Below are 288,358 nucleotides of genomic sequence, written 5' to 3'. Positions count from 1 at the left end.
TTTATGTTGGATTCTTTGGTGGACTGCTTGCCTTGTTGGAACGTGCTAGAGGAGTTACAGATTTGGTTGTTTATACATAGTAACATAGTAGATGATGGCAGACAAAGACCCGAATGGTCCATCCAGTCTGCCCAACCTGATTCAATTTAAATTTTTTTAAATTTTTTCTTCTTAGCTATTTCTGGGCAAGAATCCAAAGCTCTACCCAGTACTGTGCTTGGGTTCCAACTGCCGAAATCTCTGTTAAGACTTACTCCAGCCCATCTACACCCTCCCAGCCATTGAAGCCCTCCCCAGACCATCCTCCACCAAACGGCTATACACAGACACAGACCGTGCAAGTCTGCCCAGTACAGGCCTTAGTTCAATATTTAATATTATTTTCTGATTCTAGATCCTCTGTTGTTCATTCCATGCTTCTTTGAACATATGGGTTACAGTTGGTTGATGTAGAGTGAGGCAGTTAGGCGATGTAAGCTTGGTTATTAATATAGACTTATATTTCAGATAGTTTTACTGCTTTAGAAATATTTGAACACTTTTATATATGCATGGAAAGGGTTCAGAGTTAAAGTCCTGGGTAAGTAGGTGGGAAGGGAAGGAAGGGGGATTTGTTCAGAGATGTTTGGGGGTTGTATAGAAGGAAAACTGTGCACTGGTATGCTAATCTTTGTTTGTTTTGAATTAAAAAAAAAAAAAAAATACAAGTGGAAATAAAGAAGTAAATAAGAAAACAGATAAATGGGGCGGGACAGGGCCGGGGCTGGGCTGGGGGGGGAGTGGAGGCAGCGTACTTGGGTGCCTAGGGGCCCTCGAAGAATTAATCCTGCCCTGATGGTAACTGCAAACAGGGACTGTCTCTTGCGTGTTTAATGTACAACGTTGTGTGTGTGTGTGAGGTTGTGAGTTTGATTCCCGCTCCAGCTCCTTGTGACTCTGGACCAGTCACTTAATGTTTCCTTGACCTAGGTACAAATTTGATTGTAACCAGAGAGAAAAAAGACAACCCCCCCTCCCCCCATCCTCTTTAAGGGCTGAATATGATAACATAAGTGCCAACTTCAACCCTGGATCACCCACAATATAGCCAGCTTTGAGTTTGCTACTACTATTAATCATTTCTGTACATCAAAACACAGAAGAGACCGTCCATGCTCCAAAGAGTTTACAATCTAGTCAAGACAGACAAACTGGACAAGAAGGTGCATCAGTACACAGCACTCAGGTGGGGGAATTACAGAGGGAATGAGAAGACAGATATTGATGCTTAGGTTGGAGTTTGGAATTGAAGCAGCTTCAAAGAAGTTGGCTTTGGGTCTGGATTTGAAGACTGCCAGAGACGGAGCCTGACGTATCGAATCAGGATTCCAGAATGTTATTGTTCTTTGAGATTCTGGAATGTTGCTATTATTTAGAATCTCCAGAGTAGCAATATTCAATGCTACGACTACTAATCATTTCTATAGCGCTACTAGATATACTCGAGACAGACTCGAACCTTACCAACCTCTCTGAAAATATAATAGCTTGCATATCGAAACTCCAATCCTGGTCCCTCTCAGTTCAAATGAAACTGAACGAGTCTAAAACGAAACTACTCTGGCTCGGCCCAAAATTTGAACAGTTGCCTACCCTCTTCGCACTGCCCTCTGGTGGCCACACTGCAGCTGCAGCTTGAGTTCTCAAGCAAAGTTCTAGGCAACATTATCGACTCTTCTCTTTCCTTCAACGACCACCTCAACTCCTTGGTAAAATCATGCTTTTTTAGCCTCCACATAAGAACATAAGAACATAAGCAGTGCCTCTGCCGGGTCAGACCACAGGTCCATCCTGCCCAGCAGTCCGCTCCCGCGGCGGCCCAAACAGGTCACGACCTGTCTGTATCACCAGAAGGGGCTCCCTTGCCACCTTGGTTTCTCATTTAAGTCCTGTCTTCCTATCGAAGTCCTAACCCTCCGGTCTTGCACATGCACGACCTGGTTTGGTTTCTATACTCATTACCTGATTAGCTTTCTATACTTGTGTTACATCCCAGCTCCTCCCTCAGTATCCCATGATCCCTTTATCCTTCAGGAATCCGTACAATCCCTGTTTGAATCCCTGTACCGTACTCTGCCTGATCACTTCCTCTGGTAGCGCATTCCAAGTGTCCACGACCCTTTGGGTGAAAAAAAACTTCCTTGCGTTTGTTTTGAACCTATCTCCCTTCAGTTTCTCCGAATGCCCCCTCGTACTTGTTGTCCCCTTCAGTCTGAAGAATCTGTCCCTATCCACCCTCTCCATGCCCCTCATGATCTTGAAGGTCTCTATCATATCTCCCCTGAGCCTCCTCTTTTCCAGAGAGAAGAGCCCCAGCCTATCCAACCTTTCGGCATACGGGCAGTGTTCTAGCCCTTTTACCATTTTCGTTGCTCTCCTTTGGACTCTCTCAAGTACCGCCATGTCCTTCTTGAGGTGCGGCGACCAATACTGAACGCAGTATTCCAGATGTGGACGCACCATCGCTCGATACAATGGCATGATGACTTCCCGTGTTCTGGTTGTTATGCCCTTCTTTATGATGCCAAGCATCCTGTTGGCTTTTTTCGAGGCTGCTGCGCACTGTGCAGATGGCTTCAGTGATGCATCCATCAGCACACCCAAGTCTCTCTCAAGTCTGCTGTCTCCCAACAGTACCCCCCCCAATTTGTAGTTGAACAACGGGTTCTTTTTCCCTATATGCATGACCTTGCATTTGTCCATGTTAAAGCGCATTTGCCATTTGTTTGCCCAGTCTTCTAGCTTGTCCAGGTCTCTTTGTAGGTCCTCACACTCCTCCCTGGTCCTAACTCTGCCGCACAGTTTGGTATCATCTGCAAATTTTATAACCTCGCACTTTGCCTCCTTTTCCAGGTCATTGATAAATATGTTAAAGAGTAATGGCCCCAGCACCGACCCCTGTGGTACACCGCTTGTGACTCCCCGCCAGTCAGAATATTGACCCTTTACTCCGACCCTCTGCAGTCTGCCCGACAACCAGTGCTTGATCCATCTGTGCACATCCCCTCCCACCCCATGGTTCCACAGCTTCTTAAGCAGCCTTTCATGTGGCACCTTGTTGAAAGCCTTTTGAAAATCGAGGTAAATGATGTCTATGGGTTCCCCATTGTCCACCCGACTGCTTATTCCCTCAAAGAAGTACAGAAGGTTCGTTAGGCACGACCTTCCCTTACAGAATCCATGCTGGCTTGTTCTCAGTAGGCCATTCCTTTCGATGTGCTCGCAAATGCCGTCCTTGATCATAGCTTCCACCATCTTCCCTATAATTGAAGTCAGGCTCACCGGCCTGTAGTTCCCGGGGTCACCCCTCGATCCCTTCTTGAAGATAGGTGTGACATTCGCCAATTTCCAGTCCTCTGGTACCTCACCAGTTTTCAAGGATAGGTTGGAAACATGCTGGATTGTGCCCGCTATTTCTTGTCTTAGTTCCTTCAGAACCCTTGGGTGGATCCCGTCCGGGCCCGGTGATTTGCCGCATTTTAGCCTGTCTATCTGTTTGAGGACATCCTCTTTACTTACCTCTATGTGATCCAATTTTTCAGCCTGTTTCCCACTCATGAGCTCCTCTGAGTCCGGTATATTGGATGTGTCTTCTCTTGTGAAAACCGACGAGAAGAACGTGTTCAACCTCTCAGCTACCTCTTTATCCTCCTTAATCACTCCCTTCCTATCCCCATCGTCCAACGGCCCCACCTCCTCTCTCGCTGGTCGCTTTCCCTTAACGTAACTGAAGAATGCCTTGAAGTTTTTCGCCTCTCTGGCCAGCCCCTCTTCGTATTTCCCCTTTGCTTTTCTAACCTCCCGGTGGCATTCCTTTTGGCATTTCCTGTGCGTCTGGTGATTTTCCTCCGTTGGGTCCTTTTTCCATCTCCGGAAGGATACCTTTTTGTCCTTTATCGCCCTCTTTACTTCTGTTGACATCCAAACCGGGTCCTTTGATCGCTTATTCTTGCAGCCTTTCCTGAAACTGAGGACATACATTCTCTGCGCTTCCTGCAGGGTGTCCCTGAATAGGGTCCAGACGCTTCCCACAGTCTCCATCCTAAAGATGTTTCTGAGCTTCCTCCCCACCATTTCCCTCATAGCAACATAGTTCCCTTTCTTGAAATTTAGCGCAGTTGTTGCGGTCCTCCTTACTATGGGTGTCTCTCTTTCTAATGTGAATCTGATCGTGTTGTGATCACTATTGCCTAGTGGTCCTCCCACTTCTATCCCTCTAGCAGGCCCCCCTAATCCGTTTAGGATGAGGTCAAGAGTAGTGCCCCCTCGCGTCGGTTCTTTGACTAGTTGCTCCATGAAGCAGTCCTTCACAGTTTCTACAAATCCTGTCTCCCTAGTGCAGTTGGAGTGACCCGTACTCCAGTCTATTCCCGGGTAGTTGAAGTCCCCCATCACTGTTACACTTCCAGTCCTGCATTCCTGTCTCAATTCTGCTTCCAAGTCTTGTCCGACTCCTTCTGGCGCACCAGGTGGTCGATAGTACAGCCCCAGTTTTATGCCCGCACCCTTGTTACCGGGTAATTTGATCCATAGTGATTCCAGCCCCTCTGCCTTTGTTGCCATATCCATCCCGACCGAGTGGATAGAGTCCTTTATATATAGTGCTATGCCTCCTCCCTTCTTGTGGGTCCTGTCCCTCCTGTAAAGCTTGTACCCCGGCAACACCACATCCCATTGATTTTCCTCTGTCCACCAGGTTTCTACAATTCCAATTATATCCAGGTCCTCCCCCTTGGCCACGACTTCTAGTTCACCCATCTTGGCCATGAGGCTTCTTGCATTTGCGTATAAGCACCTCAGGTTCCGTCGTTTTTCTTCCACCTTTGCATTTATCTGGGCCACTTGCTCTTGGGTTTCGGGTATTTTTTCCGTTCCCTGTGCTTCTGCTTTGCCCTCAGCCTTTACCCTCTTAGCTTTCAGCTTCTCCACATCCCCGCCACCCCACTTCCCCGCTTTTCCTCTGGGTTTTCTAGCCCTACCGGCCCCCTCCTGGGCTATCATCCCTTGAGCCTCTGTTTGATCCCCCTCGCCTTGTGGCACCTCTATATTGCCCTCAGCTTTTGCCCTCGTGCCACCCAGTCCCCTTGTGTCTCCATGCCCCTTAGTCTCCTCCCAGCAAGCTCCCCTTACCTGGTGTTTCCCTCGCTGTCTGATCGTAAGATCCACCGGTCTCTCTACTTCCTCCTTGCAGTCAGCCCATTCAGCATCTGTTCTGGATACTGTTGTCCGAAGCGTCAACATCAGATCGGCTGTCGGCTTTCCCCCTCTCCTCAGTTTAAAGCCCTCTCGATCTCCTTCCTCACATTGGCTGCCAGTAGTCTAGTTCCCGCTGTGCTCAGGTGCAGGCCGTCCCGCCGGTAGAGCTTACTCTTTCCCCAGAAGGACGTCCAGTTCCTCACAAAGTGGAAGCCTTCCTCCTGGCACCATCTCCTCAACCATGCATTCACAGCCTGGAGGTCTGCCTGCCTCTTTGCATCTGCTCTCGGTACAGGCAGGATCTCTGAGAATGCTATCCTCCGGGTACTCCGCTTCAGCTTTCGTCCCAAGACCCTGAACTGGTCAGTCAGTGCGGCCATGCTGAAGTTCCTCCGGCTCACATCATTCGTTCCGACATGGATTATCACCGCAGTCTCCTCTGTCTCTGCTCCGTCCAGGATCCTCTCGATCCTATCAGTGATGTCTCGTGTCTTGGCCCCCGGGAGACAAGTCACTAGCCGGTCCTCCCTTCCTCCAGCTACGTGACTATCCACCTCTCTCAAGATCGAGTCTCCCACCACAATAGCAGACTTCCCTCTCCTCAGCAACCTCTTCTGTCTCAGGTCCGTGTCCTCGGTGTAGTGCGGTGTCTCTTCCTTGGGGTCCCGGTGAGTCACGGTATCCTCCTCTTGCGTGGTTCCTCCACTAGGTCCTTCCCCGGTGTCACCTTGTGGGTCCTGGGTCTCATCTGCCGACATCCGTCCGTGCAGCTGCTGTTCCTGTTCCTCCACCTTCCTTCTATAGGCCTCCTCAATGAATCTCTCGAGGTCCCTCACCTGATCCACAATGGGGCCTGCTCCGTCTGCGTCCTCGGCTGACCAGCTCGTCTCCTCTGTGTTGCGCAGTCCCTCCAGTCCCTCCAGTTCCTGGACCCTGACCCTCAATCTGCCGACCTCCATCCTCAGGCTTTCCAGTTCCTGACACCGACTGCATATGTACTCCCGCCTTCCCAAGGGGAGGTAGTCGTACATATTACACTCTGTGCAGTATACTGGAAAGTACCTCTGGGATCCTGGGTCCTCCATCGCTCTCTTGAAGTGCTGGTTCGCTCTTGCTGTGGGTAAGAGAGAGAGAAGAGAGTAAAGAAAGTGAATTACTGAGGAATGTGAGATCCTGCTTCCGCCAACAACATTTTTCCGTCCTTGTTCAATCCATCATCCTCTCCAGACTAGACTATTGTAATTCCATCTATCTAAGTCTAGCTAAAAAAAAGTCTTCAAAGACTTCAATTAATTCAGAACACTGCGGCCAAGTTGATCTTTGCAAAACGCAAATTTGATCATGTTTCCCCACTTCTGTCCAAACTCCACTGGCTCCCAGTAATTTCCAAGGTTCATTTTAAATGTGCCTGCCTAGCTTTTAAGATCCTACATGGCATCCTCCCTCCCCTAATCCCACTATCTTGGAATTCTTCGAGTTCTGACACCATCAGGCCTATCCCAAACTTAAACTATCCTTCCCCTTGATAAAAGGTATCCTCTCTGCAGGAAAATTGGGAAAATCCCTCTTCTTCAGAATCATAGGGCTTTGGAATAATCTTACTGCCCCGCTATGGAATCAGGGCTCCTTCCAACTATTTTGTAAGCACCTGAAAACTAGGCTTTTCACAAAAATGTAATGCTCTCCTCTCCCCTGTTCTCAACCCCCAAACCCATTATCCTTCCTATATTAAGCTCTTGTAAAACGTGCCGAGCTCTATAATTATGGAGAGGATGTGCGGTATATAAACTTAAGGTTTAGTTTAGTTTAGACATATGCAGCACTGTACACCAAAACACAGAAGAGACAGTCCCTGCTCAGAGGAGCTTACAATCTAATCAAGACAAACTGGACAGGAAGGTGCATCAATACACAGTGCTCGGGTGGGGGAATTATAGAGGGAACGATAAGACAGATATTGATGCTTAGCAGGTGGGTTGGAGTTTGGAAGTGAAGCAGCTCCAAAGAAGTGAGCTTTGAGCATGGATTTGAAGACTGTCAGAGACGGAGCTTCATGTATTGAGTCAAGCAGTTTGTTCCAGTTTTATATTGCAGCAAAGTAGAAGAGTCGGAGTCTGGAGCTGGCCATAGAGGAGGAGATAAGAAAGATTTATTCGATGAGTGGAGTATCCGGGGGGGGGGGGAGGGGGGGGAAGAGGAGAGATACTGAGGATCGAATACACTTGTGGGTCGTTAAGAGGAGTTTGAATTGTATACGGAAATAGAAAGGGAGCCAATGAAGTGACTTGAGGAGAGGGGTAATGTGCACCTAGCGACACTGGCAGAATATGAGTCATGCAGCAGAGAAATGGTTTAGTGGAAGGAAGTGAGAGGCAGGTTGCAGTAGTCTAGGCAAGAAGTGATGAGGGTCTTAGCAGTGTGTTCAGAAAGGAAGGGTCTGATTTTAGTGATACTGTAGACAAAGAAGCAACAGGTTTTGGGCAGTCTGTTGGATATGTGAAGAGAAGGAGCGAGATGAATCAAAAGACAAGAGAGGGCGGGTGAAGAGACAGAGAATGGGGGAAGAGGAGAGGCAGGTTTAGGAGGAAAGATAAGACATGCTAAACTGGTGAGATTGGACTCATTTGGAGCACTGGTCTTGACCTTGGGGCCACCGCATGAGCAGACTGCTGGGCAGGATGGACCATTGGTCTGACCCAGCAGCGGCAACTCTTATATTCTTATGTTCAGTCTTGGTCGTGTTTCATTTTAGATGGTTTAGTGGTCAGTGGCGATATTCAGTGCCGCTGGATATCAGTGGATAGCCTCACACTGGCAATTGTACTAGGCAGGAGTCATTTCTGACTGGTCAAATCACTTTGAATATCGACCCTTTGATGTTCATTTGGACTATTTTATGGAGATTGGGCTGGGCAATTTTCAAAGCCATTTCCATATTGATCTTCTAGGTCAACTGCTTGAATATTGGGTGGATTGAGACAAAGAGAAAGCAGCAAGCTCACCTCCTTCCCTGTCTTATCCCCCCAGAGAAACTCTAAAGAATGTCCAAACAGCAAGTTATCTATTGTTCAAGGCTACGAAGACTCAAATGGCTGGTTCCAGAGAAGTTTCCAAATGTACATATTTGAAATAGAAGAGATTACACTTGAGAAAAATTAAAATTTGGCTAGAAAAAGATGTATTAAAATGTTCTATTTTTTTAGTATGACAATAAATCTTTTGTGGGACCGTCTGCTTCATTGTACATTTTATTGATCTCTGTCTATTCTCTTAATTTGGCATCATTTGAAAATTAAAACATACAAAATTCTACTGACTTATTTTAGCTCTGATGAGTTTGTAAAATACAGGCTTCAAGATTTGTTCTTTATTGTGAATAAAGCAAAAACATTTTAGAAAACAGCATCTGAACAGGGACGTTTGAACAATTATTTTGGGTTGGGCTATAAGAAACATTGCCAAAAGGATTCATTTATTTAGCATGTAAACCCCTAAAAGTGATGAAGATATTAGTCTTCTTACATGCATAGCATGACAGGAATGAACCTCACTTCTATGCCAGGGTGTACTGGGGGTGGGGGTATCTGTAGCTCTCACATTTGTTGCTAAAGATGGTCTCAATGCTTGCATTGCTCATAGAATTTAATAGGCCCAGACAATATAGCCAGAGGGGTCAGGTGCTTTCATATCAGAGTGGAGAGGAGGTGATAACAGGGCAGGATTAATTGGTCGAGGGCCCCCTGCCTCGCCCCACCCTACCATGCGCCCAGGCGGAAACAGGAAGCTGCGTCAGAGGGACGCTTTGGGCATTTTCGGCTTGCACAATTACAGTTCCTGTTGCCTTTCTTACCCACGTTGCTTGTTTGCCTTACTTTCCATCGATGGGTGGAGGAGCACGTGTTGCCGATCGAGGGAGAGGGGGCCTGCATTGCCAATCGATCCTGGAGGGGCCCATCACCGTTTGGAAAAAACAATGTTGATGCCCTCCTTCATCGGGCCTCCTTGACCATTTTGGGCCCTAGGCACGTGCCTACTTGGCCTATTGGTTAATCCTGCCCTGGGTGATAATGTCCTTTATTCTTTTTTAGTCTTACAAAAGGCAAGGAAGACGTCTTTTCAACCAATGATAGTCTTTATTCAAAACTAGGGTCTCAACAAGGATCCTAGTTTTGGCATGTTGAAGTCGCCTTCCTCAGGGGACACTTGTTTGGAACATTCAGATTGTACTGAAGAAAAAGTATGAGCATGTTTAGGGATGCCCTCGTGCCTTATCAATTGCAGTCCTATGTTGCGTTAAGCAATGCGTGTACTTTAGAGCATTCTATAAACCACCTGGAGACACGCTTTGCAGTTAGTGGCAGTGCCTAAACATAGAAACATAGAAACATAGAAATAGACGGCAGATAAGGGCCCACGGCCCATCTAGTCTGCCCACCTTAATGTCCCTCCCCTACCTTTGCCCTGTGAATAGATCCCATGTGCCGATCCCATTTGGCCTTAAAATCAGGCACGCTGCTGGCCTCAATCACCTGTAGTGGAAGACTATTCCAGCGATCAACCACCCTTTCAGTGAAAAAGAATTTCCTGGTGTCACCTCGCAGTTTCCCGCCCCTGATTTTCAACGGATGCCCTCTTGTTGTCGTGGGACCCTTGAAAAAGAAGATATCTTCCTCCGCCTCGATGCGGCCCGTAAGATACTTGAACGTCTCGATCATGTCCCCCCTCTCTCTGCGCTCCTCGAGCGAGTATAGCTGTAATTTGTCAAGCTGTTTTTCGTATGGTAGATCCTTGAGTACCGAGACCATCCGGGTGGCCATTCTTTGCACCGACTCCAGTCTCAGCACATCCTTGCGATAATGCGGCCTCCAGAATTGCACACAGTATTCCAGGTGGGGCCTCACCATGGATCTATACAATGGCATAATGACTTCCGCCTTACGACTGACGAAACCCTTTCATATGCAGCCCATGATTTGTCTTGCCTTGGACGAAGCCTGCTCCACTTGATTGGCAGACTTCATGTCCTCACTGACAATTACCCCCAAGTCTCGTTCTGTTACCGTTTTTGCTAGGATCTCGACATTAAGGGTATAAGACTTGCATGGATTCTGGCTGCCCAGGTGCATAACTTTGCATTTTTTGGCATTGAAGTTGAGTTGCCATGTCCTAGACCATCGCTCCAGTAGGAGTAGGTCGTGCATCATGTTGTCGGGCACTGAATCTTCGTCTGTTGTGCATTTGCCCACTACATTACTCAGTTTGGCGTCATCGGCGAATAATGTTATTTTACCTCGAAGCCCTTCTGCCAAGTCTCTTATAAAGATGTTGAATAGGATTGGGCCCAAGACTGAGCCCTGTGGTACTCCACTAATCACCTCCGTCATTTCAGAGGGGGTGCCGTTCACCACCACCCTTTGGAGCCTACCTCCAAGCCAGCTCCCAACCCATTTCGTCAATGTGTTACCTAATCCTATAGAACTCATCTTGCTCAGTAACCTGCGGTGTGGTACGCTATCGAATGCTTTGCTAAAGTCCAGGTACACGATGTCCAGGGACTCCCCTATATCCAGCTTCCCCGTTACCCAGTCAAAGAAGCTGATCAGGTTGGATTGGCAGGATCTCCCCTTAGTAAATCCATGTTGTCGGGGATTCCGTAGATTCTCCTCATCCAGGATCTTATCTAATTGGTGTTTGATTAGAGTTTCCATTAGTTTGCTCACTATCGATGTTAGACTCACTGGTCTGTAGTTTGCTGTCTCCATCTTTGAGCCTTTCTTGTGGAGTGGAATGACATTAGCCGTCCTAGGGCTCTTGGATGCCTTACTGTAAATTAGGGGCATCTTTGATGCACCCTAAGTGGCGCCAACCTCTATGCAGCATTTTATAGAATTAATCCATTTACCATTCATAATCCTTGGATTTTTATAAAACTGCTGCGAGTGCTGACCCATGCAGTTTCACTGAGTAATTCAATTTATATGCAGAAAACTGTAGTCTAAATAGAATTTTTCCATTAGGTTTACAATGCTATCAGATGTTTTTCTTAGTTTTGTTGGAGGTTGTAATGTATAATTATCCTTTTTGTGCTGCATTAACTGAAATTGTGAACTGGAAGCTTCGCCAGAAAGGATTGCTTTTCTATTCTAAAACATGATGCAAAAACAATTTTTCCTGTGGAAAGATTAATGTTAGATTAATGGATTTTCTCTCTCTTTCTCCCTCTGTGCATATGCAGTATATGGTCATGTTTGACTGAATAAAAAGTTCAGCTTGACAAATTCAACCTTCTTGAAAATATTGACATTGGGATCCGAGATTGCAGGCTTCTCCCTCCAAAACGGTGGCTCCGTGTAACTCTGAAACGCTGTGCTCTCCCCTGTTTGATATCCTTGCTGACATTGTGTATGCTGAAAGTTTGAAAGAATTAAAACTGAAAAATATTGGCATTGGAGCATTTATCTGTGATGATAATCCACAGGAAGGTAGGAAGTTCTGGAACACTTTCACCAATTAAAGCACACACACACAAAATCAAGAGGGCAATGGGAGGAAATTCTGAGATCAGGATCTGCCAATTAGGAAGTCACCTTTTCAGCATAACCAGAAATACTGATGACTCCTAGAAATTCATTTTCAGTGTGTTTACTCAAATGCCCACAGCTGTCTGGTCTGGAAGAATATTCCAGAATGTAAACAGTTTCTAGTAGACAGCGCCCTGCAAGATCTTAAATTTAGCAGAAATGTTTTACGCAGTATATGAGTTTTCTGAGCACTCCTGACATGTCTCTTCCACATTTTTCTACAAGGTGAACAGGCATCGAGTCTATCGTTTCCCTTCCAAAAAAGCACATCCAAAGCCGAGGCAGATGAGACACTAAATCAAAAGTTGTCAGTTAAAAATGTGATAGCCATAGTGGGGCAGATATCAACTAAAATAGTGTTCTACAGGACACACTAACTTGATAAATATGAACATATTACTCCTTTCTATAGGAAGCTGCAATAGTTTAATGTGAGCTTCTTTACTGCTGCTAATGACTGGGGAGTCAATCCAAAGTGGTTTGCATGAGCTTCTGTGGAGGTGTTACAATACCACCAGACCTACCCAAAAATTGAAGCTATTCTTCCCCTCATTAAAAGGCATTTCCCATCCAGGAAAGCTAGGGACTTCCCTCCCGTTCAGATTCACCGAGCTCTGGAACAACCTTACCTCCCCTCTTCGGAACCTGAGTTCTCTCCAACTTTTCCGTAAACATCTGAAAACCTGGCTTTTCTCAAAAATGTAACACTCCCTCCTCCTTTGAAATCCTAGTCCTCTAAACATTCTTCTTTCCTCCGATCTTCATCCTTTCCTTGGAGTTCCTTTCTCATCCCAATTCCTGTAAACCGTGCCGAGTTCTACGATTGTGGAGATGGTGCAGTATACAAACCTAAGGTTTAGTTTAGTTTAGTTTAGAGTTATTAATACCAGGATAATTATGCCATAATCAATCAATCAATCATCCTACTTATGTTACCGGCACATCGATCGTCCTACTTATATGTATATGTTCATACCAAATCAATCGTCCTACTTATCTTCACATCTAATATTAGGTTTACTATTGCAGCTAAACACACAATATTTACACATCTCCTAAGGAGTTTGGCCTATTCAACTCAATATAGTCTATATACATGTATCTGTATCGTGTTTTATGTCTATATTTGAAGTATTATCTTCCTCAGAGTCTAGTGTTCTGGGCTTCAGCCTTTGGTTGACTGTCGCAGATAGGATTCAATTTACTGATGACCGTGCATAAATGTTCCAAGGTGGTCTCTCTAATCTGAAACTGCATGGCAGTTCATGATTCCAATGATTCAGGATGTACATCTTGAACATACTTGTAGGTGAAGCTATTCAGTGGCAGGCCCTGTGGAATGGAATATGTTACCAACAGGATTTCGATGCCAACCAAACTTAGAGTCAATTTAAACAACTGTTGAAACGACATTTGTTTATTTGAGACTAAGGTTGCAAGGGCCTTATGATCTGAAGTCTTCATTGTTGATTGTTTGTTTTAACATTATGCATGTACTTGTGTAAACCGCTTTTGTGTAAGGCGGTCTATACATTTTTTATAAATAAGAACATAAGAATTGCCGCTGCTGGGTCAGACCAGTGGTCCATCGCACCCAGCAGTCCGCTCATGCAGCGTTCCCCAGGTCGAAGACCTGTGCCCTAACCGAGACCAGCCCTACCTGCGTTCATTCTAGTTCAGCAAGAACTTGTCCAACCTTGTCTTGAATCCCTGGAGCATGTTTTCCCTTATAACAGACTCCGGGAGAGCATTCCGGTTCTCCACCACTCTCTGGGTGAAGAAGAACTGCCTTACGTTCGTACGGAATCTATCCCCTTTTAACTTCAGAGAGTGCCTTCTCATTCTCTCTACCTTGGAGAGGGTGAACAACCTGTCTTTATCCACTACGTCTATTCCCTTCATTATCTTGAATGTTTTGATCATGTCTCCTCTCAGTCTCCTCTTTTCAAGGGAGAACAGGCCAAGCTTCTCTAATCTCTCACTGTACAGCAACTCCCCCAACCCCTTAACCATTTTAGTCGCTCTTTTCTGGACCCCTTCGAGTAGTACCATGTCCTTCTTCATGTATGGCGACCAGTGCTGGATGCAGTATTCCAGGTGAGGGTGTACCATAGCCCGGTACAGCGGCATGATAACTCTCTCTGATCTGTTCGTGATCTCCTTCTTAATCATTCCTAGCATTCTGTTCGCCCTTTTTGCTGCCGCTGCGATTAAGAAAATAGGTTATAAGGTTATTTTCTCCACATTTGGACTTTACATATATCAGTGGAACACCTGTTCTCTTTAACAGGAGTCCCAACTCTCTATGATAGATTGGCATCTTCTCGTGTTGCCATTCTGTAGGAATCAGACCGTAGCCGGAGGTCACATATCCAGAAAACTGCCTGAGCTACAGAGGTAATAATTTTCTAAAACTCAAATAACTAGAGGGTAGAGAATCCCACTATCCCGGCTCTTGGTTCCATATTATGCTGAGGGCAGAAAGAAGGTGAATTTTATTAACATAAATAGCCCGAGAAGAACCTGAACTTGTAAGTAGGATGATAAATAAGAAGGACTAAACCCATGCAGAATTTAAAAAACAGAAGAAGACAGTCTGGCTCCAAATTACTATAAGAAAAGTTGCTCTAACATTTCAACGATGGGGTAGGTCTTGCATATTTCATTGTATGTAGAATTAACTTAGCCACAGTATTTTGAAGTAATTGAAACTTTGCCAAAGTCTTTTTCAGAAGATCTAAGCAAAGGATAATACAATAGCATAGGCAAGATTAAATAATTGCCGGGACCAATTTGTGAAGGTCATTCAATGAAAAGTAGCCTCGATTTGGCCCTAGTTGGAAAGAAGGAGTGGCCTAGCGATTAGAGCTCCTGCCTCAGCATCCTGAGGGTGTGAGTTCAATCCCAGCCTGCTCCCTGTGGCTCTGGGCAAGTCACTTAACCCTTCATTGCCTAGGCACCATTGTGAGCCTGCCAGGACAGATAGGGAAAATGCTATTCAATGTATTGTGAAACAAATTTTGGTGAATCTCTTCATGGAAAGGCAGTTAATAAATAATAATAATAATAATAACAGCTTATATACCGCAATACCGTGAAGTTCTATGCGGTTTACAAAGATTAAGCAAATAAACCCCAGTAAGTGAATATGAAAGATGCAAGCTTAGAGTACAAAAATCACTGTTCCCTCAAAGACAACCCACTCTTCAGGACATACCTAGCCAATCAGGTTTTCAGGTTCCCTACAATTAATATGCATAAGATAGATTTGCATTCAATGTGTGGTGGTGCAACAGTCAAAACAAAGAGAGAACAAGTGGCCGAGGGATAGAACATGTCAAACAAACTTTTATTTCTATAAATTCAAACTGAATACAAGAGCACATGAATAAAAGACATGTATAAAAGTCCTATGGACGTAATGTCCTTATGTTGAAAGGATTCAGCCAATGACCCGACATGGTCAGTGTTTTGGCCCCCAGGTGGAGGCCTGCCTTGGGTGGGGGTGGGGGGGGTGTCTGTGGATCCACTAGGTGTCACTCCCATGTTTAAAAAATTCTATAAGAATTCAAAGAGCAATTGAAAAGCTCCTAGAAAATCTGAAAGACGAAATCAACAGGTACACAATGGACTCCCATCAAAAGGGCCCCCAAGTAGCCACTTAGGGCTCTGGGCTACCCCAATTGTGGCTCAGGCTACCTCCACAACTAGAGCATCCTTTGACTGGGCACCTGGCAAGATCCCAAAACAGGAAAACAGATTTTATGCTGCTTACTGTAGAACTAGGCAGCGGATTTTCCCAAGTCTATCATAATGGCTTATGGACTTTTAGGAAATTATCCAAACCTTTTTAAAACCCTGCTGAGCTAACTGCTTTCATCAGATTTTCAGGCAACAAATTCCAGAGTTTAATTGCACTTTGAATGAAGAAACATTTTCTTTGGTTTGCTTTAAATCTATTACTTTGTAGCTTCATTGCATGCCCCATAGTCCTAATATTTTTTAGAAAGAGTAAACAAATGATTCATGTCTACCCATTCAATGGTACACACTTTTCTACCCGGCAGTATTCTATCAGTACTTAAATATGCACTCTTCATCTTTCTTAAGAACATAAGGACATAAGAATAGCCTTACTGGGTCAGACCAATGGTCTATCAAGCCCTGTAGCCCGTTCTCAAGGTGGCCAATCCAGGTCACTAGTATCTGGCCAAAACCTAAGGAGTAGCAATATTCCATGGTACCGATCCAGGGCATGCAGTGACTTCCCCTATGTCTTTCTCATAACAAACTATGGACTTTTCCTCCAGGAAATTGTCCAAACCTTTCTTAAAACCAGCTACGCTCTCCGCTCTTACCACATCCTCTGGCAACGCGTTCCAGAACTTAACTATTCTCTGGGTGAAAAATAATTTCCATCTATTGGTTTTAAAAGTATTTCCCTGTAACTTCATCGAGTGTCCCCTAGTCTTTGTAATTTTTGACAGAGTGAAAAATCGATCCACTTGTACCCATTCTACTCCACTCAGGATTTTGTGGACTTCAATCCTATCTCCCGTCAGCCGTCTCTTTTCCAAGCTGAAGAGCCCTAACTGTTTTAGTCTTTCCACATACGATTTTGATTGTATTTATTGAAACTATGAGGGCAATACTGTTTTAGAAAGAACTGTGGTCCATAAATGGGCCTGGTCTGACAGAGATAGAATTGCAAAATCACTCTCTCTGAGGTTTTTAATTTAGCCAGGTTGTAATGCCTTTTGCTTGTATGACTGTTTGAAAGACTCCAGCTTTCATAGAAAACAGATAAAGGCCAAATGGCCCATCCAATCTGCCCATCTGCAGTAACCATTATCTCTCCCTTTCTCTAAGAGATCTCACATGCCTATCTCACGCCTTTTTGAATTCAGACATAGTCAGTCATTGAACTTGATACTCTAGGTAGGGCCTAATGAGCACTGAGTACCATATACTGTGACAGATTTAAAATTAACATGCACTCTCAGAAGTTTGGTCCATTTTAATGCATAGAAATCTGCATTTGGTTTAACAATCTGAAATCTATTAGAATGCCACATTTGCATTGCTTAAAAGAGATATTTGATAATCCTGCCTTGTGTATGTGATCGCTTTCATGTTAAAGATTCCTGATAAAGACACAGATGTTAGCAGACGCAGAGTTAAGGAAGTTATACATTGGAAGATGCATTTAGAAAAAAGCACAGCACAGATGATGTCAATACAATGAGGACTTTCAGAGGCTGTGAGGGCCAACCCTTTCACCTTTATGAAGAGATTCACTAAAGGCATTGCTGTAATGCAACATAAAACTTGCAATTTTGATAACAGCATAACAGTAGTAAAAATAGAATGAATGAGGTAAAGTCAAAATCAGTAAATTGAAACTTTTTAATGGGACTACCGTGAAACAGTTTCAAAAATATGCTTATTAACAGCACTGACATTCAATTGAGAGAGATATAATACATACTAAAAGGGAGACATAATACTTATGAATCATCGAATATGCACACATCAGAGCACGCAAATAACACAGATATGACGCTAATGCTTTTGTATAACATAATTTATAGCCCAGGCGTCAAATGGAGATATAAGACGGGGACAAGATGGGTGGTAATAATAATAAGCTTTATTCTTGTATACAGCCCAATCATGAGTTCTGGGCGGTTATCAATCAAGAAGGACTGTGCAATCAGTGAAGCATACATGTAAACAAGTCAAGAGAATAATCATAATAGAAATGTATCAAACAAATAGGCTTTCAGTAACTTTCTAAAGGCCTGATATGATTGCGTTGGAGAAATCAGGGGACTTAATTTTTCCTAACTGGAAAGCAAAAGCCTTATCTACGAATCTTCTATAGCGACAAGCTTTTGTAGATGAGAACATAAACAGACCGACATTGCGAGTAGTTTTATTCGACTTATATACTTTAAATTGGGAGGATAGGTATCCTGGAGCCAGACCAAAAAGAGCTTTAAGGAAAGTGCAGCTAAATTTAAAGAGAATTCGCGCTTCGAATGGCAACCAATGCAGTTGCCGATAAAAGGGGCTCACATGATCGTATTTTTTTAATCCAAAGATCAAGCGCACTGACGTATTCTGTATTATTCGAATGCAATTTAAGATTTTCTTATAGGATGCTAAGTAGATAATGCTGCAATAATCAAGAGCAGATAGAAACAAAATCAAAATATTTTTTAACAGTACGCAGTTTCCAGAGGATCACAAAGCATTTCTTTATCATAAGATCGGTATGATCTTCTAACGTTAAGTAGCGATCTAATGTCACCCCTAAGATCTTAATTGAGCTGATAATATCCAAATTCTGGTTGTTGATTTGAAGCTTTTTGTCTGCAATGCTATCATTTGGACTTGTGAGAAAAAATTTAGTTCTTTCTGGATTGAGCTTGAGTTTCAATCTGAACATCTAAAAGAACAGCAATCTGAGCTTTTTTACCATCTGAAAAGGCCAACGTTGGCAAAAGTATGGTGATGTCATCCACATAAATAAAAAAATGTGACTTTCAAGTCTTGCAATAAATTTGCCAGGGAGATCAAATAGATATTACAATGGGTGGATGATAATAGAGATCCCTGCGGCACTCTTGATGGATTACTCCAAGCAGATGAATATTTCCCAATTGAGTAAACTTGGTATGACCTATTTTGCAGGAAGCCTTGGAACCACTTCCAGACATTCCCAGTAATTCCAATAGTTTCTAAGCAGGACAGTAAGAGCTCATGATCTACAAGATCAAAAACCCTGCTTAGATCTAATTGAAGTATTAAAACGCTTGAACCTAAACTGAACTGTCAAGAGAGATAATCCATTATTGATGCAGAACGAAATCCTGAAGGATATCAAAGAGCGTTGGGATAAACAGATGGGAGGTTAAACTCAAGGTTAGTTGTTTCCTACAGTTAAACAAGGTATTCAGAGGAGAGCGACTAAAATGGTAAAAGGGATGGAGAACCTTTCTTACGCAGACAGGTTAGAAAGGCTGGGGCTCTTCTCCCTGGAAAAGCGGAGACTCAGAGGAGACATGATAGAGACTTTCAAGATCATGAAAGGTATAGAGAAGGTAGAAAGGGACAGATTCTTCAGCCTATTGGGAACCACAAGAACAAGGAGGCACTCGGAGAAATTGAAAGGGGACAGGTTTAGAACCCATGCCAGGAAATTCTTTTTCACTCAAAGGGTGGTGGACACCTGGAATGCGCTTCCGGAGGTTGTAATAGGACAAAGTACCCTACCGGGCTTCAAGGAAGGATTGGATAAATTCCTGAAGGACACAGGGGTTGAGGGATACAGATAGAGGTAGAGATAAGTTATGAAAGGGCTTACAGAGAAGGATAAGGGGATTAAAAGGGCTTAGATGCCGGTCACCTTATAGGTCATGGACCTGATGGGCTGCCGCGGGAGCGGACTGCTGGGCGCGATGGACCTCTGGTCTGACCCAGCGGAGGCAACTTCTTATGTTCTTATAAGGAACAGATTTGGTTGGTATGTGTGGCGAGCTAGTCCTGGTGCAGAAGAGTGTATAGTTAATGGCCCTATGCATTGAAGGCTTGGGTGAAGAGCCAGACTTTCACCTGCTTCCTGAAGTAGAAGTAGTCTGGAGTTAGATGTAGCCCCTCAGGGTGTGAATCCCAGAGTGTGGGGGCTACTCCTGAGAAGGCTCACTGACAGCTATCACTTTGTACAGATATCTATGCTCCTTGAGAGGACCTTGGACGGTCATGGTGTATAAAGGGCTAGCTTGCTCTTTAAGTATTGCAGCCAATTTTGTCTGAGGACCTTGAAAACCAAACAGAGAGATTTAAGGCACTAGTAGCCAGTGCAGTTTGTGTAGGAAGATTGTGATGTGCTCATGCCTCTTGCAGTCTTCTGTCAGTCACGCTGCAGCATTCTGAATTAGTTACAGCTACTAGTATTTATCATTTCTGTAGCGCTGAAAGGCATACGCAGCGCTGTACACTTAACATTCGACAAAAGATCCCGTCTCAGAAGATTTTACAATCTAAGCAGATGATGCAAACTCTTTTTGTTTAGACCAGTGTACAGGCCATTGCAGTAGTCTAGTCATGACGTTATCGTGGCATGGTCTTTTCAATATATGGGGAGAGATTTCACAGCTGCCAAAGATGATAGAGACAATTGTTAAAGTTATTTGAATTTGCGGGATCAGAGTAAGTGATGAGTTTCGCAGTATCCTGAGATTCCTGACCTGTGATTTTAGGGGGGGGGAGTGTTCATACTTCCATAAAGATATTTTGAAGTCAGGTATGTGTCCCCTTATATTAGTAACCCAAAGAATCTATTTTGCTTGGGTTCAGGCAGAGTTTGTTGTCGTTTGTCCATTCATGAATTGCGGTTAGCATAGGCGTCGAAACGGGGAGGACCACAGGGGCCGTGGCCTCCCCCAAAATTGCCACTTGCTCACTTATTTTGTCCCTTGACATCCATACTCAATATACAGTGATGATTAGCCATCTTTTGTAGCTTTTAATGCAAGGAATATGTAAATCTGTACATCTTACTTATCACGATTTAATTACAACGTTTGACAACTTATAAGACATTTTACAATGACTTGACTTTGTTAAGTTTTATGGTTATATTTTGATTGTTCACAATGTCCTTTAGTTACATATAGGGCTCCTTTTACGAAGCTGCGCTAGGGCCTTAATGCGTGGAATAGCGCGCGCTAAATTGCAACACGTGCTAGCCGCTACCGCCTTCTTTTGAATAGGCGGTAGACTTTCAGCTTGCACAGTGCTTGCGCTAAAAACGCTAGCGCACCTTCGTGAAAGGAGCCCAAAATGTTTTTTTATCTTTCGAATGTACCTTTACCACAATTTAATGGACTTTAACGTTTATATCGCGTCATTCAAAATTTAATAAGCATTTATCATCGCTGTTTAAGGAGGGGTTTTTTTTATAAGCCAGTGAGGTACTTACCCTTTCCAGTCTTTCAGCAAAATTTCATCTGTCTGAAGACGGGGTTCTAAGGCTTTTTTCCTCCTTATATTAAATTCAGTAGTTGCAGTTTTTCATTAAATGATTTTCAAAAAATCTTTTTAGAGTTGAGTTGGTTTATATATATATATATTTTTTTTTATTGAAGAAAACCCACTCTCCTGCATTTGGAAGTTCTTCTTCACCCAGAGAGTGGTGGAAAACTGGAACGCTCTTCCAGAGTCTGTTATAGGGGAAAACACCCTCCAAGGATTCAAGACAAAGTAGATAAAGAAAGGTTGTTCAACCTCTCCAAGGTAGGAAGAATGAGAGGGCACTCTGAAGCTGAAAGGCGATAGATTCCGTTCAAACGTGAGGAAGTTCTTCTTCCCCCAGAAAGTGGTAGAAAGCTGGAACGCTCTTCCGGAATCTGTTATAGGGGAAAACACCCTCCAGGGACTCAAGACAAAGTAGATAAAGAAAGGTTGTTCAACCTCTTCAAGGGAGGGAGAATGAGAGGGCACTCTGAAGCTGAAAGGGGATAGATTCCGTACAAACGTAAGGAAGTTCTTCTTCCCCCAGAAAGTGGTAGAAAGCTGGAACGCTCTTCCGGAATCTGTTATAGGGGAAAACACCCTCCAGGGACTCAAGACAAGGTAGATAAAGAAAGGTTGTTCAACCTCTCCAAGGTAGGAAGAATGAGAGGGCACTCTGAAGCTGAAAGGCGATAGATTCCGTTCAAACGTGAGGAAGTTCTTCTTCCCCCAGAAAGTGGTAGAAAGCTGGAACGCTCTTCCGGAATCTGTTATAGGGGAAAACACCCTCCAGGGACTCAAGATAAAGTAGATAAAGAAAGGTTGTTCAACCTCTCCAAGGTAGGGAGAATGAGAGGGCACTCTGAAGCTGAAAGGGGATAGATTCCGTACAAACGTAAGGAAGTTCTTCTTCCCCCAGAAAGTGGTAGAAAGCTGGAACGCTCTTCCGGAATCTGTTATAGGGGAAAACACCCTCCAGGGACTCAAGACAAAGTAGATAAAGAAAGGTTGTTCAACCTCTCCAAGGTAGGGAGAATGAGAGGGCACTCTGAAGCTGAAAGGCGATAGATTCCGTTCAAACGTGAGGAAGTTCTTCTTCCCCCAGAAAGTGGTAGAAAGCTGGAACGCTCTTCCGGAATCTGTTATAGGGGAAAACACCCTCCAGGGACTCAAGACAAAGTAGATAAAGAAAGGTTGTTCAACCTATCCAAGGTAGGGAGAATGAGAGGGCACTCTGAAGCTGAAAGGGGATAGATTCCGTACAAACGTAAGGAAGTTCTTCTTCCCCCAGAAAGTGGTAGAAAGCTGGAACGCTCTTCCGGAATCTGTTATAGGGGAAAACACCCTCCAGGGACTCAAGACAAAGTTAGACAAGTTCCTGCTGAACAAGGACGTATGCTGATAGGGCTGGTCTCAGTTAGGGTGCTGGTCTTTGACCAGAGGGCCACCGCATGAGCGGACTGCAGGGCATGATGGACCACTGGTCTGACCCAGCAGTGGCAATTCTTATGTTCTTATTGGACTGAGTGACTTGCCCAGGGTCACAAGGACCAGCAGGGTACTGAGGCCACAGCTTTTAACCACTGCGCCACACATCGAATGACATACAAGATACTCTTACTTGCCTTCAAAATTAAACTCACCCACTCCCCAGCCTTCTTTGATAAATATCTTATCCCCTATGCCAGTCCATGGGCCTTAAGATCTACTAACCAGAATTTGCTGACTGTTCCCCCAATTAAGGAGCTTTTTTATACTCACAATACAATATTTTCTGCTACAGCCCCTGCACTCCGGAACGCTCTCCCATATGACATTCGAGCAGAAGAATAACCTCGATAAATTTAAGAGTAAACTTAAAACATTCTTATTCCAGGATGCGTATCAAATATGGGATAAGATCATATCTCCTACCAACTCGCCTTAAGATCAATAATAAAAGAGAACTGCTTTTAAGAAGTGACTCCCCCTCTTACCATCCTCTTAAATTTTATTTTTACTTCGATGTATTTTTCATAGCCCTAACCCCAAGTCTGTCTATGTCTCGTCAGTCATTTATGCTATATTTATTAAATGACCCCTTTTCTTTTAAAATTGTACCTTAATTTTAGTATTGTAAACTGACCAGAAACTTGTTGATAGTCGGTATATTAAATATATAATAAACTTGGAAACTTGGTAAACCAGCTACTTTCTAGAAAAGGACCCAAAATGATTGAGAACCGAAAATAAAAATAAGACAAACTGGCACAAGAAAATGTCCTCCTTTGAGATTTGGAAAGGTTTGATTTTTATCCAGGGAAAGATTTTTAAAATTGCTTCATATGGAGGGAGAGGGAGGGAGAGGGCCCCTGCCCCTCTCTTACCATTAATTCTGCTGAGCCTCCAGGCATGCTTCTTTAACAAGACACAAGTGTACTCCTCAACCTTATAAATCACAGACAATGCCCAATAGTAATCAGAGAATCAAAGAAGATAGTGCTTCCATGATCTCCAGATTCCTGTGTGTGGATGTGGCTAACCAACCATAAAGACAAGAGAGGCCCCACGATGTGTGGGCTGCCACCATAACATCTCTGTACAGACTGTAATCACTGTTCTGCTCTGTCTGCAAGAAATAAGTGATGTATTCTAACACACGACTTGTCTTCTTTTGCATTATACTCAACCACATTATTCAGAATAATTAGACTATATGTAGATTATTTATAAATTGTTTTAAAAATAAAAAAAGACACAGGGCATGTAAGCTGGATGTACAATGCAGGTGAAATAATTAAAATAAAACTGGAAAAGATAAATAAGGAACAACGGAAAGATTAAAAACACATCAAAGTCAAGTCAACTGTTGATACAACTCAACACAGACTTGGAGGAAATTTGCATATTCATCAGAAAAAATCAAATACATGAAGCTTCCCTTCTTTGTGTGATTTCAAGAGAGACAAGTTGTTTTGCAAAGAGCCAAGGATGTCAATTTATGTGCTGAGCTCATCACAAGGGAAATCAATGTCTAATATCATCACCTGATGCTTTCTTATTTCGCAGGAACCAGTTCAGTATAACGTGAGCAGAATTTCCCCTCATAATGTCATTTCAGATGAGCACCTGACAGTTTCCTGTCTTCTCGGAGGCCTGATTTATTCTGTTTGAAAATATCTCTTAGGAACTCCGACAACGTCAGATTCCATTCAGGCATCACAACAAAAAATACGAGAGATCTTCAAAACGTTTCCATACTTTATTTTAAAACACTGTTTATGAAATATCTCATAAGCAAATTACATAAAAACATAGAAACATGATTGTAGATAAAGGCCAAATGGACCATCCAGTCTGCCCATCCGCAGTGACTATTATCGCTTCCTCTCTCTAAGAGATCCCACATGACTATCCCAGACTTTCTTGAATTCAGACCCAGTTTCTGTCTCCACCACCTCATCTGGGAGACTGTTCCATGCACCTACCACCCTTTCTGTAATAAAGTATTTCCTTAGATTACTCCGGAGCCTATCACCTCTTAACTTCATCCTAAGCCCTCTCATTCCAGAGCTTCCTTTCAAATGAAAGAGACTCGACTCATGCACATTTATATCATGTAGGTATTCAAACATAGAAACATGATGGCAGATAAAGGCCAAATGGCCCATCCAGTCTGCTCATTCACAATAACCATTATCTCTTCCTTTCTCTAAGAGAATGGACCTAGTGTAGTGGACATAGGATATAGCATGTGAATTTGTAGCATGCTAGAAATGGTATGGGAGATATTGTAAGAAAGATGTGAAGGGGCATAATTGAAAGGAACGTCTAAGTCCGTTTTCGTCTAAGTCGCAAGTCGGCCAAAGTTAAAAAAACAGCTTAGGACACATTTTTGAAAAATAAGTCCAAATTTTTTTCGTTTTGAAAATCGTTTAAGTATACGTCCTGTCGATATGATCATCCAAGTCACTAAATCATCCATCTTTATACCATATTTTCGTCCAACTTTTCGTCCAAGTCAAAAATGCCTAGAACAAGCCCTGTTGGACGTGGGAGGGGTCTGGAAAGTGATGGACTGAATACCCAGTTATGACACCTAAAGAGTGGGGTACCTTACAGGGCACTCCTGTGAACTTCACAAAAAGGGTGCCATGTCTTCATCTCACTACAGCTCCCTTATATGTCATGGTGAGCCCCCCAAACCACCTCCAGAATCCCCTAGACCCACTTATCTACCACCCCAATTGCCCTTATGGCTGCAGGAGCCACTTAAATACTAGTAAAAAAGGGTTTTGGGGGTATATAGGGGAGTGCACATGTTTCAATATCAATGCAGTGATTACAGGGGCTTATGGGCATTGGTCCTCTTCTCTATGGGTCCCTAACCCACCCCCAAGATGGCTTACAACGCCTCTGTGCAGCACAACTAGGCTTTACTATGCCAGGCTGCCAGGTGATGATGTTCAGGCGGCACAATTTTCAAGATGTGATTAATATTTTTATGGGGGTGGGAGGTCGGTGATCACTGAGGTAGTGTGTGGGGTCTGTATTATGTGTTTGCAGTACTTACCTGGTCACTTTAGGTGGGATTTTGTGACTTAGACCATGTTTTGGTTATACATGCAGTACCACTAAGTCTAAGCCTGCCCATGTCCCACCCAAATCCCACCCTCTACACTACTCCTAACATGCCCCGTTTAGCTATGGTCATTTAGCGGCACTATGAAGGCCTAGGTCGTTTATAAATATGTCCAAAACCTGGTTTTATTATCGGCACTTGGACGTTTTTGACTGATGATCGTCCAAGTGCCAACCTAGGCCAGTTTTTGGACGTTTATCTCTTTCGATTATGAGCCCCATAATGTATAGTAGAATAGGAGAAAAAGGTGACAAAATATAGCAAAGCATTGTATGACAAAAATATGGTGGCTTGGTAGGGTAGAGCATTGGTAGGGTGTGACAGTGGGCGAAGCGTTGCAGCGTTTGAGATTCGGGACAGCAGAGGGCTGGTGCTCATCTGAATATATATGTTTTAATCTAATATCAATGTGTAGCAAATTCCATAACGTGGGTCCTGTAATACTTAAATCTTTGAGCGAGTTGAATGAAGAGAGGGAATATGCAAATAGTCCAAGTGGGAAGAACATAGACCTCTAGTTGGTATATACAAGGTCAAGTAGCAAGAATGACAAAGTGAACCAGAGTGGATAGTTTTATAAACAACAGAAACTAGTTTAAAAGTGATTCTTTGTGCAATTGGTAACCAAGTTCTCAGTCCAACCAACAAAGTTGGGGCAGTCTCCATCAAGAGCTGTACGCTTAGTTCAACGATTTTTCACTTTTTTTGTTCCACATTTTTCTGACTGAACAAAAAAAAAAAAAGAAAATTGCTGGACTAAGTGTAGAGCCCTCAATGGAGACTGCCCCAACTTTGTTGGTTGGGCTGAGAACCTTAGAGCGGCCCCTCGTAAAGAGAGGTGTAACATGATCAATGTGTAACATGATGTTACTATGTAAATATTGACTGATACATACAGAATAGTGCTTAGACAGAAATAGTCATTAATGCAGAAGAATTCACGCCAGGGTGTCAGTGACTGGAATACTGTATTTACGTGTGTTTTTGCCAGCTAAATTTAGACGTCTCTTTGTGACCTTGGGAAAATGACTGTCTCCCACTGCCTCAAGTTCTTAACTTGGCTTATAAGTCCTCAAACCTATAGGTAATTTGTTTTAAAGTGCCAAGATGCATTCCAAAATATATTTTATTTCCTATATTATCAGTACAGAGAGAGAAAGAACACCAGGCCAACAGCAGAATTAATGGAGTCATGAAACAGACAAGATAATATTCTCAGTAATTAAGAGAGCACAGCTGCCTACGGTTCTGGGGTTGTCAACAGACAGCTAAAGGGAGGAACTGTTACTGGCTTTTGTTAGTTTTGTTAATCTGCAGGAACAGAAGAGAGAATTTAATCCTTTATCTCATCAGCGTAGCCTTGTACAGTACACTGTTATTTTCACAAGAAAAAGGGGTTGAGATGGAGCCGAGAGTCTTTTCGCTCACTTTAGCCCAGGGGTGTCCAATGTCGGTCCTCGAGGGCCGCAGTCCAGTCGGGTTTTCAGGATTTCCTCAATGAATATGTATGAGATCTATGTGCATGCACTGCTTTCAATGCATATTCATTGGGGAAATCCTGAAAACCCGACTGGACTGCGGCCCTCGAGGACCGACATTGGACACCCCTGCGTAGCCTGAAATGGCAGGGCAGAGAAAATGGGAAGCTAATGGTTGACCCTTTGAGGGGGCTTCGATACCTTTCTCCTGCAAGATTCGGACAACAGTTGCCAAGATGCCCCGTTCCAGGCTGGAGATTTTGGGACAGTCCTGGATTTCGGACAACCCCCCCACCCCACCTCAACTGGCAGGATCAAGCACTACACTGCTCTGGGACTGACCTGAAACTGGGTAACGGCATCTTTGAAATTGCACCTCTATGTATAAAGAGAATTTGCAGTACCTTTTCTTGCCATGGAACGGTCCTTCCTGGCAACAAAGATGAACAAATATACAGCTTATAAACCTTCTAAGCAGCAATTTTGAAATAGTTCATGAGGTGCGCAAAGATGGGTGCCCTCAATGCATAGACTTCAGGAAAGAGTTTTACAGAAAAACTTTGGCAGTGTTTCCCTTTGAACAGTAATCTAATGGTTCATGCAGTTAGTTGAGACATGAGAGAACTTTAATTCCCACTTTGGTTTCTTGCGGCCCTGGGTAAGTCACTAAACCCTTCATTGGCCTAGATACAAAGACTGTGCACCCAGGGGGAGAGTGTGGCACAGTGGTTAAAGATACAGCCTCAGCACCCTGGGGTTGTGGGTTCAAACCTTGCGACCTTAATCCCCCCATTGCCCCAGATACATTAGATAGATTGTGAGCCCACCGGGACAGACAGGGGAAAATGCTTGAGTACCTGAATAAATCCATGTAAACCATCCAGAACTCCCCTAGGCAAATGGTATAGAAAATTGAATTGTGTGAAAAGCTTCAGCCTCTGATAACCAGAGCTGGTATTGTGATGTCATAATGCCTCATTCCACCAATAAGAGCCAATCTCATCAGTGATGTCACAATGGATTGATTGACCTAGACTTGGCTCACTTTTGCTACATTTTGATTTCTAGAGTGGTGCAGTGGTTAAAGCTACAGCCTCAGCACCCTGAGGTTGTGGGTTCAAATCCACACTGGTCCTTGGGACCCTGGGCAAGTCACTTAATTGCCCCAGGCACATTAAATAGATTGTAAGATTCTGAGCTCCCTTGGGAGAATGGTAGAGAAAATTGAATACATAACAGAGAAAAACTACAGGGTTCCTTTTACAAAGATGCGCTAGCGTTTTTAGCGTGCGTACCGGATTAGCGCGCGCTAGCTGAAAAATTACCGCCTGCTTAAAAGGAGGCAGAAGTGACTAGCGAACGTTTGTAAAAGGAGCCCACAGTGTTGGTGAACTGCTTGCATTGTACCACAGTAGGGCAACATATCATGAACCCGAAAACACTTCAGCTGTCCACATACATTTCATCTGATCCCAGTTCAGCCTTATTCCGACAAATTACAGTGGAACCTTGGTTTACGAGCAGAATTAGTTCCAGAAGCATGCTCGTAAACCAATTTCAAAGCGAGTTTACCCATAGGAAGTAAGAGAAACGCGCTTGATACGTTCCCCCCCCCCCCCCCCCCAAGGCCACTGGTGCTGCTCCATCTTAATCTCACCCAGAGGCCACCGGCACTGCTCCACCCCCCCCCACACACACACAATCTGGCATCCCCCCTGATCTGGCATCCCCCTCCCGCTCACATTGCCCCCCCCCTGCCACCGCGATCTAGCATTCCCCACTCACCCACCCACCCAAGCACAATCTCTTATCCTGATGTGGCACTGGCACCAGCACCAACTCCAATGCACAGGACATGCCAGTGCAGGTGCCTGAAAATCCTCCCTCTTCCTTAAGCTGGGCCGTGAGCATCTGCGTATGCTCAAGGCCTTCTAGTTCTTGCTCTCTCCGAGATTCTTGGAGATCTCCAAGAATCTCGGAGAGAGCAAGCACTAGAAGGCCTTGAGCATGCGCAGATGCTCACGGTCCAGCTTAAGGAAGAGGGAGGATTTTCGGGCACCAGCATGTCCCTTGCGTTGGTGCTGGTGCCAGTGCCACATTGGGGTAAGAGATTGTGCTTGGGTGGGTGGGTGGGTGAGTGGGGGATGCCGGATCGTGGTGGTGGTGGTGGGTGATGTGAGCGGGGGTGCCGGATTGCGGGGGAGCACTCGCAAATTGAGCCAACGCTCGGTTTGCGAGGCGCAGATTTTGCAAATGTTTTGCTCATCTTGCAAAACACTCGCAAACTGTGGCACTTGTAAACCGAGGTTTGACTGTATTTCAAAATGTCTCTAGCATTCAGCAATTCATTTGCAAAGGAGGGAAACTCACTGTTAGCTTGGTAAAGAAAAAAGACTCTGAGTGTAAGGGAGCTCATTTGTTTCTGCTACAGATAAAGGGGCGTGAACAGAATAAAGCCACATGACACTGTTCTAGTTTTTAATCTTTATTGATTTTTAATCTAAAACAGTGTCATACAAATGAACAAACAGTAGGTATTACATACATTACACTAATATCTGTACAGACACTGTTCTAGCTTAACAAGTGAGAAAAGCATGCACAGCATGACTCATGCAATTCTTTCCAACCTGTCCTTGTACAAGGGACTAGTTTTGCTCATAAGAAAGCAGGAGATTACTTTAGTCAGAATAGTTTTATAGGCGTAGTAATTACAGTGGACTGAAATGGTTAGATGGGTATAGTTTGGGGGGCAGAGTGCAGTTGGAGATAGTTGTGAGGGTGGTTTTATCTGGGTTTGCTAAAGGGATGTGTTTGGCTTTGGGTGAGGTGGTTTTGGAGGGCAAGGGGTAGTTGTGAGGGAGCGCCTTTGAGGATGGAACAGTTTGGGAGTGGTGAGGTGATTGCAGGGGTAGTTTGATGGGGGTGTGGCAATGTGGGGGCGGGTAAAGTTTTGGAAAGTAGTTTAGGGATGAGGGTAATTTGGGGTAGGGTACAGGGATACTTCATGGGCAGTTGTGAGGGGTGGGTTTGGGGATGGGTGGGACAGTACAGGATGTGGCAGTTTGTAATGTGGTGATGTCGTTCCAGGGTTTAGTTTTTGGTGTGGGGCAGTTAGTTGGAGTGACATGACAGTTGTGGGAGGGTATTTATGAAAGCAGGGTGTAATTATGGTGGGGGGGGGGGGGAGAAGCAGTTAGAAAGGATGAATTCCCTGACTGCTCTGCTTTCCTGTATAGAAATTTCTATGCTCTTGAAAATGGAACGGTATCTCTCAAATAAATACATTGGACCATTTTTTGAGGGGGGGGGGGGGGGTTGCTTCTTTTTTTGGAATCCCTGGTCTGATTTAGCCTATTTTCAAACTCAGGGTGCTATTTCGCCAGATTTTTCTCCATGTGAAGTTTCATCCAATGCTGTTAAATTTCTGGAGAGTTATTTTGTCCCCAGACAGATGGACAGACAAAGCCTCTAACCCGTTTATATCATTTTTTCTAGCTTCCATTGTTTTGGAAACAATCAATAAAGGTGCAGTCTAGATCCTTGTCCAATCCTTTAGGTGTCAATGGCTGAAGTTTTGAACTATTGTTCTAGTTGAAGATGATAAGAAGTGAAGTTGCCATCCAAGAACTTTTGAGGAATCCGCTAAGTCGGGGGTGTCAAAGTCCCTCCTCAAGGGCCGCAATGCAGTCAGGTTTTCAGGATTTTCCCCAATGAATATGCATGAGATCTATTTGCATGTATTGCTTTCATTGGATGAAACTTCACATGGAGAAAAATCTGGCGAAATAGCACCCTGAGTTTGAAAATAGGCCAAATCAGAATGTGCTGGTTTTATCTTTTGTAAATCACATAAGACAGCGAGGTATCTGCGGTTCATAAAGTTTTATGTTATGTTATTAACGACTCATAAATAGCAGAAAAGGGAGAACACATGTACCACTGAATGATATGTAATCATGAAAAGTGAATAATCTTAGTGGTGCTCCAGAGTGATTTGCATGTCATCATAAGAACTGGAAGAACAAAATGTTTACTGCTGAGTCACCCAAATTCTGGAAATCATCCATCAAGTTTGGTAAATAAACAGTGAAATCTAGAGCTTCAAACTGAGATTTGGAAGCTGTGGGTATTATGCAGAGTCTGATAAATCCTCTCGACATACCTTTTTAATCTAGGAAGTTCTTTTTTACCCAACGTGTGGTGGACACCTGGAATGCGCTTCTAGAGGGCGTAATAGGGCAGAGTACGGTACTGGGGTTTAAGAAGGGATTGGACAATTTCCTACTGAAAAAAGGGATAGAGGGGTATAGATAGAGGATTACTGCACAGGTCCTGGACCTGTTGGGCCACCGCGTGAGCAGACTGCTGGGCACGATGGACCTCGGGTGTGACCCAGCAGAGGCATTTCTTATGTTCTTATGTAGTCCCACCCAGAAACACATAACTCCTTCCAGGTTCCCCTGTGGTATGCTGGAGTCTCGTTATTTTCCCCTAAATGTGTAGTCACTTTCCTAATGTCTGGGAGGGGACAAGTGACGTGAACATGTTTCCACCATGAGATCAACACCTCGGTTGCTATAAGCCATGAAATATCTATCCATGCCATTTCTCTAACAATGACAAGAAACCTTTAGGTTTGCCTAACGTCTCTGTTACTTTCAAGCACAGTTTCATCATGGCTGAAATTCAAGTCTTGTTTCATGTTCACTGCAGAATCTGCATTGCCTTCAGTCCCTTTGCAACCAGCACTGCACATCGCGGACTCAATTCCCCTTCATGTACAACAGATCTTTAGTTTCACAACTCTGCATCCTACTGTGGAATATCAGGTTAGGACATCGCCACGAGGGGGTGCCGAAAAGTTCTCAGCCCTACCGACCAACCTCCTAAATTCTGCCACTGTAGCTGAAAAGAGTATGATCTTATTTCATTAAGAGCCAATTTACAGAACCAAAATTTTTTCTCTTCTTGGTTGGGCTGAGAACTTTTCATTTTATCTAAGTGAAGGTAAGGGAATAGGGGACGAGTGGCCACCTGAAGACAACTTCTCATCCATCACCTGAAAGACTTTCACTTTGCTCTGCCCCTTCTTAATTCAAAGAGGAAATGAAAATCTTCACAGGAAAATTCAGTCCATTTCCTCCATATGGGGCCTTTGTCTATAGCAAAACTTCCTTGATGGAAACCTCATGTCTTAAAAATGATGAGGATGCTTTATGTCTCTTAGGACTGCAGGTGGAGGAGGAACCTAATGGTTAGTAGGCTGAAAATCTGGTGAACTGGGTTCGTTTTCCACTGTGGCTCTTGGCAAGTCACTGAGCCCCCCCCCCCCCCCAATTCCCTCAGGTACAAAGCTTTGAAAATGAGAGCTATGTGATAGAAGGACATATGAGGGCGAAGGGAGGGGGCATTTTATATCGTAGTAAGTTAGCTGTTCCAGGATAGAGTTTAGGCCAGTCCTGAGACCTGCTTTCAGGGAGTCAAATCAGGGACTACAAATATCATACGGCTTTAGTATGTGAGTTTAAAATCAGCACGGACCAAAAAGTGTCCCTCCTGGAACTGGATAACTTAATCCCACTGCTTTAACCCTGCCCATAGGTCAACATCGGAAATCCAATCTCTGGAGGCTGGAGATTTTGCACAGCACTGGAGGTCTACAGTCCCACTCATGCCTATACTCTCTGTGCTTCCCCTTTCGGCATTTTCCTCTATTTTCCCTTAACCTCCTTTTCCGTTCTCTCCTTTTTTCTCCCTCTTTCCTTCCCTCCTTTTTACCTAACGTGACCATACGTCCCATTTTGAACGGGACCGTCCCGTTTTTAGTTCCCCTGTCCTGTTGTCCCCACACACAGCTTCAGGATGCCGAAATGTCCCGTTTTCAGGGACAGCGTCCCGAAGCTGTGCATGGGGACAACAGGACAGGCGATCGCTTCCTGTCCCTCCCTGCTGCGCCCTGCAGCAATTGGCTGGCCCAGAATGTCCTCTCTGATGTCAGAATTGACGTCAGGAAGAAGGCTTCTGGGCGGCAATTAGCAGCAGCAGGGAGGTAAGGAGAGCAGCGGCGGCGGCGGACCGGGGGGGGGGGTTGACTCGGGCACTGGAGGGAGGCCTTTTTTTTTGTGCGGCAGGGACTAACTTTATGGTTATAGAAACATGATGGCAGATAAAGGCCAAATGGCTCATCAAGAGCATCCACTATCTCCTCCTCTCCCTATTGGCTAAGGCTCTTAATATTTGCATCTCCTCTTCCTATTGGCTAAGGCTCTTTACACCTGCATTATGAGGTCATAGAGCTTTTTGGTTATAGAAACATGATGGCAGGTAAAGGCCAAATGGCCCATCCACAGTATCCACTATCTCCTCCTCTCCCTATTGGCTAAGGCTCTTAACATTTGCATCTCCTCTTCATATTGGCTAAGGCTCTTTACACATGCATTGTAAAGTCATAGAGCTTTAGGGTTATAGAAACATGATGGCAGATAAAGGCCAAATGGCCCATCCGCAGCATCCACTATCTCCTCCTCTCCCTATTGGCTAAGCTTCTTAACATTTGCATCTCCTCTTCCTATTGGCTAAGGCTCTTTACACCTGCATTGTGAGGTCATAGAGCTTTAGGGTTAGAGAAACATGATGGCAGATAAAGGCCAAATGGCCCATCTGCAGCATCTACTATCTCCTCCTCTCTCTATTGGCTAAGGCTCTTAACATTTGCATCTCCTCTTCCTATTGGCTAAGGCTCTTTACACCTGCATTGTGAGGTTATAGAGCTTTAGGGTTAGAGAAACATGATGGCAGATAAAGCCAAGTGGCCCATCCGCAGCATCCACTATCTCCTCCTCTCCCTATTGGCTAAGGCTCTTAACATTTGCATCTCCTCTTCCTATTGGCTAAGGCTCTTTACACATGCATTGTAAAGTCATAGAGCTTTAGGGTTATAGAAACATGATGGCAGATAAAGCCAAGTGGCCCATCCGCAGCATCCACTATCTCCTCCTCTCCCTATTGGCTAAGGCTCTTAACATTTGCATCTCCTCTTCCTATTGGCTAAGGCTCTTTACACATGCATTGTAAAGTCATAGAGCTTTAGGGTTATAGAAACATGATGGCAGATAAAGGCCAAATGGCCCATCCGCAGCATCCACTATCTCCTCCTCTCTCTATTGGCTAAGGCTCTTAACATTTGCATCTCCTCTTCCTATTGGCTAAGACTCTTTACACCTGCATTTTGAGGTCATCGAGCTTTATGGTTATAGAAACATGATGGCAGATAAAGGCCAAATGGCCCATCCACAACATCCACTGCCTCTTCCTCCTCTCCCTATTGGCTAAGGCTCTTAACATTTGCATCTACTCTTCTTATAGGCTAAGGCTCTTTACACCTGCATTGTGAGGTCATAGAGCTTTATGGTGATAGAAATATAGAAGCATGATGGCAGATAAAAGCCACATGGCCCACTAATCTGTCCATCTACAGTATCCACTATCTCCTGCTCTCCCTAGGAGATCCCATGTGCCTAGAAGTGCGTAAGCATTTTTAAGCCCCAATAGCCTTTAAAACTTTAGGCGCACTGCCATTTAGACCTGGGTTTTCTTGGCCTAAATGAGTGTTCCTAAGTTAGGTGCCTACTGGTGCTATATCCAAACTATACCCTGAGTCTGACCCCTAACCACACCTACTTGCCAGTAGGCACCTTGGTGTAGACGCCTACCTCAAAGTTGTAAGCGCCTATTGGCTAATTAATTTTTTTTATTGGTGTTTAATGGCATTTTCAATTATCATCAATGATTTAAGCCAATAAAAAGAAAAGTTAGGCGCTTAGATCAGCTAGGCGTGCCAATCTAGGTGCCAAACTATAGGCTTCTTTTATAGAATTGGAGTCATAATGCCCAGTGCTCTTTGGTTGTTTGTAGAATCTTCTCCCTCGAACAGAGGAGATTGAGAGAGGACATGATCGAAACGTTCAAGGTACTGAAGGGAATAGACTTGGTGGAAAAGGACAGGTTGTTCACCCTCTCCAAGGTAGGGAGAACGAGAGGACACTCTCTAAAGTTGAAAGGGGATAGATTCTGTACAAACGTAAGGAAGTTCTTCTTCACCCAGAGAGTGGGAGAAAACTGGAACGCTCTTCCGGAGTCTGTCATAGGGGAAAACACCCTCCAGGGATTCAAGACAAGGTTAGATAAGTTCCTGCTGAACCGGAACGTATGGAGGTAGGGCTGGTCTCAGTTAGGGCGCTGGGCTTTGACCTAAGGGCCGCCGCGAGAGCGGACTGCTGGGCACGATGGACCACTGGTCTGACCCAGCAGCGGCAATTCTTATGTTCGTATTTCATCACTAGGCTACAGCACTGTTTTCAATACAAACGTTTCTAAAATGATTTACTAACGATATTATAACACTGGCATAGATTTTGTGCTTACCACATGAATGATTATTGCATTAGCATTTGTTGTATTTTTCAGGTCTACTCTTTCCTTATTATTCTTCCCTTCTTCCACTTGTTACTTTTGTTTGTTTGGTGTATGTACGTTTGTTTTTACTGACATATCCCCCATAATGATATGTTCTATTTTTAATCAATTGTTTCCATTGTATTCATTGTATGCTGACAATGAATTTTATTGTACACCGCTTTGAATTTCACATTAAGCGATATAACAAATTTTTTATAAACCTTGAAACCTTGATAATCCTTTTGCCGATCTATCAAAGTTCGTACCGGGGACATAGGAATCAGCAAAAAATTCGAATTTGCACTGCAGATCTGGTCTGTTTTTGAAAGGGCTGTATATGCGAAAGGATGATCGGACAAAAAACCATGGTGAAGCCACACACTGAAACTGCAGATTGAACCTGGCGATTTAGAGATGACATTCACAAGATCCATTGGGGCAGGAATCAAGAGTAGGAAGCATTTATCGTCAACAGTGGACCAGAAGAAAAACATATCTCTAAACTGGCCAGTAACTTCTGTGAATAGTCAGAGATCGTAACAATCACATGAATTTGGAATATCTCTGTGATGACATAAATAACTTCCTAATGGGTTGTTTTAATTCAATATAAAAGCGTGTTGTTTTATTAAACTCATTTTAAACGAGGGGCCAATTCATCTGGGGTCAAATTGGCGGGGCTAGGGTCAAGCCAGTGGGGTCAAATCAGTGGAGTCTTAACAGCGAGGTCAAAATGTCTTGCTTCCTGGTAACTTGGCACCTCTGTGTAATCCCAATTCGAATTCTAGTTCAAATGAGCTTGTTCTTGTTCAAGTTTATTTTCCCATTTCTAGGACTTTGGTCATTTACTTTGGATCAAAAGTGAGATGTTTATCATTGTCTCACTTTGGCAGGGGTTCAAGTTTTCTTGCCCACCCTTCCAGGTAGGGAGATACAGGAAAATATCTCAGGATGAAAACAACCTGAGGGGATTGACAGGAAGCTAATAGAAGTTAGAGGTAGCCATGGTAGGAGGATTACTTTCAGATGCTCAATGAGCCGCACCAAAAGCTCTGAGTGTGTTCAAGTCTCGGCTGGATCTGGAATAATTGAACCATATCACATAGGTTAGGCTTATTTCAAATTCAATTAAACCAAAATTTATTGCAGCTCAAAAAAAAAAAAAAGAATCCTAATACATTCCCAGTTCAGTATGGGCATGAATTTAATCCAAATCAGTTTTCACATACTAGTTTACAAATTTATATGGTAAATCCTGATTTTCAGATTTACAGTCATAGGAACTCATAGATTATAGGAAAAAAAAAGTTATTGCTCTGTTAGTCTTGAATAGCTGAGTATTTAAACCTCTGGTATAGAAAATGCCGGAGCTGCTTAACCTCATCTGGGAAAGGAACATACACACACTCCAGATTTTAAAATCCTGTGATATCCTCCCATAGCACTGTGAAGTGAGATGATGGGCTGCGCTGCATAATTGTGAAAGTTAATTACAAGGCTCCTGAGGCAGGCCGGTGAGGCTGAAACATGGGCGTGTCAAGCCATCACACTCTTAAGCAAAGTTTAGAAATAAAGTTGGGCACAAGGAACTTTTAACATGTCAAAAGCTGTGGGTATGTCTTTCACCATCTTGTTTACCAGGATATATTTGGTACAATCTCATAGGGAAATCTTCAAACTATTGACCTGTATAAAATTGGCCTATACATCCTTCTTCTCAAATGTGTCTAAAACTGGATAACTGTGGGAAAACCATCCTATGTTATTCTTTATTATCTATCTCAACCTTAGTCCTTCTACACCAGCATTCTTCAACGCAAGGCTTGAGGGTCAGTGGCTGGAAACCATCCCGTGTCCTTCTTTAGTGTCTATCTCAACCTTAGTCCTTCTACACCAGCGTTCTTCAATGCAAGGCTTGAGGGTCAGTGGCTGGAAACCATCCCGTGTCCTTCTTTAGTGTCTATCTCAACCTTAGTCCTTCTACACCAGCGTTCTTCAATGCAAGGCTTGAGGGTCAGTGGCTGGAAACCATCCCGTGTCCTTCTTTAGTGTCCATCTCAACCTCAGTCCTTCTACACCAGCGTTCTTCAATGCAAGGCTTGAGGGTCAGTGGCTGGAAACCATCCTTTGTCATTCTTTAGTGTCCATCTCTACCTCAGTCCTTCTACACCAGCGTTCTTCAATGCAAGGCTTGAGGGTCAGTGGCTGGAAACCATCCTTTGTCATTCTTTAGTGTCCATCTCTACCTCAGTCCTTCTACACCAGCGTTCTTCAATGCAAGGCTTGAGGGTCAGTGGCTGGAAACCATCCTTTGTCATTCTTTAGTGTCCATCTCAACCTCAGTCCTTCTACACCAGCGTTCTTCAATGCAAGGCTTGAGGGTCAGTGGCTGGAAACCATCCTTTGTCATTCTTTAGTGTCCATCTCTACCTCAGTCCTTCTACACCAGCATTCTTCAATGCAAAACTTGAGGGTCAGTGGCTGGAAACCATCCTATGCCATTCTGTAGTATCCATTTCAACCTCAGTCTTTCTATACCAGCGTTCTTGAATGCAAGGCTTGAGGGTCAGTGGCTGGAAACCATCCCGTGTCCTTCTTTAGTGTCTATCTCAACCATAGTCCTTCTACACCAGCGTTCTTCAATGCAAGGCTTGAGGATCAGTGGCTGGGCCCATTTATACTCTAATTCTTATGTGAGCTAAGTATAGGATAATGAAGCCATTGTGACATCACTGATGAGTTTGGCTCTTAGGCATTGGTGGAATGAGGCATTATGAAATCACAATATCTGCTCTGGAATGTTGCTACTCTTCGGGTTTTTGTCTGGTACTTGGGATCTGGGTTGGCCACTGCTGGCAATGCTTATGGTCTTATGTTCTAACCATCCCGTACCATTCTTTAGTGTCCATCTCTACCTCAGTCTTTCTACACCAGCGTTTTTCAATGCAAGACTTGAGGATCAGTGGCTGGAAACCATCCCTTGTCATTCTTTAGTGTCTATTTCAACCTCAGCCCTTCTACGCCAGTGTTCTTCAATGCAAGGGTTGAGGATCAGTGACTGGGCCCATTCATACTCTGATTCTTCCCTCTCTCCTTAAAGTATGACATGGGGATGGTTTCTCACAGTTATCCGCAGGGACGGCGATGGTGATCATTTCTGTCACCATGCCATTCTCTAAAAAGTACCTTCAAGTAACATAACACAAATACTTTGGCTCTCATTACAAGGAGATGTCACTCCGAGAGTGTTTAGGTCAGAGTAAGGAAACCATGCATGGTTTTCAAATACATGGCTGCAATTTTATCCCTGTTACTGTCGCTAATTTTCTAGGAGAAATAACAGAAAGTAAAAAGAGTGGCTTAAAACTGCCCATGCAGTTGGTAATGATGTGGGTGGATTTATGATGTCCTGCCACTCATTACTTCTACATTCAGAATATTTTCTTATATCAGTAACCAGTACTGCTAAGTTGAAATGTTTCTACTTGGAACCTTTCCTACCTCATGTCTTCACCACCCAAAATAATTAGAAATACCACATGATAAAACATTTCCTGAAGTACCTTATTACAGTTATAGAATAACTGCCATTATTGTAACCGAGTGAATTTGTTTTATCGTGATCATTATTCTCACAGATTAAGAGCTCCTTTTAGAAAGGTGTGTTAGGGCCTTAATGCGCAAAATCCCGCGTGCACTAGTCGCTACTGCCTCCTCTTGAGCAGGTGGTAGTTTTTCGGCTAGCATGCACTAATCTGGTACGTGTGCTAAAAACGCTAGTGTACCTTAGTAAAAGGAGCCCTAAATTTCTTTTAACATACTCAGGGACAAAAACAGTAGCAGTTTGGAAGAGGGTTTTTATTGAACATGCATGGTTTTTTTTTTAAATCTTGTTACAACTTGAGACAGGCTGTAAGTAAAATCTCCTTAGTAAAGAGGACAGGGAGGGTAACAGCAAAACCAAAAAAGCAGGTGATGCACATTCCACCACTCTCCAAAATAGAAGATTGCCACCTGGTGATTTAAAAATAGATTGCACTCATTAAGATCACAGGCTTTAACTTATGGCTCTTGAATATTTCAATGACTATAACACTTGTAGAGCTGAACTAAACATTCATATAAGCATGATGCATTCAAGCAGCAAGTCATATTGAAATAGTGTTCTGAGTGTAGAATCCAGCACATCTTTATTATCTTCATATCAGAATGAAAGGATAAGAAAGTATCTGCCCAAACCACAATATCGGGGTTGCTAGCCAAAGTATTTTGAAGGCAGTAAGTGAGACCGTGCAGACTGGTCATTGCAAATTATAGTAGCCACAGATAATAGTCCATGAATGTCTGTCTGTGGACAAATACACGTGTTTTCAATCACGCTAGATTTAATAATTCAAGCAATTTTTAACCTAACCCCAGAGACTGTCAGGCAGCCAAATGTGCCACATCTGAAGACGCTGCTCATGGAAACTCAATTAAGTTTAGTGAGCAAAGTGGCTGCTTTGTCCAAATCAATATGAAAAGAATTCTAATCAATGCTGTTGAAATCTTTGGTAAAAAATGTGTTCAGAATTGCAAAATAATATCTTTCTGAAATGTGATAGTGTTGTTTTTTTTTAATATGACTCTTTCCTTAATTTTTTTAAAATTTTATAAGCACATTGACGAAGGATTTGAAATATAGGAACTGTATAAGAAAACCCATGAAGAACATTAGTGATTACCTCAAAGAGGGACTAATTTTAGAAATATTAACTGTAAATCCCTAAAGATACCAGAAACATCCAAAACATCGCCCCCCCCCCCCCCCTTTTGACAAAACTATGCAAGAGGTTTTTAGTGCAGGCCGGAGCGCTGAATGCTTTGTGCTGCTTCGATGCTCATGAACGTCGGAACAGCGCAGCGCATTCAGCACACCGTCCGGCGCTGAAAACCTCTTGCACAGTTTTGTAGAAGGGGGGGAGGAAATTGTCTTTCCACCTCCTCTGTCTAGACTTCTAATGTAAGCTATAATTTGATTTCTGCCTCTTTCGAATAATTCAGAGAATTTCTAGACTTTCAAAACATAATAGTTTTCCCTAGATGAGAAACCTCTGAAGACCTCTGCAGATAGCAAGATCTTGGAACCTGTTTGAAAAAAGCTAATTCATGCCTTAAATTAGATTTTGCATCTCATTTAGATGTACGAGGGGGTGCTGAAAAGTTCTCAGCCCAACCAAGAAGAGAATGATGTGGATATGGTTCAATCAATGTCAAGGTCAAAACAAGGTCAAAACAAAGAATTTCTCTTTTTAGCTACAGTGGCCAAATAACGCTCAGAATTTAGGAAGTTGGTTGCTTGGGCTGAGAACTTTTCAGCACCCCATTGTACTATGTGGGTTTCTACCAGGTACTTGTAACCTGGATTGGTCACAGTTGGAGACAGGATACTGGGCTGGAAGGACCATTGGTCTGACCTAGTTTGCCTGTTCTTATTTGAGCCAAGTATCAGACAATGAAGCCATTGTGACATCACTGCTGAGGTTGGCTCTCAGGCATTGGTGGAATGAGGCATTATGACATCACAATCTCAACTCTGGAATGTTGCTGAAAAGTTCTCAGCCCAACCAAGAAGAGAATGACGTGGATATGGGTCAATCAATGATCTGAAACAAGGTCAAAACAAAGAATTTCTCTTTTTAGCTGCAGTGGCCAAATAACGCTCAGAATTTAGGAAGTTGGTTGCTTGGGATGAGAACTTTTCAGCACCCCCCGATATATACAGTGTCATAACACCCAGCATGCTACAAGGCTACTTAGTGCAATATTTATGTACCTTCCCTTTGGAAGACCTTGCGCTCCAATATAAATGTATAGTATGACATTATTATTATTATTATTAATAATATAAATACACAGATTCCTTTACTTATCAAAGGAAACTCAACTAGTTTTTGGCTCTAATACAGAAAACCTCCATAAGTATGCATAAATAAGAGCCAGTGGTGCCGAATTTCAGTCACACCCTGTCCTTATAACAGAGGAAACCAAAAAGAGAGCTTCCCAAAGGATCTCATATACATAGCTTAATATCCTGCAATAATTCCTAGCAAAACAAGCTTTGTGTACTCAAAACACATTGAAAAAACAATCATAGCAAAATCACCGATTTTAGCTAGAATGAAGAAAACAGAATTGAGGCATCTAGGTTGGGACAACTCAACTTCTGCTAGCATTTTAGAAAACAGATGTGCAGATGAAGGATCTTTTGTAAAACCCATGCAGGAGTGTAGAAACGGAGCTATGAAAACACTTAGGCCCTGGTTCTTTGAACATCGCTAGGTGGCTGGATCAGCAGCGCCTAGCCGAGCTCCACACGGAACTCACATTTTTTTAATTGGCTTAATTGGTGTGGTAATTAATGATTAATTTAAATTCTGCATGGAATTCGGGAAGGGGCCTACCTGAAAAGTGGGTGTGGTTAGGGGAGGAGAATGGGTGTGGAATGACTTAGGCACCACTAACCTCCTCTTCTACGAAACTGCGCTGAATGGCCCCCGCATAGGAACTCTATGAGCATCGGGAGCAGCGCGAGCCATTCAGCGCAGTTTCATAGAAGAGGGGGTAAGTGTCTGTGTTAGGCACCAGTAAATTGGACCAGATGCCGCTAGGCCCAATTCTGGTGCAGTAGGTATTTCTCTGACCCCCCCCCCCCAGGGGGCTTCCAACCTAAGCTTGTATTTGAAGCAATGAAGAATTAGTTATCGAAAATTCAAAGAGAATTCCCAGCAAGGGTTACCAGATTTTCCCGAAGGAAAACCCAGACCCCTGGCCCTGCCCCCAGGCCCGCCCAGTTCTACCCACATCCCATCATCTGTCCCGCCTCCCAGCCCCACCCCCTTAACCTGCACAGCTGCAACGCAATGACGTCGTGCACATGCTCGCATGTGCACGTGTTTGCGGATGCCGTCCTGACGTCAGAAGCTTTTCAGAACCTGGACAAAGGGCCAGGTTTTGAAGAAGCTTTCCGGACCCCCGAAATCCGGTAAGCCTATCCCCACCCCAATGCTAGCTTTCTGAACAACATACAATAGAACAGGTAACCCCTTCCCTGACTTCTCTTGACACCCCCAACACAACACCCTTGTCCGATACCACCCAACCACCCTGAAACATCCTCTTCTCTGACATCCTCCAACCCCCTGAAACAATACTGCCCCTCCCCATCGCATGTCTCCCTGACACATCACCCCTCCCAGACATTATCTGATCTCCCACAACATCCCTCTCCCCATCATCTAACCCATGATAAATTGCCCCTCCCTGACATCACTCAACCCCCCTGATAATGACACTTCACCCCTCCCAGACATCATCTGACTCCCCAATACATCTCTCTCCCCAGCATCACCTGACCGAATCAGAGTAAAGTCACTCCTCCCCAAAGACCTCCATGTGTGGGCAGAAGCTTGATGCATGGTAACCTTTCTCATATCCCCCCCCCCCCCCAGCGCCCAAGTAAAGGATGATGTTGAGAGGTCAGTTGATGTTGTGACCTAACCCCCACTCACTTGCATAGTACCCATGCCTGAGAAGCTCCCTAACCCCCTACTTGTCATGGTTGTTTGATTAGCTTGTAAGCTCTACTGAGCAGGGACTGTATCTTGAAAGTTTTAATGTATAGCGCTATAGAAATGATAAGTAGTAGTAAAAAAAAGTGGTGTTGTGTTGGGGGGGGGGGGAATTGAATGATATCAGGAAGAGGATTGACAGTCAGGTGTGCTGTTGGGGAAACCTGCATCAGAATATGAGCCACATGTATAGATTAGGCCAGGGGTGGGCAACTCCGGTCCTCGAGGGCCGGAATCCAGCCGGGCTTTCAGGATTTCCCCAATGAATATGCATTGAAAGCAGTGCATGCAAATAGATCTCATGCGTATTCATTAGGGAAATCCTGAAAACCCGACTGGATTCCGGCCGTCGAGGACCGGAGTTGCCCACCCCTGGATTAGGCTCTCTTGGCTGCTAATTCAAGTCATCCAATAATAGGTTAATTCTACATGACAATGCAAGTAACAAGTGGTTGTTGAGCAGATGTGAAACTTTGCCAAAGTGTTTGAGGCAGGAGAGAGAAAGGGATAATGGTTACTGCGGATGGGCAGACTGGATGGGCCATTTGGCCTTTATCTGCCGTCATGTTTCTATGTTTCTACCTGAAGTTGCAGAAGAGACTTATAGTGTGTTTATAGTGCATTCTAATGCATTACATTATGGAGTCAGATGTTGAACTTATACCAACCCAATCGCCCTCTGAGATCAGAGGGAACACTGCGATTAATGAGTGATGAATTAACTGCCGTACATTATGCTAGAACAAGATCTTCCGTAATTTCGGTGGCGGGGGTGTCGTGGTGGAACAATCTGACAGGATCACTTAGAGCAATTTCTGATATTCAGAAATTTAAAAAAGTGCGGCTTTTTAGGAAAGATGATTTGTGCTAATTATGAAGGATGAATTTTTATGTTGATTGATTGTTGTATTGTCTTACAATTATGGATGTATCATGTGGACCGCTTAGGTATAAGAGGGGGTACAAGTTTTTAAATAAATAAATAACCCTAAACTAAACTAAACTAAATCTTAGGTTTGTATACCACACCATCTCCATGGTCGTAGAGCTCGGCACGGTTTACAGGGAATTGTGAAGAGAGAGGAACTACAAGGAAAGGGGTTAGATGAAGATGGAGGAAAGAGGAATGTTAAAGAGCTAGGATGTCTGATGAGGGGGGGTGATTAAGTTTTTGAGAAAAGCCAGGTTTTAAGATGTTTGCAGAAGGGTTGGAGAGCACTCAGGTTCCGAAGAGGGGAGGTAAGGTTATTCCAGAGCTCGGTGAATCTGAAGAGGAGGGAAGTCCCCAGTTTTCCTGGGTGGGAAATGCCTTTTAATGAGGGGAAGGATAGTTTTGATTTTTGAGTAGGTCTGGTGGTATTAAGATTCGAGGAATTCCAGGACAGTGGGATTAATGGAGGAAGGATGCCGTGGAGGATCTTGAAAGTTAGGGAGATGCATTTGAAGTGGACTCTGGAAATTATCGGAAGCCAGTGAAGCTTGGAGAGGAGTGGTGAGACATGTTCGAATTTACTTTTTGCAAAGATAAGCTTGGCCGCGGCATTTTGAATCCGCTGGAGTCTGTGGAGGTTTTTCTTCGTTAGGCAGATGAAGATGGAATTGCAATGGTCCAGTCTGGAGAGGATGATGGATTGGACGAGAAAGGCGAAATGTTTTTGATGGAAACAGGATCTTACTGTCCTCAGCATATGAAGGCTGAAGTAGCATTTTTTTACCAGGGAGTTGAGGTGGTCGTTGAAGGACAGTGTAGAGTCAATGATGACGCCCAGGACCTTGCTGGAGAATTCGAGCTGCAGGGTGGAGCCTGAGGACAGTGGGATTGAGGTGGGTAGCTGAGCTAATTTGGGGCCAAGCCAAAGAAGTTTTGTCTTGGATTCATTCAATTTCATTTGGACGGTGTGGGCCCAAGATTGCAGGTTCGAGATACAGGAGGATATGTTCTCTGAGAGATCATTGAGGTTTGAGTCTGTCTCCAGAAGGACAAGGATGTCGTCAGCATAGGTGTAAATTGTTTCAAGGGAGGATAGCTGGAGGAGTTTTAGGGAGGACATATAAATGTTAAAGAGGATAGGAGATAGAGATGAACCTTGCGGGACTCCACAAGAATCCAGGGGGAAGATGAGGTGCCATTCTTGTTGACAGTGTAGGAACGGGAACGAAGGAATTTTGAGAACCAATCAAGGACTGTAGAGGTGATGCCAATCTCGGAGAGTTGGTAAAGTAGAATGTCGTGGTGAACAACGTCGAAAGCGGCAGAAAGGTCAAATTGTAGGAGGACGGCAAACTTGTTGCGGGAGTGAAGTTGTTGGACCTTGGAGATTAGGGAGGTCAGAAGGGATTCGGTGCTGAAATTGGGGCGAAAGCCATATTGGTAGGGTAGGAGAATGGAGAATTTCTCTAGGTAGGATGAGAGTTGGGTCGATATGATGGACTCGAGCATCTTGGTTAGGAGGGGGATATTTGCTATTGGGCGATAGCTGGATGGAGCGGAAGGGTCGAGGTCGGGTTTTTTCAGTAGCGGGGTTAAGGCGATATGGCCCATTTCTGGGGAGAAAAGGCCCGAATGTAGAGCAGAGTTTAGGAGTTTGGTGATGGAAGAAATGGCTTGAGTGGGTATTTTCTCATAGAGGTAGGAGGGGAAAGGGTCTAAAGAACAGTTGCAGGATCTCATTTTGAGACAGAGTTTGAGGGTGAGGGAATCGGATACTTGGTCAAAGGCAGCCCAGAGTCTGTCGGCTGGGAAAGCGCTAGAGGCTAGCAGAGTAGGGTTGGGGTCAGTGAGCACCAGGGAGTTGTAGGAGACTGCAGGTGGGAAGGAGGATCGTAAGGTAGTGACCTTTTCATTGAAGAATTTTGCTAGAACATCAGCTGAGGGGGAGGAGGGGAGAGAGGTGGAGTCTTTTTTGGAGGTTAGGGAGCGCCAGATTTTAAAGAGAGTACTACTCTGGTTGTTGGATCTGGAGATTTTCTGACCGTAGAAGTTCTTTCTAGCGCTGAATTGTAGTGCTTAATATTGGCTCTCCAGGATTGTTTATCGGAAGGGGAGTTAGATTTTTTCCATTTACGCTCCAGAGCTCGACATTTCTGCTTTAGTTCTCTGTGATGAGGGAGGTACCAGGGGGCTTTACGAGGGTAGGAGATGGATTTGGTGGAGAGGGGGGCGAGGGAGTGGTAGGTGGATTCAGAGAGGGTGGTCCAGTTGTGCCAGTTGGATTCAGGGTCTGCAGGCTTAGGAGCGAAGGAGAAATGTTTGAGAAATTTTGTCCAGAATAAGTCGCTTGAGATTTTTTTACGAAAGGTGATGGAATTAGAGGAGAGGGGAGGAGCCCCGAGATGCGACATGAAAATGGGGAGGGAGAAGGTCCCAAGGAAGTGGTCAGACCAGGGGACCTGTTCCCAGCGGGTGTCGCTGGCTAAGGTTTTGTAGGCGGTAAGATCAAGGAAGGTGATGAGGTCTAGAGTGTGTCCCTTTTCGTGGGATGGGGATGAAGAGGGGGGTGAAAAACCGAGAGAGGTGAGGAAGCTCTTCAGTTCGATCGTATCCTTGTTGGTATTGTCGTCAAGGTGGAGATTGATGTCCCCAATGATCAAGAGTCTTTGAAATTTGAGGAAGGCGTTTGAAATAGTTTCGAGAACGAGATCAGAGGATTTGTTCCAGGGGTAGGTGGGCGGTAAAGAAGAACCCCCCCCCTTTTACAAAACCGCAGAAGCGTTTTTAGCGCCAGCTGGCGTGCTAAATGCTTTGCGCTGCTCATAGGAACAAGCATTCAGCAGTCTCTTCATTTGTGAATGTGGGATTGTTATTCACTTTCTACTGGGTTGTCAGCTGAGAGGAATATCAATGTCATATTCAATTAATTTCAAATGGGCTTTTGTCCACCGAGCCCATAATAACATGATAGATGATGGCAGATTAGGTTGGCCGTGTAACCTTCATCTCTGTTTCTCTGACCATACACTAAAAGCAAGATTTTCAATCCTCAACCTCTCAGGCTTCTTCCAATCACTGCACTTGTTATATCTATCCAAAAGCATGTTTAAATTCCACTTCAACGCTGATGTTTTTCCTCCAAAATAGAGATATTTAAGAACCCAGGAGGTCAGCAAAAATGTTTATACTGCAGATGATGTTAAACAATTTTTTTTAAACAGTGAAAGAATTGCTTTTATTCAGTGGTTTCCAGATACAGAAGTCAGCCAGAGTCAACGCTGAACTTCAGACTTTATGCTGCAGGAAAAACGTCTCAGGAAGATGGATCTTGTTCTCCTGAGGATATAGTTTTCCCCAGATGTTAAAAAAGGTGGTGGGTGCTGAAACGCAAATATCCGTGCTCTTTTAAAATGTTATGGCGTCAGTTCTGTAAACATTGTGCCAAAAGAGTTGCACCTGCTTAGGCCAAGATAATGTAGCCCTAGGAGGGCGTGCCTAGATCCTCCAATCAGTGCAAGGATGTGATGGTCATCTACAATCTTAGAAGGTAGCATTTCAATGACTGTTTTTACTTGGCGATCGTGCCAATGGACTATTCACTACGCCTTTTCTCCAAGTTGACCGCTGATCACGTACAATTAAGTTCAAAAACGGCCTCAGAAACACCACTCCAGCGCTCAAAAGAACTTTCATTGTGGCAAGCTTTACGTGTTGAATCTTCACTGGCCTGTCCTACTTTTGAATAAATTATTAAACTTCTTATTTATGCACTCCCACAAATTGCGTTCAATAGTTCCATTTAGTACCCCCTTTTCTACTTATCTTAATGATTATGACTTGGAACATATTTTGCCAAAGCTTTATCAAGGTTCCCCCCTCCCCGAGTCACCGTTGTCATCCAACTCTCTTCAACTTTTCAGTATTGAGCTGAAAGGAACCCCCCACCCTTCTTTCACATTCGGCTGCCTCCCAGGCCTCATAATGACATGTGGGTGAGTCACAGGTTGATGTTCTGGGTGCCCCATGACATACACATATTCTCCTTCATCTTGTTTCAAAATTCCTCATCATCATAATTAAGCCATTTCCACCCGCCAAACCTTTGGTATGTTTCGAGAACCGAATCCGCATATGCCAATAACAAACTGTAATCATGTGGGTGGACACGCCCCCAAACACTCACAAGCCGCATGAAAGACTGCATCCAGTTCACAATGTTCCTCGCTACCGGCAAGGTCTTCGCCACCCCCCCTTCCTTTCTGCTCTTCTTGCCCTTCCTAAGCGCCCTGCCCTCCATCAGACAAAAAATGTCAAGACGAGTCCGCTTCCGAATCTTATGCTGCAACCCTCAGGGGACCTTCTCCCACAACTCCGTCAATGCTGCTAATGTTGGCGCCCATCTGGCCTGCTCGCCCTGCAACGCCATCCTGCCTGTCGCAGATGAAGTCCCTGACCCCACCAAGTGTACATGTGAGGAAGCAATGGATGAAGTGGAAGATGATGACAAAGACAAGGTATGCCCCTTCATCTTAGCCTTTCTGGACCCCGCAGCAGCCCCCGGCATCATGTTAGCCATTGTAGATGCTCCAAGAACTCCAGCAGCTCGACCAGTGACGCCTCCTTCGCCAATGGCCACCTCTTCTAACAAAGCTCCTCTTTGCTCCTCCGCTGCGCCATCGCGCCCGCTGCACCCCCAGAATTTCCGCCTGCCTCTGCACCTTCCTGATCCTGTAGACACTCGGTCACCACTCCTGAGTCATGTGAAGACAAACCCAAAACAGGAGCAGCAACCAGGAATCTACTACCCCTGGTACCCCCCAGTTCTGCCTCCAACCCAACCCCGTCCACGTCCTTCCACGGCTGTCAACTCACTCCTATGAAACTGCCCCACACAAGAACCATGCCACCACACCCATAGGAAGGAAACCCGCTAGCCAAGGGAGCACTCCCTACATGGGACCCCACTGGTCAGGGCACCAAGGACCGGTGGGCCCACCCAGTGGACCCTGACTGGCCCCTACTCCTTCACTCCCAACTTCACTTCTGGCTGCCCCCTGAATGCCTCCCAGGGGGCTCAACAGCCCTCCCAGAGGAAAGCCTTCCTACCTCTCCAACAGCCTCTGCCATCTGTCCACCACTGCAACTGGCCATAACCTGATATGCAGGCCCAGCACGCTCCTCTCCCATCCTAGAGCCGCAGCCTGAAGGCACGCGGGAACTCACTCCACCTGCCCTGCCTCTTCTCCGCCGCACCGGAATTGGCGCTGATGGCCCCATACCTCCCACTGCTTGACTTCAATCTCTCGACGCTCCCAGTCCTGCCCCTACAATCGCAATGGCGGACAAAGCCGCCATTTTGGCTCGGCACGCCGGCCACCTCCCCCCTCACGCAGACCCGCTTCCACCTGAGCTGCGGTGTGTCTGCAATGACCCTGCCGCTGTTTCCCTTGCTGCCATCCTAAATTCGCTTCTCCCACATAAAAAGCCACCTCGGAAGACCCAGGAAGATGCCGGGTTTTCCAAGGTCCCGGCTTTATCACCTCTCCCCACCCCGTTGCCCCGCACCTCCCTACCAATCCTTTTAAATTCCCACGGCGGAAAACCCCCTTAGCCAATTGTCCTGTTCTGACGACCCCTCCCCCCACGTTCACTCGATATGCGACAATGCAGGCCTACCAGCCGCACATTATCTTTGCCCATCGAGACAAGCTCTCGGGCTCACCTAAATTGCTTAGGCTATACAGTCAACAGCCAAATAAACATCCATCTACCACAGTCCTGGGGACCCCCCAGCCAGTCGGGTTTTCAAGATATCCCTAATGAATATGCACGAGAGAGATTTGTTTATAATGGAAGTGACAGGTATGCAAATCTCTCTCATGCATATTCATTAGGGATATCTTGAAAACCCACTGATCTACCACCTTCCATTATATAACTGGGGTTTTGTTCTTAGAGTTGAGGAGCTTTTGAAAGCTGAGGTGTCTGGCCGGTGCTTCTTGAAGGCTGGCTCTGGAGATCCGTCCCACCTAGCTGAGGGGCTGCACTGGGTGTGGGTCAGAGCCTGACACGCTGCAATTCGAGTCGGGGATTCCTCAGGCTGCCTGCTCTGTGTTGACACCAGCAGCCCGTTCAGTGGGGAGGCAACGCGCGTACACAGCCTCCTGCACGCTTAAATTCCATTTGAGCACCTAGTGAAGTCAGGACGTCCCACTTAACAGCCTGAGCTTGATTTCGGAGGATTCCCCGGGAGTCTAAAGCTGCTCAGTTCACACCCAAAGCAAGGACTTGAATTGCTCTGGAACAACAACAAGGTAAGGAGAAATCCACGCGCACTTTTGAATTTCTTTCATTCGTGCAGTTTGAGCTGATGGTTAAATCCCTCATTTTCCTGTGTTGCGTAGAGGTGGCATTTCACGGACATTTCACTGCAGAAAACGTGCGTGTTTGTTGACTGGGGGCACTTTTAGGGCAACAGCCACAGCTTTTCAGAAGCCAGATGAGAGGATGGAAAAGTTTCGTAATCTAACGGGGCACTTTAGTGAAGTTCTGGGTAATCCACTGGGAATTTTCATATCAGAGCTAAGTTGAAAGGAGGAAGGGGATTCTGCTGTATCTATGCAGTGTAAATTTTTCCTAGGCTGGATAAAACTAGTTTTTACTTTTAAATCGCTGCCTTTCAAATAGAGTGATGCTTTCAAAAAAAATCTCACTATAGAGGCGTGGGAGTGTGTTGTGCAGTGGTTAGAGCTACAGCCTCGGCACCCTGAGGTTGTGGGTTCAATACCCACACTGCTCCTTGTGACCTTGGGCAAGTCACTTAATCCCCCCATTGCCCCAGGTACATTAAATAGAGTGGGAGCCCAGCGGGACAGTTAGGGAATAATTTGTAATCCACATAGAATATGAATTGGTGTTTTTTTCTGGATTGCTGGATGTCCCTTTACTCTGTTATGTTATGTGTGTACTGGTTTGCTCAATAAAGAAATATTATATATAAAAAAAATAAAAAACAAAACAACACCTAGGTATTTAAAGCTTGATGTGCTCCCGTCCAAAGCATTTCACGTGAGCTTGTGTGGCACACATGTGAGGGATAGGTAAGATGAAAACCTTTGCTGATAACACGTCCCATCTCTGAGGGGTGTATCATGAAATTTAGCAGGAAAGGGATTTCAGGATGAATGCACCGGGGAAAAGAAACAAGTGACGTTTACCCTGCCTTCACTTCAGACAAAGTTTGCGGTTTTCCTATGCAATTCTTCCTAAACAATGGCAAGACTTGAGACCAAAAGTAAGCTGAGCATCAGTGAGAATCTTTCATGGACTTTTGGCACAGTTACAATTTTATTTTCCCCAGAAAAGGAGGCATTATTGTGCCATTACATCAAGGATATGGCAAAATGCAACACAATTATTCAGAAGCAAAATGCATTTCCTGGTTCTAGAAATTCCTTTTACTACAGGGCATTTTTTTTTGAAATTTATTTAGCAGGATTTATTTACTGCAAAAATAAGATGAACATAAGCAAGAGACGATGACAGCAGAGAAATGATTCCAAGGACAGTTCAGAGTACAGCATCGCGTGCCACTTCACTTATCTGCCTTGCCCTGCGCTTACGCACTTTTCACAGTCTTTCGTCTGCCTTGCGTCCTCCACGCTCCCTGTCATTGCAGCATCTGTGTACGTCTTCAGTGAATGAGGACTAGACTTAATGGTTAGTGCGGTGAGCTGAAAACTTGGGAAACTGGGTTCAATTATTCAAGTGTCAAATCCTCCGCTAAAATGTGGTAATAGCGGATAGCGTAGCTGGTTGTAAGAAAGGTTTGGACAAATTCCTGGAGGAAAAGTCCATAGCCTATTATTAAGACAAGGGGGAAGCCAGTGCTTGCCCTGGACTGGTGGCATGGAATGTTACTGGTCTTTGAGATTCTAGAATCTTGTTACTCCTTGGGGTTCCGGAATCTTGCTATTCCTTGGGTTTTGCCAAGGAACTAGGGACCTGGATTGGCCACCGTGAGGATGGGCTACTGGGCCGGATGGACCTTTGGTCTGACCCATTTAGATTCTGGTCTCTGTCCTTGCAATATACTTGGTGCTCAGCAGTGAAGGATGGAGTCCAGCATCTAAATCACATACGCCTCCCCCCTCCTTTATGAAGCTGCGTTAATATTTTTTATGGCCGTCCGTAGCAGTAAAATTTCCGACACTCATAGGACTTCTATGAGTGTCAGAGCTTTTATCACCGCAGCCTGTGATAAAAAACGCTAATGCAACTTCATAAAAGGAAGGGGGTGGGGGGTGGGGGGAGAATAGTGTCTTGATGCCCTGAAGCAGCTTACTGGCCACTGTTAATAATAGGACTGGCAGGGAACTTCTAAAGATAAATTTCCCCTTTATGTATTTATTTTTGTGAAGTTTTTCAGGATTTCATTTTTTATTATGAGGGTTTTTGGTTTTTTTTGCCAATGAAGTAGATACATAAGTTGATTCAATGTTCTTGATGAGCACTTCAAAGACTTCAGAATTAGATGCTTGGATATTGTAATATGCTCCTTTCCTCCGTATTTGTGGGTGAACTGGGTTCAATTCCCACTGCGGATTCTGTGACCCTGGACACTTCACCTAACGCTCCACTGCGCCAGGGACAGAGAAAGTGCTTGCGTATCAGAAATGGTTATGGTACAGAAAGGCGGAATATCAAATCTGTGACCTCCCATAGGGTGTTCCATATATCTGCTGTACAATAAGTCTGTAGGTAGCCCATTGTAGTATGCTGGGCAGACAATGAGCATGCCCGGCTATAGACCAGGGTTATCCAATGTCGGTCCTCGAAGGCCACAATCCAGTAGGGCTTTCAGGATTTCCCCAATGAATTTGCAAGAGATCTATTCACATGCATTGCTTTCATTGTATGCAAACAGATCTCATGCATATTCTTTTGGGAAGTCCTGAAATTCCAACCCGGCAAGGGCCGAGGTTGGACACCCTTGCTTCAGACATTGGTGGGCACAGGGTAAGCAAGACACGCTATGGGCTACATTCAGTAAATGGTGCTCAGAATTTGGCAATGGAAAAAAAAATCAGTGCTGAACGGTATTCTATAATGGGTATTTCAGTTGTGGTATCTTTTTAAAGAATAACACCCAGATTTGGGCATGAGGATTTATACCAATTGAAACCTGGTGTGTACGTTAGGTACGGATCCACAGGAATCAGTAACTCTGCATACATCTTTAGTGAATGCCCCTGGCCCCTCCCATGGCCACACCCCCTTTTGCTCTACGATTTGCATAAAGATGCAAGATGTGCACCTGAATATTCAATGCCGTTTGCCAGCAATAGCTTGACATTGAATATTTGGGGGTCAGTGCCAGTAGCAGGCAATCACTGCACTGCCCACCGGACGGAACGTAGACTTCTAAATGCCATAAAGGTAACCAAACGTAGCAGATATCCACTGGAGGAATCAAGTAATGGTCACTAACCCCCTCCTACCCCATGAAGATTGATTGAAATAGTAGACCCCCGTCTCTAGAACAGCAACACTTGGTATGGAAAAGCCTAGAAGATCACGGAACTCACTTAGGTGTTAAGCAGGTGAGACACTTTAAAAAGAAATAAAATTGTTGCCAATAATTGATTAGCATCCAATCATTAGTGCCAATTGGCTCGTTAGCCAATATATTTTTATTCCGCTCTATCAATATTTCTAGGTGGATTTCAAAAACATACATAATTTATAACAAACAAATTAATTAAAACAGCAACTACTTAATAAGCTTCAAAACACGTGGAGGGGCATAATAAAAGAAAGTCTAAGTCCCCTTTTGGCCTAAGGCCCTAAACGTTGAAAGTAGAAGCAGGGAAAATGTCCATTATCAAAAAAAATATCAAAAAAGAGTTTTTTTTGATAATGGCCTGCCTCTTCGTTCAGCTGTTTAAACGCCCAGACCACCACTATGTCTAAACTTACACCATATCATCAACCTAAACGCCCAAAACAAGGGCTTTTAGGCGAAGGAGGAGCTAGTCCTTCGCCTAAAAGCTGGATTCTGTTACTGGTGTCTGTCAAAAACAACAATGGTTACAGAATCCAAACTCCCCCTCTACAACAATCGGGCCAGGAGAGAGCCCAAGCCCTCCTGGCCCCGCTGACAATGATCGGGCAAGAGGGAGCCCAAGCCCTCTTGCCCCAGCGGCACCTCCGACTCGATCAGGGCAAGAGGGAGCCCAAGCCTTCTTGCCCCCGCAGCACCCCCGACTCAATCGGGCCAGGAGAGAGTCCAAACCATCCTGGCCATGCGACCCCACCCCTTACAAGATCAGGCAGGAGGGATCCCAGGCCCTCCAACCCTCGACGCACCCCCCTCCCATGCTTGCCCCCCCGAACCCCCGATCGGCCCCCCGCCAACCCGTGAGACCCCCCCTGCCGACCCCTCGATCCCTCCCCACCTCCAATACCCCCCTGTACTTTGAAATCGTTGGCCAGATGGACAGGTGCCAAGCCCACCCATCCAGCAAGCCAGCCATCCCAGGAATGGGGCCGGATTGGCCCAGGTGGCTCAAACCCCACCCACAGGTGGGGCCTGAGGCGCCTGGGCCAGCCGGAATAGACCCAGAAGCTTTTAGGCCCCTCCTGTGTGCCTAAGGCATGCCATCACTGTACAATGGCTTTAGCATGTTCTAATGTCTGTAGTACGCTATCCACCATCACTATGCAATATCTGAGCTTGTCATAATATATCGCCTATCAAAGTTATCTAAATGGTTTATAATCCGGTATTCAAGCGTTTTTCCCCATCTGTCCTGGTGGGCTCACAATCTATCTAACGTCCCTGGGGTGATAGAGGATTGAGTGACTTGCCCAAGGTCACAAGGAGCAGTGCAGGATTTGAACCCACAACCTCAGCTCTAACCACTAGGCCACTCTTTCCTAAAGATATGTGCTGAATGTAAGCCCAGGATGGGACTGATTTTCATATGCAGGGAGGCATGGTCAGCGCGGACTGCATATAGTTAATGCCAGGCCATGTCCAGTGAACAGCAATGAATATCCTGGGTTTTTATGGACACTAAAGTCGATATTGAGTGCTGGCTGGTTAAGTTTACAGTGGCCAAAGATAGGTCTGCTATTTACGCTCCGCTTTGAAAATTGCCAGTTATCGTGCGATATAGCTGGTTAACGTTCTGCTAACCATAAACATTTAGCTGGCTAAGCACTTTTTAACCAGTTAAATAGCGTTGAATGTCGGGGGGGGGGGGGGGGGGAATTGTGCAGTTATGGTGGTAAAAGTAAGTGGGTTATACTGTGGACATCTTTTTAAAAGACAAAATATTTCTAATTTCCAGAGAGGTTGTCACCTGTGCTCCAGAGGTCAGCAGAGAGTAAAGTACCTGTATAATTAAAAAAAAATCCAAAGCAAAGTTGGGTTATACAATCATCATGGGGAATGTGGGGGGCAGTAGTTAGAGCTATAGCCTCAGCACCCTGAAGTTGTGGGTTCAACTCCTACACTGCTCCTTATGACCCTGGGTAAGTCACTTAACCCCCCATTGTCCCAGCTCCATTAGATAGAGTGTGAGATAGAGACAAACGCTTGAATACCTGAATGTAAACACTTAGGTCAGTGGTCTCCAACTCAAACCCTTTGCAGGGCCGCATTTTGGATTTGTAGGTACTTGGAGGACTTCAGAAAAAAAATAGGTCATGTCTTATTAAAGAAATGAGGTCAAACTCTTTCTAGTTTATAAATCTTTCCTTTTGGCTAAGTCGTAATAATAATATTGTCATTTATAGCTAAAGAGACATATTTTACTTTTGTGATTATGATAAACATACCGAGGGCCTCAAATTAGTACCTGGTGGGCCGCATGTGGCCCCCGGGCCGTGAGTTTGAGACCACTGACTTAGGTTTTAAGTGGTATATAAATAAATAAATAAAACAAATTACTTCAATTACTAAGAATGATCTGCCAAAGAAAAACAGGAGGGTCAATTCCACAAGACAACAACAAGAAGCCGTCCAAGAAAGTCAAGGTGCTTTTTCCTTTCAAATCTCTGCTTTTATTTTTGTATTGGCTCGACACGTGTTTCGGCCTGTTCGGCCTACCTCAGGAGCCTTGAGATTAACAGAATATATTGTGTAGCAATCAGGGCAGGATTTACCAATAGGCTAAGTAGACACGGGCCTAGGGCCCGAAATGGTCAGGGGGGCCCTATGAAGGAGGGCATCAACATTGTTTTTTCCAAATGTCGATGGGCCCCTCCAGCCTCGATCGGCAACGTGGGCCCCACCCTGATTGGCAACGCAGCCCCCTCCCCATCGACTGAAAGTAAGACAAGCAAGTAACACGGGTAAGAAAGGCAACGGGAACTGTAATTGTGCAAGCTTCCTGGGCACATGGTGGGGTGGGGCGGGGCAGGGGGCCCAGTGTACTTGGGTGCCTAGGAGCCCTCGACCAATTAATCCTGCCCTGGTAGCAATTAACAAATCTATGAGGCGCTATGGGCGTTGTCCTGCACATCTGCACATTCCAGCGCTTTGCTTAATGACGCCTAGGAAATGAAAAGTGCGGAATTTAGTGCTGACGTCAGACACACATTCAAGGCACTGTTGAAGTGCTCTCTAGAGCCGGTTGACGGCTCTTTGCTCTTTAGCAGATGTACAAGACAACGCACATGGGGTCCTTTCATTAAGACACACGAAATGCTAAGATGCCCCTAGGAATATAATGGATGCCTTAGCGGTTAGCACACCTTAATAAAAGGACCCCATAGTGTCTCATAGATGTTTTAATTGCTCTGCAACAAATACATTCTGTTAATCTCAAGGCTCCTGTGGTAGGCCGGACAGGCCGAAACACCTGTCGAGCCAATACAGTGTTCCCCTGCAAATTCGTGATTCATGATTTGCGGACTCAGTTATTCAAGGTATTTTCTGACTGCCTCTTCCGCTCAGAAAATACAGGGAATGAGTCTGCGAATCACACAGCCGATTCCTCCTCCTCTCCCCCCCCCCCAGTCAGCCAATCAGCCTTCTGCACAGCCGATTCCTCCTCCTCTCCCCCCCCCTGGCCAGCCAATCAGCCTTCTGAACAGCCGATTCCTCCTCCTCTCCCCCCTCCCCAGTCAGCCAATCAGCCCTCTGCACAGCTGATTCCTTCTCCTCTCCCCCCCTCCCCCGGCCAGCCAATCAGCCTTCTACACTGCCGATTCCTCCTCCTCTCCCCCCCCCCCGGCCAGCCAATCAGCCCTCTGCACAGCTGATTCCTCCTCCTCCTCTCCCCCCCCCCCCCCCCGGCCAGCCAATCAGCCTTCTGCACTGCCGATTCCTCCTCCTCTCGCGCCCGGTCAGCCAATCAGCCTTCTGCACAGTCGATTCTTCCTCCCAGCTGCCCTCTCCTGCTTTTTTACAGACTCAAAACCACATTCGCGGTTTTTCAAAATTTGCGGGTGTTCCTGGAATGGAATCCCTGCGAATTTCGGGGAAGTACTGTACATGAATAAAAGCAGGGATTTGAAATAAAAAAGCCCCTTGACTTTCTTGGACTGTTTGTCTTCTTGGAAATAAGAATGAGAAATGATTGTTCTGATCTAAAGGGTGACTAATTCTAAATTGTACACCATACTGAGCTCATGGTGCTTAGATACGCCTCTAATAAGATGACGGGTCTCGTCATGGTCTTCTGTGAGTATTTACTAAAATCCATTGCTGAACCAAGATTCATTTGATACATGTTAAAGTTCCTCTAGGGAGGTTTCTACAGGATGGTCTCCAGAATTATTTGTACATTTCACTGTAATGTTCCAGCTAATTGATTCGTCACTGAGGGTGGTTTTGTTGCTTTTGGACTAAAGGGCGGACATTACGAATAATTCTGAAAGAATGTAGATAGCACTGAAGTCTAGGGAAAATGAGCGTGGATGATCCCGACAACTATGACATGAGGGTGTAGCCTTCAGTTGAGGGTGAGTTGGAAAGGGAGATACTTCTTTTGGCTATTTGAAAATAAACAACTGGTCAGCCTTCCCACCCAACTAATTACACATCTGAAAAGCAGCTTCTTTTTTTTTTTCCAAATAAAACCCATGTTGACGGTGAGAATAGCGGTAACCTGCGATCTGCTGAAGATTTGATACTTTTAGGTTCACCGGGCAGGTGAACTAATGACTCTATGACATGTTGGGGATAAGGAAGTGGTTCCTTTACCCCTCTTCCACAGTCTGAGTGCCTTTTGCCCTTGCTCTAGGTCTACAGTATGAGAAAGGACTTATCTATTCCTCTTTCTATCCCGTCTTCCCCAAAGAGCTCAGAATAGGTTACAGTTTACATTCACAGTGTCACAATATAGGGTTTACATATAGTGAATTGCAAACTATCTTCATATAGGATTACTTAGTGATGCTGGTGAAGGGTTGAGGAAGTGACTAGGCGAAGAGGTAGGTTTTTACAGCTTAGTATTAGTTCTATGAGATTCCAAAATGCACTGGATGGCAGCCAAACACATCTTCCATTTTGACAATGAGTTTGTACACATTGTATGCTTAAAGTCTGAATTCAGCAGAATTCTGAGGATGTTACGTGCCGTTAGAGGACTTTCATACATGATTATGACATGTTTAGTGGCCAAATGAGACACAACTCAAGTGTAACAAACAACATTAAGGGGGAACTTTATCAATGTGGACTACTGTTCAGTTAGTTTATTATATCACAGAGTTCCATTGTATGTAATGAGACGGTTTGTTTTAAAATAACCCAACTTGAGGTAAAATAACATGACTTATTCCATCTTGCTGTAACATAATACACAGACATATCTGGCAATCAATTTTCTCAGTACATGGCCCCCAGCTATAATGCCAAGATCACAGACATCCCTAAAAACATTCCTCTTTCGAGATGCCTACTCATAGTTTTCTCTATAATACCCCAACGTCATCCTTGAGTTCTTCCCTTCCCTCTGTTCTTTTGCAAATTGTAGTTCTATCCCCTAGCCTCACTCCCATGTTGGCGTTGCATTCACAAAACCCTTTCCCATTTCCTAATTTTTAGATTGTAAGACGCTCAGAAGGTCTATACCATTTTGTGAGTGACTAAGGGGCTCATTTTGAAAGCACTTAGACATACAATGTATCATAGGTTTCAAAGGTACTTTGTGTGTCTGAGTGTTTTGATAATGAGCCTCTAAGTCTTTAATAAACTTGAAACTTGAAATAACTTGACATAACAGTAGTCCACATTAATAACTTAACTCCTAAAAGACTAATTTTCTAAGGCTTTTCACTCATTATATATGTATGAGAAAAATGGAGGTGTGCATATGTTGGTACATGGATTAAAATAGCAGTAGTGACCCCTAGAGGTATTATATAAGTACCATGAGATTACCACGAGGGGTCATTTTGAACCCAGAGCCAATAAGGGGCAGGATCAAGTGTAGACTAGACACCAAGGGTGTTCCCAGGACAGAGAGGTCATTGGGGGTCTTCAGGAAGGAGCTCGGATGAGGGAGGGCATCTGGAGGCCTTGGATTGGGGAAGGTCTTTAGGAGGAGGAATTTGTTTCTGATTGGGTAGAACTTCTTTGCCATTTGGCGGACTTGCTTAAAAAGAGGCCAGGATCATTGGACCACAGCTTGTGGCTCAATGCTCCTGGCCAAGAAAAATAATGCCAATTTTTTACTGGTGGTGTTTTTCCAGGAATATATCAGCTTCCGATATTCATACATGCTGTATTTAATTACATGGGGGGGTGGGGGGGGGGGTAGAGTGTGTGGCACAGTGGTCAGAGCTACAGCCTCAGCACCCTGAGGCTGTGAGTTCAAATCCCATGCTGCTCCCTGAAACCCTGAGCAAACCACTCAATTCCCCATTGCCCCAGGTACATTAGAGCATGAGCCCACCAGGACAGATAGGGAAAAGTGCCTGTATGTAAACCACATGAGGCTATAAGTGGTATATAAATAAATAAAATAAATAGGTGTTTTGCAAGAATTTACATGCTGTGAATCTCATTACTGTTTATTTCACAGTACCTTAATTGAACATGTGTTATGGAAATATAATGCATGCTAACTTGCATCAAAAGGCAGCTAATGCATGTTATGGCTATGGCTTATTTGAATAATCAGAGATGCCTTTACAAGGGACGGACAATGCAGCAGTTGCCCTGAGGGTCAAAGATTAGAGCTTTTTTTTTTTTTTTTTTTTTTTGGGAGGGGGAGGCTGTGTTATGAATCTGCTCTTTTGAGTCCCATTGAGTATGAGGAAGGTGGAACTGAAAGCAACCTTTGCCCTGAGCATTGTTCTGACCATCGACTACCCTGGATACCTTTCACTGAGTGAACAAACGGAGGTCGTGTTGTAATGTCGTGGACCCCTTTAGGGCAATAGTGCGGGCAAATAATGGATTTTGGAATTCAGTTTGAAAAATTAGCACCACTTAAAATTGCAAAATTGTTTGTTGGAATTCTTTAAAAGGGGAGAGAAAGAATTTAAATGGAGATGCTTTTGGAGACAAGGTAGAGCCTGTCATTGAAGATAGATTAGCCGTAGCCCTTCGTAATAACAATCAGATGCTGAATTGGAAAGTAGAAGAGTGGGAATGGAGAAGGGTTTCTCGTGATCCACTCGTTCGCTAATCCCTCTCCCTCTCTTCTGTTTATTCTCAGCACATACTGGGGTTTACTCACTTGAAGATTAGTGTGTGGTGGGTTGGGACTGGGATTTACTCAGGAACTGCCATGGAGGTGATAGAAATGAGTATTAGCTGGCACGTGGTAACGGTAACACTAGGACTTGTCTCGTCTGAATTTCTCTTTCTCTTCACCACTTCTCCAATTCCCTCTTCTCTGTCAGCAGGTACTTTTACCTCTGTCAGTCAGGATTTCATTATGTCCCCCCCATCCCCCCTCCTTCACCCTCTCCCTTCTGTCCAAGTTCTTTCCTGCAATGCCCCCTTTCTCTTTCCTGTGCTGGTCTTTGCTCTGAAGGGCAGTGCTGGTGACAATGATTTCTGGATCCTATAAAGTACTATGAGATTCTGGGGACTGTGTGGTGCACTGGTTAGAACTACAGCCTCTGCATCCTGAGGTTGTGGGCTCAAATCCCATGCTGTTCCCTGCGACTCCAAGCAAATCACTTAATCCCCCACTGCATCCAGGTACATTAGGTAGAGTATGAGTCCACCAGGATGGACAGGGAAAAATGCTTAAGTAGGCTATAAGTGGTATTTAAATACTAAAATATATTAGGGTTCATTTATGTTTTCTTGATTTCAGTGGACCAACAACATGTGGTGAAGTATTTTCACTGAATATACTGTATCTTTGTATGATTGTGAGCTAATTTCAGTTCGTGATGGAAGAGTATTAAATTCCCCCCCCCCCCCCACTTTCATGAAAAGTGAAAAGAAAACATAGATCATAATACAAACAATACAAAATAATTACTTTTCTTCTTAGACCACAAAATGTGAGGGAAGGTCAGCCCCAAAAAACACCTAAATAAAAAATTAAAACAGAAAAAAGTTAAATAAAGATACAAATCAATAGACTAGGCTTAGCGGAACAACACCCATTATCCAGTAGAGATCTCCTTCAAATCTAGAAATGCTTTCAACCGGTCTGGGGCATAAAAAGTATATTTTACCCCAGCCAAACGAACAAAACATTTGCAAAGTAGCCCCTAAATTCTTTGTCTCTTGTCTCCTAGCGAGAAAGGCCTTTCTCTTTTCAACCCCAGGACTGCAAGCTGGGGATCAAAATCGAAAAACATGACATATAAGATCTCATCTAGCCTGAGGCTCTTCCACCTCTGGGTCCGATGCAGGCAGGGCTAGTGGGCCATCTGCTCTCTGAGCCTATGTGGGCCTTTGCTTTGTCGATCTTCTTTCTAGTTCCCATAGACCACACTCACCGATTCCTCCTACCTCTCCACCTGCGAGGGGCGAAGGGCAAATGGCACCCCTTCTAATCCTGGAATGACCTGGCACCAGGCAAGTTCATTTTGTTAGCGTTTGGAGCAGTGTTCCAGTTCATCCCATTATCTGATAGCTTTAGTGTCATCCTCTTAAATCTTTTTGAATATCTACTACTGTACTATTATTTATCACTTCTGTTGCGTTGAAAGGCATATGCAGAGCTGCATATTTGACATTTAATAGACAGTTCCTTCTCAGAAGAGCTTACAATCTAACTTGGACAGACAGCCATGACATATAGGGCTGGGGATACACATAGAACCCAACATGAAAGGAGTTAGGAGTTGAAAGTAGTCTTGAAGAGGTAGGCTTTTAACTTAGACTTGAAGACTATCAGAGACAGAGCCTGCCGTAGGGATTCAGGAAGTTTGTTCCAGACATTCGATGTAGCAAGATAGAAGGGATAGAGTTGGCAGAGGAAGAGAATGGCACAGATAGGAGGGCTTACTAGATGAGCAGAGCTCGTGTGTGTGTGTGGGGGGGGGGGGGGGGGGGGGGACCTAAGGGGAGATAAGTGAGGAGAGATGGGGCGGCCGAGTGAATACATTGTAGGCCAATAAGAGGAGTTTCAATTGTATTCAGAAATGGATGGGAAGCCAGTGAAGTGTCTTTAGGAGAGGAGGGTGCAAAGATGACTGAGCGGAAGACCTGAGAGCGGGTTGCAGTAATCTAAGCGTGATGTGATTAGGGCATGGATAAAGGTTTTGGTAGGGTTCTCGGAGAGGAAAGGTCAGAGTTTGGTGATATTATAGAGGAAGAAGCAGCAGCTTTTAGCACTATGTTGTATGTGGATGGAGAGAAAGGAGTCAAAGATGACCCCGAGATTGCGAGCAGACAAGACAGGGAGGTTGAGAGTGTCCATAGAGACAGAGAACGGGGGGAAGCGGTATGTGGTTTTAGGCGGGAAGATGAGCATCTCCATTGTGGCCATATTCAGTTTTCGATGGCGGTGAAACATCCGGGTGGCGTCAGTCAAGGCGGCTGAGACTCGTGTCTGGGTTGCAGTAGAGATATCTGATGCGGAGATCTGGGAGTCGTCAGCATTCCAAGTGAGCAGGTGTAGATAGAGAAAAGGCGCGGTCCCAGGACAGAGCCTTGAGGTACACCAATCGATAGGGGGAAGGCTGTGGAGGGGGAACCACCATTCCGTGCACTGGGAGAGAGAGGAAGAAAAGCAGGAGAGAGCAGCGCCCTGGAATCCCAACGAGGACATCGTATCTTTACCTCTTTCAACATCACGACCTGCATAAATTATTTACGTTAAAAGCTCAGTAACCTTTAACTTGCCATTTTGATATCTGTCAGAACATTCTGCAGTCAGGAGGATAGCAGACGGGGAAATATTCTGGATTGCAGAGCCAATAGTTTTTCAAATAGTGCTGCCTTTCATTGCTACCTGCATAACTTTATTAGAATGCAATCACGTATTCAGCATTTTTACTTAGATAAAGGGACTGAAGTTCGGGTGAAACCCACCCACTGAGCAATGGTCTGAAAAGGTTTATTTTAGGACACTGAATTTCATGTGGTAATGAAATAACACCAAAACCCAGTGGAAGAACATTTTAAAATTCCTGACTTAGTCATGCGGGTCACGGTGCATTGCTACAGTACAAACCGCATAGACAGAGCTGAGACGACCGATTTGGAAAATCGATCTGATCGGTTAATGCGTAGCGAGGCTGAAAGTGCTTTTATGTCGACTCATCTTTCATGGGCAGCTGTTAACAGGCAGAGAACTGTGGAAAATGCATTCTAAGGTGGTTCCTGGCACAAAAGGGAAAGGAGAGACTCGACTGCTATCTGATTGGCATTGAGCTGATCTAACGCCACACCATTTTAATCCGCTGTACAGCTTACAGCAACATTTTAGGGTATCAGAGCTCACTCCAGCTGTCGATGACTTGACTTGTCTTGCTCCGAGCTGTCAGAACACAGTTGCACGCTCCACCTTTACTAGGCTTGATCTTTGTCAAGAAAATTACTTGTTTACTCATTTCTGGCACCGTGGTATCTTTCTTACCCTGTAGCCCAGTGGAAAGACCAGACCTTGTTAGCTAGGTGGACTGATGGAAAGGGAAAGAAGTTTGAATTTACATTACTTGGAAATGGTATTTACCAAAATACCTGTCATAAAAGTATTTATTTATGTAACAGAGTGCAAGATTCCACATATAATACTCCCCTGATATTCACGGGGGTTACGTTCCAGGAACCCCCACGAATTCCAAAAAACCGCAAATACGGTTTTTCACCTGTCAAAAGGCAGGAGAGGGCAGCTGGAGCTCCGGCGAGTGAAGAAAATCACTCGCGGTATTCTCCGACCGCCTCTTCCTGTTACTAAAGTAAGGCTTTGACACGCAGCTCCTGATTGGTGTAGCCCGACTCTAGTACAGAAAGAGGCAGTTGGAGAATAGCGCGAATTAGTGAGTCTGCGAATGGTGATTTCACGGAGGAACACTGTAAAACAGTGATGTAGTAAGGAGGGGGGACAGTCCGCCCCAAGCGCCATCTTGGTGAGGGCATCGGCACCCCTGCCTTCCACCCCACCCCCACTCCTTCCCACTTCTCCCCTCGCCACACGTGCGCCTTCACTCCCCCCTCCCCCACTGTACCTCTATCTTTGCCGGCGTGAGCAGCAACTACAACCTGCTGCTTGCACCAGCGTTGGCTCTCCCTCTGACATCACTTCCGTTCCTAGGAAGTGGCATCAGAGGGAGAGCCGACGCCAATGCGGGCAGTGACTTGGTGATGCCGCTTGCGCAGGGATATTAAAAGAATACTATAACACACAAATCAGCTGTTATTTCTTACTAAAACACTTTTTCACTTTTAATTAGTTTAATAACTTCAACACCATCAAACACCCTATCGTTAATCAATTATAAATATTACCTCATTTTTCACAATTTATACATATTTTGCAGTTGGTGAACCATCCTTCCATCTACCGACTCGTACGCCGTTCACACACATACAATCACTCAAACGCCTCGCAAGTGGCGAAAGACAGTCTTTTAAAGTGATGGAAAGTTGAGAAGAAAGAGGGCAGCAGCGGGTGGTGATCGATGAACGCTTACTTTTTGCCATACAGTTGTCAGACTGTCTGATACCCCTCGAGACGTTTACGGAACTAAAATCCTTTATTGGATAACTGCGACTACACAGAATGCTGCTATTGGCTTTTGAGTGATTGTATGTGTGTGAACGGCGTACGAGTCGGTAGATGGAAGGAAGCTTCACCAACTGCAAAATATGTATAAATTATGAAAAATTAGGTAATATTTATAATTGATTAGTGATATAGGGTGTTTGATGGTGTTGAAGTTATTAAACTAATTAAATTGTATATCCCAAAAGTTTTGGGTTTTGGGGTGTTAAAAGAAGTACAGGGTAGGGAAGTGGAACATTCATGGAAACTCTGCGGTCCCACTCATCCAGCTCTTCTCAATAGCGTGGTCTACTTCCCGCAGAACTCTCAACCGGATGCTTCTAAATCTCCCATCCACTCCAAACGAGTTTTCCACTCCATGCTCACCTTCCTAGGAGTCAAAACTTGGAATGGCCTTACAGAAAGGACCAGAACTGAACCTTGCCACATCATCTTCCGAAGAAAACTGAAAACCCATCTGTTGGACACCTAATCTCCTTTACCATTTCCTCTCTCCCTCCCTCCCCATCCTCTCCCTTCTGGCCTCTCTTTACAGTTATCTTGAGCCTGTATAGGTATGAGCGACGCACAAATAGAAGATTAGATTAGATTAGACACGTGTGCATCAGGGGTTGCAGGAAAGGGGGGGAGGGGAAGGCACCACCTCCCCGAGTGCCTTTCACTCTTGCTACATCACTGCTGTGAAACCTATTTTGGTCTAGTTTCAAGAACTGGCATCCAAATTTGGGCACCCTCAAAAATCCATGCTGAGTGCTTTTCTCTAAACAGCGCTGAGTCACACACCGTTTATAGCAAGCAGCATCAGATCCAAATTAGTGCTAATTTACTGCAGCAATTGGTGGCCAGCAGCCAATCATTGCTAGTTCATGGCTCATTACTCAGGATGCTCGTGTAACTTGGGTAGGTCTGGGTGTGAAATTATGGGCACCATATTCAGAATCTGGGGGGTTTATGACTTGTCTTACTGCTCCCATATCCTGCTGCTTGCAATATAACCATCTACTCAGGCAAAAGACCTTCACTTCTGGTGAGATTCAAATCTTTCCAGGTATTACAGCTGTGGGCTCAGCCGACCAGTAAATTCTTGCGAAGGGCTTGTGGGATCGGCTATTTAGGCCTGCAGGAAGTTCAATGGATAGTGATGAATAGATTGGAGAAGGATACAGTGCCAACCAGGATGTCACCTCTATCAGACAGCACTTTGGAAAAACTGACCACTGCCCCAATGATTTTATGGTGAGATTACTAAAAGGAAATTTTAAGACAATACAAGAACGTAAGACCTTTCTCAAATCAAAATGATACAATATTTTGATATCTACCAGACTGGATGCAACAAGGACCTTGGCTTTCTTTCCCACTACCAAGAAATTCAAACTGCTTTGTCACTTCTTTGTCTCCAACTACTACTGAAATGCTTTCATGTTTCTCATATATATATATATATATATATATATAAATATATATATATTGCCAGCATTTGATTATTTCTGACCCGAGGAAGAAGGAGTTACTTTCAAAAGCTAATCATTAACCTCCTCCTTTCGCGCTGACAGAGGCGGTAACTGTTCGACACGTATAAGAATTCTATGACCATCGGAGCAGTTGTCGCCTCTGCCAGCGCTAAAACCCACACTACACTTTAGTGAAGGAGGGGGTAAGTTAGTCCAATAAAAAAGGTATTATTTTATTTTCCATTATGTTTTTGTTTCATTTTTACATATTATCTTAGACAAAATGAAACATCTTTTCTTTATAAATGTTATTACTGGTATAATTTTTTAAAAGTGATCATAAAGTTTTCGAAGCTTCTTACTTCCTCTTTGGATGCCTCAAAAATTCCTGAAGTCCATCTGGTCATTCTTTGAAAGGTGCCATCATCTACTACTTTCAAATATATTTATTGCTTTGCTTGAAAGCAATCAATTGCCTGATGAAAATACTTACTGAAAATCACAGCCAGCCCTCAATGTCTTTACCCATGAGTAGGTTGGGGGAGAGAGAGTATGCAGGGATTTTGTTGTGAAAGCCTTCCATGGGTGCATCCTCATGTGTGGGGTTTCCCTTTGAAAATAGCTTTGCACTTCCTTGAGGACAGTGTTTCTGTAGTTCTGCAAGCCCCTGTGATGTCTGAAAATGGCCCAATTGAGGTATTTTCTGTACTAGATTATTTATTTACTAGTCTTTAAGCCCGTTACATTAATGGGTGCTAGAATAGATGTGTCTGTCTGTCTTTCTTTCTGTCTCTCTGTCTCCTTAGCCGCTGTCTCTTTCTTTTTTTCTTTCTGTCTCTCTTTATCTCTCCTTGGCCGCTTTCTGTCTGTCTTTCTTTCTGTCTCTCTCTCTCTCTCCTTGGCCACTGGCTGTTTGTCTTTTTTTTTTTGCCTCTCTTTCTTTGGCCGCTGTCTGTCTGTCTCTCTGGCCCCCTATCTGTAATTCTTTCTGTCTGTGTCTCTCCCTGGCCCCTTGTCTGTCTGTCTTTCTGTCTGTCTGTCTCTCTCCCTGGCCCCCCGAGGAAATCAAGATTGCTGTCTGCCCCCCCAGCACACCCCTCCCCCCAAAGCAGCCCTTTTTCCTTCTCCCCTCCACTTCCCTGTGCAGCAGTAGCAGCCGGACACCTCACAGCACCTCAAAGGACACCCTCCTGCCATTGCTCTCACCTCTGCACGCACCGCAAGCCACAAATGGAACATGGCACGGAAGCAGAAATCACGGCGGCAGGGATCACGCCATTTCAACAGCGCATGCGCGGGTAAGGGTTTTATTATAGAGGATTTACATGTGGCTTCGTAGCATGTACCTCTGTAGCCATGTTAAGAAGCAGTTCTGTGGGGAACTAAATTTCATCTGCAGACTCCGATATTGTTCTGGATTTAGCTCATAACCTTTCATGTTTTAGAAAGGATATCCTACTCAGAATATGGATGTCCATCGCACAGGTACCTTAGAATAGGATACAGCCTGATCTAAAATCCATGTGATCATTGTAAAATAGATTGTGCTGGAAACATCCAGCATGAACATCCATAAGAACGTAAGAAACATATTGGGGCAGACTGAAGGTCCATTAAACCCAGTATCCTTTTTCTAACAGTGGCCAACTGAGGTCCCAAGTCCCTAGTTAGATCCCAAAGGAGTAAAACAGATTTCTCATCCTAGAAAAAAGCAGTGGATTTCCCCAAGTCCATCTCAAGAATGGCCTATGGACTTCTCTTTTAGGAAATTATCCAAACCTTTCTTAAACCCTGCTAAGCTAACTGATTTCACCACATTCTCCGGCAATGAATTCCAGAATTTGATTACATGTTGTGTGAAGAAATATTTTCTCCGGTTTGTTTTAAATCTACTACTTAGTAGCTTCCTCACATGTCCTCTACTCCTAGTGTTTTTGGAAAAAGTAAACAAGTAATTCGCATCTACCCTTTCCACTCCACTCCATATTTTATAGACCTCTATCATCTATCTTACAAACTGAATAATCCAAATTTTGAATGGGGAAAACAGGATACATGAATGACTGAGCTCTAGTGGTTGCTAGTTCAAGTCTCACTCCTGCTTTTTCTAATTGTGAGCACTCTGGGGCAAAGAAATACCTTTATCTCCATTCGGTGGAAAACTGCTCAGTCAGAGCACTTTTCTGTCACCTGGACATGCCAAGTACCAGGTCTAAATAAGAACATCCATCTTTTTAGACTTGAACGTCCCTTCCCTTTCTATGATCAGAGCTGGACGTCTATTTTGGGACCTCCCCAGTCCTACTTAAAGCACATCCATCTCATGACCCTTGCAATATGGACATACTGCAGTGTCAGATGTCCATATCCTGCCTTGGACAGACTTGTATGGTTTGTGTCCCATATGTGGTGATTCTGTGTAGGATGGGCTGGGGAGGGCATCAATGGGAATTTCAGTAACTTGGAACATGAAGATGTTACTGGCCAGACTTTACAGTAAATATCCTGCAAACAACGGGATGGTTGGATGGGATGGAGTTAGCAGTTGGAACCAGGTGGACTTTAGTCTATGGCCCAGAAATATCAAAGAAGAGACAAGTTAACTTAATCGTGAATTTCTATTGAGAATAACTAATGGGCTTGAATGGATGGACCGTTCAGGTCTTTATCTGCCGTACTCAGGTAGGGCTGACCTCAGGGCGCTGGTCTTTGACCTGAGGGCTGCCGCGAGAGCAGACTGCTGGCCAAGATGGACCACTGGTCTGACCCAGCAGCGGCAGTTCATATGTTCTTATTTACTATGTAACTATGCTACTAAATAACAGTTTTCAAACATCCAAAACAAGAATAGAGCTTCTAAAATAACCTTTTACAAAAGTGTAACAGTTTTTAGTGCTGGCCGGGATGATAACAGCTCTGAGCATAGAAGCCATTCTTACCACAGCCGGCAATAAAAACCACGCTTGCTTTTGTAAATGGGGGGGATAGAGTCGGATTTATTTATGGCTTGATATACCGACCATCACATGTATCTGGACGGTTTATAATATTAAAAATTGGAAAAATCTAATATAGAAATTTGCTTAAAATAAAATAAAGAGGGGGGTTAAACTAGGACTAAGACAAAATTAGACTTATTAGAAACGAAAGGAACTGGGGAATAGGGAAGTTTTAATTACAATATGAAAATAAATGGAAGGCTAGAGGGATAGGAAGTTAATTGTTTGCATGCGGTCTGTGAGGTCTAATTACTAATAATGCACATGATTTGCATTTGGAAACCTTAATAAGAATAATAATAACTTTATTTTTCTATACCGCCATAGTCAGACGACTTCTAGGTGGTTCACATTGAAAGAAGGCTGGACATTCACTAACTTGTGTTGAACTCTTAAAGCATTTTCCTCTTTCTGCGAGCATCTGTGGGTAGAATTCATGTAGTTTACAGCTATGTGAGATATTTGAAAATGACTCCCACAGGTTGAAACTCTTATCTCTTATTAAAACTTTAATGACTGCAGAAAACCCTGAAATACAGATAAGGCAGCTGCAGAGCTCAGTTGAGTTCCTGGTACCTTGCCATAAATTCCAGAAGCGACTTGGTTTTAATCTTACTTTTCCCTGCTAGAGATCCTCTGTGGTTATCGTGTTAAAACTTTTGGAGGCAGTTCCACAGGAAAGGTCCAGAAAAATGGGAGAAAGGCTAGTGGATCGGCGCCGGAGCAAAAGCCAATAATATGACTTGGAGACCTAAAGGTTAGGAATGTGCATGGAGGGATTTTGCTTCATTTTGGGTCTATGCTCAGACTCGTAGATGTTGTTTTTGCTTTATTTCGCAGAGATGTTGTAATAAAAACATTTACATTACATTACATTACATTAGGGATTTCTATTCCGCCATTACCTTGCGGTTCAAGGTGGCTTACAAAAGATTTATAAACAGGGTTACAATGAGATAACAATAGAATTGCTAGAGTGGTAGAGAGTAGATCTTTTGACATTTCTTTGGTAGTTAAGAACAGGGAGGTTTAACAGAAGATTTATAAACTACAATTGTCCTTGCTATGAAAGTAAAGGGTAGATCCTTTGTCTATTTTAGTGTTGTTGAGAGTACGTGAGGTTAGGGCTGTTTCAGGAATTTCTTGAAAAGTATAGTTTTTAGTTCTTTTCTGAATGTCTTGTAGTCTGGGGTAGACATCAGAAGGTTGGAGATCTGACCGTCCAGTCTTGCTGCTTGAGTGGCCAGGAGGCCGCCGTGTAGTTTTGATCATTTTACTTCTTTGATTGGGGGGGGGGGGGGGGAATGAATGGGGAGTGTGTTTTTCTGTGTCTAGTTGTGGATGCTGGGATGAGGCGGTTGTTCAGGTAGGACGGGCTGTCTCCGTTAAGAGTTTTAAATAACATGCAGTAGAATTTGAATTGTATTCTTTCTTGGATTGGTAGCCAATGTGAGTTGATGTAGGCTTCTGTGATATGGTCATGTTTTCTCAATGAGTAGATGAGTCTTAAAGCTGTATTTTGGATTGTTTGTAGTTGTTTGGTCATAAAGGTTGGGAGGTAGAGGATGTTGCAATAGTCTAGTAGTCCTAGGATTAGGGATTGTACTATAAGCTGGAATTGTGTTCTTTCAAAGAATTTCCGAATTTGTCTGAGGTTTCTCATGATAGCGAAGGATTTCTGTATTGTGTTGTTTATTTGCGGTTGCATGGTACAGCATCTGTCTATGGTTATTCCTAGTAGTTTTATGGTGGTGTGGATGGGGTAGTTGATTGAGTTGAGTTCTAGGTTGGCTATGGTTTGGATTTTGTTATTTTCGAAGAGAATGAATTTGGTTTTATCTGGATTGAGTTTAAGTTTGTGATCTTTCATCCAGGTCGTAATGGAGTCTAGTGTTAGTTGTAGTGTTTTGGTCAGGGAGGACATTGATTGGTCATATGGTAATAGAATGGTAATGTCATCCGCGTAACTGTAGGTGGTTATGCCCATATTGTCCAGATGTGTTCCGAGAGAGGCAGTGTATAGGTTGAAGAGGGTAGGGGATAGTGGGGATCCCTGTGGAACTCCGCAGGGGTTTGACCATGGTTTTGATTTTTCTTTATTAGATTTTACACTGTAGGTTCTGGATTTTTGGAAACCTTCAAACCAAGAGTATACTTTGTCTGAGATACCTATTGTATCTAATATTTGCAGAAGAATATTGTGGTCTACTTAAGAACATAAGAACATAAGCAATGCCTCTGCCGGGTCAGACCGGAGGTCCATCGCGCCCAGCAGTCCGCTCACGCGGCGGCCCAACAGGTCCAGGACCTGTGCAGCAATCCTCTATCTATACCCCTCTATCCCCTTTTTCAACAGAAAATTGTCCAATCCTTTCTTAAACCCCATTACCGTACTCTGCCCTATTACGTCCTCTGGAAGCGCATTCCAGGTATCCACCACCCGCTGAGTAAAGAAAAACTTCCTAGCATTTGTTTTGAATCTATCCCCTTCCAATTTTTCCGAATGCCCTCTTGTTCTTTTATGTTTTGAAAATTTGAAGAATCTATCTCTCTCTACTTTCTCTATGCCCTTCATGATCTTGTAGGTTTCTATCATGTCTCCTCTGAGTCTCCGCTTTTCCAAGGAGAAGAGCTCTAGCCTCTCCAGTCTTTCAGTGTATGAAAGGTTTTCCATGCCCTTAATCATTCGTGTCGCTCTTCTCTGGACCCTCTCAAGTATTGCCATATCCTTCTTGAGGTACGGTGACCAATACTGAACACAGTACTCCAGGTGCGGGCGCACCATTGCCCGATACAACGGCAGGATGACTTCTTTTGTTCTGGTCATAATACCATTTTTAATAATACCCAACATTCTGTTTGCCTTCTTCGCGGCTGCTGCGCATTGCGCCGTTGACTTCATTGTTGTATCCACCAATACACCCAAATCTCTTTCAAGGTTACTTCCCTCTAATACTAATCCCCCCATTTGGTAGCTGAACATCAGGTTTTTTCTCCCTATATGCATGACCTTGCATTTCCCTACATTGAATTTCATCTGCCATTTATTCGCCCACTCCTCCAGTTTGTTTAGGTCCCTTTGTAGGTCCTCACACTCTTCCGTAGTTCTAACCCTTCTACAGAGTTTAGTGTCGTCCGCAAATTTTATAACTTCACATTTCGTCCCCGTTTCCAGGTCATTTATAAATATATTGAACAGCAGCGGTCCAAGTACAGACCCCTGCGGAACTCCGCTCGTGACTTTCCTCCAGCCCGAGTAGTGACCCTTTACTCCAACCCTCTGTCTCCTGCCTGCCAACCAGTGTTTAATCCATCTGTATACGTCCCCTTCCACCCCGTGGTTCCATAGCTTCCTAAGCAGCCGCTCATGGGGTACCTTGTCAAAGGCCTTTTGGAAGTCAAGGTAAATGATGTCTACAGGTTCCCCTTTGTCCAACTGGCTGTTTACCCCCTCAAAGAAGTGCAGTAAGTTTGTTTGGCACGATCTTCCCTTGCAGAAGCCATGTTGGCTCGCTTTCATCAGCCCATTTTTTTCGATGTGCTCACAGATGCTATCCTTTATCAGTGCTTCTACCATCTTGCCTGGAACCGATGTCAAACTTACCGGCCTATAGTTTCCCGGGTCTCCTCTTGACCCCTTTTTAAAGATAGGTGTAACATTTGCTATCTTCCAGTCCTCCGGAATCTCTCCAGTTTTCAGGGATAGGTTGCAAACTATTTGGAGTATTTCCGCTATCTCATTTCTTAGTTCTTTTAGTACCCTAGGGTGGATTCCGTCCGGGCCTGGTGATTTGTCACTTTTCAATCTATCTATCTGTTGGAGGACATCCTCATGGCTCACCTCTATTGCTGACAGTTTTTCTTCTTGGTCACCATGGAAGATCACGTCGGGTTCCGGTACACTGGATGTGTCCTCGCTTGTGAAGACTGACGAGAAGAATTTGTTTAACCTGTCGGCTACCTCTTTTTGCTCCTTTATCACTCCCTTTTCGTCTCCATCATCCAACGGTCCTACTTCCTCCCTCGCTGGTTTCTTCCCCTTAACATATCTGAAGAATGATTTGAAGTTTTTTGCCTCCCTGGCCAGTTTCTCTTCGTATTCTCTTTTCGCTCTCCTAACCACTTGATGACATTCTCTTTGGTGTTTCCTGTGTTCATTCCAGTTTTCCCCAGTTTGGTCCTTTTTCCATTTCCGGAATGATTTTTTCTTGTCTCCTATCGCTTTCTTCACCTCGTCGTTTATCCATGCGGGGTTTTTTGTTCGGTTTTTTTTTGCACCCTTTTCTAAATCTGGGGATGTACATATGTTGTGCTTCTTGCACTGTGCCCTTGAATAGAGACCAGGCTTGCTCTACAGTTTCTGTTTTCCTTGAGCTGTTTCTAAGTTTTTTTTTAACCATTGCTCTCATAGCATCATAGTTTCCTTTCTTGAAGTTGAACGTTGTCACTGTGGTTCTCTTCCCTTTTGCTGTACTTACTCCTAATTTGTACTGGATCATGTTGTGATCGCTGTTTCCTAGTGGTCCTACTACTTCCACTTCTTTTGCAGGTCCCCCTATTCCGTTTAGGATTAGGTCAAGAGTGGCATATCCTCTTGTTGGTTCCTTGACAAGCTGCTCCATAAAGCAGTCCCTCACAGCCTCTAAGAATTCTGTTTCCCTCGCACAGTTTGAGTTTCCAATATTCCAGTTTATCCCGGGGTAGTTAAAGTCTCCCATTACTGTCACATTCCTGTTGTTGCCTTCCCGCCTCAGTTCTGCTGCCAGATCTTTGTCGTTTGCTTCCGTTTGTCCAGGTGGACGATAGTATAGACCCAATCTTATGTCAAGGCCACTTTTTCCTGGTAATTTTACCCATAATGACTCCAGTCCTTCCGCCTTTGGTTCTATATCCACTCTGGACGAGGGAATGGTGTCTTTTATGTATAGTGCTATTCCTCCACCCTTCTTGTGGGTCCTGTCTCTTCTATAGAGTTTGTACCCTGGCAGCACTACGTCCCACTGGTTATCTTCATTCCACCATGTTTCCGTGATTCCAATGATGTCTAGGTTTTCTTTTTTGGCTATGGCTTCTAATTCTCCCATTTTGGTCTTTAGGCTCCTTGCATTAGCGTACAAGCAATTTAAGTCCTGGTCTTTTCTTTTCTCTGCTGGTTTTACATGTGTTTTGCTCCTCTTACCATCCCCTAGTTGGGCTGCCAGTCCCTCATTTCTGTTCCTTTCTTCCTCATTTTTTGGTGTATCTTTTCTGATCTTTTCTTCCTCATGTTTTGGTGTATCTTTATTGTCTGCAACCTGATTTCCTGATCTCTCCTGTTCCTCTAATTTTATCTGTTTGCCCTTTTTGTTGGTCAACAGCTTCTGTTGTTCGTCTCTTGCCTGTTCCCAGCATTTTTCCCGCTCAGTATCTTCTTTGGATACTCTTGTCCGAACCGTCGACGTCAGGTCGATTATCGGCTTTCCCCTTCTTCTCAGTTTAAAGCCTGCTCAATTCCTCTCTTGACGTTGTTTGCTAGCAGTCTCGTTCCTGCCTTGCTCAGGTGTAGTCCGTCCCTCCTGAAGAGCTTGTTCTTCCCCCAAAAAGTTGTCCAGTTTCTTACAAAAAGGAATCCTTCTTCTTCGCACCATCTCCTCAACCAAGCGTTTATTGCTTGTAGCTCGGTCTGCCTCTTCACGTCTGCCCTCGGTACTGGCAGAATCTCTGAGAATGCTATCTTCTGTGTCCTCAGCTTCAGTCTACTAGATCGAATGCTGCAGTTAGGTCCAGTTGTATGAGAAGTATTTTTTTTCCTGTGCTTAGTTGTTGTCTGATTGTATCCATGAGGGAGCCAAGTAGTGTCTCTGTGCTGTAGTTTGTTCTGAAGCCGGATTGCATAGGGTGGAGTAGGTTATGGTCATCCAGATAGTTGGTGAGGAGTTTGGCTACTAGGCCTTCTCTGAGTTTGACATATAGTGGTATTGAGGCAATAGGTCTGAAGTTGGATGGTTGATCTGGTGGACCTTTTGGGTCTTTTTGGATTGGGGTGATGATGATTTCGCTGAGGACCGAGGGGAAAATGCCGTCTTTGAGCGTGGCTTGAATCCATTGTAGAAGTAGAGTACGGAACTTTACACTGGAGGTAGTAAGGAGATATGAGGGGCAGTGGTTGAGGTCACAAGAGGCGTGGCTGTATTTTTTGTAGAGATAGTTGAGTTCGGACCATTGTATATTGGGGAAATGTGACCAAGTTCTGTCTGCTGCAGTTGAATCTTTGTCTGTGGGGTGAGTTGTGATTATGTTTAGGAGGGATGGGGTAGCATTGAGGGAGGAGGGGTATTAGTAGTGGTTGTGTAGGGTTTGGTATCTGTGAGGTCTTTTAAGATTTGAAATAATTTTTTGGAGTCTTGGGTTTCTGTGCCTATAAGATTTGTGTAATGAGTTTTTCTCTTATCCTTTAGTAGAAGTTTAAACATGTTAAAAGTTTTAAATGCATATTAATTGACTTATCTTGCATTAGTTTTTAGGTTAAACCCGCCAAAATATTCAGATCCTACAGCACAGATAATCAACCTCAGTCCTTCAAGCGGGTTTCAGGACTTCCGCACTGCCTCCACTGTATGCAAATAGATCTCATGCATATTCATTGGGGAAATCCTGAAAACCTGACTGGGTTGCAGCCCTTGAGGACCCAGGTCACCCACCCCTGTCCAAGAGGAAGGAAGTGACAGAGAATATGACATTTTAGTGCCAGAAAGGGTTGAACCGGGTACCGTTTTTCAAAAGAAAACATGCTTTAAAGCAGCTTTTCTCAAACATTCTGTGGCAACAAAACCGATATTGGGGCTACAGAACGCACCACTCCTGAAAGCATGTGCCGAAGATGTTTCAGGGTAAAGCCCTCCCAAGCCATAGTTTGGAGACCCTGTTCTAAAGCATGAAATCATGACATAAGGCTCTAAGGCACTGAATCACAAACTGTGTGCTACGGCAAGAGATTCCAGGTAGAGAATGATACGGGGTCAAATTTTTCCCTGTCCCGTCCCCGTGAGTTTTGTCACTGGCCCTGCCCCATTCCTGTAAGCTCTGCCTTAACCGCACAAACCTCGAACACGTATGATTTTCAAGTGTTTGAGGCTTGTGCAAATGAGGACGGAGCTTAGGCATTGGTGGATTGAGGCATTATGACATCACAATCTGAGCTCTAGAATGTTGCTACTTAGGATTTTAAAGGGTTTGAGGCATGTGCAGATGAGGACGGAGCTTAGGCATTGGTGGAATGAGGCATTATGGCATCACAATCTGAGTTCTAGAATGTTGCTACTTAGGATTTTAAAGCGTCTGAGGCTTGTGCAGATGAGGACGGAGCTTAGGCATTGGTGGAATGAGACATTATGACATCACAATCTCAGCTCTAGAATGTTGCTACTTAGGATTTTAAAGCGTTTGAGGCTCGTGCAGATGAGGATGGAGCTTAGGCATTGGTGGATTGAGGCAATATGACATCACAATCTGAGCTCTAGAATGTTGCTACTTAGGATTTTAAAGGGTTTGAGGCTTGTGCGGATGAGGACGGAGCTTAGGCATTGGTGGAATGAGGCATTATGGCATCACAATCTGAGTTCTAGAATGTTGCTACTTAGGATTTTAAAGGGTTTGAGGCTTGTGCGGATGAGAACGGAGCTTGCAGGAATTTTGAGCCCACCGGGACAGATAGGGGAAAATGCTTGAGCAGCTGAATGTAAAACCGCTTAGATAACCTTGATAGGCGGTATATAAAAAAAACCTAATAAACTTGAAGCTTAATAAACTTGTAAAGAGGTACAGGAGAAGGGGTGAGCGCACGTGGCAGGAGAGGGCGGAGAAGAGGCGAGGGGGGGGGGGGAGATGCCACCACCCCGGACACATCTCACCCTAGCTACGTCCCTGATACCAACAAGGCTTAAACAGTTTAGAACAGCATTTGACAAGATAGAGGAGATTGTATCCCATACGCAGTGGTTAAAGCTATAGTCTCAGCACTCTGAGGTTGTGGGCTGAAATCTTGCCTTGCTCCTTGTGACCCTGGGCAAGTCACTTAATCCCCTCCCCAATAGCCTCAAGTACATTTGATAGATTGTGAGCCCACCAGGATAGACAGGGAAAAATGCTTGGGAACCTGAATAAATTCATGTAAACTGTTCTGAGCTCCACTGGAAGAACAGTAGAGAAAATTGAATGAATAAATAATGTGATAAACAGAGTTGGTATTGTGACATCATAATGTCTCATTCCACCAATAAGAGCCAACCTCATCAGTGAAGTCACAATGGCTGGATTGTCCTAGACTTGGTTCCCTTTTACATTTTGATTTCTAGAGTGGTGCAGTGGTTAAAGCTACAGCCTAAGCACCCTGAGGTTGTGGGTTCTAATCCCATGCTGCTCCTTGTGACCTTGAGCAAGTCACTTAATCCCCCCATTGCCCCAGGGACATTAGGTAGATTGTGAGCCCACCAGGACAGACAGGGAAAAATACTTGAGTACCTGAAGAAATTCATGTAAACCGTTCTGGGAGAACGGTAGAGAAAATTGACTTGTTAATCAATCGGTTGTGTTTTCTGTAACTTTTCTTACTTTTTCAATCTAGCTTTTCCTCTTTCATGAAGTTTCAGGGTAAATGCCTACATCCAGTCACTTAATCACTTAGTAGAAGAAATATCCACAGCTGCCAGTGGACTGCTATGGACACTGAAGCCGAAAGAGCTATTTCTTGTCAATAATTCACCAGGGAGGAGCTGTCACTTTCTGGCTTTTTTCCACTCCTGAGGATTAAAGTCTTTCTAGATCTTTAGCTGTCCACATTTGTTAAGTTTGAAATCTGTCTGGGATCTGCTTGCTGGACACACCTGCTCCCTAGCCTTCAAGGCAGTGCGAGGGTGGAAGGAAAAGCAGGAGGGAGAGCTCTGAAGGGACTCTTGACTTCTGCCCCGCTGCTCAGACAAGTGATTCATGTCTTGGCTGGATCCCACCCTTGCCCAGGGAGCAGGACTGACTGGACCCAGCTAGAGATTCTGCTTTCATTTCCTGGTTCTTGACTTCTGTTGCACTGAGGTTTTTGATGATAAGAATTTCTATAAATAGGCCTTTCTTCCTACACACTGTGGTAAGATTTAACTCTGGCTGAAACTCATTTTGTCACTGGACCAGACGCCCAGTCTCACATTGTGATCATGTTGGGTCTATAAACCAAAAAGCATTTCTAATGACCGGACACTGTTTTTCTTGCACAGATAAGGAACACAAGACATCCCATCAGAACCATCATTCCTTCTTGATGTGGTCATTTAAAAAAATAGATTCAACTTTTCTCAGAAATTCTTGCATCTGTAGCGGTACTTCTGAGAGTAAGCAGATGCCGAACGAGATAGCGCTTGCTCACATTCTGATATGATGTCATATTTTCAGGACTTGCTTTACAAAAGTGCCTTTTTGGAGAGCTGGTTTAATACGTGGACACCCTAACCCAGCGTTTTTCAACTTCTTCAAGCCAAGTACCCACCTGGTAATGCAATTTGTAATTGTAATGCAATTTCTTCCAACCATTTTTCATATACACACAATATAAGCTTATTAATATATAATGGTAACCACTAAATTAAAAAACAACAACAAAGTACACTGTACGCAGAGAAAATGCTATTCAGGGTTTTTTTCTCAAAGAGGTCAAGGCAGATGACTTTAAAATATGCAATGTCTCTAGAAAAATATAGTCAGCAGATATAAATGCTCAAAACGGACACATTTTGATCACTAAATTGAAAACAAAATCATTTTTCCTACCTTTGATGGCTGGTGATTTCAGGAGTCTCTGGTTGCACTTCCTTCTAACTGTGCATCCAATATTTCTTTCTTTCTGCCTCCTGCACGCTTCCGGACCTCATTCCCTTCCACAACCAACATCTCTCTCCATGAGTCCACCATTTCTCCCTCTTATCCCCTGGATCATGTGCAGCATTTTTCACCACTGCCCACTAGTCCCATGCCCATTTCTCCTTCTATCACCCCTCTCTAGCACATGCCACATCTCTCCCTCCATCACTATGTCCAATATTCCTCCCCCTTGCATCCCCCTCAATCTGTTCTTTCTCTACCACCACCATATCCAACATTTCTCCCTCTCATCCCCATGCATCTCTCCCTCTCTCCTTTCTCTCTCTCTCTGCCCAATTTTCCTCTTTCTTCCTTTCCCCATGTGCCACCATCTCCCTCTCAGGCGCTACTTCTACTGAGGCAGCCATTCAGAAGTGGCGCCCACCCACACAGCAACGTGCTTGTGTGCCGCTGGCCCCGACGTGCTGGTAATCAGCAGGCAGCAGCCCTGGGAAGCACCAGCGACTGGCCCAATTAGGGAAGTGTCTGGGCCCAGGCATTAGCGTGCTTGTGCGCAGCGGGCCCCGACAAGCAGCAGATAGACGTCCACTGACCTTCAACATTAAAAGGTACCACCAGGAGTGGGTGGGTGGGGGGAGCTGGGACAGAATTTAATGGTGCTGGGGGTTGGGATTGAATTTAATGGTGCTGGGGGGTATGTAAAAATGATGATTGATTGGGGGGTACTGAGTCGGAATTTAAAGGTGGTGGGGGCTGGGATTAAATTTAAATGTGCTGGGGGTATATAAAAGTGATGATTGATTGGGGGACTGGGATGGAATTTAAAGGTACTGGGGGTACATGGGGGATGATTTATGGTACTGGGGAGCATGTGGTTGTATGTTCTCCCTTCCCTTAAGTTCTCTCAACTTGTACTTCACTAAGATTCTGTAAACCGCATAGAACTTAACGGTACTGCGGTATATAAACTGTTATTATTATTATTTAAGGTACTGGGGGCACGTGGAGGTATGGGGGATAATTTAAGGGATATGGGGGATGATTAAAGGTACTGGGGGGCATGTGGTTGTATGGGGGCATGATTTAAGGTACATGGGGGGATGATTTAAGATACATGGAGGGCCTGCCTTCCTGCCTGCCACTAGACCTGCCTGCCTGTCACTAGGCCACTAGGCCTGCCTGCTCTGTGCCCTGCCCTGGCCTCCCACTTGACCACTGACGGTGGGGGGGGGGAGGGGAACAGGTTACAGAGCCTGGCAGGGAGGGGGGACAGGATGCAGAGCCTGGCAGGGAGAATTTAGTTCAGAATGGTTTTTTTCTTGTTTTCCTCCTCTAAATCTAGGGTGCATCTTATGGTCAGGTGCATCTTATGGAGCGAAAAATACGGTAACTATAAATGCGCACACATTTCATGAAATGTGCGTCATGTCTCTGTTTCAAAATTACCCTGTTCGGAGGTAACGCTTAAAGTCATTTCCATGTGTTTGTGGCTGAATATTGGATTTAACAACCTCTGCTAGAGTGCGGACTGTGTCGAAAAACGCCCTTTGGCATCAAGAGTGTCACGTCGCTGCTGGGCGGAGCACGGATTCTTCATGCAAGCACACATGCAAACTTGGAACAGATATGAATGGACACTGATACTAGGTCCAGGACCGGGATAAAGGCCCATGCCGTCAATTAAGTACATAAGTAAGTACATAAGTAGTCGCCTCCGCCGGGGCAGACCAGAGGTCCATCCAGCCCAGCGGTCCGCTCACGCGGCGGCCCATCAGGCATATTGCCTGGTCAGCGGTCCCTGACTAATTTTATTGCCTACCTCTACACTTATCTCTAAACCTTCCACTGCTCTTATCTGTACCCCTCAATCCCTTTGTCTTCCAGGAATTGGTGGCGTAATAAGGGTGAGCGGTGCCAGGCGCAGTGGAGCTCTTCCCCCACCCTCTTCCCTGCCCCCCCTCCGCTGTTCTTCCCTTTCCTCATACCTTTTTAACTTCTTTGGCGTAAGCAGCGTGCCCATACCGGTGTCGGAGTGAGTGCCGATGCCAATGCAGGCAGCAACCTCGCGCTGGGGAAGTAAAGAAAGGTATGAAGGAAGGCAAAGGGTGCACATGCGCATCAAGGAAATGAGCGGGGGAGGGGGGAGAAGGGCACACCTTTAGCAAGATGGTGCCAGGGGCAGACCACCCCTCGTCTCCCTTTACTGCGCCAGTGCTGTCAATGTAGCCCCCGTTAGGCAACTTACACGAGTATTTTTTCTTTATAAATAGCGCTTCCATAGCCCCTTCCCCTGCTTTATAAAATGATCCTCCGCTGTCATGTGTAAAATGGACGCAATCTCAAAGGCTTCTTTCATTATTCTAAATGAACACGGAAGATTTCTGTTTACAGGTTGAAGGGTAAACACTGGGTCCAGACAGTCATCTCCCAAATGAAATGTTTGTTTGGTTTGAAGTATGCATAGCCTGGAGGCGCTGGGATCTTGCTCCAATTATCTAATCATTTGAAAAGAATGTACGCTGGAAAATCAAAACGATGGGTGAGCCAAGGCCACACCTGAAGGGAGCTGCATCAAAGGTGATTGCCACAATGTGTATGCTTCCACCCACCATCCGTAACCTGTTTCCCATAGACGGTTCTCCAGATACCAATTTTGCCCAAATAATGCCTCCAACCGTAAGGTCAAGTATGTGGAAGATGGTCCTTTATCTCCATGAGATGCAGCATCTTCTAACGGCCACCTGTATTTAGGGAAGGATTCAAGTGTAGACAAACTAGGCACAAGAAGGGACCTTTTCAAGTATCTAATTCAATTACTGTGAAATGTCAGCTTCTAAGTGTGTGTGTGTGTGGTGGGGGGGGGGGAGAAATATTTTTAATTTCCACTCCACCCACGTGCCTTCTTTTCCAGTTGGCTGGAGTCATCGAGCATCACTTCTTACTTGCATTCAACGATCAGCTTGTGGGAGCTTTAGACTGGGTCACTGAAGGGTTAAACCTGCCCTGCCTGCATTTAACCCTTTCACTTCTACTTATGTCTATAGCACTGTGGAAACGTATGCAGCACGATACACTAAACACGTTTGAAATGGTGCCTTCTCGACAAACTTCACGATCCTTATGAGACAAACAGAACAAATAAGGGATTAGGGAATTCTTTTTGTGGGAATGATTAAAACAGATCTGGGTAGTGAACAGGAATTAAAAGCAGCCTGATGACAGTCCGTGGGAGCCCTGAGTAGCAGGAATGGATTCCCTGTGTGGATCGGGGGAAGACCTGAGAGTCACTCTGGAGAATGCTGGGAGGATTATGCATCTGGCTGGTGGTTGGTGGGAGCACATTTACTGTATCTCCACCCTACCCTGTCTATTCCCTGTCATCTTTATACTCAGTTTTTGACTGAGAAGTCTAAGGCATTCACTAACCTTCCCGATCCTGTACGATCCGTGGCAGGCCGACTGATCCACAACACGTCCTCATGCAAATGGGGGCGATCGGAGGCATGTGCCTGTAGATGGTCTCCGCATGCTTTCCATGCAAGGAAGAGCTGGAAACTTTTTTTTAACAGAGCTGAAAAATTTCCCGAGCCTGTGGTTTTAACCCACTGGTTTAAAGCGGGGCTGCACTGTAGAATGATCTGGAACTTAACAGAACACGCCTTGGTGCAGCCCTGCTGTAAACCCGCGGGTTAAAACCACATAGTTGTGGCAGCAAGAGCAGGAGAGTCGGGGCAGAGAGCAAACACGATTGGTGGGCTTAGTGAGTCTAAAATAAAGCAAAAGGTTATGAAAAAGGTCTCATGAAAGGCAGTGGAGATTTCTGTACAGTGGAGAAAAAAGCCTCTGATGCAATTCACGGCAGCACTTTCTATTCAGTAAAACTAAGCTGCCTTGTGCCTATCATTGATAATATATGAACTGACTTCACATTCAACACGAACCCGTCTATGAAGTGTGATCAATATGTTTTAAGTTGCTCAGAAATGTGAAACTCAACAAGGAGGGAACGCACCCCCCTAGAGTGGAAACAGAGTTTACCTCCCAGTCATTGCAACGGTTTCTGTAGAGATCACACTTCAAGTTTCAAGTCAAGTTTCAAGTTCAAGTTTCAAGTTTATTAGGACATTTGATGAATCGCCTATTAAAATTGCTAAGCGATGTACAAAATCCAATAAAAAATAATAAAAAGAAACTAACATTTAACAATGTGGTTACATAAAATACAGACATGAGTCGGGAAGGAAAAAATTAAAAGTTACAATCTTGAATTTTGGTGGAAAAAGGAAAGAACAAAAGGTAAGGGGTAATTAATCCATTTCTAAAAAGTATAAAGGTTTCAGGTATTAAAAGCATCATTAAATAGATAGGATACAAGTTAATAAAAAAATGTTACAGTCCTTGAAATAATTTAAAGTATTGGATTTCCTTCTTTCTTCTTATACTTGTCAGAACATCACTTAAGCATGATTGATAAGATCATAACTTAGCTGAATGAGGGGTTTGGGGTCCCGACGTGTCCTTCGTCAGGAGACCCACTCACGATTGCTGGAAAACTGGCTGTAGTCTTTTAAACTTCAGTGATGATATGACAACATTTCAAAACTGAAAAACGCTCTCACTCCACAAAGTGTATTCAAACTGCCAGACAGTAGTAACATCCCCGCTATTTCATAAGGAAATTTATTTGTGCCTATCATTGGCAGAAAAACTCCACTGCTCAGATCTCCAACGATCACACAACGAGCAGCCGACTTATTGGTTGTAGTCCAAAATTGTCGCCCACTCATCCATCAACTGGTGCTGAAAACACTTAGTAGGGCTTCCAAATACTCCGGACGAAGACCTCTGTTTCATTGTAGATAACAGCTGCTTCAGGGGAACGTAGGCCTCGCTGTGGCCCAACGCTGATTACATGGCGGCTCGGAGTAGTGGGCCGGGACTGGAACATAAATCACCCATCAGATGGCATAAGCCTGCCACCTAAATTTAGCACAGGAATCATCACTAAGGGGGGAGTGGGGGGAGATTCATCAACGGGCACCAAGCGATAATGCCAGACACCCATACGAATAGAATGGGCATCTTATGCTGGATTTTACTAAGTAAATGCTCCGACACCAGCGTTGGGGCATTTACCTCGCTCACCTGGTTTAGTAAAAGGAGCCCTTAGTGTTCAAAGCACGCTATAATTTTTTATCGCCTGTTGATCAAATCCCCCCTCAGTGTGATTCAGAATCACGCCTAGCCCTGATTATTTTTTTCTGGGGAAATATTTTCAGCACCATGTATAGAAACCCCTCCCCCCCCCCTTTTATATAGAGCTAATGAAATCCAGAGTTAATCTTGCAACTGGGATATATCACAGCCGCTTCTGCTCATTCAGAGTTCTTGGATTTTTTTTTTTTTTTAATTCTTATTATTGTCCTTTAAAAGCAGTTTAATAGACCAATTTGATAGCCCTTATAAATTTTGTTGGGTCTGCAATATTATTTTGTACAAAAAGAAGGAGTAACAAACAAAATGGGTTCCTTTTTTTATTGGGCTTCATTGGAGTCCAAGTGTCAACACCATTTTCCCTCTAGGGTTCTATGCCTGCCATTCAGGGCTCCTCTGGACCATACAGGGATGCTTATTAAATATTTGATATACAGTACTTGCATTCTGAGGGCAATTTCCAAAAGCCATTTAAGACGTTAATTGGATTTTTATTAAAATAAGAGCTTTAAAAAAAAAAAAAAGTCAGCCACCCTTCCCTTAAGTTCAAGCACACATATGGGTAATTCCAAAAGGAGCTGCCAGCTGAAACACCCCAGCGGCTAATTTTGGGTGGTCCTATCTGTTTGTCTAGCTTTGTGGGTGCCAGTATTGGATTTCAGCTGACACCCATATAGCCTCCGAGTTTACAGCCGATCCTAGCATTGAAAATCCAGGCTTACTTCTGCCCATGGCGTTCAGTGAGCTGGATATTAACCCCTTCTTCTCCCCCAAATGCATGATGGTTTTCCTCGTGGCTGGAGGCAAAGATAGGGTGGCAGGTGGAAAAATCACCTCATTTTGCATAGTTTGACTTGAAAAAAGGACGCACAGAATGAAGAAACGCAAATGGCTCTGGGTGCGTTTTCACTGCAAACCTTTGTAATCAGTCTAGACATGTAGTATGTGTGGGTGGCACATTAAAAAAAAAACAAACACGCTGCAGAATCCACAGGCTAACATACCCACACTGCCTTTGCAAGTGCCCGTGACTTCTGAAAATTGCCCTCCTTATATTCTGCATAAGGTGCTCACATACTAATTAGCCTCCTTGTAGAATTGAATTGGAATGACATTTGCAGTGGCTGCTTTTTCAAACCTAAAACAAACATTGCAATTCCTATTGTTTTTGTTTTTATTTTATTATTTAAATTTCATTTAAATTTCCCCAGAATTCTATAGTTTCAATGGTTCTCCCTTCTGCTTCTATTTCCTATCTCCCCTCTTTTCAACCTTTCAAAGTCCTTTAGATCATTGTAGTCTTATTAGAATGTTTATTTTCTTATTTTTCTCATCTATCTCTATTTTTATTTCTTCATTACTCTACTAATTGTCATTTTCCCAGGTACTTTAGTTAGATTGTGAGCCTTCGGGACAGTAAGGGAATTTCTAAGTACCTATCTTACTTATAATTTTAATGCACCCTATTGTCTATTTTCTGTAAACCGCTTAGAATCCTAACGGAATTTAGCGGTATATAAGAAATAAATTACATTACATTACATTACATTAAACCCACGCATTTACCAGTTCAAATTAGTCCAGGACTGTTCTGTAAAATGCTAATTGATTTGTTAGCTTTTAAACACCGCCCCTGAAAGACGATGAGAACTTTGCGTAAATGAAATGGCTTAACTGCTGACTACTCAGGTCTCATGCTCAAAAACTGCCAGTAAAATCCCTCAATGTATTGTAGTGCCATATATATCGACCTAGATCTTTCTAAATACTGAAATGCTTTGTCTCGTAACTGCAGTAATTTCTTCAGGCTTCCTAGGGAGAGACACAGTATTCCACCCGCATTCACAGACAAGACTTCATGGGTCTTTCCACAAAGACAATATTGACTGCACAGCTATGACTGTTAGTAACCCCCTCTTCTACGAAACTGCGCTAGCAGTTTCTAGCGCGAGGAACCGCGCTGAATGTCCCGCGCTGCTCCCGACACTCATAGGAACTCTGAGCATCGGGAGCAGCATGGGCCATTCAGTGCGGGGGTAAGTCAAATAGCTTATCTCAGTGGTTCTTAAACCTGTCCAGGTGGACCCCCAGCCAGTTGGGTTTTCAAAATATCCCTAATGAATATGCATTCATTAGTTCAAGTTGAATTTATTTAATATACGGCAAATATAAAACCAAAGGTAAATCTAAGTGGTTTATGATAAAAAGTTTAACTGTATTTTATGTTTTCTTTATTTTTTGTTCCCTATTTAATTTTTACATTTATTTATTTTAAAGAGTCAAACCATCAAAGAAATATGAGGAAAGGAGGGAGTCTGTAGGTTGGGGGAAGGGAAGGAATGAACAATATGGTAGGGGAGAAAACAAAAGTTTGTTCCGCCCACATTAGTTGAGATAAAGCCAAAGATGAAACTTTAAAGAAAGGTTACCTAGAAAATCAAGAACAGAAAGCCAAGGAGAAGTAATGTGCCTTTAATTGTGTCTTGAAATTTGCGAATGATTTTTCTGAACGGAGATAAAAAGGCAGAGAATTCCAGAGAGTGGGAGCCATGACAGAGAATGAAGAATTCCTGTGAAAATCGAGGAAGAATTATCAGAATGAGGGAACAAATAAGAACTGTGGTTGTGAAGATCGTAGAGTTCTTTGTGGCGAGTATGGAACCAGGAAATCTGCTTTATGCAAATTGATTTATTTAGATTCCTATCCCGTTCTCCCGGGAGCTCAGAACGGGTTACAATTGACACTCACAGTAAAGTTACAGGACAAAAAAAATTATAGGCAATCAAAGAAGAGGCAGGTGAGGGGACGTAGAGAGAAAAGGGGAGGAGAAGCAGGGGGAGCATGGCAAGGGAAGATGAGCAGAGATGGGGGAACGATAGTGTAGCAAGATGTTAGAGGAAGGGGAGCAGGGAGCAGGAGAGGGAGGAGAGAGGAGAAAGGAAGGGGGAGCTAGGATATCTTAAAAATCCGACTGGCTACGGATTTAAGAACTATTGGCTTAGCCTGCTCCTTACTTAATAAATAAGATAAAGCGACTGATCGCAACAAGACAACGTTATCATTGAGATCAATTGTGATTTACTTTTAAAAAAAAACACCTTTCCTTTTAATTAGAAATGTCAACACATTTTAAAACGTGTAATGAGGAGAAAGCCAGTGTTCAAAATATCACATCAAACGAAATATTAACCAGTGAACACTCGAAAAAGATGTTAAAACAAGGAAAAGACCTCAACATTTTAATATTACACCTTTGTGTCAACACATTAGGACATATTTTCTTATCATAGCTCAAAAACCTCGTGTTAATGCAGTTTCATAATTTTGACATTTTCTGTGATGCTTTCGTATTTCTTTCTTTTTGCTTTCAAAATCGAGAATAAAATGATATCTGTAAGCAAGTTCGTAACTGAAGAAAAGAGCACTTATCTTTTACGGAAAATAGGACAGCTCCAGAACAAATAAGTAGGAAGAAAGAAAGAAGACTGAAAGAAGAAAGATATCCCCAAGGTCTCCTCACAATTGAGGAGATCCATCAGAAATTACAGGAGGATCTCCACCATCCGGAAGGGGAACCTGATGATCAAGAAACAATTTTAGCTGTATAGGGGGAAAAAGAAAAAAGTTGCCCTCATGAGCAGAGAACCAGGAAGTTCTTCGGATGCTCCTGGGCCTCTCCACCCACATCAGGAAAGTATCATCATTGTACAGTACAAGGTACGCACAATTCCTAAAAAAAACATTTTCAAAATCACATCCTTATCCGGTTCAAACACGAATGATACCACCAGCATTATACCAAATTTCCATTGGATTTAAACTCTCTGCAGACACAGCGGTCCTTTTAGTAAGGTGCGCTGACCGATTTAGCGCGCACAAAACGCTAATGCACCCATTATATCCTATGGACACGTTAGCGTTTGCTAATATTTACCACATGCTAAATCGGCTAGTGCACCTTAGTAAAAGAGGGAGCAGATTCCAAACCTACATTTGATGCCATTCCTGTCTTTTTATTGATTCAATTTTCTATACCATTCTCCCAGGGGAGCTCAGGTACTCAAAGTATTTTTCCCTGTCTGTCCCGGTGGGCTCCCAATCTATTGGAGGATTCAGTTTAAATGTGTTGCTATGATATTTAAAATCTTGTGTGGGATCTTTTCCCTCTTGGTTCCTGTTTCCTTTAATTCTCGTAAATCATCTCAGAAATATAAACTTGGTTTTCCCACTGTTAAGAGAATTAAAACTATGTCTATTTTTTGCTGATCCTTTACTTTCTTATTTGCAAAGATTTGGAATGAGCTTCTTTCTTTCTCATTTATCAATCTTTCAGAAAGTGCTGAAAACTTACTTATTTCAGAAATTTCTGACTGATTCCTCTGCTTCTTACTATTGATTAGAAACTGAGGTCTTGTCCACGTGGGATCTCTTGGAGAGAGAAAGAGATAATGCTTACTGCGGATGGGCAGACTAGATGGGCCATTTGGTCTTTATCTGCCATCGTGTTTCTATAACCAGAAAACTCTATGACCTCACAATGCAGGTGTAAAGAGCCTTAGCCTATAGGAAGAGGAGATGCAAATATTAAGAGTCATAAGCCAATAGGGAGAGGAGGAGATAGTGGATGTTCTGGATGGACCATTTGGCCTTTATCTGCCATCATGTTTCTCTAACCATAAAGCTCAATGACCTCACAATGCAAATGTTAAGAGCCTTAGCCAATAGGGAGGGGAGGAGATAGTGGATGCTGTGGATGGGCCACTTGGCTTTTATCTGCCATAAAGCTCTATGACCTCACAATGCAGGTGTAAAGAGCCTTAGCCAATAGGGAGGGGAGGAGATAGTGGATGCTGTGGATGGGCCACTTGGCTTTTATCTGCCATAAAGCTCTATGTCCTCACAACCCAGGTGTAAAGAGCCTTAGCCAATAGGGAGGGGAGGAGGTAGTGGATGCTGTGGATGGGCCACTTGGCTTTTATCTGCCATAAAGCTCTATGACCTCACAATGCAGGTGTAAAGAGCCTTAGCCAAGAGGAAGAGGAGATGCAAATGTTAAGAACCTTAGCTAATAGGGAGAGGAGGAGCTAGTGGATACTGTGGATGGGCAGACTGGATGGGCCATTTGGCCTTATCTGCCATCATGTTTCTATAACCATAAACCTCTATGTCCTCACAACCCAGGTGTAAAGAGCCTTAGCCAATAGGGAGGGGAGGAGGTAGCGGATGCTGCGGATGGGCCATTTGGCCATCATGTTTCTAAGTTTCTGAATATTTTGTTAACCGAGTTGAGCCCTGTTGAAGGGATGAATCGATATATAAAGCCAAAAATTGGATTGGATTGGGCAATGGGGGGATTAAGTGTCTTGCCCAGGGTCACATGAAGCAGTGTGGGTTTGAACCCCCAACTTAAGGGGGCTGAGGCTGTTGCTTTATCTACTGTATCACATTCTCCCTTATGTATAGGTGGTAGAGATTCCTTAGATATCTTCAAGATCTCTATTAAATATTTCTGAACTATCTCTCTTGGTCACAATCAATCAACCTTGGAAAACTTCAAAAATCTAAGGTCGCATGATCTGAAGTGATTTTCCACTTGATTCAGCTTGTACTGAATGTTCAAAGAGCGTTTAATTAATTTAACTTCAGTCTCACTTTGTTCTTTCACATTGTTCTATCAGTGTGAACTACTAAGGAATTTATAATTCTGTCCCATACGGGTTCCCAAAATTGTTTTAAATTCATACAGGCAAACATCAAATGAGAGAGAGAATTCCCACTGCAGACCCACACGACCAGCTTCAAATTTTGCAACTTTGGAAGGAGCCCAGAAGGCTCTGAGCCAAATAATACAGAGACTGAGCGTCTGGTGCTGATAGCAATAGCCTGCAAGCTCCCAGTGTGGCTTGGGAGGACCCATTAGCAAACTACTCCCAGGAAATTGATTAGGGTTAGCAGACGTGCGTGAAAGGACTTTCCAAAACCCAGCATCGGTCCGGGCTTTTGAAAGCTCTGGCCATGTCTGGAGCAGGCGCGGATGACGTCACATGCATTCGCGCATGCTCGGAGGTCTCCGGACACGGCCGAGGTCAGAAATAAAAAAACGTGGGGGGAGGCAGGGTTTAGGGCAGAATGGGGTGGGGCTGGGGCAGAACGAGCCGGGCAGGGGGGGAGATATAGGGTAGGGCCATGCGTCCGGGATTTTATTGATCAAAATAGGGTAACCCTAAAATGGATTCATCATTGTCTTCGCCAATTGCAACCACCTAGGCTCCTCCCATCTACCCAATCCGCAAGCCATGTCACAGCAGAATTGCCTTGATCAGTGATGTAGTAAGGGGGGAGCGGTCTGCGTCCTCCTCTCCACCCCCATTCTTTCTCAATGCCCCTTCCCTTCCCCCACACCTTTTTAACGTTCTGGGCATGAGCAGCAATCCGAACTGCTGCTTGCGCCAGTGTTGGCTCTTCCTCTGACATCACTTCCTGGACCTGTGCCCAGGAAGTGATGTCAGAGGAAGAGCCAACGCTGATGTGAGCAGCGGGTTGGGGTTGCTGCTCGTGCCCGGAATGTAAAAGAGGTGTGGCAGAAGGAAAGGGCATGCATGTGTGGCAGGAGGGTTTAGGGAGGGCGCAGATGGGGGTGGGGCGGAGAAGAGGCAACGCCTCTCACCCTCGCTAAGCCACTGACCCCGATTCTATAAAAGATGTCTACAGTTAGGCGTCTAGGTCGATGCGTTGGCCAATCTAGGCGCCTAACTTAGGGTTCCTTTTATTAAGCCATGGTAGTGGTTTCTACTGCGGTTCGACAAGGAATTCTATGAGTGTTGGAGCAGTTTCTTCGCCAGGCTGCAGTAGAAACCTCTAACACAGCTTAGTAAAACCTAGTCTTAATATTTTAACTGGTCCAATCGGTGCTGTTAATTGAAAATAATTGAAAAAATAATTGGCTGGTAGGCGCCTACTCAGAAAGTAGGCATGCTTAGGGGGCGGAGTTTGGGCATGGATTGAGTTAGGTGCTGGTATTTTAAGCCAAGAAAACCCTGGCCTAATATACCGGTGCCTGAATATTCCTATGAGCGGTAGAGCCATTACCTTGCCGAACCGCGGTAGAAACCACTACCATGGCTTAATAAAAGGAACCCTAAGTTAGGCACCTAGATTGGCCAACGCGTTGATCTAGATTTCGGCATCACTGGATGTGAATCTAGAAACGGCAGCTAACTGGGAATGACATGCGATAGGTGGACCAGGCGCCCAATGATATAACTTAAAATCTCAAACATGAGCACCTCCTTTACAGTGGCGTAGCAGGAGTGAGCGGCGCCCGGTGGCGGTGGTGCCCCTCTCCCGCCCTCTTCCCCTCCCCCCTGCCACACACGCACACCCCTTTCCCGTACCTTTTCAATGCGAGCAGCCATGAACTGATTGCTTGTGTCGGCCTCGATGCCGTCTCTGATGTCACTTCCTTGGCGCAGGTCCCAGAAGTGACGTCAGAGAGAGCACCAAAGCAGACGCAAGCAGCAAATTCATGTTTATTAAAAAACTTTATATACTGCGCCAGTTAAAAAGGGATGGGGCGAACGCGGCAGGGGGAGGAGTAGGGGGCAGAAAGCAGGAGAGGTGCCGGCGCCCTGAGGAAGACCGTGCCCGGGGCAAGCCCCACCTTACTATGCCCCTGCCCCCTTTACTTTTGACCAATTTTAGGACTCCTTCTACAAAGTGATTTATTTAACGGGTGTCGGAGCAGTCGCTGCTGTGGCTTTCTAAAATGGGGGGTTAATTTCCTCATACCAATTCTTGGTATTTTCTTTTCTAACATTTTCTGAAAGGAATCAGGGCCATCCTGGCTTGGTTCCAATCCAGTCTACAGCTAGATCTGTGTGTTTCCTTCTGCAAAGAAACCATTGCCAGTACATTGAATATTTGATGGTTGAAACAGAGAAATGTAAAAAGTAGAGGGAGATGAAGCCCCCATGGACTGGAGGAAAAGTCCATAGTCTGTTATTGAGAAAGACATGGGGGAAGCCACTGGATCAGTAGCAGGGAATATTGGTACTCCTTGGATTTAGCCAGGTACTAGTGACCTGTATTGACCACCATGGGAATGGGCTAATGGGCTTGATGGACCTTTAGACTGACCCAGTAAGGCTATTCTTATGTTCTTATGCCCAGTCTGCCATCTACAATCCCGTCATCTCCCTTAGAGATTCTATGCACTTGTCTCAAACTTGCTTGAAGTCAGTTTTCAACTTCAACTCCTCCACTGGATAATGTGGTAACAGTGGTGAATGTAGATCCAAATTTCAAGTTTCCATGTTTATTTCCAACTTAATATAGTGCTTAGGGACAACCATCAAAGCAGTTTACATCTATAATATATGCAACTTAAGAAAAGAAACTACAATAATAACATAGAGGAGAAAACCAGCAATAAAAAGTTTTGGACAAGTTCCTGGAGGAAAAGCCCATAGTCTGTTATTGAGAAAGAAATGGGGGAAGCCACTGCTTGCCCTGGATCGTTAGCATGGAATGTTGCCACTCCTTGGGTTTTGGACAGGTACTTGGGACCTGGGTTTGCCACTGTTCGAAACAGAATACTGGGCTTGATGGATCTGTCGAAGTACAACAATTCTTATGTTCTTATGTGAGCCAAGTATAGGACAATCAAGCCATTGTGACATCACTGATGAGATTGGCTCTTAGGCATTGGTGGAATGAGGCATTATGACATTACAATATCAGATCTGGAATGTTGCTACTCTTTGGGTTTCTGTCTGGTACTTGGGACCTGGGTTGGCCACTGTTGGTAACAGGATATTGGATTTGATGGATCTTCAGTCCATCCTAGTATGGCTATTCTTGTATTCTTGTGGGATACAATTCCATGAATTTACCACCTTTTCTTGGAGAAATATTTCCTCAGGTTATTTCTGAGCCATGGAAATAGCTAAATATCTCTTTCATTTCTCCTGTTTTCCGTTCTTCCAAAGTACGTATACATATTGAGATCTTTAAATCTGCTCCCTTGAACTTTATGACAAAGACCACTTACCATGTTTATCACCACCCTCTTGTCTGACTCCATGCAATTTGTAATGTTTTGAAAGTGTGGTCTCCTGAATTGTACACAATATTTTAACTTTTTAATACATCTTTTTATTTAAAAAAAAAAAAAAAAATCCAACCTACGTACAGTACAATGTTTGCAAAAGAAGAAAGTGCTATGGAGAACGTGTTTTGTTGCTTTTTGGTGGTCTTCTTGTAGCCAGAGGCCATGAAAGCTTTATCAGCGTTATATCAGTGAGTGGAATGAGATTTGCAGCAGTCATGTCGGGGTCACACTTTTTGCCATAATACAGTGATAAACTGCACACTAAATCATATTAAGTGTTGGTTGAAAAACTCAACAGAAATGTTTTTGTTTTTTTTCTTTTTGATAACTTGTTTTTCTTTACTAGAAATTAAAAAAATGAATTTTAAAGGGTGGGGCACACTTTTTCTAATGATGTTAGAGTAATTTTGTTTGGAAACCCTACAGGCATGAATCTTGCAGGAAGAATAAACTGATTTCATGTGTTGGCATGTGGGGCAAGATTAGCTGTTAGAAATCCAGAGCCCTCTTTTCCAGGGGAAAACTTTGACTGTGTGGCTGGAAAACACTGGAAAATGGGCTTAGAAAAAGTTTGGAACATCCCAGGATCCTTGCGCGTCTCTTATTTAAACTCTTCCCTTATTTTCACAAACCAGGAAGATTGCAACAGATACAAATATTTACTAAGGCAGGGGTGACAAAGTCCCTCCTTGAGGGCCGCAATCCAGTCGGGTTTTCAGGATTCCCTCAATGAATATGCATGCGATTTATTTGCATGCATTTGCTTTCATTGTATGCTAATAGATCTCATGCATATTCATTGGGGAAATCCTGAAAACCCGACTGGATTGCGGCCCTCGAGGAGGGACTTTGACACCCCTGTTCTAAGGGATTTAAATGGCCAGAAATGGCTCTTGGGGAGGAAGTTGATCGAATATCTCCTCCACTTAGACCGTCAGGTTATGGCACCCTTAAACTTGTTGCACTTGGTCAATCAAAGGAAGCAAAAGTTGACTGAGAGTTTCTGATGTGAAATCCCACCCACTCCTTGCCATGTTCTGCAGGTCACTTAACCCTCTGCTGCCTGGATGTACCTCACTTTGAACTATGGTTGAAAAGTATGAGTGATGGACCTGTAGCTTAGTTATTGTTAAGAAATTCATAAACCAGGACTAACTTAACCTGATTCATAGAGCCAGACACGGTCTCAAAGGTTTCTGTGGATTCACTAGAATGTGCCAAAGCTGTTAAGTTACCCAGTGTAGGAGGGTTATTTCAGTCTAGTCCTGAATTTCTAAAAGGAGGTAGAAGATGTTTCTTTATAGCAAGATTGCTGGCTATTTGGAATGGCCTTGGGCGATGACAAGATTGTGGAGCTTAGGACTTGGTATGGATAATGGACAGGGTTTTCCCTGCATTCAGGCTCCTGTTTTTATATTTTATTTATTTAAAAAATTTATTTACTCGCTATATCCTACAATTTTATGCAAGTTACAAAAACCACTCATAATTTAAAACTATACAAAAAAAAAACAACCTAAAACAAACCACTTTCAAATAGCTGCAGTATTAGAATCAAGTGTAAAAAACACAACAATCCTATTCATCATTACATCAGCTCGCCTCTTCTAATTGCATGGATAACGTTGCTTGAACAGTACCGTTTTAATCAATTTCCTGAAATTTATTAAAGAGGTAGCCCGTCTAACTTCTAGCGGTAGGGCGTTCCAACACAAAACCCTGCACTGTTATCATCTCGAGAGGATGACACCGCTGATGTCACTTTTTTCAGACGATGACACGCTGATGTCACTGTTTTTCAGACGATGACACACTGATGTCACTTTTTTCAGACGATGACACGCTGATGTCACTGTTTTTCAGACAATGACACACTGATGTCACTTTTTTCAGACGATGACACGCTGATGTCACTGTTTTTCAGACGATGACACGCTGATGTCACTTTTTTCAGACGATGACACGCTGATGTCACTTTTTTCAGACGATGACACGCTGATGTCACTTTTTTCAGACGATGACACGCTGATGTCACTGTTTTTCAGACAATGACACACTGATGTCACTTTTTTCAGACGATGACACGCTGATGTCACTTTTTTCAGACGATGACACGCTGATGTCACTTTTTTCAGACGATGACACGCTGATGTCACTGTTTTTCAGACAATGACACGCTGATGTCACTTTTTTCAGACGATGACACACTGATGTCACTGTTTTTCAGACAATGACACGCTGATGTCACTTTTTTCAGACGATGACACGCTGATGTCACTTTTTTCAGACAATGACACGCTGATGTCACTGTTTTTCAGACGATGACACGCTGATGTCACTTTTTTCAGACGATGACATGCTGATGTCACTGTTTTTCAGATGATGACACGCTGACGTCACTTTTTTCAGACGATGACACGCTGATGTCACTTTTTTCAGACAATGACACGCTGATGTCACTGTTTTTCAGACGATGACACGCTGATGTCACTTTTTTCAGATGATGACACACTGATGTCACTGTTTTTCAGACAATGACACACTGATGTCACTTTTTTCAGACAATGACACGCTGATGTCACTGTTTTTCAGACGATGACACGCTGATGTCACTTTTTTCAGATGATGACACGCTGATGTCACTTTTTTTTCCTAGGTGGATCTGTTCATCTGAACATAATGTGGAGGAGAGTGTGGCGCAGTGGTTAACGCTATAGCCTCATCACCCTGAGATTGTGGGTTCAAACCCTGCACTGCTCCCTGTGACCCTAGCCAAGTCACTTAATCCTCCACTTCCCCAGGTACATTAGATAGTTTGTGAGCCACCTGGACAAACAGGGAAAATGCTTGAAGCGCCTGTTTGTAAAACCACTTGGAGTGTGGTTGTATAACTACCAAAAGGCAGTATTCAAGTCCCAACATAATGGCCTGTTATATGTTTCTGAATTTATGCTTACGGCTCAAGCAACATTGATTTCAAGTGTAGAAATGGACTGAAAAGACCACAAAGAATTGAGATGCAAGTTCAGAAACCAGGAGTGATCCAAACATCGCCTGCCAGTTTTAATGCTGGGCAGCCTGGATGGACCATGCAGGTCTATATCTGCCATCATCTACTGTGTTAAGTCCATTGGATATGCCAAAGTAATGGCATGCAGAATATAGCCAGATGTAAGATAACACAGGCTTTGCAGTACCTATGGGATTTTCCAAAACTTAACTGTCCCCAAGAACACGATTAGTTAACTCAAGGAAACCTCCCCCCTTCCCCCCCCGCAATGTGTTCAGGCCTGTGAACCTATGACTCTCCCACATCCCCTCCCCCAGAGTATGTTCAGGCCGCATCATGATCCCCAATAGAGTCTTCAGACTGCTTCTTACTATTTTCTTTCCTTAGTATAGAAGGAAATCATGACATCAAGAGATTCTGCCAGGTTCTTGGGACCTGGGTTGGCCACTGTTGGGCTTGATGGACCTCCACTCTGTCCTAGTACAACAATTCATATGTTGTTATGTGAGCCAAGTCTAGGACAATCGAGCCATTGTGACATCACTGGTGAGGTTGGCTCTTAGGCATTGGTGGAATGAGGCATTATGACGTCACCATCAGCTCTGGAATCTTGCGAGTCTTTGGGTTTCTGCCTTGGGACTGTTGGAAACAGGATACTGAGCCTGATGGACCTTTAATCTGTCCCAGTATAATAATAATAATAATAACAGTTTATATACCGCAGGACCGTGAAGCTCTATGCGATTTACAATGATTAAAGAGGTTACAGGTTGAGTGGAATAAACAGAGTTCAAAATTAGTGATTAACAGATCATTTGTTGGGAACTAAGGTTGTATAGGTCGGTTACCTAAGTATTTCAGGAACAGATGTGTTTTTAGGCGCTTCCTGAATCCCCTATAAGTTCCCCAGGAACTGCATCTTTGAAGCCCATGATTCCCCTCCACCCACCACCTACCCCAAATTCTCACTTACTTTCTGTGATTGTCTTGGACTCACTGATCTGAACACCAAACAGATCCCTTTGCCACTGAGTCTCGCTCTGGAAAGATGAAGAAAGGTGAACATAACACCCAAGCATTGAATATAGAGGGAAGAGTCTCGTCACATAACAAGTCAAGTTTTCTGTTCAAACAATCTGGTGTGAAGGAGTGAGGTCAAGATGCCAGAGAGAGAGAAATGAAAAGAATGTACACTATACTACTCAGAGTAATTTCGCACAACTATATATATCACTGAGGTATATATAAGAGTCAAGATGAGGTATTATAGTATCTTGAAAAAGGTGGGTGGACAGATTTAGACTCTGATCTGCGAAGTTAGTGGTTTTCAAGCCTCTCCTGGAAACACTCTTAGTCAGTCAGGTTTTCGGAATTACCAGGATGGATATGCATGCAATGGATTTCTACTGTATGCAAATGTATTTCATGCATATTCATAGTGATTAGGTGTGTCCCAGAGCTGAGAAACACTGTTTTCCCCATAGACACATGAGAGAAGCTTCAGTCACATCTAGTGACTGTAAGTGCTAAAATGTGATAGGTGCTTGATGAGAGCCAGAGGAATGTCAAGCTATTTAAGGAAAGTGGTATGCAAATGAGAAAAAGATAGTCGTTCTTTAGAGGTCATTAGTGAGAACTCAACTAGACCACTGTGTCCTGTTCTGGAGTAGAGACAATCCACAGAGAGACCACAGAAAATGTTACAGGGGCTGCATAAGTACCATCAGTGAAGCGAGCCTTAGACCTCAATATAGCCTCGGAATGTTCAAATGCAGCATTTCTAGAGAATGGACCAGAAAAGGAAATTCTAGAACAAGGTAGGAGATAAGCACAAAGGAGTCACAGTGGTGGCGAAGTGAGGATAAAGCCCGACATCAGATAGCGTGTGTGATCCTACAGCATAAAGGAGCAACGAGCAGACTAATGTTTCCATTTCAGAAGTATATCACAGAGGGGCAAAGCCACAGACGGGCCTGGGTCACTATGGTCCCACCAGTTTGGAGTCAAGCCAACTCAATGGCAGCAGGACAGGGGAATGAGAGGAGGACTGGAGGTGGCTCAACATCTGCGTTCCCTACTGTCCACCCACGTCAACCGCAGACCCCACCAAAAGATCAGTCCTAGCTAGGCCATTGGCCTTTGGACATGGCTTTTTCCCAGTCTCGGGCAGCTGGAAAAACTTTATATAAACGGACACGTGTTATAAATTTTAGTGCTTGTAATAAGCAAGATAAGGAGGTCACTCTATAGGTTGGCAGATAGATGTATACACCACTTCTAGGTGTGATGGGCACCAGTCTATAAGGTGCCACCTATGTAACTGCAGATGAGAGCACATACATGGAGAGGCAATGGGCGTGTATCCATGTGATGCATGTAACTAGGATTATCAGATTTGATTTCATAAAATGTGGACCCATAGACTTGCCCCAGGCCCGCCCAGTTCCACCCATCCCCACCCCGTTACGCTATGCCATGCCCCAGCCTTGCCCCTCGCCCCATCCCCCTCAGCCTATTTTCATCAGTTGGGAGGACATCCATGATGATGTCACATGCACACGAGCATTCAAACAGGGATTGGACAGATTCCTGACGGATAAAGGGATCGTGGGATACTGAGGGAGGAGCTGGGATGTAACACAAGTATAGAATGTTAACCAGGTAATGAGTATAAACCAACCAGGTCGTGCATGTGCAAGACTGGAGGGCTAGGACTTCAATAGGAAGGCAGGACTTAAACGAGATACCAAGGTGGCAAGGGAGCCCCTTCTAGTGATTCAGACAGGTCGTGACCTGTTTGGGCCGCCGCGGGAGCGGACTGCTGGGCAGGATGGACCTATGGTCTGGCCGGCAGAGACACTGCTTATGTTCTTATGTTCTTATCACCGCATTGCATCACGCATGTGCGGATATCCTTTCCCGACGCGATCTGCTTTTCAAAACCTCGACAAAGTGCCGGGTTTTAAAAAGCCATCCGGATGCCCAGACATGCCCTCTAAAAAGAGAACATGTCCGGGTAAATCCGGACGACTGGTTACCCTACGTGTAACTTACAGAAAGCTCTCAGTTAATGCACAACTTGACACATATAGGTGCATCCATTTAATCCAGCTATTAACATGAAGCAAATATACCTAGTTATTTTCTTGACCACTTTGAATTTGTTAATAGAAAACGCCCTACACGGGGTTCGTGGATATTTGACTTTCCATCTAGAAAGGGATGTGTTTACGAACGATTCTTTGGCAGAATTCTCTCTTATCAGGCCAGTATACGGGATAAACATCTTGGTAACTTTACATTAAGTTCCAACGCCTATCTGGCATTGAGAAAATTATTAAAAACATTCTTGTTTGGTAAATTTTTTAACTAATGGATTGTAATTCACTGTGAATGTCCAGAACTGAGAGATAGCTGCGCTATACAAGCGTTATGTTATTCACTCTGAAACTGAGGCATGCCCATGCCAACGTATGCCTCTGTTCTAAAAGACCATATTAGTGAATAATGCCTATACAGAACAGGCGCCCATCGCATGGCCTCTTAGCACCTAGATAGAGGCAACGGTATATACAATTGGCTTCTCAATGAATCTCTCCACCAAGTTCTACATAGTAACATAGTAGATGACGGCAGGTAAAGACCCGAATGGTCCATCCAGTCTGCCCAACCTGATTCAATTTAAATTTTTTTTTATTTTTTTTCTTCTTAGCTATTTCTGGGCTAGAATCCAAAGCTTTACCCGGTACTGTGCTTGGGTTCCAACAGCCAAAATCTCTGTTAAGACTTACTCCAGCCCATCTACAACCTCCCAGCCATTGAAGCCCTCCCCTGCCCATCCTCCCCCAAATGGCCATATACAGACACAGACCGTGCAAGTCTGCCCAGTACTGGCCTTAGTTCAATATTTAATATTATTTTCTGATTCTAGATCCTCTGTGTTCATCCCACGCTTCTTTGAACTCCGTCACCGTTTTCCTTTCCACCACCTCTCTCGGGAGCACATTCCAGGCATCCACCACCCTCTCCGTAAAGTAGAACTTCCTAACTTTGCCTTTGAATCTACCACCCCTCAACCTCAAATTATGTCCTCTGGTTTTACCATTTTCCTTTCTCTGGAAAAGATTATGTTCTACGTTAATACCCTTCAAGTATTTGAACGTCTGAATCATATCTCCCCTGTCTCTCCTTTCCTCTAGGGTAGACAGGGGAGATATGATTCAGACGTTCAAATACTTAAAGGGTATTAACTTAGAACATAATCTTTTCCAGAGTTCTAATAAATATCACAAAAGTTGGGATCTTCAGAAACGTTAATAAATCTAATTCACTCCAGAGTGCTTTCATAGGACTCCTCACTCCTTTCTTTGAGTGGAACAGTTGTACTATTCATGCCATCTCCTCATGCAATGGGCTCTTCCATGGTTTTGTTTTTATATGCCGCCTATCAAGGTTATCTAAGTGGTTTTACAATCAGGTACTCAAGCATTTTCTCTATCTCTTCTGTCTAAAGTACCTGGGGCTATGGAGGACTTTGTGACTACTCCTTCTCTCACCAGGGCAGCGTCACATCGACTCCACATCTGAACCTGAAGAACAGATTCCTGGTTCTGCAGGAAGAGACTACCGACGTAGAGCAGAAAGAGACCACCGACGTAGAGCAGGACCAGGATCAACACACATCCCCATCCCCATCTCCACAGACAACGGATCAACGCCCCCAAAAGAAGCGCAGAGTGATAGCCATCGGGGATTCCATGTTGAGGGGCACCGAGGGACCAATATGCAGACCGGATATGCAGTCGAGGGAGGTCTGCTGTCTACCCGGAGCCAGAATACGAGATGTGACCACCTGTCTTGATCGACTTCTCAGACCCCAGGATCACTTCCCAATGCTGCTCATCCACGTCGGAACGAATGACACTGCGAAGAACACCATGGAGGATATAGCTAGAGATTTCGGAGCTCTGGGAAGGAGGCTGAAGCAGACGGATGCACAGGTAGTATTCTCTTCAATTCTTCCTGTTAGAGGCAGAGGAAGGGACAGGGACGAACGTATCCTGAAGACGAACGAGTGGCTACAACGATGGTGCTGGGAAATGAACTTCGGATTCCTGAATCACGGTGAGGCACTACAGGGACTACAGGGACCAGACGGACTCCACCTGACCAACAGAGGTAGGAACGTCTTCGGACACCGACTAGCCCGCCTACTTCGAAGGGCTTTAAACTAGGTAAGTCGGGGGTGGGTACCCACTTTTACACCAGAGCAGTAAGTAACAATCCAGAGGTGGCGAACCAAAACTCCGCTTCCAAGTCCGAGGTAAGTACCCTTAATACAAGAGATTCGCTAGGAGACACTTTAACTCATCAGGACCTCAGTAAACACCAAGAGTGGAGAGCTATGTATGTTAACGCACACAGCCTAGGGAACAAACTTCTAGAACTGGAAACAGAAATGGTTAATGCAGACTTAGACATGGTGGCTGTGTCCGAAACATGGTTCACAAACTCTCATGGGTGGGATATGACTATACCAGGATACAACCTGCTTCGCAAAGACAGAGAGGGTAAGTTAGGAGGTGGGGTAGCACTTTACGTCAAAGAGCACATCAAGACAACCAGGATCACGGATGTTAGGTATACCGGGGAATCCATCTGGGTAAACCTGGCCAGAGGCGGAGAAAAATGCCTGTACCTCGGTGTGGTATACAGACCTCCTAGACAATCGGAGGACAAAGACGCAGAATTAATTGAAGATATTGAGAATATCACCTTGCGGGGGGATGTTGTTCTATTAGGAGACTTCAATATGCCTGACGTAGACTGGAACACACTCTCAGCGACAAATTGTGACAGCAGGAGGATATTAGCATCTATGAAGGGAGTACAGCTCAAACAAATGGTGCTAGAGCCTACAAGGGCCCAGGCCATCCTAGACCTAGTACTTACGAATGGGGAAAGTGTCTCGGAGGTCTCGGTGGGAGAAACGCTAGCCACCAGTGACCATAACATGGTATGGTTTAACCTTAGGAAAGGCTTCCCTAGATCTCAAACAAGAACAAGGGTACTCAATTTCCGGGGCGCTGACTTCGAACGCATGGGAGATTTCGTTCATCAGACACTACAGGTTCAAGAAGTAACCGACAATGTGGAAGCTATGTGGTCAACCTTGAAATCGACCGTTCAGGAGGCAACTGTCCGCTACATTAAATCGGTAAATAAACAACAAAGAAACAGGAGACCCAAATGGTTCACTGAAGAGGTCTCATACCGCGTCAAGGAGAAGAAAAGAGCATTTCTCTCATACAAGCGCACCGGGGAGAAAGAAGCGAACATTGAATACAAGACAAAGTCCGCAGTGGTCAAAACAGCAGTCAGGGAGGCCAAACTTCGAATGGAAGAAACTCTAGCGAGGAATATTAAGAAAGGGGACAAATCCTTCTTCAGGTACATTAGCGACAGGAAGAAGAACACAAATGGGATAGTACGCCTTAGAACTCCAGATGGGAGTTATGTGGAAAAAGATTCAGATAAAGCTAAACTGCTAAATGATTACTTCTGCTCTGTCTTTACCTGTGAGGCACCGGGGAATGGGCCTCAGTTGGAAACAAAGCAATGCATGGAAGATCCATTTCAGAATTTTGAGTTCACAACTGCTGATGTTTACAGAGAACTGTCAAGACTCAAGGTGAACAAGGCCATGGGGCCGGACAATTTACACCCACGAGTGCTCAGAGAGCTATGCGATGTTCTAGCGAAACCGTTAGCCATGCTCTTCAATCTCTCCCTAAGTACGGGGAGAGTCCCCCTGGACTGGAAAACAGCTAACGTCGTTCCTCTGCACAAAAAGGGATGCAGAGCAGAGACTGGGAACTACCGACCAGTGAGTCTCACATCAATTGTGTGTAAACTCATGGAAACTCTACTTAAAGGAAAATTAGACACGATTTTGGATGAAGGAGACCTAAGGGATCCCCGTCAACATGGATTCACTAGGGGTAGGTCTTGCCAATCCAATCTTATCAGCTTCTTCGATTGGGTGACGGGAAAGCTGGACCTGGGAGTGTCTCTGGACATAGTGTACTTGGATTTCAGCAAAGCGTTTGACAGTGTCCCGCACCGCAGACTATTAAACAAGATGAAGTCGATGGGTCTAGGCGAGAAGCTAACTGCATGGGTCAATGATTGGCTGAGTGGAAGACTTCAGAGAGTGGTGGTCAACGGCACCCTCTCTGAGACATCGGAGGTAACTAGCGGAGTGCCGCAGGGCTCGGTCCTGGGACCATCTCTTTTCAACATATTCATAAGAGACTTGACCCAAGGGCTTCGGGGTAAAGTAACACTGTTCGCCGATGACGCCAAACTGTGTAATATAGTAAGTGAAAACAATCTTAAGGATAGTATGATGCAGGATCTGATCACGTTGGAAAACTGGTCCTCGACATGGCAGCTGGGCTTCAACGCTAAGAAATGTAAGGTCATGCATCTCGGCTGCGGAAATCCATGCAAAACTTACACCTTGAATGGAGAAACACTAGCTAAGACTTCAGAAGAACGGGACTTGGGTGTGATCGTCAGTTCAGACATGAAGGCTGCCAAACAAGTGGAGCAGGCCTCATCCAAGGCAAGGCAAATGTTGGGATGTATCAATAGAGGCTTCATCAGCCGTCAACCTGAAGTCATAATGCCGCTCTACAGAACCATGGTGAGACCTCACCTGGAATACTGTGTGCAATTTTGGAGACCACACTACCAAAAAGACGTGCTTCGAGCTGAGTCGGTCCAGCGAATGGCCACTAGAATGGTCTCCGGACTCAGGAGTCTCCCATACGAGGAAAGACTGAACAAACTGCAGCTCTACACTCTTGAGGAGCGTAGAGAAAGGGGAGACATGATTGAGACGTTTAAGTACATCACAGGTCGTGTCGAGGCGGAAAGCGATATATTCTGCCCCAAGGGATCCTCGATCACAAGGGGACACCCGTTCAAACTCAGAGGAGGGAAATTTAATGGTGACACCAGGAAGTATTTCTTTACAGAAAGGGTAGTAGATCACTGGAACAAACTTCCGGTGCAAGTGGTCGAGGCCACCAGTGTACTCGACTTTAAAAATAAATGGGACATCCACGTGGGATCCCTACGGGGGTCGAGCTAAGGAGCTGGGTCATTAGTACTTGGACTCGATGGGGTGGGACAGAAGAGTGGGCAGACTTGGTGGGCTGTGGCCCTTTTCTGCCGTCATCTTTCTATGTTTCTATGTTCTATGTTTCTATCCCAACAGTCTAGACGCATCATTGGTAGTGTTTCTTTAGTGGACTGATGGCTCTCAATTACAGTGATTTGAACAGTGTGGCGCCTTTTGCATCCTGTCGTTACGCCACTATCTAAATCCATGAAATCAGTAGAGGGCTTAGAGCAGACACCAAATCATCAAAGCCTTTGCCGGCTGAGAGGAGATTCCCAATCAGCATTCTTATTCTTTTCTAAGATTTGCTGGTGTTTTGCTTCTAAATGAGAGACCCAAATGATGAGCCATTCATGCTGAAGAGCGCCTCCAGAAGCAAATGTCCTTTCACTCTTTTTCCTGTTTCAAAGTGCCCTTGTAGTCGACAGAGGGCTGTTCACAGGGTTTCTGTCTGATTGGGAGAAAAGGATGCAATGCAAAGATACTGTGCTGCTAATACATGAGTTGAATAACACCAGGTACAGTATTTTGTGCGGACTTTGGACAGGGTGGCATTAGGCCTCTTTTAGCTTCATTGATCCCTGTTGCCTGGTCCCATCCCTTTCCCAATCACTAGTCCCGGATTGAACACAAAACCTACAAAATGATGCCCAATTTTGATTGCACCTGGAATCTTTTATTTTAAAAATAAAGCTGGATATGTAACACCTGTTCTTGGGGGGGGTCTATAGATCAGCAATGCAACTGTGGATATTCTGAAAATTAGAGCCATCTATAGTCTTGGAACACCTGATTTCTTTCAACCCTGTCTTAAGAGACTCATAAGAACATAAGCGTTGCCTCTGCCGGGTCAGACCAGGGGTCCATCGTGCCCGGCAGTCCGCTCCCGTGGCGGCCCCCCAGGTCCATGACCTGAAAGTGTTCCCTACCTAACCTAAAATATCCATACCCTATTCGCTCAATGTCCTGTAAGGTAAACCTCTATCTGTACCCTGTTATTCCCTTTGCTTCCAGGAAGTCATCCAGTCCCTTTTTGAACCCCAGAATTGTACTCTGTCCTATCACCTCTCCGGGAAGCGCGTTCCAGGTGTCCACCACCCTCTGAGTGAAGAAGAACCTCCTTGCATTCGTTATGAATCTGTCTCCTCTCAGTTTTTCTGAATGACCTCTTGTTTTAGTTGTCCCTGCTAGTCTAAAGAATCTGTCCCTCTCCACCTTCTCTATGCCTTTCAGAATATTACTTAACCCAGACTTCCTCCCCATTAACTCTGACTAGTCCATTAACTGGCAGAGAAAAAACACACCAAGGGCAGAGCTCTGTTTAATTTCACCAGCACCATACTTAACAATAACACTGACATTTCTTAATCGCCTGCAGTCCAAATCTGCTGCCATATTGAAATTGAGTGAAAAGGGGGCTTGGTTTCTGAAGGGACATCGCTGTCCCTTCTAAGTCCAAGTCCCCCTGATTTGTGCATCCCACCAAGTCTCTTTAGCACATCTTAAAGCAACCTCCGCTGTGCTGAAGTGCTGATTTAAAGATGTCCATTTAGAAAATATATTCTATATACTTACTGTCAATTTAGACAAGAATTATGATACACAAACTTTTCACTGAAATTTCTGGTCGTAAACTATAGCATAACAACAAAGATTTAACAGCTGTGATTTCCCTTAAGCAAAAGCAGTTGAGCAGTAATTGGACTCAACAAAGCTCCCCCTAAGGGGACAGTAAAATCTCTTTAGAGATCTGCTGTGACTGCTACAGTTGCAGTTTGCTTTCTCGGTGCTTGTAAAAAGGTTAGGGCTCTTCAGCTTGGAAAAGAGATGGCTGAGGGGAGATATGATTGAAGTCTACAAAATCCTGCGTGGAGTAGAACGGGTACAAGTGGATCGATTTTTCACTCCGTCAAGACTAGGGGACACTCGATTAAATTTCAGGGAAATACTTTTAAAACCAATAGGAGGAAATATTTTTTCACTCAGAGAATAGTTAACACATTACCAGAGGTTGTGGTAAGAGCAGATAGCGTAGCTGGTTTAAGAAAGGTTTGGACAAGTTCCTGGAGGAAAAGTTCATATTCTGTTATTGAGAAAGACATGGGAACAGCCACTGCTTGGCCTGGATTGGTACCATGGAATATTGCTACTTTTTGGGTTTTGGCCAGGTACTAGTTACCTGGATTAGCCACCTTTAGAATGGGCTACTGGGCTTGATGGACTTTGGTCTGACCCAGTTAGACTATTCGTATATTCTTAAGTAAAGAGTTGCCTAGCTGCATTCATTTTTGCAAAGTGCTTCATCATGTGTGTTTAATTCTTCATTCTACATCTTGTCAGGTGAGATAAGTAAAGTCTCTGCAATTAGGAGATGAAGGTTCCAGATACAAACACGATAAAATCAGGGCAAATATTAAGGAATTCTGGAGTAGGGATCAAGAATTTGCACTTCATGGACTGATACGTAAAATTCTTGGTGAAATGAGCTAGAGATATTGTGCATCAGGAAATGGTACCTTCCCACTCCTAGGTTCTCACTAGGATCAATATTCAGCCGTCTGGGCCAGCAACATCCTGTGTAATTGTCATTAAAAAATATTAGAGTTCACATTTTGCAAGTTCTGGCAGTTACACACTTAACTGACAGTATGCTATAACTTAGCTTCTAATTGCTTGACACATCCCTGACCCTGCCTATACACCTCCCAAATACACCCCCCCCCCCCGTTGGATTAGCACACCATAGAAATACGAGCTCTTAGAAAAGGGGCACAAGTCACATACATGTTGAGTTACAAATTAGTGCCACGTACTGCTAGATGACACCAGCTTTTTGGTACTTAATGCCAATTTAGGGCTAGATTCTCTAAAATTTGCAGTAAAATCTGATGCGCTGCTTTCAAGGCCGCTATTGTAACAATTTCAAAAAGACCCTGCATGCAAATGAGGTTCACGGATGTTCGTGAAGTGGCCTGGGCCAATCAGAGACTTACGCCCCTCTCTGGCTTATCCCAGGATGCACCGGGAAGGGGCCTAAGTCGCTGATTGGTCCAGACACCTAAGGCCCATCCCAGGCCAGTTCAGAGACTTAGGCCCCGCCCTGACATATCCGAGGATGCACCAGAAAGGAGAAGGCTTTCCATTTTGAAGAGGGGGGGGGTCTGCTGGCCGGAGGGAGTAGACATCCCTCTGGCTGGCTTCATGCCAAAAGTATAGGGGGGCAGGGAGTTGTCAGGAGTACAGGGGGGGGGGTGTTAAGGGTGCAGTGGAGGCAGGAGGGAAAGGGCATCCCTGCTGCCGATCTTCGATTTGGAGGGTGCTTTTTTCTTTAATTTGAGGGGGGTGGGGGGAGGGTCTGAGCTGTCAAGCCTACTTTTTTGTCAGTGCCTGAGGCAGTCAGTGAGAAGCACTTTTCACAGAGCCGGCACCCCCCGGACTATCTGCTGATTATTGGTTGCCAAAAGACGCCGCCGCGCTTAGAGACTCACTCGTGATGACGAAGAATTGCCCGGAGCGCTCATTTAAACTGATGAGCCTATTTGCATGGCAGAATTGGAGATTGCTAGGAAGCTCGGAAAAGATTGTGGTAAGCCGTTTTGATAATCCGCCGCTGAAATACATGTCCGCTAAACCAGCTAGAGCAGGTTTAGTGGCTGCGTTAAAGGCAACGTTGTGGGTCCTTTTACGAAGGCACGCTAATGCATCCATTATATCCTATGGATGCGTTAGCATTTACCGTGCACTAATTTTTAGCGTGCGCTAAGACGCACTAGCGCACCTTAGTAAAAGGACTCCTAAGTTTTGAGAATCTTCTCCTTAGTGTCAATTAGCTAATTGAATGTCCCATACCGAATTTGGGGGTGTCTAGGTGCCTATGCTGTCATTTTGTTGGTGAAATTTTGGAGTGGATCCAGGATGCTCATGCAATTAAATTAGTTAACGAGCAATTAACTATAATAATTCGCCTTAACAATTATTCTTTTTTAAATTTAGTAATGTCAGTCAGGACAGGATCAATTGGTCGAGGGCCCTTAGGCATCCAAGAACACTGGGCCCCCTCCCCCGCCCCACCCCACCATGCGCCCAGGCGGAAACAGGAAACTGCGTCAGAGGGAAGCTTTGGGCAAGCAGCACCGCTTGCGCAATGACAGTTCCCGTTGACATTCTTACCCGCGTTGCTTGTTTGTCTTACTTTCCGTTGATGGGGAGGAGAGGGGCCCTTGTTGCCGATCGGGGGGGCCCGTGTTGCCAATTGATGCTGGAGGGGCCAACGCTGTTTGGAAAAAACAATGTTGATGCCCTCCTTCATCGGCCCCCCCCTGACCATTTCGGACCCTAGGCACGTGCCTACTTGGCCTCTTGGTTAATCCTGCCCTGATGTCAGTTATACATAAGAATACCATTGATAAAACATATTTTACAAGAAGTATTACAAATAGAAAGAAAGTAATTCTAAAGTCCACATCAAGGAGAGATTTGCGAGGATAAGCTAAAAGTAAATAATTCCTGATGGAAATCCAGTTAGCATCCAAACTATAGGAGATCCATTTTCTATTTTAATTACCCTTTTTTCTCATGTTCCAATAGAAATTTTTCCAAATGGAAATGATCAAAAAATATAAATTGTTTACCCTGATAATGTAAAATGCAAATGCAGGAGAAAAGTTGCAAAGTCCTGGATTTCAGGGCCAAGAACTGTTTCCTACGTTCCTGAGTGGCTCTTGTGACAAGTGGAAAATTTTGAATTGGCTGCTTGCAAAAAAAAAAAAAAACCCAAAACAAAACACGTTTTTAAACATTTCAAGTAATTCTTTAAAACTAGCAATTTATCTCTTTCTGACAAGAGAGTTACCTACAGAGTGGAAATTATGGGCTCCTTTTACAAAGTGCGCTAGCGTTTTTAGTTCGCGCACGAAATTACCGCGCGGTACATTTCTAGAATAACGCCAGCTCAATGGTGGCGTTAAGGTCTAGCGTGCAGGGCAATTTAGCACGCGCTATTCCACACGTTAAGGTCCTATGCTGATGCTGGGGCTCCATCCACCGTTCCTCTCACTGACTTTGCTAGTGATGTTGGCAGCTACATAACCTTCAGAAATACAATTGACTCCGATATTTCCAGTTTTAACATTTCCCTAAAATACTTCAGGGAAATTTAAAAAGTGTAGATTATTAACATCAAACAATTTTCCAATTGTTCCAATTTATGATGCAAAATCAGACTTCATCTCCTCACGAGCAGATTTAATTTTTGTAACATCATCTTGTAATACAGAGATAGAAGACACAACTTGACTGGAAAAAATACATAATTGTATCACTTTCCCTTTAAGCAAATTCTCAGTCCGTGTGACAACTTGACAAATATCACCCTCAGGAACATCGTGAGGGGAAACCATCTCGGCCGTATCAAAACTGACCGGTTGCAATTTAGCTAAGTTATCAGTTCCTTGAGATGTTACAATGGGATTTTGCACTGTTTCAGGTTTGTTCTGCAACCCATTAGGTACGGACTCCACCTGAATCCTGGAGGGGATCCAGTGTCGGGACTCAGAGATGATCCATCCAAAGAGAGAGAGGACGAAAAAGTACTTACTGTTTGAGTAATTCCAGAGGCTGTTATAGGGGAACGCACCCTTCAGGAATTTAATGAAAGGTTAGATAAGTTCCTGCTGGACCAGACCATACGCAGGTAAGGCTAGACTCTAGTAGAGCACTGGTCTTTGACCTAAGGGCCGCTGCGTGAGCGGACTGCTGGGCACGATGGACCACTGGTCTGACCCAGCAGCAGCAAATCTTATGTTCTAAATGTTTGTCCTTAGGATAATTATATGTGAAAAAACTTGCTTCATCTACACCAGTGATTAATTATAATTAATCACTAATGTAGATGCACCGTTTTTTCACATATCCCTTTTGTTTTCCCATAATTCACTCACTATATAGCACAGTTGGCAAATATACCTCACTCTACAATAGAGCTGGGTGATGTACCGAGTGAGGGAAGTTAAAATCTGTAAACACTGCAGGCAGAGATGGGAAGCTCTTTTCTCCAATTCCAACACTCTCTAGAACCTCCTGTCGCTCTGAAACGGAGCTGGCTGATACGGAGGGAGAGAGGGGTGAAGTCTGTAAACACTGCAGGCAGAGAAGGAAGGCTCTTTTTTCTCCAATTCCAACACTGTCCTCCCATTCTCTCAACAATCAATTCAAGCTAGTTGGAAGTGATTTGGATCTGTGAGTTCATCTACCCACATTCTATTGTATATCATGGGGCACCTAATTTGTCTGTCTAATTTCAAACCTTTTGAATATCTACCCCTTAGATTTTGGAATCCAAAATTTAGGTGAATTTTCAACCAGAAATGGAGGCATCTAAGTTAGGAAGTGAACAGTTTTGAAAAATTAACCCTTACTGAACTTTGATGCCTGCTAAGCCTTCTGGGTTCGCAGAGAGAACTTTTTCTGAGGTAATATCTGATCGGTGTGTTTTTTGTGAGCTCCATGGGGCTTTCTGATTTCTTCTCTGTACAGAGCATTGTGATCTCCTGACAGGTTAAACCTCAACCTGACGTGTAGCAGACAGTGGATGAGCAGTAAACTAAGAACTAGTGAATCAAGAATTCATATCCAGGGCCAGCTCAACCTATGAATCAGGTGAGGCTCTGGCCCAGAGTGCCAAAATCCTGGTCCAACCTACCATCAAACTCTAGTAGAGGGATGGAGGTCAGACTGCGATTTTGGCACCCTTTATCATCAGGGCCCAGAGCCAGTGCCTCACTTGGTCCAGTAGAAGGGGGAGACTTGAGAGAGAAGGGGAGATACTGGATCACATGGGTGGGGGGGGGAGGGAGGAGTGGGAAGGAGGGAAGTATGAGAGTAAGTTGGGAGGGGGGGGGACAAACCAATGAAAAAGTACAGACCCTTGAGTTGATCCTTTCCATATCCTTCTCCCTCGCACAAGTCACTTCGACCTTCGTTGCCTCTGGTATAAGCTCTCTGGGCAGGGCTATGCCAGCATTAGGTGGATTTTAACTAACCCTGAGCTAAGATTAGGAAAAACAAGAAATTAAATGCTAGAACACAGATCAACCCTACAGAATGAGGATGCAGGAAAGTACTTGTCTGTCTGAAGAAAACGTATTTGTTGAACCGCAGAACCATATTAAGAACTGCTGACAGGCTATCTGGAACTCTTCCAGCGCTAGACAGATACCATTACCGTGGCTTTAAAGCCTTGAATTTATTGACTTCTGAAAGTACATCTTTCAGTGGATAGGTAGCAATTCTTTGGCATCTCACAGAGCTCTCTAATTCATCCAACCTCAGTCACATCTGTAATGCATGCTTCTGCTCCTCAGTCTTTAATGCTTGCCACATATCTACTGGGGGTCTCTTAATAGCGCATATTTTGCTAGCTTAGTTAATATATTAATTCCATATGCCTTTACATGGAAGATGTATATTAAAAAAACCTTCTGGAGAACCTGGTGCATCTGTGAAGTCTCAGGAGGCTTCATCTTCTAAAAGCTTTCTCCTGAAGAACAGAGCCAGGGTAGCATTTTTCCACACGTATTCTCAGATGAACTCCTTTCCCTGGTGCATTCTACTATCCGACATTTCTACGGCCAACAAAATGCCAGAAAAATTAAAATAAGTTTACTCTAACAATTGCAAAATGTAACTTCTCTATATCAAAGTGTGACATATTCTCATAATCTGTATTTTTTCACTCAGAGAATAGTTAAGCTCTGGAACACATTGACAGAGCTTGTGGTAAGAGTCGATGGCGTAGCTGGTTTTAAGAAAGGTTTGGACAATTTCCTGGAGGAAAAGTCCATAGTCTGTTATTGAGAAAGACATGGGGGAAGCCACTGCTTGCCCTTGTTTGGTAGAATGGAATCTTGCTTCTATTTGGGGATTCCACATGGAATCTTGCTTCTATTTGGGGATTCCGCATGGAATGTTGCTACTATTTGAGGATTCTGCATGGAATGTTGTTACTATATGGGGATTCCACATGGAATGTTGCATCTATTTGGGGATTCTGCATGGAATCTTGCTTCTATTTGGGGATTCCACATGGAATATTGCTATTATTTGGAGATTCTGCATGGAATCTTGCTTCTATTTGGGGATTCCGCATGGAATCTTGCTTCTATTTGGGGATTCCACATGGAATGTTGCTACTATATGGGGATTCCACATGGAATGTTGCATCTATTTGGGGATTCCGCATGGAATCTTGTTTCTATTTGGGGATTCCGCATGGAATCTTGCTTCTATTTGGGGATTCCGCATGGAATATTGCTACTATATAGGGATTCCACATGGAATGTTGCATCTATTTGGGGATTCCACATGGAATCTTGCTTCTATTTGGGGATTCCACATGGAATATTGCTATTATTTGGGGATTCCATATGGAATGTTGCATCTATTTGGGGATTCTGCATGGAATCTTGCTTCTATTTGGGGATTCCACATGGAATGTTGCTACTATGGGGATTCCGCATGGAATATTGCTACTATATGGGGATTCCACATGGAATGTTGCATCTATTTGGGGATTCCGCATGGAATCTTGCTTCTATTTGTGGATTATGCATGGAATATTGCTACTATCTGAAAATTCCATTGGTCTGACCCAGTAAGGCTATTCTTATGTATCAGAAACTTGTAAAATGCACAAGCCAGATGCTAAGTGTATAACCCTCGATGGAGACTGCCCCGACTTTGTTGATTGGGCTGAGAACTTTTCAGCTCCTCCCCTCATATACAGCCCCACTTTAAACAACAGCCACTTTGATACTAAGCTTAAAACCTCTGCTTCCTTTCTTGACCATTACAAGACGTAGAGACTGTCCACTATGGACAGGAAGGCAGGGCTCAAGCAGAAAGGAAGTTAAAACCCTTTGACTGGAATAGAATAAGAACATAAGACCGAAGGTCCATCAAGCCCAGTATCCTGTTTCCAACAGTAGCCAACCGAGTCCCAAGTACCTAGGAAGATCCCAAGTAGTACAACAAATTTCATGCGGCTTATCCTAGGAATAAGCAGTGGATTTTCCCAAACCATCTCAATAATGGCCTATGGACTTCTCTTTTAGGAAATTATCCAAACCTTTTTAAAACCCTGCTAAGCTAACTGATTTCACAACATTCTCCAGCAACAAATTCTAGAGTTTAATTACATGCTGTGTGAAGAAATATTTTCTCTGGTTTGTTTTAAATCTACTACTTAGTAGCTTCATCACCCTGAGTGAAGATCCTCCCAAGGTGCTCTGGAATATCAGAGGAGAGTTAAAGGGGGAAGCAATGGCTCTTTTGTTGTGAAGAAACCTAAAATTCTGCACCTCCAGGGATTGAGTGAAAGGTAACTGAAACTAGCCAAGAAAGGCCAATTACGTCTTGGCTGTTGGGACTGTGAATCCATGTCTGTGACAAGCTATTGATTATGTTTGAGAAACAATTCCATAGTGAATTGTGGAGCCGTGTCAGGGACAGACTGTTGGAATTGTGATTGTGTTTGAAGAGACTTTATTAGAAGTACCAGGTCATTTTGCTATGCATGTTTAAACTTGAAAGCAAAAGAAGAGAATAGCTGCAGATTTTGAGTGGTTGCTTACAAAATAGGTAATTTTTGCATCACTGAGGTAGCATAGGGGGGGAAAAGCCAGTAATACCTCAGTATAAGTCATTGCTGATGTCCCACTTGCAAACTGGACTTGTTAATGTTCATAAAAAGTGTAAAGATTGTAGAAAGTGAAGCTTCTAAAATATTACAAAATCCACCCTAAAACCTTATGAAATGAAATCTGAAGTACTAAACATGTATATCCTACAGGAGAAAAGATATAAATAGCAGAGAAAAATCATTTTTCATTGGAAAAGACAGTCTAGAAGATGTGATCTTGATATGGTGCTCAAGGGATGCAGGTTGAGGAGGAATTGTAGGAAATATTTCTTCATGGAAATCATAAGAGAAGAACAGAACAGGCTCCCAGCGGAGGAGAGAGAGAGAGAAAAACAAAAGCAGATTTCAACCAAGCCTGGGATAAGTACAAAGGGTCCTTCAAAGACAGCCAAGAGCAAAATTACCCTGGCAGGGAACTAGACAGATTAGATGGGTTGATGGTCCTTATCAGCCATCTTGGTCTCCGTTTCTATGGAAACACATTAGGTGCATCAGGCAATGGCCGCCTTTTTTCCCTTTCTTCTCTCTTCAGTACAATGATACTCCCTTTTGATTTCATCTTGATACTGGAAAATTTTATGTGCACCACAAGAGCTAAATTAGCCCATCAACTGATTTAATTAGCTGTTCCAAACTTTTCCAGGATATGAAGCTTGCATTTAGCTAGGGAATATATCCTGAAAAAGAAAAAGGAATCAAACAGTTCATGTCCTATGTTAACTGATTTAGCAGCAAATTTATTGATTTCTCACTACTTTCTATAATACCTTTAACTGCCACATTGCAGATCAAAGCGGTTTACAATCTAAAATCCACATAAAAAGAAAGAAACTCCAAGATCTGTAACAGAAAAGTATAATCAATCATCCAGCAATAGAGATCAGACAGAAACATACAGTACTCGAGAAAGGAAAAGAGATTTGAAATAGAGAATGACACGGGGACAAATTTTTCCCTGTCCCCATGGGAACTCATTTTCTTGTCCCATCCCGGAGAGTGCTTTCCCTGTCCCTGCCACATTCCTTCAAGCTCCGCCCTCATCTGCCCAAGCCTCAAACCCTTTAAAATCCTAAGTAGCGACATTCTAGAGCTGAGATTGTGATGTCATAATGCCTCATTCCACCAATGCCTAAGCTCCGTCCTCATCTGCCCAAGCCTCAAACCCTTTAAAATCCTAAGTGGCAACATTCTAGAGCTCAGATTGTGATGTCATAATGCCTCATTCCACCAATGCCTAAGCTCCGTCCTCACCTGCGCAAGCCTCAAACGCTTTAAAATTCTAAGTAGCAACATTCTAGAGCTGAGATTGTGATGTCATAATGCCTCATTCCACCAATGCCTAAGCTCCGTCCTCATCTGCGCAAGCCTCAAACGCTTTAAAATCCTAAGTGGCAACATTCTAGAGCTGAGATTGTGATGTCATAATGCCTCATTCCACCAATGCCTAAGCTCCGTCCTCACCTGCGCAAGCCTCAAACGCTTTAAAGTCATAAGTGTTCGAGGTTTGTGCGGTTAAGGCTGAGCTTACAGGAATGGGGCAGGAACGGCGACAAAACTCAAAGGGACGGGATGGAGAAATTGAGTTTCTGCGGGGACGTGGAAAAATTTGTCCCCGCATCATTCTCTGATTTGAAACTTTGTATCTTTACTTCCCCTCCCCCCTTTTTATAAAACCACGATAGCGGTTCTTTGCACAGGCTGGCGCACTGAATGCTCTGCGCTGCTCTCTACACGCTGGGCTAAAAAACACTACTGCGGTTTTGTAAAAAGAGGGGGGAGGGGTAAATGTTTCCTAGCCTTGTTCAAGGGTCTAATTAGAGCAAACTAATGGAAACTCTAATCAAACACCAATTAGATAAGATCCTGGATGAAGAGAATCTACGGGATCCCCGACAACATGGATTTACTAAGGGGAGATCCTGCCAATCCAACCTGATCAGCTTCTTTGACTGGGTAACGGGGAAGCTGGATATTGGGGAGTCCCTGGACATCGTGTACCTGGACTTTAGCAAAGCATTCGATAGCGTACCACACCGCAGGTTACTGAGCAAGATGAGTTCTATAGGATTAGGTAACACATTGACGAAATGGGTTGGGAGCTGGCTTGGAGGTAGGCTCCAAAGGGTGGTGGTGAACGGCACCCCCTCCGAAATGACGGAGGTGATTAGTGGAGTACCACAGGGCTCAGTCTTGGGCCCAATCCTATTCAACATCTTTATAAGAGACTTGGCAGAAGGGCTTCGAGGTAAAATAACATTATTCGCCGATGACGCCAAACTGAGTAATGTAGTGGGCAAATGCACAACAGACGAAGATTCAGTGCCCGACAACATAATGCATGACCTACTCCTACTGGAGCAATGGTCTAGGACATGGCAACTCAACTTCAATGCCAAAAAATGCAAAATTATGCACCTGGGCAGCCAGAATCCATGCAAGTCTTATACCCTTAATGGCGAGATCCTAGCAAAAACGGTAGCAGAACGAGACTTGGGGGTAATAGTCAGTGAGGACATGAAGTCTGCCAATCAAGTGGAGCAGGCTTCGTCCAAGGCAAGACAAATCATGGGCTGCATACGAAGGGGTTTCGTCAGTCGTAAGGCGGAAGTCATTATGCCATTGTATAGATCCATGGTGAGGCCCCACCTGGAATACTGTGTGCAATTCTGGAGGCCGCATTATCGCAAGGATGTGCTGAGACTGGAGTCGGTGCAAAGAATGGCCATCCGGATGGTCTCGGGACTCAAGGATCTACCATACGAAAAACGGCTTGACAAATTACAGCTATACTCGCTCGAGGAGTGCAGAGAGAGGGGGGACATGATCGAGACGTTCAAGTATCTTACGGGCCGCATCGAGGCGGAGGAAGATATCTTCTTTTTCAAGGGTCCCAAGACAACAAGAGGGCATCCGTTGAAAATCAGGGGCGGGAAACTACGAGGTGACACCAGGAAATTCTTTTTCACTGAAAGAGTGGTTGATCGCTGGAATAGTCTTCCACTACAGGTGATTGAGGCCAGCAGCGTGCCTGATTTTAAGGCCAAATGGGATCGGCACATGGGATCTCTTCACAGGGCAAAGGTAGGGGAGGGACATTAAGGTGGGCAGACTGGATGGGCCGTGGGCCCTTATTTGCCGTCTATTTCTATGTTTCTATGTTTCTAATGTCTGCTGTATACGAACTCTAGAGAGTGCCAGAAATATTTAGAGATGGGCAGCCAAAAATACGTGTGTAAATATCCGGTTTCTCTAGTGTTCTATAAAGGAAGTAGGCACCTATTTGCCGATAGAGATTAAACTCCAAATATGAGGGAGTGCTGAAAGTTTCTCAGCCCAACCAAGAAGAGAATGATGTGGATATGGGTCAATCAATGATCTCAACAATGTCAAAACGGAGAATTTCACTTCTGCTAATTGGCACTGAACGAAATAAGATGGCAAAATAACATTCAGAATTTAGGAAGCTGGTTGGTTGGCCGGAGAACTTTTGGAGATAGGGTACTGGGCTAGATGGACTGGGCTATTCTTATGTTCTTATGTGAGCCAAGTATCAGACAATGAAGCCATTGTGACATCACTGCTGAGGTTGGCTCTCAGGCATTGGTGGAATGAGGCCTTATGACATCACAATGTCAGCTCTGGAATGTTGCTGAAAAGTTCTCAGCCCAACCAAGAAGAGAATGACGTGGATATGGGTCAATCAATGATCTGAAACAAGGTCAAAACATAGAATTTTATTTCTGCAAATTGGCATTTAACAAAATAAGATAAGACTCTCTTTTCAGTTACAGCGGCAAAATATTGCTCAGAATTTAGGAAGTTGGTTGGTCTATAAATTGCTGGCCTATATTTAAGGCGTCTGTAGAAGAAAATAGACGCGGTTCTGGACGTGGCACTTACCAGCGCCATTTGCAGAATCAGGCCCTTTGGACAGGCAGCATGAAAGAATAGCTCATAGGCAGGTAAGTCAAATTTAGGGGTCCTTTCAGTAAGGTGCGCTAACCGATTTAGCACGCACTAAAGATTAGTGCACGCTAAATGCTAAGGCGCCCATTATATTCTATGGGCGCCTTAGCATTTAGCATAGACTAAATTGGTTAGTGCGCTTTAATAAAAGAACCTCTTAGTACCAATTAACACCAATAATTTACTGTTAATGGCTCATAAACTATTTAATTTGCATCGACCCTGAACGCCCTTCATAGAATCTGGGGACTAGTGAAGGATACGATGTAGGTGTGATATAATTCTATCTCTATTGGTGGATAATTTCCTCAGAAGAACAAATTATGCTTTGGAATTTGATTTACTAGGGCCTCCTTTTATGAAACTGGATAGAAGTTTCTAGTGCGGGGAGCCACGCTGCTCCCGACACTCGTTGAGTTCCTATGAGTGCCAGGAGCAGTTTCTTAAAAGAGGGGGGTGAATGTTCTGTCTTGTTCGAGGAATATAATTGGGAAAAAATGTAAAACTAGAAGATATTCAGGAAAATGAAGGAAAAATGCTTAGCCATGATCTAAAAGATGACCCAAGTACGAAAGTCGATAAGCCACTGAAGAAGTTCCGTTGGAATTTTTTCACTCTGAATGGAGCTGTCCACAAACATCAAATCAACCACCTGATCTGACAAATTAGGAAAAAAGAATAATTAGGCTGAAATTCCAGACTCTGGATTTCAGTGTCTCTAAAGCAGGAACAGAAAACTCTCTATGTATATCTAACATAAGATTTACTCTTTGGCTTAGTTTTTTTTTCTATACAAACAAGTCGTCTTCTTCTTCTTTTTTTTTTAATACTCATATCTTTGCATTTTTTAGTTTGGAGAACTTTTTCTTACAATTTTACTTCCCTGGCTGGCTTACATTTTGCCACCTCCCTTTGACGTGACCCGCGATTCCGCAAATAGCTCCATAACATGATTGACACACGACTGGCGCCGCTTTTGTAGATGACAGCCAATTACGGCACCATTTGCAGAATCTGTCCCCAAATGTCTGCTTAATGTTTCAGACAAGCAAGACACACAAAGGAGTCGATTTAGCACAATTTCAAACTAATGTCCATTCCTGCATCTTCTACAAGCATGCATAATTCAGTCATTTAAAGGAAAACACAAAACTAGTTAAAGTATACCACTTCATTCGCTTGGAACAGAAAGAATCATAGAAACATGATGGCAGATAAAGGCCAAATGGCCCATCCAGTCTGCCCAGCAGTAACCATTATCTCTTCCTCTCTCTCTAGGAGATCCCACGTGCCTGTCCCACACTTTCTTGAATTCAGACATAGTCTCTGTCTCTACCACCTCTTCCACGCATCTACCACCCTTTCCATAAAAAAGTATTTCCTCAGATTACTCCGGAGCCTATCACCTCTTAACTTCATCCTTTGCCCTCTCATTGCAGAGTTTTCTTTCAAATGAAAGAGACTCGACTCATGTGCATTTACATTACGTTGGTATTTAAATGTCTCTGTCATATCTCCCCTCTCCTGCCTTTCCAAACAAAACAGATTGAGATCTTTAAGTCTGTCCCTATACGCCTCATGACGAAGACCACGCACTATTTTAGTAGCCTTCCTCTGGACCGACTCCACCCTTTTTATATCTTTTTAAAGGTGCGGCCTCCAGAATTGTACACAATAGTCTAAATGAGGTCTCACCAGAGTCTTATACAGGGGCATCAATACCTCCTTTTTCCTACTGGCCATACCTCTCCCTATGCAACCTAGCATCCTTCTAGCATTCACTGTCACCTTTTCAACCTTTTTGACCACCTTAAGATCATCACATACAATCCCACCCAAGTCCCGCTCTTCTGTCGTGCACGTAAATTCTTTACCCCTGAAACTATCCTTATGAAATTTTGAGTAGGGGAATAAGTCTATAGGGGGATTAATATCCAGGGTGTGCATGGGAAGAGGATATCTAGAACATTGCAAAAGCTGGGGTGCTCTTGTAGAAGTTTAGGGGAAAATTGAGAAAAACATAGCAAGAGTCAGAAACTGGTACTGTCAGACTGCACAGTGTACTTAAAATGACTGCAGACAGCTGCTGTGGAAATTCATTTCCTGAGTTCTCTTAAGAGTATATCCTCCATACAGACCCAACTGATATTGCCCACAAAAATGTGTAGAAAAAGGAGTGACATTAGCAGAAGCTGAAACGTGATAAGTGGTGGCAATATCTCGGCTACGATCCTGGCTACTGAATTGCAGATTTATTTTCAGCAGATTTTAAGCCTTTCCAGACGACTTCACAGATCATTTGCTGAAATATAAAGTTCTTAGTTGTTGCAGCTGATCAAAGACAGACGTGCGAGTTGGTAAAACGTCCACTGCAGTGCCCTGAGCTCTTATAGGTAAAAGCAGGTTAATTAGCACAGGCGGGTGGCGGGATCATATTAGGCCCCCCCTGCTTGGCGAGCTGAGTCACACTTTATTCCGAGTCTCCTCATCCTAATCAAGCCTGGCACTTTCCTAAAGCTTTGAAAACTTAGATGTTGTTTCAGGGATAGAAATGTGACCTTCTCCCCTGTTGATATTATTAAGAATTATGAGCACCAGAGTGTGTTGGGGGTTGTGCAAAGACATGTGTGCTAACGTAAATATTACATTTCTAATCTGCTTTACGGGGCTAACAAGCAGCAATGTTTTATAGCACTGCTGATCTGAAGGAACTATGGGCTAGATTCACTCAGGCCGACCAATTCACCAAGGGTCAGCATGCAAATGGGGGCGATCGGAGGAACGACCCCACCGACCACACAGGTCGCTAGTGAGCGATCCTGAAGTATGTGCAGACCATCTTCTTTGTCTGAAGACCAGTGGTCTCCAACTCAAACCCTTTGCAGGGCCACATTTTGGATTTATAAGTATTTGGAGGGCCTCAGAAAAAAATAGTTAATGTCTTATTAAAGAAATGACAATTTTGCATGAGGCAAAACTATAAATCTTTCCTTTTGGCTAAGTCTTAATCATAATATTGTAATTTATAGCTAAAGAGACATATGATCAAGAAACTGTTTTATTTTACTTTTGTGATTATGATAAACATACCGAGGGCCTCAAAATAGTACCTGGCGGGCCGCAAGTTTGAGACCACTGCTGTAGGCGGTCTGCGCATCCTTACAGAGCTGCGAGCTGCTTTTTTAATACTTTACAAGCCCGTGTTTTAACCCGCGGGTTTAAAGCTTGCGAAATATTAAAAAAGTAAAAAAAAAAAAGACACCCAGCACATCAGCAACTGAGCCACGAATGCCGTATTGGCAGAGGCAGGTGGCACCTTCTAGAGTAGCCCAATTCCCTGAAGCAGAGCCCCAGACACTGAACACCTTAACTTCTGTCCTGGTAGTCAGGTTTGCTAATCCTTTGTTTATGAAGGAGGAACTCTGTTCAGATGAATCTACCTAGGAAATAACTCGAAAAGATTTACTTAAAGGGTTCAGCATGCAACACTTTCACGGCTGTTCTTTGCAAGATGTGATATGCATTTTCTCAGGCTCCACAGCAGAAAAGATGGAAAAATTCACTTCAGATCTCACCTGATACCATTATAAAACCTTCAGAAACCCCAGCTTTCTAGAGAAACTAGCTTGCTTTGATTTATGGAACGTGAAAAGGAGATTGACACCTTCGTTTAAAAAGCAGTGCCATAAACCATACATTTTATTCTGAGGTTACGTCAAGTTTTTCTTATGTCATACAATGTTTTCACATTTGCTTAATGTGCAGAAGGAAAAGCTGGTTATGGTACAGCTAATTTGGCCTGGAAAGGCAAGGCTGAACTAGTTAATCAATCTGCATAAACACAGCTGCCGGGAGCTAAGCCCTGACACCGGCTCAGTCCTTCCCACCATCGTCTTTGAAGTTTTGTTTGAGAGAGGATGAACATTTTGTGCCATGGAACAGTGAGAATTTTAAAGCACGACTGAATGGATCTCTGGATGCACCTTTCCTACAGTGAAATTTCAGGATCCGCTACAAGACAGATGAGAGACAGGGATATGAAAGTTGTAGTTCAGATGTTTCAAAAGGTGAATAAAAAAGGCACAGACTGGAAACACCACTGGCAGGACATACGAGACTCCCATCTCTGAAGATAATTGGCACTCGTTGCCCCCTCATTTTTTCAGTAACCGCCCCTTTGACCTGGAACTCTCTTCCTTTATATTTAAGAGCAGAATGTAATTTGCAGAAATTTAAGAGTGGTTTAAAGTGCTTTCTCTTTAAGGATGCATAGAATTGCTAATATTTTTCATTCCCATGCCACTAATTTCTTAATCATTTTTATGATTTTAATTCCCTTCTCCTTTTGTTTCAAAGATTAGAGTTTATCTGTTTAGTCCTGGTTTCTCCAATAATTTAATACATGTATGTTTTATATTGCAGATACGTCTGTCTTTCTGTAATTTTTAAATTTTGCTCAACGCTTTGTACTGCTGGATAAGCGTTTGACCAAATATTTTAAATAAAGATAAAGATTAGAAAAGATCCCTCATTGATGGATGCAAAGAGCAACTTGCTGATGGGGGGCGGGGGGTGATTTTTTAAAAGTTGTGTAAGGGCAATAACCCATGTTTAATTGCCCCGTAATTTGACGTAAAGGACACTAATACAGGTTGTCTTGCCCAAATCTAAGTCACTGTGGGGTATATTGTAATGACATGTAAAACATGCAAATATATGTAAATTATCTCATTACTATTGAATTACTGCACTGCGGTTTGGTCCCTAGTGAGACTATCACAGGGGTCGCTGGTGCCATTTTGGAGGTGCCAGAAAGGGCAGGAGGCCACTGGAGAGGGTGGGACTTCTGATCCACTGGAGAAGGAGGGAGTCATGACCAGGGGATTGGGATGCTCCATCCCCTCCAGGTAGGCAACCAGGCGCTGAATATGAACATTCAAATGAAGTTGGGATCTAAAATGGCTGACACAGCAATACATGCCAAACTATAGCTCGGGTGAAATCTAAACTTGTGATTATTTGCTGAGAAAGTTTCCTCTTTTTCTAAGAAGCTGAAAGAATGGGGAATGATAAGGTTAATGCCCCAAAATCTATTCTCTTCTGGTATTCGGGGGGCAGTAATTCAGGATAACTAGCCAACTCAAGTAACTCAACTCAACTGGCTAGTTATCCTGAATTACACCTCCCCCCCTCTGAATAGATTTTTGGAGGTTTATTGTTTAGAGTTCTCCTTCATTCTTTATACTTTTCTGGGAGGATAAGTTTACCCTCATCTACCTCAATCCCGTGGCAGAGCTATCGGTCTAATACTCAATCTGGCAGTTTGTCAGCATGGCTCACATTTCATGGAGTATTCCCACCAGAGAGTTTGTCTAAAGCAATGCATTGGTGCATTTGCAATGGCAGTCCCATGGAGAGGTGAACCGAGGAACCATCCTGAAGGGGGAAGCTCATCTTTAGTCACCCTGTTAGACTGGAGGTGTGCTAAGTTCTGATCCACTGGGAACAGTAGAGATGTCAGAAATAACTTCAGTTCCACCTTTGGTAAAGCCTCCCAAGCTCCCCAGTTTCTAAATTCAAGGAGGCAAAAAATAAATAGTAACATAATAGATGACAGCAGATAAAGACCCGAATGGTCCATCCAGTTTGCCCAACTTGATTCAATTTAAATTTTATAATTTTTTCTGGGCAAGAATCCAAAGCTCTACCCGGTACTGTGCTTGGGTTCCTACTGCCTAAATCTCCGTTAAAACCTACTCCAGCCCATCTACACCCTCCCAGCCATTGAAGCCCTCCCCAGCCCATCCTCCACCAAATGGCCATATACAGACACAGACCGTGCAAGTCTGCCCAGTACTGGCCTTAGTTAAATTTTTAATATTATTTTCTGATTCTAGATCCTCTGTGTTCATCCCACCCTTCTTTGAACTCAGTCACCGTTTTACTCTCCACCACCTCTCTCGGGAGCACATTCCAGGCATCCACCACCCTCTCCGTAAAGTAGAATTTCCTAACATTGCCTTTGAATCTACCACCCCTCAACCTCAAATTTTCCTTTCTCTGGAAAAGATTGTGTTCTATGTTAATACCCTTCAAGTATTTGAACGTCTGAATCATATCCGCCTCTCTTTATACAGCCCAGCATCCTTCTGGCAGCAGCCACTGCCTTGTCACACTGTTTTTTCGCCTTTAGATCTTCGGACACTATCACCCCAAGGTCCCTCTCCCCGTCCGTGCATATCAGCTTCTTTCCTCCCAGCATATACGGTTCCTTCCGATTATTAATCCCCAAATGCATTACTCTGCATTTCTTTGCATTGAATTTTAGTTGCCAGGCATTAGATCATTCCTCAACTTTTGCAGATCCTTTTTCATATTTTCCACTCCCTCTTCGGTGTCTACTCTGTTACAAATCTTGGTATCATCCGCAAAAAGGCACACTTTTCCTTCTAACCCTTCAGCAATGTCACTCATAAACATATTGAACAGGATTGGCCCCAGCACCGAACCCTGAGGGACTCAACTACTCACCTTTCCTTCCTCCGAGCGACTTCCATTAACCACCACCCTCTGGCGTCTGTCCGACAGCCAGTTTCTAACCCACCACTTTGGGTCCTAACCTCAGCCCTTCAAATTTGTTCAACAGCCTCCTATGAGGAACCATATCAAAGGCTTTGCTGAAATCTAAGTAAATTACATCTAGCATATGTCCTTGATCCAGCTCTCTGGTCACCCAATCAAAAAATTCAATCAGGTTCGTTTGGCACGATTTACCTTTTGTAAAGCCATGTTGCCTCGGATCCTGTAACCCATTAGATTCAAGGAAGTACACTATCCTTTCTTTCAGCAACACTTCCAATATTTTTCCAACAACTGAAGTGAGGCTCACCGGCCTGTAGTTTCCTGCTTCATCCTTGTGACCACTTTTATGAATAGGGACCACATCCGCTCTCCTCCAATCCCCAGGAATCACTCCCGTCTCCAGCGATTTGTTGAACAAGTCTTTAATAGGACTCGCCAGAACCTCTCTGAGCTCCCTTAGTATCCTGGGATGGATCCCGTCTGGTCCTATTGCTTTGTCCACCTTCAGTTTTTCAAGTTGCTGATAAACACTCTCCTCTGTGAACGGCGCAGAATCTACTCCATTTTCTCGTGTAACTTTGCCAGACAATCTCGGTCCTTCTCCAGGATTTAGAATGAGTGAGATAAATTCACAACTCAACCCTCTATGTGATCTCTCATGCATATATTTTGAACTACAGCCTTGTGTGCAACTTTGGTGCCAACATATAAATCTAATCTAATCTAATCTTTGGTTTATAAACCGGGTCATCTCCCAGTGGAGCTTGACTTGGTTCACATGTAATTAAGACTAGAGTACATAGCAGAAAACATAGGAGAAGAAAGAACTAATTAAAAACTAAAGTACATAAGAAAAATAACTATAATATTATCATTTTGTTGAGGCTGTAGTTAAACCATTTAAAAATTGTGAGGACAACAAAGTTTTCAGGAATTTACGAAATAATTGCCGCTGGCCTAAAAGCCTAATGGAGTCAGGAAGGTCATTCCAGATCTCTACAAACTTGAAAACAAAAGATTGACTGAGCTTCCCAGCAGAGCGTTTGAGTAGGAGAGGAAAAAATAGGACATGTACATTTGAATATTCATGTTTGGCTCCTGTGTGCCAAGATTTCAAATTGCAATTAATTATTATTCATTTACACTGGGTTTTCTAAGCAGAGTAAGAGTATGTTACTGCGGGATGGTGAGGTAAATGCTTTGACGGTCAGACAGAGGAAATAAAGACAAAAAAATTTGAGGACAAGAAGGATCAGGCTGTTAAGATTGAACGAAACTGCTTAGGAAGCGTAATGAGATGCCTTGTAATTGTGACATCCGATGGTATCAGGCCAACCTATGAGATGGATCCCCTAAATTAGATCCTATTGGAGTTTAACTTTTCATAAGGACAGCTCCAAGATCCACTACTCCTGGAGCCCTCCATACCAGCGTTCTGCAGTGAGAGCTTTGGGTCTGAGCCCAAACCCTGGGGGAGGAATTGAACTATGATTTTAAGGCTCACTGGAATGAGCGCTGTTCTCACAAATCAATCAGGCACATATAGCAGCTGTTTTGCATAACCATCTGTGCCCCACTTTGACAATTAAATATGGATTTAAAAGATGCCCAAAATGAAAAGTTCTTCCCAAAGCATGATATTACCCTATATCGGCTTAATCCTTACAGTATGTGACATTGGGGCCAAGTTAACAGTAGGGAAGAAATGGTTTAGGAACCTCAGAGAATTTAATTAGTTTAAGATGAGGCTGCCTTAAATGGGGTAATATGTTGTAAATGACCTCAGATTAAACACCACATACACGGGTGGCATCCTTCCAAGAAAGTAAACGAGAGAAACGGACAACGTGTTTCGAGCAGTTCCCAGAAACATATAGATTTGACGCTATTTGAAAAATTCATTTGTGGGAAGCCCAATGATTCATCACCATCATTTCAAGAATTTTCCATGTGTCCTTTGACTGTGTACACATGTGAGCAAGACATAATCGGGATCTAGTGGACTCGGCCTAGAAAACTGCATTCCACCCCTGGCTTTAATCAGATAAGTCCATATGGCCACTTAAGTCAGTATTCAGGACTTAAGCGGCCATGGGTTGATGCATAAAGATAGGGCTGTGTTTTATGTGCTCCCATTTCTGCGGTTCCCCTGGCTGGTTAAGTGCTAACTCTGAAGCATCCTGTGATCATTTTTAGCACTGGGGTTGGGTCTGAGGCAGAGAGCTGACGGCTCCCATATCTACCTCTCTGCGCCAAATATCTCTACTGAAACCCAGACCAGAGTCCAACATTGCCACCTGGATGTCTCACCGCCATCTAAAATTGAATATGGCTAAAACGGTGCTGCTCATCTTCCCGCCTAAACCCACCTCTCCCCTTCCCTCATTCTCCATCTCTGTGGACAACGCTCTCATCCTTCCTGTTTTGTCTGATTGTAATCTCGGGGTCATCTTTGACTCCTCTCTCTCTTTCACCACCCAGATACAACATATCGCTAAAACCTGCTGCATCTTCCTGTATAATATTACTAAAATCCGTCTCTTCCTCTCCAAGCACACCCCTGAAACACTTATCCATGCCTTCATCACCTCACGCTTAGACTACTGCAACTCGCTACTCTCAGGCCTTCTGCTTAGCCATCTCGCTCCTCTCCAATCCATCCAGAATTTTTGCTGCAGGATTCATATTCCATGAGAGCTGTTTTAATCACGTTATCCCTCTTCTAAAGTCACAAATACCCCTTCTAAAGTCACGTTATCCCTCTTCTAAAGTCACGAATAAATTTCCAAATACAATTCAAACCTCTTACTAACCTACAAATGCACTCACTCAGCTGCCCCTTAATATATATCTTCACTTATCTCCCCCCTATGTCCCTCCCCCCGGTGATCTCCGCTCAGCTGGTAAGTTCCTCATATCTGTGCCCTTCTCTTGAACTGCCAACTCCAGACTCCGTCCCTTCTGTCTTGCTGCTCCGTATGCTTGGAACAAGCTGCCCGAATCCCTACGGTGGGCTCCATCTCTGGCAGTGTTCAAGACCCAGTTAAAAGCCCACCTCTTCGAGAGTGCTTTCGACTCCTAACTCCTCTCACCATATATGTCATGTCTGTCTGGCCAAGTTAGATTGTAAGCTCTTCCGAGCAGGGACCGTCTATTTAATGTCAAAATATACAGCGCTGCATATGGCTTTCAGCGCTATATAAGTGATAAATAGTAGTGGTAACTCCTCATCTTGGGTTCTGCATGCCTAACCCTATATGTCATGTCTGTCTGTCCATGTTAGATTGTAAGCTCTTCCGAGCAGGGACCGTCTATAAATGTCAAAATGTACAGCGCTGTGTATGCCTTTCAGCGCTATATACCGTATTTTCACGCATATAATGCGTGCGTTATACACAATTTTACAAACCGTGTATAACCATGCGCGTTATATGCGTGAGCACGTTATCCCCTTTTTTTTTTACATAGTTCCCCCCCGACGTCCGATTCACCCCCCCCCCCAGCAGGACTGCTCGCACCTGCACCCCGAAGGACCGCTCGCGCTGGAACACGCACCCGCACCCCCACCCCGAAGGACCGCTCGCACCCCCACAGCCTCCCCCCCATCATGTAGAAGTTTCCTACCGTCGTCCTGCTGCTTCCTCTTCTGGCGGTCCTGCCCCTTCTCTTAGCCCTGCGTCTACGCTGCTTCCTCTTCTGGTGGTCCCGCCCTTTCTCTGATGTCAGAGAAAGGGCGGGACCGCTGGAAGAGGAAGCAGTAGAGTGGGCAGACTTGATGGGCTATAGCCCTTTTCTTCCGTCATCTTTCTATGTTCTATGTTTCTATATATGAGTGAAAATACGGTAAGTGATAAGTAGCTGTAGCAGTAGTAGAGTGGGCCTGTTCTGCACTGATTGGTTAGTACCCTGCGTTAACCAATCATCATGTGCATAGCGTGTGAGCCCTTAGCACTAATAGGAAAAATAGAAAAAAGTCAGCCATTTTACTCCAGCAGTCAAAATTACGTCAGCACACGTAAGGACCCACGAAGCCCCTCGGTGATGACAGAGCTTACAAGAGTTTACCTTCACCATAAGAGCACCCTCTAGTCCCTTTTTCAGAAGTATGCAGCACTGAAAGAGTTAAAAGAGCCAGGGCGTTCCGAACATGAAAACTGTTGTTATTGTTTTGGGACTGACATAAAAAAATGTTGTGATCTCATGTTTTTCAATCTCTGTAGACCTCAAGCAGCAAGCGGTTTCAGTTTGCTCATCTGTCTTCAATACATTTGACAAATACTCGGCTGTAAATATTGTGGGCTGTTTGTTTCTTGCTCTTCCAAAATCTCTCCAGGGAATAGATTGATGGCGTTCATTATAGTATAGTGAGCAAAGACTGATACACAAACATAAATCGACTCTTAATGGCCTTGTAATTCTAGGAAATGGTGTGGCGTTGGGTTACTTGGCCTAAAGTGTTCTTAGTTTTGAATCATGAGCCGTCGCTAGTGTAAGTGTTACCCCATCCATAGCGATGTAGGTTGAAAGGCCAGAGCTGAACTGAGCTCCAGCAAAGCCTGATTTGACCAGTGGTTGGGGGTAGAGATCCGAGAGGAAATGCTTGCTCCTCCTCCAGTCCATCCGTGGGCCCTCCCCCTCCCCCACAAAATTAAATTCTTGACTCTCATGATAGTAGCACGTTGGCCCCTGGTTCTAATTGCAGATAAAAATTCAGAACTGTCTCATCCTCAGACAATAATGAAATCATTAAGAAATGCATTTTCCCTCTCATTCCTCAAGTGATGGGGGGGGGGGGAAGGGGGGTCTCTTTTCTGCACTCCCACAACCCCCTGGTACATTTTGATTCATTCAGTTCTTTGTCAGCAGCAAGCATCTGTTGCTCTCACTGGCCTCAAGCATTTCCGTTGATGCAACTTCCTGTTTGCAGGACCAGGGATTTGAGAGAGTGCAATTAAGAGACCGATCACCTGGGGAAGGAGAGAAAGGACGGGAGGGAGGGAGAGATATGGGACAGGGGGCTGGGAGCGGGGTTCTCGTGCCTACCCAATTTAGTCTCAGGCCTGCCTAAAATTGTCTTTCTTTGCTTTGCTTTCTACAATTCGATGCACAGTTGCACACTGTAGATTTTCAGCTGGTCTGACATAATTAAACAGAGAAGATTAGTACTTAAAACATGTACAGATTTGTAGAAAGTTATTCATCTTTAGGGAAGAGCTCAATAAAGCAGTTAAAGTTAACATAGCAGCAGTGAACTGTAGTTGCAAAGGGTTTTTCACGCTCACTCTATCACAGAACAAATGAACAGTGGAGGGACAGCAGGGTTTAAAGCAAAATCAAGTCAAAACTAATCAGTTTTTTAGGAGGGCAGTTAAGAACAATATTTAATGAGTAAGTAGTCAGGATTTTCACTCTATCCTGCCTTTGGTCCCACTCCCGACTTCCCACCCCCGAAAAAACAAATGGCAGGAGAGATGCTGATTCCCTCCTGCCACTGGACATCCCCTCCCCACCCCACCCTCCCCATACCTCTAACAGAGCAATAGGGGTCGTCATTACAGGTTAAATGAATCTAGCCCTAATTCCCTTAATGTGTGTCAATGTGTGTTAAGGCCATAATGCTGCTTTATGAAATCCCCCGTAAAGCCTAAATGCTAACCAGAAGTCCCATTAACTGAATGCATGCTGAAGGAGGTATATATCTGAGCTACATGTATGTACCAAGTCTGAGCATGATGTGTGTGTGGTGACAACATGTGATGCCCCCCATTGCTCCCACATGGTCCTGTTACAGCCTCAGAAAGTGCCCGGAGACATTAGAACACTAGGAATTACCTCTGGATAGGCCCCAGGGATGGATATGGGGTGAGGGGAGAGTCTGGAGGGTAGCAGGATGGGTGGATAGCTTGGTTGCATGAGAGGGAGTTTTCTTTTTTATCAGGGAGCGTGGAAGGGGGCTCTGATGGGCAGGACAGTGTGGGATTGGGGGAACTTTGGGGATTGGAGATGATGGTGCGATTGTGGGGATGTTAGTAAGGTTTGACCCCCCTCCCCCCCCCTCCCCGTGTGAATTCTATTCTGGGGATACATGGCAATCTTACCTGTGGGTTAGCTGCAGTTTGAAAATCTAAAAAGGTGTGGACCAGGTCTTTTCTACATGGAGCTTTCTACTTTTTTTTTTTTTTTGCTTCTAAAATGTACAAAGTGAACCTGCCTGACCTGCACTCTTGTTCCTGCCGGGAACCTATCCAGTATTCCTGCTTCTGTTTACGAACAGATTCTCCATCGGCACATTCTCTTTTAAAATATTACTAGTATTGAGCATATGTTGACATAGATGTGTAAATTCCAGCTCATACGATCTTTCTAAAATATATGAATAAAAACTTAAAATAAAAATGTGTAGGGCAGTGGTTAGAGCTACAGGCTTGGCTCCCTGAGGTTGTGGGTTCAAATCCTGCACTGCACTGCACCTTGTGACCCTGGGCAAGTCACTTAATCCCCATTGTCCCAGGTACGTTAGATAGAGTGGGAGCCCACCAATACAATTAGGGGAAAATGCTTCAATACCTGAATAATTTGTAATACGCATAAAATTGTAGGATATGTGGAATATAAATTATTTAAAAAAATTTAGATTTCTGCTGAGCTGGACATCTGAACTTAGGTGTGTTCAGCTCTTTGCAGCCTTTTCTCTCTTAAACTCAGGCAAAAAAAACTTTTTTTCAGTTTACACTGTTTATGGTCCCAGGCTGTCATTTCACTGTAGCTGTCAGAAACTTTTCCTAAGATTCATCATAAATCTGGATTTTCCCCAAATTAAAGCGGCATCTGAAATGCGAAATAGAAAGCCAATATTTTTATTGGAAAAGTGAAAAGATGTTCTAATGTGACTTTTGTGCTTTAATTATTTGTTAGAAGCTCGGAGCATGCCTGCCAGCTTGTCAGGCTTTAGGTGTGTCTGATGGGAAATTTCTGGATGGTGGAATATTGCCTCCGTTCCAAACTCCCACAGATGTTGCAAAAACGGAAGCAACTCTAGTACAAACAGGAGAATTTGCTGCTTCCTTGTGAAAATAGTCAAACGTATGGCCAGAATTGGTAGGAAGAGTTATGCCGGGAATGAAAGAATGTGCACTGCAGACGGAAAGATTGCCTTCATTTTTTGGCAGGTGAGATGCGATGCCTTCCGAGACTGGTTACCTCAGCAAATCCCAGGAGAATGACAAGTTTTTCCATTGTGCTGTGCAGATCTAGAAATATGATCAAAGCATTGGTCCCAGGCCCCTGGCATAAAAAGACTTTCAGATGGAGCTCCTTTTTGACACAGGGAGGGGCACGGATGGTTTTCCTCCGATACCAATGGATGGACACAGAATGGACAGCACAATGTATTTCAAACTAACGTGTCAAATCTTCCAAACCCAGATTCTGTGGCTCTCACAATTTTAGTGATTTCTGTTGCCTCTTAAAACATAAGAATTGCCATCTCCGGATCAGACCCTGGGAGCTACAGCCTCATCACCCTGAGGTTGTGGGTTCAAATCCTGTGCTGCTCCCTGTGACCCCAGGCAAATCACTTAATCCCCCCATTGCCCCAGGGACATTAGATAGATTGTGAACCCACCGGGACAGATGGGGAAATTGCCTGAGTACCTGATTTGTAACCCATTCTGAGCCCCCCTGGGAGGACAGGCTAAATAACCAAATAAACAGAAGTTGGCATTTGACATCTGCAGCAGTTAATTCTGGAGGAGTGATTGTTGGGGTTCCTGGGTACTGACCTCAAAACTGCCTTGGTGTCAAAGTGCCTATGAATGCATCTAAATGTCTAATTTGGGGCATGGATTGGATCGGATCCGTGTCCTGGGGAGGGGGGGCTGATTCGGAATCACGCCCCCAACCGAGCGCCCGAATCGCTCTGTAGCGATCCCGACACATGTGCAGACCATCTGTAGACGGTCTGCACATGCGTCGAAGAGCAGCCACTTTTATTAAAACTTTAGTCCAGCGAGCCTGTGTTTTTAACCCGCTTTAAAACCACGGGCTCGCAGTGCGGGGGTAGGCCACGGCAGCGCTTGGGGCAGAGAGCAGGAGATGGCAGTCAGAAAGCAGTGAACGTCTGGTCCCCAGCAATCGCTTGCTTGTGATTGGCCAGCTCAGTCGGTGTTGCAGGGTTTTTGTTAGTGAATCACTGCCTGCCTACATTTCAATGCCGTTCCCCCTCATTTGCATGCGCGGATCGGAGGATGATCGGGACAGATGTTAGTGAATCAGGTAGGAGGGAAATCGGGTCACAAAGGGGTCGTAAACCGATCGGTTTGCTTAGTGAATCTAGCCCTAAGCTACAGAACTCTTTCATACTCTCCTCCTACTGTTTAATATTTCTATAGTGCTATCACACACACACAAACAGCACTGTGCATTAAACACACAAGAAATGGTCCCTGCTTGAAAGAGCTTACAATCTAATTATGACAGACATAGAGGAGAAAAGGTAAATATATATATGGAATTACAGAGGGAATGACGAGGTAGAGAGGGTCAGGGACTAAAGAGGGAATGACAAACAGATTGCTGTGTTTTACAAGCTGGTAGGGTTGGAACTTAAACGCAGCATCAAAAAATACCGCTTTGAATACCGCCAGAGATGGAGTTTGACGTACCGAGTCAAGCAGGTTGTTCCAGGCATATGGCACAGCAACGCAGAAGGGACGGAGTCAGGAGTTGGCAGAAGAGGAGAAGGGTACCGACAGCAGAGACTTGCCCGAGAAGCGGAGTTCCTGGGGCAGGGTAAAGGGAGAGGAGAGAGGAGCTGCGGAGTTTGAACTGTATGCAGAAAACGGCCAGCGCGCCAGTGAAGCGACTCGAGAAGAGGGGTGACATGAGCATAACGACATGCAGGAAATGCCACAGACTAACTGCAGCAGCTCAAGCTAACAGATATCACAGTGCATTCATTATTAGCATGGGGTAAAACAGCTAACACAAATGTTAGCACCTGGTCCATGGAATGGCAGCAAAAGGGCGGAGACGGTGAGTTAGTTACTGTACATTAACTCTTAATGTGAGAAAGACATGGGGGAAGCCTCTGCTTGCCCTGGATCGGTAGCATGGAATTGTGCGTTGTCTGTCATCTCGTTAAAGGGAGCAATTTTTCTCTGTGTCTCATTGCACTACAGCTCTGCTATAAAGTCTGAGTCTGCCCCAATGGTTATTGCAAAGGTTTTGCAGTTAAGTAACGCTCATTCGGACAATTGCAGTGCGGTAACTGCAAAACCATATCACACCTTAGTACATAGGGGCCTTTGTGTGGCATCTGCTCGAATGCAGCTAAGATTACAACTTACACACACGATAAAGAATCATCCGATTTTTCACTGGAATGCAAGATAAGCTGTGTCTCAGTTTCTTATTCTAAAATCTTATGCTTCAAAATTATTAGAACAGAGATACAGTATATCATATTCCTCAGGATTATTTTTGATCTGGCTCCCAATAAAGTTATTGCCTCAGTTTTAATCCTGCCAAAGCCGTCTCGCCATGGGATAAATCCTTTGCATTGAAGATGCATTAAGCAAGTGCCATTGTGGAAATTATATCAAAAAGTAAACTGACCTCACTTAAAACCTGTCTATGGAGATTGATCAAAAATTTGGAAGTTGCTCAGAGACGTGAAACTCTTCAGGGAAGGTATATATCTCCCCAGTATGGGTACAGAGTTTACCTTCCAGTCATTGCAGCTTTTTCAATAATGATCACGCTCCAAGCCAGGGAAATTTAAAGAATATATCACAGTCTTTTAAAACTACTTCAAAAATGATGGCATTCTTTGTTTGTATGTTTCATGAAAGCAAACATCACTTATAGTTAATTATAATGCTATTACTTAGCTTTATGAAAAGTTTGTGGAAATTATAGACATAATTCCGTACACATCGGAAAGTTATTGCATCGCTAAATTTACATTCATGGCTTTGCAAAATTTGTTATGAAAAGACAGGAATAAAGCTGATAACGTTTTCATATTCTTCCCCAGAATAAAAGATTTGTTGGCTTGTGAACAGGAAACATGAAATAATCATTTCCCTATTGCAAGTGCAAAACGTTAATTTTGTATCCATTGTCTTCATGAAACGGGAAAACAAATGGCCCAATTAAAATCGAAAGCAGGGTAGCAGGTATCCTCTCTCTCTACCTAAACACCTGAAGCACTTTACTAGTACTGCTACCTGGCATGTTTATAGCACTGTATATTATACATGTAATACAATCCCTGCTCAATAGAGCAGGTCTTTGAGATTCACTCAGCAGCCACTCATACGAGGGGGGTTCGGAAAGTTTGGTCAATTTCCACGAGATGGTGCCACAGTCCATTAAGTCATCAATGCCGTCAATAAAACCTATTTTTCATACTATACGAGAAAACTGGAAAATTAGTGGACTAAGTGTATAGCCCTCGATGGAGATTAATCGAAACAAAAATGTCTAAAAATCCACCCAAGTTGACAGCTCGTCCAAGTGCCGATAATCGAAACGGAGTTTTAGACACATCCTGAGACTTTTTAGGCCTCTGAATCCCACTGTGCGCCCAGAGTAGAAAGGGGCATTTTGGGAGGAGTGGTTAGGGCGGGATGCGGACTGACCTAGACTTCGCCATCCTGCTGAAGTAATCGAAGGTTTGATGAGACTGCGTAGACGGAATGTATACATTGTGACTTAGGCAATCTAAAAACAGGTATAGGTGCCCAAAAGGTATCCAAAGTGACCAGATAACCACTGCAGGGACAAAGTATAGACCCCCCCACGTTCACTGACCCCATTGTACCCCCACAAAGTTCAGAATAAAAAAGTGCATACCTACCTCCAGAACATCAGCACCTGGCATATGAAAGCCTAGTAGATCTTTGCAGAAGTGGCTTATGTAGTCTGGGGGTGGGCTAGTGAGCCATAGAGAGGAGGACCCAGGCCCATAAGCCACTCTAACCACTGCATTCATGGTGGAAAATGTGAGCCCACCAACCTCCCCCTCCCCCAAATCCCACTCTGCTGCCATTATAGGTGCTACCTGCAGCCATAAGGGCTATAGGGATTGCGGACAGGGGGTATAGTGTGTTTTGGGAGTTCTGGTGAGATGTTTATGTGGCACCCTTTTGGTGAAGTTCACAGCAGTGCCCTGTAAGGTGCCCCACTGCTCTGTTGCCATGTCTGGGTGGCCAGTCCATCACTTTGCTGACCCCTCCCACTTCCAAAAGGTCTTGTTCTGGATATTTCATACTTGGACAAATATTTGGCTGAGAATGTGGTGGTCTGGACAATCAAACGCCTGGACGTACAGAGAGATGATTTTCGAGAAAAAATCTTTTGGACGTACTTTTTGAGAATGGACCTATTGAGGCTGCCGACTTTGGGCCACTAGGACGTTTCTTTTTTTTTCCAATTCCTTATTCATTTTTAAAAATTTACAATAATTGTAACAGCATTTATAACATTTTAAACTCAATTACAACACTTAATATTCTGTTAAAATCCATATCAGAATTTATCCCCCCTCCCCCCTAATCAATAACATTCTTTACATTCAAGAAAACCTGCCATAAACCCTATTCCTATATACCTTATTTAATATTCAAATAAAAAAACCCTTCCTCTCACCCCCATCCTGGATGTGCATTTTTAAGGGGAAAAATAATATTCAATCATTACAATAGTTTGTTAATGGCTCCCAAATCTCCTTGGACGTTTCTTTCGATTAGGTCCCTTCACGTTGTTTAACATTACATTACATTAGAGATTTCTATTCCGCCATTACCTTGCGGTTCAAGGCGGATTACAAAAGATATAAAGAATGGGGGTTACAATGGAAGAATAATAGTCATTTCTAGCGTTGTACGGAGTAGATCATTTGTTGAGAGTTGTAAAGGGTCGATCCATAGTCATTTCTTGAGTTGTTAAGAGTAGGTGTGGTTAGGAGTAAGAGATTTTAAGAGTAGGTGTGGTTAGGACGGTTTCAGGGCTTTCTTGAAAAGTATAGTTTTTATTTCTTTTCTGAAAATCTTGTAGTCTGGGGTGGTTAACAGTAAGTTGGAGATTTGGCTATCCAGTTTTGCAGCTCGAGTGGCTAGGAGACCATCGTATTGTTTTGACAGTTTTACTTCCTTGATCGGGGGAGGTGTGAAAGGGGAGTGCGTTTTTCTATGTCTGGTTGAGGTTGCTTGGATGAGGCGATTGTTCAGGTAGGCCGGGCTGTTTCCGTTTAGGGTTTTGAATATCATGCAGTAGAATTTAAATAATATTCTTTCTTGGATTGGTAGCCAGTGTGAGTTGATGTAGGCCTCTGTGATATGATCATGTTTCCTCAGTGAGTAGATGAGTCTCAGAGCAGTATTTTGGATTGTTTGTAGTTGCTTGGTCATCGTGGCAGGGCAGGGGAGGTAGAGGATTTTGCAGTAGTCTAGCAATCCTAGGATTAGGGATTGCACTATGAGCTGGAATTGTGTTCTTTCAAAGAATTTCCGGACTTGCATTTTTTAAATGAAACTTTTCAAATCACCTTCGTATTAGCCTCTGGGTGATGTAACGCAGGCTGCAGTTAAGCCTGGGACTGATACCAACTACTCCATCTTCGACTGACCTTACCACACTGGGCACAGTGACTGGAGGGTGCTGTAAGTATACAATATGTCACCATTCATTATAAATTAAAAAACATTATAGTGCATTTATTTATTCAATTTTTTTAGCCTGTCCTCCCAAAGGATCTCAGAACGGGTTACAAATCAGGTCCTCGAGCATTTTGGGCTCTCAGTCTTTCTAATGTACCTGGGGCAGTGGAGGATTGTGACTTGCCCAGGGTCACAGGGTGTAGCGCAGGGTTTGAATCCACAACCCCAGGGTGCTGAGGCTGTAGCTCTAACCACTACACTTCTATAGTAGAGAGTCTCAACTCAGTCCTTGGCACATCTATCTCATGCATATTCATTGTAGGTAGCTTGAAAGCTGGACTGCTCTGTGGCAAGTGACAGAGAACTCAAGGAGCTGAACGCTACACGTGACAAGTAAATAACAGAGCATTAATGGAAGTACTCTTGATGGGTTGTATCCGTAGAGGTTTTATCAGCAGGATGCCAGAGGTCATAATGCCACTGTACAGATCCATGGTGAGACCTCATTTGGAATATTGTGTTCAATTCTGGAGACCACATTACCAGAAAGATGTGCTGAGAGTTGAGTCAGTTCAGCGGATGGCCACCAGGATGGTCTCGGGGCTCAAAGATCTTCCGTATGAAGTAAGGCTGAATAAATTGCAGCTGTACTCACTTGAAGAACGAAGAGAGAGAGGGGACATGATCGAGACATTTAAATATATCATGGGTCGTATCGAGGTGCAAGAGGATATCTTCCGTCTTATGGGACCTTCTTCCACCAGAGGGCATCCGCTGAAAATCAGGGGAGGGAAATTTCATGGAGACTCCAGAAAGTATTTCTTCACTGAGAGGGTGGTCGATCATTGGAATGAACTCCCACGGCAGGTGATTGAGGCCAACAGCATGGCAGATTTCAAAAATAAATGGAATATTCACGTGGGATCTCTAATGATGTAAAGGCAAGGGGTAGTGAACAAAATCAAGGAGAAGGGTCAATAGAGTGGGCAGACTTGATGGGCTTTGGCCCTTTTCCGCCGTCATTTTTCTATGTTTCTAATATTGCCAAAGTTTTCTTCTAGTGTTTAGGCAGGAAGCAAAGCAGAACGCCATAATTAGCCCTAAATGTGCAGGAGTAGACAGCACACCCATATAATTTGTGGTTATAAAATGTTTACAGTTCAGTACATATAATCTAGACTGTATTTTGCTAGAATGAAAGATTTTAAAGTATTTATACCCTGCTGGAAGTTCAGCTTTTGGATTGAAACAGCTCTTTTTGTTCAGCAAAATTCTTGAGCATCAGAAATATAGGAGAATATCAGAAGAATAAGTGGATATTGGGCATGATTAAAAAGGGGATCACGAGTAGGTCGGAGGACGTCATAATGCCACTTTACAGAGCGATGGTCAGACCACACTTAGAATACTGTGTCCAACACTGGTCTCCATACCTCAAGAAGGATATAACTCTGCTGGAGAGGGTGCAGAGACGAGCCACGAAACTAGTCAAAGGGATGGAGAATTTGAGCTACCAGGAACGCCTCAGAAAACTGAGACTGTTCACCCTCGAGAAGAGAAGATTGAGAGGGGATTTGATAGAGACTTTTAAAATATTAAAAGGATTTGACATAATAGACCAGGAAGAAGCATTACTGACATTTTCAGACGTGACACGGACAAGAGGTCATAGCCTGAAACTGTGTGGCAGCAGGTTCAGGACAAATGTCAGGAAGTTCTGTTTCACACAGCAAGTGGTGAGCGCTTGGAATGCTCTCCCGGAGGAGCTTGTGGCGGAGACTGGTGTTCAGGGTTTCAAGCGCAAGTTGGATGCGCACCTTCTTGCAAATCATATCGGGAGATACGGGAAATCCGGGTCTCCAACAGGGAGCACCTAACTGGGCCTCCGCGTGTGCGGATCGCTAGACTAGATGGACCTAGGTCTGATCCGGTGAAGGCGTTTCTTATGTTCTTATGTATCGAATGCATAGTAATAGATACAAAAAGGGCTTAGCACAGATTTGGTAGCACTAGGGAGTATTGTAAGATCTATACTGCAGGCTTCATATGCTTGTGTGGCGCAGTGGTTGTGGGTTCAAACCCGTGCTGCTCCTTGCGACCCTGGGCAAGTCACCTAATCCCCCCATTGCCCGGGTACATTAGATCAGTGTTTTTCAACCTTTTTTGGGCAAAGGCACACTTGTTTCATGAAAAAAATCACGAGGCACACCACCATTAGAAAATGTAAAAAAATTTAACTCTCTGCCTATATTGACTATATATAAAGTAATTCTCTTGAATAGGAATCAAATAAACACAAAGAAAGTATTTTATAATTACTTTATTACGAAATAAAAATTATAAAATACTTTATTCAGTGTGAAACCTGGGCCTGTTTGGCTGAACACAAAGCTGATATTCTGGCTGGAATCGAAGAAAGACACACACGTAGCTCTTCGTCAACAGCTCTCAGTCTCTCTCTGTATTTGGTTTTTATAGCATACAAAAATAGACAAATATACCCTCCATCCTTTTTATTAAACCACAATAGCAGTTTTTAGCGCAGGGAGCTGCGCTGAATGCCCAGCACTGCTCTTGACGCTCATAGGCTCCCTGCGCTAAAAACCACTATTGCGGTTTAGTAAAAGGTGACCATATTGTAAAATATAGACAGCAGATATAAATTCAGAACTGTGCATAGTAAGTGAAGGGAAGTTTTCATCTCTGGGAATTTACCCAGTTAACTATTAAGTTATTTGGGCAAATTCCTTTGAAAACTGTGGTAATACTGCCTCCACTTTGCTAAATTTAAAATAAAATCATTTTTCCTACCTTGTCTGGTGATTTCTGGTTGCACTTTCTTCTTCTGACTGTGCATCCAATCTTTCTTCCCTTCTATCAGCCTGTATGCTTTCTCTCCTCCACACCTCATTCCCTCCCCCAACTTTTTCTTCCTCTCTCCCTGACCTTTCTTTCTTTTTTTCTGTTTCTCTTCTTTCCTTCTGTTTCCCTGCCTGCCCCCTTTCTTTCTTTCTCCCTGCCGTTCCCCAAGCCACTGCCACTGCCGCTGCCATCGGGGAACAGAACCCACCAATGGATAGCAGGCCCCAAAGCCGACGCCGACGCATGCTCTCCCTGACGTCAATTCTGCAATCGGAGAGGAAGTTCCGCCCAGCCAGGCAGCGATTGGCTGGCCCGAACTTCCTCTCCGACTGTAGAATTGACGTCGGGGAGAAGAAGACTTATCGGCTCGATAGATTAGATTGCCAAGACAAAGTGAGTCCTGGGTGATCGACTCACTTTGCCTTGGCGAGCTACTGGCGCCCCTGCCTCGGGCCCCCTGTCAGCTCCGGGCCCGGCGGCCCTGCGGCACACCAGGCAACATCTCGCGGCACACTAGTGTGCCGCAGAACAGCGGTTGAAAAACACTGCATTAGATAGATTGTGAGCCCACCAGGACAGACAGGGAAAAATGCTTGAGTACCTGAATAAATCCATGTAAACCGTTCTGAGCTCCCTTGGGAGAATGGTATAGAAAATTGAATAAATAGTGCAAAAAGCTCTGATAAGCAGAACTGGTATTATGACATCATAATGCCTCATTCCACCAATAAGAGCCAACCTCATCAGTGATGTCACAATGGCTGGATTGTCCTAGACTTGGCTCACTTCTGATATTCTACTGGAGGAGAGTGTGGTGTAGTAGTTAAAGCTTCAGCCTCAGCACCCTGAGGTTGTGGGTTCAAACCCACTCTGCTCCTTATGACCTTGGGCAAGTCACTTAATCCCCCCATTGCCCCAGGTACATTAGATAGAGTGTGAGCCCATCAGGACAGACAGGAAAAAATGCTTGAGTACCTGAATAAATCCATGTAAACCATTCTAAGCTTTCTGGGAGAACAGCAGAGAAAACTGAATGAATAAATAAAATCAAGACATGAACTGTCAGATGAAATGCTGACAGCATAAATAATTCACGCAGCTAGGTGACAAGAAGTGGAGCAAAAATACAACAACTCTTTAGCAGCAGAAGTCTGAAAATGTACCAGGAGCCCAGCTTGCCTGGAATGATTCAAGGTCTCAAGCAACAAATGCTATCAAAGTAGTCATTGGAAATATATTCGTAAGCAGCAATTTGCAGTTGCGTGAGCATTTCAAGACCGTCAGCTTCCCAGTGCTTTCATGCCGATCTCTCATCACTGCACACAAAGGTGTTATATGGTCAACCTTACCAGTCCCTTTCTCTTTCATCTCTATTGTGCAATAGCTGAGCAAAATATTCCACATAGTTCTCTGTAGGCTCACGATCTGCAGATTGCTGTCAGCAGCAATTCTGAGGAAACAGTCACTGACCTGGAACCTTTCTGAACTCACTTCCTTTGCCCCACCGCAGCTGCAGCATGAGGTGGAGGCCGGCTGGTCCTGCCAAGGTATATCTTTCGTTGTTGTTGTTGTTTTAGAAAATTAGCACTGCGGAAACAAATTCCATGGTGACTCAACCTTACGAAGCCGATCATCACTTTCAGTTTTAGTGTTTCACCGTGAAAATGTCCAGGGTTTTGTTGTAATATCAGCCGAGACACAGGCACATGTCCCCTGTGGCTTGGTCAGAACCACTCACGTAGAATACTAGGCATCATTCTGAGACCTACATAATGTTTGGCACTCCCGTCAATTTGTTTTCCAAATTGGGACAAAAGAAAAAGAACATAAGAATTGCCATCTCCGGATCAGACCCTGGGTCCATCAAGTCCGGTGATCCGCACACGCGGAGGCCCCGCCAGGTGTGCCCTGGCATGGATCAAGTCCCCATGTCACTGTATGCTTCCCAATGGAGAGGTGCACCTAATACACCCTTACCCGTGTCACTCTATGCCACTCCTAAGGAGATGTGCATCTAGTTTACCCTTAAATCCTAGAACGGTGGATTCTGCAATTACTTCCTCTGGGAGAGCATTCCAGGCGTCCACCACTCGCTGCGTGAAACAGAACTTCCTGATATTCGTCCTGGACCTGTCCCCCCTCAGCTTTGATACTCTTTGGGGTTCCGAAATGCTGCTACTATTTGGGGTTTTGGAATCTTGCTACACTTTGAGATTCTGCACGGAATCTTGATACATAAGAACATAAGAATTGCCATCTCCGGATCAGATCCTGGGTCCATCAAGTCCAGTGATCCGCACACGCGGAGGCCCCGCCAGGTGTACCCTGGCATAGTTTTAGTCCCCATATCACTGTATGCTTCTCAAGGGAGATGTGCATCTAATTTACCCTTCCCCGTATCACTCTATGCCACTCTTAAGGAGATGTGCATCTAGGTTACCCTTAAATCCTAGAACGGTGGATTCTGCAATTACTTCCTCTGGGAGAGAATTCCAGGCGTCCACCACTCGCTGCGTGAAACAGAACTTCCTGATATTCGTCCTGGACCTGTCCCCACTCAGCTTCAGTCTATGTCCTCTTGTCCGTGTCACATTGGACATTGTAAATAACTGCTTTCCCTGCTCTATATTATATTGTATGATTTCACCAAAGACCCCTGAGGCAGGCTAAGAGCCGAAACACTGTCAGTGTCGGCTCTCAAGTCTTTTTCATCTGGAATAAAGAAATATATGTCCCAGCTCATCCCAGAAATATATGTCCCAGCTTCAATATCACCAATGCAGAGCTACTTTCACCAGAAAATGTTCAAAATTTGCCTTTTGCTCCTTAACTTGTCCAAAACAAGGCATTCTTGTCCTGGGTTTGAAAATTTGCTCTGTGACCTTTTACTAAGGTGTGGTAGCGTTTTTAGTGCACGTTACATTGCGGTGCATGCTAACCCCACGCTACACACCAAAAACTAACACCAGCTCAATGGATGCATTAGCATCTAGCGCGCGCTAAAACCGCTAGCTCAGCTTAATAAAAGGAGCCCCCAAGTCTTTTTAAGAAGCTACATGTTATTTAACTCCCGGTGGAGATGAAGATTTAAGATAGCGTGGGACAGGCATGTGGAATCTCTTAGGGAGACTAGTGGGAGGCAGAGGCAGGGCTATAGGTCATCTTTTTTCACTTTCTAAATATGGTAACCCTAGAGCTGGAGGGAGACAGATATTCTGAACCTGCCAGGAAGGGAACTAGGAAACATAGAAACATGATGGCAGATAAAGGCCAAATGGCCCGTCCAGTCTGCCCATCCGAAGTAGCCATTATCTCTTCCTCTCTCCGAGAGATCCCACGTACCTATCCCAGGCCCTGTTGAATTCAGACACAGTCTCTGTTATAGAAACATGATGGCAGATACAGGCCAAGTGGCCCATCGGCAGCATCCACTATCTCCTCTTCTCCCTATTGGCTAAGGCTCTTAACATTTGCATCTCCTCTTCCTATTGGCTAAGGCTCTTTACACCTGCATTGTGAGATCATAGAGCTTTATGGTTATAGAAACATGATGGCAGATAAAGGCCAAATGGCCCATCCGCAGCATCCACTATCTCCTCCTCTCCCTATTGGCTAAGGCTCTTAACATTTGCATCTCCTCTTCCTATAGGCTAAGGCTGTTTACACTTGCATTGTGAGGTCATAGAGCTTTATGATTATAGAAACATGATGGCAGATAAAGACCAAATGGCCCATCCAGTCTGCCCATCCGCAGTAGCCATTATCTCTTTCTCTCTCTGAGAGATCCCACGTGCCTATCCCAGGCCCTTTTGAATTTGGATACAGTCTCTGTCTCCACCACCTCTTCCGGGAGACTGTTCCACGCATCTACCACCCTTTCTGTAAAAAAGTATTTCCTCAGATTAATCCGGAGCCTCTCACCTCTTAACTTCATCCTGTGCCCTCTCATTGCAGTTTCCTCTCAAATGAAAGAGACTTGAATAATGCACATTTATATTATGTACGTATTTAAATGTCTCTATAATATCTCCCCTCTCCCGCCTTTCCTCCAAAGTATACAGATTGAGATCTTTAAGTCTGTCCCCATACACCTTATGATGAAACCATGGATTCTAAATGAGGTCTCACCAGAGTCTTATACAGGGGCATCAATGCCTCCCTTTTCCTATTGGCCAGGCCTCTCCCTATGCAATCTAGCATCCTTCTAGCTTTCGCTGTCACCTTTTAAACCTGTTTGGCCACCTTAAGATCAACATATATATTATCACACCCAAGTCCCGCTGTTCTGTTGTGCAGAGATGTGCTGCACTTGCTGTAAAGGTGAACATATGAGGGAAGAGATTGTAGACACACATTCAGAGGAACATGGAATAGGAGGCAATGTTCAGTTCTGGATTAAGAATGATTGCCCTGGATCAGTGGCATGGAATGTTGCTGCTCCTTGGTTTTTGGCCAGGTGCTGGTGACCTGGATTGGCCAACTAGCAATTTTTCTGGAATACAATCGTAGTAATCAATATATGTAAATTTTATACGTATTGTTAAATATAGTTATTAGCAGGGGCTCATTCAAACTGCATCCAACAGAAGCATTGACGTCACTTAGAACATATAGAAAATCATAACAATAATAAAAATGACACGGAGAAAAATAAACCTCAATTGTGAGAGGTTGGGACTACACAAGTACCCAGCCCTCAACACATCATCACAGGTTTATAAAAAACTCCGTCTACAATTATATAGATAAGATTTTCATTCGTTCAGAATCACTTTTTTTCAAACACTTTTTTTATATAAATAGAGCAACTGTAGATATGTCAAAATTTCATGATATGAACCCCAAGCTTAACTAGATTAGTGATGAAGGCTACAGCTCGATTTCATTTATGCAAGAATTTTCAGAGGCACAGAATGCAAAAAAAACCACAATTAAGGGAGAAAACCACTCATCTGAAGAGGTGAAAAATTCCAGAGAGACTTTCAGCTCCTAATCCCTGGATTGGCCACCATGAAAATAGGTTACTAGGCTACTACCATTGGTCTGATCCAGTAAGGCTATTTTTATGGGGTTTCTTAATGTTTATGAGAAGAGGAGATAGTGGATGGTGGAAGGGCAGATTGGATGGGCCATTTGGCCTTTATCTACGTTTCTTCACTCCTGAACTTGTCATTGAAGAAGCTATTGTCTTTTGATTACACACTCACTCCTGGACTTGGCTTTCCATACTCTTAAGGGTGTTTAAGAGTTTTTTGGGTCCTTTTCTGCTTCAACCACTGCAAGAGATATCAGGAATGGGAGAGGAGCAACCCTGCCAATCTGTTGCAGCTGCAATTGGCTTCAAATGAGTCTGAAGCATCATCTTATGGTTTTGGTGGAACATGCTAGTCATAGATCACAAAACGGATACGGAGATATTTTCCACATAATGAATCTTTGGATAAAAGGCCCTATGAGACCAATGCTTCAGTCTACGAGTGCCCCAATGCCATGCTCTTAGCACCAAATCTGAAACAATGCCTTGGTGCCAAGATTTCACTATAGACAACTAGCTTAAGATCTGCAATGGGGACTCCGTGTTAGGTGAACTCTCTAACACCATGACAATGACAGGCATAAGTTGGCGTGACCTAGTGCGCCAAGTAACACGAGTAGTTTTAGACATGCCCAGGCTTTGTTCATGTGCACATCCACTTAGTACTTAGTGCGCATAGGAGCTGAACTGTCAAATATTGGCACGTTTGATATGCCCAAGTGGAACCTACTGTACCTCTGGGTACCTTTTTATAGAATCACCCTTTTTACTTATTAGAGTACAAGATAATTCCAAATATTCTTCAGAAATTTCCGGAAGTCTAGTTAATTCCAAACTAACACGTTGATTCTATGGATTTTTAGACACAGAATACACACATGGATGGATATTGTCAACTTTCCTCTGAGAGATGCTCAGGGGACTTTCTCCAAACCCAGCAGTGCCCTCTGAACTCCCAGACTCCTTTGCACCGGGGTCTTTCAAGTGATCTCCTTTTTTGCCAGCAGTTCCAGACTATTTGTAATTGCCAGAACAGCGAGATCAATAGTGAGATTTCTTGCACTTGACTCAGGGCAGGAGGGAAGCACCTACATTCCTGGGCTTGAAGATATATGAAAATCTGGGGACACTGCGGGCAATTCTTCTACTACCTGTGACCCCCAAGAACACTGCCCTGGAACAGTTTATTGAGTGGGCAGTGGTCCTGAGTGAGGAAGGAAAACTCTGATCTTTCCATTGCACTTGTCGCAAGAGGCAGATTAGACAACAGCGAGTTACATTTTAAGAAGAAAAGCTAGTGAGGTGGAACTCCTGCAAAGCAAAGACACAGCTTTGTCTTTATTGAGTTTGAGAAAAGGGCAGGATTAAGATGTTTGTGTCTCTAGGAAGGACATAAGAGCTCTGGGGAGAGGAAGCATCTTCCTCCAATATTAGACTGTTCAGTAGAGTCATTTGATCTTGGTAGTTGTCTATATTTGCTGAACCTGAATCCAGGCCTGAGTGACATCAGTATATTTAGTGAAATGAGACATTTTGCCGTGATGAACGTCAGAGCCAATCACTCAACCGCTTCCTGCTCTTCTCCAATAATGCCACATTACTATCTGCCTGTTCATCACATCTCTAATGTCACATTTGGCATTTTCCAGGAGGTATTTTTTAGTCAGGTTTACATCTTTAAAACGACATTAAAAAAATAGTGCAAGTGGTTAAGAGCTATCAATTCTATTATTTACCGACATCCCTTAGAAGCTTAGACTCAAGTGCCATACAGTCCAGGAATTTGATTCTTCAAGGAGACCCTCTAAACAACAGTTGAGCTTTGCAAGTCTTCTATTTCTCTGTAGTGCTTGAAAGAGACCACCCTGTAGAGCTGATTTCCTTAATCAGAGACCCCCATGAAGGCAGACCAGCAGATTTCTCCTATACTAGACTCTTCCCCTTCAAACATATATCTCTCTTTTTTTTAACAAAGATGCTGTGAAATAAATACGGAAGGTATATAATTTTATTATGTACATTTAAGGGACAGAAAATAACATAAAAATGTAATAACATAAGAGTTGACATATTGGGACGGAACATCAAGCCAGTACTGTGTTATCAACAGTGGCCATTCCAGATCACAAGTACCTGGCAAGATCCCAAAAAAGTAAAACATAAGAACATAAGAATTGCCACTGCTGGGTCAGACCAGTGGTCCATCATGCCAGCAGTCCACTAACATGGCGGCCCCCAGATCAAAGACCAGTGCTCTTAATGAGTCCAGCCTCACCTGCGTATGTTCTAGTTCAGCAGGAACTTGTCTAACTTTGTCTTGAATCCCTGGAGGGTGTTTTCCCCTATAACAGACTCCGGAAGAGTGTTCTAGTTTTCTACCACTCTCTGGGTGAAGAAGAACTTCCTTACGTTTGTACGGAATCGATCCCCTTTTAACTTTCGAGAGTGCCCTCTTGTTCTCATTACCTTGGAGAGGGTGAACAAACTGTCTTTATCTGCTAAGTCTATTCTCTTCAGTATTTTGAATGTTTTGATCGTGTCTCCTCTTTTCAAGGGAGAAGAGGCCCAGCTTCTCTAATCTCTCACTGTACGGCAACTCCTCCAGCCCCTTAACCATTTTAGTCGCTCTTCACTGGACCCTTTCAAGTAGTACCATGTCCTTCTTCATGTATGGCAACCAGTGCTAGACGCAGTAATCCAGGTGAGGGCGCACCATGGCCCGGTATAGTGGCATGATAACCTTCTCCGATCTGTTCGTGATCCCCTTCTTTATCATTCCTAGCATTCTGTTCAACCTTTTCGCCGCTGCCATGCATTGCGCGAACGGCTTCATCGACTCGTCGATCAGATCTCTCAAGTCTCTTTCCTGGGAGGTCTCTCCAAGTACCACCCCAGACATCCTGTATTCGTGCATGAGATTTTATGCTGCTGATCCTAGGAATAAGCAGTGGATTTTCCCAAGTTAGCATGGCTGATGGAATTTTCTTTTAGGAAATTAGTCACTTTTTTAAAAACCCTTTTAAGCTAATTCTTTTCACCAAACTATTTCTCAAGAGTGATTTGACAGACATTTATGTCTCTTGTAGGTTTGCATACAACCACAAAAAACAAGGAGGAATGGAGGGAAGTATAGTCCAAAAATGAAAAAATATCACTCCAAAACAAAAGCCAAGAAAGCTAGCTAGCCTCAGACAAACGGAGAGGTGGACCCACAGTCTTCCACCAAAGCATCATAGGCTAAAAACTTTTACACAAGTTTAAAGTTAGCAGGTGGGAGCAAAAAATAGCAGAAATTGATTAATGGTAAAAACCACTGAACACAAACAGGCCAAGCCGACGATCGTTTCGTGGCCGGTAACCACTGCTTCAGGGCCTTAGTGCCAAATCCAGGCTATCAGTACGCAGATCCTAACTACTGCCTATGATGCTTTCGTGGAAGAGTGTGGGTCCACCTCTCCATTTGTCTGAGGCTTTTCTTTTGCTTAAGTAATAAGCTAGCTTTCTTGGCTTGTGTGGTGGTTTTGTTTTGGAGTGATATTTTTCAATTCTTGTCTTGTAGGTTTGAGACATTTTTGAATGTCTGCTAATTCTGAAAAATGCTCATGACAGCATTTTTAAAGCTTCCACTCAAGGGATAACTTGTCCAGAATGACATCGAGGTTTGAGTTCCTTTTTTAGAAAATAGATTTTACCCATGTTACAGAAAAAGAGGTCATTCCTGTTTTTCAGAAGTTGGGTTACTGTTATCGTTGGACTCATAAACTTATAATCTACTTTACCACAGAATTACATACTCTAGAAAACACCAGGAAATCAAACTTTTAATTTAGAAACTTCTGTATTGTTTTTCCTTCATCAATTGCCATCTGGGGACAGTTTTGAAGGTTCCCACAAGGCTCACAGGTCAATTTCCTCCTCAATTACAAGTTGAATTATTCTGTAAATGCCTGAAAACTTGGTTGACTAGATCGAACCCACTTATTTTAATTGGCCGATAGTTGTTAGGGTAGGGATCGACTACTTGAACATGGATTCATCTTTTGGCCTGCCCTTCAATGTTAGAAGCTATGTCCTCATATATACTGACATTACCTGAATGCTCTCTGTTTGCTTGACTGTCTATGCTTTCCTATCACAAATTATGTTGCTCCTTGCCTTTTATGTGGATTTTAGATTGTAAACTGTTTTAATCTGCAACAGGGCAGTTAAATTTGGTGATGTGTTTTTCTTTTTTCCCCCTTTTTAACATTTGCTTTTAAATTTATTTTATGAATTGTAAACCGCCCAGATATCCTTTCTGATAGACGGTATATCAAGAAATTAATAAACTTGGAAACTTGGTCATCTAGACCAGTGTTCTTCAACCTTTTTACACCCGTGGACCGGCAGAAATAAAAGAATTATTTTGTGGACCGGCAAACTACTAGGACTAAAATTTAAAAACCCCGTTTACGCCCCATCTCCGCGAGCTCGGTCCCCGCAAACCATCCGATCCCATCTGCACAAGCCGCAATTATGATTTTATATTGAACGTATTTTATTAAAGTATAAAAAGAAACAATATTCTGAACAATTGTGATTTTATAAATACAAATATACAGAGCACGGACCAACAAAACCCCTGTCTCCCCTCCCCTTCACATATATCCCCTCTACTATCAAGAAAACTGAACAAGCCAAGTTCATAGAAATATCATGCTAACAGAATACTGCAGTCCCCAGTTATGTCTCTAGCAGGATATATATTTCAAATCTGATATATTCTAATCACAAAATAGAAATAAAATTATTTGTTTCTACCTTTTGTTGTCTCTGGTTTCTGCTTTCATCTTCTTTTCACTCTCTTCCTTCCAGTGTCTGCCCTCTCTGTCTCTTCAATCCAGCATCTGCCCCTTCCATCTACTGTCTGACCTCTCCCCCTTCCATATAGTATTTGTCTTCTTTCTATGCCCCTCTCCCCTTTCCATTCAGCCTATGCCCCTCTCTCCTTTTTACACGATTCACTCCAGCTTCACTGCTCTCTTCATTTTTATCTCTCCTACACCAGATCTAGCATCTTTGTCCCTCTCAATTTCTCTGCTGACCCCCCTTCCCATCTCATTCCTGTCTCTCCCCTTCCCCTCCTCTAATCTCCCTGCAAGCTGTTTCCTTCCTTTTTTCTTCTCCCTTCCCTCCTCCCCCTGTCCAGCAGTAACTCTCTTCCCTTTCCTTTCCCTCCTCCCCTCCCAACAGCATCTCTCCTTCTCCCTCTCCAGGTCCAGTAGCAGCTGTCCCTTTTTCCCCCTTACCCAGCAGCTTCCCAGACTCCTTTCCCTCTCCCCTCCCAGCAGCATCTCTCCTTCTCCCTCTCCAGGTCCAGTAGCAGCTGTCCCTTTTTCCCCCTTACCCAGCAGCTTCCCAGACTCCTTTCCCTCCCCCCCTCCCAGCAGCATCTCTCCTTCTCCCTCTCTAGGTCCAGTAGCAGCTATCCCTTTTTCCCCCTTACCCAGCAGCTTCCCAGACTCCTTTCCCTCCCCCCTCCCAGCAGCATCTCTCCTTCTCCCTCTCCAGGTCCAGTAGCAGCTGTCCCTTTTTCCCCCTTACTCAGCAGCTTCCCAGACTCCTTTCCCTCCCCCCTCCCAGCAGCATCTCTCCTTCTCCCTATCCAGGTCCAGTAGCAGCTGTCCCTTTTTTTTTTTCACCATGCCCAGCAGCTTTCTCCCCTCCCAGCAACTCTCCTTACTTGCTAGCACTACGATTCAGTAAGGCAGCCTCGGGTCCTTTGTTGGGTTGCACCGCCTCTGAGGAAAGCGGAAGTTGCATCATCAGAGGCGGCCCGACTCAGCAAAAGCTCCAAGGCTTCCTTCTTCAATCGTTGCGTTTGTAAGGAGAGCCGCTGGGAGGGGAGAAAGCACAGTGTAAGGCTCCCTATTTTCTCTCCGGCCCTGTGCGAAGGACAGCTCCTCGATCTTGCCGGTCCTGTGCGGACCGGCAGGAAATTGAAGAAATTTATCTCGCCGGTCCTGTGCGGACCGGCAGGAATTTTCTGCGGACCGGAAGAACTGTGATCTAGACCAGTGTTTCCCAACCCTGTCCTGGAGGACCATCAGCCAGTCAGATTTTCAGGATAGCCCTAATGAATATGCATGAAAGAGATTTGCATGTAATAAAGATGATAGGAATGCAGATCTGCCCCATGCATATTCATTAGGGCTATCCCAAAAACCCAACTGGCTTGTGGTCCTCCAGGACAGGGTTGGGGACCACTGATCTAGACTATTGCAATGCCCTATAACAGGGCAGCAACCAGCACCTCCAATCAATTCAAACTCATCGAAGAGGCTTAGCAATGTGATCCTATTACACCATGTCTTCACCAAGACCACTGGCTGCCCTTTTCATATCATATAACATTTAAAATCTTAGTCTTTAAGATTCTAAATCTAGATTTTCTTTTTTTCTATCGTGTGTCCTGGTCCCGTATCTCCCAGGTCATTCTCTTAGATTTAGCTAGCGACAACTGATCATTGTTCCCTTATTTAGACAATAAAATAGAACCATATCAGATGAAAAATCTGTATTATGACAGGTCCCAGTTTGTGAAATGCTTTACCTCGTGACACAGGGTTTCAAGAAATGCTATTGAAATTTAAAATTAGTTTGAAAATCTAGTTTGAAGATGTGTTCCTAGAATCCCCAGCTGGGCCCGTCCAAGCCATGGGGGAGGTGGCTGATATGGATGGGAAACCCTGGCCTACACGTTCTCACTTTCTTCTCCACTCTTCCTATGACATTCCTATATGAATGAAATTCCTCTAACGTATATTTTTGGTTTTAGTTATTGTAAACTGCTCAGTTGGACCCCAATAACTTGGAAACTTGAACAGAAATGCCTCGTTATAGAATTATCTGCAAGCTAGAACCCTATATAGTTGGACATGATTGATTTAGGCAGTGTAATTCTATTTTACCCAAAAAGTTACCCCTATGTCTAAGGTCAAATGTTGGGTGGGAATTCTTCCAGCTATTCTCCTACTTGGGGAGCAATAAAATCTGCTGCATACTCTACTCTAAAGTTTGCCCAAATTGCTCAACAAAAAAACCCTTACCAAAACTGTATCATGCAAATTAGAGTAAGCCTTAAGATCTGATTCCAAACAATTTACATGAAGTCAGAAAAGCAGAAAAATAATCTGGGCTAGACCAAGTCAACAGAAGCTATCGCTGTCCTGTCCAACCACAATTAGATCCTCCTAGAAGCCTTTCTTGACAACCCAAGTAGAATGTTCCCTTTTTACCTTTAAATTGCCGCTCTGACAAATAATTGTAATGCCAATATTTCAAAGCATGTGGCTGCTGGACGGCACTCTCAGATATTATTGTATCTCTACACCCCATCCAGAGCTCTTCCAGAATATAACAATTCATCCTGACATGCTCTGTATTTTGTTAACTAAATTCTGCCTTTATTAAAATAAATTATCTCGAAGACGTCCAATAAAATACCACAGGCAGCACAAAAGAAACATTTTCTTTCCTAAAAGTCAATGCTCACTGCTTTTGTTCAAAAAGGGAAAGCAGATACCCTTGTAGAATGCAAATGTTTTTCATCCACGTTAATAATTATTTGCAGAGTGGCCATGTGGGGTGCGAGTTCAGTGTCTGGATAAATAATTCATTACAGCAGCTGAATATATTGCGCTGAATAGAGTCCAAACCAGTGAACATTAAGAAGAGAAGTGAAACAGTGCATAGGAAAAAGCTCATGCTTATTTAACCTTCACACAGAAGGGAAAGAGATCTGTAGTAGTATAAAGACATTTGAACACAATAACATGTTCTGATGATGCCCTGACGTGGAGCATTTCTCTGACCTAGTTCAATTAAGGTCTTGAATATTATCTTTTTGTTTGTTTATTTATTTATAATCAAGAAGGGTATTACAACCAGAACGAAAGAAGTTATCCTGCCATTGTATTGGGCGATGGTGCGTCCGCATCTGGAGTACTGCGTCCAATATTGGTCGCCGTACCTTAAGAAGGACATGGTGTTACTCGAGAGGATTCAGAGGAGAGCGACGCGTCTGATAAAGGGGATGGAAAACCTTTCATATGCAGAGATTGGAGAAACTGGGTCTCTTTTCCCTGGAGAAGAAGAGACTTAGAGGGGATATGATAGAGACTTACAAGATCATGAAGGGCATAGAGAGAGTGGAGAGGGACAGAGAGAGAGAGATAGAAAGACAGAGAGAGAGAGCTAGAAAGAAAGAGAGAGAGAAAGGGAGAGAGACAGAAATAGACAAAGAGAGAAAGAGAGAGAGAGAAAGGGAGAGACACAGAAATAGAGAGAGATATAAAGAGAGAGAGAGAAAGATTGGAGAAACTGGGTCTCTTTTCCCTGGAGAAGAGGAGACTTAGAGGAGATATGATAGAGACTTACAAGATCATGAAGGGCATAGAGAGAGATAGAAAGACAGAGAGAGAGAGCTAGAAAGAAAGAGAGAGAGAAAGGGAGAGAGACAGAAATAGACAGAGAGAGAAAGAGAGAGAAATATAAAGAGAGAGAGAGAAAGATTGGAGAAACTGGGTCTCTTTTCCCTGGAGAAGAAGAGACTTAGAGGGGATATGATAGAGACTTATAAGATCATGAGGGGCATAGAGAGAGTAGAGAGGGACAGATTCTTCAAACTTTCAAATAATAAAAGAACAAGAGGACATTCGGAAAAGTTGAAAGGGGACAGATTCAAAATGAATGCTAGGAAGTTCTTCTTTACCCAACGTGTGGTGGACACCTGGAATGCGCTTCCAGAGAGCGTAATAGGGCAGGCAGCGGTACTGGGGTTCAAGAAAGGATTGGACAATTTCCTGCTGGAAAAGGGGATAGAGGGGTATAGATAGAGGATTACTGCACAGGTCCTGGACCTGTTGGGCCGCCGCGTGAGCGGACTGCTGGGCACGATGGACCTCAGGTCTGACCCAGCAGAGGCATTGCTTATGTTCTTATGTACTTACTTACTTACTTCAGGGGCGTCCAACCTCGGCCCTCGCCAGGTCGGGTTGTCAGGGTTTCCCAAATGAATATGCATGAGATCTATTTACATACAATGGAAGCAGTGCGTGCAAATAGATGTCATGCAAATTCATTGGGGAAATCCTGAAAACCCGACTGGATTGCGGCACTCGAGGACCAACCCTGATTTACTTTGTTTAAATGACTAACACAGTATTAATCTCTGAGGGACGTAGAATTCAATGTAGGCTATTTATTTCTTGGGATTTATGAAGAGATTCACCCAAGGCTACTGTTAAGTTGTGTTATTTTACTCTTAAGCCCAGTTAGTAGTAACTAGGGGGACCTTTCCTAAGATGCATTAGGACCTAACATGCACCTTCTCTCTTGAAAAGAGGAGACTGAGAGGGGACATGATCGAAACATTCAAGATATTGAAGGGAATTGACTTAGTAGAAAAAGAGAGATTGCTTACCCTCTCCAAGGTGTAGAGAATGAGAGGGCACTCGCTAAAGTTAGAAGGGAAAAGATTCTTCTTCACCCAGAGAGTGGTAGAAATCTGGAACGCTCTTCCGGAGGCTGTTATAAGGGAAAACACCCTTCAAGGATTCAAGACAAGGTTGGAACAGAACATACGCAGGTAAGGCTAGACTCAAATAGGGCATTGGTCTTTGACCTACTGGCCGCCGTGTGAGCAGACTGCTGGGCACGATGGACCACTGGTCTGACCCAGCAGCGGCAAATCTTATGTTCTTAATACAGGGGTATTTTTACTACAGTGCTCTAACCAACTTAGCCCATGCTAGGGCACCCATAGAATATAATGGGTGCCTTAGCATTTAGCGTGTACTAATTTTAGCGAGTGCACACCTTAGTAAAAGGACCCCGCAGATTAAAGTGCTGTACTGGGAGACATGTTTGGGTGTACTAAAGAAACTATACAGTACAATAAGCTTTTATTAAATTTATTGTAAACCACTTAGATGTAATGATAGGCAGCATATCAAATAGAGTATATCAAATAAATCATAAATTTGAAACTTGACAATACAAGATCACTTCTTATATCTCACAATTTTTGACAGGGAATTATTGCAGCTTCCAGCAAGATGGGTTGCAATTGATAAGCGAGTTTAATATTGCCAGGTTGGTTTAAGGGATGGCAGCCTATGGGATGAACAGGGCAGGGAAGAGTTGAGTCTACTGGGGGAAGATCTTTTTCTGAACAGGCAATGTGTAGGTAGTCGTCATAGATAGGCAGGTAGACTGTTCCTAGGAACTCATAGGTAGAGTTCAACATCCTCTTCCCATGTACTCCTTGAGAGGATGGAAACGGTATTTTAAATCTCTGTGTGGTCCTTCAGACCGGAATGCTGGAGTTTTCTCCGAAGACGGACTTGTGAATCAAACAGTCAGAGGGGCAGAGAGTGGGTGTTCTTGTGCTAAACAGTTATTGTATCTACTATACATTAGTGGTTGCCAACTGGTTAGCGCAGGAATATGGCTTGATCTCTTTGGCCCGCATTCTCTAAAAGTCACTGAAAGTTAGGTGCTACAGATGCTTAGATCATGCCTGCTGGCGCCTAACTTTAGTGTTTTAATTGGTTTTAAGTGGTTGTGCTATTAAAAACCAATTAAAATCTCATTTTTAAAAATTAGGCGTCGCTAGGCAACCTCTGGGACTGGCGCCTGGGTCCATGGCCTAGAGACATCGAAGCTTGGAAATGGGTGTGGTTAGGGACGACACCGGACTTCGGTGTCACTAGGTGCCGCTGGCCATGATCTGCAAGGACCCTAAGCACCAGAAATGTAAGCCTCTAAAACTTTGGATTATATCTTCAGTGTCCAGGGTCCTTGCTAGGTGCTGGTATCTCTGGTTTTGGAAGTGGCACCTGTCCATGATTAACACAAGCCAGGCCCCATAAGAATATAAGAATAGCCTTACTGGGTCAGACCAAAGGTCCATCAAGCCCAGTAGCCTGTTCTTATGGTGGCCAATCCAGGTCTCTGACAAAAACCCAAGGAGTAGCAACATTCCATACAGAATCCCAAAGAATAGCAAGATTCCGGAATCCTAGAGAGTGACAAGATTCTAGAATCCCAAAGAATAGCAACATTCCATGCTACCGATCCAGGCCAAGCAGTGGCTTCCCCCATGTCTTTCTCAATAACAGACTTTGGACTTTTCCTCCAGGAAATTGTCCAAACCTTTCTTAAAACCAGCATCACTATACGCTCTTACCACAACCTCTGGCAACATGTTCCAGAACTTACAGAATCAGCCCCTTACTGCCTTCAAAATGGGTGATGATAAGGGCTCACTGGTAATTTTTGAAAATGGCTAAAGGATAAAGGCAATCAACTTAATAGCATATAAGACTTTCAGATGGCTGTTTAAATATCAATTTAATAGAAATAGGAACTTCTTCCTTATTCCACTTAGCAATCTGATGCAATGAGTTATTATTAGGCCCTCAGCGTCACCACTCAGAACTCAAATATATCACCGTTCAGAGCTTTACGTGACCAATCCTCACTGGGTCTAAGTTTTACTTATTTACGTTTTCAAGAGCTTTATATATTTAATTTCTTATAGATTTTTAAACTTTTACTTCATTTTAGTTAGCTTATTTTACTTAGCTTTAGTGTAGTTGTCTCTGGTAGAGATATTTTTAAATCAGGCAGGGTGCATGACTCTTACAAGAAAAACCGGGTTATCTGAACAAAGTAAAGATATCAAAATTGCTTAGAATAACCTTCTCTCTCACCTTTAACACTATCGACTTCCTCAAATGCTTTAAAGAGGAGCCGACAGCGTTCTCTCTTTTTATTACAGAATCCCGGTGGTGAAGCCACGCCCACCGAATGACGTGTGAGCCTGACGACAACCACCGGCTGTTTACAGTAAAACAAACTTTATTGAAAGCTTTAATAAGAGCTTTAAGGATCCCTCTCACTCGCACAACATCTAGATCAAGGAAGCCCATTCTAACTCCAGATTTAACCCTAATGGGATAACAGTATTTAATGTATAAATCCAGCGTTGCTCCTTGTAATTCAAGCATTCATCTAAATTTGTATTTAACCTTCCCTCCCTCCCAGCGTCTATCTGATCAATGACTCTCCATTTAAGATGACTCACCTCATGGCCCAAGGCAACACAATGTTCTACCATAGGGGCTTGCATAGTTTTTGTTTTTATTCGTGATTTATGCTCATTTAGACGGACATGAACAGGTCTTGAAGTACGGCCCACATAAACTAAATTACATGGACATACCACTATATATACTACCCCTGCCGTTTGGCAATTAGTATTCGCTGAAGCTGTTATAGTAAATTTTGTTTGGGGGTCTGTCCAAATCTCCCCCTCAATGGTGTTAGCACACCATTGGCAATGACCACATTTTTGATGTTTGCCCTTATTTTTCATTTTCTTTACACCGGTCTTCTGGGCTATTAGAACCTGACTTATAGTTTTAGCTTTCTTAAAAGAGAACATCGGTACCTCTATAAAAACTTCATGAAGTTGGAGAATATGCCAGAATTTTCTAATTTGAATCATAAGTTCCTTAGCTGCTTCAGAAAATGGTAGCACACATATTAATTTCTCCAATTTTTCTTTTTCTATCTTTTCTTGCAATAAAAGATCTCTATTTGCATATTTTGCTCTTAAAAAGGCTCTATGGATTGCCTTCTCCGGATATCCTCTTATGCTAAATCTATTTTTCAACTCATCCGCAGCTTCTTTAAATGTTTTCATATCTGATGAAACCCTTCTCACCCTCAGGAACTGACTCACTGGGAGATTGAACTTTAAATGATATGGGTGATAACTTGAAAAATGTAAAAAAGTGTTCCTTGCCACAGGCTTCCTAAATAATCTAGTGTCAATTTTTAAATCTTTCTTACTAATTATCATATCCAAGAATTCTATCATGGTGCTATTGTAAGAGAGTGTAAATTGTAGATGGGGATCCCTGGTGTTAAGCCATCCAATGAAATCTTTAAGCTGTTGCTCTGTCCCCGACCATAAAAAGAACACATCATCCAGAAACCTTTTCCATAAGATGATATATTGAAAGAAACTAGAAGAATAAATTTCAACTTCTTCAAAGGAGGCTACATAGAGGGTAGCTACTGAGGGGGCCAAAGTGGCACCCATCGCCACCCCCTGAATCTGTTGATAAATACAAATTTAGATGAATGCTTGAATTACAAGGAGCAACGCTGGATTTATACATTAAATACTGTTATCCCATTAGGGTTAAATCTGGAGTTAGAATGGGCTTCCTTGATCTAGATGTTGTGCGAGTGAGAGGGATCCTTAAAGCTCTTATTAAAGCTTTCAATAAAGTTTGTTTTACTGTAAACAGCCGGTGGTTGTCGTCAGGCTCACACGTCATTCGGTGGGCGTGGCTTCACCACCGGGATTCTGTAATAAAAAGAGAGAACGCTGTCGGCTCCTCTTTAAAGCATTTGAGGAAGTCGATAGTGTTAAAGGTGAGAGAGAAGGTTATTCTAAGCAATTTTGATATCTTTACTTTGTTCAGATAACCCGGTTTTTCTTGTAAGAGTCATGCACCCTGCCTGATTTAAAAATATCTCTACCAGAGACAACTACACTAAAGCTAAGTAAAATAAGCTAACTAAAATGAAGTAAAAGTTTAAAAATCTATAAGAAATTAAATATATAAAGCTCTTGAAAACGTAAATAAGTAAAACTTAGACCCAGTGAGGATTGGTCACGTAAAGCTCTGAACGGTGATATATTTGAGTTCTGAGTGGTGACGCTGAGGGCCTAATAATAACTCATTGCATCAGATTGCTAAGTGGAATAAGGAAGAAGTTCCTATTTCTATTAAATTGATATTTAAACAGCCATCTGAAAGTCTTATATGCTATTAAGTTGATTGATTGAAACATGGCATCAGAAGAAACAGAATTTATTGGCTATTCGGAAGAGCAGTTTCAAAATATTTTATCTAGACCTGCTCTTCTGGATGACTTGGAGGATCCCTCCACACAGTTATCATGGACAGAACTTGAACAAACACATAAACGCTTAATAAGAGCGGAGCTCCATGGAAGTACTTTGGTACAGTATCTTAAAAAATCTATGATACCACGTGGGCTGCGTATCTTAAAGGAACCCAAACTCACTACTCTTGATAAAACTTTCATGGATAAATGGACAGCGATTTTGAATCGCTGTTCCAGAGATTTGATGATTCTACTAGTTGAGACTACCTCTGACATTGAATTAGATCTTAGAGCTAAGACGGTATCTATGGAGTTATCTATGAAGGAAAATATTGATAAAGAAGAATTTAAGAAAAAACGTGAAGAATTGGAAGATGAAATGGTACAGTTTAGGGATTCAATAAAACAGACAAAAATACGGAAATGGAAGAGAGATGAAAAGGATTATCAAATTGGAAAAGTATATTCTTGGAATAAGAAGATAACAGGAGCAATAGTAACAAAGAAGAAGGTAGCATTTAATGCTTCATCTGAAGAATCTGATACCACCAGTGGAGACTCTACAGAGACGGCTAAAACGTCGGGGGAAGGACTTCAGGGCCAAAGAGGATCACGACCGAGAGGAAGAACAAGAGGAGTCCAACGGGGCAGAGGAAAAAACCAGCCCAATGGGAAAAAGTAGAATCAACAGTAGTAAATATTTCTGGGAAAATACTAACAAAAGAACAACAAGAAGTACTTGAGCTTGGATTAAATTTTGCTTTATGTCAACGTCCAGATTTTTTCCAGTTGAAAATCTTTTTTCATAAATTTATAAGGAAATTACAACTGAAATTATTTTTCAAGGATTCGGAAACAATAGATGAAATAACAGAAAGCAGTAGTGAGGAAGAAGTGGTTCCTATATGTAAGAGTAACTCACGATGGGTCCCCCCGGGACCGATGGATCCAGTGATCTCTACTTTTAGAGATCTAGTATTAACAGGCATTATGGAATATGAAAGGGTTAAATATAGGAAGATTCCTTATAATTTGACTTCCTGTCAATATAAAGCTCTCTTACAGTTAAAAGATTCACGAGACATGATGATTATGAGAGCGGATAAAGGAGGAGCAACTGTGGTGTTGTCAAGAGACCAGTACTTAAGAGAAGCTAGTAGACAATTAATTGACCAAACAGCGTATACTCCTTTGCCTGGTGATCCTCTCCCAGATATGATGAAAGAAATCTACCAGTGGATGACGTCCCATTATGAATTAGGAATGATAACAAAAAAAGAATATCAATTTCTAGTGGAGAAATATCCTTCTACCCCATACATATATTTTGTTCCTAAAATTCATAAAAATCTTGAAAATCCCCCTGGTAGACCCATAGTGAATACAAGAGGATCCCTTCTAGAACCTTTATCCCAATTTGTGGATACTTTCCTTAGGAAAGAAGTAGTTAAGATCCCCTCCTATCTTAAGGATTCTTCCCACCTTCTTAGAATCCTAGCTCAAGATATTGATATATCCCAGATTTCATTTTTTTGTACTCTTGATGTGGTTTCCCTCTACACAATGATACCCCAAGATAAAGCACAAGAAGTGGTAAAAAATGTATTAACCCAGAGGGTGGGAGATCTGAGGATTAGCAATGACTTTTTACTACAGTTAACAAAGTGGGTCATTGAGAATAATTATTTTGAGTTTGAGGGGGTTTTTTATCAACAGATTCAGGGGGTGGCGATGGGTGCCACTTTGGCCCCCTCAGTAGCTACCCTCTATGTAGCCTCCTTTGAAGAAGTTGAAATTTATTCTTCTAGTTTCTTTCAATATATCATCTTATGGAAAAGGTTTCTGGATGATGTGTTCTTTTTATGGTCGGGGACAGAGCAACAGCTTAAAGATTTCATTGGATGGCTTAACACCAGGGATCCCCATCTACAATTTACACTCTCTTACAATAGCACCATGATAGAATTCTTGGATATGATAATTAGTAAGAAAGATTTAAAAATTGACACTAGATTATTTAGGAAGCCTGTGGCAAGGAACACTTTTTTACATTTTTCAAGTTATCACCCATATCATTTAAAGTTCAATCTCCCAGTGAGTCAGTTCCTGAGGGTGAGAAGGGTTTCATCAGATATGAAAACATTTAAAGAAGCTGCGGATGAGTTGAAAAATAGATTTAGCATAAGAGGATATCCGGAGAAGGCAATCCATAGAGCCTTTTTAAGAGCAAAATATGCAAATAGAGATCTTTTATTGCAAGAAAAGATAGAAAAAGAAAAATTGGAGAAATTAATATGTGTGCTACCATTTTCTGAAGCAGCTAAGGAACTTATGATTCAAATTAGAAAATTCTGGCATATTCTCCAACTTCATGAAGTTTTTATAGAGGTACCGATGTTCTCTTTTAAGAAAGCTAAAACTATAAGTCAGGTTCTAATAGCCCAGAAGACCGGTGTAAAGAAAATGAAAAATAAGGGCAAACATCAAAAATGTGGTCATTGCCAATGGTGTGCTAACACCATTGAGGGGGAGATTTGGACAGACCCCCAAACAAAATTTACTATAACAGCTTCAGCGAATACTAATTGCCAAACGGCAGGGGTAGTATATATAGTGGTATGTCCATGTAATTTAGTTTATGTGGGCCGTACTTCAAGACCTGTTCATGTCCGTCTAAATGAGCATAAATCACGAATAAAAACAAAAACTATGCAAGCCCCTATGGTAGAACATTGTGTTGCCTTGGGCCATGAGGTGAGTCATCTTAAATGGAGAGTCATTGATCAGATAGACGCTGGGAGGGAGGGAAGGTTAAATACAAATTTAGATGAATGCTTGAATTACAAGGAGCAACGCTGGATTTATACATTAAATACTGTTATCCCATTAGGGTTAAATCTGGAGTTAGAATGGGCTTCCTTGATCTAGATGTTGTGCGAGTGAGAGGGATCCTTAAAGCTCTTATTAAAGCTTTCAATAAAGTTTGTTTTACTGTAAACAGCCGGTGGTTGTCGTCAGGCTCACACGTCATTCGGTGGGCGTGGCTTCACCACCGGGATTCTGTAATAAAAAGAGAGAACGCTGTCGGCTCCTCTTTAAAGCATTTGAGGAAGTCGATAGTGTTAAAGGTGAGAGAGAAGGTTATTCTAAGCAATTTTGATATCTTTACTTTGTTCAGATAACCCGGTTTTTCTTGTAAGAGTCATGCACCCTGCCTGATTTAAAAATATCTCTACCAGAGACAACTACACTAAAGCTAAGTAAAATAAGCTAACTAAAATGAAGTAAAAGTTTAAAAATCTATAAGAAATTAAATATATAAAGCTCTTGAAAACGTAAATAAGTAAAACTTAGACCCAGTGAGGATTGGTCACGTAAAGCTCTGAACGGTGATATATTTGAGTTCTGAGTGGTGACGCTGAGGGCCTAATAATAACTCATTGCATCAGATTGCTAAGTGGAATAAGGAAGAAGTTCCTATTTCTATTAAAGGATAAAGGCAACATTTAGTGCAAGATCATTAGTACAAAAAATAAAAATTTGGAGATTTTATGGCTGCCATTGTTGGAAGTTGTCCTGAAAATTTAAACACAGCTCCTTATTCAACATAACCATAAAGACACTTGTATTCTACGGACCCTGAAGAAGGAATTTCTCCTGAAACATGGTCTGTGTTGGGTCCTAGTTGTACACTAAAGGCCTGTAAATGTATCTTCGTTTGCACGGAGTTTCCTTCTCTTTTTTCTTGTTTGTACTTTGTGGAATTCTTTTGGTTTTTTGTTTCTAACCTCCCCCCCACCCCCCACCCCCTTTTTACTAAACCGCAATAGTGGCTGTTAGCACAGAAAGCTGCGCTGAATACTCCACGCTGCTCCCAACACTCATCGAGTTCCTCACTACACCACTGTCTGCTGAATTCTTGCACTTTGAGACCTATGAAAGATCTGGTGAACACAGGAATTCCCCCCCCCCCCCCGCCTCATATTTTCAGTTACTCAAGGTAGAATAGAATACTGTTACCAGACTAAACTAAAGCTTAACTTTATATACTGGGTCATCAACCTAAGGAAGCTCAGCTCGGTGTGAAGAAAGTTTACAACAATTAAATAAAAAAACTGAAAAAAATTAAAACAAAGGTCTCAGAACAAATTAATTTCCAAAATGTTTGGCAAATAGAAAAGTTTTTAGAACTTTACGGAAAGAACTGGAGCTCCTCAGAATTAAGGGGAGTTCATTCCATAGTTTAGAAAGTTTAAAAGCCAAAGATTGGCTGAACCTAAATTCTCTGAAAATGTTGTGGTTTTTTTTTAAATGATTAACTCTTTAATGTTAAACCATGAAAGAGCTTCTTCCATCCGTCTGGTGAGGTAAATGCTCTGACGCTCGTAGGAATAGAATGAGTGTTAGAGCATTTATCTCATTGGCCCACCGTAAGAAGTTCTTCCATGGTTTAGTAAAAGGAGCCCTAAGTTACATATATAACTTTTCACATATTGTTAGGCCTTAGAAATAGAAAGAGATTTCTAACAGAAACAGTACATATGTGGTCTACAATAATCTAAATTCCTGACATTGTTTGCAGATGAAAATTGAACTACCAGCGTTTAAAGAGGAAACAAACAGCCTTCTAAGGCTTTACTCTTATTCCTTCAGTATAGAGGAAAAGCATATGCAAATTTGATCTTAAATATGTTCTGAAATGTATACTCAGTACCGTTTCCCACACTGTAAAGTGATTCCTTTGTCCTTGCCACTGTTCAATGTCTTGCGTTTGTACAATGAATGAAGAAGTTTATACAAAAATAAAATAAACTATATCAACACTTTCAATGTTTTTCTCTTTTTCAAACCCATCCAATTAGGACTGAGTGGAAAACAGAAAGCATTTTTATGATGGGTGTAGAGAGTAACCCAGAAGAGAAGACTAAAACCAGATGGTTTCAACCACATTGTGCTGCCACATTATTCTCTGTGGTTCTGCTGTTGCTTCTTCCAGTCATCGGAACAATGAAACAGAATATACCAAGACTCAAGCTTTCGTACAAAGGTACAGTTCGTCTCTCTCTTATTTACTGCATTTTTCTCTTTCGTAATTATAACATTTGGTTCTTCTTCTGGGAAATCAGTTGAGACCCTCCACCCAAAGTTAAATAAGTTTGCCTAATTAGTGCAGAAATTTCCATGGGTAAGAACTCATGTTGGAAAATGCATCTTAGAAGAACCTCAAAGACTTAACGTTCTTTTTGATGGAAGGAGTTCTGATTCTAGATTGCTGAGTTTAAGGGTAAGGGGCAAAGAATTTGATATATTGCCTTTCTATGATTCAACCTAAGTGGTTGACATACATCACTTGCAGATACCTTGTCTGTCGCCAGCTCTTCTATGAATGTGATCCTTTCTTATAATGTTGTTTTAGTTGTAGAAACGGCTCTGCCCTGCTTGACAGAGCAGTATAGTAAGTTGGGAATAAAGATAAAGATAGATATACAGCATCTGTACAAAATGGACCCCCCCCACCCCCAATATATCCCATGCCATTGCGTTTCATTATCAAGTGGATATGAGAAGAAAAAAAGTCATGTTTTATTGATTACAGATAATTGGGCAAACTCTTTTAAGACTATGTGCGTTATGCCCTAGATTCTGAATCGATTGCCCAAATTTGGGTGCAGATCCCAGATCTTCACATAAGCTAATCAGTGTCTGAGGTGCTAACGATCAATTATTGCAGTTAACAATCACTTATTTGGCAATAATTAAAAGTTATACACACATCTCCTTTCATAACGCATGTGGGGGGCATGAGCAAGACAAGGGCATTCCCAGAAAGGAAGTGCGATGCTACAGAATCCCAGCATTTCCAGACGACAGCTTTTAGGAGACATGAAGAGCACGCTAAATTAGTATTCAGTAAAGGTCACTTTGTGCCCATTCTGGGTCCAGCCACAAAATGGCTGTAGGGCTCTCCATTGCAATGGAGCAGCGGCCTTTGAAGAGGCCACCAAGCAACCTGAACTTCCTATGGTAGGCCCGGGGAGAGCCACAGGTGGTCAGTGGGATGGGAGGGTGGTAGAGAATGATCACGGGTGGGAGGGAGGGCAGAGTGATCATGGGAGGGTGCAGAGTTTTGCATTCAGCCAAAAATGTAGATTTTGGCTGGTTTCAGTGCTGAATCCAGAACCAAAACCAAGCTTCAATCAGGCTCTAAAGTGTTTTTAGCTTCTGCTTATGAGTTAATGTCATGGTGAATGTTTCCTTTTCGTTGATAATGATGGACTTTGTCATAAAAAGAAACTCCATTCAACCATGACTTTTGTCAAGAGAGCAAGGGTGTTGAGAACTCTCTGTCCCTCTTATGTTGCTAATTATGGCAAAGTTTTATAGATCCTTTTACTGAAGGTCGTTAAGCCCTAATGCTCAGTTAGCACGCTTACCACAGAACACATTAAAGCGTTTTATGGGAATTTCCCTATTGTTGTGTGCTAATTGCATGGTAACAGTTAAAAAAATTTGGGGGGGGAGAGGGCCTATCATAGGTGAGGGGTCAGGGTTCCTGAATTATCTGGCTAATGTGTTATTATTAGCGTGTACTAACTGGACCCTTCGTGCAGTGTTTCTATGCATGTTCTCAAAAACATGCCGCATACTGATAAAATATGAGTTTAGCATGGGGAAAATCCCATGTTAAAATGCGTTAAGCCCAGATTTTAGTAAAAGGGCCCCTTAACTGGGAATAAATGAACTACAGTATGCTTTAATACATTTTCAGACTACATAACATTTGTAATTAGCACTAAAAGTTTTGCAAATCTTTGACCTATTAAGATGCTTTCTACAGTAGGATCAGCGTATGTCCTAATTCCCGAACCAGATGTGCAGAGTTCTGAATATCATGAGAGGGAGAAAGGGGTTCACACATACCGTACCGTAGATTAGGATTTTCACAACTTTCTGACTGGAGGGCACTCTGAAAATTGCAACAGAGGGGCCATCTTCCTTTGCTTGAGATTTATAGGGTCATCTGAGCATGACATAATAATTTTTGGGGGCTAATGTTAAGGGGTAGCTCTGGGTCGGAAATCTTTTTGAGTCAGGAACAAGGTTAAATCAAGCCATGGATGATTTTGTTTCATGGACAATCATTGAGATTAAATATTATGCATTGCTTATTCAAAGCAAATAGGCCCATAGTCATTATACAATGGGGTGTCTGTTCCACTAACAGCGATTGCTTTGTTTCATAAAATAATTACAGCTATTAAAATACAATTAATGGTACATGCCAAAAAGAAATGTGAGTAAAATGATTCCATCTGTCTGCAGGACAAAAAGCTGTTTTCACTGAACTCTGTCTTCTAATAAAATCTTACAGAATACTTGCATTGTTGTCAACCACACTAAGAGAGGTTTCGGTGGAAGAGTAGCCTAATGGTTTATTCCAATGCATCGCAAACTGTGTGCCCCAGAGGATGCCAGGTGTGCCAGTTGGTCATCCTCACCTCTTCTTCGACAGCACCCCCCCCTCATACCTCAGGGCTGCGCATATGTGCGATGTCTGCTCGTTTCCGGGTGCCCTTTGGCCGCAGCCCCGAGATTAGTGTGCCAGCGGCTTAAAAAGTTTATTCAGTAGTATGAGAAACGGGGGAATTGGGTTCAACTCTAACCTCATTAGCCTTTCCTCATACGAAAGCCATTCAGTCCTCTTATTCATTTCGGTTGGCTTTCTTTGTTCCTTTTCTATCAATTTCTAACACTCTGCCTTCTTGGTTGCCACTACATGGTGAGGAGAAGATTTCAAGGCATTGTCCATGACGACACCTAGATCTTTTTCTTGGCCGATGACTCCTAATGTGCAATCTAGTATTAAGTTGCTATAATTTGGATTTATTCTTTTCAAAGTGCACATTAAATTTCATCTGCCATTTCCATGACCAATCTTCCAGTCTCATAAGGTCTTCCTGAAATTTCTCACTCGACGTATTTGATTTAACTTTTTTTTAAAAGGAATAGCGAGGCACATTTTGACAAAGCTAAATCCCTATTGCTACACATTCTCTATAAATCTATATAACACAATGCAAGAAAATGAAAGAGCTTTAAGTTGTGGGTTTGACGTGTATTTAAGAAAGGGCATTGGATGGTGCTTGGGGCAAGGTTCTTCATCAGGCTTCATCACATCTCAGTTCATAGACTCCGCAATTGGTTTAAAATAATCCTTCTTCATTATAAGCATGCCATGCTTAGCTGAGCTTAATGCTATGCAAATTAACTTAATGACTAAAAGTGGATCAGTGTTTCCAGTGGACTAATTCTTTCGATCATCCAGAAGGTCTGCTTGAGTCTTGACAATGAGAGTATCCTACTCAACCCCAGGATTTCCCATACTTCAATGGTTTGGGGATACGATTGTAAACTAAGAAAATGAGAAGTTAATTACTTCTTTTTCTATACAGGGAGATTAGAGGTATAGTTTTTGAAAGGACGTAATCCATTCAGATAATGCATGTCATCTGATCAACATGGGTAAAACTAATATCTAACATGCACAAAAAGTCTGCAATCTTTTGATGCCAAGAAGACAATCACCAAGTTTTTATTAAAAAAAAAAAAAAAAGAAGAAGATCATTTTACCAGAAGGCAAGGAGTAATTCTAGGAGTAATTGAAAAGGCACTTAAATTGCATTTGATTCCTTTTTAATTTCTTTTTAAGTCTTTAGAGGAAAAGAGTGTTGAAAGCCTTTGATAGCAGTTGTGGAAAACCAAGAGACAATGTAATATGCCTTTCCAGCTCACCTAATACCATCCTAAAAAAACGATCACGGTCAATTTACTAATTATTAGGAGGCCAATAATGTTACACTAATTTCTTTGTAGGTTTTGAAACTTTGCATTGAATAATGGGGATAAGTTATCAATATGGGCTACCACTAAGATGTTATTTGACTGTTAACCGCAGTTTTGGTAACATGAAACATATATTTAAATAGCAAAAATTAGTAATAAAATACTTAGCGGTAGCTCCTATGGTGGAAATCAGTTTTAGGTCACCTTTTAGGCTGTATAGTGGTATATAAAAATTTTTATAAACATAATAGTTTTTTTTATTAGCTTTTAATACTTATGTTTATTAAGGTACTTATATACATTCGTGATTTCTATTCCGCCATTACCTTGTGGTTGAAGGCGGATTACATTTGAATTGTCGTGGTATTAGGAAATACAAAGAGTTAGTTTGAGCGTTTTAGGTTTGCTAAGGAGTAGATAGTATTGTAAGTGAAGCTTCACAATACCATTCAGATACTTAAGTATTTTCCCCATCTCTCTCGGTGGGCTCACAATCTACCTATGGTACCTGGGGCAAAAGAGGATTAAGGAAGTGATTTGAATAATGACGCTAGTTGGACAGCACTTCTAGGTCATCATTGAGACAGAATATTTAGAACTGGCTGGTATCTGACAATCAGGTTTCATTTTAACCACTAATTTGGCTCAATTACTGACCACCATGGTTAAATGTTAGCTTTGTGGTTTATAACTTATAGCCCAATTCTATCAATCAAATGATATGAAGTTGATAAGCTGGCCAATATATAAAGCAATTTAGCTGGTTTCTGACCAGCTAAATCGTTTGGTCGGGCTAGCTGCTAATTTATTTCAGCACTTAACCAGCAAAGCACCACTGAAATTCAAATCCAGCTAAATTGGGACTGTTTGGGGTAGAGTCCTCACTTGGTCGTTTAAGTGCTGATATTGCATATAAATGGGGCAACATAAAAACCTGTCCTGTCTTTATGCACAGTCCCATAGCTACTTAAGTGATGAATATTAACTTAAGCAGCTAGATGTAACTCGAACTAAAAATAACTGGATATTTAGGGGCAAATTCTATAAACAGCACCTTAAGTGCCAGTAGGCGCCCTACTGGCGCTTACGTTAAGAGGGAAACGCCATTTGAAATGCAACTTAAGTATAAATTCAAAGCACCTACCGATGCCTAATGGCACTTATAGGCATGGCTAACGCTGGAAGTGGTGTGAGGCGCTGGGGAGGATGTGATAGAAAATGAATAAGATAAATAAATGATGCTGTCGTGTAATTGACTTGTACAGTGGATGCCAACAAAGACGCCAGTTAAAGAGCCTAAGCCAAGACCATTCCCTGCTTTCAATATCCAGAAATATGCTCCCTTCTGCTGGATGAATAGCAGCCCCCCACCCCCCACCCCAAAAACTCAAAGTTTGCCAAATATTAACCCCCCTTTTTTCCGAAACTGCAATCGCAGTTTCTAGCGCAGGGATATAATCCAAAGTTTTAGAGGCTTACATTTCTGGTGCTTAGGGTCCTTGCAGATCATGGCCAGCGGCACCTAGTGACACCGAAGTCCGGTGTCGTCCCTAACCACACCCATTTTCAAGCTTCGATGTCTCTAGGCATGGGTGGGCCTTAGGTACCTGGGACAATCAGGCTCTAGGCACTGGAAGACGGCATACACATGGGTGGAGCTTGGTAGTGACTTACTCGTGTAACTTATAGAATGCCATAAATTACTCAATTTGCATGGTGCTCTTGGGTATCCCCATTTACATTAGCCATAAACCTGGCAGAAAAGGTCACCCCTAACTTCTATTGATACAACCCAATATCTGCCTTGCCTTAGATGAAGCCTTCTCCACTTGATTGGCAGTTTTCATGTCTGCACTGATGATTACTCCTAAATCTCGTTCTGCTGAAGTCCTAGTTGAACGGAGAAACTTTAACTAGGACTTCAGCAGAACGAGATTTAGGAGTAATCATCAGTGCAGACATGAAAACTGCCAATCAAGTGGAGAAGGCTTCATCTAAGGCAAGGCAGATATTGGGTTGTATCAATAGAAGTTTCGTCAGCCGAAAGCCTGAAGTCATAATGCCTTTGTACAGGGCCATGGTGAGACCTCATCTGGAGTACTGTGTGCAATTCTGGAGGCCACATTACAGTAAAGATGTGCGCAGAATTGAATCGGTTCAACGGACGGCCACCAGGATGATCTCGGGGCTCAAAGGTCTCTCGTACGAAGAGAGACTGAACAAATTGCAGCTCTACACTCTTGAGGAACGTAGGAAGAGGGGAGACATGATCGAAACATTTAAGTACCTCACGGGATGTGTCGAAGTGGAAGATGATATTTTCTTTCTCAAGGGACCCTCGGCCACAAGAGGGCACCCGCTCAAACTCAGGGGCGGAAAATTTCATGGCGACACCAGAAAGTATTTCTTCACAGAGAGAGTGGTTGATCATTGGAACAAGCTTCCAGTGCAGGTGATCGAGGCAGACAGCGTGCCAGACTTTAAGAATAAATGGGATACCCATGTGGGATCCCTACGAGGGTCAAGATAAAGAAATTGGGTCATTAGGGCATAGACAGGGGGTGGGTAAGCAGAGTGGGCAGACTTGATGGGCTGTAGCCCTTTTCTGCTGTCATCTTCTATGTTTCTATGTTTCTATAACTTTTAAGTGCACGCATGTGGGTGTCCAGGTGCTGCTTGTACTTCAATAGGGTGCTTAGATGGAGGTGGCTTCTTAGAGGTTTGCCCCCTTATGCCTACATGTTGCTCATAAAAACAGTAAAGAGACATGAACTTTCCAATACTGCCTTTCTGTGGTAGACACAAAGTAGTTATATTTCCTTTGGAGGCACTTTCTCTGTCTCTACTGGGCTCACAGTCTGGGGGGGTTGGTTTTTTTCTGCCTGGGATAATGGAACATTCTATATATGGTGCTCAAGGCATGGCTTTAAGTTAGGCATTTGCCCAGGAACCACAAGTAAATTTAGGAGCGGCCAAAGGAAATGTGTACAAATGTCTACACCTAAATTTAGTCGCAGAGGCCCTAATTTTGTAATTACGAATGCAATTGAAAGGAATGCCCCCCTCCCCATCCACCCACAATCTGCCCATTTCCACACACCCTCTTTTGATTCATGCATAAAATGTAGGTCTGGATCCTATATCTAAATATGCATGTGTGACCCTTAATTGATTCTAATTATTGGCGCTAATTAAATTGCTTGAGCCAGTGACCAATGTGAGTTGCCCAGTGTCACAAGGAGCTGCGGTGGGCATCAAATCCAGGTCCTCAGGCCATTAAGCTACTCCCATCCAAGTGAGTGTCCACTTGCAAATACGTGACAATGAAAACCCTATGACAAAAGAACAACACTCCGTTTATCAAACGCTTATGTTGGGCCAGTAAAAAAAAGTATCATCTTCGGTGTGGTGGTTGATTCTTATAAATATAAGTGAGGTTTCCAAAAAAAGGTGGCATTTTTTTTCACAATGCCCTAATGCAACCAAACCCATGCCTCATACAGATGTCAGTTCATGACTGTGAAGCTGAACCTTTTATGTTAGTGGTTGAAGCATCATCAGTTTCGGCTGAGTCAGGCGATGTTTGCTTACTTTGGCAGAAAAACAAGACAGATAAGCCATTTAGGAAAGAGGGAACCTGGGCAGATCCCAAATCTGAAGATCTTGTCCTTGGGAAGAATGATCTGAGCCAGCATCTATCATCTCACACTAATTGTTAGTTTGACAAATGCTAATTGACCAACTTTGTCTACAGCTTTGTCAACACTAGTGGTAATCAACTACCTTCAAACATCTTGTGTCGTTCTTCCACAGTTTTTCTCTCGGTCCCATTGCCAACTAAATTATCTATAAGAAACAGATAACTCCCATGAAAAGTCATCCATAGAGCTGTTTTCTTGTAATATTTCAAGCAGTAAATAATCTTGTACAGGCTGTGCATGTTCTGCTCGTGTAGGAGGATTTGGAGATGTTCAAAGATTAATTCTCACAGTGAAATATCTGAAGAACAGAAAGTTTACTTAGGGTCCCTTTTTACTAAAATGCAGTTAACATGGGAATTGCCTTTGCTAACAGTTCACCTATTAGCTTCATGCCTTACTCATGCTAATTTTTGTGTCAACTGACAAACATGGAATGTGGTGAATGGCAAAGACTTTGCTTGGTCTAAGCCTTACAATTAACCTAGGATCGGATTTATACATCTTGTGGCCCTTATACAAGTAGGTAACAAAAATCTCATGCATGAATACAGGATGTCTGGGGCAGTACTTGGAGAGACCTCCCAGGAAAGAGACTTGGGAGTTCTGATCGATAAGTCGATGAAGCCGTCCACGCAATGTGCGGTGGCGGCAAAAAGGGCAAACAGAATGCTAGGAATTATTAAGAAGGGGATCACGAAGAGATCGGAGAAGGTTATCATGCCGCTGTACCGGGCCATGGTGCGCCCTCACCTGGAGTACTGCGTCCAGCACTGGTCGCCGTACATGAAGAAGGACACGGTACTACTCAAAAGGGTCCAGAGAAGAGCAACTAAGATGGTTAAGGGGTTGGAGGAGCTGCCGTTCAATGAGAGATTAGAGAAACTGGGCCTCTTCTCTCTCGAACAGAGGAGATTGAGAGGGGACTTGATCGAAACATTCAAGATAATGAAGGGAATAGACTTAGTAGATAAAGACAGGTTGTTCACCTTCTCCAAGGTAGGGAGAAGTAAAAACATGTTCCCTTGGATCCTACAGTCTACTAGACTGAAGAAAATTTACTATTCAGTCAAAGTTTCTCCATTAATTATCCTGTCATTGAAATCAGACTAGCCAGCCTCCACTATGCTGTCCTTCTTCAATTATCTTTGAAGTATTTTAAGTGAACCTTCCAGAACCCTCCCTGTCTGTCCTTAATATCTTAGGATATGCTCATTCTGTTCCTATGGCTTTTTCTACTTTCAGTGTATCTTGTTCCACACAATCTCTCTCTCTCTCTCTCCTGTAAATGGTAAAACCATCTACCCCATTGTGAGAAGCTAAAAAAGCTGAAAGTAGAATAACCCATGGGGCTGAATGGGGAAACAGTTCCCAAATCGTTGAACCTGTATGAGAAGCTAATGACCCTGAATTCATTAAGAGTTTGTGTTTCCAGTAACAAAGAAATCCCCTTTTCTCCTATCGTTTGTAACTTCATGGCCACATTGAATAGAGACAATGGGGTTTTCTCTACCCCATTTCCACAAAACCCCCCAATTATATGGAAGTGCGGAGGACCATGGCTGCTCCAGAATCCTATGTATGAACTTCCAGATCCAGATGTGCTCTTGAGACCAACCAACTCCTGCCAACTGCACAATGAGGGACATGCAGTAGGTACATATGGAGAATCTTTCCATCTCCTGAATTTTGTGAGCAGTTTATGGTACCTGGAGACATTTTACAGGTGACAGTCCTAGCTTTTGGAGATGGAAAGATAGCGAATGTACATTTTATTCAACTCTGATTGTGTACTTCTGTAATTAGGTATTCTCTTCAGAGCAGAAACATTTTGGACAAGAAATGTTGAGGAAATTGAGAAATATTTACATAAAAGTAATCCTTTGATAACATTATTCATTCCCATTAAGAGAATGCTTGCAACATATTAATAAATAACTAAAGACACAATACGCTGGATGTTCCTTTACAAAATAAATATTTAACTAAGATTCAGCGAGTACCAGACTAAAACTCTGTGAAGCAAATCAATGGTACATTTCCATAAAAATCTTGCAGAAAGGTAGCATCTAAGCTTTCTGTTTCAATTGGTTGTGGTTTTATCCATAACTTTGATCATCGCAGAATCTTAGTTCTTTAGCAAATGTGCCTATGAACGTGTAAACCTTTGAAGACGTTCCAAGTTAACCCATTTTCAATACTCGGTATTGATTTGCCATTAATATAATACAGTTCAAGCTCGTTAAAATTCTCAGCTACATTTTATGAGGTTATTTGTTTCAGTATTTATATACATTCAGGTACTCAAGCACTTTTCCTTGTCTGTCCTGGTGGGCTCACAATCTATCTAATGCACCTGGGCCAATAGGGGATTAAGCAACTTGCCCAGGGTCACAAGAAGCAGCATGGGATTTGAAGCCACAACCTCAGGGTGTTGAGGCTGAGGCTCTAACCACTCTGTCATACTATAATATATGCTAGAGGAAATTTATAGCCTGATTTCTTTGAACTATCTTCAACCCAAAGCGATTCACAGTCCAGACTAATAGAAAAAAAATGCCATAGGTGGATAATATAATAAATATACAATAAAAAATATCATTAAGGATACATTCAGTAAAATACAAAAACCATTATCAATCTAAAGCAGGGCATTTCATCCAAGTCTTTGGGAGTGTGTGGCGTGGTGGTTGGAGCTACAGCCTCAGCACCCTGGGGTTGTGGGTTCAAATCCCACGCTGCTCCTTGTGACCCTGGGCAAGTCACTTAATCCTCATTAGCCCCAGGTACGTTAGATAGATTGTGAGCCCACCGGGACAGAGAGGGAAAATGCTTGAGTACCTGATTGTAAAACCGCTTAGATAACCTTGATAGGCGGTTTATAAAAATCCTAATAATAATAATAATGATACATCTAATCAGTTGAGATTACAGACTATCATGAATATTAACATACCATTGAGGCAATACATGCAGATTCCTTAATGTTTAATAAAATTTGATATACTGCATTGGCTTATAAAAGCTAAAAGCGATTAACAATATATAAAACACAATAAAATAAAAAAAGGAAAATAACTACTGTACCACTGGAAGATGTAATGAGGCAATTTGACAAACTGAACAGTAGCAAATTGCCTGGACCGGATGGTATCCAACCCAGAGTGCTGACAGAATTGAAAAATGAACTTGCAGAGCTATTGTTAGTGATTTGTAATTTATCTTTGAAATCGAGCAATGTACTGGAAGACTGGAGGGCAGCCAATGTAACGCCAAGTTTTAAAAAGGATTCCAAGGGTGATTCAGGAAATTATAGATGTGTCGGTGCCAGGCAAAATGATAGAGACTATTATAAAGAACAAAATGACAGATCATATTTGTAAGCATGGATTAATGAGAGAAAGCCAACATGGTTTTAGTCAAGGGAAATCTTGCCTCACCAATCTACTGCATTTCTTTCAAGGGGTGAATGAACATGTGGATAAAGGTGAGACGGTTGAGAAAGTACCTCATGAAAGTCTGTCCAGCATCGGCCTTAGCTCCCCAATGTTGGATCTGTTGACTCTTTTTTCAGTCTTTTGCCATTTATGGAACACAGACCATAGAAATCTGTCTGGATTTGGCCTTGCCTAGTACCACATTTTGACAGCCACGTTGCGTTTCCTTCCTCTTTCTTTTTAGACCTTCCATGCATGTTTGAATTTTCTCACCACTTTAGGTTGAATACTTCCCTACAACTGCTATTCATGTCCTCTAGTTCTACCTCCCCTTTGTAGTTTAATATCTTTCAAGTACTTAAATGTCTGTATCATATCACCTCTAGCTCTCTTTCTCTAGTACAAATATTTTCAAGTCCTCCGATCTCTTCTCATAAATCATACAGCATAAACTCTGGATCATTTTTTCACCTTCTTCCAAACCACCTCAAGACTTTTTTTTTACACCCTTGAGTTGATACGGCCTCCAAAACTGGATGCAATACTCCAAGTGGGGCCTCATCAATGACTTCTATAGGGCCATCAACATCTCCTTTTTGGGCTGGTTATGCCCCTCTCTATGCAGTAAAGCAGTCTGGCAAAAGCCATTGCCTTGTCACATTGTTCCTCAGTCACTCTCTCCCCAAGATCTCTCTCCTTATTCATGCATGTCAATCTCTCACCCCCTAGCACAAACTGTTCTTCTGGATGTCTATACCCCAAATGCGTCACTATGACCTTCTTCACTTTAAATTTTAACTGCCAAACATTTGACCTTTCTTCTAATGTTTGTTGATCTCTTCTCGTGTTATTTACTCCCTCTGGGAATATGAATACTGTAAACAGAAATCCTTTTCCTAGTTTTATGTTTTGGTTTGGTGATTTCAGTACCCTATGAAATATGTCATCTGTCAACGTACTAAATGGGAAAATCTGTTAGTCTCTTTGAGGACCCACTATATAAAAAGACAAACTGCAAACCTCACAACATACCCTGAAGAGAGCCACAGCATGATGGCTGAAACGTTGGTTCTACCTGACTAGATACAACGAGACCCGGAAAACTGCAAAAAGCATGATGCCAGCCGCGGAAGCCCAAGAGAGCATATAATCCAGCTTCATGGGAGAACATCTAAACTCACCAGAGAATTTTCCATTCTATGAGAAAGAGAGACCAATGGGTTTTTCCCCAAAATTCAAATTGGTGACCAATGAATTTTCCTGCCTCATTTACCTCAAACCCCAACCAATCGAGTTTGAGGACCTACTGCAGATTACTCCCCTCTTTTACTAAGCCCAATATCGTGGGCCAACACATTAAATGCTTTGACACCCATAGGGATGGAATGGGCATCAAAACATTTGCTACCTGACACTCGTTCCTGGGCTTAGTAAAAGGGGGCCTATGTTTGAAGCTGCTATTTAAATTTGTTGAAATAAATCTGTTTAAGGCTTTAGAATCCCTGGAAGCATAAAATTTGGAATATGAGAACAGGTAAATACTTGACGCCCTCCTTTCTCCCCCACACACACATCAGACCACGGTCCATTACTCTACTCTTTATCCACTCCTACGCTAAGATAATTTTTAAGCACCTTTTTGACCTCATGTGCAACTTTCTTTACATTATTGTAGTTTATATTACATTATATTTTCCTTATTCATTAGTTTTAATGCTTGAATTAGTTACTTAGAATTTTATTATTATATTGTATGCTGAGTACCTATTGTGTAAACCACTATGAACTGCTGGTTAGGTGGGATAGAAAAATAATATTATTATAATATTATTATTATTAATATTGGAATAACACAGGTTAGGAAAAAAAGGGACTGTTTTATCTATCTAGACATGTCCCATCTTTGCTTGCATCCTTTGCTATCATAATGTTTTATTACGAATTGTGCTGACGTAATTATTATTTGGATATTTTTACTGCTCTAATTGTCTTTTGCTTGTGTTTGACTTATTCTTCCTGTGAATTCCTTCATAACGTTGGCAAATAAATCCTAATAAAAAAACAGTCAATAAATAACAACTCCAGAACTCATTGTCATCTCCAGCTTTGCGCTTAATCATTCCTAAGGATCCTCTCTATCAAATGTTGGTTTTAATTTTTTTAAATTCTAGTATTCTTTTTCTCTACAGTACCTCCATCTTTTTACTAAGAAATACAGTAGACTCTCAGGTAACCGGCACCCCTGGGGATTGGGTGTCAGGTCAAAAGCGCGCCGGGACAAAGGCGCGAGCAGACAACTGAGCGCAGCGCGGAGGCGTGCGCCGAAGAAAAAGACTGTTTTTAGGGGCTACAACTGGGAGTGTGGGGGGGAACCCCCCACTTTACTTTATACAGATCGCGCCATGTTGTGGGGGCATTGTGAGGGGTTTGGGGGGTTGTAACCCCCCACATTTTACTGAAAACTTAACTTTTTCCCTGTTTTTAGGGGAAAAGTTACGTTTTCACTAAAATGGGGGGTTACAACCCTCCAAACCCCCCACAACACCGCCGTGATCTGTATTAAGTAAAGTGGGGGGGCTCCCCAACAAAACCCCCCGTCGCAGCCCCTAAAAACAGTCTTTTTCTTCGGCGCGCGCCTCCGTCTTGCGCTCAGTTGTCAGCACGCGCCTTTGTCTTCCGCGTTACTGTCTATGAACCGGGGATTGGTAGATGCCGGATAAATGTAGTTTCTGGTTGCTTGAGAGTTACTATTAAAAATAGGCCTAACTAATACTCTGCCACGCCATAAACTGTTCCAGGCAAAGTACTGGACATGTGGTAGTCAAAGCGTGAGTGTACTCAGGTGTGGAGTGCCAAGTTTACACTGATTTATTTTCATTTCAAGCATTACAGTATTTCTTTGATTTGATTTGCTGGTTAACAGAAAGCCTACTGTATGATCTAATACTTTGCTGCCCGTAAAGTTATTCTGTGCTCCGTGTGACCATTAGGGCAAGAGAGAGTCAAAGACTGACTGTGTTAATAGGTTCCCATTTGGCTTGCATCTGTTTGTGAGAACCGAAAAACAGTAATGCAGATGGATAAGGAGAGGATTAGAAGCAAATTATTATTCCATTATTTGATTATAAAGATTTGCACACTTCCTAGTAATACTTTGCATGTGTAAATCTCTGAAATTAGGCTGGATCCAGGCTTCGTCTCGGAGAAAAGCAAATTGCTGTTAATGATAGTTAAATGTACCCATCAGCTCTCAGCTCCTAATGTAACATTAAGGCCAACCACTGTGTCTTTCTTCATTCCTTGGCTGACATGTTACCTGGAAATCTTGCCTGGGAAAGGGAGTGACAGGAGTGTGTGTTTGGAGGGGGGGGGGGGGGGTGACGACGACCAGGAAATGCAAGCAAAGAAGAGAAAGAGCAGCATGAGAGGACTGAGAGCTGACCGAGTAAAGGAGCCTTAAATCGAATCCCTGATCCCACGGGAGTGGGGAGAAGCTCCTTGTTAGATACTGTGAAATTTCTCCTTTTCTCCTCTTCCCCACCTTCAGCTTTCTCTTCTGCATCTCTCTTTTATCTGTCTCTTTTGTTTATTAAAAAAACAAAACAAAACTACAGATGCTTTTCATGGCCAAAGTCATTCAAGATGGTTTGTCTCTTCTCTCTTGACCTGGGGGCCTCCACGTGAGCAGACTGCTGGGCACGATGGACCAGTGGTCTGACCCAGCAGTGGTAATACTTACGTTCTTGCTAGAACAGAAGCTTATTGGTTACCAGAGGTGCCCAGCAGCTCCCATTCTTGTCTTTAAATCAGTTTTCAGGTTGATATTTGGGCTTTATTTTCATTATGTTTTATTTCTAGTGCACAAAACTTATAAATAAAAAGGGCAAGAACCAAAACAAAACAACCCCAAAATCATTGCATTGTCTTTGCGCTGTGAGCTTGGAATAAGCTGCCCAAATTTCTACAGCGAGCTCCGTCTCTGGCAGTGTTCAAGGCCCAGTTAAAAGCCCACCTCATTGAGAGTACTTTCAACTCCTAACTCCTCGGGTTCTCTATCCCCCAACCCTCTATGTCATGTCTGTATGTCCAAGTTAGATTGTAAGCTCTTCCGAACAGGGACCATCTATAAATGAAAGCCCACTTCTTTGAGAGTGCTTTCGACTCCTAACTCCTCTCACCTCGGGTTCTGCATCCACAACCCTTATGTCATGTCTGTCTGTTTAAGTTAGATTATAAGCTCTTCCGAGCAGGGACCATCTATAAATGAAAGCCCACCTCTTTGAGAGTGCTTTCAACTCCTAACTCCTCTCACCTCGGGTTCTGCATCCACAACCCTTATGTCATGTCTGTCTGTTTAAGTTAGATTATAAGCTCTTCCGAGCAGGGACCATCTATAAATGAAAGCCCACTTCTTTGAGAGTGTTTTCGACTCCTAACTCCTCTCACCTCGGGTTCTGCATCCACAACCCTTATGTCATGTCTGTCTGTTTAAGTTAGATTATAAGCTCTTCTGAGCAGGGACCATCTATAAATGAAAGCCCACCTCTTTGAGAGTGCTTTCAACTCCTAACTCCTCTCACCTCGGGTTCTGCATCCCCAACCCTCTATGTCATGTCTGTCTGTCCAAGTTAGATTGTAAGCTCTTCCGAGCAGGGACCATCTATAAATGAAAGCCCACCTCTTTGAGAGTGCTTTCAACTCCTAACTCCTCTCACCTCGGGTTCTGCATCCCCAACCCTCTATGTCATGTCTGTCTGTCCAAGTTAGATTGTAAGCTCTTCCGAGCAGGGACCATCTATAAATGAAAGCCCACCTCTTTGAGAGTGCTTTCGACTCCTAACTCCTCTCACCTCGGGTTCTGCATCCACAACCCTTATGTCATGTCTGTCTGTTTAAGTTAGATTATAAGCTCTTCCGAGCAGGGACCATCTATAAATGAAAGCCCACCTCTTTGAGAGTGCTTTCAACTCCTAACTCCTCTCACCTCGGGTTCTGCATCCACAACCCTTATGTCATGTCTGTCTGTTTAAGTTAGATTATAAGCTCTTCTGAGCAGGGACCATCTATAAATGAAAGCCCACTTCTTTGAGAGTGCTTTCGACTCCTAACTCCTCTCACCTCGGGTTCTGCATCCACAACCCTTATGTCATGTCTGTCTGTTTAAGTTAGATTATAAGCTCTTCCGAGCAGGGACCATCTATAAATGAAAGCCCACCTCTTTGAGAGTGCTTTCAACTCCTAACTCCTCTCACCTCGGGTTCTGCATCCCCAACCCTCTATGTCATGTCTGTCTGTCCAAGTTAGAGTGTAAGCTCTTCCGAGCAGGGACCATCTATAAATGAAAGCCCACCTCTTTGAGAGTGCTTTCAACTCCTAACTCCTCTCACCTCGGGTTCTGCATCCCCAACCCTCTATGTCATGTCTGTCTGTCCAAGTTAGATTGTAAGCTCTTCCGAGCAGGGACCATCTATAAATGAAAGCCCACCTCTTTGAGAGTGCTTTCGACTCCTAACTCCTCTCACCTCGGGTTCTGCATCCACAACCCTTATGTCATGTCTGTCTGTTTAAGTTAGATTATAAGCTCTTCCGAGCAGGGACCATCTATAAATGAAAGCCCACCTCTTTGAGAGTGCTTTCAACTCCTAACTCCTCTCACCTCGGGTTCTGCATCCACAACCCTTATGTCATGTCTGTCTGTTTAAGTTAGATTATAAGCTCTTCTGAGCAGGGACCATCTATAAATGAAAGCCCACTTCTTTGAGAGTGCTTTCGACTCCTAACTCCTCTCACCTCGGGTTCTGCATCCACAACCCTTATGTCATGTCTGTCTGTTTAAGTTAGATTATAAGCTCTTCCGAGCAGGGACCATCTATAAATGAAAGCCCACCTCTTTGAGAGTGCTTTCAACTCCTAACTCCTCTCACCTCGGGTTCTGCATCCCCAACCCTCTATGTCATGTCTGTCTGTCCAAGTTAGAGTGTAAGCTCTTCCGAGCAGGGACCATCTATAAATGAAAGCCCATCTCTTTGAGAGTGCTTTCAACTCCTAACTCCTCTCACCTCGGGTTCTGCATCCCCAACCCTCTATGTCATGTCTGTCTGTCCAAGTTAGATTGTAAGCTCTTCCGAGCAGGGACCATCTATAAATGAAAGCCCACTTCTTTGAGAGTGCTTTCGACTCCTAACTCCTCTCACCTCGGGTTCTGAATCCACAACCCTTATGTCATGTCTGTCTGTTTAAGTTAGATTGTAAGCTCTTCTGAGCAGGGACTGTCTATAAATGTCAAAATATACAGCGCTGCGACGCCTTTCAGTCCTCTACAAGTGATAAGTAGTAGTAGGTTTGTCTGAAACCAAATAAGTCCTGCTTTGTTGCAAAACTCCTTTCCCACAGTTTCTGTTGGATATGTGGTCGCCATCCCCTTTAGCCCTGCATTTGTATATGTTTGCAACTTGCTCGATGAGGCATTTAATAGAATTATGACTGGGAAAGCAGAGTCAGTGCATTTGCGGCAGAAGGCCAGTTCCTTCACACAACATGATCAAAGGAACATTATTGGAAGTGAGGCCTAAAGAATCTGTTGCTGTAGAGACCATGGCATTCATTTCCCAACTTCCGTCCCCATTCTTTTGCGCTCTTGACGCCTGTTATCTACAGGCTGGAGGAGTTCATCCACGCTTAATTTCTGTCTACACATCCAAAACTCGTTTCACTCAAATTCATCTGGACTCCTGGAGGGCAAAGAGCAAAACATCTTCTGGTTCTACTAAAAACCAGCTCTTCAGGATCTGCTCAGGGCAAGCGGTTTTTTGTTCGTTTGTGATTTTTTTCCCTTTGTTTCTCCCATTCATTTGAATACCATAATTTTGGCTCCCTTTTACAGAGCCACAATAGAGATTTCTACTGCTGGCCAGCGAGGTAAATGCTCCGAAGCTCATAGGAATTGTATGAGTGTCGAAACATTAATAGCGGGATTGGGTTAGGCCCGCTTTACGACTCCAAGATACCTGTCATAATACAACAAAGACGCTTGTTGGTGGAAACATTAGCTGCAGCCCTGTTTATTGGTGTTACAAACATTACAATTGTCCTGAGCTACAGTAGAACATCAAAACATAACCCCCGACCCAGCCAGGATCTGAGGGGTGGCATGTCGCCCATTTACCCCATTTTCCAGGGTCACCGACCCTGGGGCATCCCTCCCCCACAGACCCGTAGGTCATCCCTCCGAAGAGCCCAACAGCCAGTAGATCGGGATATCGCTCCCGAGTCCTACCCTAACCAACCCCTCCAGCCAATGTAAAGGAAGAAGAAAGTCGCCTTGGTGGACCAGGTAAACCCTGACTCTTCCGAGGTCCCATCTTTTGTACCACCCCCCCCCCCCCCAGTAGCCCTTTTCCTCTTAGGCAGGAAAGTCACCGCTAGCCAATAGCGCACTGGTGCGGCTCTGGATCTGGCATGAGCCCGCCGCCAAATGTGCACGCGGGCCTCCCCACCCTGCATTATTTATGGCCATCGAGATGGGCTCTTGGGCTCCCATTTACTTCACCGGCCCACGGTAGAAACCTCTACCACAGCTTTGTAAAAGCCAGCATTAATGAATATTAAATAATTCGATCGGAATTAGTAATTTCTAGGTTAACATGTTAAATCAGTTGATTTATCATGCACTTCTTGCTAATGAACTGAATGCAGTGTAATAAATGCATATCTTTAGCAATTATTATAAAAAGAAATAGATAATATGGCCCCAAACCCCAAGACATTCTCACTATTAAGAAAAGGATTATTTACCTTCTATGTTCATTATCATCTTCCACTCCACCCATGTGCTGAGAACAGTCGATTCACCCATATACAACTACAATCACAGCTCTGGCTCCGACCCAGAACCTCCAAGTAGCAGAGGGATAAATCAGTTTTCAACATCTAAAATGTCTTTCTGTCAAGGGAAACGTGTAATCGGAGCAGAATAATTCCTCTTCTCTCGAATGTCGAAGCCCAGATGAACAGCACTGATAACTTCTCTGTCTTGCCCTAGGCTGCACCAGCCCTTGATCTTGAGGATATGTAAGGGAAGTATTAGATTTAGCTTACAAAATGTTTGAAAAGTGTTGTGACGAACATGAGGAATTCCTGCCTTGTACATTACTTTTAGAAATGTCCTTTTCTGTTCTTATTTATGTCATAAGTTCAAAGGATCGTTGAAGATGGGTTGTTTTTTTTTAAACTTTATCCTTCATTGTGCCTGAATTTTCTGTTCAACACAAACCCCCTTAGTCTACAACCAGGTACCGTTGGCATCCAAGCAATGTAGAATCCAAGGGGGGGAGCATTAACAGGGGGGACATGGGCCCATCATGACCCCATCTGCCACTTACAAAATATTGTCAATACCATGTACAAGTGTTGCATTTAGTCTAGTCTTCGGTTTATATACCGGGTCATCTCCTAACAGAGCTCGACTCGGTTCACAAATAATTAAGACCAGAATATATAAAAGAACGCGTTCCAGAGCGTAACTATTCTCTGAGTGAAAAAAATATTTCCTCTTATTGGTTTTAAAAGTATTTCTCTATAATTTCGTCAAGTATCCCCTGGTCTTTGTAATTTTTGATGGAGTTATGACTCTTCTAGAATAAGCTCACCACCTGCTTAAACTGTAGTGCCCAGGAATAGAATTCTCCCATAGTGGATAGAGATGCACAATGGTGCACACTACTGAGAAACCAGACACACTATCTTTAACAAAGTGCCTTGTGGCTCAGTGATGCATCTATAAGTAGCCACACTGTTATTCTGACATAGCTAAGGATACAGAGAAGACGATGAACCAGTACTTTATTTATTTTTTCCTTGAAAATCTGTCATTGATATCAAAAACGTAATCAGTTAACTTCAGGAACCCCATCAACTGACCCTCCATTATGAGTTAGGGCTGGTGTTCCAATGGAGTCCTGTGGTCATGTGCTGATACCGCATTTTCCTTTTCTTTGGTTTTCTTCCCCAGAATGATGGACTTGACCAAAGGTAGTCGAGCAATGATTTTTGTCTGCTTCATCCTGTATGTATCTTTTCCCGATTATCGCTGGCTTCTATCATACCGCAGTAGAGGGTTTTTCCGCAGGCCGGAGAGGTAAATACTCCGATGCTCAAAGGAATTGAACGAGCGTTGGAGCATTTACCTCACGAGCCCTATGTAAATTAAATTTCATGAAAGAAATAATCAGATGCTAGTGTGATATCTTACCCCAAGCTCACCACACACCTAAAAATATGCCACTTTCTTTAACCCAGCTAAAGATGGAAACCTAACTGGATTCTTAGCTAGAACAAGGAGTGAATCTTTTCACCAGGCATCTGCATACAAACCCGTGGCGAAAACTATTATAGAAATGAGAGTTAAACTTTTTATAGAATAATTTGGAGCGAGAAATGTAAACGCCATGCACTCGTACAAGATTGCGTAGGGAAAGTGATGTGTAGAGGAAACACTTGGAGTAATTTGATTGCCATCGTTAAATGCCTTGCACAAAAGAAGCAGTGTCTCCAAACTATGAATTTCACACTGTGTGTATCTATTTATAGAAGAAACAAGCGAATGAAAAGTAAACATTGTGATGTGAAGATTTTCTCTGCTTCCCACAGACTTGCTGATGTCAGACAGCTGCATCCCATTCCTGGGCTCGGCGGAGGGGTTGGACTTCCAGAGCATGCTGGTTGATGAGGAGAGAGCTAAGCTGCTCCTCGGCGCAAAGGATCACATCTTTCTCCTCAGCCTGGCTGACTTAAACAAGAATATTAAAAAGGTCAGCTCCTTTCATCCATGCTTCCACTGCAATTCTTTTTCAGGGGCAGGTTTGGGATTCAATAGCTAAATTAATAAAACGTCATAACCTAATATAATAGATAGAAGCTTTGCTCTTTCTGAGGTAGATTTAAACTGACTTATTTGAAATTTACTTATATATTTCTATACTGCACAATTCTTGGTGGCTCACAAGAGAACATACATAATAAATCAAACGTAGACAAAACATAAACACAGTAATCCAACCTATGCAAAACCATTGGGGTTCTGCGCTGTGTGATTCCAGCAAGTCCACTTGAAGTCCGAGGGGCATCTAAACTTTGGATTCCTGTTACTGAAAATACAATGACCGTCTCCTGTGTTTCAATATGTAACTGGACTTCAACAAGATGTCCTAAAGACTTATTTCTGCTGCTTTATGGCCAAATATACACATATTGTTGCAGGAGATTAACATGTGTGTTTGTTTGGCTTTTATTTCACAAATTATTTAAAATGACACAGCACAGGATATAAAGACTCCCAAGGAATGTATACGTTGCTGAAACTCAGACCGTGTTGGGTTCCTAGTATATCATAGAAACTTAGAAACATGATGGCAGATAAAGGCCAAATGGCCCATCCGGTCTGCCCATCCACAGTAACCATTATCTCTTCCTCTCTCTAAGAGATCCCAGGCTTTCTTGAAATCAGACACCCCTCCCGGGAGACTGTTCTACGCATCTACCACCCTTTCTCTGACAATGTGTGAACATTGAAAAAAGCAACCCTTTGTGTGATGTGTAAAAAAATCAAAGGGCCTTACATCCTAAATCAGAGGTCCCCCGGATAAACCTCAACTTTCTGATGGCACAATGGGCCCAAAATTCTCCTCCCCAGCTCTGATGGAAGGCCAAAATCTTTGAAAACATCCCTCCCAAAGCCCAGTGCTTCCACAAAATTACAGGTCTGATCTGTCCCCCATCCCTGCTCACCCCCCCTTCCAAGCACCCTGATTCATTAAATGAAAGTGATCTGAAATCTGTCCCAGCATCCCATCTGAATCACTAATGGAAAGAGCTAATCAACCCACCTGAGCACTTCACCTGTCCCTAGCACCTGATTCACCCATCACGCAACATTCAGGGACACAAGAACAACCCAAGAAAATCTTGCCATTGTACGTTTCTCTGAAACACTTTGTCAAAAATTGCTATTTGCCACTTAAGGATGGTTATCTGTAGGTGATAATGTTTTAAAAGCACTTTCCATGAGTAAAAAAAACATGCACACTGCTTGCCCTGGATCAGTAGCATGGAATATTGCCACTCTTTGAGATTCTAGAATCTTGTTACTCTCTGGGATTCCGGAATCTTGCTATTCTTTGGGATTCTGTATAGAATGTTGCTACTCTTTGGGATTCTAGAATCTTGTTAGTCTTTGGGATTCCGGAATCTTGCTATTCTTTGGGATTCTCTATGGAATGTTGCTACTCTTTGGGATTCTAGAATCTTGTTACTCTTTGGGATTCCGGAATCTTGCTATTCTTTGGGATTCTCTATGGAATGTTGCCACTCTTTGGGATTCTAGAATCTTGTTACTCTTTGGGATTCCGGAATCTTGCTATTCTTTGGGATTCTGTATGGAATGTTGCCACTCTTTGAGATTCTAGAATCTTGCTACTCTCTGGAATTCCAGAATCTTGCTATTCTTTGGGATTCTGTATGGAATGTTGCCACTCTTTGGGATTCTAGAATCTTGTTACTGTCTGGAATTCCGGAATTTTGCTATTCTTTGTGATACTGTATAGAATGTTGCCACTCTATGGGATTCTAGAATCTTGTTACTCTTTGGGATTCTGGAATCTTGCTATTCTATGGGATTCTGTATGGAATGTTGCCACTCTTTGAGATTCTAGAATCTTGCTACTTTCTGGAATTCCAGAATCTTGCTATTCTTTGGGATTCTGTATGGAATGTTGCCACTCTTTGGGATTCTAGAATCTTGTTACTCTTTGGGATTCCGGAATCTTGCTATTCTTTGGGATTCTGTATGGAATGTTGCCATTCTTTGGGATTCTAGAATCTTGTTACTCTTTGGGATTCCAGAATCTTGCTATTCTTTGGGATTCTGTATGGAATGTTGCCACTCTTTGGGATTCTAGAATCTTGTTACTCTTTGGGATTCTGGAATCTTGCTATTCTATGGGATTCTGTATGGAATGTTGCCACTCTTTGAGATTCTAGAATCTTGCTACTTTCTGGAATTCCAGAATCTTGCTATTCTTTGGGATTCTGTATGGAATGTTGCCACTCTTTGGGATTCTAGAATCTTGTTACTCTTTGGGATTCCGGAATCTTGCTATTCTTTGGGATTCTGTATGGAATGTTGCCACTCTTTGGGATTCTAGAATCTTGTTACTCTCTGGGATTCCGGAATCTTGCTATTCTTTGGGATTCTGTATGGACTGTTGCTACTCTTTGGGTTTTGGCCACCGTGAGAAGCGGCTACTGGGCTTGATGGACCTTAGGTCTGACCCAGTAAGGCTATTCTTATGTTCTTATGAAGTTTCCTTGCTAATTATAGGTATAGAAATAATAATTATTCTGACCTTATCTTGTGATACCATGCATACCACACCTGTTAGGTATTTCGCTGGTAATATGTTGACTTTGTTTGTTTATTTATTTATAATCTGCCTTTATCAAAGCGGAGCACAGTATAACACGCACAATAAAATTACATATTGTATTTGTATGATACATTTGTTATTTATGTTCTTATTTGAATGTTCTTCCATGTTGTCTATTATGGTCTTGTTTGCATTGCACTGACATGTTCTATATTTCTGTTAAATAATTGTTCAACAGTGCTGTTATATGTTATTTCTGATACTGTTTCATGTTAGTCCTGTTATTGGCCTTCAATTTGCTGTTTCCAAGTTTACCTCATCTATGTTATATGTGGTCATTTGACTCTTGTTCTGTTGCTAACAAAACTGTTTCGTTTTATGTTAAACTGCATCTGCTGTACATGGCCTTGGGCGAATGTCTTCATAAAGGTGATTAATAAATCCCAAACTACCTGGGGGGCAGAGTCTGGGGAGAATTGGGATATATGTCTATATTTCAGAAAATACTATCGTCCACACATGGGATGAAAGTGTGAATTTTTTCTTTCTTTATCCTTTTCTTTGTGAGGATTTCTGCACTATGGAGATTCATTCTGGGACTTTATTTTACGTATAAAGGCAACATAGGATCTTTACTCGTCTCAGATATGGGGTAATTAGTGCAGTAAATAGGCTACAACTCATCTCCTTTCAGTTGTGTCCAACCCTTGGAGACTCGCCATGCTTCTTCCAATGGCTTGATGTTCATTCCCGTACTATTCTTGATGGTATCCAGCCAACGGACCTTTGGTCTCCCCTGCTTCCTTTTACAACTGATCGTTTCGAGTAGCGCCTCCTTTTCTAGTGAATTCGCTCTCATCACATGTCCAAACGAGGTCAGTTTCTGTCTGGTAATCTTGCCTTCCAGGAACAACTCTGGGTTTATATGATCAGGAACATTTTTGTTGGTGATCTTAGCTGTCCATGGGATTCATAGAAGTCTCCAGCATCACAGCTCGAAGGCGTCAATTTTTCTTCTATCTGCTTTTGTGAGTGTCCATGTCTCGCAGCCATATGTCGTGATTGGGAACACAATGGCAGTGATCAGTCTTCGTTTGATAAGAACATAAGAATAGCCATACTGGGTCAGACCAATGGTCCATCAAGCCCAGTAGCCTGTTCTCACAGTGGCCAATCCAGGTCACTAGTACCTGGCCAAAACCCAAAGAGTAGCAGCATTCCATACAGAATTCTAATGAATAGGAAGATTTCGGAATCCCAACGAGTAACAAGATTCTAAAATCCCAAATAGTAGCAACATTCCATGCTACCGATCCAGGGCAAGCAGTGGCTTCCCCCATGTCTTTCTCAATAACAGACTATGGACTTTTCCTCCAGGAAATTGTCCTAACCTTTCTTACTTCCACCTCCACATTTGGTCCATGCTCACCATAGCTGAATGCCCCAGTGCTAATCGATGCTTGATCTCTGCCATGTCCATGTCACAGGCGCCGGTTAGAAAATCGCATTGCCACTGAGCTGATTGTGGCAAGGGAATCTCCCTGTCGCGATCAGTTTAGCAGCTGCAGCAGGGAACCCGCTCATCCCCCCCACGAAGATGACTAGAAGGAGGGATGCCCATTCCTTCCTGCCGGAACCCATGAAGCCCCTCCACCCTCGAATGTGTGTTAAAATTTAAAACAGCATTTCTCTCTCTTTTTTATATTGTATGTCTATTATTATGCAAGGATGGAAGGCATCGTTCAGCATGAATGATAAGAATAAGAAAATAGTGTTAAGATTGTTTAACACAGTTACAGTCTAAACCACAGAAACCAAACCTGCAATCATGAGATCACTGGCTAGAAATACTTCAGAAGAAAAACAAACGGATGATTAAAAAAAAGAAATATAAACAGTTCAAGGAGATTAATTGCATCTTATTAATTGCACAAGCTGTGGAGCTGCAGATGGTTTTAGATATTGAAGGAAGCCCTGCGGTTGCTCTGTGAGTGGTCTTCAATACTTCCAAACACAATGTCATCAAATGCATTGTAGACGAGAACATTTTGACTAATTTAATTTGATCACACATTTGCTATACTGCCCTTTGCCCGTATATTTCAGAGAGTTTACAAGCAAAATATCAAAACACAGAAAGGAGTTACCTTAGAAATCTAGAGATTCAAGATCAAGATCATTCATCTCTCAGAACCTCAGTACTTGGCAACTAGACTAGACAACCATACACCAAGTCGTGCCCTACGCTCAAACCAAGAATACCTACTGGAAATACTCTCCTTCAGACATCAAATACAAAAGCGTCAGGAAAATGTTCTCGGTGATGGCCCCAATGTGGTGGAACTCCCTTCCAAGGGAATAAAAACTACAAAAGGACACCAAAAAGTTCAAGAAAGGAATAAAGATGATACTCTTCACAGAACACTTTAGCAAATAAAGAAACATGTGCGACGGCGACCAAAAAAGCATACAGGACCTAGGAATTATTAAAAAAGGATTGGTTAACAAGACTAAGACTTTTCCCCTGTATTCTACTTACTTGTACTAGACGTTCCTACAATGTGACTTTCACTCTGTTTCTCTTCCTCCCCACAAATATTCATATATTCAAAGACATCACTGTTATTCTAAAAATTCATTGTATTCAAGGACTTCATTTTATGTCTTCGCTGACTGTCCAGCTCTTCTTATTGTAAACCGCCTCGAACTACTTTGGCTTTGGCGATATATAACAAATAAAATTATTATTATTATTATTATAATGCCCCTGTATCACTCCATGGTGCGACCTCATCTGGAGTATTGCATTGAGTTCTGGTCTCCTTATCTCAAGAAAGATATAGTGGCGCTAGAAAAGGTTCAAAGAAGAGTGACCAAGATGGTAAAGGGGATGGAACTCCTCTCGTATGAGGAAAGACTAAAACGGTTAGGGCTCTTCAGCTTGGAAAAGAGACATCTGATGGGAAATATGATTGAAGTGTACAAAATCCTGAGTGGAGTAGAATGGGACAAGTGGATCGATTTTTCACTCTGTCAAAAATTACAAAGACTAGGGGACACTCAATGAAGTTACAGGGAAATACTTTTAAAACCAATAGGAGGAAATACAAGTATTTTTTCTCACAGAGAATAGTTAAGTTCTGGAATGCCATTGCCAGAGGTTGTGGTAAGAGCAGAAAGTGTAGCTGGTTTTAAGAAAGGTTTGGACAAGTTCCTGGAGGAAAACTCCATAGTCTGTTATTAAGAAAGACATGGGGGAAGCCACTGCTTGCCCAGGATTGGTACCATGGAATGTTGCCACTCTTTGAGATTCTAGAATCTTATTAGTCTTTTGGATTCCGGAATTTTGCCATTCTTTGGGATTCGGTATGGAATGTTGCTACTCCTTGGGTTTTGGCCAGATACTAGTGATCTGGATTGACCTCAGTGAAGATGGGATACTGGGCTTGATGGACCATTGGTCTGACCCAGTAGGGCTATTCTTATGTTCTTAAGTAGCAAAATGGAGGAAGCAGCTGTCGATCCCCCTACTTGGAACTCACAAATAATACAAAGAAAGACAAGTATATGAAAGTACAGAAACAATAATTATAGAATATGTATATAGATGGTATAAATAGGTAAGAGTCACACATATTTAGCTTATGTATTGTAACACCTTTACTGAAGCTCATGCAAACCGCTCAGAATTGACTCCCCCGTCATTCGTAGCAGTTTAGAAGCTTCCAATAAACAACAGAGGTGAGGTGAGCAGGATATCGTGAGAACACCGAGAATGTCATGCGTCTAACGTTCACAAACGGACAGAGGAAGCAAAAGCCCACAAGCTAGTCACACATCTGTTCATCCAAAAAAAAGGTTGTTAGTGCAGTGGCCTGAAGACCAGGGGAACTGAGTTCGACTCCCACTGCAACTTCTGGTGACTCTAGGCAAGACAGTAAACCCTCCTTAGCCCAGGTTCATAATTTGTAACCACAGAAAGACGGTATATCAAGTCCCGTCTGCTTTCACTAAGGCTTATAAAAAAAAAAAAACGCTACTGTGATCTTAGGGACAGATCTACTAATTTGCCTTAACGACTTACAACGCAATAAAATATTGTATTTATATGAACATGAAAACACTGGTTTACTTGCCAGTGAAATGTGAAGCTATCACACTGAGTTTTGCCAGTAAATCAGTTGCTACCTCAGCGTAAGCTCAACTGGGTTTCTTTGGCAAACTCGATATTTCACAGAGATGCTTTCAGAAATTAAAAGAAAAAGTATAGCTTGAATTTACTAAATTAAATGCAGCTGTCCAAATCTAATACAAGGACATACTTTAGTTGTAACCTAATTGCCAAGAAGGAAATCAAAAAAAGAAAAAGAATTCATGGGTTTTACACAAGGTGAAAAAATAGCAAAAGAGGAAAACATTTCTCTTAATACTGAAAGGCATCAGGTTGTCATGAGGTGGATGATTGATTTGATAATCACTCGTCCTGGCAGGAGACTTGTATCTTTCGTATTGTTGTTTTTCACATATGATTTTTAAAATGATCATAAGAAACTATTCCATTCTAGGAACATAGAAATATAGAAACATGATGGCAGATAACGGCCAAATGGTCCATCCAGTCTGCCCATGATCTCTTCCTCTCTCTGACAGTGGTCTCAAACTCATGACCCGCCAGGTCCTATTGTGAGGCCCTCGGTCTGTTTATCATAATCACAAAAGTAAACTAAAACAGTTTCTTGATCATATGTCTCTTTAGCTATAAATGACAATATTATTATTACGACTTAGCCAAAAGGAAAGATTTATAAACTATAAAGAGTTTTACCTCATACAAAATTGTCATTTCTTTAATAAGACATTCATGAACTATTTTTTCTGAGGCCCTCCAAGTACCGATAAATCCAAAATGTGGCCCTGCAAAGGGTTTGAGTTGGAGACCATTGCTCTAAGAGATCCCACGTGACTATCCCAGGCTTTCTTGAATTCAGACACAGTCTCTGTCGCCACCACCTCTACTGGGAGTGGAGTTCTCTAGGGATCTGTACTAAGACTGGCGCTATTTAACATATTTATAAATGATCTGGAAATTGGAATTGCATTTGCAGAAGACAGAATTATTTTGTAACTGTTCAAAGTTGTTAAAACGCATGCGGACTGTGAAAAACTGCAGGCAAACCGTAGGAAATCGGAAGACGGGGCGTCCAAATGGCAGATGAAATTTAATGTGGACAAATGCAAAGTGATGCACATTGGGAAGAATAACCCAAATCATAGCGGATGCTAGGATCCAGTTCAAGTTTCAAGTTTATTGTAGTTTTGATTTAAACGCAATATCAAGTATTTTCAATGCGTATAACAATAATAAAAATTTGGGGGAACAAATAAAATCATTTGAGACAATAAACATACAAACCTATCCATAGTTAATTAAAGATACATAAGGAATATCAGGAAAAACTACATTTGTTTTAAAAGAAAAAAAAACCGAAAATAAAAAAACATTTAGGAAAGGAACAACATCAGGAAGGGTTTTTAAAAAATTTTAATAAAAATTGGTTTGGAAAAAATGTTTAAGAAAAAGGCTTAATCTAGAAGTAAATAGGAAAATCAAAAAAGATTATCTGATCTAAGATTCATATGCGTCTTTATAAAGATAGCTTTTTAGTTTGCTTTTAAATTTTTCTAAGGAGGTTTCAGCGTGCAGAAAAATTGGAAGTTTATTCCAAAGCTGGGGTCCCAAGATAGAAAAGGTTGTGGTTCTTCTGGTGCCAATTATTTTCAATGATGGAATGGTCAACAAGTACTGATCTGCTGATCTAAGGGATCTAGCTGGGGAATATGGTATTAAATAGGTTTAGGATAATATGCTGAAATCTTCTGCTCAGAGTGTGGTGGCATCCCAAAAACACAAAGAGGGTGGTAGGAATAATTAGGGGAGGGATAGAAAATGAGACAAGGAATATTATAATGCCTTAAGTATTGCGTGTAATTCGGGTTGCTGTATCTCAAAGATGCAGTCGAATTTGCAAAGGTTCAAAGAAGAGCAACCAAAATGATTTTAGGTGATGGAACTTCTCTCATACAAGGAAAGGTTTAAGGGGATAGAACTCTTCAGCTTGGAGAAGAAATGGCTGAGGGGGATCTACAAACTCCTCAGTGCTATAGATTGAATAACCAGAAATCACTCTTTCAAAACGTACAAGAACTAGGGGACACACCATGAAATGCTTTGAAAACAAATGGATGGAAGCTCTGGAATTTGTTGCAGGAGTTCAGAAAAAGTTTGGACAGGTTCCAGGAGGAAAATTCCATAATGTGGTGTTAATATACTATATAAAATTTATAACCCACTCTAATCTGAAAAAAAATATTCTAACAAGATTTTTAAAAAATTACAGCTAAATTTCCTCTTTAGTTTTACATTATATTCATTAAAAATAATGATTTTTTAAAAAGTTTTCTGAAAATTAAAATAGGAAGAGATTTTCCTTAATTCTAACGCTTAGTACCAATCTTTTCAAAAGATTTAACCCCCTTGCCTTTTACAAATACACAGCACGCTTTTTAGCATCAGCCGCGTCAGAGCTGTTACCACCACGGCTGGCACTAAAAACTGTGCTACGCTTTTGTAAAAAAAGGGGGGGAGGGGGGTTACCGGATAAACACTTTAAACGGATATTTTTAACTGTTAAATAGCTAAGCTTCAAACATTGTTGAAAACGAGAAGCAACTGTACTGGAAAAGAGAAATTCCTTAATAAGCCCTCCAGTGCCATCCCATGTCATCATTTCTATACCAGTATAACTAGTTTAAACTGGACTCTTTTCTGAATTGTCAACCAATGTTCAAATCCAAGCTAAAGGCCCACTTTTTTGAAACTGCCTTCAACTCTTAACCCTGCTATCGATTCCTTATATCATTTCCTCTACCATAATCTCCCCAACCCTGTAGTGTCCTGTCTAAATTAGGTTGTAAGCTCTTCTGAGCAGGGACTGTCTATTGTTTGTTAAAATGTACGGATGCACTTCACATTTGTTAATGCTATTGTTATCCTGTGTTCTTTTGAACACCCATGTTGTTGGCTTTATATTTCTTCTCATATATAAAATCAATAAAACTTTTTGAACATAAAAATGTACAGCGCTGCTAGTAGTAGCAGACATGGATAGAGAAAGGGAAAGCCACGGCTATGTGTTGGAAAGCAAAATGAATATTTTAACCAACCTTCTTAAACCAGTTCATTATGAGAACCTGCAGGAAATGTTTTTAAATAAATCAAGAAACGTGAAGTACCGTATTTTCACGTAGATAACGCGCACACGTGTAAAACGCGCACACGGGTATAGCACGTGGGAAACCGAAATATATGTAAAAAAATTTTTGTATACCGCGCACACCCGTATACCGCGCATGCTGCCCCGACTCTCCCGTCGCCACCCGACTCTCCTTTCGCCCGCCCCGACTCTCCTCTGGCCACCCCGACTCTCCTTTCGCCCACCCCGACTCTCCTTTCCCCCTTGAAGTCCTGTCCCCACCCTGAAAGTCTGATGCCCCCCCTCCCACGTCCGATTCACCCCCCCCCGCAGAACCGCTCGCACCCCCACCCTGAAGGACCGCTCGCATGCACTCCCACCCGCACCCGCACCCCCACCCTGAAGGACCGCTCGCACCCCCACAGCCTCCCGACCCCCCCCCCCATCATGTAGAAGCTCCTACCGGTGTCCTGCTGCTTCCTCTTGACGGTCCCGGCCCTTCTGTGAGCCCTGCGCCTGCGCTGCTTCCTCTTCCGGCGGTCCCGCCCTTTCTCTGACGTAAACTTGGGGTCTGTTTAATAAAGTATTCCCCCCTCCCCCCTTCTGCTCTATGAGTAAAAGAAATTACCCAAACCAGGACCTCAGAACGATGTCTAATAAGTAGCTGTTTTTGTTTAAAAATGAAATAATAGCGGTTCTCTAAGGGCTCCTTGTATTAAGGTTTGCTAATGGTAAGATGCGCAGAGGAGTAAAATGGATGTCTTAGCATTTAGCACGTGCTAAGAAAAGGAAGCCTAAGGGCTCCTTTTACTAAACTGCGGTAGCGTTTTTAGTGCACGCCGCCCCCTGTGCTATGCGGAAAAGCTAACGTCGGCTCAATGGAGGCGTTCGCTAAAACCGCTAGCACAGCTTAGTAAAAGGAGCCCTAAGTTGTTGAATGCATTTGGAAGAGCGTGCGGCCACTTAAGGCTCTGCCACTGACTCTTGACACGTCTAAATGTTTTACAGATCTACTGGCCTGCAGCGAAAGAGAGAGTGGAATCATGTAAGCTGGCTGGGAAGGATGCCCACGTGAGTATTAGAAACTGTAATTATAGTCTGCTATGCTTTGTGGTGCCTGCTTAAGCCAAATATAGCGCTATTAATTTTAGAGCTATTTGAAAAGCTGCAACAACATGTTAATGAAACGCCAAGAGCAACAGATAGTGCATTGTGCCTCTCGTCTCTAGTGCACCCTGGACTTACAGAGAGCAGAAGCCAAACCAAGGTGCCTGAGACATACCCAGGTCCTTCATAACTCATCCCCATGAAAATCTATTAAACGTGTTACCTGCAGTGAGTAAGAGGGACCCGGCGTTTGTTTCGTATTGCTGAAATCCTTTGGAAATCATAGTTTCCCTGCAGGATTCCCACAGGAGCGTGAATTCTGAATGCATGAATGTTGACATTAGATTCAATATCGCGCGGGTGATACGTGAGATGCAAAAACAGCCGCTAGTAATTGTGACACCACCTTACAAAGTGTAAAAAGTGCTCAGAACCAAGTGAATGGTGAAAAGAGCAGAAACGGGGATACACCTCATAAGCTGTGCCTTTTATGTTCAGTCATTTAAGTGGCCAAACAACGATCCAGACTTTCAAAACATTTTTTATCAATGGTTGTACTCTTTTTTTTTTTTTTTTAATTCTTCATTCATTTTCAAAACTTCAATTGTGCACAAAAGATGATGCATTTACATAAAATATTATCATTATAGCACAATATACTGTACTTAATAGAATAAAGACAAGACTTACGTTCCCCCCACCCACTTTCCAATTAAATGTCTGTAAACAACCCATCTATACCTCTTAACCAATGCCAAAACATTCCCCCCTCCCTCAGTTATATAAATCAATCAATCCTTACAATATTTAGTCCATACATTTTTTATATAACATCCCTTCTGAATGGCCATAAACTTTTCCATTTTAAAGACAGAACATAGGGATTCCCACCAGAATGAATAATTTAATCTATCCCAATTTTTCCAATTCTTTAAAATAAGCTGCCTGGCAACCCCCATCTCATGTCCAATAGAACCTTCTAGTAATTCCATCGCTTAGGCAAGATACGATCTTTGCGGTTACAGCGCTCAGAACATGGAACTTCTTCCCATCATTTATTAAGGAGGGAAAATCATTAAGGACTCCTTTTACGAAGGTGCGCTAAGCTTTTTAGTGCACACACCAGATTAGCACGCACTATAGCACGCGCTGGCCGAATATCTACCGCCTGCTCAAAAGGAGGTGGTAGCGGCTAGCACGCGCTATTCCGCGCGTTAAGGCCCTAACGCGCCTTCGTAAAAGGAGCCCTAAGTAAATTTAAAGGACTGTTAAAATGCTGGTTGTACCAGGATGCCTTCGAGACCTAATTGTCGGATTCTCCTTTGACCCCGATCTTTGCAGAAACTCACGTCTCCTCTGTCTTAGGTTCCGAGAAATTAAAAAAACGAAACAAAAAACTCTTAATGTTCTCTTTTAATACTTTAAAAAATTTTACCCTCCCTTTCTACTTACCTTTCATGTGTCCTTTCCCCTATGTATCAGTTTGTAATGTTCGTGTGCTTGTTGTGGTTAATAACTATTGTAAATCGCTTTGAATTCATGATTTATGAATTCAAGTTCTATTGTCTGCTGTTTAAGATAACCCATGGAACTGCCCTCTGTTACCTAAACAACCGCCTAAACCGCTACCTCTCATCCAGATCAAGAAGAACTCAAAACCTATTCACCTTCCCACCTAATAATGGAACCTGTCTTAAGAAATTATACGACAGCCTTCTAGCGACACAGGCAGCAAAAATTGACCCCACAATCACCAAACTAATGATCAATACAACAGACATCAAAGTGTTTCGAAAAGAAATCAAAACATTTCTATTCAGAAAACACGTCATTACCAACTAATATCCTCCCTTATGCACAAGCTCTCCCTCGATAGAATAACACATTAATTCAATTCTTAGAACCTTTCCTATCATACATACTCTGATTCCTATATAAACATTTTCCACACTATCCAATAAATTTCTTACGTCATTATTAGGTAACTTCCAATCTGTAAACCGTATATACTGATAATCTCCACTATATTCTGTTATCACTTGATTCCCTTGATATGTAATTCTCATAATTGAATCCTCTACCACACCATACAATGTACACGAATCACTGTTATGTAATTTATCTAGATAATCTTTATTACGCAATTCTTTTGGTAATTCCTATAATTTGTATTCCGCCTTGAATATAATGTATTTGAAATTAATTTTCCTATGAACTGTTTTCCTACCTTCTTCTACTCTATGTTTATAACCTAACTAATTTATTTTTCTCAAGTACTTTAGCAAGAATGTGAGCCTTTGGGACAGTCAGGGAACTCTAAGTACTTTCTCTTCATCTTAATTAATCTTACTTATTGCATTTCTTCTGTTTCTACTGTAAACCGCTTAGAACCTCACGGTACAGCGGTATATAAGAAATAAATTATTATTATTATTATATTGCGATACATCAAAAGTTTAATAAAACTTGAAACTTGAAGTGTTTTGTAAGACAAGCAAAACATTTGATTAAATTTTAACTTGCTATACAAGCAATGTCTTGCAATACGAGTACGTACAGTATACACACATCACAACTGAGCCGATGGTTCTTCTCTCCCTGACGCTGTGAGAGTGTAGCGACTGTTCTAAACGAGCAAAGTTTTGCAATACGAGTACATACATTATACACACATGACATCATCATAACTGAGCCGACAGTTCTTCTCTCTCTGACGCTGCGAAAGTGTAGTGACCATTCTAAACGAGCGAGGTCTTGCAATGCGAGTACATACAGTATACACGCATCACGTCATCACAACTGAGCCGATGGTTCCTCTCTCTCTGACTGTTCTAAACGAGTGAGGTCTTGCATTACAAGTACATACAGCATTTTGTATTAAAGTTTTTGGGTTGTGAAATGAATCATCTGAGTTTCCATTATTTCTTATGGGGAAATTTGCTTTCATATATGAGTGTTTAGGATTACAAGCATGGTTTCAGTATGAATTATGCTCGCAAACCAAGGTTTTACAGTATTTTTTTTAAAAAAAGCACTATTCTGCTAAACAGATCTGGCCAGTTGTAATTAATTACAGCTTTGTCATTCAGTTTTGGTTTATGGTGCAATAACCTTTGTATTTAGAGAGCAATTTTGTAACAGGGCCTCTTCACGTGATCATATTTTCCCTTTGAAAATGACGCTACAGAAAGTGCATGCAGACATTTAGAGGAGAAATTCTTTATATGGTGTTGAATGGTAGGATCTACTTCTGTGCCAAATTTCCAGTGTTAAAAAGGCTGCAAGGTGCCAAAAAGGAGCAGATCTGCCCAGAAAGACATTTATATGAGTGAATAGCGCAGAGGGGGCGTGGGAAAATGATTGAAAGAGGATTTGCTGATGTGGAGCCTATTCTGGCAAACTGGACCTTTATGTGCCAGTTACATCTGGAAGGAGCATCGATTTCAGAAATATAAACTTCTTTAAATTACAATGGGCACCACATGGTAATCTCAGCCCAACCAAGAAGAGAATGAGGTGGATATGGTTCAATCAATGATCTGAAACAAGGTCAAAATATAGCATTTCAGTTCTGCAAATTGGCACTTAACAAAATAATGCTCTTCCTTTGGAATTAAGGCAGGCTCCTATTTTGGCGCACTTTAGGAAAGGTGTGAAGTCTTATTTGCACGTCGATTTATGAGGTTATAAATTTGCTGTTTCTGTGTGTGGTTCTTCTAGCTCTTGTTACATAGATATTGTATTCTTTCTGTGTTTTTGGCTTGTTTTGTTTTTTCGATTATGTATGTAATTTTGGAACCCACTTAGCATTGTTGGATTTGCGGGATATAAATATTTTAAATAAATACGATCACACTCTTTTCAGCTACAGTAGCAAAATAGCGCTCAGAATTCAGGAAGTTGGTTGGTTGGGCCCCCTGGTATGCGTGACATTCTGGTATTTCAGAATACACACGCTTAATGTGCTGGATAACATACATGTGCAGGTTAACCGTTTTACAGACACATCTATGGTTTTGATGTTATCAAAGACCCTACTATATTTTTTGTTTTTTTTGATTCCCTCAGTGGAGCATTTCACAAACAAACCCACTTTTGACGCGTTGATGTCCTGGGGAGAAGATGAAGATGTGACCATAGTCACGCCTCCGTCTCCTGACATGGGGGAATTAAGATTTAGTCCCACTACAAACCTGCCCCTTGCCATGTGCACATTTTAGAGATTTAAGTTTCAAGTTTCTTTATTTTTGATATACCGTCTATCAAACTTGTGTCTAAACAGTGTAGGGCCATATTCTATATATGATGCCTACAACATCAGCAACAAGGAAAAAATCCAACGTAGTCTGCAATGAACCAAACAGCAAGAGGAAGCCAAGAAAAAACTGCAGGCTATGTACAAGATGCAGGCAATGTTTATTGTACCAAAATAGGATGCAGTAATATACAACCTTATTACCAACCAAGGGACCCGACACCATCCGTGTTTCGGACAGCACACCTTCCTCAGGGGTCCATGTCAATAAGGTGTAGAATTAACCACAAAGTAAATAAGAGTAACAAACAAATGCCTGTATAATACAAAGAGTGAAATAACCACCGTGTGTCACAGCGTCTTGCAAGTAGTAAACCGTGTCGGGTCCCTTGGTTGGTAATAAGGTTGTATATTACTACATCTTATTTTGGTACAATAAACATTGCCTGCATCTTGTACATAGCCTGCAGTTTTTTCTTGGTTTCTGCCTACAACATCAGCACCAAACAGGACAGACCTTAGCATTATTCTATAAAACATCTCTGTAGGCCAGGATTGGAGACGCCAAGGGCCACTTAAGCTCGCCCAAGGCCACTTCCAGGCAAAACCACACATGCCCAGCCGTGAGCGAGTTTAAGCGTCCCTAGGCATCTCCCTGCATCTGCGACAGGCATCTACAGTGTAGGTGGCCTGTCTCTGGGTTTTTTTAAATAGAAAACATGAATCCCGATTCACTTGTTAGACAGCGGTAGGACGCCTACCGCTGCTTGCAATTGGGAGATGCCGTTTATAGAATTTGCCCCTTAACGTGTATATCCTGGCTTTGTAAAAGTGTCTTTTTCAGTTTTGATTCATGCCCTCTGAGAAAGAGGTCCCATTAGCTCTGTTTGAAACATGAAACATAGAAGGCTGAGAAAGACCATATGGCCGCTCCGATCTGCCTATCCATGCCATAGTTTTAAGCATTCTATATATCATAACTATCAGTGGATAATTGGCAAATCAGACAAAATAGGGGTATGATTGGCGTCTGTAGCAGCAGAGAGAGCTTGGGAGATGCTTAAGCATTTGCGAAACATGTTGGATATACAGTACCCCTGGCCAGTGGAACGGATAACACAACCGAGCTTTAAGCTAAGTTCTTTATAAGAAATTTAGAAATTATATTTAGTCATTAGAGTTAAGTCCGATGATAATTGGACACATAAAGCTTGAAGACAACAAAAGCGTTTTGAGTCTTGAGTGGTGTCGCTGAGGTCTTGGTGAAAAAAAATGACAATTAAATGGGCTGAATCCAGTGATAGATGTGATCTATAGAATGCAGTGGCATAGTAAGGGCGGAGGGTGAGGCAGTGCACCCTGGGCAACATGTTGGTGAGGGCACCAACACCCCTCCTCCTCTCTGCCCCCCCCACCTAAACCCATTCTTCCCCTTCCCTTCCCCCATACCTCTGGTTGGTTGTCGCGGTGGTGAAAACATGCTGTTCGCGACTCCGTCGGCTCTCCCACTGATGTCACTTTCGTGTGCCGCGCATAAGAAGTGACATCAGAGGGAGAGCCAACGGGGTTGCGAGGAGCACATTGTTGACCGCCGAGAGCAACAAGTTCAACTCGAGGTGTGGGGGAAGGGAAGGGGGGAGGGGCGCCACTGCCCCCGGCACCTCTGGTCCCACGGATAGAGTGTGTTCTGTAAGTATGCTGGACCTGAGAAGATTTGCCGATATTGCATGGATATTTTGTTATGCATCTCTGCAAAATCCAGTAATGTCAGATCCATTTTCTCCTTCTTTGAACACTAGGTTGAATGTGGCAATTTCATCAAAGTTCTCCAGCACTATAACCAAAGCCATGCGTACGTCTGCGGGACGGGAGCTTTTCACCCTTTGTGTGGATACGTAGAACTTGGAAATCAAAAAGAGGTAACTTCGTCTGTCCTTTGAATGCAAGAAGCATTTTGGTGGGATTCTTTGTGTCACATTTACAAGATGGAACGTGTTCTGGCCATCCAGCGGCGGCATTTAAAGAAATTTAGGAAAAATAGTGTAAAGACTGAGAATATCTTTTCTTTTCCTTTCTTGATTGTACACATCCAGGGAGGGGGGAGGGGAAGGGGGGATACTTAAGGTCTATTGAGTGGGAAACTGATCTGGGGGGGGGGTATTTGTTTTGAAGGAGTACTCTAAGAGCTTTTAGTGATGTTTAAATGTAAATTGATTGTATACTGTATCATACTTATTGAAAGTTTTAAAATGAATAAAGATAAATATTAAAAAGAAGCAGAGCCGCCGCCATCTCCGTCTTCTAAAAGGCTTGATTTTGGTGAAAAATGAACTGGCAGCACGTTCTCTAAATAAATGTGACATGGTATCTTCTAGGAGTCTAATGGATCGTCTTGCTTGAACATTTTCTATCTGTAAATAGAGCAACGCAGTCAGCAACACCTGACTCAGGATGAGTTAAGCTAAAATAATCATTAACGTCGCACTTCAAAAAGATTGATCACGTGATGACTGATCGAGCCACATATGCAGTTGGTAACAGCTTCTTTGGCCTCCCTCTCCCCTTTCCGGCTGACATTATAACACATCTATAAAGGTCTGCCAATATATCTCTGCCTGGATGATACAGATGCCAAGAGATGCTACAGAAACAGATGTGTGTTTTAACCCATCAATAAATAAAGGACAAAGGGTTGGCGTAAATTAATGTCGCCAAGTTAGCCTTCTAAAAGTGTGACCTCCTTTTAGCCAGACTTAAGAACATAACTTTTCAGCTGAAAATTCATCCTAAAATAGAAGCTTAAAAGTTATCACGCTTATAAGTAAGAATTAAGAGCCTAGTGTTGCAATCGGTGCTAAGATCCCCATCCTAAATGGGCCCCACTACCAACCACTTTTTATGCTTCTAAATTTAAGAGTTTAGTGAAATTTGGGGGTTGATATTCAAGAAGATTTCCCCAGTCAGAAACGGTTCTTGCTCAGGGCAAATTTCCAGCAGGACAAAAACAGTTGGGGACAAACTAAAACCATCTACTTTGGGGGCATTCTGAGGGCAGAGTTAGCACTTAGCCAGTTAAATGCTGATATTATCTGGGTAAGCATAGAAATGGGACCACATAAAGGTCAGTAACCCATAGCCGGTTGCACTTAACCATCTATGTGTTAGCCGGCTCCACAAACCCAGAAATTCAATGCCTGCAAATGTCCTTGCATTAAATTTCCATGTTTTACACTGAATATCTGGCCTTTTGAGTACTGATTAATTCACCCAGCCCTAGTAAATTTCAAAAAGAGCAGAGTGGGGTGCAGCACCCTGAGGTTGTGTGTTCAAACCCACGCTGCTCTATGTGACCCTGGCCAAGTCACTTAATCTTTCACTGGGACAGATAGGAAAAATGCTTCAGTACCTGAATAAATTCATGTAAACCGTTCAGAACTTCCCTGGGAGAAGAGTAGAGAAAATTGAATAACTAACTAAATCCTTTGAATATTGGGCCCAATCATCCCATTTCTTGTCATTTCTCTTTAACGATGTTTTTGCTAATTAACCATCTAATTTTTTATCACAGTATATTATTTACTCATAAGCTTCATTGAAGCTTTAATTCTTTCCCTTTCCCCTTTTGTGCTTCCCTTATTTGTTCCTTACTCTTTAAACATATTGTAACTCTTCCCCATATTTTTCCTCACGTATCTTGTTTTTTAATGTATTGTCTGTCTTTTAATGTATTTTTCCCTCAAATTTGTTAATTTTAGTAATTTGTAAATCGCTTAGAATTTGGATTAAGCGTTTAATCAAAATACAATAAACTTGAAACTTGAACTTGAACCACTTTGGACTGTATGCAAAAAAGGCAGCGGACGTAAGATATATAAAAGCTTTGGGGTCTAGAGCAGTGGCCTCAAACTCGCGGCCCGCCAGGTTCTGTTTTGAGGCCTTCGGTCTGTTTATCCTAATCACAAAAGTAAAATAAAACCGTTTCTTGATCATTTGTCTCTTTAGCTATAAATGACAATATTATTATTAAGACTTAGACAAAAGGAAAGATTTAAAAACTATAAAGAGTTTTACCTCCTGCAAAATTGTCATTTCTTTATTAAGACATTAACTATTTTTTTCTGAGGCCCTCCAAGTACCGACGAATCCAAAATGTGGCCCTGCAAAGGGTTCGAGTTTGAGACCACTGGTCTAGAGTATTCCAGAATCTGTCTCCCAGCTGACTATGTAGCACATTCTTGCTTCACTTGGTGTGGTTTATTACATGTATGCAATTCATGCTACACACAATACCAGAGGACAGACATGGTGGACACGTTAATGAACCCAGCAGCAAGAACATGTAGTCAGAATTCTGTTGGGCAGCTGCAGTGGACAGGGGGGTACGGACACGCTGAGGTAATATTACATCCTGGGGAAAAGAGGGTTAATTTGACCCTACTAGGACAAGCAAGACCTGTGAGCTTTAGTTTTCTTTGTTTTAAACAGAGAACAAAGAATTACTTTGCTTCAATTTTCTTTCTGAATTGTTAATCAAAGATTGGGGGGGGGAGGGCGGGGGGAGTTAATGTGGGTCACCCTTAGGACAGGTAATTTACCCCAACTTGTAGCACAGGTTCCCGTTTTATTCAGTAAGACATTGTGCCAAGATGCTACGACTCCTGGCAAAATAACCTGCCTTAATGGTACCCCACGTAGGTAACGCCTCCCCCCCCTTAACAGTTACTTGGCTAGAGAGATGGTTGCAAAGTCCTTCCTCGCGTACATTCTTTTATCCTAAACAGACTCTGAGAGACTGCCCCCCCCCTTTCTGTAACCTGTCTTTGTGCCCCTGTATTTAATGACCAATCTCAAACTTAGTGTCTGTGAAAGTTCAACAATCTTCTCCTGTCTTACCCACTTCCCTAAGACCTGTCATGTCCTGATGTAACCCGTTCCGACGTGGATATGGGTCAATCAATGATCTGAAACAATGTCAAACGCACCGAATTTTGTTTCTGCATATTGGCAAAATAATGCTCAGAATTTAAGAAGATGGTTGGTTGGGCTGAGAACTTTTTAGCACCCCCTTGAAGGCTTTCACGCATACAAAACCTACCAGTATCAACATTTGCAAAACTTAACCAGTGGGGAGGTCAAAAGAGTGAATGGCCAAATCAGCCTCCATTTTTAAGATTACACAAACATTCAGAATTCACCAACATATGAGCATTGGACAGTGAAAATGCTAATTACTCGTATATTGCGTAGAACTGGAAACAGTGACATCTTGTCACTGCTTTTATTTGCTCAATTGGTTCATCTAAGCATCTGTTGTTTCTTTCTCTTTGTGATGTTCTTTCAGGCAAACTAGAAATTTTTCTTCCAGAAATTCATCCTTGTGTTAAAGAAATCTACTGTAACCTCCCACCCCCCCAACCCTTAAACACCATCTCATTTATTTGCAGGATATAATATTCAGATTAGACGCACAGAATTTGGAGTCAGGAAGACTGAAATGCCCCTTTGATCCTCAACAACCCTTTGCTTCAGTAATGGCAGGTAAGGGTACGAATATAACATTTTCTGTGAGCATTTGTAATAGTTTAATTCTCTAAACTGAGATAATGTAAGGCTGTCAATCTCTTGGAGAGAAAAAGAGATAATGGTTGCTGCGGATGGGCAGACTAGATGGGCCATTTGGCCTTTATCTGCCATCATGTTTCTATGTTTCTATAACCATAAAGCTCTATGACCTCACAATGCAGGTGTAAAGAGCCTTAGCCAATAGGGAGAGGAGATATTGGTTACTGCGGGTGGGCAGACTGGATGGGCCATTTGGCTTTTGTCTGCCATGTTGTTTCTATGTTTCTATAACCATAAAGCTCTATGACCTCACAATGCAGGTGTAAAGAGCCTTAGCCTATAGGAAGAGGAGATGCAAATGTTAAGGGCCTTAGCCAATAGGGAGAGGAGGAGATAGTGGATGCTGCGGATGGGCCATTAGGCCTTTATCTGCCATCAGGTTTCTATAATCACAAAGCTGAATGACCTCACAATGCAGGAGTAAAGAGCCTTAGCCTATAGGAAGAGAAGATGCAAATGTTAAGAGCCTTAGCCAATAGGGAGAGGAAGAGATAGTGGATGCTGCGGATGGGCCAGTTGGCCTTTATCTGCCATCATATTTCTATAACCACAAAGCTATATGACCTCACAATGCAGGTGTAAAGAGCCTTAGCCTGGAGGCACGCAACATCTGTCTGACCTCCCAATCTCACGGAGTGGAATGATTGAAAAATAGTGACACAAATCCTTCTTCTATTCGTGACTCTGGAGAGTTATTGCATATAATACCTAATAAAAGAATAGTGGAAGACTAAAGCATTGTGTACGGCAAAATGCTGCAGAGATGTTGGTCCAGCGTTGGTCTTTGTATTCCCTCACAGAGGTCACCGCTTAACACAAGGGATGATCTGTGATCACAAGGGTCGTTGCTCCTTTGTTGAGCGAGAGTTGATTAAGATTTTTATACTCCATGACAAACTCATCAGTTGTTTCATGAGAATTTGTACCAGAGAACAAGCGAGCCCTCTCATTACAAAAAGAGCATGATTTAGGAGGGCATGGATTTCGGGACCCTATTAACCGAGACTTCCTGTAGTCTCACAGGAGCAACTGTTTTCCCTTCTGTGTTTCCTCTGTCCTCCTGTCCTTGAAGTCATTTTCAGAGGGTTGGGCAATACATGCTCTTTATAGGAAGATGTTTTATTAGGGGCTGACCATTTCCCTCAATTAGAAATTAACATTTGATCGCTTTAGTACTACGGTCTCAGTTTGTTAAAGCACATAAACGTATGAAGGTCAATAGTCAAGATGACTTACCTTGGTAACACTGGAAATTGCCTGATTAAGTCCTTACATTTGAAAACCTTTTTTTCTGGCCAGTGGATAAGTTGTGGTCAGGGAAGTCAGCTTCTGGCCAACCTTAACTTACAACTTAAGAAGTAACAATTCACTTGCCTCCCACAAGTATTATTGAACAGCTCAAATTTATTTATTCAGGATTGACTGTACCACACTGATCTGACTAGTGGCTCAAGGTGGTTTACAGTTTAAGACATAATTCTAGGAAAAGAACTGTAATATGTGACAGGAAAGATAAGAGGTAATATTGTAGATAAAACCAGCAACACAACAGGACTGAACTCTAGTAGCATATGCTTGTCGAAGGATCCATATCTTTATTTTGGATTTAAAATGCTTGAGAGATAATTCACTCCAGACATGTGGGGGTAGGCTATCCCATAGATGAAGGTCAGTAAAGAAAAATGTAGGATGGTGGATAAAAATTCACAAGTGTAGGGACGCACTCCAGATAACTATTAATAGAAAATATATAGTGTGGATATATAGTATAGTAGACCGTTCAGTCTATTCAGTCTTCAATATTAACCAAAACAGCCTCAAAGGTTCAACAAGCTAAGACAGCCAAAAACACTATGCTATACTGGAGCATAGAATCGTATCATTGGCTGATAGGTTCCAGAAAAAAGAGCACTTAAAAATGGTCATTTATAAAGTACTCCCCCAAGATTGGTATCATGTCAGGTAAGATTTGCCTCTTTGTGGATGATACCAAAATCTTCATGGAGTAGACACCCCAGATGCTGTGAATGACATGAAGAAAGACCTGGCAAAGCTTGAAGAATGGTCTGAAATTTGGCAGCTAAAATGGAATGACGAGAAATGCAAGGTCATGGATTTTGGCTGCAAAAACCCAAAAAAATGGTACAGTTTAGGGGGCAAAGAACTTATGTGCACGACAGAAGAGCAGGACTTGGGTGTGATTGTATGTGATGATCTTAAGGTGGCTAAACAGGTTGAAAAGGTGACGGCAAAAGTTAGAAGGATGCTAGGGTGCATAGGAGGTATTGATGCCCCTGTATAAGACTCTGGTGAGACCTCATTTAGAATATTGTATACAATTCTGGAGGCCGCACCTTCAAAAAGATATAAAAAGGATGGAGTTGATCCAGAGGAAGGTTACTAAAACGGTGCATGGTCTTCATCATAAAGCATATAGGGACAGACTTAAAGATCTCAATCTGTATACTTTGGAGGAAAAGCGGGAGAGGGGAGATATGATATAGACGTTTAAATACCTACGTAATGTAAATGTGCACGAGTCAAGTCTCTTTCATTTGAAAGGAAACTCTTCAATGAGAGGGCATAGGATGAAGTTAAAAGAGGTGATAGGCTCCGGAGTAATAAAGGAAATACTTTTTTACAGGAAGGGTGGTAGATGTGTGGAACAGTCTTCTGGAAGGGGTGGTGGAAACAGAGACTGCATCTGAATTCAAAAGGGCCTGGGAGAGGCATGTGGGATCTCTTTTAGAGAGAGGAAGAGATAATGGTTACTGCAGTTGGGCAGACTCCATCACGTTTCTATGTTTCTGTTCAAATAGTAATCAAAAATGATCAAAAGTGCGGACCACTCCCTTAAGCAGGAAAAGATTTTTACTTTCAAAAAGTTCTTTAAAAAAAAAAATCAAAAAAATAAAATAAGGAAAAGTCAAATTCCAAACAATTATCTTAAAGGAGAGAAACCAGTTTTTCAAAGCAGTGGTGCTTTCTTCAAATGCTTGACTCTCACACGCTGAATTCCGAAGAATAGCACCGTCTTAATCTCCGATGTAGTACATCAGTCCCCAACGTGATGGATTCTTTACCAACTGGTGTAATGTCTTCCACTCCAATGAGGTTTCAAATAGACAGTGAACCTCACTATCACCAGAGACGCCTTTAAGTTAAGCGTTAGAGTATCGCTGCTGTAATTCTCTGTCTTCCTAACGGCAATCGCTTGCTCACTAATTCTCATGCGCAGTGCCCTCTAGTTCTCCCAGATTCTCATTGGGGACTGATGTACTGCGTATGAGATTACGATGGCGCTATTGAAGAAAGCATCGCTGCTTTGAAGAACTAGTTTCTCTCCTTTAAGATGAGTGTTTGGAGTTTGACTTTTCCTTATTTGGGGGGAGGTGGGGGGAGTTGTGATTTTTTTTTTAGAACTTTTTGAAAGTAAAATCTTTTCCTGGTTAGGGGAGTAATCTGCACTTTTGATCATTTTTTATTACATTACATTAGGGATTTTTATTCCGCCATTACCTAGCGGTTCAAGGCAGATTACAAAAGAGTTATCGAAGATGTATTTTAAAAGATATCTGGTCATTACTATTTGAATAGGATATCAGGTTTTTTGGGGAACATTTTATAAATTACAATTTTTTAAGGGCTCTTTTTTAAGGTGTCTATCAGCCAATGATAATTATTTATTTATCACTTATAGATCATGTGATTTACATTCAGGTACTCTAGCATTTTCCCTATCTGTCCTGGGGGGCTCACACTCTATCTAATATACCTAACGGGGGATTAAGTGACTTGCCCAGGGTCACAAGAAGCAGCCTGGGATTTGAACCCACAACCTCAAGGTGCTGAGCCTGTAGCTCTAACCAATGCACCACCAGTACAGCATTGTACAGTATAGACCTTTGGGGCTGTTTTGATTAATATTGAAGTATCTTTGATCTACTCCTGTAGCAGGAACAGACTGTGAACAGAATGATGGGTGGACTCATAACAGGCAAACTAGTATGAAACGATGCCTCTTAATGACCGCAATTGTTAGAGAATTGAGATATTGAGATACTGAGAAATACCCACTTTAAGTGTCGCAGAAGAAAAAGGTGAAAAGGACAGAAGGCAAGTGAAGGAAGAATCTGTGAGAAAATACGAAGCGATGGAAGCCTCGATTGGCCTCATTTTCTTTTCTTTAATCATTGGGGTCTGGAGTTTCTGGATAGGTTATCTAGACGTGTTTTTAATTCTGATGGTCTACTTTCCAATATCCCAAATCTGCTTTTCAAATTAAGGCCATATGTCATTTGAAGTTTCCAGATTGAGTCATTTGCTCTGTAATTCATCCAATGATATCTTGGCTGTGGACTTCTTTCCCTTTCTAAAAACTCTTAAAATTATATTCTCATGCTCTTCTTTAAAAAAAATTTAGCTACAGAGAATAAAAGGTAAGTGTTATTTCAGTCACAGCAACAACTCTATAATGTGGTCAAATATGAATGGGCTGATGGTCAGTCAATAAAGCTGGTGGAGATTAATTTCTTCTGTCCTCCTCCATCTACAGATGAACACCTTTTTGCTGGAACTGCCTCTGATTTCCTTGGTCAAGAGACCACGTTCACTCGCTCATTGGGACCACCACACGACCATCATTACATTAGAACGGATACTTCAGAGCATCAGTGGCTCGATGGTAGGACACTGGATTCATACAGTTCTTAGTAGAGATATGTAGAGTGCTTAAATAGAGCTTATTGGGCAAATCTGAAGAACAAAAGACAGCAATAGAATATCAGAAATCATGGGATAAGGATAGATAAGGGCAAATTCTAGAAGAAGCACCCAAAAGTTACGTGCCGATGTAGACACTCTTCAGCGTGATTCAAGTAAAATTGGGCGATGTTTACTGAATCACGCTGAGCTGCACCTATTTTGGAGGCGCCCGTTAAATAGACCAGCTGTAGGCACAACTAAAAGTTAGGCGCCCCTGCGAGCACTTAAGCACGCTTAAGAGCAGTGATTCTGTAACAAAGCGCCTAACACGTAGCCACGCCCACGCCAAACATGCGTAGCGCCTATTTTTTTTAGAGGCGCTTTGTTACAGAATCACACTTTCTTGATAGGCGCCTATGTTTCAATCAGCTTAATTGAGCTTGTTCTTCAATTTAGATAGGCGTCTATCTAGGTGGGCACCTCCGAAATAGGCACCTAACTTTAGGCACTGGTTACAGAATTTGGGCCATAATGCTTGGTTGTTAAAAAAAATAAAAAAGCTGCAATCTATGAATTTGCAGCAGGAAACAAATTGGGCAGACTTGATGTACCTTATGACCCTTGTTGGCTGTCATATTCCAGATTTCTCTAAATCGGAAAAAAGAATCACAGGCTCTCAAAACGGTTGAACCTGCATGGCATACAAAGTCTGCAGGGGATCTGTGTAAATTTGATGCAGATTTGCCCGTCCTTCTGTGCCATTCTTTAAGTCATCATTGTAGAAGCACCTGAGTTTTCTGTTTTATATAGATCTCCTTAGATCTTTGCATTTGATATGCTGGTTTATTCTTTCTGAGATTTTAAAGAAAGCATTGTGCTTCTATAAGTTCAGTTATTGATCTTTATGGCTGTGTATTACACTGTCTTGGGAAGACTGACTTCCAGTAGAAAGTCACCTTCTATTCATTGTACGTTAATTTGACTTCAAATATGAACTTAGTTTTGTAGTTCAGAAGAAAACGGTGTTATATTTTGCAGTTCCTAGGTCTCTGCTGATCTAGGCCTTAAATATGGACCTCCAATGCCTTCCTCTTAATTTTAGGAGCAAAGTTTGTTGGCGCCTATCCCGTGTCAGATACCTACAATCCTGATGATGACAAGATCTATTTCTTTTTTCGAGAAGCATCCCAGGACAGTAGTACCTCTGACAGAACTGTCTTTTCTCGTGTTGGAAGAGTGTGCAAGGTGAGAAGCATTTACCAGAAGGGATGTGCTAGATAGCATGCGATTATGTGATCTCAGCGCTATTTTCTCTGAAAAACATTTTGACGTGTCAACAGTGCGTGCAGCTCAGCATGATTTAAAAACAAAACAATAGCCCCCCAAATTTCAAAGGCTTTGTTTCTTCTCCTTGATGAGTTGACCATGATCATGGTATCACCTATGTTCTGGCTAGAGAATGTTGTTAGGTATGCTGAACGCAATCAAGCGGTTTCCAAGTTTATTAATTTCTTGATATACCGTCCATCAAACATATCTAGATGTTTACAGTAAATAAAATACATCTAAAAACGGATATTAAAAAAGGAATTGAAAAAAAAAGAAGACCCATCACATAATTCAGTGAAGGGGGAAGTAACAAGACATAAGACTGACAACAAAGGGGTGAAAGTTACAAGAGGTGGCAAAAATACATCGAGATAAAAAAAAAACTAAAAAGAAGGAAGAGGGAGGGTAGAACATTCGGACTAGTTCACCTCAAGCAAGGCGTTTGGTGTTGAGAACCTGAAGTGAACATTATTTCAGGGAAAGCAGACGGAATCCTGGGTTAGGTATCGTAGGCGTCCTTGAATAAGAAAGTTTTGAGTTTAGTCTTGAATAGTGGCAGAGAGGACTCTTGCTTTATATGTAGGGGAAGAGTGTTCCAAAGTGAGGGCGCCATGACTGAAAAAATGGAATTTCTAGTGGTGTCATAGAAAATTTCTCTGTTAGAGGGGACAACAAGAAGATCTTGATAATGTACGAGTGTACGAGAGGAGGCGTAAGGAACTAGATATTTGTCTATGAAAGCAGGGATATGATGTTGTTTGATTTTGTAGGTGAGTAACAGAATTTTGAAAGTAATGCTAATTAAGGAAATGTAAGGGCAAGATGTTAAAAGTTACGGGCTCGATCAATAGAAGTGTGCTTCCTTGTTAGTACATACGAACCTTGTAAGCTCACGTTATTCCTAAAAGGTCCCATTGGATAAAATGAGATCTATGGTAAATAATGTTATGTGGTAAATACGAGAATAATACATGTTAGTGGGAGCAGCCATTAGTCACTTCTCTTGGTAAGTTGCCTTGAGCCTGCTTAGGTATGCGTGGTTAGAAAGTAGCCAACCTTTCTTGACAAATGACTAATTCCAAAGATTCCCTTTAGAACAGGGGTGTCCAACCTGCAGCCCAAGGGCCCCATGCGGCCCCATGAAGTATTTTGTGCGGCCCCAGTTGAGGGTGATGCAGTGTTTTCCTCTGCTGCTCCTGGGTATATACCGTCTTGCTGGCTCCTTGCTCTGTCTTGCTGCAGCATTTGTGCCTTGTGCGGCCCCAGAAAATTTTTTTTGACCAATGCGGCCCAGGGAAGCCATAAGGTTGGACACCCCTGCTTTAGAACTTTGCGATCCGTAGATCAAAACTTACTCACAGTGCCCTCCCTAAAAATCATTAATACAAGACGTAACAAAATACTCACAGTGTACGCTCCTCAATTATGGAGCTCTAGGCCCTTTTTTCTTCGAAGCGTGCCATCTTTGGACAAACTCAAGAGTTCCTTAAAAACAAAGATGCTTTTGAAGTGTAAAACTCTGTTCGATTCTTTCCTTTTTATCTTATTTTCTCTTTATGGATAAGTGCCTAAGTTCTGAAGTAAAGAGGCCAGGCTTATTTTCCCTTAAACCTATTTAGACCTTCCCTTACATGTCCACTTTCCTATAACTAATGTGGTTCCTCCCCTTTTTTCCTTTTGTATCATGTTAGTCTTTGTCCAAGTTGGTTTAAATTTTAAGCTGTAACATAATGATTATGTTTTTATTATGTAATAATAATTATTATTTACTTTCTTATATATTGCCCAACCAGAAGTTCAGGGCAGTTCACAAGAGAACTGAGGCATATCAGTGAAGAACATAAGAACATAAGAATTGACGCTGCTGGGTCAGACCAGTGGTCCATCACGCGGCAGCCCTCTGGTCAAAGACTAGCGCCCTGAGACTAGCCCTACCTACGTATATTCCGGTTCAGCAGGAACTTGTCTAACTTTGTCTTGAATCCCTGGAGGGTGTTTTCCCCTATAACAGCCTCTGGAAGAACATTCCAGTTTTCCACCACTTTCTGGGTGAAGAAGAACTTCCTTACGTTTGTACGGAATCTATCCCCTTTCAACTTTAGAGAATGCCCTCTCGTTCTCTCTACCTTGGAGAGGGTGAACAACCTGTCCTTATTTACTAAGTCTATTCCCTTCATTATCTTGAATGTTTCGATCATGTCCCCTCTCAGTCTACTCTTTCCAAGGGAGAAGAGGCCCAGTTTCTCTAATCTCTTACTGTACGGCAACTCCTCCCCTTAACCATTTTAATCGCTCTTCTCTGGACCGAGAAGAGCGACTAAAATGTAAACAGTTAACATACAGATATTGTAGTGTAGGCTGTTAATACATGTAATCTCAAAACCTGAGCATAGCAAAGGCGATTATATCAAATTTTATAAAACTTGTTCTTCTACTAATTAGCACACGTTATCGCTCACAGGGGCCATTTTGTTCTTATGGCAATTCATTGACTAATCTGTAGTAGAAGACTCCTATGTTTCTAACTAATACTAACCCCTCTTAAATAAAATAAAAGAAAGTGAGCTTGGATGGCAACTTCAGCATGTGGAACCTACGACAATACCAGACTTTACAGTCTACGGCCCAGAAATATCAAAGAAGAGATAAGTTCATCTAATCATGTATTTTTGAATGAGTACAACTTAGGGTCAGACTGGATGGACTGTTTAGGTCTTTATCTGCCATCATTTACTATGTTACTATGTAAATAAGTCACTAGTTACGCTACTAAATATAGGTGAGATAATAACAGATAATGATAGTTACGTAGTAGAGGATGGCAGATAAAGACCCCAATGGTCCATCCAGTCTGCCCAACCTGATTCAATCTAAAAATTTGTTGGGCTTTTTTTTTTTTCTTATCTATTTCTGGACAAGAATCCAAATCTCTGTCCGGTACTGTTCTTAGATTCCAACTACTGAAGTCTCCATCAAAGCTCACTCCAGACCATCTACACCCTCCCAGCCATTGAAGTCCTCCTCAGCCCATCCTCCACCAAATGGCCATATACAGACACAAACCGTTCAAGTCTGCCCAGTACTGGCCTTAGTTCTTCACTATTTACTATTATTTTCTGATTCTAGATCCTCTGTATTCATCCCACACTTTTTTGAACTCCGTCACCGTTTTCATCTCCACCATTTCTCTCGGGAGCGCATTCCAGGCATCCACCACCCTCTCCATAAAGAAGAATTTCCTAACATTGCTCTTGAATCTCCCATCCCTCAACCTCAAATTATGTCCTCTGGTTTTACCATTTTCCTTTCTCTGGAAAAGATTTTGTTCTACATTAATACCCTTCAAGTATTTGAACAGCTGAATCATAAGTGCCAAAATGAGAGTGAAATGACAATTAGGCACAAAGGTGTTCCCATGTCTAAATGCAAAAGGAGAGATCACCTTGGGGAGGGGGACGGGGGGGGGGGGGGCCTTGCGTGTCCTGTGTAGAATTTCTACATATACAGAATGTGCACAACTGCTGCATCTAGGCCTGACTATTTGTACTATGGCAAAGCTGGTTGCAGCTAAATCTGGGCCCCTAACTGGATTCTGTTATAGATTTGGCATGCAAACCTGCCATCGTAGAATGCTAGTTAAGTGGCCGAATTTTTGGCACCTAGGTTTTAGCATCCTTCATTGACCTGACCCCTAAATGTCTCGCATTTGGCACTGGTGAGCCTAACATCAGCAGAATTTGAAGAACAGACCCGAGGAAGCCATTGGAGGCCTGAAAACCCTACAGCCAATTAATAGGAAGAAATCCAGATCCCAGTCTGACGCTGATTCCACAACGGGCTCAGGATATATTTTGTAACTGCTCTGCAGAGCTGATTGCAGATAATCTGGCCTGTTCGCTGGCAATTGCTCGGCTTTAAGTATACATTTCATTGTTTGTGTTAAAAGTGATTGATGATGAAGTCAAAATGTGTTAGCGAGTAACTTCTAATTTCGCCTTGTAGTAAAAGCTTTGCATTCTGAGTTGTAAATGTAAAATGTTTTGGAAGATTGGGACTGTTTCATGAATCATATCCCTCGCTTGGGTTCATTTTATCTTGTTTGTATCCACTAAATCTGTCTACGTTAATCAAAATATTTTTATAGAGCCAGTTGCTTCCACTCTAGTTTGTTTATAGAAGTCCGATACGCTGCCATAAGGATGAGTGAGATTATGAACAAAGAGGTTGTTGAACCAATGTTGACAAACCTTCAGAATATCTGTGATTTCGACATACTTTCAAAGAACAAGGCCCATTGCCAAAACCTCTCAAAAAGACCCCCAAAATAAAATAAAACAAAACAACACTGTAGAAATTATATGTGTTTTGCCATAAATCAACAGATTCATCCCAGATCACTCTGAGATATGAGGAAGGAGAGACTGAGATGGATCTTGGGGAAGTCTGTGGTTCAAATGGATTTATGCCTGGGCGGAATTTGAATTTGGTTTCACAGCCTGCAAATTGTTCAAAATGTGTCTAGTTTAGAGTAACCTGTCAGCCCTGTTTTAACACACAATTTTGGCAAGTTAAAATCATTTCTATGGTGATAAAAATTATATCTAATGTTTTGGTTTTTTTAATTGTTTGTAAAAGGATAAATACTATATTTGAGATAGACATAGTAACATAGTAGATGACGGCAGATAAAGACCCGGATGGTCCATCCAGTCTGCCCAACCTGATTCAATTTAAATTTTCAAAATTTTTTCTTCTTAGCTATTTCTGGGCAAGAATCCAAAGCTCTACCCGGTACTGTGCTTGGGTTCCAACTGCCGAAATCTCCGTCAAAGCCCTCCCCAGCCCATCCTCCCCCAAACGGCCATATACAGACACAGACTGTGCAAGTCTGCCCAGTACTGGCCTTAGTTCAATATAGCACAGTTACTTACTACATTAGGAAAGCTTCTGCTTCTCCTGGGATTGGTGGCTTGCAATGTTGCTAAAATTTGGGTTTCTGCCAGGTACGTGGGAACTGGATTGGCCACTGTTGGAACTGGGCTCAATGGACCCACTGGTCTGACCCAGTATAGCTACTCTTATCTAAGAGGGCAATCAAGCCATTGTGACATCACTGCTGAGATTGGCTCTTAGGCATTGGTGGAATGAGGCATTATGACATCACAATCTCAGCTCTGGAATGTTGCTACTCTTTGGGTTTCTGTCTGGAACTTGGGACCTGGGTTGGCCTCTGTTAGAAACAGGTTACGGGGCTTGTTGGACCTTTGGTCTGACCTGGTATGGCAGCTCTTATGTTCTTATGTAAGCCCAGTATAAGACAATTAAGCCATTGTGACATCACTGATGAAGTTGACTCTTAGGCATTGGTGGAATGAGGCATTATGACATCACAATCTCAGCTCTGGAATGTTGCTCCTCTTTGGGCTTCTGTCTGGTACTTGGGACCTGGGTTAGCCACAGGTGGAAACAGGATACTGGGTTTGATGGACCTTCAGTCGTTATCTTTCTTCTGATTCGTTCAAGTTAGTCTGTCTGCTGCTGTTGCATAAATTTCCTTTGAATTTGTGTACCTAAAATGCATCACTTTACAGTACAAGGGGGTGCTGAAAAGTTCCCAGCCCAACCGAGAATGACGTGGATATGGTTCAACCAATGATCTGAAATAATGTCGAAACACAGAATTTTGCTTCTGCAAATTGGCACTTAATGAAATAAGACAACACTCTTTTCAGCTACGGTGGCAAAATAACACTAGAATTTAGGAAATTGGTTGGGCTGAGAACTTTTCAGCAGTGCTTAACTGCAAAGCATCCAGATTTTTGTAGCCTACTCTCATTTTATCTAGAGTGTCCATTTTTTTTTTTTTTTTTTTTTAAAGATCTTCAGGTCATCTACAAAGAGACACACAAGGATCACTCTCAGGGATATTAAATAGAACTGGCCCTCAGGCCTTCCACTAATTGTTCGTTTCTGTTTTGAATGAATTCCACTTACCTCTGCTCTTTGTCAACTAAGAACATCAAGAAGGGTCCCTCAAACCCAGGATCCTGTTTCCACAGTGGCCAACCCAGGTCACAAGTACTTGGCAGGAACCCAAAGGGAAGCAATCAATTTCTAATCAGTTCACCATCTTGGGCTATTGTTTGTTCATAAGGTTTTGCTGAAATGCAAGTCGACTGCATTAAGAGATTCAGGTAGTTCTGTAGTATCCAGTTGAAGAAATCAATCAAAGCCATATATTAACAAAGGCATGAACTCTTTGCTCTTTTAATCATTAAAAAAGCAAGTTAACAGCTATAATTTGTACCTCCAAATTTAATTCTCCATCTAAAAGAAATCCAGAATTCCTTATGGTGTCTCCATAGCTGAGTTGAACAACATTTCTAAGTTTTGAAGTTTATTTATCATTTGATTTGCCGTCTATCAATAATTATCTAGACGGTTTACAATCATAAATGAATAAAAACATAATAAAATAAAATCCACATACAAATAATTAAGATTTGCTCTAGTAGGGGGGTTACATGCCCTGTAAAACTGACTGGATAGAAGAGAAAGAACATTAAGTATTTACAAAATACATCAATATTAAAAAAAAAAACACTGGGAGAAGGGAAAGGATAGTACATGAAGGGTGGGATGGCTTCGAAAGAAGTGTTTTGTTGAGAGAGCCAAGAGGAAGTGTTTAAAGGAGGAGACAGAGGCTCAAGGTGTCCTTAAAAAAGGAAGGTTTTGATTTTGGACCGAAATTCTTTTTGAGAAGGCTCTTGTTTAAGGAAAAGGGGAAGAGCATTCCAGAGCAAGGGTTTCATCACGGAGAAGATAGCTCTACTGGATCATCAAAATTCGGTCATATCAAGTTTCAGCATGAGCTGATTGCAGTCAAACCAATCTCCTACTTCATCTAAGCAAACATGGTGGGGTTTTTATTTGATCCACCTCCACATGTGTCACTGATTGTAAGTCATCTACAAACAGGTCGTCTGTGTTCAATCACTGGGAGAATTGATGTCTAATAAACACGGAGCTCCACAAGGCAAAGGATCTGATACAGTCCTTTGCTATACTAACCCTTGCGTACAAACTTTTGGAAAAGAGAATGCCCACTCCTTAGCTCTCCCCTGAATCCTTACCATCCTCAAATGCTCAAATTATAGTCTATAATTGATGACACTGGAGGATATTTAAATAATTAAAAATGAAATCAATGATGCAGAGTCATTCCGATATCAAAGAGACTAAGGCCACTCATGTCCCATGTCCACTTCTAAATTCATATTTTAACTGATAGAGGATTTCCTTGACCTCCAATTGATCCAAAAAGAGGATCATAAACCATTTTCTCCTGACTTTCTCCACAAAAAGTAGCAAATTGGAGATTGGGAGTTAGGTGGGAGAGTCCTCCTTGTTCACCTCAGATTTATATAGATTTTTTAAAATAGTAGTTTCACAATTTCATCACCAGCAAGTATTTCACAGTTCATTTTGTCTAGCAAAAATGGTGCCAGTAGTCACATACTGGGTAGGGTGGTCACTATGGAATCCACCCCACAATACTTGCAGTTGGTTACAGAAACTATGGAAAGACGGAATTGGTGTTGAGTCTGGGCTATTTCATTAGTTCCTGGGGACCAGGGGTCAATTTTGTCAAATAATGGAAAAGGTGCCGTACTCAGTGCTCCCTGAAAAAAAAGAGCTCTAGTTATTCATAATCTCTGACAATATTGCTACTACTGGGTCTACTCCCATATGAAGTTTGGTAGTCATTTCTTTCTGTGTCCTTCTCTTTGGGGTCCTTTTACTAAGGAATGCTAAAACGCTAACGTGTCCTTTATAGTCTATGGATGCGTTAGCGTTAGGACCCCTTTGTGATTTGCTGTATTTTGTGCTTGCTACACTTTTAGTCTTTACTTTTTAATCACTTCCTTGAATAATCAAATCAGTTCTATTACATTGCATCACAATGGAGCTGGGTGTGATTTAACAAAGCAAAAGCTGGACCTACCCAGGATCCACTAATAATACATTCATCATAATCTAGATATAACATATCCTTTGATTAAAAATTTCAGAGATTTACGGAAGAGGTCATAATTCTCTAAGCTTTTTAGGTAATGAATTCCAACACTTGGATGGTGAATATTGAGAGAAAGAGATAATGGTTACCGCAGATGGGCAGACTAGATGGACCATTTGACATTTATCTGCCATCATGTTTCTATGCTCTTTTCAATTCAACCCACTTCTCTTATCTCTTCCACTCTGTTGGCTTCTTGTTCAGATAGAAAAGAGGTTGGCTTTGGGGTTTAGCTCATGTCTTGTTCAATAGTACCTCAAGGCAAGTTAGATCCACATAGAGTAGATATTTTCCTGTCCTTGAAGGGCTTACAGTTTGCTATTTCCTTAAGAAATACAAAGTTACATGATTACCCATGATCCCAAGGACCAGCTGTGGGATTTTAGTTTGGCTTTCTTGGTACTCAGCCTACTGCTTTAACTGTTTACTAACCTGGGCATGTTTGAAATCCAGGACTAGATTCTGTCTTAGCTTTTTATTAAGCCATAGCTTGTAGCGATCACTGATGCCTAATTGAGCATCATATGTGAGTATTAAGTCCAGCGTCATCCATCCTTTATGGGTCCTTATCATATTTGAGAAGTGCATCTTGTTAAGTAGACACAATCTCTCTAGATTTCATGGACAAGATATGTTATTCTACACATCATAGTTGAAATCTCCCAGCAATAGCATTTCACCTTCATGATATGTGTTTCAAGGTTTCCGTTTAGTTCCTCCATCTAAGCTGGAGGTCTGAAGGACTACGGTATACTGTGTGGATGTAAATTCAATGAGGTCTTTCCAAGATGGTCCATAACACTTTCTACTTATCCTGAAGGCCCTGCAATCACTTTTAACATTCATTTTGACATAAAGAGCTACTCATCCTCTTTCTGGCAGCTTCTATTCCTCAGTAAGGCTTTGTCCCATTCATAGAACTCAGATATGATTCACTAAGTCCACTTCTACCATCAAACCTTGCACATTTGGAACTAAGTTGATTCGATTCATTTGTGCTCATTGCTTTCCAGCTGTTTTCATTGGCTTCCATATCCTATAATCTGTACATTTTGTTGCTGGTGAACGAATTACTGAGATGATTTCTTCACTACCTATACATCCTGAATTCATCTGCTTCCATCTGTCACCTTCATCTTTTAGTTTAAATACTTGGTAACAATTTCTGGATTGTGTGCTTAAGATCATTCTTACTGCCATGGGAAGACATTGGCCATCATTTCAATATATGTAATGTAATGTAATGTAATTTATTTCTTATATACCGCTACATCCGTTAGATTTGATTTCTTTTCTTAATGTTTTGAAGTTGTCTGATATTGTCATAAGATTGGAGATGGAATGGTTGATTTTTGCTGCTTGTGTTGCTAGAAGGTTGTCAAACATTTTCTTGCGTTGTGTGCCTTTGAGTGGGGGGAAGGCGAAAGGGTTCGAGGTTCTTCTGTGTCTTGAGGTGGAGATTTGGTTTAAGCGGTTGTTTAGATAGGAGGGGGAAGAGCCGTGTAATGCTTTGAATATCAGGCAGTGGAATTTGAATTGGATTCGTGCTTGTATGGGTAGCCAGTGAGAGTCTAAGAAGGCAGTTGTTATGTGATCATATTTTTTGAGTGAGTAGATCAATCTGAGGGCGGTGTTTTGCATGGTCTGGAGTTGTTTTATCATAGTGGCTGGACAAGGAAGATATAGGGAGTTGCAATAATATAGTCTTCTGTTTTTCCATATATTGCCCCAGCCTATACATCTCATTTAACTTTGAATCTGGTTGTATGGCGTAGCCTTTTCTCGCCGATTGCATGAGTAGGTCATATTTCTGAAAATATTTTAACCTTTACTGTGGGTTTAACTACTTCCCCATGTTTCTCTGGAGAATGAGTAAGTTCTCAATACCTATCCTACTCATATACAAAATAGCAGCAGTTTGTTCCCTAACAGAGGGATGCTACTTTGCTTTCATTTTTGGCCGTAAGTCATTAATACTTTAGCCCAAACAAGCAATGCAAAAATTGGGAGAAAAGGGCCTCAGATGAGCTTCATGGGCTAAAAAACCTCCCAGTTCCATCCATATAAATTCCTTCTTGGGTCTTGGTTTTACAAAGTATCACAAGCCAAACTTTAATTATAGAAACTTTCAATACTTAAATTGGTCAAAGTAGCACAATGCAGGCAGATCAACCCCGAAACCAAATGTCAAAAGTCACTTAGCTTGCTCTGATTTTTAAGTCATGCTCCGTCGGACATTCAACGGCTATTTCTATCGGCGTCTTTTTTTTCAAACTGCAATTCATCTTCTCTTTCAGAAGGAAATGCAGAGATCCAACCACTTCCCAAATTTCTGGAAACCTCTCTGAGCTGCAAGGGTGATGTGTGTGGCCAGGTCACTTGTCCCCAGAGTCTCCAGGCTTGCTAATTATTTTAATGTATTCTTGAGATCCCTTATACTTTTTAACAAATCACACCCCTAAACTCAGTAACCCAGCCCATTGACCCTTAAATCCATAAATAACCAGCCCAACCCAGTGTACATGAATCAACCCCAGTGAACCTAAAACTCACTAATATAGAGTACCCCACTCAAGCCCTAAACAGAATGACATTGCACCTGTGCCCCCAATCCACTAACAAACAACCGTGTCCCCCCCATATCCGTGATCTTCACAGCCCATCAATTCCCTCCATGCCTATAAGCCCACCCCTCTCCCCGATCACACATTAATTCTCTGAAATAATGTGAAGAAAAAAGCTTATACACCATTGTCGAGATGCAAGAAAAGCACAGCTGTAGGGTTAGTTTAATCCCAAGTAGCTTCGTTTAAGCAGTTTAGTTTTGTAATTGGATAACCTGCTTACGATTCCACAAAGGAGTCTCGAAACAGATAGCATAATAAAACAAATCCTTTTAAACAATGTCATTAAAGATCTCATTTCTATCCCTGTTTCAACACCGTCTACACAAAATAATTCCATTCCAAGCCCCTGTACAATAACCTAATTCAATCCATCTTAAACAGACAGGTTTTCAGTTGTTTTCTAAAAGGCTCGTATTACCTTTTATAGAATAAGGAGCATCTGTGCCTTTCTTAAGGTGCCATTTATAGAGTAGCACTTAGGTGATGTTTTAGGCCATAGAGCTTACTCCTATGCCAAAGAATTCAACCGTCTCACTTAAGTTCTTCCACAATGTTACCCGTCTATGAACATGTTTGAAATATCTTATCAAAGAGAAATTATTCCAGTTAGAAGACAAATTCTGCATGATTAGAGGTAAACTGATCTAGCATTCAGTTCTCAGTTCTTTTTTGAGTGTTTTCCACACCAGGGCCCCCCAAATGTAGAATACTCCAATTTGTTTGAAAAAGGAGCTGGATACTGTCACGTGAACTGCAGACATGTTCCTTTGTGTCCTTGAAGATTTCTACAATCACAGGGTCTTTCTGGAAGGGGCAAATACACAGCACTTAGATGTCTACCTGTCTTTATAAAATAGATGCATTAAAAGATGCTCAAGCTATGCACCGGATGCCTGGAACAGCCTGTCTGAATCAGTAAGGCAAGCTCCGTCTCTGGCAGTATTCCAGTCTAGGATAAAAGCCCACTTTTAACTCCTAACTCCCACTCACTTGTAAACTACCCATGTCTGTTTTTGCATTCCCTCTGTGAGAAATTCCTTAACCCTTATTTGTCCGTTTTGATTAGATTGTAAGCTCTATGGAGCAGGGATTATATCTACATGCTGATGTACAGCGCTGAATATGTCTAGCAATGCTACAGAAATTATTTCTGGGAGTGTGTGGTGCAGGGGTTAGAGCTACAGCCTCAGCACCCTGGGGTTGTGGGTTCAAACCCATGCTGCTCCTTGTGACCCTGGGCAAGTCACTTAATCCCCCCATTGCCCCAGGTGCATTAGATAGATTGTGAACCCACTGGGACAGACAGGGAAAAATGCTCAAGTACCTGAATAATTTTTAATTCGCATAGAATTATAGGATAAGCGGAATATAAATTATTTTTTAAAAAGTAGTAATAGAAATTGCCCTCTTATATATGGATTATTTGGGAGAGTATTTTCTAATGGTATATGATTCTCTTGTCTGTTCATGTACATGGATACCTTGTGCTGATTTCATAGGTGTTGTTGAGTTAGACATCCAAATTAGATGAGTGAAAAGCTGCGCCTACGTCTAGTTCACCTAGCAACACCTAAGTCCGCTTACGTGCCGCTAGGCGTGATTCAATAAACGGTGCTAGTTTTTTGATTGACAACCAGCGACATTTATAGACTCTGTCCCAGAATGTCTTATGGATTCCAAATGAGCAAATTGGGGGGGGGGGGGGGGGGAGGGCCTAGATGATGATCACTGCCTCGTGCATATTCATAGACTCCTAATTCCGTATAAGACATCAAAATCTCTTCGTTCAACTTCTCAGAATCTCTTAAAATCGATTAATACATTGCGCTCTAATAACTTTGCAGTCACTGCCCCCACTTTATGGAACGCGTTGCCTATTCATCTGCGCCATGAATCCGATATAAAACAATTTAACATTTTTGTTTCAAGACGCCTTTGGATAACAATTGTCCTTCTAAGGGCAAAATCCAAAATTTAAACTAACTGCTGTTTTTATCCTGTTTTACCCTTTTAGGTTTCATCTTTTCTATAATTATTGTAGTTCTTCCCCACTATCTTTGCTTTAAGTTATGAATGTTCTGATCAAAGCTTTTTGTTACCTTTGGATGTTATTTGTATCCCCCATTTTTACGTGTCCTTATGTAATTTTATATTAGAAATTTGAATAGGCGGTATAAAAAATCTTTTAATAAACTTGAAACTTGATTAGGTATTTCTTGAAAATCCGACTGGCTGGGGGCCCCCAGGACAGAATCAAGAACCACTGAAATAAACCAATCAATGACCTTCATTATAATAAAGACTCCCACTCTTCTCCCAGTTCAGCCCAGTGAGCTGCAGTTTGTGTTTTGTGGAGCCAAAATTGTTTCCTGTAATTAAGCTGGTGGAGACCATCCACCAACTTTCAACAGGAAGCAAAAAATGGTCCGCTAAAGAAGCCAAAGTTATAGAAACATAGAAACATAGAAGATGACGGCAGAAAAGGGCTACAGCCCATCAAGTCTGCCCACTCTGCTTACCCACCCCCTGTCTATGCCCTAATGACCCAATTTCCTTATCTTGACCCTCGTAGGGATCCCACATGGGTATCCCATTTCTTCTTAAAGTCTGGCACGCTGTCTGCCTCCATCACCTGCACTGGAAGCTTGTTCCAATGATCAACCACTCTCTCTGTGAAGAAATACTTTCTGGTGTCGCCATGAAATTTTCCGCCCCTGAGTTTGAGCGGGTGCCCTCTTGTGGCCGAGGGTCCCTTGAGAAAGAAAATATCATCTTCCACTTCGACACGTCCCGTGAGGTACTTAAATGTTTCGATCATGTCTCCCCGCTTCCTACGTTCCTCGAGAGTGTAGAGCTGCAATTTGTTCAGTTGATTTCATGTTGGCTAAACAATGTTCATTGAAAGACAGTTTCATAGCTCAGTTGGTTCATCCGATGTAGCCTAAATTGTAGTATCAAAATATTATACTACCATAACGTTACCAATTAAATTGTAAAGTTAGAAGACGGAGGGATCCAGTACCCGGATAATTGCCAGCACTTGGGTTATACAGGGATGGCTGTGGCAGCTGCTATTTAGATGAAACAGTGACTGTCACAGATGACTATCAGAGGAACTTGTTGATTTTCTTTATTTGGAACTGCAATGATTCAGAATATGGTGCAAGGATTATTACATCTATCTTTATGATCCAACAGCGACTAATTTAAAAGTAATTTATTGTTATGTGCAGTATCCTATATAATAAAACGCTAGCCGTGCATGCGCACTCAGACCTGCGTGATCTGTGATCCCTGATCTGTGATCCGTAGGTCCGTGGTCACAGTGCGTATGCGGCGGCCAGATCGGGAAAGCACAGCACAGCCGGCGACTCCCCCCTTCCGCCCTCACTCACCGCCAAAACCACCACCTCCTTCTTCTCGTCGGCTCACCCGCCTTTAAATGGAGAGAAAAGCACTGCACCGCGCTAACGCTAGCTTTGCTGTCTTCTGTCCACTGCGGCCCGCCCTCTCTGACTACTTCCTGTTTCCGCTAGGGTTGGCCGCAGTGGATAGAAGATGCCGAAGCCAGCGGCTGTAGCTGCCGATCTCCGTTCCTCCATTGCCCCAGGTACAAAACTTAGATTGTTCTCCCACTAGGCCCAGAGAAAGTCTAATTTTAAACGGTATCAATATTTTAAAATATCAATAAAATTATTAAGAACAGCTTTTAAGAAGCGATCGCCCCTCCTCACTTGTTTATTCCCCACACCCCCTCCTTTCCACCGTTTTAATTTTTATTTTAACTTCGATGTATTTTTTTGAATTTTCCCTTCCCTCCTCCCCCTTCCCTGTTGTCTTTGTCCTGTCCATGTACTGCCCATTATTTTAAACTCTTATTTTAGTATTGTAAACTGGTCAGATACTTGCTTATGGCCAGACTATCAAACTGTGAATAAACTTGGAAACTTGGAATATCTCTGAAATGCCCCCAGAATGCCTTCAATTTTACCGGCTTCCAGTTTGGTGTTAAATGGTCATTTTCAGCGAAGATGACTGGTGAAGGGCTGCTGCTGAAAATGACCAGCTAGCTGCCAATAAGTGAGTTAACCGGTTGGCGGCCATTCCTGCCTGGTTAACTCGCTTTGAATATCGGCTGGATAGTTTATAGAATAATAAGTGGAATGGTGTGGTGGCCATGTTAGTCCACGCTTCAAGATAATAGAAATAAAACAAAGACATAAAGGACAAAAAAATACCTTTTCTATTGGATGAGAGAAGATTAGCGTTATTCCTGGGTGCGGAACCAAAGGTCATGCAGATAACATAGCATACCAAATTCACTTATACAGCACGGTAACCTCTCAGTTCAACGCGATTAGCAACGGTCAAGAGACTGTACAAGCCCAGTGTATTATAATCACATTCAGAAGAATCTGTCAAATAAGAAGGTCTTTATCATCTTTCTAAGGAAAGATAGGAGTTGGAGTTTGTTATCAGGACAGAAAAGATCCAGCTTGAAAAGATACAATTCTATGGAAAAGTCTTTTGTATATGCACCTTTTACAGTAAGAAATGTAAATAATCTAAAATGCTGAGAAAAGTATTGCCATTTTTAAGTGATCAATAATATGATCAGGTGTAAGGCCAACCAATGTCTTGTAACAGGTACAACCTAACTTGAATAATATTCTTGCCTTAACTGGGAGCCAATGTAGCTTCCGAAAGAATTTAGTCACATGATCAAATTTCATTGCTTAGATATGATTCAGCTGAGGGATCTGTATCCAGCAGCAATCCTACCCAAAGAGACAAGGTGGTACGCGTGGAATTGGCGTAATTTTTGATAATCAGTCTTTCCTCGATATCCTTCCAGACCCGACATGTTCCGTGTTTCAGCTTTGGAACCGAAACCTGCCTCAGGGGCATAGATGAAGATCTAAAAGATACATATAAAGCATTTCCAAACAAATCCCCTCTTTTACAAAGGCGTAGCGCGGGTTTTCGTGCCGGCGGTGGCGGTAACTGCTCCGACACTCATAGAATTCCTAATAAGCTAATTAAAACTAATAAGCAGCAAAAAAATTGCTATTGAATTATAAATATCAACATACCTTCTAATCACCTTAAAAAAGTACGACAATAAAATCTTGTAAAAGAAAGGCATAAAGAAGCCACGTGATAGAAAATTTGTGGCAATATCATAATGTAGGGCTCCTTTTATGAAGGTGCACTAGCATTTTCAGCGCACGTACCAGATGAGTGTGCGCTAACCCCAAAACTACCGCCTACTCAAGAGGAGGTGGTAGCTTCTAGGGCACGCTATTCCACACCCATAATCTAGAAACAAATACGAGATGATAACTGATTGATTCTAGCTCAACCATACATATGATGAATATGAGTAAGTGGCTCTTTCAACATTCCTTACTCATAAAAATGAGTCAACATCATTTTATATTGTGACGTTTAGGTCGGAAGGATACGTCCAAATCGATTTCATTTCCCTCTCTTGCTGTTCTACTGATCTGATCTTCTACATTTTCAAATGCATCTGTGACAATTCGCTTTTCACAGTCTGGCCATGTGAAGGCTTGCATGAGCAGTCAGAGTCGAGACGGAGTGTCTCTGTACAGCTTGTATCCCCTCAGGCGAGCAATGGAAAGGTTGGCCAAGCGGCATGTTCCGACGGCGAGGGCAGTTCTGCTCTAAAGGATCCATCACACTGGTCTGACAAGTTTCTGAATGGCGCAACTGTTCCTGCTTTGGTGATGATCACCTGCAGGCTTTTTATGTCCTTTCCTCTCAGTGTCTCTGTGGCCAGTTAGTTTATACTTTAGGTATTAGGAGGGAACGTCTTGCTCCTTTCACTAGACCTGACATGTACAAAGGTAAATCCGCCAACTTTGACACTAGAGGAATAAATCTCTCGGCTTAGACGTGAGGCAACTTTTTCTCCAGGACTCTCCAATATGAATAAGATACTGCTTGCAAGAATAACAATAGGAAAAAAAAAACACCAGTAAGAAAGCAAAAAAGAGCATCGGTAGATCTGAAAAGGTGTCACCAAATGAAGACAGATGAGTTGCATGGTCAACATCGTTAGCGTAGACGACATTACTGGCTGGGAATTGAAACTCTTTCTGAAGTGAACTTTGACACTGGAGGTCACCTTCTGCAATGTCACTAAATTATCAGCAAAGCATTAAATGTTTGCCCATCTACTCTGCAAAAAAATCTTCATGTGCTGTTGGGTGATGGATTTGACCTTTGACCTTACTGTGCACTTTTCAATTGTGTTCAGCTCATCTTTCCCCACTATTATCAACTCCCCCCCCAAAACAAAAACCCAACCTTGTGCTTTGAAGAATTGATTATGGGTTCATTATTGATCGTACTCTTAATATTGTCATCTGCTTTGCTTTCTGTACTCTTCTCTGCAATCGTGTTATTTCCAAATGGGGGAAAAAAATGAACATGTGCCACATACAATGTGCAACATGTTTTTCCAATATAACTTCCTGGCAATGAAAATTCATTGACTTAGGGTCAAATAACGTTTTGTAGCAAACATGTGCTGTAGTTGCTGGACTGATTTAAAGAAGGCAATGGCATAAATCCATAGCTTAGGGTCCCCTTAGCCAATCAGCGCTTAACTGGGTCATGATTGCAAAATGTTCCGAAAATATTTGAAAAATTGTATCTTCCTGCTATCTGTCTCATGTTTTCCACACCCCCAGCTGACTCGACCCGCTGTGTTAAGAATGATCTCTTCTTTAAAATATGTTACCAATGCAGTATTTTTTTTATCTGGGTCTTCTGAAGGGGCTTATTTTTGTTTATAATTGTTATCGAACACTTCATTGGCTCCCTATCCATTTCAGCATACAATTCTCTGCAGCTCCTCAGCATCTTTCCTCTCTCATCTCTCCCCCCCTAACTAGGCATATAAGTCGCTCTTATCTGTACCCTTCTCTCCTCTACAGTCAACTCCAGACTCCGTCCTTCTGTTTTGCTGCAGCGTATGCCTGGAACAAACTGTCTGACTCGGAACATCAACCTCCATCTCAGGAAGTCTTCAAATCCAGACCCAAAGCCCAGCTCTTTGACGCTGCTTCAGTTCCAAAGTCCAACCCACCTTCTGAGCACCTGTAATTCCCCCACCTAAGCACAGCGTTTTGATGCACCTTCTTGTCCAGTTTGTCTGTCTTTGGAACAGGGACCGTCTCTTCTGTGTTTTGATGTACAGCGTTGCATATGTCTAGTAACCCTATAGAAATGATTAGTAGTAGTGGTAAATTGTAAAGAAGTAAGTTCACGAAACACTGACTAAGTGACTATTGAATGAACTCTAATGACTTCATTCCGAGTATGATCAAAATATTGTAAATCCATAAACATACCCCATTTTCCATTATTTATCCTAACAAACACTACTAAGCATGTTGAGTTTTAAAGCGAATGACAGGCAGCTACTTCATGGTGCCCAGTTGAAAATCCTTCTGTCTACACATGCCGGGTCCTGTCTTTTCCTTCAGTAATTATCCCTTCTCCAAAGCCTTTTATATAGTCGTAAAATGTTGAGTGGAAATGTTTAAGGGTCTTCCATGTCTTTACTACCAACTTTGATCTCTCTCAGATAAAATCCGACTGAGTTCTGACTACAGATGAAATGCAGACCTGCAACTCAGTAAATCATATTAACCTCTTCAGCATTCTTATTAATTCCAGTTACTCTGCTCCGTAAAGTGTACATTTCAGTACTGTGCTCATAAAAAACCTGTTTCCTCTTAGAATGATGCGGGTGGTCAACGCAGCCTGATAAACAAATGGACCACATTTCTCAAGGCAAGACTGGTGTGTTCAATCCCGGGCCCCGATGGGGGCGACACATATTTCGATGAACTGCGTAAGTTGCACTTATGAACTTTTGTCTTGCTTAAAGCATGTTGGAGTTACTTGTGTTTATGCAAATGCACAACGATTAGCTCACGTTGTTACAAAGGAGTTGTCAGATACACTCCAGGAGTCTGAGGTACACATAACACAGTTTTAAAAAAATTAAATTAATTTTATATTGTGGTAGGAAGAAGTAGACATTGTAAACTTTAAAATAAAACACCAGCCTCGCCGCCAGTGCCGCCAGCAGCACTGATTTGTTCTAGCTCTACAGGCAGCCCCCGCAGCCACCCAGCGTTCAGCCCTGACGGAAGGGTCCTTCCGGACCCGATAAAGAACAGAGGCAGTAGCGGTATGCGGCCCGTGGTTGCGTGTCCGAAGAGGCATGCCAAAGGAGCAGTACACGCCCCTTATAAGCTCCTTCGGAGCCCATGAGTATCTGCGAGAGAACTGAGACTTAATCCTTCTACCATGGGTAAGATAAAAGCATAACCTCATCTTCAAACTTTAAGTTCAGGTCCTATTGATCACTATCTTTTAGCTTCGTCTCTACCTGGGACAGAAGAGCAGGTAACTTTAAGTATCCAGTCAACTTCCCTTTCCTCTAGAGGCCCTTCACCACCTCCCCAACCATTAAATTCCACTGGAAGTGTAGATACATCTCCCATTGCTGAGGAAGTATCTCCTTCCTTACAATTGTTTAATGTATTTGGACTTAATATGGCTGAGCAAATAAATGAAGTGACGACTAAAGGATTGACTCCTGTCCAGATGTTCAAGGAGCCAATTCTGATGTTCTTCCAAAGGACAAAGTTATCACTTTAAATGATATTTGGTTAATTGATAATAGAATTGAGTCTTCTCTTCAAAGCACAGTTTCGAAATTGTGTCAATTGTCCTCAGATGTAACAGTTAAAATGAATGACCAAATAGTAGAGCTAGGAGGTAAATTGGATAAATGTAATGTAATGTAATTTATTTCTTATATACCGCTACATCCGTATATATAGCTACATAAAGTGGCTAAGATTGTGGGTAATTTACAAAACACAGCTCTATCAAACATTAAAGAGAGTGTAATGTTTCATGCAAAAATGGGAAAAAAAATGGAGAATCATATTAGTCAGGAATCTTCGTTTTCTAAATTTCCTGATCACGCATTTCCTTTCCCCTTTGGAGCTGGTAAGAATGTATATGAGGGAGATTTTGCAATATTCTGAAGTGGAGAATTTTCAACCTGATAACCTCTATTATGTTCCGAAGGAGGGTGCAGAAGGGGAAATTGATTAAATAGTCTCTCCAGACAGTTTAGAGCTTTCCTAGTTTCTAGAATCATCTAAAGCAGGGATCTCAAAGTCCCTCCTTGAGGGCCGCAATCCAGTAGGGTTTTCAGGATTTCCCCAATGAATATGCACATAGATCTCTTGAATATTCATTGGGGAAATCCTGAAAACCCGACTGGATTGTGGCCCTCAAGGAGGGACTTTGAGACCCCTGATGTAAAGACACAATAACAAAACGTGCTACACTATTGGTAGTCTTCAAGACAGAACTAGAGCAACAAACTATCTTGAAACTATATTTTACTAAAAAAACAGGCTCTGTTTTCTGGACAAAGAATTCTCATATTTCCTGATGTCTCTAAGCAGACTCAAATGAAGAGGAAGCAGTTCCTAGCACTTAGGCCTAGCACTTTCTTCTTAAAATTTCCCTGTAAATGCTCATACGCAAGCGATAAGTTTGTCTTTTTAGATCCAGTCCATTAGGTTTTCTAAAAGATAAACCGGTTCACACACTATCTTAGACCTATTTGGTTATTTGTTTATGGTTGATTATGGAAGGAATGTATAGAAATAGGTGCCACATTGTTTTTCCTTACTAAATTTATGTTGCTTTAAGGACTGTCGGCCAGATAATGTGGGATATATCATTGAATGATTTTATTTTTCTTCTGTAAATGTTTATGATGATATTGGTAGATTTTCCTGAGTTTGTTATATATATATATACATAAATTGTACCAAATGAAAAAATAAAAAAAACAACCTAACCATGAATAATGATAAAACGAATTAAGGTTTTTATTTTAAAAACTTGAAAATTGTCCCTTACAGAAGATACATTCCTACTTCCAACGAAAGATGAACGAAACCCACTAGTCTTTGGGATTTTCACCACTACAAGGTACGTCTAATCTCTAGCTCGTCGAGTTTTGTTCTTGGTGTAGATGGACAGACAGGATAGGTCGTATGATTTGTATCTGTGTTCATCGAATCTTTAGGCATCTTTCGTAACGAAGAGAAGACTCTATTAGCTTTGTCATACGCTCATCTGCGAACATGGTTTGAATGCAGCCAGTGTGTGCAGTTCCCTGTTTGTTAGCACATGCCAAATGCTAAGTGACCTTTGGATATGTTTATGGGTTTTGTTTCATGCCCTGGGACCTTTCATTTGTACTGCTGACCTCATAGTCCTAAAGAAAGGGGAGGGGCTTCCTTCAAAGCCTTTGCCACTAATAAGCTTCTGTTTTATGTACAGAACAGGCTTTTTGAAAATTTTCCACCCTTATGTGCATACAGACTTATGTGGCACACATGTTTACTTGCCTTGAGGAGTGGTGGGTTTTTCGAGGCACAGATAAGAATTATTCACATAAGGTGAGGCAAAAAATAAGTAAGCCCCTACATTTTTTTGTAGTTTTCAATGAGAAAATGGACATATAGTACTACATTTATCTACGTAGCAGTATGATACTCCTCTGGGTCCTTGAATCTGCTGAATAACCACTGAAAAAAGGTCTCTTCTCTTTCCAGTTCCATATTTAAGGGCTCTGCAGTCTGCGTCTATAGCATGGCTGATATCAGAACAGTCTTCAATGGTCCCTATGCTCATAAAGAGAGCCCAGACCATCGATGGGTGCAGTATGAAGGCAGGATCCCTTATCCTCGACCTGGCACAGTATGTATTCAGCTTCTCTTTGGGATCATATGCTTGGGGGGGGGGGGGGGGATTTAGGCCATGTTTAAGAAAGTGACTTAGCACATGTTGTTAGCGTATAGGCCCAGTAGACATGACCAGGCTATCATGAGAGTTCAGGCTGATTCATGTGCCTTAGATAGACGGTCTAGAAATTTTAGAAAGAAAGAAATATGTTCAAGGCGTCCTTCGAGTTGGGAAATGTGGGCATTATGGGCATGGAAATGGGGTGGCCTGAGCTCTGCACAACGTACCGCTAAGGCGTAATAATGGAACATGTTGGGAATGGCCCGAAGAGTGAACTTAGCACACGTCAAGCATGAGAAGTACAAATCCCAGCTGCACTCTGGGAAAGAGGAGCCTTCATTTCATTTCATTCTCACACGGTGTCTTCAGTCTTTATTCATTTAGGGAACGTTTGATTAACGACCCAGATTCAATTATGATGTAGATTGGAGGGAATCCAAATTGAGCAACCCAGGCTGGAGTGATTTACTTTCACGGAAAGCATTAAAACCAGAACCAGCTTTTCTTTGTTGCTTTCATTTGCATTTGGGGCACTGGCAGACAGTGGCATAGTAAGGGGTGTGGGGGGGGGGCACCCCTCCTTCTCTCTGCCCCTTCCCACTCCTCCCCCCGCCGTGTGCACGGACCTTCCCTTTCCCTGGACCTTTTTTTAACTTTGTCATGAGCAGCCACCTACTTGCTGCCCTCATTGGCTTTGGCGCACTCTCTGACGTCACTTCCGGGATCCGCATCAGACAGAGTGCCAAAGCCGATGTGGGCAGCAAGTTTGTGGCTGCTTGCGTCAAAGTTAAAAAGGTACAGGGAAGGGGCAGGGAAGAGGGGCACCACCACCCCAGGCATCGCTCACCTTCACTCTGCCAAGGGCAGCTAGAGACTGACATAGTGACTGGGGTGGGAGCGTTTGCATCTCTCCTCCTCTCTGCCCCTTCCCTTCCCTCGTACCGCTTTCATTTTCCCAGCGCAAGCCCACATCGGTGTTGGCTCTCTGATGTCACTTCCGGGTGCACCAGGAAAATTAGAGATACGGTGGAAGGGAATGGAAGGGAGGGTTGAGAAGGAGCGGGGTGGGGGAGGGGCTACTCACCCTCACTACGCCACTGAGTGAAGGTTTCCCATAGTGTGGGGAAGTCTGAGTGATGTAGCAACTCATCCCCAAGTGAACTGAACGGCCCGGGCTCGGAGCAGCTGAGGTGAAGAGCACCAGGAGGGACTCGGCAATCTACAGGGGTTTGGAGACCCAGGGTCCAGCCAGGTGTTTTGCTGTAGCTGGTTCTGTGGGAGGAGCACAACCGAGAGATGCTAAGAAGGGCTTTAGAGAGATGAACCCCAGAGGGGTCCCAGCATTTCTCAGGAAATGGTCGGGAGCTTGTATAATTCTTTGCCACGATTTAAAAAAGCTGTGAGAACCTGCTCATCAAACACCCCTTCTGGGGACAGAGTAGTTTGACCCTTCCTCCCTTGTTTTTCTTTCCTTTTCATCTGTCCTCTTTCCTTCTCTTAAATTCTCATTCTAAACTGTCTTACTGCACTTAATAGTCTGAGGAATGTTAGAGCAAATGCTGAGACATAAACATGCCTTCAGCCACATCCACTGCATCACAGGTGCATCTTCTGTTTTTATTTAAAGGAGCCACAGAGCAGATTGCTTAGTGAAATACTTCCGCTTAACATAAATGAACATAAGAATAGCCCTACTGGGTCAGACTAATGGTCCACCTTGCCCATCATGGAGGCCAATCCAGGACACTAGCAAAACCCCCCAAAGTAGCAACACTCCAGGGCAAGCAGTGGCTTCCCCCATGTCTGTCTCAATAGAAGAATATGGACTTTTCCTCCAGGAACTTACCCAAACTTTCTTAAAAACTGCATACATTTCAAAGAGGAACATTGTGGATGTGGTGTGAACAGACTTTCAAAGTATGTTTCAGAATAACAATACACCCATGCTGGAATTTATTCCCATTTTGAATCACATGAATTGCATCTGATATTTGAAGCAGGGTTTCAGAGAAGATCTTGGCGGTGGCTGGGAATTATGCTTAAAACCACCTGAAAATGGCAAAAGTTTGAATGTCATAGTTCAGCTCCATAATCAACTGCCATATATATATAAACTTTGAAAATATGATCAAGCTTTTGTATGCATGGACCTAAACAGTCATTTCAGAGCTACTCGTAGAGGCCCTATAGAAATAGACATATAGGCTGTTAAGCTATGTTTAAGCCATTTGTGTAGCCCCTGGACCTCCTTCTAGTACCCTGTGGCTACAAATGTGCACAGTAGGCAGGCCAGAAGGACACGATCAGGACAAATAGAAATCCCCCCTTTCAGGGTTCTGGGACACTGATCCCCACAGCTATAATGGATAGAGGTAAGCCAACTGCTTAGAGAAATTCTCTGCCGGCTCCCACCAAAGTATTAACCAAAGCGAGACAAACTGTTTCGCCCTACTCCACACTGCTCCTTTCCCCTTATCACACCAACTGCTTTCGGTCTCCCTCTACACCAGGGGTGTCAAAGTCCCTCCTCGAGGGCCACAATCCAGTTGGGTTTTCAGGATTTCCCCACTGAATATGCATGAGATCTATTAGTACTGCGTCCAATATTGGTCGCCGTATCTTAAGAAGGATATGGCGTTAGTCGAGAGGGTTCAGAGGAGAGCAACACGTCTGATAATAGGTATGGAAAACCTGTCATATTCTGAGAGATTGGAGAAGCTGGGTCTCTTTTCCCTGGAGAAGAGGAGACTTAGAGGGGATATGATAGAGACTTACAAGATCATGAAGGGCATAGAGAGAGTAGAGAGGGACAGATTCTTCGAACTTTCGAAAAATAAGAGAACAAGAGGGCATTCGGAAAAGTTGAAAGGGGACAGATTCAAAACAAATGCTAGGAAGTTCTTCTTTACCCAACGTGTGGTGGACACCTGGAATGCGCTTCCAGAGGACGTTATAAGGCAGAGTACGGTACTGGGGTTCAAGAAAGGATTGGACAAATTCCTACTGGAAATGGGGATAGAGGGGTATAGATAGAAGATTACTGCACAGGTCCTGGACCTGTTGGGCCGCCGCGTGAGCAGACTGCTGGGCACGATGGACCTCGGGTCTGACTCAGCAGAGGCATTTCTTATGTTCTTAAGCATACAATGAAAGCAGTGCATGCAGATAGATCTCATGCATATTTGTTGGAGAAATCCTGAAAAGCCAACTGGATTGCGGCCCTCGAGGAGGGACTTTGACACCCCTGCTCTACACTGTTTCTTAGGCTGAAAAAAAAAAAACACTTAGAAGAAAATTCTATAAAAGTAACCCAGATTTGGGCACCAAAATGCTGAGAACCAAGCATAAAATCTATAAGAACATCAAGGCACCCGGATTCCAGCATTTGTATATCAACATTTAAGTGTTATCGCTTACCCCAAGTACAAGCAGTTGTCAGTGTGAGCTGTTAAATATTGCACGTTAGAGTATAACATGTGTGTAAGCGTGGGACCAGCCAATGCCACACCCATGTGCCTCCCCCTGAGAAAATCTCGTTACAGTTACGCTCCGCACTCTGCTTGCTCATTTCCAAGAATATCACTGAGTGTGCGCATTCATGCACGTAATTGCCAGGATCCGAGAATCTTGGAATACAAATGGTTCTTACTTTTAGCGCTAAGATTACAGAATAAGAAGCTTAAAGCAAGATGCTTGTTAATATTGATGTAGTAATTCACTGAGATCTAAATTTTCACTAAGGCACACTCGCTGTTTTAGCCTGCGCGCTAAACGCTAACATGTCCATTATAGTCTATGGACTCGTTAGCGTTTAGCATGCTGAAACGGCTAACACGCCTTAGTAAAAGTACCCCTAAGTAATCTTGTCCAGAATATATGCTGATGCCTAGAAAGACATAAAGATGTTAAGTACCTTTCACTGAAATGCATCTTTTTAAATCCAGCTGCTGTTCATTTTTAATTATCACCACTAGAGGGAGGCAGACCCACAGACATCAGCATTAGAAAGGCAAAGCAGATTTGCAACAAAACACAAAAGTATTTTTTCAGAAGCACAAGTTCTCCCGTCCGCTGGGAACTGATAACCATATTTGTTCATTGAATGCATGGAAATCTAGTTCAATATAGGAAAACAATGTCATGCTGCAACAAAGTGAAACCAGAAGTGCAGGATCTTATGTGAGATGGCAAAAACGGGAATTTTGAGAGTGGAACTCAAATTCATTGCAAAACCCTCTCATAAAGCATTTTCCCTGTTTATTTTAATTATATTTAAGCACATTAATCAACTGGAAAGGCAAATCTGTCCTGAGTCATACAGGGTAATCTTAGATAAAAATGTGTGTGTGTGTGTGGTGGGGGGGGGGGGGGGCCGGGGGGATGTTCCAACGTGACAGCTTTTTGCATTTGTTGGCCATTTCTGCAAGTTTTGCAATGAGATCAAAGCCAATGCCTTGCTTTTTAAACTCTGTTTCCTCAGCATTCCTGTTTTGTTGATAAACTTTAATAGCCATAATTAGGAACAGTGCAAACAGTATTCAGTTAATCCTGATAGATTCTCAGTCAGTTACTAAATATCCTGAAACAGTGACTTTCCTCTTTTGAGCAATGAAACAGCCTCACAACACATACAAACTAACGGATGCCAAGATTTTCAGGCATTTTTTCAACAGCATGTTCCGTATTGTTGCATGTCATTATCAAACAAAAATGTACAGAACAGAAAAACACATAAACATTTGCATTCTAGCTTTGCAAATAACAATCCATACTTTCAAAGGGTTACTAGATTTTAGTCTGAAAAACCCCAGACACATGGCCTTGCCCTGTTCTACCTCTGACCCCGTCCTGTTCTGCCTCCAGCCCCGCCCCATTCTGCCCTAGCTCCTCCCCCACAGTCCTCCTCTCTTTTTCCCTGATGAGCTCCTGCCGTGTCTGGAGGGCCTGGAGTATGCGCGGGGGGGGGAGGTGTGATGTCATCCGCGCATGCTCAGAGGCCCTCCAGATGCAGCCAAAGCTCAGCAGGGTTCTTCAAAACCTGGGCAAACCACCGGATTTTGTGAAGTCCGTCTGGGTACCTGGACAGTGGTTCCCAACTCTGTCCTGGTGGATCACCAGGCCAATTGGGTTTTCAGGATATCCCTAATGAATTTGCATGGAGCAGATTCCATGCCTGTCACTTCCATTATAAGCAAATCTCTCTCTTGCATATTTATTAGGGCTAGCTTGAAAACCCGATTGGCCTGGTGGTCCTCCAGGGCAGGGTTGAGAACCACTGCTCTAAAAAGAGGACGTGTCTGGGTTTTCCCGGACTTCTGGTAACCCTATACTTTCAGGAGAGTGCGCACTAGTTGTAAAGAGGACATCCACTAAGCACATGCACTCATCTGGCGCACTCATTCAGAACACTGCGCCTCTGCACATCGTGCGTGCTGAATGACTGTGGTCCTGTGCAGTAGCGTAGCGAGGGAAGGAGGCACCTGGGCAGTGGCGCTGTGTGCTCCTCTGTACTTTTCCTCCCCCAACATACCTCGTCAACGACTTGGGTGGCAGGGAGCAGCGTTTCCTAGCTCTGCCTCTGACCTCACTTCCTGATCCCATCCTGAGCTAGAAGATGCTGTTCGCTGTCACTGAAGATTTTGAAGAGAAGAGGAGCCCGTGCCAGCGCCCCCGCCAAGATGGCTCCTGGAGCAGTCCATCCCCTCTGCCCCTCCTGTGATGAAAATGCAGTGAAACAAAACAAAAAACAAACATTCCCAGAAATGACACAGGAAGCAAAAGGAACAAAGATGTGCTGAGAGTTGAATCGGTTCAGCGAATGGCCACCCGGATGGTCTCAGGGATCTCCCGTATGAGGAACGGCTGGATAAATTGCAGCTATACTCACTCGAGGAATGCAGAGAGAGGGGAGACATGATCGAGACCTTCAAATATGTCACGGGCCGTATCGAGGTGGAAGAAGATATCTTTTTTCTTAAAGGTTTCTTGACTACAAGAGGGCATCCGTTGAAACTCAGGGGTGGGAAATTTCATGGTGACAACAGAAAATATTTCTTCACCGAAAGGGTGGTTGATCGCTGGAATAATCTTCCACTACAGGTAATTGAGGCCAGCAGCGTACCAGATTTTAAGACAAAATGGGATTGGTACGTGGGATCTCTACATAGGGGAAGGTAGGGTCATTAGTGTGGGCAGACTAGATGGGCCGTCAGTTTCTATGTTTCTATAGAAACATAGAAAGATGACGGCAGATAAGGGCTACAGCCCATCAAGTCTGCCCACACCATCGACCCTCCCTTTTAAGTCTAATTGTAATACTGCCATTCTACTGACCCGCTCTTTCAAGTCTATACCCTAGTGATCCTATCCTTTGGCTGACCCTCGTAGGGATCCCACATAGGTATCCCATTTATTCTAGAAGTCTGGGATGCTGCGTGCCTCGATCACCTGCATTGGAAGCTTGTTCCAGTGCTCAATCACTCTCTCCGTGAAGAAGTGTTTCCTGGTGTCTCCACGAAACTTCCCTCCCCTGAGTTTGAGCGGATGACCTCTTGTGGTCGAGGGTCCCTTCAGGAGAAAGATATCATCTTCCACCTCAACCCGTCCCGTGATGTACTTAAATGTCTCAATCATGTCTCCCCTTTCCCTACGCTCCTCGAGAGAGTAGAGCTGCAATTTGCTCAGTCTTTCCTCGTACGGGAGACCCTTTAGCCCCGAGACCATCCTGGTGGCCGTCCGCTGAACTGATTCAACTCTGAGCTCATCTTTACGGTAATGTGGCCTCCAAAACTGCACACAGTATTCCAGATGAGGTCTCACCATGGCTCTGTACAATGGCATCATGACTTCAGGCTTCCTGTTGACGAAGCTTCTCCTGATACAACCTATCATCTGCCGTGCTTTAGATGAAGCCTTCTCCACTTGAGTGGCAGCTTTCATATCAGCACTGATGATTACTCCTAAGTCTCGTTCTGCCGTAGTTCTGGTTAAAGTTTCTCCATTCAGGGTGTAAGTTCTGCAAGGATTTCTGTTACTGAGATGCATGACCTTACATTTCTTGGCGTTGAAGCCCAGCTGCCAGATCGAGGACCAACTTTCTAGAGTACGCAGGTCTTGCTCCATAGCATCCTTTAGATTATAGTCGTTTACTATATTGCATAGTTTGGCGTCATCAGCGAATAAGGTTACCTTGCCTTGAAGCCCTTGAGTCAGATCCCCAATGAATATGTTGAAGAGGAGAGGGCCCAGGACTGAACCCTGTGGTACTCCGCTAGTCACTTCCGACATTTTAGAGAGGGTACCATTAACCACCACCCTCTGAAGTCTGCCACAAAGCCAATCTTTGACCCATGTAGTTAGAGTCTCTCCTAATCCCATCGATTTCATCTTGTTCAGCAGCCTGCGGTGTGGGACGCTGTCAAACGCTTTGCTGAAGTCCAGGTACATGACGTCCAAGGACTCGCCTGAGTCCAGTCTTTTTGTTACCCAGTCAAAGCAGCTGATAAGATTGGACTGGCATGACCTACCTTTGGTGAATCCATGTTGACTGGGATCCCGGAGATTTTCCTCGTTCAGGATCGTATCTAATTTATACTTAATTAGTGTTTCCATGAGTTTACACACTATTGAGGTGAGGCTTACCGGTCTATAGTTCACAGCCTCAGCCTTGCAACCCTTTTTATGTAGAGGAACAACGTTGGCAGTTTTCCAGTCCAACGGAACTTTCCCCGTACTTAGTGAGAGATTGAAGAGCACTGCCAACGGTTCCGCCAGAACATCTCTCAATTCTCTGAGCACTCTTGGGTGTAAATTGTCCGGTCCCATGGCTTTGCTTACCTTGAGCCTTGCCAGTTCGTTGTAGACGTCCCCAGGTGTGAACTCAATGAACAAAACTGCTCTAGATGCCCAGCTCTAAACTCTTTTTCTTCTTGCTTTCAGTGCCCGAGCAGAACATATGACCCACTGATTAAATCAACCAAGGATTTTCCAGATGATGTTATTAATTTTGTGAAGCATCATCCCCTGATGTACAAGCCAGTTTATCCCATCACTGGACGGCCGGTGTTCACTCGACTCAACGTAGAGTACAAGCTAACACAGATTGTGGTGGACCAGGTAGTGGCAGAAGATGGCCTATACGACGTGATATTTCTTGGGACAGGTAACGTAATGATCCTCATCTCCCCAACCCTCAATGACCTATAATGATGTTCAGATTTATCTACAGTTGAATCATACTAACTCACAAACTTTGTCAAGCCACAGAACAGTAAACATAGTGGCCACGGCTCAAGGCATCCGGAACTGCACCGCCATTGGCATGATGACATCATGGGCATGCATGAAGTCATCACGTCAATGTCAACGCATGCGTGAAGGCCCTCCAGATTGGCCCTGAACCGCCAGTGGGGGGTGCGGGCAGGGAAGAGGCGCTGGTACTGGCTGATTGCCTACAAGACGTGTCTCTCACCGAGAGAGGCACGACCTGTAGGCAGATAGCGGGCATCGGTGCCTCTCCTTCCCCCCCAGCATCTCGCGGTACACCTCAAATCTCAGGAGGCACACAGTTCGCGAAACAGTGGATGAGGTTCTACAAATGAAGTACAAATTCACATTTTAGTGAGTTGCACATTTGTTTTAATGGACTGGATTTATGTGGAATAAAATCTGCATCAGTTGATCAGATCTTCCGATTGATGAGCTCAGCTAATACTGCATTATGCTACGTTATTCCAGGTCTTCTATTCCGCCACCATCTTAACAATGTGGGCGGATTCCAGAGACAAGAAACCAGATTAATCACAGGAAAGCAAATAAAACTAGCAGGTTCATAACCAAATTATCAATTAGGATTATAATCTAATAAACCAAATTTCTGAAAAAACTGCTTTCCTGCTTCTTTCTAAACTGCAAATAGGCTCTCATCACCTCTCGCCTAGACTACTGCAATTTTCTTCTAAACCATCTCTCTCCCCTTCAATCTGTTCAGAATTCTTGCATTCCGCTAGTGTTGTTATGTTCACACTTCCCCTCTCCTCAAGTCGCTTCATTGGATCCCTTCCGCTTCCGCATACATTGCAAACGGCTCTTCCTGACCTATAAGTATATTCGCTCTGCGGCTCCTCAGTATCTCTCCTCTCAAAAGGAGGACATGTTCGGAGAAATCTGGATGACTGGCAACCCTACCCAGGATACAGCCCTGAGGTACGCTGACTGACAGTGGGATGTGGGTGGAGGAGGATCAATGGGAAAGAAAGGAGGAAAACCATGAACTAACAGAGCCCTGGAATCCGGGGGCTGAAGCGCTATTTAAGAGACTAGGGGCTGTTCCTGGCTTGTTATTTCATTTTCAATACTGGCCAGATGATTCAGAAATTTTACTTATAGCACAGCTGTAATTTCTACAGATTTCTGGGGGTTTGGTAATGATTCCTAAATGTAGACGGCTGACCCTCTTCTGAAACAGAAAAGAAGAGAAAGAGAATCCTGGGATTCATGAAGTGAGTGTGGGACGGTGTTGCTGACAGCTTTAATGGGTACAACATATAACTGTATTTACTAAAGATTGTTCTCTGCTTGTATCTATAATGGTAACTGTGGGAAATGCAGGAGGAGATCCCTTGAGCAACATTATTTATCTCCCTACAGACCTGGGGAGGGAACCCTCCGGTCCAAACCGAGTCATCTTATCAGGGCAAAAGGCTTCTGAGTCTGTGCGAGTGAATCTTCCAACCTTTCCTTTCGTGTGTCTTTCCCCATGCTAGCACTGAGGCACTGGCTGTTTTTACTCTTTCAGAAGATATATCTACTGTATATGAAGTTCCATGGAACATAAGAACATAAGCATTGCCTCTGCTGGGTCAGACCAGAGGTCCATCATACCCAGCAGTCCGCTCACGCGGTGGCCCATCAGGTCCAGGACCTGTATAGTAATCCTCTATCTATACCCTTCTATTCCCTTTTCCTTCAGGAAGTCATCCAATCCCTTCTTGAACCCCAATACCATACTCTGTCCTATCACACCCTCTGGAAGTGCATTCCAAGCGTCCACCACCCTTTGGGTGAAGAAGAACTTCCTAGCATTGGTTCTGAATCTGTCCCCTCTTAATTTTTCCGAATGCCCTCTCATTCTTGTAGTTTTTGAAAATTTGAAGAATCTGTCCCTCTCCACTTTCTCCATGCCCTTCATGATCTTGTAAGTCTCTATCATGTCCCCTATAAGCCTCCGCTTTTCCAGGGAAAAGAGCCCCAGTTTTTCTAATCTTTCAGCGTATGAAAGGTTTCCCATACCTCTTATCAATCGCGTCGCTCTTTTCTGAACCTTCCCGAGAATCGCCACATCCTTCTTTAGGTACGGTGCCCAATACTGGACGCAATACTCCAGATGCGGGCGCACCATCGCCTGATACAACGGCATGATAACTTCTTTCGTTCTGGTTGTAATACCTTTCTTGATAATACCTAGCATTCTATTCGCCTTCTTAGAGGCCGCCACGCACTGTGCCAATGGCTTCATTGTCTTATCCACCATTACCCCCAAGTCCTTTTCTAGGGTACTTTCACCCATTACCAACCTTCCCATCGTATAGCTGTACTTCGGGTTTCTGTTTCCTACATGCAAAGACTTTACATTTCTCTACATTAAACTTCATCTGCCATCTCGTCATCCACTCTTCTAGTTTGTTCAGGTCCCTTTGTAAATCCTCACAGTCCTCTTTAGTCCCAACTCCACTAAAGGTGCCTGAACTGCACAAAATCCTCCTGTCAGTACCTAGATTGGAAAATGCTGGACCTCAATAGATTTCAAAGCTGTACTTTGCTTTAAAACCTGTAGATGGCAGTAGAGAATTAAGTACAGTACTCTAATGAGAAAAGAAGGGCCTTGAACAGTGCTTAGGAGAACTTCAGGTTCCTTTCCAAACCTTGGAATAAGCTTAAATCAGGGGTGTCCAACCTCGGACCTCGTCAGGTTGGGTTATCAGGATTTCCCCAATGAAAATGCATCAGATCTATGTGAATACAATGGAAGCAGTGCATGCAAATAGATCTCATAAAAATTTATTGGGGAAATCCTGAAAACCTGACTGGATTGCGGCCCTCGAGGACCAACATTAGACAGCCTAGGCCTATATTTCTCTGCATTTCTTTGATTTGCAGAACTTTGAGCAACTGACTTTGAATCCATTATATATATAATTCACATTTTTGCTGACTTTTGTCTTCATTTTCAGGCAGAAGTTTCAGCTTCAGTAGGATGTTTGGGGTCATTTGGAAAAATATTAGGGGACCCTTTCTTAACACTTTGTACGCATATATTCACACACACAAATATAGGGCTACCATATGGCTCCAGATAAAGGAGAACGGATTATAACATCCGGGTTTTACTTCCATTGCTTTCCATGTCCTCCTTATTTCAATTACTTTGAATGGAAGTAAAACCTGGATGTCTCAATTCAGCCTCTCTTTTTCTGGAGCCATATGGTAACCGTATACAAATATACACAGACACAATAGCCACATACACATACATAGAACACACACAGATACACACGTAACACATGCAGATACACATACTTAAATGCACTCAGTGGCGTACCTAGCATATGTGACACCCAAGGCCCATCATTTTTTGCCCCCCCCCCCCATCTGTACAAAAAACATGATTTTTAGTAACAAGCCACACGTCACACATGAGTACCTAGGAAAAGGCAGCATCTTACATATTGCAGTGAGCAGTACATCAATACACCCATTGTAAAACTAAACAAGCCAGACCAGTACAGATCAATCCCTGCAGTCAATCCTAACAAAAAACCATGTCTTTTGAACACACAGAACACATCTCTCCTTTCACCCCCATTAGTCTGGTATCTCTCTCCTCTCCTTCCCTTTCCCACACCTCTCTTCTGCAATCCCTTTCTTCCCTCATTTTCCTTTTCAATTTATTTTCTGCATCAATCTAGATTACGTTCTTACTACCCTCTCATCAATTTCCTTTTTTACTGTCTACCTACAGCTCGCCACCTCTTTCCCTCACCCTCTCCAGTATTTCCCTAACTCAATCCTTTTCCCCCATCATCTGCCCTCTTCTCTATCCCCACTTCCATCATCTGCCCCTTCTCCCTACTTCCATCATCTGCCCTCTTCTCTCTCCCCTTTCTCCCCACTTCCATCATCTGCCCCTTCTCTCAATCTCTCCATCCACCACAGGCCCATCTTTCTCCCTTCCTCACCTTTCTGATTTTGGCAACGAGATCTACACCCCCCCCCCCCCCCCCGCGAATGTACTTAAGATCGGCAACGGGCCTCCTTCTACCCCTGGCATCAACAGAACTTCAGATCGGCAACGCAGTGCTCAGTCAAAAGCGGAAACAGGAAGCAGAGTCAGAGGGAAGTTTTTGACGTGAGCACTAGAGAATGACACGGGGAAAAAATCTGTCCCCGTCACTGCACCGTCCCTTTCACCGCCCCGTCACCACCATCCAATTCACCGCCCTGTCAACGTCCCCGCAGCATCCATACAAGCCTTAGTACTGCAATATTTAGCTTATTCCTTCCTTATAAATCAAAGTTCTGGCTGCTGAACTAGAGAAAGAGATGTTCAGCTGGTAGGGCTTTGTTTATACATTTTTATCAACACAACTAAAAAGAAATATAATTTTTTTCCTACCTTTGTTGCCTGATTTCTGCTTTCATGTTCTCATTCAATTCCTTCCATCCACTGTCTCTCTTCTCTCTGCATCTTCCATTTGCTCTATTACTGTGCCTCTCTCTTTCTCCCCCCTTCCAAATTGGTCTGGCACCCATCTTCTTCCCTCTGCTCCCCCCATAGTCTTGCATCTCTGTCTTCTTCCCTGCCAGTGTCTTCTCCCCACTCTCTCCCCCATTTCCCTTCAGCATCTTCTCCCCACTCTCTCTTCCCCATTTCCTTTCAGCGTCCTTCTCCTCCCCACCGTCTTCCCCATGTCCTGACAGCATCCTTCTCCCCCCTCTGTCTTCCCCATGTTCTTTCAGCATCCTTCTCCCCCTCTGTCTTCCCCATGTCCTTTCAGCTTCCTTCTCCTCTCCCCTTTTCCCCATGTGCTTTCAGCGTCCTTCTCCCCCTCTGTTTTACCCATTTCCCTTAAGCATCTTTTCCTCTCCACTCCACCTTTCCTCCCTTTCTCCCCCCCCGCCCGCCTGACCGACCGACTGACCGACAACAGGCCAGGTCCGACAAACCTCCTGCCCTGTGGCCGCGAGTCTAAATTACCTTCTTACAGCAGCCGGAGCATCGTAGTTGCATATGGCTGCCGTAAAGGTCGTCTCTGATGCAACTTCCGGTTGCTTCATAGATGACCTTTACGGCAGCCACACGCAGCTTCAATGCTCCAGCTGCTGTGAGAAGGTAATTTAGACTCGCGGCCACAGTGCAGGGAGGTTTGTCAGACCGGGCCTGTTGTTGGTCGGTCGGGCAGGCGGGCGGTGGGGGGGGGGATAGTGCATGAAGGTAAGGGGACCTGGCCGGCTTTGCACCCCCCCTAAGGCTGCACCCGGGGCGGACCTCCCCCCCGCCCAATCTTGGTACGCCACTGAATGCACTAACAGTAATAGGAGAGGGGGAGGGGAGCCTTCCTCCTCATTGGCTTTTTGAATCAGTTACGTTAACCTGCTCCGTGAAAGCAACACATCTAAGCAGCCATTAGAGGAATTTTCTGGTTCAGTAGAGACACCCTGATAACACACTGTGAGAGGTCAAATCATCACTGAGAAGGGTTACTTTGTGTCCCCTAAGATAGGGAGGAATATTTTTTTAAGCACTGTTCTCTTCAAAGGCTAAAGTCAGTGGCTTAATGAACCCACAATGGAGTCCTCAGCCTGTTGATCCTTCCGTGACCTCTTCCTCCAGATCCTTCTGACCTGTATGTGTAGAAACTGAGCAACTCTAGTGTCTGAAAGTCATTTCCATCTGCAAACAATAAGGCAGCCAGAGTGGAATAGTGCTCCCTACCCCGTGTCCACGGGACATTATTAAACATCTGTAAATGAATGGCCAGAGATTTACACTCTAGAAGTCCCACCAGAGAGGTCAAGAACCATTGACCTTGAATGATTGCCCTTTCACTCTGAGAAGTGATTCTTTAGAGACAAGACTGGTTGCACTGCATGGCAGGGGACAGTTCGATTGGCACGGTTTATACATTTTAATGTTCTCTGCATAAAGGGGGAACTAAGTTTACAAGGCTGTCAATCAAATGGATAGAAAGGCAGCCTTTAATGTCGCTGTCCCTGTCCCATTCCTGCAAAAGCCTCAAACACTTACGATTCTAAAGCATTTGAAGCTTGTGCAGATGAGGACAGAGCTTGCAGGAATGGGGCAGGGGCAAAACTTACAGGGACGGGATGGGGAAAAATTTGTCCCTATGTGATTCTCTACTTGGGAGAACAGTGTAGAAAACTGAATAAATAAATAGTGTGAAAAGTTTCAGCCTCTGATAACCAGAGCTGGTATTGTGACGTCATAATGCCTCATTCCACCAATAAGAGCCTACCTCCAGCCTCTGATAACCAGAGCTGGTATTGTGACGTCATAATGCCTCATTCCACCAATAAGAACCAACCTCATCAGTGATGTCACAATGGCTTCACTGTCCTAGACTCAGCTCACTTTTACTCCTTTTTGGTTTCTAGAGTGGTGCAGAGTAGAGAATGATGCGGGAACACATTTTCTCCGTTCCGTTCCCCCGAGTTTTGTCCCTGTCAGCCCTGCTTTAACCACAGAAGCCTCAAACACTTAGGTGGTTAGGAGCTGAATTCCAGAGCTTAGGGGTTATTACATTGAAAATATTAGTTCGCATGGAGTTGATATGTTTTAACGAGGGAACTGAAAGCAAGTTTTGAGTAACTGATCGGAGGGATCGTTGGGGAAAATAAGGAATTAAAAGCCTATTGATGAGATCTGGTATGCCACTGGTTCTAGTTTTGAACGTTAATAATATGATCTTATAGACTATTCAATATTTTACTGGTAACATGCACTTTTTTTCCTCATGTGAGCGACAAGTTCTAAAACCCAACAATTTCCAAGATCACAAGCATTTTTGTGAGCGACCATGTAAAATCTGTGACCGACGCTCCTGACTGTACGAGCGATTGCTGACATGCTCAGCTTAGAGGGAACAACCCTTCCACTTTACACAAATCTGACCATTATTCTGTTGCTAAGGCATGGAAAGCACGGTTGAGTGACTGTGTGATATAAGCAAACGAGGCGTTATGCAACATGAAACTGAAATTAGCCCCAAAAGACAGAATTTATTGATTCATAAAGGACTGGTGAGGGGTTAGAAGCTGAACGGAGCGAGAATGAAAGAGAGCGACTTGGAACAATGTGGACAGTGGGGGGACTTGGGGCTGGGGAGAGCTGGTGTTGGTTCGGCATTGGGACGTTCGTATGCTCATCTATCCAAAGGACAGAAACACAGACTGGACGGACGGTTCCCAGATTTATGACGATGTAAGAACAGAGGGAAGGCCCCGGCAGGGAAGGCCGCGAAGCAGCCCGTTCAGAGCGCTGCTGCTGTTTTAGGAGGCCTCGGAGCTGTTGCACAAGGGGATGGGTGAGAGGAAAGATGCTGTTCATGGTGAGGGGTAGAGAATTGGGGTGGAGGAGAGGAAGGGAGAGATGGCTGTTGTACTTGAAAAAAAAATAAGACATACCTCAAAAACAAGCCCTGGTGCGTTTTTTGGAGCACAAATTAATATAAGACCCTGTCTTATTTTCATGGAATGACGGTAGGTGGGTTTTAGGTCCTTTTGGGAAACCATAGTGCACCAGACTCTTATTTCTGGGATGTCTCAAGATATGAGGGATTATGCCAACTTTGGATTCGTTTAGGAAGAGTTTTAAAAAAAGTCTTTAATGTGTAGGATTACTTGCAAATTAGCCGCTGCAACCTCCAGCTGCTTCCCCTTTTTCTCTCTTATCTGTTTTGAAAGTAAATCACTTTGGATGGATTTTGTTCTCTGTTTGGAAAATACTATGCAAGTTATGAATGGGCACTTCATCGATTTTACTCCAAATTAATGCATGTAAGATAGATTTATAGGCGATAAACCATTTTCACATGTTTTAGATACATTTTGCATGCTTTAATTTCTGAAACATTTCAAAATAATGGCCATCCCCTGCCTTCCCCGCCCAAAAAAAACAGGAAAGATCCTTAATTAGAAACATTTTTTTATGCTAATACTCTCAGAACCCCAAGTTCAGGAAGAAAAGCTGAGCTGTTTCCCGCAATTTCCCAAAGACATTTTGCTAATCGGGGTTGGTGGAAAAAGGCCTCTTGATGTAAGGCACTAGGAATTTTTTCTCTCCGCTGCTTAAGCTTTTTGCCGGGTTGAAAGATGTTCCCAGTGTCCTGCAGATAAGATAAGGGAAGCTTAGGAAGAGCGAATTCTAATTGCTGTTCTCTCCTTGAATATCTTTGCCTCAGACATAGGGACGGTACTTAAAGTCATCAGCATTACCAAGGAGAGGAAGAACATGGAGGAAGTGGTACTGGAGGAGCTGCGCGTTTTCAAGGTAAGGGGGGATTGGTGGATGCTGCATAACTGTTTTTTTTCTGGTTGCTTGACAGTAACTGTGAAAAAAAATACTATAGCAGCAAACAGCCATTCCTGACAACCTCCCCCCCCCCCCCCTCAGGGCCCAAGGCAGCAGTGGCAGTCAATCCTGACAACCCCCTCCCCTCCCTCCTCTCTAAAAGCAGTAGTGTCAGCTGATCCTGACAACACTTCTCCCTCCAGCCTCTAAATTAGCAGAGCTGGTCCTGATAACCCCCTCCCTCCGTCTGGGCCCAAGGTAGCAGCAGCAGCAGCCAATCTTGACAAATCCCCATCCCTCCCTCCCTCGGCCCTGAAGCAGCAGTGTGTCAGCTGATCCTAACAACACTTCTCCCTCCCTCGAGCCCCCGAAGCAGCAGAGCTGGTCCTGACAACCCCCCTTCCCTCCGGGCCCGAGGCAGCAGTGGAAGGCAATCCTGACAACTCCCCCTACCTGCCCTGAAGCAGCAGTGTCAACTGGTCCTGCCAACCCCACCCCCTTTCTTATAGAGGCAGTAGCGGCAGCCGGTGAACAGAAGAAGCGCAATAAACAAGCTGTTTCCGGACAGCTCCAGCGGGGCCTTTCTTCTGCCACGTCAGAAGTGATGTGTAAGGGAGGGAAGGGGGTTGTCAGGATGGCTGCTGCTTCAGGGGCTGGAGGAAGGGAGGGAAGGAGGTTGTTTGGAGGTTGTCCGAGGAGTGTGGGAAACCATTTTTTTTGGCCTGCAATTTTTTTGCTGGTTGGCTAAGAGTGCCAGTTAATTGAAAGCTGATTAGCTGAGATTCTACTGTACCGTTTTTTCACTTGTATAGGATCATATGCTATATATGACACCCAAAAAATCAGTGGCAACTTGAGTGGTGCCAAGTGTGATTCTATGAAAGGTACAAACAGCTTATAGAATGACGTTAAGCGCCAGTGCGTTACACAGCTTTCAGGTGTGCTCAATAAGGCCAAGGAAAACCAGGCCTACACAGTATACCTGCTCCTAACTTGTGCACACATCAGGCATTTTCTATAACAGTGCACATAAATTGTGAGGGGTTAATTACCAATTATAGGCACCAATTAGACTTGTTAAATAATTAAGGTATGCGCGTAAATTGGCTATGCACACTGATTTGCATGTGCAATGTAAGGTGCCATATACAGAATTTGGGGGCAGTCGGGAGATAAGATCTTGCATCGTTTAGCACCAAGTGTGCGACTAGAGGCTTAGTTTCACCTGTAAGTCAAGTGAAGGGCACATTCAGTGAGGCAGGAGAAATTTGCTGGGGTAGAAACGGAGGTTCGGGGTGTGTTCAAGGGAGTCAGGTAAAAAGGTGGGTTTTAAAAATCACTTTCCTGAAGTTTACTAGGCCTGTCAGTGATCTGATGGTTTGTGGGATTGCGTTCCATAATTTGGGAGGGAAGTGCGGGCACTTTCCAGGAGGAGGGTTCGTGCCGGTGGGGTGGACAATCTTCTCTCGGCTGGTGATTGCAGAGGTCGGTTGGGAGTGTAGATTGTTGTTGTTTTTTTTTGCCATTGTAGGATGGGACCATTCTGCCAAAGAATTTGAAAATCAAATAAAAAAGGCAAATCAATGAAAAGTTCTCAGACATGTGATTTCCTGTTCAGCCCTGGCTTTTCAGAAGTGATATAGTTTTGGCACCGTTCACCCTCCGTTGTGGAACCTGAGCGCCCCCTTTTGACCAGTCTCCAAACCAGCAGCGCTTGGGCCTATTTGCAGGGTGATCAAAGAGCTCAGGCTGCAGGAAAAGTGTCATCATTCATGCTCAGTGTGCCAAAACGGATCCCCGTGCTTAAGGCAGGTAATTGCTAAAGCAGAATTAGCGCAGGGCTAATGCTAGATAAATCATTTCCCACCCTGATGTCAAACGACCCTTGGAAAGTTGCTAATTTGTCCCAAATGCACTCGGCTTCCTTCTTGCGACTTGAAAGAGCCCCAGGCGGACTGGAATTCCTGATTCTAGATGGCAAATGATCCAGCAGAGCAGTTTATAAGCAGACAAGGACTGGTGTGGAGTGAATATTAATGGTGGATGCATGAGCAGAGAACAGGTAAATAAAGGGACAAACGTAGCCCCTTAAAAACTGTCTAAAATGCTGAGGTGTGGTGCAAAGGTTAAAGCAATAAGTCTCAGCACACTGGGGTTCTGGATTCAAATCCACGCTGTTTCTTGTGACCCTGGGAAAGTCACTTAATCCCCCCATTGCCCCGGGTACATTAGATAGATTCTGAGTCCACCAGGACAGACAGGGGAAAATGCTTGAGGACCTGAATCAATTCATATAAACCATTCTGAGCTCCCCTGGGAGAATGTATAGAAAATTGAATAAATAAATAGTGTGAAAAGCAGAGCTGGTATTGTGATGTCATAACGCCTCATTCCACCAATAAGAGCCAACCTCATCAGTGATGTCACAATGGCTTCACTGTCCTAGACTTGGCTCACTTTTACTACACTTTGATTCCTAGAGTGGTGCAGTGGTTAAAGCTACAGCCTCAGCACCCTGAGGTTGTGAGTTCTTGTGACCCTGGAAGTCACTTAATCCCCCACCTCCCCAGGTCCATTAGATAGACTGTGAAGTCTCTGAAAAGACACGAGTCCTGCGTGTTTTCCCTCAGAATTGAGATGAATCTGTGTCATCTCAGGCATCAGGAAGCCCCACAATTTGCAGCCCTGGCGTTTTGTCCCCTGGTACAGACCTAGTGTAGCTGTTTCCAGTGGCTTAGTAACATGGCCCCCGCATGTCATGTTGGTGGGAGCACCGGCACTCCTCCTCCTCTTCATTTTTTTCTTTATTTAAGTATTTATATACCACTTATAGTCTAAGTGGTTTACATTAAGGTACTCAAGCGTTTGTCTCTATCTCACACTCTATCTAATGGACCTGGGGCAATGGGGGGATTAAGTGACTTGCCCAGGGTCACAAGGAGCAGTGTGGGATTTGAACCCACAACCTCAGGGTACTGAGGATGTGGCTCTAACCAGTGCACCACACACTCCTCCTCGCCACGTGCACGCCCCCTACCTTTTCCCTGTCCCTCTAGTTGTTCACCACCGTGAGCAAGAACTTCAACGTGCTTCTCACGACCGCATCATCTCTCCCACTGATGTCACTTCCAGGTGCTGCGCATCGGAAGTGGCATCAGAGGGAGAGCCGACAGGGTCGTGTTGAAGTTCTTGTTGATCGTGGCGGTGAACAACTAGGTACGGGGGAGGGAAAGGGGGCAGGGGGGGATCGGGGAAGGAGTGGGGGGGCAGAGACGAGGGCTGGGGAGGAGCACTTCTCACCCTCGATACGCCACTGGCTCTTTCCAAGAGATAAGGGAATCCCCCCCCCCCCCAGCTACTGCCCATAGAGATTTAAAGGGCTCAGGGGCTTTTGCCGCAAGGCAGCCACAGCCTTTCTTCAACCACTCATGATCTCCAGCTACAGAAAAATGGATCCTATGAATAAACATCTCATCCTGTCTATTTCAGCAGCCCCCAGTTCCCACTTAGAAACAATAACAAAGTTGCGATTATTGATTAATTACAGAGTTAGCTGCATCATCATTGGCAATAATTTATGCAGCATTCTAGAGGTGTTAAGACACTAAGAACATAAGAAGAGCCTTACTGGGCCAGACCAATGGTCAATCAAGCCCATGAGCCCGTTCTCACGGTGGCCAAACCTAAGGCAGGGGTGTCCAATGTCGGTCCTCGAGGGCCGCAATCCAGTCGGGTTTTCAGGATTTCCCCAATGAATATGCATTGAAAGTAGTGCATGCAAATAGATCTCATGCATATTCATTGGGGAAATCCTGAAAACCCGACTGGACTGCGGCCCTCGAGGACTGACATTGGACACCCCTGAGCTACGCTATCCACTCTTGGGCTTTGTAGGGATCCTATCACTGTTTATGCATAGGAACAGGGTCAAGAATTTAGCCAACATTCCAGACACACTTTCACTTGAAAAGTACCTGTCAAAGAACTACACTACTCCCCCATGAATTTCAAAACACCGTGAATACGGTTTTTCAGCTGATCGAAAGCAGGAGAGGGCAGCTAGGGCGCCAGTAGGTGCTTAAATTGTACTTACAAAGCTGGGCACATTTTCCGACCGCCTCTTCCTGGTACTTAAGTCACGGTTACACCAATCAGGAGCTGCTTTGATATTCCAGATAGCAAAGCAGCTCCTGATTGGTGTAACCATGACTTAAGAACCAGGAAGAGGAAGTCGGAAAATACCACGATTTGCGAACCGCGAATTTTCAGAGGTTTACTGTATTACCCTACCTCTCATAACACAACGAATGTCTCTGTGTAACCAAAAGCACTGATCAGAAATGCCTTCAAGGACTTGGGGAGATTATTGGCCAACCTCCCTTTCCTGCAGCCTTTGGGGGTGACAAATTGGGCACACAGATCGAGGGGGATGGGCTTAGGTGAGCAATACTTTCTGCAAATTTGGCAAAGTAGTTCAGAATATTTTTCATTTGAAATCTGCAGATAAATCCTTCGAAAAGCAGTGCACACACCCTCTCCCGAAAGTGATTTTTAGCAACGGTTAGCGCGCTCAATGCTCCGCGCTTCTCCAACAGTATGCCGGCTGGTGCTAAAAATCGCTTTTGTGGTTTTGTAAAAGGGGGGAGGGGAATTTGGCTGAGAATAGTTTTGTGGTGGAAAAATAAACCACTAGGCTTTTTTGGGTGTGTACGTGTGAGAAATCATGACATTACATTAGTGACTTCTGTTCTGCCGTTCTGGGCGGATTACGAAAGAGGATAACCGGACATTTCCAGGAAAATGACAAATGAGGATTCTGTTTACATGGTCGAGACTTTGCTGGGAGATTTACAAGAGTGGGGATAGTCATGGAGATGTTCAATCCAGCTTAGAAAGCAAATTTATGCATATTTTTATTATGTGCTAATAATTAATGAACTGCTTTGCATGTTTTCGCACCACAGAATTTGTTAACCATTAATTAAGATAAAAATTTTGCTTCATAAACCTTCCTGTCAATTTTCCTCTTTGTGAAGCTGGAGAAATGTGCAAATGAAGCTTTTCCTCCTTGAAACATGAAGCCAGGCCTGTTACCATGCTGTATAAAACCAAGGTCCACTGAGCCTGGCGTCCTTTGTCCAGCAGACCCCCCAAAAGCAGATCTTTTCTGACAGAGCCTGGATACCATAAAAAAAACCTAAGTCCCTTAGAGAAAACTAAAAATACTGCTACTATTTATCACTCCTATAGCGCTGAAAGGTGTAAGCAGTGTAATAGATGGTCTCTGCTCAGAAGAGCTTACAGTCTATCTTGGACAGACAGACAGACATGACATACGTAAAGGGTTGGGGATGCAGAACCCCAGGTGAGAGGAGTTAGGAGCCAAAAGCACTCTCAAAGAGGTGGGCTTTCATTTATAGATGGTCCCTGCTCGGAAGAGCTTACAATGTAGCTTGGACAGACACACATGACATAGAGGGTTTGGGGATGCAGAACCCAAGGTGAGAGGAGTTAGGAGTTGAAAGCACTCTCAAAGAGGTGGGCTGACATTTATAGATGGTCCCTGCTCAGAAGAGCTTACAATCTAACTTAGACAGACATGACATAAGGGTTAGGGATGCATTACCCAAGGTGAGAGGAGTTACTGCTACTATTTATCACTTCTATAGCACTGAAAGGCGTATGCAACGCTGTACATTTTGACATTTAATAGATGGTCCCTGCTCAGAAGAGCTTACAATCTAACTTAGACAGACATGACATAAGGGTTAGGGATGCATTACCCAAGGTGAGAGGAGTTACTGCTACTATTTATCACTTCTATAGCACTGAAAGGCGTATGCAACGCTGTACATTTTGACATTTAATAGATGATCCCTGCTCAGAAGAGCTTACAATCTAACTTAGACAGACATGACATAAGGGTTAGGGATGCATTACCCAAGGTGAGAGGAGTTACTGCTACTATTTATCACTTCTATAGCACTGAAAGGCGTATGCAACGCTGTACATTTTGCCATTTAATAGATGGTCCCTGCTCAGAAGAGCTTACAGTCTAACTTGGACACACATTTATCCCTGGGGATACTAAGCACTGAATGTTCTTTCTTTTGGGGTCTCTGCCAGGTACTTGTGACCTGCATCGGCCACTGTTAGAAACAGGAGGCTGGGCTAGATGGACCCTTGCTCTGACCCAATTTGGCAGCCAGTGTGTGTTGCTTTAAGAAAGAGCCGGAATTTAGAAACCTCATTTGTGCTGTTTCTCCGCCCACTAACGTTCATCAGTTTAGGAGCCAATCACAAATGTCATTTAATTGGGATTTATTTCTGTTTCAGCCATCAACGTCTATTTCAAATATGGAAATCTCAACAAAGCAGGTAATTCTTTTCGTTACAATACATCAAACTAGTTTAAGACTATGTTACACTGATGACTCTGTGGTATTGTATTTGCTGCGATGGAGGAAAATTTAGGCCTCGAGATTCTAAACTTACTGTGTCTTTAACCTTCATCAGTAAAGCAGTTCTAACCGGTTTAGCATCAAAGTATTTTAGCTCCCGATGCACATAATGGCTCTTCACGATCTTTTCCGTGCTCCATTGCATCCTCCGATAATACTATGTAAATGTAGTACGATGAGGTCATTAATATTAAAATGAACACTCTGGGCAATGCATGAAATGAAGTGTTGGCCTGTAACATTCCAAAATTACCAGCAGGTGCCAGTAGCGTTGAACCACGTGTCTCCTGCATGCATCAAGAATACGCCAGTAGGTCTGGGCTGCCGATTACATGAGAGATGACGATATATTTCTCATATTTGATGGGAGGTGCCATATACATGGTTCTTAAGAGAATTGCAACCTCAGCCGTCGCTCACATTTTCCCTGTCTTGCAGCAACAACTGTACATTAGCTCCAGAGATGGTCTGGTGCAGCTGTCGGTACACAGATGTCATACTTATGGGAAGGCATGTATAGACTGCTGTCTGGCCCGGGATCCATACTGTGCCTGGGACGGAAACTCATGCTCAAGATACATCCCAATGTTAAAAAGGTAACTCCAGCACTTTTAGTCGCTTTTGTCCTTAAAACCCTCCATTTCACGTCCAGGTTTTGCATTTCTCTTGCTACAGCTAGGGTTACCATATGGCTCCAGAAAAAGGAGGATGGATTGAGACATCTGGGTTTTACTTCCAATGGAAATTGGCCTGTATTGGTTATAAAACATTATATGGTCTTATAACAAGTTGCTTTTCAGATCATTTTGAACTAGTAGAAAACAGACGTTTTTTTCCTCTCAATAAAAGGTTGTATATAGAAAAGATTTCTTACTCTCCTTTTGGAACAAAAGTTTTAGTGGTTTGATATTAAATGCTTTTTCTTGCCAGGCTTTTAAAAGACCTTGAAATAGAGAGTTTGATCTAATGCATTTTTTGCTTTCTTAATTGTTGAAATTTGATTTGACTTGGTATTTTTATATTGGGGGGGGGGGGGGGTATTAATGAGGTTGTCTAGTTATGTCTATGTTATATGTGGAAATTGCAGGGAAATAAGATTTTATGTATGTGATATGTAAACCTCATAGTTGTATGCGGTATATTTAATTTTTAGTAAATAAAATAAATAATAAATCATTAAAAATATCTGTTTGATAAATATGTATAATCTAGATAAGTTAATCATTTCTTAATGTTATATTTTTTATATAATGTACTGTGTTCTGTGATGTAAATTTGTTGTATTTTTACAGTTCTTTCCTCTTATTGTAAACCAAACTGAACCGTGAGGTATTGCGGTATAGAAATAAATTCATTATTATTATCTGTCCTTCTTATTTCCATAGCTTTCAGTAGAAGTAAAACCCGGATGTCTCAGTCCGTCCTCATTTTTCGGGAGCCATATGGTAACCCTAGCTAGAGCTCTACTTGATGGTTTGATGTTTCTGAAACACAAAGGTCTTTACCCTTTTCTAGCTCATTGGCACTGTTTTTCCCCCTAGTTCCCTTAAAAACAGAGGGGTTTGCTGAGCAACTGGCCCTGGCCCTGGATAGCACAGGGTCGGGCAGGGTGGGCAACTTAGCCAGCTAAATAACCGCATAGGGTTAGGTAGCAAAAATTTTACAGTGTGCAGCAAGTTAATCAGGGACCAGTCTGAATAATGGTCAGTTCCCTTCTATCCTCCAGGTCAGTGGACATACTGGCATTGAATAGCCAGAGTTAGTTCAGCCCTTGGTCGGAGGAGACTCACCAGCTTCTTACCACTCTGGGTTTTCTATTCATCATATGTCAGGAACAGTGGCGTAGCGAGGGTAGGAGGCACCTGAGGCAGTGGCTCCGCCCCTCATGCCACACTCACACCCTCCCTTCCTTTGTACCTCTTAAAATCTTCACCATTATAAGCAGCTTCTCCAGCCTGCTGCTTGCACCAGCTTTGGCTTTCCCTCTGATGTCACTTCCTGGCCTAGCAACTAGGAAGTGATTTCAGAGGGGAGCCAGGCCGGAGAAGTTGCTTATGCTGGCAAAGATTTAAAGAGGTACTGGGGAAGGGAGGGTGTGAGTATGGCATGGGAGGGGGGGGCAGAGAGGTGCCAGTGCCCCCTACTAAAATGGTTCCTGACCCGCACCCCCTTATTTTGCCACTGGTCAGGAAGGATTCCTGGTCAATGTCAAGCAGAAAACTAGCATCACCCACTAATCCTTCCATCTCCCAAAGGGGTTAAATACAAACATACATTTGACTCGCTCGTCACTTACTTTGGCACCAAGACCTGGAACAACCTCACGACTGACATCAAGATGGAAACATTCTACAACAGATTAAAAAAGAAAAAAAATTAAAATTCTCTTCTCTGAAAGCATACACACCAAAGGCAACTAACTTGAAGTACCTAATGTCACTACATCCCATACTCAACTCAAGAGTTATACCAGTGCAGTCTTAAGACCATTATTCTCCCTTTCCTATTACTCTGTTCATAACTCGGCTATTATATAATATATACATTCTGTAATTCCTTATATTGTAAGTCACCTTGAACCTGAATTTACTTGAACATGCCCTCTTTTTAGAGGACACAGCCGGGCGTCCGGATGGCTTTTCATAACCCGGCACTTTGTCCGGGTTTTGAAAAGCTTCCAGTTTGGACTGTGTCATGAGGGCGTCTGCACATGTGCGGAAGCAATGAGGTGACATCACATGCATGCGTGCATGTGTGTCATGTCATTGGTTCACATCTATGCAAAGCCCCCAGTCATCTTCCTCCAGAGCTCCTTGAAGCATGTTCTCACTTCCCCAAGAAAGATCCTGCCCCGGAAACACCCTCCCCACTTCCACCCTCTAGCTGAGACCCCTTCCCACTTATCTCAGCTGGGGCTTGATGGGGTGTTGTCTAGTGGGCCAGGATCAATCTCACAATCTCGACTTGTTGTTTATTAATAAAGACTTAATTTCTGCATTATCTTGAACATTCTAAATGGATTTCAAATACACAAATATAATATTTGATAAAAAAAACACAAAACAAATCAATTGCAAACAATTCATCCCTTAAAATCAAGTACATATAGTACATTAAAATCATAAAATACTACCCCCTAGTGGTTGTGGCTGTGTACTACAGCTAGGGGTCAAGCTAAACCACTTGAGTGTGTTTAAGAAGCTTGAGGAAAAACACATTTTGCCTAAAGAGTTTGATGCTCATTTTGCAAATTTTGAGCACCGGAGAGTAGGTTTTGATGCCAGTGACCAAGAAAAAGGGAGCTTGGGGGATTCTTTCTTCAGGTTTTGCTTCTATTTAATGGCTGTAAGTGCAGTGGTAAATCTGTTCAAGGTCTGTTATTGATTTATAAGCACAGTAGGTGAGCCCGTCTTGTTTGATGGTCTCCAAGGGTGATTCATATCCTATTTATTCTCTCTCTTAATCTGCTGCCCTGATAATGCTAAATCAGATGCTGACCTTAACCTCGTTTGCTCTCTTACAGGCAATTCACTCTCTCTTCATCAAACTAATACCAGAATCCTCTCGTTAAATGTACAAACTGGGGAAACAATTTAGTGTATACTGTGGAATTTAATTATTTCTATTAAGAGCTCATGTGACATCTTTAATATGCTTCAACATATCTCATTTTGTATCATTCTAGTGACAGAATTTTTAATGTTTTTTTAGACGAGCCAGAAGGCAAGATGTGAAATACGGAGACCCAGTCACCCAGTGTGGGGATGTAGAAGAGTGTAAGCCACTTTTTCTCTTTCACATTTCACATAATGACATATTCCTAGTATAAGCAGCAAGTCTGTTTTACTCCGTAGGATCTTGGCAGGTATTTGGGACTTAGGTTGGCCACTGTTGGAAATAGGATACTGGGTTTGATGGACCTTCAGTCTGCCCCAGTACGGCAATTCCTATGTTCTTATGTGAGCCAAGTCTAGGATAATCGAGCCATTGTGACATCACTGGTGAGGTTGCCTCTTAGGCATTATGACATCACAATCTTAGCTCTGGAATCTTGCGACTCTTTGGGTTTCTGCCTTGAGACCTGGATTGGCCACTGTTGGAAACAGGAAACTGGGCTTGATGGACCTTCAGTCTGCCCCAGTACGGCAATTCCTATGTTCTTATGTGAGCCAAGTCTAGGACAATCGAGACATTGTGACATCACTGGTGAGGTTGGCTCTTAGGCATTATGACATCACAATCTTAGCTCTGGAATCTTGAGACTCTTTGGGTTTCTGCCTTGGGACCTGGATTGGCCACTGTTGGAAACAGGAAACTGGGCTTGATGGACCTTCGGTCTATCCCAGTAACGCAACTCTTATGTTCATTTGAAGAAAAGACTAAAGTCTTAAGGTCATCATATTCAAGGTTTTTCACTGAGCTAATGCTTAGCAAATTCACTCAAGCAGGAAATGGGTAAAGACATTACAGGGATCCCTAAATTTTACTAGGAACTTGAATTTGCAGAATGACATTAAATAGGCAGAAAGACTGGATTTGAGCCATCCACATTTTCCCTGGTATTTTGCAAAAAGGCTCTGCCAAATATTGAGTTTTTCTAAAATGCCAACGAGAATGTTGGCAAAATACACAGGAATTTGCTACAATATTCAGTAGGATCAGAGATTTCAAAAAGCTGCATAGAAGAAAAAGAGTTTCCAGTTTTCCTAAATGTTCTGTAGTTTTTTGAAATTGTTACACCTGACAGTATACCCCAATAGCCTACAACATAGACCCACTTGATCCCCCGGAATCCACTGGGGGTTTCCATGGGAAGTGATGGCATGAGGAAGGATTCCTGGACAGCCCCTAGCAGTAATCTCACAATACTTACCCCTAGGGGTCAAGATGGCAAGTAAGAGGCAGCAGTAGAGCCCGAAATAAAGAAAAGAGGGATGTATCCAGAAGAATAGTGTAGGTCAGTGGTTCCCAACCCTGTCCTGGAGGACCACCAAGCCAGTCGGGTTTTCAGGATAGCTCTAAAGAATATGCATGGAGCAGATTTGCATGCCTGGCACCTCCGTTCTATGCAGATCTCTCTCATGCATATTCATTAGGGCTATCCTGAAAACCCGACTGGCCTGGTGGTCCTCCAGGACAGGGTTGGGAACCACTGGAGCAGGTTAAAGGAGAAAATGTGTAACTGCTGTTTTGAAGATGATAAGATGGAAAGAACTTTGATTGGGTTATCATTTATTTTACGTTATATGTTTTTATGGTTTGCGTAATTGTATGTTGACTTTATTTTAAATACAAGACAAAAGAAGAACTTCACAAAACAGAAACCAGCAACTTTTCTGACTAACAAACCAGAACAATACTGAAATCTCCCATAATATCAGCTCATTCCTTGAGAGTTCATCTCCTCATAGCAATTCACAGACACACCAGCACCATCTCCAAGGCCATCTTTCTTTCATCCACATACAAATACTTTGAACCTTTTTTTATAAAGCAAAAACAAGAAAACAAAATCCCATCATTTTTGTCAATTCTCTTTTTCCTCTCTGAACAGATTAAGTGCTCGACGGTGCCCTTCGGACTTTGCACTGACTGATGGACATAAGCATTTCATCTTTAAACACTTTGCAGCCCCCCCTCCCCCCTCTATATAGATAAAGCATTGAGTTATTGTTGCAAAAACTGGGTGAAATTTAATTTGCACATTGTGTTTTTTTTGTCCAGCTATCGGCCATGAAGCAATAGATGAAAAAGTCATCTTTGGTGTGGAATTGAATTCAACGTTTCTGGAATGCATCCCGAAGTCCCAACAAGCCTCTACAAGATGGTTCATTCGTCGTACAGGTGAAGAATATGAGGAGGAGGTGAGTCATGCGTGTGTGGAATATTTCAACAGCAGAAACCACTCTTCAACCTCATTTTGGGCTACAATTCTAGAATATCTGTTGGTGGCTTTACCAGACAAACAGTAACATAATAACTTGGAGAGGCATAATCAAAAGAAACGTCTAAGCCCCTTTTTGGCCTTAGTCCCCAGACGCAGAAAGTAGGCAGCAGGGAAATGTGCATTCTCAAAAAAAACGTCCAAAATGAGTTGTTGTTTTTACTTAGAATGGCCTACCTCTACGTTCAGCAGTTTAATCGCCCAAACCACAACTACATCTATCCTTAAGACACATTCCCAACCAAAAAAAAAAAAATCGGTCAAATCCCAAACGCCCAAAACAAGACCTTTTAGGCGAAGGTGGGACCTTAGGCACATGGGCCAACCTAAGATTCTTGAGTCTACCACCCTCAACCTCAAATTATTCCCTCTGGTTTTACCGTTTTCCTTTCTTTACATTACATTACATTACATTACATTACATTAGTGATTTCTATTCCGCTTGTGCCTTGCGGTTCTAAGCGGATTACAAGTTAGAAGACTGGACATTTCCAGTAGCATTGCAGTACATATAATCAAGAATGCGTTAAGTTACAATTGTTGTTCTGGACTTTTCCAGGATAAATTGGTAGTAGATATTAGATAGTGATAGGTTGTTTAGACGAATAGAGATAATATTGTCCGGATTCTGCTGTTTAGACGAATAGAGATAATACTGTCCGGATTCGGGTGTTGCTAGTGGTGGTGTTAGGGTAGTCATGAGAGCATTTTCTAATACTTTTGTGAGGTTATGATGATGGGAAGTTTCTTTCTCTGGAATAGATTTTGCTCTATGTTAATACCTTTCAAGTATTTGAACGTCTGAATCGTATCTCCTCTGTCCCTCCTTTCCCCTCGGGATCAAACGGGGCTTTTTCTGCACTGACACTGAGATTTCATAATTCTTCCATATTTTTGTCATTAGGTCAGTTTTCCAGAGAAGGCAGCCTAGTTTGGGCTACGCTGCTGTTTCTTATTAACTATCCTTGTAAAGTATTTCACTATATAATGGTATATTAACCTGATCTTACTTTTGCAAGAGCCATTAAAGCGACAGCTGTGTTTACACTAATTCTCTGAATAACTTGTTGCACTTTGAACTTAAATACTCTGGGACTGAGAATATTTTCTTCTATTTTCCTGTCGCAGAAGTGTTCTCAGTGATTGTTCAAACTTATTTCAAAGAGATGGTAACATACCCTCCGTGACATACTGCAGCTTCCTGAGGGAAGGGAAAGGTCAGACTCCAGACTAGGTGGGAAGAAAGTGTCCCTACAGGACTTCTCCTGCCTTTCACCCCGAGGTCAGGGTTGGGAAATGCACTTCCAGTCTGCTGGGCCAGTGGGAGGAGGAAGGGTCTCCTGTGGCACTGGACCTGTCACCAGGTCGTTCCACTGTCAGTGGGAGTGAATTTTTCACAGAGTCTTTGGAACGCTTTCCAGAGGTCAGAGCAATTCTCTTTTGCTCATCAGACGTTCTCGAAGGGAAGGATGGTAAGGATGCGCAGGCCATATGGTCTTTATCACCTTCGTTTCTGCATGTTTTCCAACAGTCAGAGTATTCTATTATTCACTGGATAGGGATATTTTTTTTTATTGATTTATGGGATTGAGTGAATGAAATTATTTGGCCTTCGAGCAGTGTTTCTCATTCCTCTCCTTGAGCACATCTAGCCAGGTGGGATTTCAAAGACTATGATTTACATGCAACGGCTTTCCAATAGTGTATAAGTTCATCTCATGCATATTTATTCCGGGAATCCTAGAACCCACCTGGCTATGTCTACTTCCTGAAGAGGGTTGAGCAGCACTGGCAAAGAACACGTTATCTGCTGATGGTTTTCTTGAAATATTAAAGCGTTTTAGTCACTTCAGTCATTGGTGGTCTTAGATGTCCAATACTATTTATTTATTTTATTATTTATATACCACTTATATCCTAAGTGGTTTTACATTCAGGTCCTTTATCATATTTCCATATCTGTACCGGTGGGCTCAAACTCTATCTAGTGTACCTGGGGCAATGAGGGGATTAAGTGACTTGCCCAGGGTCACAAGGAGCAGTGAGAGATATGCACCCACAACCTCTAACCAATGCACCACACATTGGCATTGAATTTCTGGGTTAAAGTTCGCCACTGCAAATTTTGCCAGGTCTGAGTGGTGTAGAATGGGAACATAAGAACATAAGAATAGCCTTATTGGATTAGACCAATGGTCCAACAAGCCTAGTAGCCCATTCTCAAGGTGGCCAATTTAGGTCCCTAGTACCTGGCCAAAACCCAAGGAGTAGCAACATTCCATACAGAATCCCAAAGAATAGCAAAATTCCGGAATTCCAAAGAGTAACAAGGTTCTAGATTCTCAAACAGTAGCAACATTCCATGCTACTGATCCAGGCCAAGCAGTGGCTTCACCCGTGTCTTTCTCAATAAAAGACTATGGACTTTTCCTCCAGGAACTTGTCCAAAACTTTCTTACAAACAAGCTACACTATCCGCTATTACCACATCCTATGCAGGCGCGTTCCACAGCTTAACCATTCTTTCAGTGAAAAAAAATTTCCTCCTATTGTTTTTAAAAGTATTTCCCTGTAACTTCATCGAGTGTCCTCTAGTCTTTGTAATTTTTGACGGAGTGAAAAATCGATCCACTTGTACCCGTTCTGCTCCACTCAGGATTTTGTGGACTTCGATCATATCTCCCATCAGCCGTCTCTTTTCCAAGCTGAATAGCCCTAACCATTTTAGTCTTTCCTCATTGGAGAGGAGTTCCATCCCCTTTACCATCTTGGTCACTCTTTGAACCTTTTCTAGCACCACCATAGCTGAACTGCTTCAACTAATAGCCAATCTGTCGATCAAATCGGGAAAGATTCCGGAAGACTGGAAGGTGGCGAATGTTTTGCCGATCTTCAAGAAAGGTTCGAGGGGAGATCTGGGAAACTACAGACCTGTGAGTCTGACCTCGGTACCGGGAAGGATAGTAGAGCCACTGATAAATGACAACATCATTGATCACCTTGACGGACACGGGTTGATGAGGACCAGTCAACACGGTTTTAACAAACTTGCGGCACTTCTTTGAGGGAGTAAACAGACAGATAGATAAGGGCGATCCAGTCGACATTGTATATCTGGATTTTCAGAAGGCGTTCGACAAGGTTCCGCATAAACGACTACTTCGGAAAATTGCGAGCCATGCAAATACTCACGTGGATTAAAAACTGGCTGGAGCATAGGAAACAGAGAGTGGGGGTAAATGGGCAATACTTGGACTGGAAGAGAGTCACCAGTGGGGTGTCGCAGGGTTCGGTGCTTGGACCCGTGCTCTTTAACATCTTTATAAATGATCTGGACAAAGGTAAGACAAGTGAGGTGATTAAATTTGCGGACGACAAAGTTATTCAGAGTAGTGAAGACGCAGGGGGATTGTGAAGATCTACAACGTGACATAACCAGGCTCGAGGAATGGGTATCGACATGGCAGATGAGGTTCAACGTGGATAAGTGTAAAGTGATGCATGTCGGTAACAAAAATCTCATGCACGAATACAGGATGTCCGGGGCGGTACTTGGAGAGACCTACCAGGAAAGGGACTTGAGAGTTCTGATCGACAAGTCGATGAAACCATCCACACAATGTGCGGCGGCAGAAAAAGGGCAAACAGAATGCTAGGAATGATAAAGAAAGGGATCACAAACAGATAAGAGAAGGTTATCATGCCGCTGTACCGGGCCAAGGTGCGCCCTCAGCTGGAGTACTGCGTACTGGTCGCCGTACATGAAGAAGGACACAGTACTACTCGAAAGGGTCCAGAGAAGAGCAACTAAGATGGTTAAGGGGTTGGAGAAGCTGCCGTACAGAGAAAGATTAGAGAAACTGGGCCTCTTTTCCCTCGAACAGAGGAGATTGAGAGGGGACATGATTGAAACATTCAAGGTACTGAATAGGGGATAGACTTACTAGATAAGGACAGGTTGTTCACCCTCTCCAAGGTAGGGAGAACGAGAGGGCATTCTCTAAAGTTAAAAGGGGATAGATTCTGTACGAACGTAAGGAAGTTCTTCTTCACCCAGAGAGTGGTAGAAAGCTGGAACGCTCTTCCGGAGGCTGTTATAGGGGAAGACTCCCTCCAGGGATTCAAGACAAAGTTAGACAAGTTCCTGCTGAACAAGAACGTGCGTTGGTAGGGCTAGTCTTGGTTAGGGTGCTGGTCTTTGACCAGAGGGCTGCCGTGTGAGCAGACTGCTGGGCATGATGGACCACTGGTCTGACCCAGCAGCGGCAATTCTTATGTTCTTGAGATAAGGAGACCACAAATGAACGTAATACTCCAGATGAGGTTTCACCATGGAGCGATACAGGGGCATTATAACATTCGTAGCCTTGTTAACCATCCCTTTTTTAAATAATTCCCAGGATCCTGTATGCATCAAGATTTACAAAGACTAGGGGGACACTCAATGAAGTTACAGAGTAATACTTTTAAAACTAATGGGATGAAATATTTTTTCACTCAGAATAATTAAGCTCTGGAACGCGTTGCCAGAGGATGTGGTAAGAGCGGATAGCGTAGCTGGTTTTAAGAAAGGTTTGGACAAGTTCCTGGAGGAAAGGTCATAAGAACATAAGAACATAAGCGTTGCCTCTGCCGGGTCAGACCAGGGGTCCATCGTGCCCGGCAGTCCGCTCCCGCGGCGGCCCCCCAGGTCCATGACCTGAAAGTGTTCCCTACCTAACCTGAAATATCCATACCCTATTCGCTCAATGTCCTGTACGGTAAACCTCTATCTGTACCCTGTTATCCCCTTCGCTTCCAGGAAGTCATCCAGTCCCTTTTTGAACCCCAGAATTGTACTCTGTCTTATTACCTCTCCGGGAAGCGCGTTCCAGGTGTCCACCACCCTCTGAGTGAAGAAGAACCTCCTTGCATTCGTTATGAATCTGTCTCCTCTCAGTTTTTCTGAATGACCTCTTGTTTTAGTTGTCCCTGCTAGTCTAAAGAATCTGTCCCTCTCCACCTTCTCTATGCCTTTCATGATTTTATAAGTTTCTATCATGTCCCCTCTCAGTCTCCGCTTCTCCAGGGTAAAGAGCCCCAGCCTGTCTAACCGTTCGGCATATGAAAGGTTCTCCATACCCTTTATCATCCTCGTTGCCCTCCTCTGGACCCTTTCGAGTATTGCCATGTCCTTCTTGAGGTATGGCGACCAGTATTGGACGCAGTATTCCAGATGTGGGCGCACCATTGCTCGATACAGTGGCAGGATAACTTCTTTTGTTCTGGTAGTGATACCTTTTTTGATAATGCCCAACATTCTGTTCGCTTTTTTTGAGGCCGCTGCACATTGTGCCGCCGGCTTCATTGTGTTATCTACCAATACCCCCAGATCTTTTTCCTGGCTGCCTTTCCCGAGTACCCTCCCTCCCATCGTATAGCTGTACATGGAGTTCCCCTTCCCTATGTGCAAGACCTTACATTTCTCCACATTGAAGCTCATCTGCCATTTTTTTGCCCACTCACTCAGCTTGTTCAGGTCGCTTTGTAATTCTTTGCATTCCTCAACAGTTCTGGCCCTGCTGGAGAGTTTTGTGTCATCCGCGAACTTGATAACTTCGCACTTTGTCCCCGTTTCTAGATCATTAATAAATATATTGAACAGCAATGGTCCCAGCACTGACCCTTGCGGAACACCACTTGTGACCCCTATCCAGTCAGAGTAGTGCCCCTTTACTCCTACCCTCTGTTTCCTGTCCGCCAGCCAATTTTTGATCCATCTGTACACGTCCCCTTCCACCCCGTGACTCCACAGTTTCTTCAGTAATCGTTCATGGGGCACCTTGTCAAAGGCTTTTTGGAAATCTAGATATATAATGTCTACTGGGTCACCTTGGTCCAATTGCTTACTTATCCCCTCAAAGAAATGCAGTAGATTTGTCTGGCATGATCGGCCTTTACAGAAACCATGCTGGCTCGATCTCATCAGATTATTTTTTTCTATATGCTCATTGATACCTTCCCTGATCATTGATTCGACCATCTTCCCTGGAACGGAGGTTAAGCTCACCGGTCTGTAGTTTCCCGGGTCGCCTCTCGATCCTTTCTTGAAGATCGGTGTAACATTCGCTATCTTCCAGTCCTCCGGGATTACCCCTGTTTTCAAGGACAGGTTGCAAATATGCTGCAGTAACTCTGCTGTTTCATCTCTGAGCTCTTTCAGTATTCTCGGGTGGATCCCGTCTGGGCCCGGAGCCTTGTCCGTTCTTAATCTATCTATCTGCCTAAGAACGTCTTCGAGGCTTACCTTCATGCATGATAATTTCCCCTCTTGATCTCCCCTGAAGATTTTTTCCGGTTCTGGCACACTGGATGTGTCCTCTATTGTAAAGACCGACGAGAAGAACTTGTTTAGCCTACCAGCCACCTCCTTTTCCTCTTTCACCACTCCCTTCCGGTCACCCTCATCCAGGGGCCCCACCTCCTCCCTCGCTGGCTGTTTCCCTTTCACATATCTGAAAAATGGTTTGAAATTTCTTGCTTCCTTGGCCAGTCTCTCCTCATACTCTTTCTTGGCTTTCCTGACTACTCGGTGACATTCTTTTTGTTGCTTCCTGTGCTCTCTCCAGTTTCCTTCAGTTTTGTCCTTTTTCCACTTCCGAAATGATTTTTTCTTGTCTCCTATCACTTTCTTTACTTCACTGGTTATCCATGCAGGGTCCTTTGTTTGATTTTTCTTGGAACCTTTCCTAAATCTTGGTATATATAGGTTTTGCGCCTTGTTTACTGTGTCCTTGAATAGGGACCAGGCTTGCTCCACAGTCCGAGTTTCCTTGGAGCTGTTTCTGAGCTTCTTTCTCACCATTTGTCTCATGGCATCATAGTTCCCTTTCTTGAAGTTAAATGTTATTGCCTTGGTTCTCTTTCCCATAGGTACTCCTACTTGCACTTTGAACTGAATCATGTTGTGGTCACTGGTTCCTAGTGGTCCTATGATCTCCACATCCTTCGCGGGGCCTTTCAGCCCATTGAGGATCAGATCCAGAGTCGCTGATCCTCTCGTTGGTGCCTCGACTAGTTGTTCCATGAAGCAGTCCTGGATTGCTTCCAGGAACTCCATTTCCTTTGCACATTTTGAATTTCCAAGACACCAGTCTATCCCAGGGTAGTTGAAATCTCCCATAACTATGGTGTTTGGGTTCTTGCATTCCCTTCTCAGCTCGGCTACCATTTCTGTATCTTCAGCTTCAGTTTGCCCAGGTGGACGGTAGAACAATCCCATCTTTATCTCAGATCCGTTGCTTCCTGGTACTTTGATCCACAATGACTCCAGTTGGGCATTTGTCTCTGCTGTGTCCACAGTGGTTGAGTGAATGGTATCCCTTATGTATAGTGCTATTCCTCCCCCCTTCTGGTAAGTCCTGTCTTTTCGGTAGAGTTTGTATCCTGGCAGTACTATGTCCCATTTGTTTTCCTCGTTCCACCATGTTTCCGTGATCCCTATGATGTCTAGTCTCTCATTTTTGGCCATGACTTCTAGTTCCCCCATTTTGTTCTTTAGGCTCCTTGCATTAGTATACATGCAGTTCAAGTCCTGGCATTTTCCCTTCCTTTCTATTTTCCCTTGCATTTCCTGCTTCATTCTGTCCCCTTCCTGGCCTGCCAACTCCTGAGTATTGTCTCTTTTGTCCTCTCTTTGTGGTAGATTCCTATTGCCTTCCCCTTGTGGCGTGTTTCTACTGTCCTCCTCTTGTTCTTTCTCATCATCCAGTCCCGTTTTGACTTCCCCTTTCAGTATGTTCCTCCTTTCCCCTTCTCGCTTCATCTGACTCCCTTGTTTGTTCATAGTCTGTTGCTTGCCACTTGTGTCTTCCCCAAAATCTTTCCCCTCAGTACCCTCACTGGGTACTGTTTCCCGAACCGTCGATACCAGGTCGACTGTCGGCTTTCCCCTACTACTTAGTTTAAAGCTTGCTCTATCGCTCTTCTGATGTTATTTGCTAGTTGCTTAGTTCCCGCCTTGCTCAGGTGTAGACCATCATTCTTGAAAAGCTTGTTCTTTCCCCAGAACGTTGTCCAGTTCCTCACAAAGAGAAATCCCTCTTCCTCACACCATTTTCTCATCCATGCGTTAATTGATTGTAGCTCTGTCTGCCTCTTCGTTTCTGCCCTCGGTACTGGAAGGATCTCTGAGAAGGCTATCCTCTGGGTCCTCATCTTCAGTTTCCTTCCTAAGATCTTGAATTGTTCAGTCAGTGCATTTTTGCTGTAATCCCTCCTGGTGACATCGTTCGTCCCGACGTGGACTATCACTGCTGTCTCTTCCGTCTCTGCTCCTTCCAGGATTCTCTCAATCTTGTCAACGATGTCCTTTGTTCTTGCTCCTGGGAGACAGGTCACTAGCCGATCCTCTCTCCCTCCTGCTATGTGACAGTCTGTTATTGAGAAAGACATGGGGGAAGCCACTGCTTGCCCTGGATCGGTAGCATGGAATGTTGCTACTCCTTGAGATTCCGGAACCCTGCTACTCTTTGGGGTTCTAGAATGTTGCTACTACTTGAGGTTCTGGAATCTTGTTACTCTCTGGGATTCTGGAATCTTGCTATTCTTTGTGATTCTGTAGGGAATGTTGCTACTCCTTGGGATTTGGCCAGGTACTTGTGACTTGGATTGGCCTCTGTGAAGACGGGATACTGGACTAGATGTCCCAGATGTTCTTATGCTTTTTAGGTAGGTCTATCTGACCGTGTGAATTATCAGCAGTTAGCTGGCTTAGTGGTACTTAGCTAATCAAAAGAATTATACTGCTGTATAGCATTAATAGCAAAATTAATAAAAGTATATTGTAAAAAGACATCTGCAACTTAAGCAATAATAGTTTCACAATCCATCAGAACCGTGGAGAAATAGAGACCTCAGAAAATATTGTGCCCAACAATATCAGCACCAGAGCTAATCACATTCATCGGTCTCTAAAACATCTCCACAAATTATAGGATCCAGTCACAGAATTTTCATATAAAGGTGCAGAATGTTCTAAGAACATAAGAATTGCCGCTGCTGGGTCAGACCAGTGCCCTAACTGAGTCTAGCCTTACCTGCGTACGTTCTAGTTCAGCAGGAACTTGTCTAACTTTGTCTTGAATCCCTGGAGCGCGTTTTCCCCTATAACAGTCTCCGGAAGAGCGTTCCAGTTTTCCACCACTCTCTGGGTGAAGCAGAACTTCCTTACGTTTGTACGGAATCGATCCCCTTTTAACTTCAGAGAGTGCCCTCTCGTTCTCTCTACCTTGGAGAGGGTGAACAGTCTGTCTTTCTCTGCAAAGTCTATTCCCTTCAGTACCTTGAATGTTTCGATCATGTCTCCTCTCAGTCTCCTCTTTTCAAGGGAGAAGAGGCCCAGCTTCTCTAATCTCTCACTGTAAGGCAACTCCTCCAGCCCCTTAACAATAGTCGCTCTTCTCTGGACCCTTTCGATTAGTACTGTGTATTTCATGGACGCAGGAACTAATTTCCACATAAACAAGTCCACATCAATTTTAAAACTGGTTTGCTGCAGGTGGAGTGATGGCTGACATAAATGGGCCATGCCTATGCATGTCATCCTGCCCTGTAACATCGTTATGAGCCCTGGATGACTGAGATTTCAGAATATCTAATGCCATCCACAAAAACTAGGCAAGTATTTCCAATATCTGAATAGGTGAATCAGATTCTATACTGTATGAGAAAGAATTAAAGAGGTATATTCAGGTATTTATAAGAAAACTGAACGCTGCATAATTTCAGAATTATTCAGGCTTTCGTGCTCTGCAATTAATTTTGCAAATAATATGTAATAATTATAAGCTGTCCCCTTGCAATCGAGTTAATGTCACTGGAAGCGCATATATCCTTCAAACAGTGTCCGAGATCATCTGATTCTGCTTCCACTGTATGAAGATATGTCTCAGCTACATTCATCGTGGATATCCTGACTGCCTCAAGAACCACTGCTGTGATTCAAAGGAATAGGAGAGGTAGCGTCAGTGTTTACAACCATCTGGGAATATTCAGCCATTCTGCAAAGTTGCCTGAGGTTGCCATGGCTACTTGGAGGGGTAGTCATTGAATTAATCCGAGCTGAAACCACGCTGGTCTGGACCTGTTGATGCTCCTAAGTCAGGAGAGCTTCCCAAGAGTTTCAGGACAATTGCTGAAACTGAGAAATGAATTTTACCTGGGACTAGTACTTGCTTCTCCAATACTGCAGAATATACAACTGCAGTTTCCAGCTATACTGATTGAATTAGCACAGTGTCTCTCAAACTGTGTGCCCCAAAGAGATTCCGGGTGTGCCACGAGAGAATCCAGAATTTTATGTTAATTTTATAAATTTCCTTCATAAGTGTACACTAGAAGAGATAACATGCACATCGCATATGCAAAAGTCTATGAATATTATAAGCATCTGTGTGCGTAAGGATTCAAGTGCCCAGACAAGCATCATTCTTTGAAAACTAAAGGCAAGTAATTTTTTTTATTTTTTATTCTTATGTAGTAATTATCCTAACTTGAGCAACAAAGCAATCAAGGCTTTCTTACTGTTTGGATCTTCTTATCTTTATGAATGACTACAGATGGTGGATGATGAAATGCGAGTTTGCTTGTCGACCATCGAGCTGCATTTTTTGTTAATTTGCACTCAAAAACAAGCTCATCCAACGCATTGATTAGCAATTCTATTCTATCTACTTTAGTTTCACCATTGTTACAATTACCCAGACATAGCTTAAAGAACTTTCAATAAATAACTCTCAAATTCAATTTTTGGTTGGTTTTGCAATTTTATAATTTCAATTATAATGTGCCGAGAAAAACATTTGTTCCGTTTAGCTGCCAGAGCTAAAAAAAAGTTTGAAAGCCACTGCATTAGCCGAAGAAGAACAGTCTTGCTTAGCTGATGAATTTGGTCTTCGGTTCCCATGTTCACTGCAGTGAAACAAATGCTGGAATTGGCATCAAACAGGACTTCCAGAGGCACGAGCTATAGAAACATTAAAAGAAAAACACTCTAGGAAAAGAGCAAACACCACGTCCTCGACCTAATAAAATGACTTCTGGTAAACATCAAACTTCTAGGGTAGAAATCGGCTGCTTTGTCCCCCTCAGTCCAGAACTTTACAGATGAAATGTGTCTTCCAATTGTGCACTACAATTATCGCATACACGGTTCCGTAACTAAGGCGCGCCGGACATTGGCATGCCGACAAAGACATGCTGACAACTGGGCACAGGGCGTATGTGCGCCACTGGTCCCGCCACTTTAAACCGGTAATGTTACCGCTGTGAGAGGGGTATAGGGGAAGCCCCCCAGTATAGGTAGAAGTCCTCATGCTCCCATTGGGGGTTGTTTGGAGGGGTGAAATCCCCCCCCCCAAGTACACTTAAAACTTCTGTTTTCCATTACGTTTTTGGTGTTCGGCAGTTTTTCAGTGTAGTGGTGGTAGTGGTGGTGGTGTGAGGGGGGTTCTCCACACACGCACACCCCCAACGGGAGTGCAATGAGATTGAGAGGGGACATGATCGAAACATTCATGGTACTGAAGGGGATAGACTTAGTAGATAAGGACACGTTGTCCAACCTCTCCAAGGTAGAGAGAACGAGAGGGCACTCTCTAAAGTTAAAAGGGGATAGATCCCGTACGAACGTAAGGAAGTTCTTCTTCACCCAGAAAGTGGTAGAAAACTGGAACGCTCTTCCAGAGGCTGATATAGGGGAAAACGCCCTCCAGGGATTCAAGACAAAGTTAGACAAGTTCCTGCTGAACAAGGACGTATGCAGGTAAGGCTAGACTCAATCAGGGCACTGGTCTTTGACCTAAGGGTCGCCGCATGAACAGTCTGCTGGGCACGATGGACCACTGGTCTGACCCAGAAGCGTCAATTCTTATGTTCTTAGGGCACTTAACTTATAAAGTACTTTGCTGTGCACTGGTGCTTTAGGCAATCCACACTTAAGCCATTCTATCCTTCTCATCTTTCAAAAACAACTTTACATCACACTTCCTGTTTCTCTACCCCCTTCATCAACCAGTGAACTGGGGTGGGTGGGTGGGCTATAAAATGCCTGTGGCCAAAAACCACACCACCTCTCTTTACCTCTAGCCCACTCTGTACATTCGACATCCTTCGCAATCCATGACAGTTTACCATTGATCTCCTCTTCCATAATCACAGTGTTCCTTTCACTTTGGACATCATCAAAAACTCTTTCCAGTCAACAGAGCCAATGAGCGGTTGCAAGAGTTACCAAGATATTAAAAAGTACCGGAAACACTCCCGTATTCCATCTCACATGAAGCACAAAGCTGTCCTTGGGCTTGCTTTGAGAAATTCCAACTGAAAACAGGTACAGATAATCCAAGTCCACATTATAGTAGTCAAATCTGCCTCCTCGCACCTCTTCAAAAGTGGACCATGGTGAACTAAATCAGCAGTGCCAACTTTTTCCATCACTCAATTTTGAATGCAATTTATAGAATTTCACCTTACATCACTTACATGTTCCATTACAGAAGAGCCTTATTTTAGCATCCTGCTGTTTGTAAACGATAATAGTCTACACATTTACTTTTACAAGAGGCACCAAGTTATAGAGTCCTTCATCTTCTTACATCTTAAGCAGTGGTATTCTGGCTCTGCTTATGGATCCCAGTGCATATTCACCAATGGTAGATAGTCCCCTTGACATCAGCATTCAGCAAAGGAGTACTAAGGTGTATCCTCTAAAAATACATATCAGCTCTGGGGCAGTCCAGTGTGCCCATGGTACTCGATTCTCCTCAATGCAATTTATGTAAGTAACGCTTTAACATTCTGTAAAGATCTGTGCTATTGAAATCATCTCTGTCACATACTTTGTGTGTTCCCTACTAGCTAGGTACTTGGGACTGGGTTGGCCACTGTTGGAAACAGGATACTGGACTTGATGGACCTTCGGTCTATCCCAGTATAGCAGGCGTTATGTTCTTATGTGAGCCGAGTAGAGGACAATTGAACCATTGTGATATCACTGGTGAGGTTGGTGGAATGAGGCATTATGACATCACAATCTCATCTCTGGAATGTTGCTACTCTTTGGGTTTCTGCCAAGTACTTGTGACCTGGGTTGGCCACTGTTGGAAACAGGATACTGGACTTGATGGACCTTCGGTCTATCCCAGTATGGCAGGTGTTATGTTCTTATGTGAGCCGAGTAGAGGACAATTGAACCATTGTGATATCACTGGTGAGGTTGGTGGAATGAGGCATTATGACATCACAATCTTATCTCTGGAATGTTGCTACTCTTTGGGTTTCTGCCTGGTACTTGGGACCTAGGTTGGCCACAGTTGGAAAGAGGATACTTATGATCTTAAAAGCTGATGATGGAAATTATTTCATCTGTTTCCAGGATTGTTCTAGCATGAAGAATGCACTGTAATTAAAAATCTTAATGAAATGGAGATGCTACCTCAAATCCCTTCGGTCTCTGTTTCCTCTTTACCTTGATACTTTTTTCAGATGTTCCTTAATGGCAGGGGGTTTGCTTTGAAGTTGGCATCTTCTCATAAACAGCTGCAACGTTTCAGCTGTGAAGGAACACGGACATGTGAATCATTTGTAATGAGGAAGTTATCTGAACGTAGCATTAGGAAAGGACAAAAGGTGGTGACCTTATTTGATGTCACCACTTCCATGTGTTCTGTTCACTTCCATGCAGTCAATTTATGACCTGTGTGCATAAATGCAATTGTCCAGTTTGTAACTTTCGTCTTTAAATACAGCAATATCTGTACATGTAGCAAAACACTCAATCATGGCTTATGGTTAATATCTTTACGGTAAGAGACTCCACTAATTGTTCAAAACTAACTTAAACTATGAATGTTGGATGCTCAGTTCTACCAAATGATGTCACACTCACGTGAGATAAAAAAACAAGAACCATCATGGCAATACAACGTTGTCTCTCTAGCCAACCTCAAATTAACGTACAGTAAGTTGTATAACACTCAGTTAATAAAGTAACTTAGTAACATAGTAGATGACGGCAGATAAAGACCTGAATGGTCCATCCAGTCTGCCAGTTCTTTTAGAATGTTTCATAAATAATGGATGCTATATTATATATAACTGGTAAGTGTTTTTCTTGGTTCTCCAGGTGCGGTGGTTAACTTTCACTGAGGGAATAAATGAGCACACAGCAATAATAATTTAAGTATTGTGTTCAATATCGGTTGCCTTATCTCAAAAAAGATATAGCGGCACTCGTTTGATAGGTCACGACTTGATTACTGTAACATCGCCTACGTAGCAATTTCCCAAAAGAATATGCGACGATTACAATTAATGCAAAATGCAGCGGTCAAACTGATTTTCGGGCTAAAGAAGTTTGATCATGTGACACCTTACTACCGACAGCTGCATTGGCTACTGATGGAGGCACGCGTAAAGTTTAAGTTCGCCTGTCTCTGCTTTAAAATACTATACGGTCTAGCCCCTAAATACAAACTGACCTTTTCTCCTTCTCAGCCAACAGACATAAGAGAAGCTCATATTTGAACTTCGTTTCCCACCCCCCCCCCAGTTAGAAGATGTAAATTCAAAAGACACCATCAACACCTTCTCTCACATCAGGCAACATTATGGGGTAAAGATCGCCCCACTACTTATGAGGAATTCAGGAAACGCCTAAAAACATATCTGTTCTGAAGTACAGTGGTGCCTCACACAACGAACTTAATTCGTTCCAGGAGCAAGTTTGTTATGCGAAAAGTTCGTTATGTGAAACGCGTTTTCCCATAACAATACATGTTAAAAAAAATAATTCGTTCTGCAGCATAAAATATGCTAAGATGACATAAAAAAAGATAAATTTGTCAAAATGGTGAAAATGGTGGTCTTGCTGAGGCCAAACTCTTTGACGAGGTCACACTGTTTTACCCCACATTCACTCCTTCTAATTATTTCCCGTTTCATTTCAACAGAAATCACCTTCCTGCTTTTTTTAGAAGCCATGATATATAAAAAATATTGAGTTTATCTTAAAAGGACGACTGTATACAGTGAGAGAGGGCAGTTAAGCGCAGTGACTAACGACTGCCTGCAGTGCCTGCGCGGAAGGATGCAATACATCGGCAGCTCGGGCGACTTCGTTGTGTGAAACGAAGTTCGTTGTGTGAAACGAAGTTCGTTGTGTGAAACGAAGTTCGTTGTGTGAAGTTCGTTGTGTGAAACGAAGTTCGTTGTGTGAATCAAGACATGAAGTTTGTTGTGTGCAGCGTTCGTTGTGCGAGGCGTTTGTTATGCGAGGCACAACTGTATCTAGACAGCTGACCCGTACAACTCTTTCTCTTCAATAACTATTCCCTTGAGCTGTTAGCCACTATCTTTTCACCTCTGTTAAGTTCAATCAATTTCTACCATCTTTTAATCTTTGTAAACCGCATAGAACTTCATGGTCCTGCGGTATATAAACTGTTATTATTATTAAAATGTTCAAAGAAGAGCGAGAAAGATGGAAGGGGAAGGAACTCCTCTCGTAATAGGAAACACTAAAAAGGTTAGGGCTCTTCAGCTTGGAAAAGAGACGGCTGAGGGGAGTAGAATGGGTACAAGTGGATCGATTTTTTAGTCCATCAAAAATTACATAGACCAGGGGACACTTAATGAACCAATAGGAGGAAATTATTTTTGACTCAGAAAATAGTTAAGCTCTGGAATGCATTTGCCAGAAGTTATGGTAAGAGCAGTTAACATACCTGGTTTTAAGAAAGGTTTGGGCAAGTTCCTGGAGGAAAAGTCCATACTCTGCTATTGAGAAAGACATGTGGGAAATCACTGCTTGCCCTGGATCGGAAGCATGGAATATTGCTACTATGTGGGATTTTGCCAGGTACTTGGGACCTGGATTGGCCATTGTGAAGACAGGATACTGGATGCTTGGTCTGACCCAGTAAGGCTTTTCTTACATTCTTATGGGGTTTTTTTTTAGTGACGTTTGTTATACTATAACCTACCCTGTTATATTAAATGCATTTTGGGAGGCAAAATATATTAATTAGGTATTTCCTATATTTTTGGATTTGAATATCTGTCTTTGCATACACCCAGAAGCACCTCAAGTTTCCTTTAAAACAGATTGGAACCCCTGAGTAAATAAATGAGCTTGCGTTTCAAAGATCGAGGGGTTAAATAGTCAGCCAGCAGCTCATTCATCCTCTCTCACTTCTTTTCCAAGGTGAAGAGCCCTGATCTGTTCAGCCTTTCTTTGGAGGGGAACTGATCATCCCCTTTATCAAAGGAGTATGTTCTGGGGGTGCTAAGCACCCCAATCAATTTCAAATGTTGCCATCTATGCCCCTTTATCTTTTTCGGTTGCCCTTCATCAGTTCCATTATTTTTTCAATGTGCAACAACAGGAATTACACATAGGTCCCAATATATCGAATACAAAGCCATTACGATGTCCCTGTGGTATTCTCTTGCCCTGGATCGGTAGCCTGGAATGTTGCTACTCTTTGGGTTTTTGCCAGGTGCTACATTGGCTAGATGGACCAATGGTGTGACCCAGTAAAGCTATTTTCATGTTCCAAAATAATTCCTAACATTCAAATTGATTTTTGAATATCGATTGACGCTGAGTCGAGAATTTCAATGTATGAGGGGATGCTGAAAAGTCCTCAGCCCAAGCAGGAAGAGAATGAGGTGAATATGGTTCAATCAATGATCTGATTTATTTGGTCATTCAATTTTTTAAGGAGCTCAGAACAGGTTACAAATCAGGTCCTTCAAGCCTTTTCCCTGTTTGTCCCGGTGGGCTCACAGTTTATCTAATCTACCTGGGCCAATGGAGGATAAAGCGATTTGCCCAAGTCACAAGGAGCAACGTAGAGTTTAACCCACAACCTCAGGGCGTTGAGACTACACCATACTCTGTTTCTGCAAATTGGCACTGAACGAAATAAGATCACACTCTTTTTCTGCTACAGAGAATTTAGGAAGTTGCCCCTTGTACTGTCCAGAGTGATTTCAAGACCCTTTTCATGGGTGGCGATTCCTAATATGGAACCCTCTGTGTGTTCCTGACCTAAACGTATCATTTGGGACTTGGTCACATTAAACCTACATCTGCTATTTAGACTCCTGGTTCCACAATCTTGCCAGGTCTTCAACCCCAGTAGCGGTGGCAGGACAGGCCTTGATACCAACCCCTTTCCCCCCCCCAAAAAAACCTAGAGAAGCAGGCAACTGAGTGTATGATTCTCTGCATACCCAACCACCATCCATAAGCAGCTGAAACGTCCCCTGTCACTCCTGTACCCAAGGACTTTTCCAGACCAATTTTCAAAGGGAAACTGTGCAGGACATTTGCATTTGAAAATGCCCGCCTAGGGGGAAATTTTAAAAAATCACCCCAGAGAATGTTACCTAAGTCACAACTTCAAGTCAAGAATAGAGAATTGTTTACCATATACACTTGAATATAAGCCAGTCTGAAAATAAACCAAAGTAACCATTTGCCCCCCTAAAAAGGTTGACCCAAATATAAACTGCTGGTTTATATTCAAGTACCAGCACAGGTCAGAAGCGACCCCTCCTCCATTCCCTGGTGTCCTGTCTGCCGGCTTTGCAGCCAAACAGCCAGCCAATCCACCCCTTTTCCAGGAACAGCGGCCCCCCCCCCCCCTTACTTTCCGTGGGCCTTCAGTACTGCCCTGGTGGTCCAGTGGAGTGGGGAACAGGAGCTGTCTTCAATCCCTCCCTCCCAGTGACTTTGTGCAACTAGCCCGCCCCTCCCTTTCCGGTCTCCCTGCATGTCTACCTTAGATCCCCAGTGGTCCAGCAGTGAGGTGAGGCAGGAGCGATCCCTTAATATTCCTGCCCAGCAGTCTCCGTAGTGAAAATATGACTGCCGTGAGATTGCAAAGTTTGCCTGGGATCTCATGGCAGTCATTTTTTTCACTATGGAGACTGTCGGGCAGGAGTGTAAAGGGATCGCTCCTGGAATTAGCTTGAATATAATCCAAGACCCCCATTTTTGGGCCCACAAATCTCAGTTTATATTCGAGTTGTAGCCACCACCAAGGTCTTTAAGTATAACACAACAGCGTCTCTGGTGGCCACAGCAAAAATGGATCTTAGCATGCTACTTAGTAAGGAGTCAGCCCTACAGGGACTGAAATAAGGTAAAATCAAAACACAAAATTTTGCTGCAAAAATTCTCAACTTAGTTTTATTTGTCAGAATGTGCCAAGGCAAAAAACCAAATTCAATTTTAGAAAAGAAAATTTCAGGGGTAAATCCTGTGTAGCTTTCAGGATTTCCCTAGACAGGTCAATCAAAACCAAAAACTGTACTTTTCAATAGAAACACTTTCTTTTTGCCACAGCAGGACACAGGTAAGTTCAGTTTGTCAGCCCTAACAGTCCAGGCTTTCCAAAACACAAAAGTAACACGGAAGCCACTAGCTGCTCACAAGCAGAGCTGGGGCCGGGAGTTTTGCCACAAGTTTGCCTTTAAAAGCTTCTGAAAAATAGCTTCCAAAACGCCTGCCCAGTCTTTGGCAAACTTCTCCCTCTTACAAGACAAACCCAGCTTCCCATAAGCTTGGGCTGAAAAATGCAAAAATCAAAACCACCCAGTTTCTTTTTAGTCCTTTGTGCAGGCACCAACCAGTGCCCCACACCCACACTAAGTCCAAAACAAACACTTGGAGTTTTTTTAAGCAGAGTCTTTAATGCTGCCTCCGCAAACAACACAGTTCTGGCAGCAAATGAAAAAAGAGAAATATCACCAAAATAAGCAGTAGCAAAACAGTCTTATTCAAAAGTGTCCAAAAATCCAGCAATACAAAGCACTGTCTTTAGTGCTTCTTAGCAGCCAAACTCAAGTCCATTAATTCAGGTGCTGCAAACAGTTCCTCTGAAGCCAACTCCCCTTGAAGCTCCATCGGCTCTTCCTGGGCTGGTGCTGCCAACTCTGGGATGAACCCGGCTTCCTCTACTTCCATCTGGTCTGAGGTATTACCCTGGCTTAAGCCTGCAACCTCTTCCTTAGGGAGAGAGCTATGTCTTCTCCCTACCATCTCCCCCAGCTTAGAGAAATCTGCTGGCTTTTCATGTGGGGAGCCATGCTCTGCCCTGGCTGAGCTGGATCTCACCTGGGTCTCTCTAGGGCTCCCCCGGTGGACATTAGGGAAATGACAGGGACCACGGCAGGCATGGAGCCTGACTGGTCACATTGTATATTCGGTATATGATCACAATCATTGAGGAACCCTCCCTAGATCTTCAGCTTTGTAGTTCTATGATGGGATCAGATGCAACACTGCAAAATCTGCATGTACGAAAGGTATTATAGGATTAAAATGAAAAAAAAAACTGCTGAAGTCAAAAATACAAATAATCCAAAACATTGTGATCCAAGTCACAGTGTACTTTCTAATCTTATTTACAGGTTTATTTATTTATTTAATATAAAACTATGTCAACTTTTCAGCAAATTTCAGTGGTTTACAATATTAAAATAATCCAATTATAAGAAAGGAAAGCCATAATTCAGATAGATAAAATTCGCACCAACAATATCGGATAAGAAGAATGAAACAGCGCTACGTTGGCCATTTGCTATAACAGTTGCATAGAGTGGCAAAGGAATTTTTAATTTAGCATGATTACCTCAGTATCAATTGAGATAACTCTTCTTTTTCTCATCAATAATTTCATTACTCCCTAAGAGCTAATCACTCATTGGCATTAGGTAGGGACTTTTGGAACATCTGAGACTCTTCTGTTGCCATGTGGCAGACTTTTCTTAGGCAAATATCCCCAAGAAATTTGATGAATCTAGAGAAGTTCTTCAAAATAAAGTCCACCAACCCTATGGATACAATGTGGAGATTTATGTGTTCTTAAGGCGGAAAGACCTCAAGTGTTCACAGCTAACTGGGCTTTACACTAGTCTTGTCCAGGTGGTCTAACGTGAACTATCACTGGTCTTTAATTGCTTGTTTGATTATTCTCTTTGAAGATTTTAAATTTCTCTATTTCTCTATTTTTATTTTTTATAAATTATTTTTGCGAATATTTGTGGTGATAAAACCGTCAGTTTTTTTTCAGAGCAATATTTCTAATTTCAAATCGCGTTGTTTCATTTACACCAACTGGTTAAATAAAGCTGTTTAAATAAAACTAGTTTAGTAAAGCACATGATACTTAACTTTGTGTTGTATTGTTGAAGCTTTGATGCTGACAGTTCTTTACAATAGGAAGCTGAAAAGAATAGCTCAACCCCTATCGCAGCTGATTCTTTAGCTCTTTAAATTCACTCTTTGCGGTCTTACGCTCGACGGAGCGACTCCGTTTCATTCTATTAAGAACTTCATCGGGAGATTGACAAAGGAGTTTATCCTATTACTCTTCTTTTATTGATATCATTAACGGAAAGAAGAAAGAGAAGGACCTTATAATACTTATCTTTGAAATCGAGTATCTGTGGCACTATAAAATATGACAACTTTAACAGCTGGGGAGAAAAGAGGAAGTCGTGTTATGGAATCTATTATTGTCCAAGGAAGACAGGGAACAAAGAGCGTGTTTGTGGTTTCTAGTAATTCATTTGGATAACATTTGCAGTATACCACTGGAACTGAAGGCCCAGCAAAAACTGCTGTATTTAATTAGATCCAAATTAGAATGCTGTGAGCAAGGCACATTTTCATACTACTGAAAACATAATTAAGTGAGGAAACCGCTGGATTATTAGAGTTTAAGTGTAGTCAAACTTCAGCCAAGCAAAAAAAAAAAAAAAAATATATATATATATATATATATAATATATATAATATATATATATATATATATATATTACTAGCTGATGCCCCGGCGTTGAACGGGTATTTAATTATAGCAATAACACATTAAATGGATTGAAATAAAGATACTTTATAGTGGTGAATGAAATTATTTTTTTACAGCTTTATAAAAAGTACAATAATCAAATTATAATGTGAAATATTTGACAAAATGAATACAATACAACTAACACAAAACTTGATTATAAACAACAATTTTAGTTTCACCTCCAGGAGCAAGAACATATACATTCTTGGGTGAACCCACCCTTGATCAAGCAACATAGAGTTGTCCATGGGAAAAACAGGGGGATCTTAAATCCACTCCACAGTATGTAATAGTCTGTCCCTGTGATTTGCTGATTGTGATAGAGAATGCAAGTCTCACTGGAATTTGCAATCTCTTAAACTGAAAAGGAAGATCTGTTGGAATAAGTGGCATCCAAAAGTTTCAGTATTGATTTAAACAACTCAATATGTGGAAACTCAGGTTGAAAAGAAACTCCATGCAGTTTTTTCCCGGTTCAGAATGGAACCTGTGTTCCTAGTTCAGCATATGTGAGTACTCATGTAATGTAATAACATTATGAACTGGGGTGCATGAAGGAAACAGTTACAAACACAGTTAGAACATACAAACTCTATATGTATGGTGTCCGTGGTAGAATAGAAACGATGTCCCTAGTGGTTATAGTGTCATAGAAAGTGTTTTATAGTTGGAATTACTGTGAGAATGGCAGCTTTTTACATCCTTTCCATTGACATGAATGGGTGAAATCTCATTTTCTGTTTGTAGCTCCGCCCACGTGTGCAGGTGGGCCGCGAGACCCCCAGAACATATCACCCCAGGTAGTGAGGGATCTGCATACCAAGTTTCGTTCAAATCGGTCAAGCTGTTTTTGCGTGATCGCGGCACATACACACACACACACATACATACATACACACATACATACCTCCGATTTTATATATATAGATATATATATAAATAAAGCTATAAACTTCCTGATACGCACCTATATATATATAGGTGCGTATCAGGAAGTTTATAGCTTTATTTAAATTTATTAGATTATACTGGGAGGAATGTTCAGTCGGAGGTGATAAGTGGCTAGCAAGCTGCTTCCAGTCATGGGCTGAACTAATCCTGGATATTTAGCGCTGGGCCATGTGTGACTTCCAGCGTTGAATATCCGATTAAGCTGACCCAGAAGTTAACAGGGCTCTTGCCAATATTCAAATTGGTGGCCTGTTAACAGTGGTGTAGAAAGGGGGGAGGAGAACCACCCCAGGTGCCATCTTGGTGACAGTGCATGCACCCATCCTCCTCTCTATCTCTCCCCCCCCCCACTGTCATGCGTGTGTGTCACTTCCCTTTCCCCGTACCTCTGTAACATTTCCAGTGCCAGCGTCAGCTCTTCCTCTTATGTCACTTCCTAGACACGGGTCCAGGAAGTGACATCAGAGGAAGAGCCATAAGAACATAAGAATTGCCGCTGCTGGGTCAGACCAGCGGTCCATCGCGCCCAGCAGTCTGCTCACGCGGCGGCCCCCAGGTCAAAGACCTGTGCCCTAACCGAGACCAGCCCAACCTGCGTTCATTCTGGTTCAGCAAGAACTTGTCCAACCTTGTCTTGAATCCCTGGAGGGGTTGCTGCTCATGCCGGGAAGGGAATGGTTACGCATATGCAGTTGGGGAAGGGGGGTAGAGAGGACATGTGGCGGTGCCCCCACCAAGATCCCCCCCTCTTACTACGCCACTGGGTGTAAGAGGAAAATGGAGATTCGATGCTGAATTTTGCAATGTGTCTATTTTATAAATCATGTTTGTTAATGATTGTAATCTGTTTAGAATGTTTGAGATTATACATGTTTTAAATAAAAAAGACAAGACGGAATCTTAAGATTCCTTTATACGCTATCAACTTCTTATTTTTCCTTTTTCAATAATTCTATAGATACTTTCTGAAGAAAGAATCATCAAAACTGAATATGGGCTTCTGATCCGCAGCTTGCAGAAGAGGGATTCCGGGACGTACTTTTGCAAGGCACAGGAGCACACGTTCATCCACACCATAATGAAGCTCAACGTGAAGGTCATCGAGAACGAGCAGATGGAAGCTAGCCAGAAAATCGAAGACGAGGACACGCGGATCCGAGATTTAATCACAGAGTCCCGGCTCAGATACAAAGACTATATCCAGCTGCTCAGCAGTCCAAACTTCAGCCTGGACGAGTATTGTGAACAAGCGTGGCACAAGGAGAAGAAACGGCAGCGTAACAAAGGCGGGGCCAAGTGGAAGCATGTTCAGGAGATAAAGAAAAGCAGAAACAGGAGGCACCATGAACGGAAAAGTCCTGCTGCTAGGGCGGAGCCTACATAGTTTGTAGACGTCAACTGGACTCTTGTAAAGGACCCATTCAAATGGCAGTAGGTGTACCATACGCCTCCTATTAATATTTCATTTACACTAGACTGGGGCTCATTTCTCCATTCAGGACTGTACATACCGGAGACCATGCATAGTTCTTTCTTTGAATACAGCATTATAGAATTTCAAGTTAAGTGTTGTGAATACCAACTTTATAAATAATGTCTTTTTTTTTTTTTGTCTTCTATAGTTTGTGTATTCAATGTACCTCCTTTACATGGGGCAAGCTAATAACTTTGGTATTTGGTGCTTTATTTATTAAAATATTTAGTAATATTTTATTCTCATGTATATTTTAACATGAAATCTAGGGCAAGCCTGATTTTTTTTTATTTTCATAAACTAAAAGACTAAACTAAAACTTAAGTTTATAGACTGGGTCATCTCCAAGAAAATGGAGCTCGACTCTGTTAACAATCATATCATTAAAAAATGATAATAATAAAAATGATGAAGTGAAAAAAAAAAAAGGACGGAAGAGAGAAACAGCCCAAGGTCATAGAGATGACATTGGGAAAAATTAAGAGGAGTGGGTTGTTAAATATTTTGCAAATAGTAATGTTTTCAATGTTCTACGAAATAATTGAAAAGAATTTATTCCAAATCTTTGATAATTTAAACATGAATTTGCCAAGGCCTTAATGCAATACCCTTGATTCTGCCCTATCTATGAGTTATAAATGATTGTATAGTTATATCTTTGATTTGGGATATTTAAAGACCCGGATTCCAATCTTACATGGGTCTCAAAGATAAAAATGTTAATGAGCCTGATTTAGGGATCAATATTCAATTGGATAAGGGCTAGTGAGCATGATGGACAATGGCATTAACCAGATAACGCCACTGAATATTCCTTCTGACCACTTCGACACTAGACAGATTACCAGGGCAGTCTGTGAGGGGAGCATGAGCATAGCCAGTTGATATCCAGTTAGTCATGACATTCAGACCAGATAAGTTAGGATGGCAGAAATGTTGACCTAACTTTAGATGGTTACCTATCCAGTTAGTGATTTGAATATTGCTACTATCTGGATTGCAAATATTCAGGGCCAGCAGGTATTTGGACACAGGCTTTGAATATCTGGTGTTAAAAAAAAGAAAAGAAAACACTGATTGCCTTGGGCTTAATATCGGCTGGAGAACAAAGAATGTCTAAACTCTCAGTAAGAAGCATTTTGTCATATGACCTTGAAGTGCTGACAACTTGCTTAATGTTCCACTCCCATGAAAAAGCTGACCTTTGCGGATCACGTAGCTGGTTTTAAGAAAGGTTTGGACAAGTTCCTGGAGGAAAAGTCAATAGTCTGTTATTGAGAAAGACAGGGGGGAAGCCACTGCTTGCCCTGGATCGGTAGCATGGAATGTTGATACTCTTGAGATTCTAGAATCTTGTTACTCTTTGAGATTCTATATGGAATGTTGCTACTCCTTGGGTTTTAGCTAGGTACTAGTGACCTGGCTTGGCCACCGTGAGAATGGGCTACTGGGCTTGATGGACCATTGGTCTGACCTAGTATATTGGACATTTTCTTGCCTTTTTGTGCTGACATCAGCATGAAAAATAAGGTTTCATGTCAAAACCATACTGAAGTCAACACTTCTCATGCAACCTCCCCCCCCCCCCTTGTAATTCTAATCTTGAACCAAGATCAAACTATGTCCAAGGGCCTTCGATTTTTGCTTCTTCATTCTAAATATTAGATGTTAACATCATTGGAATGACTTCTGCAAAGCACAGCACCTGCCCATTTCATAGAGGGGCTTGACGATGACTTTGAACCAACACAGCTGTATGTAGGAAAACGCAAAACCAGGGTTTACTCCAGTTTTGTGTCTGGCTGACTGTACTCTTGAGTAATCTGATGTATAACCAATATACGTACCTAGCAGATATTGGTTTACAACAAATAACATGCTTTATATCAACATAAGAAAAATAGATATACAATTGTCATTGGATTCGGGTGACATGGATGCATCTTCCAGGTTTCGCTCTTCTAGTCTGTGCCATCACTGAAATCCCACAGCCCTTATTAGCTACAGCTGGGAATATTCAGTGCCTAAAACAGATGTCCATGTGTTAATATCTCAGAGTGTTCTAATTTTTTTAACATATGGTAAAC

The 288,358-nt window shown here is 43.0% G+C and overlaps 1 protein-coding gene across 3 annotated transcripts; it reads left to right on the top strand.

Annotated features, from left to right (window-relative positions):
- The first annotated feature begins 50,029 nt into the window (after positions 1-50,029).
- On the top strand, positions 50,030-286,502 carry SEMA3D (semaphorin 3D). Of its 3 annotated transcripts, none has more exons than XM_033959416.1 (18): positions 50,030-50,248; positions 164,554-164,738; positions 185,319-185,479; positions 196,354-196,416; positions 202,507-202,626; positions 206,152-206,245; positions 210,885-211,013; positions 212,136-212,278; positions 230,840-230,954; positions 233,059-233,128; positions 233,758-233,902; positions 241,886-242,108; positions 250,426-250,514; positions 256,872-256,913; positions 257,435-257,592; positions 260,708-260,772; positions 262,721-262,860; positions 285,756-286,502. In XM_033959416.1, the coding sequence occupies exons 2-18, from the start codon at positions 164,582-164,584 to the stop codon at positions 286,179-286,181; spliced, it is 2,340 nt and encodes a 779-aa protein (XP_033815307.1). In that variant the 5' UTR covers positions 50,030-50,248; positions 164,554-164,581; the 3' UTR covers positions 286,182-286,502. The 3 variants fall into 3 exon arrangements, with proteins under 3 accessions (XP_033815307.1, XP_033815308.1, XP_033815309.1); XM_033959417.1 differs by lacking the exon at positions 50,030-50,248 and adding an exon at positions 70,201-70,305; XM_033959418.1 differs by lacking the exon at positions 50,030-50,248 and adding an exon at positions 114,210-114,292.
- The last annotated feature ends 1,856 nt before the right edge of the window (positions 286,503-288,358 follow it).

The sequence above is a fragment of the Geotrypetes seraphini genome, chromosome 9, assembly GCF_902459505.1.
Source record: "Geotrypetes seraphini chromosome 9, aGeoSer1.1, whole genome shotgun sequence".
NCBI classification, from domain to species: domain Eukaryota; kingdom Metazoa; phylum Chordata; class Amphibia; order Gymnophiona; family Dermophiidae; genus Geotrypetes; species Geotrypetes seraphini.
Note: the sequence above shows the minus strand (reverse complement) of the source record. Positions and strands in the feature narration are given on the sequence as shown.

Excerpts from the sequence above, each read along its gene's own strand:
- SEMA3D (XM_033959416.1), top strand. The coding sequence starts at position 164,582 with ATGATGGGTGTAGAGAGTAACCCAGAAGAGAAGACTAAAACCAGATGG. Across the intron at positions 233,903-241,885 it reads CTTATCCTCGACCTGGCACA|TGCCCGAGCAGAACATATGA; the intron begins GTATGTATTCAG and ends TCTTGCTTTCAG. Across the intron at positions 257,593-260,707 it reads TACATCCCAATGTTAAAAAG|ACGAGCCAGAAGGCAAGATG; the intron begins GTAACTCCAGCA and ends ATGTTTTTTTAG.